This window comes from Callospermophilus lateralis, chromosome 5 (genome assembly GCF_048772815.1).
Source record: "Callospermophilus lateralis isolate mCalLat2 chromosome 5, mCalLat2.hap1, whole genome shotgun sequence".
Taxonomy (NCBI): domain Eukaryota; kingdom Metazoa; phylum Chordata; class Mammalia; order Rodentia; family Sciuridae; genus Callospermophilus; species Callospermophilus lateralis.
In genome coordinates this window covers 72,652,462-72,928,310 of record NC_135309.1, presented here as the reverse complement: position 1 = coordinate 72,928,310, position 275,849 = coordinate 72,652,462, and the positions used below count along the sequence as shown (strand labels likewise).

General features: G+C 38.5%; 9 protein-coding genes, 1 non-coding gene and 1 pseudogene across 15 annotated transcripts; 6 read left to right on the top strand and 5 right to left on the bottom strand.

Annotated features, from left to right (window-relative positions):
- Positions 1 to 18,446: 18,446 nt before the first annotated feature.
- On the bottom strand, positions 18,447 to 30,270 carry Hbegf (heparin binding EGF like growth factor). Its single transcript, XM_076855971.2, has 6 exons — positions 29,986 to 30,270; positions 29,614 to 29,787; positions 26,866 to 27,043; positions 21,099 to 21,254; positions 20,224 to 20,314; positions 18,447 to 19,859 (listed from the first exon to the last, which is right to left on the bottom strand). The coding sequence occupies exons 1-5, from the start codon at positions 30,029 to 30,031 to the stop codon at positions 20,242 to 20,244; spliced, it is 627 nt and encodes a 208-aa protein (XP_076712086.1). The 5' UTR covers positions 30,032 to 30,270; the 3' UTR covers positions 18,447 to 19,859; positions 20,224 to 20,241.
- Positions 30,271 to 40,011: 9,741 nt separating this feature from the next.
- Slc4a9 (solute carrier family 4 member 9) lies at positions 40,012 to 52,164 on the top strand. Its single transcript, XM_076857671.1, has 21 exons — positions 40,012 to 40,205; positions 40,539 to 40,699; positions 40,953 to 41,060; positions 41,693 to 41,748; positions 41,868 to 42,025; positions 42,298 to 42,385; positions 42,716 to 42,870; positions 43,213 to 43,329; positions 43,494 to 43,668; positions 43,823 to 43,956; positions 44,118 to 44,380; positions 45,670 to 45,722; positions 45,917 to 46,105; positions 46,231 to 46,344; positions 47,530 to 47,691; positions 47,840 to 48,018; positions 48,751 to 48,823; positions 50,559 to 50,627; positions 50,857 to 51,030; positions 51,565 to 51,720; positions 52,111 to 52,164. Exons 1-21 carry the CDS (start codon positions 40,012 to 40,014, stop codon positions 52,162 to 52,164), a joined length of 2,832 nt encoding a protein of 943 aa, XP_076713786.1.
- Positions 52,165 to 77,030: 24,866 nt separating this feature from the next.
- Ankhd1 (ankyrin repeat and KH domain containing 1) lies at positions 77,031 to 215,325 on the top strand. 4 transcript variants are annotated; one of them, XM_076856858.1, is made up of 35 exons: positions 77,031 to 77,434; positions 118,491 to 118,644; positions 122,816 to 122,972; positions 124,561 to 124,708; positions 125,898 to 126,045; positions 132,901 to 133,134; positions 135,168 to 135,262; positions 141,855 to 142,092; positions 142,710 to 142,901; positions 148,186 to 148,295; positions 156,485 to 156,541; positions 165,785 to 165,872; positions 168,683 to 168,810; positions 168,987 to 169,130; positions 169,986 to 170,088; positions 178,238 to 178,996; positions 184,048 to 184,193; positions 184,327 to 184,438; positions 191,384 to 191,529; positions 192,525 to 192,667; positions 193,081 to 193,294; positions 194,993 to 195,168; positions 195,896 to 196,058; positions 199,190 to 199,285; positions 199,742 to 199,858; positions 203,421 to 203,595; positions 204,383 to 204,839; positions 205,336 to 205,482; positions 206,168 to 206,317; positions 206,492 to 208,104; positions 211,254 to 211,430; positions 212,679 to 212,930; positions 213,585 to 213,760; positions 214,373 to 214,537; positions 214,809 to 215,325. In XM_076856858.1, the coding sequence occupies exons 1-35, from the start codon at positions 77,144 to 77,146 to the stop codon at positions 214,866 to 214,868; spliced, it is 7,731 nt and encodes a 2,576-aa protein (XP_076712973.1). In that variant the 5' UTR covers positions 77,031 to 77,143; the 3' UTR covers positions 214,869 to 215,325. The 4 variants fall into 4 exon arrangements, with proteins under 4 accessions (XP_076712973.1, XP_076712975.1, XP_076712977.1 ...); XM_076856860.1 differs by lacking the exon at positions 156,485 to 156,541 and having other exon boundaries at positions 212,730 to 212,930; XM_076856861.1 differs by lacking the exon at positions 156,485 to 156,541 and having other exon boundaries at positions 77,036 to 77,434.
- Positions 80,686 to 80,788, top strand: LOC143400533 (U6 spliceosomal RNA). Its single transcript, XR_013091458.1, has one exon. It is a non-coding gene; the product is annotated as a U6 spliceosomal RNA (small nuclear RNA).
- On the bottom strand, positions 131,297 to 131,924 carry LOC143399259 (sorcin pseudogene; annotated as a pseudogene).
- A 4,751-nt stretch (positions 215,326 to 220,076) lies between the features above and the next one.
- Positions 220,077 to 222,774, top strand: Eif4ebp3 (eukaryotic translation initiation factor 4E binding protein 3). Its single transcript, XM_076856868.1, has 3 exons — positions 220,077 to 221,034; positions 222,107 to 222,271; positions 222,431 to 222,774. The coding sequence occupies exons 1-3, from the start codon at positions 220,932 to 220,934 to the stop codon at positions 222,457 to 222,459; spliced, it is 297 nt and encodes a 98-aa protein (XP_076712983.1). The 5' UTR covers positions 220,077 to 220,931; the 3' UTR covers positions 222,460 to 222,774.
- A 636-nt stretch (positions 222,775 to 223,410) lies between these two features.
- On the bottom strand, positions 223,411 to 229,860 carry Sra1 (steroid receptor RNA activator 1). Its single transcript, XM_076856867.2, has 5 exons — positions 229,705 to 229,860; positions 229,472 to 229,597; positions 225,018 to 225,223; positions 224,195 to 224,303; positions 223,411 to 224,045 (listed from the first exon to the last, which is right to left on the bottom strand). The coding sequence occupies exons 1-5, from the start codon at positions 229,763 to 229,765 to the stop codon at positions 223,834 to 223,836; spliced, it is 714 nt and encodes a 237-aa protein (XP_076712982.1). The 5' UTR covers positions 229,766 to 229,860; the 3' UTR covers positions 223,411 to 223,833.
- A 455-nt stretch (positions 229,861 to 230,315) lies between these two features.
- Positions 230,316 to 236,110, bottom strand: Apbb3 (amyloid beta precursor protein binding family B member 3). Of its 3 annotated transcripts, XM_076856866.2 has the most exons (13): positions 235,936 to 236,110; positions 235,521 to 235,684; positions 235,364 to 235,440; positions 234,743 to 234,803; positions 234,402 to 234,548; positions 234,153 to 234,280; positions 233,896 to 233,901; positions 233,630 to 233,765; positions 233,400 to 233,484; positions 233,052 to 233,135; positions 232,670 to 232,785; positions 232,353 to 232,544; positions 230,316 to 230,857 (listed from the first exon to the last, which is right to left on the bottom strand). In XM_076856866.2, exons 1-13 carry the CDS (start codon positions 235,982 to 235,984, stop codon positions 230,621 to 230,623), a joined length of 1,482 nt encoding a protein of 493 aa, XP_076712981.2. In that variant the 5' UTR covers positions 235,985 to 236,110; the 3' UTR covers positions 230,316 to 230,620. The 3 variants fall into 3 exon arrangements, with proteins under 3 accessions (XP_076712981.2, XP_076712980.2, XP_076712978.2); XM_076856865.2 differs by lacking the exon at positions 233,896 to 233,901 and having other exon boundaries at positions 233,630 to 233,744; positions 235,607 to 235,684; positions 235,934 to 236,110; XM_076856863.2 differs by lacking the exon at positions 233,896 to 233,901 and having other exon boundaries at positions 233,630 to 233,744.
- A 78-nt stretch (positions 236,111 to 236,188) lies between these two features.
- Positions 236,189 to 238,422, top strand: LOC143399827 (SLC35A4 upstream open reading frame protein). The gene is made up of 3 exons (XM_076856857.1): positions 236,189 to 236,549; positions 237,537 to 237,635; positions 238,225 to 238,422. The coding sequence occupies exons 1-3, from the start codon at positions 236,535 to 236,537 to the stop codon at positions 238,420 to 238,422; spliced, it is 312 nt and encodes a 103-aa protein (XP_076712972.1). The 5' UTR covers positions 236,189 to 236,534.
- A 406-nt stretch (positions 238,423 to 238,828) lies between these two features.
- Positions 238,829 to 240,755, top strand: Slc35a4 (solute carrier family 35 member A4). Its single transcript, XM_076856856.1, has one exon. The coding sequence runs from the start codon at positions 238,837 to 238,839 to the stop codon at positions 239,806 to 239,808; it is 972 nt and encodes a 323-aa protein (XP_076712971.1). The 5' UTR covers positions 238,829 to 238,836; the 3' UTR covers positions 239,809 to 240,755.
- Positions 240,756 to 241,405: 650 nt separating this feature from the next.
- On the bottom strand, positions 241,406 to 256,166 carry LOC143400442 (uncharacterized). The gene is made up of 14 exons (XM_076857670.2): positions 256,064 to 256,166; positions 255,805 to 255,890; positions 255,420 to 255,539; positions 254,799 to 254,876; positions 254,455 to 254,537; positions 253,812 to 253,898; positions 246,245 to 246,393; positions 244,595 to 244,803; positions 244,439 to 244,522; positions 243,853 to 243,913; positions 243,093 to 243,163; positions 242,585 to 242,746; positions 241,701 to 241,859; positions 241,406 to 241,618 (listed from the first exon to the last, which is right to left on the bottom strand). The coding sequence occupies exons 1-14, from the start codon at positions 256,164 to 256,166 to the stop codon at positions 241,406 to 241,408; spliced, it is 1,665 nt and encodes a 554-aa protein (XP_076713785.2).
- Positions 256,167 to 275,849: the final 19,683 nt, after the last annotated feature.

Genomic DNA, 275,849 nt, shown 5'->3' with positions numbered 1-275,849 from the left:
AAAGAAACTAACTTTATTTTTAGAACCACACAATATAAACAAAACAGCTCCTCAGGAAAAAACCCTCAGAGCCCAACTGCCACCAACGGCTTCCCACAAGCCACACACCCCAACCCAGCCTCTTCCTCCCACAATCCTCCTGCTCTTGAGGCCAATTGACTGGGTCGCATGGGCGGAGCCAAAAAAGTCCCCCAATGAGCAGCTCCGTGGTCTGAAAGGGCAGGGAAACAGCCCAATGAGCATCACCGCAGAGGAGCCAATCAGCTAGATGATGCTGGGGCTGCTGTGAGCCAATCATCAGCTGGCAGTCTGAAAGTTTGCTGGGGCCCCTTCAGCTCATTAGCTGGCAGTCTGAAAGTTTGCTGGGGCCCCTTCGGCTGTGGCTCTCAACAAAACATCTATGAGGCACTGTTACTGTCCTAGGCCTTTAAGATAGATCAATACCAAGAGAAAACTTCCTGATCTCATGGAGCATACATTCCAATGGAGAAAGGCAAAAAAAATACATAAGCATAGAAATAAGTAACCTCAGATATTGAGGAAGAAAAATGCAACATGGTTAGAGATTGGCTGGGTGGAGGCCACTTAGGTGTAGGAATTTCTCAGGAAGATATATAGCATTTGAGATGAGACCTGAAGAATGAAAATGAGCCAGCCAAGAAAATACTGGGGAAAGACAGAGGGAAATTCAAGAGCAAAGAATTTTTTTAAAAAAATTTTTGTGCTGTTATTGTAGGTGGACACAATATCCTCATTTATTCATTCATTTTTGTATATGGTGCTGAGGATGGAACCCAGCACCTCACGCATATGAGGCAAGCGCTCAGCCACTAAGCTACAACCCCAGCCCCTGAGAGCAAAGAATTTTAAATGGGTCAGATGTGGCATATTTGAATAACATAAAGGAAGAAGTGTGGTTGGATAGGAAAACAGTACAAGATGACATCAGAAAGATGACTATATCACCAGATTTGACCAGATCAAACTAGTTAAATGGTAACATCTTTTAATGAGAAAGAAAAATTAACACTTTTTTTTTTTCCCCCAGTATTGGGGATTGAATGTAGGCCTCACAAATAAGTAACTACTGAGCTACATTTCCAACCCTGATTTTTTTTTTTTTTTTTTTTTGGTCTTTTGTTTGTTTGGGGGGAGTTGTTTTTTGTCTTTTTTTTTTCTTTCTTTCTTTTGAGATAGGATCTCCCTGAATTGTGCAAAATAAAAGAAAGAATCAAAGATGACCCCTAATTTCCAAATAAATATGCTGAGTGAAATTGTCCAGGTAAAAATGAAGAACATACTATAGAGTTTCATTTATAGGAAATGCAATAAATCTAAAGTGATAAAATATCAGTAGTTGCATAATAAGAAGATTAGGAAAAAGATAAAACAAAGGGATTACCAAGGAGTATGAGATAATTTATGTGATGATAGATGTGTTTACCGTATTAATTATGAAGTTGGTTTCCTAGATGGGAATTTAACAAACTGTACATTTTAACATAATCAGTTTTATATGTTAATTGTATCTCAGTGAAGCTGTTTAAGAAAAAAGGACTCCTGCTAGGTGTGGTGGTGCACCACTTTAATTCTAGCACTCTGGAGTCTGAGACAGGAGGAACACAGATTCAGGGCTAGCCTTGGCAGTTAAGCAATGACCCAAAGCAATTTAGCAAAACTCTTTCAAAATTAAAAAAATAAAAAGGACTGGGGATGTAGCTTAGTGCTAAAGTGTCCCTGGGTTAAAACCCCAGTACCTAAAAAAAAAAAAAAAAAAAAAAAAAAAAAAAGAAAGAAAGAAAAGAAAAGAAAGAAAAAAGAAAAGAAAAAGAGAAAAGGAAAAAAAGAACTCCTAGGTTTTTGATCAGATCAAACTAGTTAAATAGTAATGAGAAAGAAAAATTAACTCCTTTTTGGTTTCTTTTTGTCTTTTTTTTTTTTTTCCTTTTGAGATCCGGTCTCCCTGAATTGTACAAGCTGGCCTTGAACTTTGATCCTTCTGCCTCAGCCTCCTAAGTAGCTGGGATTACAGGCATGCACCCACCATTCCCAGATGGAAAATTTTATTTTTTTTTTCAGTCCTGGGGATATAACTGTTCAGTTATATTCTACAACTGAACAACACCTCCAGCCCTTTTTTATTTTTATTTTGAGACAAGTTTTCACTAAGTTCCTGAGGTTGCCCTTGAACCTGTGATCCTCTTATTTTAGCCTCCTGAGTAGCTGGGATTACAAGTGTACAACACTGTGCCTGGCCTGGAAGAATAATTTTTTTTCCTCTTTTGGTACCAGGTATTGACCACTGAGCCACATGTCCAGCCCTTTTTATTTTTTATTTTGAGACAGGGGTCTCATTAAGTTGCTTGGGGCCTCACTAAATTGCTGAGGCTGGTTTTGAACTGATGATCCTCCTGCCTCAGCCTCCTTAGCTTCTAGGATTACAGGCATGTGCCACCACACTTGGCTGGAAAAATTAATTCTTAATATATAGACTATATGCCATGCCCAGGCTGCTCCATAGGAATAATAATAAGAAAAAGAATCCTTCCCCCTGTGAGTGGACTAAGTTAGAATACAGGTTCATAAATTAGAATATAGGTTCAGTTGCTATAACAGGGATCCAAAATAGCAACAGCTATAAAAAACATAGAGCTTACAATCATCCAGCATAAGCAACGTAGGAGCAAGTGTCTGAGTCTCAGAATGTCTGGTTCTTGGGCTCCGTCTTACCCATGTGGTCTAAGATCACTTGCCACTACCATGTCCATAGTCTAGCTTGAAGGAAGGAGAAAAGACAGGGGGATTGCTCCCCGTTAAAGGCATGTCCTAGAAGTTGTAGGCATGGTTTTATTCCCGTCAGGTCTGCCCAGACAGTCATATGATCTTCCAGGCTGCAAGAGAGGCTAGGAATTTTAGTTATTATTATGGGTCACTATGTGCCTAGTTAAACATCAGGAATTCTATTATTATAAAAAGGAAATAAAGAACTGATAATTAGAGGAAATGAGAAGTTTCTGACTTAAGTTTTCAGCTTACAAAACCACTTCACATTCATCATGTCATTTGATCATCACACTTTGGGAGCTAGACAAAACCCAGAGGGTGTATTCAGATTGAGAGAAAGTAGGACAGAGAGGTTACTACCTTTATTTGTACTGAAAGTCCTGCTCTCCAAGAAACCCCTCAGTCCTGGGCAGAACAGGATGGTTGGTACCCAACCCCTAGAGCCTAATGGAGAGGCAGTATGTTGTAGTGGCTAAAAGCAAATTCTAAAATGAGATTGCCTGGATTCAAATTCCAGCCCTATCAGTAACAGGGAATAGGACCCTCAAGAAATACTTGTACCTCAGTTTCCCTACATAGAAGTGGAAATGAGGCATTGTGGTAACACCTTCACAGGGTCATTGTAAAGATTAAATGAATTGATACATGCTGAATATTTTGAATGGTGCCTGGAATGCTGGATTTGTAATGTAATTAGTATTTTGAAATTATAGTCATTATAAACATGTCTCCTGATCTCTCTCTCTCTCTCTCTCTCTCTCTCTGTGTGTGTGTGTGTGTGTGTCTGTCTGTCTCTCTCTCTCTCTCTCTCAGTACTAGGGATTAAACCCTGGGGTGCTTTACTAGTGAGCTACACTCCAGCCTTTGTTTGTTTGTATGTTTTGGCAGGGACAGGGTCTTTCTAAGTTGCCCAGGCTGGCCTCAACTTGCCATCCTCCTGCCATATCCTCCTGAGTAGCTAGGATTATAAATACAAGCCACTTACCTGTCTCAAACATTCCCTTGTTATATCATCCTGTCTTGATGTCTCCAGATCCTTCACTTTCAAGTTCTCAGTCACACCACCCAAAGATGGTAAGAAAAGTGATTCTGTGATACTGGAGACTCTCTAGCCTGTAGGCAGCCTCTGAGGATACTGAATCGAATTAAACAGAAACGAAGCTTTTAAGACTCTCTCCCAAGAGGGCCACCTTCTGATCTCAAGAATTGGGCAGCCAGGGGTAGTGGAGCAAACCTATAATCCCAGTGACTCAGGAGTCTAAAGCAGGAGGATCACAAGTTCAAGTCCTGCCTCAACAACTTAAGGAGATCCTCAGCAACTTAGTGAGTCCCTGTCTCAAAATAAAAAATAAAAAGGACTATGGATGTAGCTCAGTGGTAAAGCACCCCTGTATTCAATCCCTGATACCAAAAAAAAGTGGGGAAAAGGAGAATTGGGCAAAGAGCTAAGGATATGGCTCAGTGGTAGAAATCATGCTTAGCATGCACAAGATCCTGGATCTGATCCCCAGCCCCCTCCCAAGGCCACCCTCCTAAAAAAAAAAAAAAAAAAAGAATGAGACATTTTGTACCTATTTCTTATGAAAGCCAACTCTGTACAGCAGGAGTAGGACCATGGGGGACATTTGTAAGTTCGTATGGTCACTATGTGAGGGCCTAAGAAATAGGGGGGGAGGAAACCTTCCCGAATGACACATTTGCCAAGAAACTCTGAGCAAGTCCTTCCAGCTGACAAAGTAAATTTGGTGCTGGGACCTTCCTAGGCTGGAAAGGGACTTTATCTGTACCTACTAGATGAAACAGTCATAGGAAACTCTGCAAGGAGAGGAAGTGAGTTGTCATTAGCAGGAACTAATGGTGGCTTTTCCCATGCATCTTGCCACATCTGATTCAATCTGTTTATAAAAAATTCAAAGAAAGTTGATATTTTCAATCAATCCTCCTGATTTAAACCTGTGTAAGAGTCAAAGTTGGGAAACAGCATAACAAAGCCTAGGTTATTTATATCATTGTTCACCAGAGAAAGTAAGGGTGTGGAGCCTGCTAGAGGTAAGAGCCAAGAACAGTCTCTGCCCAAGAATTGGAAAGGAATAAAATCTGAGAAACTGAAAGCCTAGTAGAGAATCCATGCCTCTATCACCCCAGCTCACCAAGTAGGAAAAGAATTCATAGTTCTTTAGAACAGGAAAAGGAGTACAATGGGGTTGGGTTGAAATCTGGATATAACTCCTCATACACTTCTAAATAGGCACCAAAAAATACCATTCTTGGAGCCCTGCCTAGGACAGGTGATTAAGGCTTTCCCTAAGGGCACCTACTTTAGCAACAACAAGTTTTTAAATAAAGGTTTTCAAAATTGCAATAAGCTTAAAAAGTTAACATTGTTCCTTTCATAAACAGGAGTGAACATAATACCTCATAGGCAAGGAACTTCCTTAAAACAGGAAGCCCCTGATCCATCCACATTGTTACTAGCTCTCATACATAGCCGCTAGCAACTCCTTGCTTATATTGGACCAGTTTAATCTTCACAATGAAAATAGACAATACCTCACTCCTTGATGGTTCCAGAAAGAGTCCCAGAATTGGATCTCCCTGGCTACCAGATCAAATGCCCATCTCTGGACCAAGTACAATAGCCAGAGGTATGGAACTTGCTGATTGGCCAGGTATTGGTACTGTAGCCATTCCTGGAAGGTCAGGGGTATCATTCCCCATCCAAGATGTACAAAGAATGAGGGTGAAAGAGGTGACTTCTTTCTAAAAGAGTAGAGTATACTCATCAAAGGAAATAAATACTGAATGTCCCAAAGGAGGAAAAAATAGATGTCCGTTATAACTTAGCTTCCAATTTTCAACTTTTTAAGTCTTCTCTTCTAATGAACAGGTCAATTGCATTTCAATGGGTCCGTGTAATTCATGATGGTAGCCTGTATTCTTCCCAGATAGTAATGGTTAAAAGCCTTAGGAAACAGTCTATTTTACCTTGCAATGGAGTCCCTGGATCATTGGACATAGAGGGTCCAATAATCATAAGACAAAGCAATAGTTTGTTTGTTTTTCCTACATTAGAGAGACTAAATACTGTCTTTCTGTTTCATTAAATAAAAGAGCTACTGTTTAGGTGAGGTAGAAGTTTCCACTTTCTTTTGTCCCCTCAGCTAAGGTCAAACGTCTCTGTGTGGGTTTGAGAAGATGGCAAACTTGGCTGGTTGTGGGAGGGCACCCTCCATGATCTCATAAGTCCTTGTCTTTCTAACTACAGAGATTAGTGGAGGATATAAGAGATCACTAATGGGAATACTTAACCTGAAACATCAGAATCTGAAGGCTGAAAGTCATGTAGAATCAAGAGGCAAGTTCTCCAAGGGACCCTGTTACTCCTTATATCTCCATAGTGCCTTGCTATCTGAAGTATAGGGTCCTGTGTAAAATTTTCAGACAAGGATTCTAGACTCAAATAACTGGAAGGGAAATTTGTGTTCTTCTAGTCTACCTCTCTGTTTATTTATTTATTTATTTATTTTTACCTCTCTGTTTAGAATTGAGGAAAATGAGACTCGCAAAGCAGAAATGGAGCTGGGTGTGGGGACATACACCTGTAATCCCAGTGACTCAGGAGGCTGAGGCAGGAGGATCTCAAGTTGGCAACCAGCCTCAACAACTTAGTGAAGCACTAAGCAACTTAATGAGACTCCGTCTTGTTTTTTTTTTTTTTTTTTTTTTAAATATTTATTTATTTATTTTTAGTTTTTCGGCGGACACAACATCTTTGTATGTGGTGCTGAGGATCGAACCCGGGCCGCACGCATGCCAGACGAGTACGCTACCGCTTGAGCCACATCCCCAGCCCAGAGACTCCGTCTTTAAATAAACAAATGTATCTATAGCTGGGTGTGTGACTCAGTAGTTAAGTATCCCTAGGTTGAACCCTCTGTACAAAAAGAAAGATAGGAAGGAAAGAAGGAAGGAAGGAAGGAAAGAAGGAAGGAAGGAAGGAAGGAAGGAAGGAAGGAAGGAAGGAAGGAAGGAAGGAAGGAAGAAGGATGGAAGGAAAACAAAACAGAAATGGTTTGCCACAATCATAACAAATGGGTGTTCAAGCTAAGACTGGAACCTAAGAGTCTTAGACTCTCTTCTAGAATTTCTTCCATCCTACCGTTTCTTGGGGGACTTCCAGCAAATCCTCTTAAACAGGAGAAAAGTCTATAGTCAGAAGTCTCCACTTATCTTGAGAATATGGGATTCTGTTTTGGGGCCACTAATCTTAATTGCACTTAAATAGGTGGATCTTGAGAAGGACCTCAATCCCAAAGCACCTAAAGGAGATAGAAAAAGCTCCAGAGTTCAGCTCCTTTGAGGCAGATATCCTCAGTGTTCCTTCAGATTGACGCTATCAGGAATCCTGGGTATCCACAGCAGCATGTATAGGTTGTCTTTAACAGCGTAAGGTAAATATCTGTGTACAAGTGTTTTTCTGGATCTGGATAGTCATAGTCTTCTCAGCATCTCACAGAGGCCCATACTCCTCAAACGGTTAAGAACCACTTCTCTAAAATGAGGTTTTCAAACATGGCTTGTCATCAAAATTGCCAGAAGTGCTTAAAAGCACTGATACCTGGGCTCCTCCTCCTGGAGGGGTGGATTCTGTGGATCTGTGATTTGGCCATAAGATTCTGCATTTTTTTTTTTTTTTTTACAAGTTCACCAGGCTTAGTAGCTGCAGCTGTACAAGAAAATATTAATGGAAGTGCTTTCCTGAAAAGGAGAAAAATTACCTTGGAGTTTGAGGTCATTCTGCTGTAAATATTTAGTGTTCATGACAAAGAGAAAATTAGAATTCCTGAAAAGGAAAGGGAGCTGAAACTCAACAAGCCACAGGAAAAAAAAAAAACAGAAGAATTCAGAAGGCCGCCATGATTCTGTTACATTGTGTTGTAAGCCCACCTTACACCCAAGCAAATCAGCTCTTTTACGGACTTGCTTAGCCCTTGCCTGGTTTCCCTGACTCTACCCTCCAGCTACTTCCAGATTCTGTGAATCCTCATTCCTCCGGGCAGTGGAGTACTTCTTGATTATTGTTACTTCTTGGTGTTTTTCATTTCTGAACAAAAAACTATTCAGACATTGCTTTATTCATTATGCATGCATTAAGGATTTGTGCGTTCGGGATGCCAGGTACTGCTCTAGCCCTGAACAAAATAGATATTGTGTCTATTATCATCCTTTCAGTCTAGCATAGGCGCTGGATTCATTAGTGTCTGAGATTGGGGGTATAGAGATATTTTCTTTCATGTTAGTATTTCTATCACATGGTTTCCCTCAGAGTCATAGAATACTCCAAGCATTTTCTTGCCTCCAGAACACTCTTCCTTGCACTCTGCCTGCTCACCTACAACTCTTCATTCCTCCTGTTATTCTGTCTCAGAGCACTATATACTTTTAATGATATCTATCAGTTTTTAATAGTATACTTGTGTCATTCTTAAATTTTGCCTCAGCCTATTCATTATAGGCGTTAGGCATTTTTTAAAAACTAATTCATACAATACCCAGATTTAATGTGCAAACAGTAAAATTAGTAAAAAGAAAACTAGCTTCCTGCTCTTAGCCCTCTGAGTTTCAGTTCTGGTTTCCAGAGCAAATAATATTATCACTTTTGTGTCTTTCCAGAGATATTCTATTTATTTTGGGGGATCTATGTAATTATTTATTAAGTGGCTATCTCCTCTATTAGACTGAGGAAGGATACTATGTCTATTTTTACCTTACCTTAATTACCTTACCCCTAGTACTTGGCATGTAATCAGTGATTTACAAGTGTTGGTGGAATGAATGAAAAGGTGTTAAGAGAACAGAGAGTGGGTGAGTATCTCCATGGCCAGTTGTTATGCATCTTATATCCCCTCACTGAGCACTGCATACTTGGTGAGCTTTATGGATATTCCTGAGCTCCCCTAATTCTCATGGAGGCAACTTCTCTCCCTGCAATGAAACTTCTGTCTTCTCATCTGAGTGTCCTTTCTTGATGGAGTGTGAGCTCCTTGAAGTCAGAGCCATATTTTGCTCTTCTGAAACACTGTGTAGAGTGCTCCAAAAGTCCTCCACAAACACTTCCTGGCTGGTTGCTTTGCCTCACCTGACTCCTTTGCAATTCTGCTCCCAAGCTCTGCCAGTTGGCAGCCTGCCTGAGCAGTTTGGAGTTACTGTTTTTCTCATAAACACACATTTCCCTTAAACCCTCTAGTGTAGTGAGATACACTTGAGCCTTACTGCAAATTCTCATTTCCTTTAGCACTTAATCTTCCCATCTATACAATAGGGTAGTAATGCCAATTGTTCATGGCTGTTGTGATAATTATATGAGGTCTTGTGTAAATTGAGTCAGTTGTTTCCCCAGCCTTTCAGCAAGAAGGAGGGTCTCAGTGCCTATTGTACTAAAAAGAAGTAAGAGGTTTCTACATAAGAAGTAGAAGCAGAGAGTCAGGATCTTTAATTCTGACCCCTGGTCTAACATTTCTGAGACTATGAGGTAAGAATCACTGATAAAGTAAAAAATTACACAATAACCTGAAATATTAATGGCTACATTTCGAAGAAGCTACTGAACAATACAGCTTCAGGACAAAGTACAAAGGCTTAGGAGGTCCCGTGGGCTGAGCCATGAGTCTGGTCCCTGCTTGCCCCTTCTGTCTCCTCTTGCAGTGCTCCTGCCAGCCCCTTTGAACTCCAATCACACTGAATTTCCTTTGCTCACTCATGAACTTTTACAACTGGCCTTTGTATAAGCTGGGAGTTTTCTGTTAGAGCAGCTAAAATTATCTTAACTATTTCCCTGTCGTACTCTCTACAGGTAAAACGACACCTCTCCAATACAACTGTGTATTGGGCATTGTTACTGATGAGGTGGTCACCACTTCAGACTTAGCGTGGCCAAAACGGGGTCACAGATTCTCCTTCTCCACTGTGGCCCAGCTCTGTGGGATGGTATCACTTTCCACCCAGGGTCATACTTGATTCCCTTTCCCTTTCTCTCAGCCTCCACATCTCTCTTGAATTCATATGCTTCTCTTCTCCACTGCTGCAGCTACCCCTCTAATTCCCTCTCCAGCCTGAGTCATCTACCCAAAAGTAGATTGACTCATGTCACTCCCCTCCACACACTCACTTTTACACCCTAAGCTGGTCCCCTACACCTTGACAATCCATCCAGACTCCTTGGCATAGCCACCAGGGCTCTACATGATCTGGTCTGGCCTTCCTCAGCAGTGTCTTCTGCTGACTCCAACTCAGCTGTCTACCACCGTCACACTAAACTCATTTCGGTTCCTCATTTACATCATCCTCCCTCTCTGCTCTGGCAATTTCCTCTACCTAGAATACTCTCAGCATCCCTCTTCACTTGGACCACAGCTGATCATTCAAGTCTCAGCTTGAATTTCACTTCCTCAGAGCTTTGGCCTCCTTGACCTCTGGATCTGGCATTTCTTACTGCCCATCCCAGCTCTCTTGACACTTGATTGTTGACTTGTTGAATTGTCTGTCTTTCCTGTTAGAGGGCAGGGCCTGGATCTCTGATCACACTTGTGTTCTTACCCTCTAGAACAAAGCAGGAGTCAGCGTCTGCCTGTTAAGTGACTACAAGTGAGCAGTGAACTAGTTCAGTAACTGCCAAGTTCAAGTTGCAATGTGGCAACTCTTGAGGCCTCTTAGGAATATCAGTGCTCTCAGTGACAGTGAAGAGTTAATTCTCAGAGTTTCTCTGCCATCTGAGTCAGGGTGATTTGTCCCCACTCATTAATGAGGAAACAGAGTCCCAAGGGAGCAGGTGATCTGCCCCAGGGAGGCAGCGAGGTGAGCCAGTCACTGGGCTCTGGCTACAATCACACTCCCTCCCTGTCCGCCCCTGCCCCTCCCCCCACATCCCACTACTTTTCTTGTTTCTGAGCACCAGGCGGAAATGTAATGTCATGACACATTGGGGGATTTCTTTCTTCCCCTACATTTTTCTGATGTGACTCCAGCCTGGGGGTTGGAGGAGCGCTGTCCCAGGAGGAGGGAGGCAGGACGTGGGGAGGGTAGTTGCTGCATTCCTCAGAGGCCTCCGTTTGCATAGCCCGGAGAAGAAAGAAGCTAGCAAGCTTTGGCAGAAGCACTGGGCATTCAGCTCCTGATCTGGCAGCTGCAGAGGCTGGGCTGCACACACGCTCTGCCAAAGCCCTGGAGGCAGGCACTCTCTCCTGGCTCAGTCTGCTAAGATGAGGTAGAGGGGGTCAGGACCTCTGCTGAGATGAGGGTGCAAAGAAAGAGGCCCCTTCTTTCTACCCAATCTGGCAGCCAGTTGGCCTCAAGCCCTTAAGTGTGTGTGTGTGTGTGTGTAATGGGGGTGGAGGGGATAGTGTCAGGGCCTCAGTGCAAACCCTTCCCAGTTGCAGGGCTAGTATGGTCATCAGACAGCCTAGGGGGCTATCTCAGCCCCTCCTCCATCCTAGAGATGTTTGAGGGGGCAGCCTCTGGGCACACGTCCCCACCCAGCTGCTGGGGCCACTGCCATCACATTCCAGGGCAGACTGAGAGCCACAGAGCATGGCTTGAGAAAAGAGCGTGAGGCTCGCTCACCATGGAAACCAGGCTTCCTAGGAAAAGGTCACATATTTGATGTGGCTGTCATCTGGGCACCTTAAATGCAGCACTGTTTCTGTTTTCCTGAGGACACCGCCATCAGAGAAGGCCTGAGACAATGAGGGTGGCAACTGACCTATTGGCCTAGCTTTGTGTAGGCCCCAGTCACAGTTTCCCCCTTCTCAGTAAAACCCATGCTACACTCACTTACATAGCCTGACTTGTACTCCCAGGGGCAGCCCTGCGAGTCAAACCTTGAGTCTGGAAATGACTTCATTGATCAATGAATCCAGAAAAAGAGGTGTAAACAAGACTCAGGTGGGTAAAAACTGGCAGTTAGATGTCAGAGTTTGTTAACAATGGTAAAACTATCATGTGGTGAGTACTTACTCCATCCAGTGGAGTAAGTATATAAATATATAAAGCACATAAATGTTTTATATGCACTGTTATCCCCCCCAAAAAAATTTAAAAATAAATAAATAAATAAAACAACTCTCATAAGAAAGCTGAGGCTTGGGGCTGGGGTTGTAGTTCAATGATAGAGTGCTTGCCTAGCATGTGTGAGGCACTGGGTTCAATACACAGCACCACATAAAAATAAATAAATAAAATAAAGGTATAAAAAAATTCCCCTATTTAAAAAGAAAGAAAGAAAGCTGAGACTTGGAGAGGTTAAAAACTTATCCAAAATTATTATTCAAGCAGCAAATGGCACACTTGGGATTTGAACCCAGGTTTATATAATTCAGAACCTGAACTTTGAATCTTCACTCTATTTTCACTCATTCAATTATGCATGCATTTATTCAGCTTTTCAATTTTCTGTTCAGTCATGCATTTATCAAACATTAAGTGAGAGCCTATGACGTGCTACAGACTGGACTGGGTACAGGAATGCAGAGCAGCAAAAGAATATGCTCTATGACCTAGAGTTCACAGTGACAGAAATGAATCAGCAAACAGATAATGATAATGCATAATGGGATGAAAGCCATGGAGGGAAACACCAAAGTAGCTGTGGAGCTAGAACCAATCTTTCTTGCAAAGTCCAAGGTCTGGTGATATGGAAGCAAGAGAAGGAGTGACTAGGGGTTGGTTGTGGACTTTCTCCAGAAGGTATCCAAGCACACCTGGCAAAGGACATCTGTGTCTGTAGAGTTGAATTTGGGTCAGATTTCGCAGGTCAGCACTTACTCCCAAATAGACCTGATCAGGACCCCCTTCCTGAGCATATTGCTTTCCAAGGCCCTCCAGCCCACCCAGGACCAGTAGGAAAATAGAAATTCAGGCTTTCCTGAAGAGCCTTGGGTGAGTGCCTGGTTTCCATACCATCCTTAGCTTACATTCAAGAGGCCCGAAGGAAGAATGAATTGGTAGCTTCTTCCTTCTGTCACACTCCCATTGAAGTCTGCCCAGTGCTGAAGCTGAGGGACAGAAGAAATAAAACCAGTCCTTCATTAGAGGGAAACCAACCCAATGACTTCTAGGTTGGGCAAAAAAATAAGGGTTGGGGAAAGGGTGACTTAATTCCTCCCGCCTGTCTGGTTCCTACACCCACATCATCTGTCTTTGGGAAGCCTCCCACACAAGCTATGATCCACTAACTACAACACTCCAACCCTGAAAGAAGCCCTTTTCCTGAGATGCCCTACTAGTTAGTAATAGCCAGGATGTTGGGAGGCAAGAAGACAGGGAGAGAGGGAGAAACAAAGAAAGGGAGAGAAGGAGAGAGGAAGGAATGGTCTCTGAAGAACAAGAGGGCAGTTGGCTTCCTTCACAGCTGTGTGGGTGGCAATGAGCTAAGAGCTCCCTGTTCTCTTTCCATCAATCAGTGGGGCAATTAAGAAAAAAAAAAAATGCACAATTTTAAAAGTTCAAAAAGCAAAACCAAACCACAAGAACCTTCAAATTATATTAATTTGGTTGTGGACTGACACTCCGGAAACCAATCATGGAAAGGGACAGTTCTAGCTTCCTCCTCTGCTTTTGGATGAGGTTGGCCTCCATGCAGCTGTGCAGCCTGGGGTCCTGTTCCTTGGAGGCCTGGCCTGGGCCCCTCACCACAGCAAGTAGGAAATCAGAGAGACTTGTTCTTTCCTTTCTGGAGGATGATGGCAAGTATAGGAGTTCATGGACTTTGAGGAGTCGGAGCTGTCCTGGGCAAGGCCAACATTAAGTGACATTGCATTAGCTAATAGCAGCCTAGTGCATGTTCCTTAACCCCTCAGGGCCCTTGGTCAATAATCTGGGGCTAATATTACTACCATTTCGATGGGCTCTTGAGAATTAAATAAGATTTTATAAAAGAAATATACTTTAGAGCTATGAAACACTGTACAAAAGGCCAGGTGTCTTTATTTCTTCCCATCTTCAGGAACAAAATATACTTCTTTTGACTTTTTTTTTTTTTTTTTTTGGTACTGAGGCTTGAACCCAGGGGTGCTTCATCAGTGAGCCACATCAGCAGCTCTTTTTGTTGTTGTTTGTTTGTTTTTTTAGTTGCAGTTGGACACAATGCTTTATTTTGTTTATTTAGTTTTATATGGTGCTGGGATTGAACCCAGGGCCTCATACCTACTAGGCAAGTTTTCTACCACTGAGCTACAACCCCAGCCCATCACCAGTCCTTTTTTATATTTTATTTGGAGACAGGGTCTTACCAAATTGCTCACAACCTTGCTAAGTTGCTGAGGCTTGCTTTGAACTTGCAATGCTCCCGCCTCAGCCTCCTCAGCTGCTGGGATTACAGGCGTGTACCACTGCACCTGGTGCCTCTTTTTTTATTTATTTTTTTAAATCCTCCCTACATCGCCCTTATTTTCACTGCCCTCTTTCACCCTACATGAACTTAGCACATCTAAAAAACAAGCAAACAAAAAACTCTTGATTTCCATGACCCCTTGAACTTGCTTTTTCCCCATATTGATTAAAGCATCATCCTTTACTCAGTTGCTCAGGCTAAAATCCAAGAAGCCATACTTTGTTCCTCTCTTTTCCACACAACCACATTCATTCCATCAGTATGTCTTAGAGCTCATTTCTGTAGAATATATCCCAAATCTGATCATTCCTTACCATCTCCTCTGCTACTACTCTAAACCTGGCCACCATCGCTTCTTACAATACAATAGACTCCTAATTGTCTTGCTTCTTCAACTTTTGTTTCCTAGAACTCCTTCTCTACCTAGTAGAGTCATATTTCTGAAACATATAGCAAATCATGTAACTCCCCTGCTCAGAGTGCTCCATTGGTTTCCAAATTGTTTTACAAGACTCCTTGTGATCTGGTCCTTGCCTCCCTCTCAAGCTCTGGTAAGCATGCTGTAGCTCCAGGAGCTCCTTTCTGTCTCATGCATACTAAGCTTGTTTTTGTCTCAGGCCTTCACATGACTGATCCCTGCTTGTTTTAGGTCAGATGTTACCTCCTCAGGGAGGTAACCACCTACATAACTGTCCTATATAACTGTCCCACCTATATAACTGTCCCACCTACATAACCGACCCCTCTGATGCCAGAACATCACTGGTGTGTGTGTGTGTGTGTGTGTGTGTGTGTGTGTGTGTACTTATTTCTGAAGTCTGTTACTTTCTTTATGCATGTATGGTTGGTTCATGCATCAGTGTTTTTCATTGAACAAAAGGCTGATTCTCTAGTGACAAGAATAGTACTTGGCACATTTTAAGTGCTTTTCCCCCCTATATTAGGGATTCTCTGAACTATATCCCCAACCTTTTAAAAAATTTTTTTAAGTTTTAGATGGACACAATACTTTTATTTTGTTTATTTGTTTTTATGTGGTGCTAAGAATCAAACCCAGGGCCTCATGCATGCTATGCAAGAAATCTAGCACTGAGCTACACCCCCAACCCCTCCCTAACCCTTTTCTTTTCTCTCTCTCTCCCCCCGCTTTTAATTTTTGAGACAGGGTCTTGCTAATTTGCCCAAGCTGACCTTGAACTTGAAATCCTCCTGCCTCAGTTTCTCCAGTAGCTAGGATTACAGTTCAAACCACCATGCCTTACAATTAAGTACCCAATTGTTTTTTAAATAAAAAAAAATAAATAAATATCCTTGCCCCCAAATGACTTCTTTTCTCCCCCAACTCTCCTCCTTCAGAATGGGGATCTCATTTGGAAGGTGATAGGGAGGGCTCCACAAATATTTGCTAAATGAATGAAGCTAAAATGAATTACACCAGCAAAGAATGTCAGCCTCTTAACGCATAGCTATTCCCAGGAGTATTAGCATTCTCAAAGAGGAAGCTTGAATTTCAGGCATTGTTGACAAAGAGAAGAATTTCAGGCCAGCAGATTTGAAGTGATATATTTGGACAGAGTTTGTTGTTCCATGGCTGCTTAAATCCACAAATACTTATTAAGACTTTTTAGGGCTCCTTTGAAACTGAAGTTAACATTAAAATGTGAAACAGTGATTGAAAAGCATTGTTTCCTTCTAAGGAAAGAATGGTGAACTGACAATCAAAGGCCTGGGTTTCACTCCCAGATGTGCCACTCATTAGTTCCTTGGACAATTCAGATAACCAACATTTACTCAGCACTTAGCAAGTGCCTGAGGGACAGTTTAGAGGGGCTAGCTATCATGTGTGAAGGTACTTCACAAATAAACAGTGGAGCCTGGACTTGGGCCCAAGTTGGGTCAGCCTGCATTCCTATTCCTTCTGCTGCACCCTACTAAGACCATCTTTTATGAATCTATACATTAAGGGCAGGAGAAGAAATTCTTGTGCTCAAAGGGGTTACTCACTAAATCTTTTTCTTATGATTTCTTTACTATATTATTCCTGGATATGGGAAGAAGAAAAAAACAGTCTGACCAGAATTCACTTAGGAGTGTAACTTGGTGGTTAGTGTACAAGCCTGGGGGTTAGATTTTCTGGGTTACATTCTGCCTTTACCACTTAACATCTTTTTCATATGACATAACATCTCTCAGCCTCAATTATCTACATCACAGGTATAGCAAGAACACCTACCTCCTAGGACAAAGTGAGTTATAAATGAGATATTGCCTGTGAAGTGTACAGTCCAGTGCCCATATGTAGTAAGCACTCTGTGAATGTTAAATACTTATTAACCTAGTAGTGATTATTATGACCGTTATAAGAGAAAGTATCTCAAAGAAGGCTAAAAGGGGAGCCCATGAAGAAAAGATAGATGTTTTGCAAAATTAAGGGGTCTGTTTCTTCTGGCATCCAATCTTGAGAAGTGACTGCAGGATCAGAGGCTTCAGGGCCACTGTATTAACAATAAGAAGCCTAGAGGACCTCCAAGGGAACTTCTATCAGCAACAGGGACAGTAGGAGAGAGCATCTGAAAGGCAGGAAGCCCTAAGGAAACATTAGCTGGAAAAACAAAGCTTGCTGGAAAAAGCCCAGCCAAATGTAGGGGCTTGAGACTAGAAGCTTGGAAGCAGGAAAGGGAGCCCCACAGAGAGTTCAAAGAAACTCTCTTCTCCATAGTTATTTCTGACATCTTTACTATTCTTTCTGACTACTAAAGTCAGATGTTGGTTCTTTATAGAACTAAACAGAATGAAATAGCAAAAGAAATCCCTGTCCAAGTTTTTCAAAATCTTTTTATTGAAGTACAATTCGTACAGAAAAATGCATGAGTTATACTTGGTGAATTTTCTCAAAGTGAACACCAGTCTCAGAAAAACTTTCAAAACATCGGAGGTTCCTTCCAGTCATTACCAATCCCAGCTGGTAGCTCCTTTCTGATTTCTTTCACCATAGATTAGTTTTGCCTGTCTTTTTTTTTTTTTTAAATAGTTTTTAGTTGTCAATGGACCTTTATTTTATTTATTTGTATGTGGTGCTGAGAATCCAACCCAGTGCCTCACATATGTCAGGCAAGCACTCTACCACTGAGCCACAACCTCAGCCTCAGTTTTGCCTGTTTTTAAGTTTTATATAAATGGAATCATACAGAAGTCCTTATTTTTATTGGGCTTATTTCTTTCAATTTGTGAGATTCATCTGTATTGCTATTTAGTACCATTGTCTAGATCTACCACAACTTATTCATTTCACATCAAATACTGATGGGTATTTGGGTAATTTTCAGTTTTTGGTTATTGTAAGTTATGATAATATGACACTTTTACATGTTTTTTGGTAAACATATATACTCATTTCTCTTTTATATATATATTTAGGAGTGGAATTGCTGGATATAAAGTCATATGTTCAGCTGTGGTAGTTACTGCTACCCAAAGTTCTAAAAGGATATTCGAAGTATATTTAAGATCTCTGTGTGGCCCCCTGGAGACACTTCAGAATGTCACAACTCTCCAAGGGAAAAGGATGAAGTTAAGGAGGGGCAGTCCAGAGGCATTTGTCCAATGGTTTCCCAGTGGATCTGTTTGCTTTCAGTCCACCAGGACACCATGCCACATGATGGGCCCCAAATTCCACTTTCATCCTGTCATCCAATTCACCCTCCCCAATAGCAGCCCCTCTCTAAACTTAACCACTTTCAGAGCAGTGTTGGATTACATCTACCTATTTGCTGGCCTTGGATTGGATTTTAATTGTTTCTTATATTCATTTATCCGTCTAACAAAGATTGAATGCCTACAACTCAGTCATATTATTTAAGAATCAGACTGAAACAATATATGCACTACTACTCTTTGGGAGTTAACATTCTAGCAGGCTTTTGAGTGTGTGTGTGCATGTGATGCTGGGGATTGAACCCAGGGCTCATGCATGCTAGGTGAGCACTCTACCACTGAGCCACATCCTCAGCCAACATTCTAGTAGAACTGATGGACAATAAATGTGTTAGTAGTGATTAGAGTTATGGAGAAATATAAAGCAATGTTAGCTGGATGTGGTGGTAGACACCTATAATCTCAACTACTTAAGAAGCTGAGGCAAAAGGATCACAAACTTAGCAAGACCCTGTATTAAATCAAAAGGGCAGCAAAAAATATAAAAATACTTATGTTAAACTAGTTCCCAGTTAAAACAAGCAGACTACAGAGTAAGGATTATCTTTATTTGGATTGCAAAGTATAAATATGAACCATGTTTGGAAATACAGGTTGTAACAGTTCAGAAATGGCACCAGAAACTTCCAGAAGGGACCATACAGCATACCTTTGTAGTTTTGGTGAGATAGGTGGGGTTACCCAAAAGCCTTCCCCACCATCAACTTTCTCTATAGTAATTGGTAGGTAATCAATTACCAAGAAAAATCAACTCCAACGTTCCCTGTTCCTCCTCAGCCTTTTTCTTTGCTAATACTTTCTCTATACTGTCCTCTGCTGCACTGACCCCTGCATGGAGTAGCACCAGAAGAATGGCAGGAGTAAGAGAAATGTCTTGACACAAGGGAGTGGGTCCCTGCTCTGTAGGTCCAGGGCTAAGGATGAGGGTACAGGAAAGCTGTAGGCATAGATGCTTGATCTCTTCTGAGATGTGGCAGGGAGAGAACACAGGGAAACACTGTTTTCTGTTACACGTTGATATCAGCACCTTGGGCTTGCAAAAACACAAACGGTAGACAAAGTTGCCTAGGCAAGACTGTAGTCCAACTCATAGAGTGGACTGACCGAGTTAACCCCTACATCCCGACCATACAGAACATCCCTGGGGCACAGTGAAACTGGGAGATCTTCAGAAATGTGGACAGACAATAAATTACTACAGATGGGTCACAGAACCATCTCAGATTTGCTACGAGAGTGTGGCATTGAGCCAGATGATGGGGATGCAAGAAAGAGGGTCAGAACATGGCCAAAGTAACAGTCTAGGCACTTGAAATATTATTGTTAGGTTGTTAAAAACTAAATAAATTAACATACATAGAACAAAATAAATATATAATTTAAGAGGCATTTTACAAACAAACAATAACAAAAAAAAAATAGTTGTTATTTTTTCATCTGGGCAGAAGTCCCAAAATTCAGAGTTCTCGGGCTTGTGGCATTTCACAGTTAGCTCATCAAATCCAGCGCTGGAGGGTCCAAATAGCAGATCCCTTGGTGGCTATTGAGTACATGGCTTCTCAATCTTCATTGCTTTCTTCCAGTCCATAAAACTTTCCTTCTTCCTCTCCTTCTTCCTTTTTCAGTCAAAGATCCTGGAGCATATGGAATTTAACTGGCATCTTAATCCAGAATAAGTGTCTAAACAAACTGATGGGGGAAGTGGATTTGGTAGAAGGGAATCAGAAGGGCCTGAAGTTTCCTTGCTTTTGCTTTTCTTTTGATCACTTTTACTTTCTTCTGATCCAGATCCCACTGGATATATTCTGTTTGGCACTTGAAGGCTCTGGTATTTTGGCAAAGCAATGATGGGAGGCCCAATAGAGATAGCAACTGGGGACAAAGAAGTCTTCATGGCTAGTTGAGAAGTCCTTTCCCTCTGCAGAGTTTGCAGAGAACTTGTGTCTTCTCAGAGGGAGCCATCCCCCACAGATTCCTAAAACACAAGGCAAAAACATTTAAAGCCAGCTCCCATCTAAAGAGGTCTTAGGAGTCTCCTATGTTCAGTCTTAAGAAGTGCAGCAGATCATCTACGAAGGGAAGGAAGAGAGGTGCCAAGGGTGGGAGAAACTGTTTTTTCTCAGGTATCTTTCTTGGGTATGTCTCTAATAACTTTCATCCTAACTGGCAATGACTTACCAACAGTCTTTTTGAAAACAATTCTGCAATGGGACCCTGATTCTACATTAGGCTGTCCCCCAACCCCTAGTCAAGAAAAGTCAACACTTATTGAAATGGACCCAAGACCCATGCATGCCTTAATTCCTTGATGCTGCCAGGGACAAAGGATGAACCATTACCTTAAGCACAGGTCTCACTCAGTGGGAATTAGTCATGCCCAACTTCACTTTCTCTTCATTTTCTACATCATAACCTCCTCTCCTGTGGTACCTGAGGAAGAGAATATTTGTGAGCAAGCTTTGCCTGCTATGACAAAGAGCAGGTCCTTCCAAATAACTCTGCCACAGAGGCTCCTTCCATTATTTAGAAAAGCCCAAAGGGTGTGGCAGCCCCACACAACTCTGGTCAAAGCCCAGCTGTCCTGAGGATGCCTGTCTTTAACAGCAGGCTACATTTTACAAAGAGTTTTCACCTCACTTGTTTGAACCTCATAATAGCCTTATAGGCAGGAAGACAGTGTACAACCACTAAAAGACTACAATTCTCAGAAAGACAGGTAACATTACAAGTCTCACTATGGATAAGTTGCATTGCTTGAAAACAGGCAGAGTGTGTGTGGAAGGTCTCCCCCAACCTACAACATATCTGGATTGGTGTTTTGGCCCAAGGCCCAGGTACCTCAGAATTGCAAGGACAGACTAATAGTTCCACCTATACCCTTACTACCAAACCACATACCAATGTCATCAAAGAACAGAGATAAGACAAAGAAATACGTGAAGAGGTAGCTCTATGGGTGAGTTACCAGGCCACAGAGGTAGGAAACAAACTCCTTTGAGGTATAGAACCTGCCATGACCTGGTAAGTGTTACCCTGGTCTGGGCACTGGCTTTATATCAAGCCTGAGACAAGAGATTTTTTTGGAGAACCTGCACCCAGGAACTATCCCAGGATCTGTGGGCATAAGAACAGGGTTCATGTGATCATCAGTTAGAAGGTCCAATAAGAGGAAGAGGAGGAGTGATTTACAGAAACAGGGCCCCCCATCACTCACCTAAACATGAGAAGTCCCACAATGACAAGCAGACAAACAGACGACAGCACCACGGCCACCACAGCCAGAATAGTAGTGTGATCATATGTATACAAGCGATTCTCCACCGGGAGGCTCAGCCCATGGCACCGTTCTCCATGGTAGCCTGGGTGACAGCTGGTTTAGGAAAGAACAAGGAGATGGGGTTAGTGATTTGTCTCCTCTCTCTTTTCTTGCCGTCCCTGCAATGGCCCAACTACCTAAGCCAAACCCCATTCCTCACACCCTTAGCCTGTCAATCCTTGCCCATGAGCTCTGCCCTTTTTCTTTTCTTTTTTAATATTTTTTTTTAGTTGTAATTGGATGCAATACCTTTATTTTATTTATTTATTTTTATGTGATGCTGAAGATCGAACCCAGGGCCTCACACATGCTAGGCGAGTGCTCTACCGCTGAGCCACAACACCAGCCCATCTGCCCTTTTTCTATACTGCTCCTTTAGTAGAATATTCTGGAAAATCTCCTCTGAATGTTTCATAGCATTTCCCCCATATGGCACCTTATCTTCACCAATCCCTCTGGTTTCTGACCTAGAGTCCTGCTCCAGGCAGGAAGAATTGAGGATTTGAAGTTCTCAGTTTAGATGTATTCCACGTGTGGCAGATTTATTACATGTGTGCTCAGGCCACTTAAGAGGACTTGGGCACAACGGCTCATGGGTTGAGTTGAGGGGATTCAGTATCACTCCCTCAGCGAGGCCCCTCAACATTCTGACCCAGAAATAAACCCAGCCTTGCCCATCAATGCTTCCAGCATCCAGTCCCTCCCCACCACTGCCCAGCCTATTAATAGGCCTATTCCTTTGCCAGGAGTCATTTTTCTCCCTTTCTTCATTTAACTCCCAGCTCCCCCTGGGTGCAGGACACAACCTAGGAGCCTTTGGCCTCTGAATACTAGGCTTTCAGGCCTCCTCCATCACAGGACAAAGCAAACAAACCAAGATAACATCTTCCTGCCCAGCTGCCCTGCCAGAGCATAAAAGAATGTCAGAAACAATTCCTTGGCTCTACTCAAGAAATAAATCATGTGGCAACTGCCTCTTATAACACAAAGCATTTCCTTGAAGCTTTTAGGAAGACTTGGAAGTGCTCAGAGTTAATGAAGCACATTCACATCCCTTCCTTTATCTGAACACCCCAGAGGTCCTTTGATGTAGGTGGGAGCCCCACTCTACAGAAAGGTTTAGTGGCTTTCCAAGCTCACAATAGGATAGAAGCATGGGTGTGAATTGTCTGAACTCAGCATGCCGTCTACTCATACCCCACAGTTGCCCACCTGCTAGTCAGGGGGTGCAATGGCACTAACAGTCCAGGAACATTAAGCCACTAGCTGCTGAAGGAAGCACTGAGAAGCTGGAGGCCCCCTCTTCTAAGCTGTACCTTCTCTGGGAAGGAAGGAGTGTATTTGGTGCTTCAGAGTGAGGAAGCCCTTCTTCCTGCTGACAATTCACCAGGGAAGATTCAAGAAGCAGATCTGAGGCAAAGAGGAACCACAGAGGGCCTCAGATGAAGGAGCATAAATGTCTCATCACCCCAAACCAGGAGCTCTGTGTCTTCTTGCTGCTTTCTGCCCTGAGTATCACTGTCTTTGGCAGTGGCAGAGGGGTCAGGCTGGGTTGTGCTACATCCCTGACCCTGCCTTCCTGTCCTTCCCTGCTCTCTGTCCTAGCTCCTCCTGGATGCTCTAAGGAACCACCTCACTGTAGGGAAAATGTAGATCAGGACAACCATCCACACAGAACAGTACACAGTGGCTTGCCTGGCTTCTCCATGCCTCTATCCCATTAGCCTAGCTAGGAAAAAACAAAAACAGAAACAAAAAAACATTAATGACCCCCAAACTACCAAGACATGGAAAAAGTTTCCAAGGGTATCCCTGGAAAATCACCTGTATGCAGGAATTAGCAGGCAGAGAGGTTAACTGATTTGCCAAATCTCACAACTAGGAAACACAGAGCCAAGTCAAAAATCACTCTTAGCAAATCCCAAATTCATGATTCTCTTCATTTTGCGGGGTTGGGGGGGATTGAACCCCCCTAAAAAATGTGCTGAGGACAGAACCCAGGGGCACTTTTCCACTGAACTTCTTTCCCAGTCCTTTTAATTTATTTTTAATTTTGAGAAAGAGTCTCACTAAGTTGCTAAGGCTGGCCTGGAACCTGACATCCTCCTGCCTCAGCTTCAGCTGGGATTATAGGTGTGCACCAGCACACCTGATTGATTGTTTCCACTCTGAACAATGCAAGTAATCCTAAGGAAATAGATATCTGAAAAGTCCCTGGGGCTGTCTGACCCTGCTCCTGTTATTATTATTTTTTTATTCATAGCTTTAATAATAAATAGTAAACTATTAAAGCCTTACTATGAGACCTCATCTGTGCTAGACACTCTATTACTGAGCCATATCCCCAGCCCTCATTTAATTTTAAAACCATCTCTGTGAAATGAGAGTTACTCTCCCTATGTTAAAGATGAAGGAACTGAGGCATAACTTCTATTAAATAACTATTAAATAGTGAATGGATTCAATTCAGCAGTCTAAATGACCATAGAGATTATATTCTGTTGGGGGTGGGGACTGAACTTGAGTCTGTTTTGTACTTCCAGTCCATCATCCAAACCCCACAGGTAGTTACTCAGATGATAGAAATAAAGCTTGGCCTCAGAGTCCCGCAATTCAGTTACATAATCCTTCCACCTCCACCCTGAGTCAAAAGGATAATAATGTAAACATCCTAATATTACCCACCTCCCCTTCCCTTTGCAGCCAACTACTAGGAATCTACTAGGGAAGGAGGGGGTTGAGTACATTCCAAGCATCCTAGGGTGGGGGCAAGATCGAATGTCCTACCCAGAACCTGTGCCCATGAAAATAGAACATGTTCCTCCTCCCCATGTCTGTGACCCATTTCAGAACCTGCATTACAGCAAAATCAAGAATGGTCTAGGGTCAGAGACATCATTCACATTGGATTTCTCTACCTGAAGAGGTAGAAGGGACACCTTTTGATGGAGGAGACTTAGAATACGTGAGTTCCAGACTAGTTCTGCTACCATTTCTAGCCAGGTGATCTTGATAAAGTCACACTACTTTTCCAAGCTTTGAATAATAAATGCCCACCTCACTAGAACTTTGTGGAAAAAAAATAAAAGGAAATAATATGGGTAAGAACACTTAATAAAAAGCCAGGCCCCAAATATGTGTGCGTTATTACAAAATTGGACTGTAGAGGGTACTGCCCATATCTGGTAGAATGGGGCACCTGAGTCAGACACAGCCAAGAGAAGGGGGTTCACCATTCCTCCATTCCTTCTCAGCATCTGGGCCAAGATGTGTGTGTGTGGATAAGCAAAGGCCCCAGGCCTACTTCTCTTCCAGCTCAGAGTCCTCCCTAGTCCAACCACCAGATTTCCTCCAGCCACAGGAAACTCTGCAGCCAATTTCTGGGTCAGCAGCCAGTCAGGAGCCCCAGGAAACTACTCTTTGAGGGCAACTTTTGGCTGGTGACACAGAAAGGTTTTCCTGTTCGTGGTGGCTGCAGAGGGCTGGTTTAGGAAGCCAGCTAGCCTGCAGCTCACCGTGGCAGCCTGGACACACCCTGGATGGTGGTTCCTGGGTCTGGAGCAGAGGAGAAGCCACAAATGTAAATGTGCAATGTTGATGCCCCAAACAATAAAGTCTGTGACTTCTTACTGCGACCTGCTATCCTGAGTACCAAGGGATGAAGACAAGAGGCAGCCACACTGGACACAGAATCCACCCCATGAAAATCTGCCCAGCAAACTAACATAAAGTCTTCAAGTCAAATTACTATGCTCTTAGACTAGCAAAAGCCTAAGAGTCCTCTAAGACAACAGCTGCCCTGTATAAAACCCTGCTCAAACTCTGCCAGGACAAAGGTAATAGAAAAGAAGGATGAAAGCCAACACCTAGTGCAGCCTGGGAGCATGAAAATCATGCTGTACTAGGAATGAGGCACCTGAGACCCTGTCCTGTTTCCATCCACTTTTTTAACTATTGCTCTCATGCAAATGACTTCCAACTTACTGGCTACAGTTTCCTCATTTTTCAAGTTGATAACAAGTCCTGCCTTCCCTGCAGAAAGCTTTTGAAAATCCAGGAAGACCACATCTCCCTATCCCCTAGGATGATGCCTGGTACCAAGTAGGTGCTCAACACACCTGTTAGGCTTAACTCATAGATAATTACTGAAGATCTGGGATAAAGGAAAGACGGCATCATTATAACTGTCATCACTATCCCTAAGCCAAAGGGAAGTTGGCCCTGGGCACACTTATCAGTTTTCTGAGCTTAGGTGGTCAGTTGAGCCCTACTCTCCAGGGAAGCAGTCTTATAAGAATTCTCAGCTGAGCTTCTATCTAAGCTCCACATCTATCCACCAAAAAGCCCTGGACCAATTTGGCCCAAACAGATTCCTGGCCTCAGTGCATCTTGACTACCCTCAGAAGCACCATCTCCACCCTGTGCCAATGATGCTGTTTTACAAATTTAAGAAACATTTCCTATCTGTCCTGAGACAATGGGAAGGATAATATGGTGACTGTCTATGCCACTCTTAAACACTCTTCCCCAATAAAAGCTTCTTATAAGGATGTTATAAGAAAGGACACAGTGACTGTGGACATGATGGGAAATGATGGGTCTGTATGTTAACTGCCAAATATGGGGCAGCTCTGCTATATGTGATCAGATAGGACAAGGAAGCTTTTAAAAGTTAAGGGATCAATTACAGGTAGAAGAGACAACAGGTAGTCAGCCTTCTTGACAGAATGGGAGAAGGCATACATACAACAGTGTTCTGGCCTGTTCAGCATCTCCCGGTCATAAGACCCCCAGAGTCTGCCTCTTCACGGGCAAAAGAGTAGATATTTGCAGCCTAACATTGGGTGCAGGCCTCAGGCACAGTGGCAACATTATGCCTGCCAGAGAGCGTGGTAGTGTTGTCATCCTGAGGGGTTGCCAAAACAGTGACTTGCTGGGTTTGGTTTCAGAGAGCCTAAGGAACTCATGGCCTCTCCACCCACATGCCTGCCCAAGGAAGGGATGATGCTGCCAGACTAGAGGCTGGATGCCTGCTGGGTTGGGTTCCATTTCCTGTTAATCCTGCACAAAGGAAGAGTTCTCCCACCACTGTGGCCTAAGGTCAATACTTTCCATGTCCCCTACCTCCTGTTCCTTACTGGTGTGAGAAAGAAGGGAGGAGAAGCTTCAACTCTCCCATGATGACTCCTCTCTGTATCGTCCTGCCATGCCTTAAAATCAACCCACATTTGCTCAGTCATGTGCACACAAACCTGAGACACAGCATGTGACCAAATGCACCTCATACCTGCCTGCAGGAGCCCCAGTCCACCCAAGAACCTGCTCTGCCGTGTTTCCTACTGGCTTCTCACTTCTAGAGTGGGGCATGAGGCAGGAATGAAGAACCTGCTTCCAGGTGCCAGTTCTCTTAGCCACATGCTCATTTCTGGGCAAGCAGGAAATGTCCCCAAGGATTCAAGAGCGTCACAAAACCACACCACAGGAAATTGCATCCTCTTTGGTAGTGGTGGGGGGGTGACTTCCGCTGACTAAAAATATTTCCCTTCCTCCCAACTTCCGCCCAGAGGTTGAAAAGAAACTGTGTGAAATTATGAATTCAAGGAACAGTGACAACGAGGAATAGCCACGTGGCTGACAGGATTCTACCCTGTGAAGGGACACTTACATGCACGATGGAGCCCGAAGTTCCTTTAAATATTTGCATTCTCCATGTATGCAGAAGTCCTTGTACTTCCGAAGACAGGGGTCTCTCTTCTTCCCTAACCCCTTGCCTTTCTTCTTTTTTTTCCCATGCTCCTCTTTGCTTGGTGTGGCCAGAGCTTGTGGCTTGGAGGAGAAAGCAACTGTAGGAGAAAGGCACCCTATTAAGCCTTTGATTCTTCCAGGGAAGATCAGAACAGCACCACATTTGGAAGGAATATATTCTCTTTGATCCCATCTGGGCACACAGGCCTGGGAAGGACTCTGGGCTCAGTGCCTCCCAAGGGCTGAAGGAAGACTGGGTAGAACCACCAGAAAGAGGAAACCTCAGGACAAAATAGGGGGTACAGTATATTCCAAGGAATGCTGGATCCTCTAGTAACTGCAGTTCACTGGGCAATACTATCAACTTCACCCACACCACTGTCCACCTTCCACTCCCATCTTTGACTTCCTGACACCTATTTCACTCTCTTTGGCCTTCAATCAGCTTCACTTCCTTATTGCTACACTCAGTGACCCACTCGCAGGAAGGGAGTGTCACAGACAAAAAAATCGCTTTTGAATACTTTGATGCTTTAGGGGTGGGAGGTCCTAATAAGAAAAATGTGTATGTCTTCAGGTAACCCCCTTTGGAGTTCCTAATAGTATGAGACAACCATGAGCTCGGGATAGATCTTGGTTTGAGAACAGCAAACAAGTCATCCCTGGTAAAGGGCCTTGCTTTGAGCAAAATATTTACCCTTTTGAATATTCTTTGTAACTTACCCACTTTCCCAAAGATCTATTTACATTTATCCCCAAATGTCCTGTCTATAGTGCTATGGGATGGTGGGTACAATGTGTACAAGGGGTGGAGAGATGAAAAGCAAGGAATTATCCAGAAGGGACTGGAACAATGACAACTCCCCCCTTCTTTCCAGGCTTTGAGGACTAGGGGAAAAATGACCTCACCCAGACATCCAGCTAGAATTGGCCATGGGCTACTCCCAAAACTAGCCCAGGGGTCTGATGCCAGCTTCTTTCTGACCCTTGTTCCCAGTAGGAAAAAGATGTCTACTGTCCATAGCTATAGTCTGTGTCTGGCAGAAAGGTAGGCATAATACATTAAACTGCACACCTAAAATCCTCAAGCTGGAAATGACTTCAATGAATATCATGGCTTTCCATTTTTAAGATGAAAATCTTGAGATCTCAAACAGCAGTGACTTGCCCAAGATCATGCAGGATTGGGATTAGAATTGTGATCTCTAGTCCAGTCCCAGGGCCATTCAGAACTCAGAAGATGAGGCAGGTGGTCAGAGGAACCCAGTGACCAGGTCTGTAGGGAAAGCAAGTCAGGAGGGCCATGTCAATCAGAAAGGAGAGGGAGAGAATGGCAGGGTGACAGCCAGGCTCCTGCTGAGGACAGGGAGCAGTGAGTCAGGTCTGCAGAGGTATGAGGAGCAGCCATGTGGGTGGGAGGTGAGTCACTGCCCAGCCCAGCCCTGCCCAGCCTAAGAGAGCCAGGAGAATCCAGGCTGATCAGGCAATGGGTGACCCCAGAATGTCAGTGAGAGAGGATGAAGTGTGGGAGCCCAGGCTCAGCTTTGGAGCAGACTCCTGATTTATAAAAAGGATAGAATTTCCCAAGGGAAACTCTGGGTGAGGAAGGAGAAGAACAACTAATCGGTAGGTGGGGCTACATCAGGTGGGTCTCTTTTCAACCAAATATAGTCATTCTGGGGCCACAGGGCTTAGTCCTTGCTCCACCCCCACGAATCACTGCAGGTGGCCAGGGACAGGGAAGCCAGTAGGCTCTGGACTCTGCCCTATGCCTGTGTTCAGCTCAGTACACATGCTGGTTGGAGGGACTCATATGGTCCTTCCCCTTTTGGAGTCTACTCAGGAATTCAAGGTGGTTAGGAAATCTCCAAGGTTTGATAGCACTTGTAGTCACCCAGCATTTCAATATAGCCTTCTAAGACCCCAGGGCTCACCATTCATAACCTTCCCCAAAGATGCTGGCCTCACCTAGAGAGGCAAAGAGTACTCCATTCCCCTGTTTCCTCAACCTGGAGACAGGTGGGTGTGGGAGAGTAATACTGCAAACTTGATATGTGCCTAGATATCTCCACATTTGTTCTCTCTCTCTCTCTCTCTCCCCCCCGCCGCCCACCCCCTTGGGATTGAACCCAGGGGCTCTTTACCATTGAGCTACATCTCCAGTCCTTTTTAATTTTTTGAGACAGGATCTCTCTAAATAAATAAGGCTGACCTCTAACTTGTGATTTTCTTGCCTCAGCCTCCTGAGTGGTGGGGATTATAGGCATGGCCCATAACACCTGGCTGTTATCTCTATTTTACACACAATAGTCACCAGATGTGGGAAGGAGGATTTGTGCCCTTTTTCACATGGGAACTCTGGGGAAAGCATCTCAAGAATGCCTTTTTCCTACCACTCAACTTATCTCAGAGGACAACCTGCCTGTTCAATTAGCCCCAAAGTATCCAGAAGGGCAGCAACCCAGACAGGTGAGATCCAAAGTAAAAAATGACAGTCAGCAAGACCTATATTCCAGGACCACCAATCCCCTCTCAGGCCATCAGCTTTTCCTTGGGGTCCTCCATCAATAACCCTCAACCCACAGGAATACTCAACAGCATGAATCTCAGAACCTCTTATTCTTCAACTGCCCACGGAGGTCCAAGGTTGGGCGGCCCTCACACCCACCTTTGAAAAGGTCCAGATCTGTCTCTTCCAAGTCCAGGACTTCTCGGGCCCGATCGCCTCCCGTGGGTAGCAGCTGCTCCGTAGATGCAGTGGGAGGGTCCGGGTTGCTGGTTCCAGCCGCCAGCCCTCTCCGTAGCCGCTCCAGGCTTTCGCCAGTCACTAACGCCGAGAACACTGCGAGCGAGGGGCGAGGCCGCATCAGACCCCCACCTAGACCCCGAGCCACCATGCACCGATATCGACGCCCGCCCGCTAGGGCGCACGGGCCCCACCAAGTGGCCCGCTTCGGGGGCGCTGCAGCGACCTTCCCCTGTGCCCCCAGCACAGCGTCCCCATCCCCCCGATCTCCGGGGGCGTTAGCAGTCTTCTTACCTGCAGCCAGAAAGATCTTCAGCACTACCGACGGCAGCAGCTTCATGGTCCCGAACCCGGTGAGGACGGCAAGGCAGCAATCACTTTGGAGGCGGCGGCCACCGGGCACCGGCACCGGAGCCAGGCGGCAGAGCGCAGGAGATTCCCCCGGGCACCGTGTGCTGCCCGCCTCTGGTGCAAGCCTAGCTGGGACCCGCTCACAGCACGCAGCCGCTGAGCGACTGTCTGCTCACAGTCAGTCCACTGTCCGCTTGAGCCCCTGCACCTCTGTCAGGCCGACGAGCCGCGTGCTGCGTGCAGCTCCCGGGGCAGACTGAGCGCTCCCAGCGCGCGGCCGGGAATAAGGCTCCCGGAGGCGCCGGAGCTCCGCCCCGCCCGGCGCCGCCCCCTCCCTCTCCCCTCCCGCGCCGGGAAGCGAGCCCGGCTGGAGGCGCCGACAGAGCAGCCCCCGACCCTGCGGGCTCGGCGGGGAAGGGGGCGGGGGGACCCGGCGGCTCTCACATTTTTTGGGACCAGGCCAGGGCAACCAGGGCCTGTGGGTAGGGCTGCTGACCGGCAGGTGGCAGGGACCAGTTTCTACCTTTCCTCATCCGCCTGGCGCTCTTCAGCCTTGTGACTGTTGAATTGAGAGCTGTCTGGGCCTGGTTCTATGGGCCTTCCCTGCCCCTATCAGAGGTCTCCACCTGTATCACCTTCTGCGTTTCAGAAGCCCACCTTTTTTTTTTTTTTTTTTTTTTTGGCAAATAGTAAATAACAATTCATTCATCATTTAAAAATTAAAAATTAGGTATATGAATGCCCGCCGGTCTCATGAGCCAAGTGGCCACCTAGTTAAAGTTGCAGGCACTTGTTGTCAATCCAGCAAAAGCAAAGGAAGTTAGTCTTTCAGACGCTGGAGTGGCTCTCCCCTCACTCATCCCCACCCCTGCTTCGCCCCAGCTTTTCCCCCAGGGGATAGTCTAGTTTAGGATTTTTGAATTTTGGATTATAATTCCCAGGCTTCTGGAATCAGAAAGAGACAGATTACAAAACAAAACCTTATACTTTTCCTTGCCTTTTCCTTCCCCCAAAACAACAACAAAAACGAGCCTCCTTCTCATAGCACCCAGCTGGCTAACCTAGACTGCTATGTTCAACAGGTGCCAAGAGATTGATGTTTCTCTTCTAACCCATGTATTTTTACAGGGGTCTTTTGGAGTCAATGTCTTGACCCAAAGAAATGACTCTCTCAGTAGGCATTTCAGCTCCCAGAGACGTGCTGGGAAGGGAGTTGGTTGACACAGGGCTGGGTTGGCATTCAGAGCCCTTAAATTGTGCCAGATAGAGCACTTGCCTGATTGAGCGTGTGTAGGGATAAAAACAGGCCTTCTATTTATACACCGTCTACCCCACTCTCCTTCCCCACCCCCACCTTTGCAGGGGTCAGTCTGGCTCTATCCTCTTAACTTGCCCCAGCAACCCTCTCCAGGCCTAGGTTTTCATAGTACACTGGAATCATTACAGACTTGGGTTTGAATCTTGCCTATGCTATTTACGGTATGACCTTGGACAAAATACCTACCTGATTGAGCCTCAGTTTCCACATCTCTTGAATGGGAATAACATCAATAATAGTACAGCCTATTTGTAGAGAGCCTTTTGAGGATCCAATGAGGGAACACATATAAAGCAGTTAGTACAGTGCCAGGTAAATTATAAGCTCTCAATAAATAGAAACTATTATTATTATTGTTGTTGTTATCACTAAGCATTCAACTTTGACAACACTATTTCTTCAGTGGTCATTTTCTCTCCCTTCCCAGGCCCCTTGCTGGTTCCTAGGACAGCTTTGAGTCTTCAAGTTATAGTTGAGCAGGTTTTAGGTGGAAGCTCACCTATCACCTATTTGGCCAAAAGCCACTGTGGGATTATTCCTTTGGGTGATCAGTATGAGCCTAGGACCTCAGCAGATGGTGACCGCCCAGGCCACACCTTCATCTTCCCTCAGTAGCTGCCTGACCACCTGCTTCCCCCAAACAGAGCCACCTAGGGGTCAGGGCTCTCCCCAGGGGAGGGTGGAGGGAAACACTTCCTGACACATAGCCAAATCACCCCTTTCCCCCCCACCCGCTGTTCACACCCTGCTCTCCTGTCCCAGCCTGCCTCTCCCTTGGCATGCTCTGTCCTTCCGCCTTCTCACCCCCACATCAGATTCAGCCTCGTTCGTGGGGCAACTCCAAGTTTTCATCATACCTGGAAGCCTCACCCCAGCTAGGTTTGTGTGTCAGCCAGATTTTATAGGAAGCGCCTGGAAAAAAAAGATGAAATGACTGAATTGAATTTGGGGTAGTCACTTCCCTTCTCAGAATCTTAGATGTTTACACACACACACACATACACACACACACACACAAATCATCACAATTCATGCTGGGCAACCTCATTAACTCATTCTACAATCACTGAACACTTTCCAGGAATTGGGAACACAGCAGAAAATAAAACTGCTGAGAACCTGCTTTCACGGAGCTTACATTCTATAGGCAACAAGCAACTCATTAAGTAAACAAACAAGGAAAAATATATTCTGTAGTGATTAGTGCTAAGATGAAAGTTAAAGTGATGTGTGTGCTATGGTATGATGTGTTCCAATGCCCAGGATGACTTCTTAGATTTGATGATGGATTAGCAAAGCCTTCTCTGAGCTGGGGACGTGAAGCTGAGGTCTGAATAAGAAGGAACCAGACTTGTATCTTCCGTGACCAAAGCACTCCAAGCTGTGCAAACTGCACATAGACTCTGAGGTGGAAACAAGTGTGGAGTGTTCAAGAAAGGGCAGAAAGGGAGGGATAGGAGATGACATTGGAACAGAGGCTAGGATGGAGAATAGAAGATGTTAGATACCAAGTAGACACTGGATTTGATTGCCCAAATGAGATTCAATGGAAAAGCACAGTTGTGCAAGATTCTTCTAAACCTTCTTTCTTTGTGCCCAGGTCTACCCCATCCACTATGGTGTTAAAGTGCCAGAGACACAATCCTAAGGAAGCAGAGTTCAAATTAATAATTCTGCCTCTTTTGACTGTCTTGTGAACAGGAGCCAGCTGAGTGTTGGAGACTGACTGCTCCTTGGCCACCAGTGAGTCAAAAGAGGACAAATCTAGAGCAGAACCCCTGGCATCCTGTTTCCCAGCCCCTCCTACGTTCCCAGGCTTTGGAAAAGCAGGCTCCCCAGGATTCTGACTGCAGCTGAATCACTGCCAGGCCACAGAGTCCTGGATCTGGAGAAAGCTCTCACAAGCCAGTGCAGAGGACCTGGGAGAAAAGTTGCTGGTGGTGACAAGAAAGCGGAAAAGGGATGTGGAGAGAAAACCAGCCAGAGTTCCTTCCCCACTGTGGCTGAGATGTCTATGATAGAATTGGTCCCCCAAAACCTGGCTGTGCACCAGAATTACTTAGAAATGTAGTAAGATGAAAAGGCCCAGGCTCTACCCTAGTCCTTCTGAATAAAAATCTCTGGGCCAAGGTCCAAGCATTTGCATGACAGACATGTAATCCTGACACCAGCCAGGTACAGAATCATGGGTCTGCATAATTAATCAGGATAACATGTCAAACATCTAGATGAAACCTGAACCTCTGAAGCGGAGGCAAAGGAACCTTGAGTAATGACAGCTCTCAGGTGCTTAATGCTTCACCTGCTTTATCTTGCTTGATGCTCACAAGAGCCCAAGAGCAGATACTTATTTTCAACATCCCCATTGTAAAGTATTGAAGGTAAAAGAGGTAACAGTCCAGGGTGAACCAGCTAGTGAGCATTACAGACTCAGTTTGCATTTCTCTTTTTTTACCAGGGCTTCTGCTCTTCAGCTCAGCATCATTTGAGTAAATGAATAAGAAGAGGGCATCCTCCTTTCCACTTCTGTGGATGTAACATCATCAGCTTTACTGAGGTTCTGCCCTTCATCTGTCCTGGAGCATTATGATAAGAATCTCCACCTCCCTAGGCTGCAAGGAGGATTAGGTAGGGCAGCAGGGCAGCTAGTGAAATACATACACTCTTGAGAGAGTCGAGTAGATGTGGATTAAAGTTTGGGTTCTGGTTTTCTAACTTTGAACATGTTATTCAATTTTTTTTTATATCCACAGTTTGCTCCTGTGAAAATTATAATATTAGTTATTATTGTGAGGTCTTGTGATGATTAAATCAGATCAGATGTGCATAACTTCGAATATGATGCCTGACACATAACAGGTACTAACTCAATGACAGCTGTTACTATGAACAAATTCCTTCCTTCCTTCTTTCTTTTTTCTTTTCAAGTTGTAACTTGAATAAAATTTCTGCTTTACCATGGGCTGTTCTCAGAGATGATGAGGTCCCTTCTGGGAGATGGACATGCTTATCAATGAGATGGTGGAACTGCAAGGCTAACCAGAGTTTTGGAAATGCTACCCCAAGAAAGCGATTCCAGCTCAAAGCTGGGAGAAGCATGGGTGTAAATGGATGAGTTGGGGGGGCGCGTTCAAGTGCTTTTTTCTTCCACTCTGACTAGGAGAAATGAGTCTTAAGCAGCCCCAAAGCTGTGTTGGGAAGAGGGCTAAAGGAGGGAGCCTCCATTGGGGATACTTCAGGTCACCTTAAGGCCAGAGTTACCCAAACTTGGAAGGTCAGGGTGAGGGATCATTGCTCCTTGACAGGCTGGCTTCTCTCACCTTGAGCCCACTGATCAGGAAGTTTGGGGGGTGCATTTGGATTAGAACTCAGGTCTGCTTATTGGCGTTCCCTTGTACCTCCTTGTACTGTCTGGGGGCACCTCGACAGTGTTCTCCATGTTTGGATGGACAGGTTCTAATATGTGACTGTTTGGAGCCAGGATCCATTTGAATGGAATGAAGAATAGGAATGAATGATGTAATGAGAAGCCTTTTGGAGGGGGGCGGGTGTCAGGAATTCTTGTTATCTCCATAAGATTTCAAGGAAAGGGACATTTATAATGTGCTGAATTCCCTGCCATTCTTCTCTGTTTTCAGGCCTGTTTCTTTGACTTTTAGAGATTAACATCTCCAGACACAGAACTTTGCTCTTTGGCCATCCCCTAACACAGATAACTCTCTACCAGCAGAGAGGGGGCAAGTGATTCCTCCCTCACCACACAAGCCTCAGATTCCTTAGATGAAAGAGAGAGAGGAGAGAGAGAGAGAGAGAGAGAGAGAGAGAGAGAGAGAGAGAGAGAGAGAGGAGAGAGAGAGAAAGGGTTGTACCAGAAGCAACAGCACACACCTGTAATCCCCAGGAGGCTGAGACAGGAGGATCATCAGTTTGAGGTCAGCCCAGGAACTCAGCAAGATCCAGTGTCCCTGAGCTCAATCACCAATAAATAAATAAATAAATAAATAAATAAGGCTAGGATGTAGCTTGGTGACAGAGTACCCTTAGGTTCAATCTCCACTACCTCAAAAAGAAAAAAAAAAGTTGAAACGATCATGTTATAATCAGGAACTGGCCAATGTTGTCTTTCATGAATTGTTTTCTGTCATGTTGCTGTCAAAAGGCTTGCTTAGAGCTGAGATGTAGCTAGAGGTAGAGCTGCTTGCCTAGCATGCTCAAGGACCAGAATTTGACCCCTAGCACTGCCAAAAAGGGGGAAGAGACAATTCTATGACAATCTACAGTGCCTGATCTACAAAGCATGATAACCTTTTTCTCTGTGACTCAGCTTCCTCATCTGTAAGTTGGAGAATAACAATCTTCTTAGGGGATGTTCTTGTGACAATTGAAGGAGATAGCATCTTTGAAGTGCTTAGCAAGATGCAAAACTCTATAAAAACAGGTTAGTACTTTTGGTAATCTTTCCAGTGCTTAACTTTGGAATGCAATCACATCATACTCTGTACCAGAAATATGTAAGTTCAGTTCTTAGAAATGCAGTCACAGAGCTGCACTTTAACAATTTAACAACCAGTTGCTCTTTCATAACTGAGGGTTGGTCTAAGACAATGATTTGCAAAGGAAGAGATACTGTCCCCTAGGGGACATTCTGGGAATTTGTGATAGAGTTTTTGATTGTCACCAACTGGAAAGTTCTTAGGCATTTGAGAGAAAAGGGATTCAGACTAGCATAATTAAGAATAGCCCCACTTTTCATATTACTTTTGAGTGTCCTGTTGAACACACATACTGCTGAAAAACTTGATTATGATTACTTGAACCTAGAACCATCTCTAATTTATACAAAAATATAAAGATTTTTACACTGACTTTTCCAGGAAGGAAATTAGTGAGAATTGTTCATTTTGATAATGTCAAGTTGCCGATACAACATACCTTCATCAGTCAGTATTTACAGCTATTATACTCCAGGTAAGTCTGTGTAAGTATAAGCAACAGGCTATTTCACTGATCACTTTGCCTAGCTTGTTGTGGATGAATCTATACATGAGATAAAATTTCATAAAACTATACACATGGACTGAAAGTGTAGCTCAGTGGTAAAGCATTTAGCAAGTGTGAGGCCTCAGGTTCAATCCTTGGCATTGCCAAAAAATAAACAAACAAAAAACCTACACATATACACAAACACAAACATTATATGTAGAAACTGGTGAAATCTGATAGGTATTTTACCCATGTCACTTTTCTGGTTTTGATATTGTACTATTGTCATGAAGCATGTTACCATTGAGGGAACCTAAATAAAAAGGTACCAGCTGGGGACCTCTCAGTTAATTTTTGCAATTTCTTGTGAACATATCTAGACCCACAAAGTTTGTTTTTTTTTTTTAATAGGAGTTTGGGGGTATGGCTGAAGGGTAGAATACTTGCCTGGTGGTCCTATCTCCAGCACCCCCCCACACACACACACACAATTTTTTTTAAAGTTTATTAAAAACTTTTTTGTAAGGGTTACATGAAATAATGTGGCTGGAATAGTGGTTGAACATAATCAGCATTTTAGTACCTGGAAGTTCCTTTCCTCCCCACTCTAGAGTGAATATTCTCTAGACTATTATTGTATGATAATAATGGCCTCCTTTTTTGTGTGTTTACTGTGAGGCCTATTTTGCATGCATTCTTTCATTTAATAAAGCCTACAAAGTGGGGACTTTATTTTTGTCATACTGGGCTTGGAGCCAGGGCCTTGCACCTGCTAGGAAAATGCTCTATCACTCCAGTCTATGGGTACCTTTATTATTTACTTCCCTTTTGCTCATAAGAAAAACTCAGGTTCAGCAAAGATATTTCCTCCATTTATTAGAAAGTGACCACAACCAAGATTCAACCAGGCAGCCTGTTTGTGAGGTTACTCCTTCTCCACAGGGCCCAGATCAGTGCATAGGATAAAGGTATGCTTTGAAGCCTGGAAATCATCTACTAACTCGCTCTGTGTACATACAGGAAAACTGAGGCTCAGAGAGAAGGGCTTTGTCAAGGACAGACCCAATAAATCTGTGGTTGATCCAGAATAAGAACCCAGTCTTTGGATTCCAGCCCACATCCAGAACTGCTCAACTACACAGCACACTTTTCTTGGGCCCTATCTGGGCAAACACTGGTGCCAACGGAGGGACTTGGGGTTCCTACTCATGCCCCTCACCAACCTGTCCAGCTCAGAGCACCAGGTCCAGAGCTGCAAATGAGGTCTGGAGAGGCTGACTCCTCTATAATAGGCAGCCCTGGGAGCCAAGGTAGTTGGAGACACAGGACAAGGAAAGATGCTCTGAACTTTGGCAAGAATTGGGATAGGTAATGAGGGTGTGTGGGGGAGGGACAGGTATCATAAGTCCATGCTCCCATCCCTCTCAGGTTTCCTTGAGTCACTTGCTCCTAAGGTTGGGACACATTCTTGAAGGGAATGGTCACAGGGGTTCCTCAAAGGCCTCTGTAGGTCTAGGTCAGTTTCTATTTCTCCTAAGACTGAAACCAACTTCCCCCTCAGGCTCTGCACCCCAATTGGTAATATAGTGACTGGCTCCTCTAGACCTGAGGCTGGAGGAGAGGGACACCTGGATTCCATTTTTTCAGGGGATGAGTCTTTGCTATCCAGTGCGGGGCGCGGTAAGCGGGTTATTCAGATGAACCTGATTGTTCCTCTCTTCTTTATCCTGTTGTGCTCCCCGCATACCCCATCTCTCTAGATCAATTCTCGGTGGACCAGGGCCCTGGCGGGGAAGCCTAATAGCCACTTGGCTTAAGGGAGCGGCTCTAGCATTTTGGGTCTTGGGGAGCAGCGCCCTCGTGTGGCCTTCAGGAAAAGCGCGGCTCCTTGCCCAGCCCCCTTCCTTTCCTTGCGCTCCCCCAATAACCATTTATTGAGAGCTACCATATGCCACGCTGCTCTAGTCTCAGCGGCCAAGAAAGATAACATACTTGCTCCATGGACTGTACTTCTCTCTCTCTCTCTCTCTCTCTCAGTGTGTGTGTGTGTGTATAGAGTCAGGCAATAAACGATAAACAAATAAATGAGGCAGTTACTAATAGTGATAACTACTAGGAAGAAAATAAAACAGAAATGTAATGGAAAGGGACCGTAGAGGGCAATTTGGGATAGGATGGAAAAGGAAGATTTCTTTGGGTAGGTTATATCCAAGCAGAGATCTAGGTGACAAGGATCTAAGCAGGTCAGGACCTGGGGGAAATATTTCCTTGCAAAAAAACAGTTTGCGAAGCCCCTCAGGCAGGAAAAGGCTTTGTATAATAGTCAGAAGGATGATGTGGTTAGAAATAAGGGAGCAAAGGGAGGATGGAAGGAGTTGTGGTTAGTGAAGTGGGTTGAGGTCAGGCCATGAATCTTGGAGCTATGACAATAACTTTAATTTTTCTTCTGGGAATGATAGGTACTCACTGGGTGAGTTTGAGTGGAAGAGTAATGTGGCTCTATTGGTTTTTGTTTGTTTGTTTGTTTTTGGTGCTGGGGACTGAACCCAGGAGCGCTTAACCACTGAGTCATATCCTCAGCCCTTTTTTATTTTTTATTTTCAGACAGGGTCTCACTAAGTTGTTTAGGGCCTCACTAAATGGCTGAGGCTGGCTTTGAACTTGCAACCCTCTTGTCTCAGCCTCCTGAGTTGCTGGGATTACAAGTGTAGGCCACCACACCCTGCTTGATTGCCTTTTAAAAGGACTCCTGTGGCTGCCACGTGAAGGATGGACTTTGGGCAAGGCAGAAAGAGTGGAAGCAGGAAGATTATTGCAAGAAGCTAGAAGGCCACTGAAACAATTCAGCTGAGAAATGATGGTAGCTTGTGTCAGGGTAGTAGTGCTAGAGGTGGGGAAATGTGATTGGATTCTGTGTATATGTGGAAGGTAGAGTCAACAGTACTTAACAAGGGATCACATTCTCCTTTGCTCATTTCGTACAATGAGCATCAAACACCCCAATTGTCTCTTCCATCCTCAGCAAGTTCAAGGGGCAGGGCCCAGGAACTTAGATAAATTGGGGGTTTCCAGATGTTGGACAAAAAATTTAAGATACAGATGTTCTCTATGACTTGCCTCTGTTTTTTATCATTAGCTCATTTAATGGGCAGGTTCTGTACCTGCTGTCTCCCTTACCCTGCCAGGTTTCTATAAGACCAATTATTTAATAGGTCCCTATTTGTCCAAATGTGTGTGTCTGTGACCCCCAGAGTGTAATGTTGACACCCCAAACAGTTCTGGATGTTTGGTGTTTGCATGTGATACAGGCTAGGGACAACATAATCTGGGGGAGTAAGTACTTAGACCTAGGTTAGCCGTCTACTCCTATTTATTTACACAAAACACAGTGGGGTCAAACCTGATCTCACAGGAAATGCACATATACACTTTGGCCCCAGGTTGGGCATTTCTGGAGAGCCTGTGGAAAACCAGGCTACAAACACTCTCATGCCAACAGGGGTGGGGAAGCAAGTAGGGGAACAGGTGATCCGGTATGCTCTGGAGCTAGCAGGTCTTGTTCTGTTTGTGTTGTGCTACTGTAACTGGGGTTGAGGGTGCATTATAAATATAGCCAGAGGGCCCCTAGAATTTCACTGCTTCTGAGACTCTATGTGATCTTCAGTAAGATGAAGCTGCCAGATGCCCATGAAAATGTTCCTGTAGAAGAGATGGATAGCAGCCTTGGCCTTAGCCCCAGCTTTGATGGACCCTCAAACACAGACAGCAGGGAATTGGGGATATCCAAGGACCCTCTGCTCTTCATCCAGCTGAATGAGCTGCTGGGCTGGCCCCAGGCATTAGAGTGGAGAGAGACAGGCAGGTAAGTGGGACCCAGGCTAGTTCTGTGAGGCCCTTCCCCAGCTGGGGCTTCTTCCATGAACCCCTTGTTCCTCCTGTGGGTCTCCTTCAAACCTAAAATAAGGATTTTTTTTTTCTCTCTGCATTCTGCCTTTCATAATATTAGTGTCCTTTGCAGTCTAGCTCTGAGTTCTCCAGATCCCAGGATGAGGGGTGACTGCCCAAGATAGGCATGCTTGGCATCACAGGGCCCATGACTCCCCCATTGCCCTATCTTCCCTGGCTTTGCTGTGTCCCAGCTCCTGGCTGTGGGAGACATTTCCCAAATAACACTATCCATCCCCCTCTACCACAGGTGGATGCTGTTCGAGGAGAAGCTGGAGGTAGGAGCAGGCCGGTGGAGTGCTCCCCATGTGCCCACCCTGACACTGCCCAGCCTCCAGAAGCTCCGCAGCCTGCTGGCCAAGGGCCTTGTACTGCTGGACTGTCCAGCTCAGAGCCTCCTGGAGCTCGTGGGTAGGCTGTTAACCTTTTCAGGGAGATGCCATTTCCCTGGGATTTACCCCAGTCTTGGAATCTTCTAGAGCCTACCTGACCCCATCCCACCCTAGAGATTGTTATAAGGAGTTGGAAAGGCAGAGTGAAGAAGCAAGTTCATGGGTCCCTACATTTCCTAAGACCCCTAGAAGGAAAATGAGGTGGGGAGAGGATGATATGGAGGTGCTTCAGAAAACCCTTAAGGACCTCAAGCCCCACATCTGTTCTCCAGAACAGGTGATCCAGATGGAATCATTGAGCCCAGAGCTGAGAGGACAGCTGCAGGCCTTATTGTTGCAGAGGCCCCAACATCACATCCAGACCAGAGGCACTTGTTGGGGTGAGAAAGCCCTTTCCTGGGCCCAGGATCAACACCCTGGGGTGGGAGGATCCAAGATGTCCCTTGCACCTTCCTGAGACAGAAGTGGCCTAGGCTTAACTCAGACCTCAACCCAAGACTCCTGGGCAAGTTCAGGAGCTGGTGGAAATAGGGGAAGGGATAGTTAGGAGCCCAATAGAGCTCTGTGAGGGGAGGCACTTGGTGGGTTCTGTGTCAGGGGCTTTACACACAGTATCTCATTTAATCTTGACAGTCACCCTGTAAGATAGTACCACAATTATCCCATGTTAGTGATGAGAAAACTGAGGCCGAGTGGGAAAGAGTGTGATCTAGTTCTCATAGCTTGTTAGAGGAAAAGCTGGTCAGGGGCACTGGGGATGTGGCTCAAGTGGTAGCACGCTCGCCTGGCATGCGTGCGGCCCGGGTTCGATCCTTAGCACCACATACAGACAAAGATGTTGTGTCCGCCGAAAGCTAAAAAATAAATATTAAAAAAATTCTCTCTCTCTCTCTCTCTCTCTCTCTCTCTCTTAAAAAAAAAAAAAAAAAGATATTTAAAAAGCTGGTCAGGGAGCCCTGGTGGATATGCCCCCAAAGCCTGTGCTCTTGACTACTGTGTAATCCTTTTGTAGGATCTGCCCATCCAAAAAAGGCTTCCCATGATGAAAATATCCCCCTAAAGGAACAGGTTTGTGGCCCTTCGTTGGGTAGGGTTGGGAGAGGAGTCAGGAATTAAAAGTTCTCATCAGTTGAGATACTGTCAACATTCCCCTCCCCAAATAACCTTTCATACTCTGTGCCACACAGGGTCAAAACTCCCTGAGACAGAAGCTGCCTCCAGGGGCCGAGGCAGCAGCTGTGCTGGCAGGAGAACTGGGCTTCCTAGCACAGCCCGTGGGGGCCTTTGTGCGACTGCGGGACCCTGTGGTGCTGGGGCCACTTACTGAGGTGCCCATCCCCAGCAGGTGAGGCTACTGAGAAGGAGGCAGGGGTCCTAGAACTCAGAAGAAGGGCCTGTATGGGGGTGGGTTACGAGGGAATCCCTGGGTCAGTCCTCTGAAGGTGTGTGGGGGATGGGTGTAGGGATAGGGAAGGTGACAGTGGTCAGCTCTGCAGAGCAGGCATGCAATGAGTATATGTATGGAGCTGGTAGGGAGGGCAGAGCGGTGTCAGTGGGCAGAACTGCCTTATGAGAAAGCAGCATCTGACCCTCCCTGGGGTTTGGTTCCTTCTTCAGGTTTTTCTGCCTCCTCCTGGGGCCCCCCGCACCCAGAAGGGGCTACCATGAAATGGGTCGGGCAGCAGCTGTACTACTCAGTGACCCGGTGAGCTGGGCAGGCATGCCTGTGTGACTGTGCACATAGGCTACTGTGAGTATGTGTGGACTCTGTATGTGTGACCAAGTACAGCAGTGAGGCAGAGTGTAGCTTTGTGTCTGTAGCAGGAGAACTGAAATTTCCATGGTTACCAACATAGCCTCATTACTGGCCCAATGCTGCACACAGAAGTCACTCAGTACTCATTGAATGAACAAATGCACGAATGATTTGCCTGCCTGTGTGACCTGTGTGTCTAGTTTTGAGAAACACACAAATGAAAATGCATGTGAGAGTCCAATTCTGTATTTACTGCCCATTCTGTGTTCCTAAACCCAGCAATTCCAGTGGTCAGTTCGCCGAGCCAGGAACCTTCATGACCTTCTGGCAGCCCTGGATACTTTCCTAGAAGGGGTGACTGTGCTCCCCCCAGGTCGGTGGGACTCAACAGCCCGGATTCCCCCATCCAAATGCCTGCCCTCTCAGCACAAAAGGTACCTGGGAGCCATCATTCCATACAGATCCTTCCTCAAAAGCAGTCTAGGGTCTAGAGCTACTGTGGAGGAGAGGACGGTCCTATCTTCGAATTTGAGGTCAGGCCAATCTAACTCTGATTTCTGTTCTTTCACTCTCTTGTTATTCGATCTGGACAATTATCTTCCCCTCCGGAGCCTGGCTTTCACAGGGCGTGATATGACCTGGACCTTCTTTGCTCGCAACTCTGCCCTGTGAACCGGCTCCTCAGCGGCCACCAGGGGGCAGGGCGCCCCCAGCTCGGAGCCAAGTCGCGGGCTGGTTGGAGATTCTCCAACAGCCTGGGGTTCCCTTCTCCCTAGGCTCCCCTCGCAAATGCAGGAGGTCAAGGGCCTCTCCCGCCCACGCAGATCCCGCACAGAGGACAGGGACAGCCATGAGCCACACAAGCCTACCCCGGAGTTGCAGCGGACCGGCCGGTGAGGCGAGCTGGTTGGGAAGGATTGGGGGCCTGGGGAAGGGAGGAGTCATAGGGGATCCAGATGTGTGCTCGCCGGAAGGGCTCACCTGGTCGCAGAAAAAGTAGCGGGGATGGGGGCATAAGGTGTGGGAATCAGGATCACTGACGACCCACGGGCGGGAGGCTGTTTGGGGGCCTTGTCCAGGACGTGCGACGGAAGGCTCCGTGGTACCCAAGCGATTTCTTGGACGCCCTGCATCCCCAGTGTTTCTCAGCGGTGCTCTACATTTACCTGGCCACTGTCACTAACGCCATCACTTTCGGGGGTCTGCTGGGAGATGCCACTGAGGGTGCCCAGGTGGGTGGGGTGCAAAAGAGGGGTTGACACAAGCTTTGGTATCCGGGCTGCCATTCCCTTCTCCTGGAACTACGGGTGGGCTTAGGAGGCTCCCCAGAAGCTTGGGCTCCTGTGCAGAAGACTCCAGAGTCCTGAGCCCCATGCTGTCTTTCAGGGAGTGCTGGAAAGTTTCCTGGGCACAGCGGTGGCTGGAGCTGCCTTCTGCTTAATGGCAGGCCAGCCCCTCACCATCCTCAGCAGCACAGGACCAGTACTGGTCTTTGAGCGCTTGCTCTTCTCTTTCAGCAGGTAGGAGACCTCTCCCATCTCTCCAGCCCTTTACTAGTCACATCCTCAGCCTGGTCCTGGCTTGGTCAATAGGAAAAAATGAGAACTGTCTCTTTGGCTTGAGAGGCACCTGACCTGGGTTAGGTGGGGAGCAGACAGTCCTGCTGTCTCTCACCCCACAGAGATTACAGCCTGGACTACCTTCCCTTCCGCCTGTGGGTAGGCATCTGGGTGGCCACCTTTTGCCTGGTGCTGGTGGCCACAGAGGCCAGTGTGTTGGTGCGCTACTTCACCCGTTTCACCGAGGAAGGTTTCTGTGCCCTCATCAGCCTCATCTTCATCTATGATGCCCTGGGAAAAATGCTGAACCTGACCAGAGCCTATCCCATCCTAAGGCCGGGGTCCCCTGCTTATGGCTGCTTCTGTCAATACCCAGTCCCAGGAGGTGGGTTGAGGGAAACAGGGAGGGACCTTGACCAGGTGAGAACTGATGTGGGATGGGGAGGGGTTCCTCCTGGTTAAATTCAATGAAATGTGAACACTTACTTGATAACCAGCAGCACTCTTCTCCTCTATGGTTCTGAATCAATTGAGAAAAAAAGACAATAGAAAACCCAATATTGTCTTTATTTCTAACACCAATAGAAGAACATGGGTTATACCTGTGGGTGAATGGGATTCCTAAAAATAAAAACAAATTAGAATTACCCACTCGGTAATGGCAGCACTGACAGAGATGATCTTGCCCCAGAAGAGCAGAGCTAAGTACATATACCAGATAGGCAGCTTATTCCTGAGAAATGGAAGAGGAAGAGGCAGGGCTAGAAATACCTACCTTCATCTCCTAAACTCACTAATCAAATAAATCATAGTTTTTCCCCTGGAGGGAGTGACTGACCAGGTGAAGAGATTTGGAGTATTACACTTGCATATACCCTTCCATGTATCCCTGGTGGAAGGCAACACCAGGACTGGGGAAGGAGTGTCCTCTAACATGAGCCGGATTTGTGCTAGGCATGAATAAGACCAATTTGTCCCAACAGCTTGGAAAGCTGAGACAGGAGGATAAAAGCCAGGGATAGGGAGATAGGGACTTTGAAGCTAACCTCGGCAATTTAGTGAGGCCCTAAGCAACTCAAAGGGCTGGGAATTTGCCTCAGTGGTTGATTGCCCCTAAACTCAATCCCCAGTACCAAAAACACAAACAAACCCAGTTTGTGCAGTGGTAGAAACACAGATTTGGGAGCAGCTCATGCATTTGGCCAACATACATTTGCTGAGCAACTGCTGGGACCTTTTTCTATGATATGCACCAGACTTACAAATGAGTAGAGAATTGAGGGGCAGCTGGGTGCAGTGGTGCTTGACCCTAATCTCAGGGAGTTGAGAGGTTGAGGCAGGAGAATTGCAAATTTGAGACTAACCTCAGCAACTTAAGGAAACCTTGTTTCAAGATTAAAAAAAAATTAAAAGGACCAGGGATATAACTCAGTGGTAAAGCACCACTGGGTTCAATACAAGTGAAAAGATACAAAGAGGTAGAGAGGGAGTGAGAACTTACGGAGATGAGGGCAGGAGGCAATGCCCTGATGTAGCATCATAGTTGGTAGTGATAGAGTCAGCAGACAGAGGAATCAGAAGTAAGAACTCTGGTTCATCTAGACCCATCAGATTAGAATCTTGTGGGGTTGGAGAAGGTTCTCAGGGGTTCTCAAAGTTCTCTCTGCTTCCCAGGAAATGAGTCTCAATGGACAAGGACAAAAGACAAAAATGACTTCTTAAGCATGGTGAGATCCTGCTCCTGAGAAGGCCTGGGAAAGAAAGGGTGGCAGCCAAAGCAGTGAGTGGCTCTTAACTCTTCCCACACATAATCTAGGTCACTGAGGCCTATGACCAAAGACCTCCCCCTTTCCTCAAGGTGGTTCCAGGAGAATAGTATACTTACTCTGCTGCATATAATGCTATCCGCCCTTTCATACAGGACCTTGGCCTGGTCAATGCATCCTTGCTGTCTCCACCTGAATGTACCCGGCAGGGAGGCTACCCTCGTGGCCCTGGTTGTCATACAGTCCCAGACATTGCCTTCTTCTCCCTTCTCCTCTTTCTTACCTCCTTCCTCTTTGCCATGGCCCTCAAGCATGTAAGGACCAGCCGCTTCTTCCCCTCCGTGGTGAGTATCACCTTTCTTTCTGTGTTAGAGGTTTGCTCTTAGCCTTGGGTCCTGTCTCTGAATGGGAAAGTGTGTGGAAGGAGGGGGATGGCAGGCTGGAACCTGACTATCTACCATGTGGCCAGGTACGCAAGGTGCTCAGTGACTTCTCCTCAGTCCTGGCCATCTTGCTGGGCTGCAGCCTTGATGCCTTCCTGGGCCTAGCCACACCAAAGCTCTTGGTGCCCAGAGAGTTCAAGGTAAGAATTGGGGATCGGGAGAAGGGCCAGAGGGGAAAGCAGGGCCAGCAGACCCTGGAGGAGGAGGATGCATAAATATTACCGTTTTCTGAGCTTCTTTTCTTACACATAAAAAATAGTAATAATAATGGTTGTTGAAAGCATTAAATGAGGTACTGCAGCAGACATTTAAGTGAATATAGAAATATATACACAGCAGATAATTATTATATGGTAGGGGTCAGGAGGATGGGTTCTAGGTAGACAGATCTGCCACTTCTTGGCTGTCCATTAGGCAAGTTATTGCACATTTCTGAACCTCAATTTCTTAATCTATAAATGGAAATAAATAACAACAGGTCCTACCCCATAGGTTGTTTTGAAATTTACAGAAGATCACAGTGTACAGTACTGATTATTGTGCCTGGCACATACTCTCTCCTCAGTAAATATTAGTCATTGTTGTTATGGGTTTTCCCTACCCTTGGCATGGCCCCACCCACTCCACTACTCCCCACTCTTCTTTGCACCACCCTTCATCACCTGCTCTGATTCATTACAGCTGGAGCTCCTTCCCTAGAGCATGATAGTGTGCAGGACAAGGCTTAGCCCAGATTCTTAGATTCTGCCTGCACATATGGAGACCTTCCACTGGACCCCCATTTCCCAGACAGGAGAGCAGAGAGGCTCCATCTAGGGTCAGGTGGCTCAGAACATTGGGCCACTCCGCCCCACTTCCCAAACAGACGCTTGTAATCAGAGCAAATGCAGACACACCTGGCCCTGCCCTTCCCTTGCCCCAGATCATAGCAGGTCTGAGCCTGAGTTGCCCCACCCTGGATGGGGGCTATGCCCAAGGAGGAGGGCTCTATTATATACTATATACTATACCAAGAAGTATGGGCAGGTTTTATCCACCAACTTTTCTTCTTCCTGGGAGGGAAGGACCCTGAAATCCAAAGTTCAGAGCCCCTGGTTCCAGTTGGCTTGGTGCCCCTTTATGTCACTGGGATGGTGTATTTGGAACCAGATGCCTATGCATGTGCACGTGTGATTGTGTGCACACATACACATACACACACAAATCTGTTCCCACCTAGAATTCAGTGTCTTGAGGAGGGGAGCAGGTTGTAGAAGAATACCAAGGTTGGTTGTACAGGTGAGGTGCTCTTGGTAGACTCTCCAACATGGAATGCCCTCCCCCAGCCCACACTCCCTGGGCGTGGCTGGCTTGTGTCGCCTTTTGGAACCAACCCCTGGTGGTTGACTGTGGCAGCCACCCTGCCTGCCCTGCTGCTGTCTATCCTCATCTTCATGGACCAGCAGATCACAGCAGTCATCCTCAATCGCAAGGAATATAGAATCCGGGTAAGGCCTGCTGGGTAAGGTCTCAGACCAAGGGACAGAAGCTCCAAGGTGGGGCCTCTAATCCCTAGTCTTCCACGGAGAGGACAGAGGCCCCAGGCATGGGCTACCCTCATCTACTTCCCATTCTCCTCCTCCTCACTATCTGCAGAAGGGAGCTGGCTTCCACCTGGACCTCTTCTGTGTGGCTGTGTTGATGCTGCTCACATCAGTGCTTGGGTTGCCCTGGTATGTCTCAGCCACTGTCATCTCCCTGGCCCACATGGATAGTCTTCGCAGAGAAAGCAGAGACTGTGCCCCTGGAGAGGCCCCCAGCTTCCTGGGCATCAGGTGAGGCTAGTATTCAAGAGGCTAGAGCAAGAGATGTACAGCAAGGTGGGGCACAGGGTATGCGACAGAGTTTCTGCGTGGCTTAAACTCTAATCTTGTGCAGTGGGGTAAATGGGTGGGTTCTGGGAACTGCAATGGGTAAATCAGATCTTCTCTCCTCCTTCAGGCATGGAGACTGGGAGGGGCCTTAAGGGTGGAGGCAGCCAAGTGATTCCTAAAAATCCCCACTCAATGTAGAACACATGATTGATGTTACAAAAGAATTCATTACAAAAACAATTCTGTAATTGTTGGAAAACCAATCTGTCTAAAGTATATGGAATAAATTTTGTGAATTTTGAAATGTAAGGGTTTTTTGTTGTTGTTGTTGTTTTTTGTGGTACTGGGAATCAAACCCAGGACCTTGTGCATGCAAGGTAAGCACTCTTCCAACTGAAATATAAGTCTTTATGGCAGTATAAAAATTACAAATTTTCCATCAAAATAAAAAAAAAGAGCAGCTATGAACTTGAACTAATGGTGAGGTCTGGAAACCTCATTTTGAAGTGTTCTGCCATTTGCCGCCCACCAATACTCCACACCAAACTAAAGCCTTCACCCTGCCAGGTAACCTACTGGGTGATCCCTTTACTTTTCTCCAGCTGCCAGAGTCTATACTGGTGTCTGGTCAGGGTCTCCATCCTGACCCAGGAACTCTCCCAGATCCGGGCTAATTTCTCCTTCTCCCCACAGGGAACAGAGGCTGACGGGCCTGGTGGTGTTCATCCTTACAGGCATCTCCATCTTTCTGGCACCTGTGCTCAAGGTACCTGGTAGGCCAGGATCAGGGTCAATGCAGTAATAACAAAACAGATAGCAAAAGCTGACACTGGTTGAATGCTTACTGTGTGACAGGCACTGCTTTCTCCATACTTGACCTCATTTTATCCTCATATTGACCCTAAAAGGTATATCAATTTTACAAACAAGAAACGCAAAGGTTAAAGAAGTAACTTGCAAAAGAGAGAGTTTCTCAGATCTGAGACCCCCAAACTCATATTCAGAAGGCTTTCTATCCAATGGAGCAGAATATGGGCATCTAACCATCCCCTAGGGTCCAAGTACTACCCTTGCTCCAGCATCCCAACTAGCCTGAGACTAAGGCTTTATCATCACACCCCAGAACGACTTTGAGGCAAAAACCCTTTTCTTCTCCTTCAACAGACATTTATAGAACATGTGCTGTATGCCACTTCTGCTGGGTACCTGGAAGAAGTGAGGGCAGAGGAGTATAGAAAATAAATATGAAACTAAGCCCTCTACCAGAAATATACACACAAACAAAAATCAAGTAATAGCAGAAGGGCTCAATAAGCCAAGATAGTAAAACACTTAAGGAGGGTGTGGAGAATATCAGACAAGAGTCATTGGCAGGAAGACAAGAGAGGTTAGGGGAGGGAAAGGTCATGGAGGCTGGGTGAGAGTGATTCAGTAGAAAGAGCCAGATGGACTGGATCATCCACTTACTAACTAGGTGACTCTCATAAACTATATGCCAAACATATAGTTCCAGGTACTGGGGATATGGTGGTGAACAAAAGAGGTCATGTCTCCATCCTTGCAGTCTGGTGAGAGAGGATATATTTTAAACAAATAAGGATCCAGGCACAACTCTGGAGACTAAAGAGTCAGGTGGATCCCAAGTTTGAGGCCAGCCTGGGCAACTTAGTGAGACCCTGTCTCAAAATAAAAATAATAAAAAGGGCTGGGAATATACTCAGTGGTAGAGTGCGCTGAGTTCAATCCCTAGTACTTAAAAAAAAAAAAAGTAGTACCAGGGCTACTTTAGATTAGGTATTATCAGTGAAAGCCAAAGACCTCTCTGGGTTGTCATAAGATGAGGTATGTGTGGTGAGAGGGAATTGTCCATGAAGACATGAAGAAGGGCTGGGGACATGGCTCAAGCGGTAGTGTGCTCGCCTGGCATGCGTGCGGCCCAGGTTCGATCCTCAGCACAACATACAGACAAAGATGTTGTGTCCACCAAAAACTGAAAAATAAATCTTGAAATTATCTCTCTCCCCCTCTTTCTCACTCTCTCTCACTCTTTAAAGAAAAAAAGACATGAAGAAGTCTTATGGAAGAGCATTTTAGGTGGATTGAATAGTAAAGCAAAATACTTTTCATGGGGTAGAAACAAACTTGGCATGTTGCATGACAGAAAGAAGGCCAGTATACTGGGAACATACAGAACAGAGAGGAGGAATGTGATAGATAAGATTGGAGAGGTAAGCCAGGTAATGGGCAAGTTACTTACTCTCTCTCTGAAAATCAGTTTCCCCATCTGTAAAATGCAGGCAATAATATAATTCACCTCATTTTACTGATGTGAGAATTTCATGCAATCAGGCGATCAGGCATGCATGCAAAATGAGAAAAGAAAGAAAAGAAAAGGCGTGGGCAGGCTCAGATGCTGGAGGCTGGGGTTGGAGTCTGAGTTGGGGCATCTGGGCACTGGAAGAGGTAAACTCCTTCACCAGCTCTACACTTCTTCCTACCAGTTCATCCCAATGCCTGTGCTCTATGGCATCTTTCTGTACATGGGGGTGACAGCACTTAGCAGCATTCAGGTGAGTCCTTTAAAATCACCCAAAACCCCACTCCTCCTGTCTAAACTTGCCAATTACCCTCTGCCCTGTTTTCTTTGCCTCTCTTGAGTGTAAAGAGTTGGCTGCCAGGCTCTGGATGGGGAGGAGGACAAAGGGACCTTTTGCCCCACCCCCACTGGGCTGGAGTAGCTAACAGTGACACTTTCTAACTACCTGATTGCCCTGCTTTCCTTTTCCTCTCATCCTCCAGTTTATGAAGAGAGTTCAGCTCTTGTTGATGCCAGCAAAACACCAGCCAGACCTGCTGCTCTTGCGCCATGTACCTCTGAGCAGAGTCCACCTCTTCACAGCTATCCAGCTTGCCTGCCTAGGTCTGCTTTGGATAATTAAGTCTACTCCTGCAGCCATCATCTTCCCCCTCATGGTGATTTGGGGCAGTGTTGGGTAATCCTGGGAGTTCTGGGAGACTCTGATCCTGAGAGGGTGGCCAAGGCCTCCACAAGTGGAAGTCTGTCCCCTCTCCCACTTGCCCTAGCTCTTCTTGGTTGGAAATCCTAAGAGAAAGAAAGACAGCTGAAGGATACTTACAGAGAGGATAGGACCAGGGTGCTTGATTCACCTCCTTTCCTAACCTCTCTGGGCTGATCTATGAACGTAAAACAAAACTGGAGTCCTGGGGTAAGGCAATGTTGAGGGGTAACAGAGAAGGAAGTTGAGAGCCATGGATTATGCAGTAGGACCAATCTGTTTACCATATCCCAGATGTATAAACTCTGAGAAGTTTTAATCTTTTAGGGCCTCAATTTCTTTTTCTATACCATGGGTATAAAATATCTTATAGGGATGTGTTATGTTCTGTGAAATGATACTCAATGCCTAGCATATAGGAAGTGCTCAATAAATATTACAGTTATTGCTGTTGCTGCTGACAACCTTGGGCTTGTTTCTATTTCTGCAGTTGCTAGGCCTGGTTGGAGTCCGAAAGGCACTGGAATGGGTCTTCTCACCACAGGAACTCCTCTGGCTGGATGAACTCATGCCAGAGGAGGAAAGGAACATTCCTGAGAAGGGGCTAGAGCCAGAGCACCCATTCAGTGGAAGTGACAGTGAAGATGTGAGCTCCAGGCTGGGTCATCCCAGGGGAATGGGGCAGAAGTTGGGAGCACACTCTGTCCAGAAGCTGTTCCTAAAGTTTAATATCTCCACTAACCCTGAAGATTTGATAAACATAATCACTCTCCTTAGCTCTATGTTGACATAGGCAGAATGGATAGTAAGGGAAATTTTTATTTGTAGGGCAGGGGTCCTGGTTTATGAGTCTATAGGGTGGAGATGGCTGGACCACAGCTTTAAGGTGTGTATTTTTCAACCTTGACCTGGGTTTTTATATATACCACTGGGGTTTATATCCTGTCACTGGGTCCCTTCTTTGCTTGCCTCTCTCTCTCTCTCTCTTTTTTTTTTTTTTTTATTTCCAACCCATCTTTGGATCTCTCTTCCACAGTCGGAGCTGATGTATCAGCCAAAAGTCCCAGAAATCAACATCTCTGTGAATTAGCTGGAGTATGGGAGTGAAGATCCCAGGAAGCTAAGCATAAGGTGAGGGTGTGAGCCAAGTAAGTGCTCCTAGCGTTGAGGATGGGAAGATGGGGGGCTCAGGCTTTGGAAACTTCTTTGGATAATTAAGTCTACTTAATTATCTACCTGACCAGTCCTGTGTTCTCTTCATACTCCAGTACCTTATGAACCCTAGGGTGGGGGAGGAAGAAGAAGGATATTTTCAGAGGCAAGAGGGCATGAGCTTGACTCCATGCAGTTCCGAAGTCTGGCCAATAGAGGGAGATCAAATTCACACCATGAGGGACGTGGAGGTGGAAGGGGCGGAGGATGAGAGGGAGGGGTGCGATGACGAAAGAGCCGAAAGGAGAGCAATGAAGGATAAAGCTTAGGCTCCTCTCCCTCGCCCAGGAGGCTCCGCCTCAGCTGTGAGCCACACTCCAGACAAGCGGAGGGATCCTCTATACCATTCGCTTATTCATCCATATATAATTTTCTAAGTTTTTTTTTTTTTTTTTTTAATTAAACGAGCCTATCACTGAGTATCCGGGAACTAGAGATAGATTGGCAATCATAAACCCTGTCTTCAGAAAGCTTAAATCCCAGTGGCACAGTAGCAGCAGGAGGATCCCAAGTTCAAGGCCAGCCTCTGCAATTTAGCGAGACCCAGTGTCAAAGAGCCTGAAATGTAGCTCAGTGGTAAAGTGCCTCTGGGTTCAATCCCCAGTACAAAAAAATAAAATAAAATCCCAGTGGGATAGTGCTGGATAAGAGAAGCCCAGGATGTGGGAGGTAGTGAAGATGGGATGAGTAGGAGTTAGTGAAGTTTCTAACGGGAAGTGGTCCATAATAAGAAATTTGAAGAGAAATTAGCCAGGACACGAAGGAGGGGAAATGGTCTATGCTGAAGCCACAGCATATGCAAGAACCCAAAACTGTTTGCCCTTGATGATCTGAACTTTCTTTTTAGCCAAGAACACCCTCTCCATGTCTCTACAAGACCAAGAACCCAAAAGCCCCCACCAATTGCAATGGCAAGTTGGGCGTTAGTGAAAGGGCAATTCACTGGCTGGTCCAGAACAAGATCTCCTGGGCTTATCCCTTAGCATTCCTTTTGCTCTTTGTCCTATTGTGTCCTTGAGCCCTTGCTCTGGCCTCACCATTTCTTCTCCCAGTTCATATGTGTGTCCTCAGGAAGTTAGGACATTGTTGGCCTTTGGCTTCACTGTCAGATGCTCTCAGCTGGGGATCTGGAACAATGGGACAGGACTGAAGGGCAGCTGGCCACAGGCTTTGGGCATTTTCTCTAGGTCAGTACACATGTGTCTAGGTCATTCTTCTTGTCATCTGCAGAGAATGAATATTTCCTGGAAGGGAATAGGCAGTTTTGTTGGTGTTTAGGAAAGGCTGGTGAGCCAAAGGAATTTACTTGCTCTCTACACAATTAATGGGACCTGAGCCCAGAAGCCCTTCCCATTTTGAACTATCTGTTCTCACAAATCCTCATTTATAGAATCTGGAGGTTGGTCATCTTTTCTACTTGCAAAAGAAGAAAAAGTCTCTTTTCAGAATAAGGATCCCTTTATGTGAAACTGCTTATTTATTTACTTATTTTATTTTGAGACAGGATCTTGCTAAGTTGCTGAGACTGGCCTCCAACTTGCCATCTCCTGCCTGCTTCCTGAGTCACTGGGATTACAGGCCATGAGCCACTATGGCCAGCTTGAAGCACTTTTTTATACATATAAAAATAATCTTTCTTATTGTTTTGTTGACCACAAAAGTAAATGAAGCAACTGGAAAAATCTCAAAACATTACAGAAATGTATAATTTTGAGATGGAAATCATTCAAGAAATAACCATTGTTCACAATTTGGTGTCTGTTGTTCAGATTTATTTCAATGGATACGTTACTATTTTTTTCTTAAAAATAGTATACTATAAAGTTCTGTACCATATGTTTCACTTAATATGCACTGGGCATTTCTCCATGTCAGTACACATGTGAACTTCTCACTACCTCATTCTGTCATCTGCATAGAATAAATAATCTTATAAATTTGAAAAAGACCCCCCCAGCTTATAAAGTCTTCTGCAAGTGCAAGAATTTCTCCAGAGTTCATAGCTAGGAGTGGAATTAAAGAATAACAGTGAAAAGAACACCTATACATTCCAACATTCAGGTTAAGAAATAGAATATTTCTAGTACCTTAGAAGCCTCTCTCTATATGTCCTTCCCAGACTGCATCCCCACTTCCAGATAACGACTCTCCTACATTTGATGGTAATCATTCTACTGCATTTTTTGAAACAGGGATTGAACTCAGGGGCACTCGACCACTGAGCCACAGTCACATCTTCAGCCCTATTTTGTATTTTGTTTAGAGACAGGGTCTCACTGAGTTGCTTAGCACCTCCCAAGCTGCTGGGATTACAGGTGTGTGCCACTATGCCTAGCTATTCTACTGCTTTTTAAAAGAATTTTAACTTTCCTTATGTACCCTTACATATTTATTATTTTACATACTTTTTGGATGTTATATAAACATAAATAGAACCATAGTGTAGAATTCTTCTGTGATGGTTTCTTTCACTCAGTATGTTTGAATCAATCAAGTTGATGCACGTACTTGTAGTTTGTTTGTCTTGTACTCCATTGTATGTCTCCACCAAAATTCAATTATTCAACTTTCTATGGATTCAAAGAAGTCACTGGTGAAGTCAATGCTCTAGTGCTTCAGCTGTGGAAAGTTTAAATAGATTCAAATTCTTTAATTTTCAGGCTATTTATTCTTTAGCCAGTTTTGGTAAGCTGTATTTTTTTTGGTTATTTATTATTTTTTTATTTTCCTTTTGTGGTGCTGGGATTGAACTTGGGGGCCCTTATTGAGCTAAATCCCTAGCCCTAAAATTTATTAATTTTTATCTAAGTTCTCATATTTATTGGCATAAAGTTATTTTAATAATCCTTATATAATTTTAGCTGTGATTCTCTTACCATTTCTTTTTTTTTATTTGTAGATGGACACAATACCTTTATTTTATTTATTTATTTTTATATGGTGCCAAGGATCGAACCCAGTGCCTCACACATGCTAAGCAAATGCTCTACCACTGAGCCACAACCTCATCCCCCCATTTCTATTATTATTTGTGCATTCTCTTAATTGCTCTTGCCTCAAGTTAGTTTATTTAATAATATTTTCAAATAATTTTCACATTGTTGATCTCTGTTGAATGTTTTCTATCTTATTACTTTCTTTCTTTTCTTTGTTATTCTCTTCTATTTCTTTAGGTTATTCTGTTGTTTTTCTAAGTTCTTAGCCCCTATTAAAAGAATTTTTTTTTTAGTTGTAGATGGGCACAATACCTTTATTTTACTTGTTTTTTTAAAAATTTTTTTAATGTGGTGCCCAGGATCGAACCCAGTGCCTCATGCATGCTAGGCAAGGGCTCTACCACTGAGCCAGAACTTGGTCCTATTTTGAGCCTAATTAGAATGCATCATAATGTAAGCATTGCTGTCATAATTTTCCTCCTGTTTTAATTACATCCTATAATTTTGATACATTATATTCTCAACATCTTAAAAATATTTTTATTAGTTGTGCATGGGCACAATGCCTTTATTTTATTTGTTTATTTTTTTATGTGGTGCTGAGAATCGGACCCAGTGCCTCACACATGCTAGGCAAGTGCTCTGCCACTGAGCCACAACCCCAGCCCCTTAACATTATTTTTAAGTATTTTCTATTAGATACACAAGCTATTGAAAGTGCATTTTTAAATGTTCACATATATTATTTCCCCCTTAGTTATCTTTTTTTTTATATAACTTATTTCTAATTTAATTGCATTTAGAGATTTTTGAGGCTAATTTTATGGCCTGGCATATGGTCGAGTTTTGTAAATATTCCGTGGGTACTTCAAAAGAATGTTTATTCTCTTAATTGTTAGGAGCAATATTATATTAATTTCTATTAGGCTAGACTATTAATTATGCTGTTCAAAATGTTTTACATATTAGTCTGTTTGAACTATCACATTAATGCACCTCACATGATAATATATTTGTCAATATCAATTTCTCCTTGAAGATTTTTTCCCCCCACATTGGGAACTGCACTCAAGGCAGAAATGTGTCTGAATCTACTTTTCAAAAAATATTTATTTTTTAGTTGTAGTTGGACACAATACCTTTATTTTATTTACTTATTTTTATGTGATGCTGAGGATCAAACTCAGGGCCTTACACGTGCTAGACAAGCCACAACCCCAGCCCTGAACCTACTGCTTTAATGTAGGTAGAAATTAGGAGAGTTCAGGTAAATCTTTGAATGAAGAGAGGGAGGACTTGCTGACTGGTGCAAAATGAGAGAAAAAGGTGAGAATGAGAGAAGCAATTCTGGTTTCAGGGTCAATTACTGCCTTTTACCTGTCTTCCAGGTGCTTTTACCTCTCTTCCAAAGGCTGTCCAGGGATTCACTGATCGTTCATTATATATTCATTCAGCAAATATGTGTTAAATACCTATTGGTGGTGCATGCCTGTAATCCCAGCAGCTTGGGAGGCTGAGGCAGGAAGATCATGAGTTCAAAGCCAGCCCCAGCAAAAGCAAGGCGGTGCTAAGCAACTCAATGAGACCCTGTCTGTAAATAAAATTCAAAATAGGGCTGGGGATGTTGCTCAGTGGTTATGCACCCCTGGGTTCAATCCCTGGTACCAAAAAATAAAAATAAAAAAATACCCCCCCCAAAAAAAAACAAACCAAAAAACAAACAAACGAAAAAACCCCTACTATATGCCAGGTAGTGTTCTATGTGTAAGATTTCAGTGGTAAATAAGACAAGATCTTTACTCTCCTAGAGATTCTAGTAGGGAATACAAAATAAATAAGTATAATAATATATACACAATACAATATTGGACAGTGACCAATGTAGTAATCCAGGTAAATGTGATAGTGAGGAAGGCCTTGGTATTGGCTATTTTAATATGGGGAGTGGTAAGGGCCTCTTTGAGAAAATAACATTTGAGCAGAGACGTGAATGACAAAAATGAGTAAGACTTGGTAACAGGAGAGAGGATATGGAGGGGAAGCATTCATGGCCAAAGGAATATGCTTTCAAAGCCTTTCAGTCAGTAAGGATTTTGGAATGTTTAAGAAACTGAATGAAGGCTCATGGAGCTAGAATGGAGTAAGGGAGAGAATACTACAAGATGAGGTTGGGAAGGGTGAGGATTAGGGTTGTAGGCTACCATAATGAATACCTTAGAAAAGCAGTGTGGGCGAGGCCTTGTCACTTGGGGTAAAAATAGTAGGGCCCCAACCCAGGGTTGCCAAAACAAGGTTGAAAATAAAAAACCAAGTTGGAGAACTTGTAATTTCTGATTTTAAAACTTTCTACAAAGCTATAATAATCAAGACAGGGTATGGTAGTAGCATAAGGCAGACATATAGATTAACAGTCTAGAAACAAAACCTCACAATTACGGTCAATTAATTTTTCACATGGCGCCCAGATAATTCAATGGTGAAAAGATAATATTTTCAACACATGACACTGGGAAAACTGGATATCCACAAGGAAATAAATGAAGTTGAACCCCTGCTTCACACTATGTGCAAAAACTAACTCAGAATGGATCAATGACCTAAATATAAGAACTAAAAACACTCTTTTTTTTTTTTTTTTTTTGTACCAGTAATTGAACCCAGGGCACTCTATCATTGAGCCACATCCCAGCCCTTTTTTATTTTTGAGACAGGGTTTCCTTAAGCTTCCCAAGCTGGCGTTGAATTTGCAATCCTCCTGTCTCAGTCTATGAGTAGCTAGAATTACAGGCATGTGGCACCACGCCTGGCTAAAACACTTCCTTAAAAGAAAACATAGGCATAAATCTTTATGACCTTGGGTTTAGCAATGGTTTCTTAGACATGATGACATAACACAAACCATAAAAGAAAAAAATTAATTGGACATAATAAAAATTAAAAACTTCCCTGCTGCAAATGACACTCAAGAATGTGAAAAAACACCAGGCATAGGGACACACACCTGCAATCCTAGTGGCTTGGGAGGCTGAGGCAGGAAGATCTTGAATTCAAAACCAACCTCAGCAATTTAGCAAGGGCCTAAGTAACTCAACAAGATCCTGTCTCTATCTAAAATATAAAATGGGCTATGGATGTGGCTCAGGGTTAAGCACCCCTGGACTCAATCCCTGGTACCAAAAAAAAAAAAAAAAAAAAAAGGAAAAAAGAATGAAAGAAAAAGTGAAAAAATAAGTCACAGAATGGGAGAAAATATTTACAAACATATGTCTGTACCTAAAATATACAAAGAACTTTTACAACTCAATAATATAAAAAGACAAATATCCCAAATAAAAATAAAAAATAAAAAATAAAAAAAATACAGACGGACATTTATTCAAAGAAGATATATACATGGTCAGTAAACACATTAAAAGATATTCAACATTGTTAATCATCAGGGAAATGAAAGTGAAATCCACAATAGGATACGACTTAAACCCACTAGGATAGTTATAATAATAATAAAAAAGTATCTGTAAGAATGTAGAGAAACTGTACCCTTCATACTGATGGTGGGAATATAATATGGTGCAGCTGCTTTGGAAAACATTCTGGGAGTTCTCTAAAAGACTAACATATCATCTGAGTCAGTAGTTCTACTCTTAAGTGTATGCTCAAGGAGACTGAAAACTTAGGTCTATATAAAAATTTGTACACAAATCATAATTACATTATTTATGATAGTCAAAAAGCGAAATAACTCTAATGACTCAACAACACAAACTGATGAATGGGTAAATAAAATGTTATATCTATATAGTGGAATATTAGCTATAAAATAGAATTAAGCACTGATTCATGCTCTAGTAATGAAACTTGAAAATATTCTAAGTGAATGAAGACAAAAATTCTATTTACATCAAATACTCAGAATAAGTAAATCTATGAAGACAAAAGTAGACTAGTGGTTCCCTAGGCTTGGGTGCAAGATTTCTTTTAGGGGTGATGAAAATATTCTAAAATAGATGTGATGGTTGTACAACTCTGAATATAATAAAAGTCATTGAAATAAATAATGACCATAAAGGTAGGTGAACCATGTGATATGAGAATTCTATTATATTAAAGCTGTTAAAATTTAAAAAAAAAATGGTAGGAGAAAGAATCTAATATCTAATCAGTAGGGTCACAACAGAGAGAATGAAGACCTCTAGGGCTTCCAAGACCAAAGGAATTACTATTGCTGGGCAAGAACTGGGGAATTCTCCAATACCAACTCCATAAACTTACAAGCTAAGTGAACCCAAGGGAAGAACTCTGGCCTAGGGAGGTTTCTCCAAGTTGTTTTCAGAGACTTATGTTTGTTCACCTTCCGTGAATATATCCACGTCCGAAGGGGATAATGTGCAGTGGTGCAAACTAAAGCTGGGTTCTTTCTCTAGATGCTCTGTTCTTTCAATGACAATTCATTTATTTCAGAGTCTTTAGCTTTACCTGGACTCATTAAATGTTTATTGAGTATAGATTCAGAGAACTGGAAGATAGTCTCATTATAGAGATGTAGACACTGAGGGCCCAGAAGAGTTACTTGTCTCAAGATCATACAATCAGTAAATGGTACTAAGGGGACTCAAATCATGGTGAAATACCTTATCCTTAAATTCCCCATCCATGTGAGTATATCTCTAATGATTCAGTAATAACTTAGGGTAAAACAGGGCTCAGACCAGGGGAAGGAATGGATAGTGGGAGGGAAAGGGAAGAGGGATGGGTAGGTGTAGAGGGGCAGGTATGTGGCAAAGTAGTAGTAGTTACTATGTTGGTTTACTTTTTTTTTTTTTTTTAAGCTTGATTTCTTTCTATGTTGGCCTATTCTAACTGTTGCACTGTGGCCTGGAAGAATTATTATTATTTTTTTTTAAAAGGCCATTGAAAGTTTTCAAGAACTGGGCCAGAGCAGGAGGAAGGTATGAGTATTGCTGCTTTTTTATTTTATTTTATTTTTTAGTTGGACACAATATCTTTATTTATCCATTTTTATGTGGTGCTGAGGATCAGACCCAGGGCCCCGCATGTGCTAGGCGAGCGCTCTACCGCTGAGCCACAACCCCGGCCCCAGTATTGCTGCTTTAGTCCTTGGTTCCTCTCAGTTCTTGATATTGAGTTAAATTAACAAACTGTGGCTCCTGATAGCATGTCCTAACCTCCTAGCTTCAGGGTTTCTGAATAAACTAATTTCTGGGAAGTCCCCTCACTCCTACCTCCCCTTTCCTAGTTTCTCTCTTCATCCTTTACTCACCAAAGTCTTACCTGGAGACTCAGAGAGGGTGGAGAGACAGGGAATGCCTTTTCCCTTTAATAGTTTCACACTGGAGACACCCAGAGCACAGTTCAGAGTTCTTGCTCCCAAGCTTAGACTGCTGGGCTAAAAAAGATGACATTTGACTGAATGGAAAAAAAAAAAAAACCTGTAAAAAGCCCAGCAGAGTCTCCATATGTCATTTCCATTTCTCTGCCTTCAATGGAACTGCTACAGAGTGCTGCTGCAGTTCTGAAATCTTTTGATCTCAGAATCCCTTTACGCTCTTAAAATTTATCAAAAAGACATGCAGGAATGGTGGTGCACGGGTGTAATCTCAATGACTTGGGAGGATGAGGCAGGAGGATGAAGTTGAAGGTCAACCTCAGCAATTTAGTGGGGACCTAAGCAACTCAGTGAGACCCTGTCACAAAAATCTCAAAAATAAAAAGGACTCAGGGTGGGGCTGGGCTGTAGCTCAGTGCAGAGCACTTGCCTAGCATGTGTGAAGCACTGGGTTTAATCCTCAGCACCACATAAAAATAAATAGAAAAAGGTCTATCAACAACTACAATTTTTTTTTTAAAACATGGTATTCCATGAAAAAGTGGCTAGTTCAGCTTGCAACCAAAATAGTGGTACAAGGGACTGGGGATTATGGCTCAGTGACTGAGCGCGTGCCCCGTAATGTGAGGCCCTCGGTCTGATCCCCAGCACCACATAAAAAGAAAATAAAAATTAAAAATTAAAAAAAAAATAGTGGTACAAGTGCTTTTCCTGATGTACAGCAGAAGTTCTGTGCATACTTCTAATTCCTCACATAGAATAGTTAAATGACATAAACTCAAGGGTTGAGTTTTTTTTTTTTTTTTTTTTTTTGGTGGTGCTGGGGACTGAACCTGGGCAGGGTCTTGTGAATGTGAGGAAAGCACTCTACCAACTGAGATATATCCCCATCCCAAGAGTACTGCTTCATCAATAATTGTTTTTTCTTTTGGTGCTGATTGAACTCTGGACCTTATACATGCTAAGAATATGCTTTACCACTGAGTACATCTCCAATTCCAGGACTTCATAGTAATTTTTTTTCTCTTTCCCCTTTAAATAATACTTAATAAGAAAAAATACATTAACTGCTAGTAAAGTTTGATATCAATGCCTTAAATTATGCTAAGATACCAGCAATGTTTATTCCCCATATCATCAGGGCAAAAGTCAACATGGTAATAAACAGTATTATAGCCAGGCACAATGGTGCATACCTGTAATACCACTGGCTTGGGAGGCTGAGGCAGGAGGATGGTGAGTTCAAAGCCAGCCTCAGCAAAAGTGAGTCCCTAAGCAACTCTGTGAGACCCTGTCTCTAAATAAAATCCAAAATAGGGCTGGGAATGTGGTTTAGTGGTTGAGTGCCCCTGAGTTCAATCCCTGGTAACCCTCCCCAAAACAAAAACAAACGACCCCCAAAAAAGCAGTATTATGGAGTTACAATGAAAATTCATGGATTCCCTTAAAAAGTCTTGAGGCTTCCAGGAGTCTGTATAGATTGATCATACTTTGAGAACTCTGGTGATATGCCTGTGTGTATGTGCGTGTGTGCTGAATATGCAAAATATTTCACATTTCCCTAAGTTCACATTTCTCTTGAGTTAAATATAGTTCCCTGGATTTGATCTTTAAAAAATTGCATTTTACATTTTATTTCATTAGTTTTTTTCCTTCCTATTTTAATTTGTTGGAAGAGAAATAAATACAAATAAAGTTTTTTTTTTTTTTTTTGGTGCCAGGGATTGAACCCAGGGATTGAACCCAAGGACACTTAACCACCGAGCCACATTCCTAGCCCTTTTTATATTTTATTTTGAGACAAGATCTTACTAAATTGCTTAGGGCCTTGCTGAATTGCTGAGGCTGGCTTTGAAATTGAAGGCCTCCCATCTCAAGTCTCTCCAACTGCTGGGATTACAGGTTTGTGCCACCAAACCCATCTCCAGCTTAATCTTTTATCTATCTATCTATCTATCTATCTATCTATCTATCTATCTATGGTCCTTGGGATTAAATTCAGGGGCACTCGACCACTGAACCACATCCCCAGCCCTATTTTGTATTTTATTTAGAGACAGGGTTCACTGAGTTGCTTAGCACCTCACTTTTGCTGAGGCTGGCTTTGAACTTACGATCCTCCTGTCTTAGCCTCCTGAATGCTGGGATTACAGGCCTGCACCACTATGCCCAGCTATAGTTCAGTCTTGATTAAAAACATTAATAACTAATGAGCAGAGGTATCAGGGTAGTCCAGGGCTCTTAACCAAACTCCAGAGACCACGAATAGGCCCACTTCTCAAATGTGTGTTCTAATCCACAAAACTTTACATCTACTAAATCTCTGCTGAAGTCCAATCCTGGAAGGTTTTCCTCTTTTGCCAGCAATGGAGCTAATGCCGAGTGTAAGGTGACAGGCTGGAGTCATGACCACAATTTCTTTTATAGCTTCTGTGAACTTGTATCAGACTTATGTCTCAATTAGGTTTTTTATGGGTGTTGTTTTGTGGCAATAGTAGACACAATACCACTTCTTTGGGGAAGAACACCTGGTAGGTGGTATTGTTACCTTGCCCAGTAGATGAATGCCATGCTGCGTCTCCTGATTTATAGTCCTGCCTTGATGAGCATGGGGCGTGGCATACTGAGTGGAGTTCAGAGCCTCAGAGATCAGCTTTGGATGACTCAGTCTTCACCAGTAAGTCAAAATGGTAAGAAACTTCCAAACTGTCCTCCAAAGTGGCTGTACCATTTTATATACTCAAGAATAAAGAATGTATGAGTTCTTGTTACTTTGCATCCTTGCCAGCAATTGATATTGTCAACTATTTGGATTTTAGCTATTCTAATAGATGGAATACATTTTAAAGAAGGGATCTTTAAGTAGGGTTAGTGGTGCAAGTCTGTAAATCCAGCTACTTGAGAGGCTGAGACAGGATGATAGTAAATTCAAGGTCAGCTTCAGCAACTCAGCAAGAATCTCAGCAACTCAGCAACACTCTGTTTCAAAATACAAAAGTAAAAAGGGCTGGGAATATAGCTCAGTGGTAAGGCACAAAGCACCCCTGGAGTCAATCTCTGGTACCTTCCCTGCAGAGAGAGAGAGAGAGAGAGAGAGAGAGAGAGAGAGAGAGGGAGGGAGGGAGAGAAAGAGGATTTTGATACAAAATGCCACATTTCTCTTCAAAAATTTTGTGTTGATTCCTCTGGATTATGTATGTGAGTATGAACGTAGAGACAGTTCCCTATATTGCCAGGCTGGGCTCAAACCCCTCATCCTCCAGCTTTAGCCTCTGGAATATCTGGGACTAAAAGCATGTGCTGCTGTGCCCAGCTTTATCTGGTCACACTTTTGTTCCCATACTCCTTTGCATCCCACATTTAATAAGGCACCAACTCAGCTGACTCTTTGTTTCCTGACAGTTTCTTTTTTCTCATTCCAATTTTACTCCCTTAATCTATGCCTTCATTACCCTACAGCAAAAACTGCATGTTTCCTGGACTCTAGTATTGCCTAGTTCAAATTCAATTTAAAATACAGCTAAAACAAACAAACATGTTATAATCTTCCTTTAACAATTTTTATCTTGATGATTCATACCCAAGACCAAAACAAAACAAAAATTTTCTTGCTTTTTAAGAATCACAGTGAGTATCCTACTGGAACAAATTTAAAGCTCTCATTCTAGTATTCAGTATCCTGAATACTGTATTTTAATATTTTCATTCCAGTATTTCTAGAATTAAATTTCTCTTTCTGACATCTTTGTAATGACCAAGTAGGTTTTTTTTTAACCTTTCTGACAAATAACTTGAGAACTTTTAAATTCTTCATCATTATTCCCATCATTCCTTTCCATTTAGAGTAACTTACATCTTGTTTGCCTCAGTGTATTAGTTCAAAATGCTCTTAATCCAAGTTTTTTTTTCTGAATAAACTTTCTCCATTTTGTCTTGTAATCTATTTAATACTTCTGCATGAGTTTATTATCAAGACTGTCTTGAGTTTGTCCTTCAGTTGTTTCAGACTTTCTTTCCTGTTTTGCTAGAAAAATGCTCTCTATCACTAAGCTCATGATCTCCATTTTTCAATATGCGTTTTGTCTACCTGATCATCAGACAATAAATATATGCATCAGGATAACAGGAAAAAAGTGCATTAAGTCTTCTGCCTCTTTTATGTTTTCTTTAAAGTACTCGGTAAGTGTCATGCATATAGCAAGAATTAAATAGATGCTGGTTGAATGAACAGATGAAAAATTACAACATGTATTTCTGAAATGATATCTAAAAATTTTATTATGTAAAAATAATATGTTCACTGTAGAAACTAAAAATGAAAAACTCAGAAAATACAAATATTCAAAAAGAGAAAAATAATTTTATTATTATTATTATTATTTCGATACCAGGGATTGAACCCAGGGCACTCAACTGTTGAGAGCCACAGCCAAAGGGGCCCCAGCAAACTTTCCGACTGCCAGCTGATGATTGGCTCACAGCGGCCCCAGCAACATCTAGCTGATTGGCTCCTCTGCGGTGATGCTCATTGGGCTGTTTCCCTGCCCTTTCAGACCACGGAGCTGCTCATTGGGGGACTTTTTTGGCTCTGTCCACGCGACCCAGCCAATCGGCCTCAAGAGGAGGAGGATTGTGGGAGGTGGAGAGGCTGGTGGTTGTGAGAGAGGCTTGTGGGAAGTCGGTGGTGGCAGTTGGGCTCTGAGGGTTTTTCCTGAGGAGCTGTTTTGTTTGGCGTGTGTGGTTCTAAAAAAGTTCATTTCTTTTGACAAGTGGCTCCTGAATTGTGCCCAGCCAGGCTGCGGCATTTGGTGGGTCGCACGGGGAACGACTGAGGGTAAGTGAACTGCTCGCCCCTGAGGGCAGGGCGAGAGGATGGGTAGCCATTTTAAGATTCCTCTTTTGTTTTGCTTCACTTTTGTTTTAAGTTGCCTGTCCCTGGAGATGAGTGAGATGGAAGAAAAACCGCTCACATTTGAGGAAAAACTATTTACGTCTGAGGAACAGATAGGGAGAAAGAACGGATGCACATTTCAGGAGGATAGAAAAACTATAATGATTTTTTATTCTTCCATTTTTATTTCATTCTATCTCGGTTTTGTTTGGTGTCATCTTGTTGGATTGCAGTATAGTAGATTTATGGGATCAGAAATTAGTAAAAAACAAACCAAAAGAGTGTTAAGTAATTGTTAGAGGAAGGAGGCAGTCAGTAAAATCAAGAACAGTCAGAGCATACGTTGATACAATACAAAAATGTAGCCCATGGCTTTTTAAGGAGGAGTTGTTAAATATATCACAATGGAACCATCATGGAGAAGATTTAAAAAGAATAGAAAAGAAAAGCCCAGGAACTCTGCCAGTTGGCACATTGACATTGTGGGCGTTGGTATCTGGTTTGCTTAGTCCAAAGCCTTCAGTTCAGACAAAGATAGAGGAAGAAAGCTTAGAGCAGAAAAAGCCATCGGGGGAAAGTTACAAAAGGAGACTGCTACTAACAACTTTCTATCACCAGAGGGTGTAAGTGTCCAACCAACAATGCCACCTCTACAGGAGACTGCTACTAACGCCTTTCTATCACCAGAGGACGTAAATGTCCAACTAACAAGGCCACCTCCATATGCTGGGAGGCCCCCAACCCCCGCAGTTGATAGTTGGGATCCTGAGACAGGATCTCAAGTATTAACATGCCCTGTATTTGAGGTAGGAGGGCAGCGAATTCACCATGCTTTAAATTTCAAAATAGTGAAACAGCTAAAAGAGGCTGTAACAACCTATGGTCCTCAAGCACCCTTCACTATAAGCTTGGTCGAATCCATTAACAACTTGAACATGACGCCAGCAGATTGGGCTAATATGTGTAAAGCTGTGCTAAATGGAGGACAATACCTGTTATGGAAGGTTGCCAATGAGGAATTTTGCAAGGAGACGGCTAGGCGAAATGCAGCAGCTGGTTATCCTCAGAGAAATCTAGATATGTTGTTAGGAAAGGGACCTTATGAGGATCAGCAGCAACAAATTGCATATGATCCTGGCGTATACGCATAAATTTCTGTAGAGGCGGTTAGGGCATGGAAGACTTTACAAGGACATGGAGGTTTACAAGGTCAATTATCTAAGATAATACAAGGAGCTAATGAATCTTACACTGAATTTGTAGATAGGCTTATTTAAACAGCTACCAGAGTTTTTGGGAATACAGAACAAGCAATGCCATTAATAAAACAACTGGCTTATGGCCAAGTGAATCGTTGGTGCAGAGAAACATTAGACCATGGAAGCATGAAGATTTAAACACATATATTAAATTATGTAGAGACATTAATGAACAAGAGCAAGTTGTGGCAGCTGCAGTAAAACAGGCTTCAGATGCCAGAGACATTAATGAACAAGGGCAAATTGTGGCAGCTGCAGTAAAACAGGCTTTGGATGCCAGGCCAAGAACATGCTACAACTGTGAACAAACAGGACATTTTAAAAGGAATTGCCCCATAGGAGGAGGGTTTAACAAAATTAGGTATCAAAGGAGTAGAATACCGGGTATTTGCCCACGATGCCGTAGAGGGAGACATTGGGCTAATGAATGCCGTTCTCAAACCACCATAGAGGGTACTCCATTATCAAAAAACGAACAAGGACCAGGTGTTTATCCACGATATTATGGAGAAAGGCATCGGGCTCCATTGCCAAAAAATGGACAGGGGGGCCCAATGCTCCGGGGCCCAAAATCACAAATATACGGAGCACTGGAGGAACCCAGCAACCCCATCAGGGTAGTGCCCAGGACACATTGTCCATCAGATCCGTCATCAGACAAACCAGAGGGAGCACAGGGTTGGACATCTGTGCCTCCGCCAGAGCAGTACTAACTCCAGAGATGGGAGTTCAAATCATTCCCACAGGGGTAAAAGGACCTCTTCCCAAAGGAACAGTAGGCTTATTATTGGGACGCAGCTCTTCTACTCAACGGACTTATGATAAGTCCTGGGGTAATTAATCCCGATTATGAAGGTGAAATAAAAATTATAGCCAGTTCTCCAAAGGGTATATCAGTAATTTCACCAGGAGATAGAATAGCACAGTTACTAATAATACCAGCCTACATGATAAATTTTCCAGTCGTACTGTAGAAAGAGGTTCCAAGGGGTTAGGCTCCACAGGTGTAGATTGGGCTATACTTTCTTTAAATTTAGATTCTCGCCCCATGCTAAAACTAAATATTCAAGGACATGAATTTAATGGGCTACTGGATACAGGTGCAGACCTTAGCATCATCTCTCATCAAGAATGGTCAAAACATTGGCCATTACAACAAGCCACTCAAACGCTTTGAGGCCTAGGAGTGGCGACTAATCCCCATAGAAGTGCAATGGTATTAGATTGGAAGGATCTTGTACAGCAACAATAGTTACACCTGATCAAACTTTTACATTTTTAGTACCCAAACAATCAGCTCAAAAGGTAGAGCTTAATGCAATATTACAAGCTTTATGCAGTATTACAAGCTTTTGTGATGTTTAAAGATTCTGTATTTAATTTATTTTCCGATAGTCAGTATATAGTTAATGCTATAGTATCCCTTGAAGATGCTGGTAGGATTTCCCCTTCCTCTACTGTTTTCTCTTTGCTTTCCACTTTACAAAGTCTAATCTGGGACAGAAAAGATCCGTTCTTTATAGGACATATCAGGGCACATACAGGATTGCCTGGAGCCCTTAGTTTAGGCAATGATTTAGCAGATAAAACTACACATGACATACATGTTTTCTCTACACTAGAAGAAGCTATAAATTTTCATAAAAAGTTCCATGTCAATGCTAATACTTTATAAAAGCGTTTTAAAATAACTAAGGAACAAGCCAGACAAATAATAAAATAATGTGAAAATTGTGTGACCTTTTTACCACAAGTTAATCTTGGAGTCAATCCTAGAGGATTGATACCTAACCATATTTGGCAGATGGACGTCACACACTTGCCAGAATTTGGAAAATTAAAATATTTGCATGTTACAGTTGATACTTCTTCTGGATTTTTGATGGGCTCCCTTCATGCTGGAGAAAAAACTAAAGATGTTATAGCTCATTGCTTACAAAATTTTGCCACTGTGGGCGTTCCAAAACAGTTAAAAACAGATAATGCCCCTGGTTATACTTCTACCTCTTTTAAACAATTTTGCTCATCATTTGGCATTACTCATATAACAGGAATCCCATACAATCCACAGGGACAAGGCATAGTTGAAAGAGCTCATCAAACTATTAAAATGTACTTATTAAAGCAAAAAGAAGGAATTGGGAAGGGGTATATATTCCCCAAAGATAAACTTAAAATAACCCTTTTTACTCTAAACTTTTTAAATTTGGATTCATCAGGACTTAATGCTGCGGAAAGGCATATGTGTCCAAAAAATGTACATAAGCCCAAGGTACTTTGGAAAGATATTCTAACAGGACAATGGAAAGGTCCTGACCCAGTAATTGTCAGAGTCAGGGGTCTGTTTGTGTGTTTCCACAGGGAGAATAGCAGCCGATTTGGATTCCAGAGAGATTAACTAAAGCGATTTCTACAGACCAAAAAGAAGATGATTTGGCTCAAATCCATAACAGCTGATATCCAGAACTCCAGTTTGGCTATTCTTACATCTGCGACAGAACCAGAATGTTTTTTTCAATATCTATTTTATTATTGCCCTTTCTCATATCATGAAGTTCTATTTTGTTTTTTGAGCTCATACAGACCTAGGTTAATGTTTTGCTGATCAGTTCTATTTTTTTGACTATAGAGTTTTTAAACATTGCAATGGAGATTTCACCTGTAAAAAGTTATAAGGCCTTTACTATTATGTTATGTGTTGTATGTATTATATTATGTGTGCACACTTGTGTTTTGTGTTATATGTTTGAATGTACGTATGTCCATATATCATATATGATGAACGCTCATGAAAAAATGGATCCAAATATTTTTTCCACATGATTTAAATGGTTTAATTTAAATTGGGTAAACAGCTGTTTAGGATTGTTTTAATATGGGAACAAAAAAGGAGGTTAACAGATCTGTTTGTTTACTTTCACCTTTCCTTTTCATTATATTTAATAATTCTGTTCAAGATAATGTAAATTGTTAAGAAAATTGTTTTCTTTTAGTGCCTTCTGGATGTTACACAATTTTTTCTTTAGCCATTAGTGCCAGAATTCCTATCTTCATCACAGTGCCGGTGAAGACAAAGATAAAACCAATCTACAGCTTCTGCAATAGCCATCACTGAACTGCTCGCAGAACTTGCCTGGACTATGTATCACTTATATGCATTGTGAACTATCTGTTGGTGCAGCGACTTGTGGTAGTGTTGGGGTATTTTTGCTGATGATGTCATCGGTGGTACAATTTTTCCAAGGAGCCATCAATTGGCTTGGTGTATCTTCCTCCCTTCTGCTTATCATGATCATTCAGCTAAAATTTGGGGGCCAACAGAGGTGAGGCAAAGAACCTCCCCCCCCCCCCCCCCCCCGCTGGTACAAAGACCTCTCCACAGGTGTGGCTGTATACTGGACCGGTAGTCAGTGACGGGTAAGATCCAATTGCGATGGTACCAACCTAAGACAGGAGGCTGACGCTTTGAGGTCAGCTCATCCAATAACGGGTAAGGACCATATGTACTATTGGACAACCTAAGGCAGGCACGGTCCCTAAGCCACATGCTTGTTGTTTAAACAGAGAGGGGAAGATGTTGAGAGCCACAGCTGAAGGGGCCCCAGCAAACTTTCAGACTGCCAGCTGATGATTGGCTCACAGCGGCCCAGCAACATCTAGCTGATTGGCTCCTCTGCGGTGATGCTCATTGGAGATGCTCATTGAGCTGTTTCCCCGCCCTTTCAGACTGCCAGCTGATGATTGGCTCACAGCGGCCCCAGCAACATCTAGCTGATTGGCTCCTCTGCGGTGATGCTCATTGGGCTGTTTCCCTGCCCTTTCAGACCATGGAGCTGCTCATTGGGGGACTTTTTTGGCTCCGTCCACGCGACCCAGCCAATCGGCCTCAAGAGGAGGAGGATTGTGGGAGGTGGAGAGGCTGGTGGTTGTGAGAGAGGCTTGTGGGAAGCCGGTGGTGGCAGTTGGGCTCTGAGGGTTTTTCCTGAGGAGCTGTTTTGTTTGGCGTGTGTGGCTCTAAAAATAAAGTTCGTTTCTTTTGACAAGTGGCTCCTCAATTGTGCCCAGCCAGACTGTGGCACTCAACCACTAAGCCACATCCCCAGCCTTTTTATTTTTTATTTTGAGACAGGGTCTTACTAAGTGCCTGAAGTTGATCATGAACTTGCAATTCTCCACCTCAGCTTCCTGAGTTGCTGGGATTATAGGTGTGGGTCACCATTCCTGGAGAGAAAAAGAATAATACAAAAAAATCCCTGTATAATTCTACTAACCAGAGATAGTTGCTATTAATATCTTGGTTTTATGTATGATCTACTGTAATTTTTCTACACATGTATGGCATTTGATTTGAAATGATAACTGTTTTGTGATATGAAATACCCCTAAATTATACAACTTTAAAGTGTACCTCTAAAGGTCAAATGGACACCCAAATTTTGTCACCTACAGAGAGTTGGTATTTCTGATTCCCAGCTCAGAAATCCTACCATCAAGTCCTGCTTCCTCTATAATCCTAATGCATATTCTCCTTGATAATGCTATCCTTTGTCAAAAATCAAGGAGTAAGAAATCCTGACAGTGGCTCAAGGAAGAAGGTGGATTTTAATTGTTCCCCCATCTTCTTTGTTGAGAATGTCAATAATTTCATAAGAGGTATTGTTTTTTTTTTTTTGGTTGTGATGGGATCAAACCCTGTGTCTTGCACATGCTAGGCAAGTGTTCAATCATTGAGCCAAACCCCCAGCTCCCTTGCTTCATTTTCATTTCATAGGTAGCAAAGATAGAATGTGGAGTGGGCAAGTGGTCATTTGTGTGTATATATATTTTGCCCTTTTTCAGGAAGAGTAGGTTCTATAGCAGACTTAATTCTAGGAAATTTTGTAAATAATCTGGTAAAATTTTTTTAGGCTGTGTGGTGGGGGTAGTTCAGTTGCAGGCATAATTCTTCTGTTTTTATATGCCTGTCTCACAGATGTTGCTAGACATCTTTCAGGTGCATTTAACTGTAGCCCAAACATTGGTAGCCCTAAGTCTGGATTTTTCAAGTGAACTAATATAATATATGCCTAGCAATTCCTGCATGATAGAGAGTGGGTTAGAAAGTTATATTGTAGCACTGTTAATACACACACACACACACACACACACACACATACACAAATGTGTGTGTGTGTGTGTGTGTGTGTGTGTATATTTCAATTAATAGAAGAAGTAGCAAAGAAGAATGACAAAGATCTTTGTATAAGGACATGGAATATCTCCAGAATAAATTAAGTGGAAAAAAAAAAAAGGAAGGTGAAGAGGTGTGTGTAACAAGTTGCCATTTGTGTTAAAATGTGAAAAATAAATTGACATATATGAAATGACTCACCTTTGTCTAAAAATCTCTAGAAGGATATTTTAAAAGCCTAATAATATGAGAGGGGATCTGGGTAGTTAGTGGGCAAAGTTAAAGGATTATTTCCTTCATTGTATTTTTAAAATTCTTTAAAAAGTTTGAACCATGTGATGGTATTAATAAAATATATTGGATTTTTTTTAGTATAATATTATTTGGTTTAAGAAGCAAATAATATGATTGAAGAAACCAAGAAACAAGTTTTAAACTTAATGTTTCCAACTGTTATAAAAAAGTAAGATATTTGGTGGTAATGAGGAATAACTCCACCTAAAAAATTGTGTCCTTTATAAGAAGGATATAATTGAGGATGTTTTCCTGATTAATGAACTTTCTCTTTGCAAATACCATGGAATCAGCATGATATAGTGGCAAGAGCATGGGTTTTGGGATCGGGTGGAGATAAACCCAAATTTTAGTCTTTCCATATACGGGGCTTTATAATGTTGTATAAGTTACTTAACATTTTTGAAGTTCCAACTTCCTCATCTTTAAAATGATTGAAACCTGACTAAGATAATTACAAAGGTTTAATGACATAAATACAAGTGCAACAAATTCGTTCGCTTAGTTTTCCTTTCCTTATATAGATAGACTGACCTGAGTTGGACTAGCATGTAGAAATCAAATGTCTTGAGAAAATGCAGGTTTATGTTAAAGAACTACATGTAAACTAAGTCCCTGGATCTAGGATTTAGTTTGTCAATCTCATATAATGAGGAATGAAGCGTCTTGTTACCTAAGAAGTTTTACAAATCCTTGGGCTATAGTTTCCCTTTCCCTCTCTCTGTCTAAAAGATGGCCATAGCACGTATGCTTCTCTGCTAAACATGTTACAAATACACATCAATAAATCTTCCCACGACCCAGGCATAGTGGCAAGCACACCTGAAATCCCGTTGACTCAGGAGATTAAGATGGGAAAATTGCAAGTTCCAAGCCAGCCTGGATAAATTAATCTCAAAAACAAAAAAGTCGGAGGGAAGGGAGGTTTGGGTGTGTGTGCTGGGGTTGTGGCTCAGTGGTAGAGTGCTCACCTGGCACACATGAGGCACTGGGTTTGATCCTCAGCACCACATAAAAATAAAATAAAGGTATTGTGTCCACCTACAACTAAATATATATATTTAAAAAAAAAATCCCACAAAACAATAGTAGTTAAAAGGGCTGGGGATGTCGCTCAGTGGTATAGCGCCCCCTTGGTTCTGAACAAAATTTCCACCTGTTTTATGTGGGAAAACATTTTATTCTATTATTCATTTTTCATTTTCTAGGGATTGAACCCAGAGCATCATTCATGCAAGGCAAGTACTCTAACACTAAATAAGCTACATCCTCGCCCCAAACCATTTTATTCTAATGCTCACTTCTAACATATTTTTTTTACTTTTGGCGGTACTGGATGTGGATTGAACCCAGGACCTTACACATTTAAGTAAGCACTGTACCTCTGAGCTATATCCTGTTTTTTCAATTTTGATACAAAGTATCCCTAAGCTTCCCAAGCTGGTCTGCAACTTGTGATCCTCTTGCTTCCCAAGTAGCTGGGCTTACAGGCATGTACCACCAAACCTGGTTCTAACAAATTTCTTTTAAAGGAGGGTTTTGCAGTAGACAGTGGCTCAGTCTTTGAAGAAAAAAAAAATCAGTGTATTAAATTTTTTTACTAGTAAAGACTATCTTGGGGCTGGGGATGTGGCTCAAGCGGTAGCCCACTTGCCTGGCATGTGCAGGGTGCTGGGTTCAATCTTCAACACCAAATAAAAATAAAATAAAGATATTAAAAAAAAGCCATGGTTTAAAACAAAAAAAAAATGTAAAAAAAAGAGACTATCTTAAGATAGAATATATTAAAATCAATGTTACCCAATAAATCAAATTAATATTTACCAATATAATTTACATTCAATACATACAGTGTGATTTTACACATTTACCAAATACATGACTTGATATGGTAATTTCTCAGTTTCATTTTTTTTTGTAAAACTACAGGAATATAATATATATAAAGTATTAAATCACAAAATACAGACTGTACATAGCAAACACCCAAATCAGAGACTGAGAGTTCCTAATTCTCATATTGACAAACTACTGATAAGTGTTTTGGGAAAAGGTCCAGGTTTATTAAAAATTAATTATTTATTGAGGTACCGAAGATTGAACCCACCGCAAGGGCTCTTCCACTTAGTTATACCCTTAGCTCTTTTTATTTTAAAACAGGGTCTTGCTGAATTGCTAAGGTTGCCACAAACTTTTTTTTTAATTTTTTTAAGTTGTTGATGGACACAATACCTTTATTTTATTTGTTTATTTTTATATGGTACTGAGGATCAAACCCAGTGTCTCATGCAGTGGTAGGCAAGTGCACTATCACTAAGCCACAGCCCAGGCCCTGGCCTTGAACTTTTTTGATCCTCTGCTTCAGCCCCCTGAGTTCCTGGGATCAGAGGTGTGTGCCAGGTATCTTGGTAAGGTCCAGGTGAAATAAGGATTTTTGCTCAATCATCTCTCTCTGACTATACTCAGGGTTTGGTTGCTAGGCACTGAGAAGATAGTATATTTTTCTCTTTTAAATATAATGGATAAAATGTATATACTCAGGTTTTATTTCCCTCTGTCCTTGAGATTCATTACATTTGTTTAAAGAATTTAATGAGTTTGCTCAGGGAGTTGCATCAGAAATTATTTTTGTATTAGTGGTAGGAATGACAAATAGTTCCTTTGTAATGTTGCACCAGTCAATACCTGTTTTTGCCTAAGGACATATCCATACCAATTCTGGATAATCCAGCTTTGAAGTGGGTTAGGCAGTGCTGTTTCTTTTATTATTGCTTAGTTTGGGCTGTGACCTAGTCACACATGCCTTGAAAACTTAAACAGCACTGAAGGTACAGCCTAATTAAGTTCACAAATACTAGACAGTATACATGACACTTAAAATTTCCCTATTTTCTACAACTTATTTTTAACTATACAGTACATTTACTCAATATGTACATAAAAAAACTCATTTTTTCTTGCATGTGAAATGTCAAAATGGGCAACTACCAAAGTCAAAGAAATGTTAACATGGCAGCATCAACTTAAAAAAAAAATCTTTATTTTTATTCATTTATTTTTATGTGGTACTGAGGATCGAACTCAGGGCCTCACACCTGCGAGGCAAGTGCTCTACCACTGAGATACAGCCCCAGCCCAGCATCAACTTTTAAAGTCATTTAAAAAAATCATTATATTCTTCATAGAATTTTCAGACTTCAGTTTAAAGAAGGTGAAATATTAAGTACTGTACAACCAAGACAGGCAAATCTCTTAGTTTTAAGGAGAAAATGACACATCTTATTTTTTGTCAACCTTTGCTGTCATATGTGGTGACACAGGAGTAGTTGGAACCTGAACATTTTTTAACTTCCTCTACTGATAAAGGAGATAGAGATGGCGAGAGAGGGAGAGTAGGGAGGTAGATACACATCCTTGGAGGAGGAGAATCCTCCAAGTTAGCTTTGTTTTGCATCAGCGTCTGGGTGGAATTGGTTGGGCTGGCAGAACCCAAGACTGGCAGAGAACTCCTGAAGGCAGAAGGGGCAGTGAGTACCAAAATTATTCTTTCCTTTGAGTTTGGCACTTTAGGTCATCACCGAATTTATTCACAACCACCACCCATTGAGGCAGGTACTGATATTATTTCCATTGCACACGGAGTAACATCAAACCCATCAAGGTCACCCAGCAAATAAGTGGCGGCACCAGAACTCAAAACTCCCCTGGAGCACTCCTCCTTCGCTCAGTTCAGCCCTGAGGTTGGATTCAGAGCGCTGTTCGCGGCCTTGGTGGGACAGTTCCCGGTACTGAGAGATGGCGCTGTCCAGCCCCGCTGGCCCGCCGCCTTCCACACGCAAGAGAACGCGGTCCCGCGGGGCGATCGCTCCTAAAGCCCTTAGAATCGCCGCGCCCAGCCACGTCCCAGCATGCGGGAGGGCCGAGTTGCCTCAGGGCGGCCATCTGGAGCTGCTCCCCGGGCTCCCTCAGCTCCGCGCGCCGGGTTCTACTTGGAAAGACCGAACGGTCCGCAGGAAGCGCCCAGCCCCTCGCCCCTTCCCTCTCCGCTCTCTGCCTCCCACTCCCGCCCAAAGAGGCAGAGAGGCAGGGCCAGAGGCAGAAGGGTTAGGCAGCCTCACCTGTCCCAGAGTGACTGACGCTGCGGTCCTCCAACCAGGCATTGGCAGGAAGGTGGGGTCTCGATGAGAACGATTGCTTCTTTCCTCCAATCCCGGTGCAGCTACTTTCCGGCCATAGTCTCGGCACCCGGCGGAGAGCGACAGGTGGAAGCTGCGTTACCTCTGCGCCTCTTGCATCCTTAGCATTCGAGCTTCACCAAGCACAGGGTTAGGTCTACTCCAAATTTTATTAATTCTTGCGAATCGTCACTTCAAGCCCTCATTTTAATCAGAAGTGGAAATTCCCCAGCCCTTTCCCGTCACCTCAGATGGAGGCGGGATGAATAGTACCCTCACCGGCCAATTGTACCACGCGACGTCCTGTGACAAAGTGACCGACACTTTATGGCGCCAATGGAGTTTCCCATTGTTAGGGGTCACTATGACTGACCACAAGGCTAACTAATCCACTTTAAGGTCGTGACGCTACAGTCAGAGAGGCTGGCCAATAGACACAGAAAAGGACCGGAAGTCGGCTCGTGAGGAGTGAGAGGCGGGTGTTCGCAACCGCCTAGGCCTGCGCGGGTCAACGCAGCTTGAGGGCCGCGAGCCAGCGAGCAGCGCGTGACGGAGAGCCTGAGCGACAGGTCACCTTGGCCAATGATCTGCAGCCGCCGGAGAGCTGCAGCCAGTGGCGGGCTGAGGGGGCGGGAGGCAGCAGGTTAGGCAGTGAGAAGTTAGTGGCGCTGCTGGGACGGGGGGAAGGAGACGCTTCTTCCTCCTGCTGCTCCTCTCCTTCCCGGGATCAGCGGCGGCGGTGGCCGCGAGTGACTCGGCAGCGTCTCCGGCTCCGCGTGCGAACCATGCTGACCGACGGCGGAGGCGGCGGCACCTCCTTTGAGGAGGACCTGGACTCTGTGGCTCCGCGATCCGCCCCAGCCGGGGCCTCGGAGCCGCCTCCGCCGGGAGGGGTCGGACTGGGGATCCGCACCGTGAGGCTCTTTGGGGACGCCGGGCCCGCGCCGGGAGTCGGTGGCGGCGGCAGCGCTTCGGGCGGAGGGGACGCGGCGCTGGATTTCAAGTTGGCGGCTGCCGTGCTGAGGACCGGAGGTGGAGGTGGTGCCTCTGGCAGCGATGAGGACGAAGTGTCTGAGGTACGGCTCCAGGACCCCCGCCTCCCACACAGCGTGAGGCATGAATTCTTTTTGGGGCCACCCTCCGGTTTCCCGGGTGCAGCCGTTCTCTGACAGCGGTCGGTTCCCTGGCGGCGGTGGCAGCCATGCGGGCCTCGGGAGCTTTCGGCTTACTCTTCATCTCGTGGCTGGAGCGGGACGGGTTCCCGTCAGCGTCCGTAAACCCACAATAGGGAGTCCTTTGGTCTCTGAGCTTCGCGCGGGAACAGGGACTCCTCAGGCTACCTCCCGCCCACCCCGATTTGGAGATGGGGGAGGGCGGGGTCTTGCCGGAGTCCCTGCCCTTGGTACTGAGGGATACAGCTAACTAGCCCAAAGAGCATTTCTGCTGTTGGCCTCTTAAAGTTGAGGTGTATATTTATTTACCTCCTACCTTACGTATGCCTTGCCTGCATATTTTAAGTGGAGCTCTTATTTTCTTTCTCTAGTTTGAGACAGGTATTAAGTAACTCAGCTTTTAACCCCGAAAAATCACGTGACTCCTGCTCCTGGGACGTTTTGTGAAGTTAGACAGGAAAAGGAAGTTCCAGTGCATCTCTGAGCTTCGGAATAGCTGGATAGCTGAACTCTTGAGATTTTTTGGGCTGGGAGAAGGTGAGGCACCCTACGGACACCTTTTCTTTTGCAGTAAGGGAAATAAGTGATCAATTCTTTCACTTCTTTTAACTCTTACGTGTACGCATTTTTAGGTCTGAGCAATTTAGGATTGTAGGTATCATCTTCTGGGCTCTAGGGAAAACAACACACACATACCACACACTCCAGGGAAAACAACACACGCGTGTGTGCGCGTGCTTGAGCGCACGGCCGCGCATGCACACACAAACACACACACAGTTTTCTATTGACAATGACTTGATATAGTACTGTCCTGTGATGACCATTGTTTATAGTGCTCAGAGTGTTTTTTCTATTTCTGTTCTAAGGTAGGTTTATCCCTTGTGACCAATTATTTTAACCTCTGGTCTTGGTGTTAAAGTACAGGAATTTTCCTGTGTGTACTAATGATCCTTGCTTTTGCATTTGAGAGGAATAAGGAGAAACTGTGAGTTGCAGAATACAATTAGTGCACTGTCTTATCATCCTAAATTTGAATAGGGCTTTCTTTAGATTAAAAATCTTAGTATAACCTGACTCCAACATTTGCTTTCGGAAAAAAAAATGCAGATTATAAAGGGAATAGTCTTTAGAATGTCTGTATCCCAATATAAGAGGAATAACTTCTAAGGGAAGGTGAAAAAGGATTTTATTTGAATAGGCAGTTAGCAGGGAGAGTCTCTGGAGTACCCGTTTTGGGGCTTGTAGAAGGCTTTTATCCTTTTAGTGAAACTTGATGAGAGATGAACCCAGAGCTAGGCAAATGAGGTGGGGGCTCTATAGAGTTTATTTTTCTTTAAAACTTATAAGGGAGAATCTGAAAGGTTCACTTTGACCTAAATGATCGAAAGAGAGTCTCCTTGATTGTCATGGGTAAGATGAAAGATCACTCATTTGCTTTTATATAAGTAGTATTTAAATTTCTTCAGAGGTAGACTGCTAGTGAGCCTCCAAAGTCATAAATCTCTCTCTCTTCCACTCTATATAATTTCGTATGGAGTCACCATACCATGTGGTTAAAGCTGTGAGCACAATCCACACCTTTTGTGTTTTTTGAAGTTTATTGTAGAGGTCACCTGTCTGTGATTCCTACCCATTAGTAGAACAACTTATTCTTCTATTTATTTATATTTTCTGTGCCACAAAAGGACTTAGATAGTAAGTGTATATGTAGAACTCATTAGGATACTCCATAGACGTTAGCCTGATCTAAGGTGATGTTCAGTGTATGTGAAGACTCTCTTAATCTGTGAAGAAAAAATATTTTGTTTCTGTGCCCTATATACCCTCAAGTCATCTGGAGAAGACATTCCGGAATTACCCTTGTCTCTGTTATTTAGTGTGGTAGGGTATAGTCTATGCTTTTTTTTTTTTTTTTAAATATTTATTTTTTAGCTTTAGGTGGACACAATATCTTTATTTTACTTTTATGTGGTGCTGAGGATCGAACCCAGTGCCTCATGCATGCCAGGTGAGCGCGCTACTACTTGAGCCATATTCCCCAGCCCTAGTCTATGCTTTTTTGAGTGAAATTATTATTTTTGTAGTTATAGATGGACAGCATGCTTTGTTTCATTTTTATGTGGTGCTAAGGATTGAACCTAGTGCCTCACACATGCTAGGCAAGTGCTCTGCCACCCAGCTACGGCCCCAGCCCCAGATGAGCTGTTTTCTTCCATATTATTGCTTTTGAATTTCTAGTATTAAGAGATCATAAATAATGTTCTTCAAAAAAATACTCCCTAACTAGCATTTGATGAAAAGTACTAAAATTCTCATTTTCATCATTCTAAATATTTTAGAACTATGTTCCTAGACTTCCTAAAAGATAATGAATTGTGTGTGGTTTAATAGGGCAGGACATGGTGAGAAGTGAATAAAAATTTATTGAAGTACTATACCTTTTGTGCACAGAGGCCTAGATATTCTAAGGACCTCTTTTTCTCTATTAGAGCCAAGAGCTGGAAAAAAAAACAAACAAGCTGCTTTCCCTCATTGGGCAAGTCAAAAGACCTTTTGGTTAGTTTGAGGAAGGGACTTAGGTCTATTAGTAATTTCTTTTAGTAAATATTAGATTTGTGCTATCTTAGGAAGTGCCATCATTTGTAACCACCCTCCCCTCCTTTTTTTTTTTTTTTTTTTGGTACTGGGAATTGAACCCAGGGGTGCTTAACCGCTGAACCACATCCCCAGCCCATTTTTATATTTTATTTAGAGATAGAGTCACCATGAGTTGCTTAGAGCTTCACTAAGTTGCTGAAGCTGGCTTTGAATTTGTGATTTTCCTGTCTCAGCCTCCCAAGCTGCTGAGAGTAGAGGTGTATGACACCATGCCTGACTAGCCTTATTTTTTTAAAAACGCTGGGGTAAATATCTCTTTTATTTTTCTTTAGGCATATTGAATGTTTTTTTTTTTTTAATTTTTTTAGTTGTAGATGGGCACAATACCTTCGTTTATTTTTATGTGGTGCTGAGAATTGAACCCAGTGCCTCACGTGCTTTACCACTGAGCCACAACCCCAGGGCCTATATTGAGTGTATTCTTTAGCTAAGGCCTTGAATAGAAGAGTCTTATTGAAATATACCAATGATTAATAGTAGATGTTGGGTTAAAATTTTTTTTAAAAACCAGCTTTTATTTGGAATGGTACAGAGAAGATATGAGTATTGGCCCCGTGCAAGGATGACACACAAATTTGGGAAGTGTTCCATATTTTTCTGGCACTAAAAAATAATAAAAATTAAAAAAAAAACAGTTTCTGTTACTTTCAGAATCATAATCTTTATATTTTTTAAGCAAGTTGAAAGAAAAATAGAAAGTTCCTAAAGAACAAACTTGGTGAGGTTTATAATTTTTGTTTTTCTGTCATAAGAATGTATGCATATGCTGTATATATAAGTATGAAATCTCCTTTTAAAATTAATACAGTCTGGTGAAAAGTTCAGTGTATATATAGTAGATATAACATGGAAAGTAAAAGTCCTTGCCTCCCCATCAACTCTTTAACTCTCTCATTAAGACAACTAGTATTAAAATTTTTCTTTCAATAAATTTTCTAGGCTTATTTGTGTGTGTGTGTTTATATACATTCACTTTTGGGGGAGTACTGGGTGTATGCCTAATGGCATTTTACTATTAAGCTACATCCCCACCCCTTTTAATTTTTTTCAGTTTTGAGGCAGGGTCTTGTGAAGTTGCTGAGACTGGCTTTAAACTTGCAGTTTATCTGCTTTAGCCTCCTGAATCTCTAGGATTACAGACATGTGCCACTACTTCCAGTTTCTACCTTCACTTTAAACATAAATTAGAAAAGATAGCTTTATACTTCATTGAAATTTCCTCTTTTCTTTTCTTTTTTTGAAGAGGAAAAGTTAAGCTGACACTCAGAGTTTCAGCAGTCTCAATCCATAGATGGCCAGCTCTGTAGTTCTGGGCCCAAGGCGAGGCAAGAGCACCATGGTGGAAGGGTGTGGCAGAGGAATTTTTTTTTCTTGAGGCATTTACCAGAAATTGAATACATCTCTAAAATTATAGGACAAACCTTATAGAGGTTTTTATTTTTCTCTGACAATTTACCACAAGGCCCTGAGTTCAATCCCTAGCACCACAAACAACAACAATAACAACAAAACACCACAGGCCAGCATAGAAATCCCATCCTGATTTTTCTCCAGTAGTAAGTCATCTGGGTCATTTCCTTTAGAGTTACTTAAAATCTATAATGTAGAGCAGAATTTCTCAGTAGCAACATATTGACATTTTGGGCCAGATAATTCTTTGTTTTGAGGGGGTTTCCTATGCTTTTGTACCATTTCTGGCCTCTATCCACTAGATGCCAGTAAAACCCACCTAATTGTGATAGCCCAAAATTCTTTAAACATTGCCATGTCTCCTGAGAGCAAAATCACCCTTGTTGAGAACCATTAGTTTAGAGGCCATTTTTGGCAGGGATGGCAATTTTGTCCTGCATATTCTATATTCAAACTTTAGGTAAACAAGATGAGTCACTGTTTTTAATAGCATCTCAGAGCTTATACTCATAATCTGAACAAGGGAGAAATAGAAAGAAGGTACTGAAAAGTTTCCAGTGAAATTAGCATGTACTGCTGTAAATCTTCTATGGCAAATTTATCATTTTGGGGGCTGGGTTGTAGCTCAATGGTGGAGCGCTTTCCTAGCATGTGTGAGGCACTGGGCTCAATCCTCAGTACCATATAAAAATAAATAAATAAAATAAAGACATTGTGTCCATCTATAACTAAAAAAATTTTTTTTAAATTATCATTTTGGGTAATTATGACTTAAGATATATTATTTTCAAGTTCAGTTATTTTCCATGAAAATGAACTTAAAAAAAAACTTTTATGAAGATTTTAAGTTTGTTAAGGTAGAAAGGGTTTATTCCACAAAGTATCATCACTAGAAATACATTATCAGGAAGTAGAATTTTGAAATTTTAATAGGCAAATTTTGAAGACATTGAAAATACTTACTGAATAAAAAGTTACATGTTGTTACTGTAACAATTTGTTATATAATGCAAGAATATCAGCTTTGCACAAGCTTCATTCTGTAAAGCCTTAAGGCTTTAGTATAAACTGATGAGTTGATGATTCTGGTTATATGAATTAGGAATAATGGGTCAATGTGGAGTTGAGTAGTATGGGTGGAGGAAAACCTTATTGTGAAATTTGGAGTGTCAGGTTTTTTGTTTTATTTTTATTGAGTACATTTTGAATAGGTGGTTACAGTCATACAGCTCATAAACAAAAGCAATATAAGGGCAGATAAGTGAAGTCTTGGTTCCACCCCTACTCCCACCTATCCTGCACTCTATACTCTAGTCATATATTCTTTTAGAATTTTTTAATGAAAATACAGTTTTATTTTTGTGATTCTGGGGACTGAGCCCAAGTCCTCAGATGTGCTAGGTAAGGAAGGTATCTACTGCTGTGCTACACTCCCAGCCCCACAAGTATATATTTTTATTTTTCCTGTTGTCACATAAAAGGCAACACATTATTCATGTGAGATTTAAAAAAAATTATATTTGTAGATGGACACCATGCTTTTGTTTCATTTTTATATTGTGCTAAGGATCGAACCCGGTGCCTCATACGTGATAGGCAAGTCCTCTGCCACTGAGCTGCAGCTTCAGCCCCCATGTGAGATTTTTTTTTTTAAATGACAAATTTGAGAGTGATTTAAACTAAAAAAAAAGGTTGGGGGTGTGACTCTGTGATAGAGCTGTTGCCTAGTATGTGAGAGGCCCTAGATTCTATCCCTAACACTCACTTCAAAAAAAGAAAAAAAGTTTTTAAGTGATAAATCATATTATGCATCCAGCACAGAGATGAGTTTAAGCAATTCTCTTTTTTAAAATATATATTTTTTAGTTGTCAATGGATCTTATGTTGTGCTGAGAATCAGAACCCAGTGCTTCACACATGCTAGGTAAGTGCCCTACCACTGAGCAACCCCAACCCTAAGCACATTCTCTCTCTCTCTCTCTCTTTTTTTTTTTTTTTGTCGTGCTGGGGATTGAACCCAGGACCTTATACATGTAAGGCAAGCATTTTACCAAATGAACTATATCCCAGCTCGAGCATATTCTCTTTTGAGCCTGTCTGATAGTAGTGGTAGTAGAGTGATGATGGACTAGATGACCTCTGCAAATCAATCTGGTATTTCTGATTCATTGATAGGTAAGATAATATTTCTTTAAAGAAAAGGCAGTTTTTAAAAGTATTGAAGTGTTGACCTGGAGTTGGCAAATGAAGAGAAAATAAATGCCCCGCCTACCTTTTTTTTTTTTAACCATGGATTGAAACTAGGGGCGCTTAACCACTGAGCCACATCCGCAGTCCTTTTATGTTTTGTTTGAAACAGGGTCTTGACAAGTTGCTTACAACCTCACTAAGTTGCTGAGGCTGGCTTTGAACTCCCAATTCTTCTGCCTCAGCTGTCAAACTGCTGGGATTACAGGTGTGTGCCACCATGCCTAGCTATTTACCTTCTCTTAGAACCAGAGTTGTAAGAAATTTAATTGAACTGATTTAGTATGTCTTTCTTTTTGGATCTTGTTGATCATATTTCCCTCTCCTTTTGCTTATCTGTAAAGTCATGGAATCTTGGTGATAATCCTTTCATCTCATTTTAGGTAACTGCTAGAATTTATTGAGTGCTTATTATTAATAGTTTTGTACTAGATACTTTGTTATTTTGCTTTTTTTTCTAATTATATATCTTAGGTGTAGGTGGACACAATACCTTTATTTTATTTATTTATTTGTGGTGCTGAGGATTGAACCCAGGGCCTCACACATGCTAGGTGAGCACTCTACCACTGAGCCACAACCCCAGCCCATTTTTGCTTGTTTTAACACTCCTTTGAGGTATCATCTACATAGATGAATAAAGGTAGGCTCAGAGAAATGAAATAATGAATCAAAAATTAACAAAGTATTGGGGGCTGGGTTCTGACTCAGTGATAGAGCACTTGCCTAGCATGTGTGAGGCCCTGGGTTCGATCCTCAGCACCAAATAAAAATAAATAAAGGTATTGTGTCCAACTACAGCTAAAAAAAAAAAAAAAAAAAGTTAAAAAAAAATGTTACCCAGCTAGTGAGTGATAAAGGTAGGATTAGAATCCAGTACTGCATTCAGAGCCCAAGCTTTTCTTTTTGCTTCTTCACAAAGAAATAGGTAAGGTTTGATTACCAAATGCTGTTTCTCTAATAAATTATTGCTAAGTCCTTGTATATATATATTTTTAATATTTATTTTTTAGTTATTGGTGGATACAGTGTCTTTATTTTACTTTATGTGGTGCTGAGGATCAAATCCAGTGCCTCATGCATCCTAGGTGAGTGCTCAACCTATATAAATTTTTAGCTCTAAAGTGACATGAAGAAAATAAAGCCAATATAGTAAATTTATCATAAAATGATTTTTTTCTATTTTGAGATAATGTCCTTCCTACTTTTGCAAAATGCATTTTGAAGATGGAAAATTTTATATGATGTTTATTTATTTTTTGCAGTGCCTGGGCGCATGCTAGGCAAATGCTCACCATTGTATATTTCCAGTTCTACAAAATTAATTTTAAAAGTACCCATACTTGGTCTGGGAGTGTAGCTCAGTGGTCGAGAACTTCTCTAGTATGCAAGAGGTCCTAGGTTCCAAGTTGGAAACTTCACATCAGGATCTGGGTAAAGCCTCAAAAACAGCAATCATTGGGCTGAATGATTTATCTAGGATCAATTCACAGCTTAAGGTGTAGCAGGACTAGAAAAGAGAGGTAATCTGATTCCCATTCTAGTTATCTTATCTGTTAGATTGTCTTGCCATTTCTTCTGATGCATTGTACCAATGAATTTAATTGCTCAAGCAATGGCTATCTTAAACTAGCATTATAATCCATAGTTGGCTTTGTTGGAAAAGTTTTTTAGTTTTGTTTTTTGGTGATACTGGGGTTTAAACCCCAGGGTCACTCTGACAGTATGCTACAGATCTTTTTATTTTATTTTTTTATTTTGAGACAGGGTCTTGCTAAGTTGTTAAGTAAGGCTGAACTCAAACTTGCAATCCTCCTGCCTCAGCCTTCCATGCAGCTGGGATTACAGGTGTGTGCCTCCACACCAAGTTTGAAAAGTTTTATATAGATCAGTTTATTAGGGAGGTGTGCCTTTGAGTACCATTGAGTATTAGAAGGAAGTAATTTTGGAATGAAATTACTTGAAAAGTGCGGGCTTTCATTATTAATTTTAAAAGGATTAAGAAATAATTAAAACCATTGATAATATAAAGACATGACCAGCTTTGCATCTTAGAAACATTGGCTTTACAATATTGTTAAATTTTAATTATTTTGTAAAAATTAAAATATGTGTGCTATTCTGTTACTAATTAACAACAGCTCTTGGTTCCTATAAATGAAGATCCATTGCCTTAAGGCAACTGATTGACTGGATTTTACCTAAACCAGAAAGAATTGAAACATTGTATATAAGTTTCTTTTTATTTGCTGAACTGAATTTGGCAACTGTTTGTCAAAGAGTACATTTTGCTTTTGTCCCTGCTATGCACATGATCTGTGCTCACAGTTACCCCCTTACTGAATAGATGCTGTTTTCAATAGTAGAAAAGGGTGCTTTTTAAAATGTAGACATCCCACTATATTCTAATGATTTGATTCACTTTCATTAGTACACAATTTTGAAAAGAGAAAGGCAAGGATACACTAGGGATGATCCCTTAGGACCAAAAATTTGAACAATAGAGTCGTTTATGAATTTGCCAAGGTGCATTTGGTGTGTTTAATAGTTTGTAATGAGAACAGTTGGACTGAGAATAAAGTTTGTATTTTTAAATTATGATAAAATAGCCATAATATAAAAATTTACCATTTTATCTTAAAAAAATGTGTTTAGTTATAGATGGACACAATACCTTTATTTTTATGTTGTGCTGATTGGACCCAGTGACTCCCATGGGTGAGGCAAGCACTCTAATACTGAGCTACGACCCCTGCTTTTACCATTTTATCTTTTTGTTTTTAAATTGTGCTTAAAAAATACATACACACACACACACACACACACATATATATATATATATATATGTATCTATATTTAGATATATATCTATGGTGTGTATATATTTGTACATATACGTATATAATGGTGTATGTATATATCTATACATATATAGTATATATGTATACCATATATGAACACACACACACCATTTTAACCAGTGTAGTTCATTATAGTTCATTGGCATTAAATACGATGGATGACATTATTGTGTGATATCACCAGCAGCCAGCAACTCCAGAACTTATTCAACTTCCCAAACTTAGATTCAATACCCATTAAACAATAATCTCCCATTTTCCCCACCTGCCAGCTCCTGGCAATCATCATTTTTGTCTTGCTGGATTTAACTCTTTGACTATCTTATTTACCTCATATGATTGGAATCATGCAGTATTTATCCTGTGACTGGCTTTATTGACTTAGCATAATATCTTCAAAGTTCATCCAGAAGTAGCATGTATCAGAATTTTATTCCATTTTTAAGCTAAATAAAAAAAATAATATTCCATTGTGTGTGTATAAATATTTTATTTGTTGATGAATACTTGAATGGCTTCTACCTTTTGGCTATTGTAATTAATACTGCTATGAATAGATCTATAAACATTTTTTTTTGAGACTTTGCATTTCATTCTTTTTAGTATATAACCAGAAGTGGAATTGTTGGATTGAATGATAATTCTATTTTTAATTTTTTTTGAGGAACTGCCATATTGTCTTCCGTAGCAGCTATACTGTTTTACATTCCTACCAGCAGTGCTCAGGGATTCCAATTTCTTCACATTTTAGCCAACACTTATTTTTCTGTTTTTTGTTGTTTTGGTAATAGCCGTCCTAATGGGTAGGACGTGGTATCTTATTATGGTTTTGATTTTCATTTCTCATGATTTGTAGTGTTAAGTATCTTTGTGTGCTTTTATTGGCCATTTATCTGTCTTTGGAGAAATGTCCACTCAAGTCTTCTGCAGTTTAAAAAATTGATTTTTAAATTATTTTTAGATGTACATGACAGTAGAGTGTATTTTAACATATATACATGGAGTATAACTTCCCATTCTTGTGGTTGTACATGATGTGGAGTTACACTGGTCGTGTATTCATATGTGAACATAGGAAAGTTATTTCCAATTCATTCTACTATCTCCTCTGTCCCTGTCTTCTATCCCTTCCCTTCATTCCCCTTTGTTTAATTCAATGAAATTCTATTCTTTCCTGCCCCGTCTTTGCACATTTTTTAATTGGGTTGTTTCATTGTTTAGTTGTAGAAATTCCTTAAATATTCTGCATCTTTTTAAAAAATATTTATTTATTTTTTTTAGTTTTAGGTAGACACAATATCCTTATTTTACACTTATGTGATGCTGAGGATTGAATCCAGTGCCTCATGCATGCTAGGTGAGCACTATACTACTGAGCCACAACCCCAGCCCTAGTATTCTGCATCTTAACTATATCCTGTATCCTGCATATTAACTTCTTGCTAGATACATGATTTGCAAATATTTGCTCTCATTCTATGGGTTGTCTTTTTACTCTGAGGATGTACCCTTTCATGAACAAAAGTTTTAATTTTAGTGAAGTCTAATTTGTCTATTTTTTGTTATCGATATCTGTGCTTTTGGTATCACATCAAGGAAGTCATTGCCAAATCCATTATGAAGATCTTCTCTGATGTTTTCTTCTAAGAGTTTTATAATTCTAGCTCTTAAATGTATGTATACCTTTGATTCCTTTTAGTTAATTTTTTTATATGTATAAGGTAGGGATCCAATTTCATGCTTTTGTGTGTGTATATATGTCCAATTTTTCAAATGCCATTTGTTGAAGACAAATGGTAGTGGCAGTTTTTTAAAAAATCTGTTAACTAAAGCTGGATGTGAAGGCACCCTGTCTCAAAAAAAGGGGAGGGAGCTGGGGGTGCAGCTCAGCGATAGAGCACCCTGGATTTAATTTCTAGTAAATCAGTTGACCATATATAGGAGGGTTTATTTTTGGGCTCTCTGATCTATTCCATTGGTCTGCATATAGTCTTTAAACTGATACCACACTATTTTTTGGTTACTTTAGTTTTATAATAAAATTTGAAACTAGGAAGCGTTCTTCAACTTGTTGTTTTTCAAGATTGTTTTGGCTATTCAGGGTCTCTTAAATTCCATATGAATTTTATGATGGTTCTTTCTACTTTTGAAAAAAAAATACCATTGGCACTTAATAAGTATTGCATAGATCAATTTAAAGGAGAACATTTTTTTTTTTTTAAAGAGAGAGACAGAGAGATTTTTTTTTAATATTTATTTTTTAGTTATCGGCGGACACAACATCTTTGTTTGTATGTTGTGCTGAGGATCGAATCCGGGCCGCACGTATGCTAGGCAAGCGTGCTACCTCTTGAGCCACATCCCCAGCCCAAGGAGAACGTTTTTTAATACAAATCTTCTGTGTTTCATCACAGTTGATATTAACAAATCAAATGGCTTGAGCTTGACAAGGATTTAAAAGCATTTATAACAGAAACACAGTCGGAGCTCTACTGATGTTCTCCCTGTAGATATTGAACCCAAATAACATGCGATGATTACTTTGGAGTTATGATCCTTTATTTTTCATGTTTTCTCCTTATATTGACTAATTTGTGGTTGATCAGGATATTTCATATATTGATTAAATGCTAGAAAGAATATTTTTTAATCCTATATAATTAAAAATGTTTTACTTTTAGAAAAACTATTCTAATATGACATTAAACCTACATAAATAGGTAGTGTTTTCTTTAATGATGTAGATTGAGAAGGTTTTGGCATTTTACAAAATCCCATGTTAGTTGATTAAATAGAGTTTTATACTTTTTTTTGGTACCAGGGATTGAACCCAGGGTGCTTAACCATTGAGCCACATCCCTATCCCTTTTTTATGTTTTACTTAGAGCAGGCTCGCTAGTAACTTAGCATCTTGTCCAGTTCCTGAGGCTGGCTTTGAATTCAAAATCCTCTAGCCTCAGCTTCCCAAGCCACAAGTGTTATACTTTTCAGCTCTTATTAGCCTCTAATTGTGTTTTTTCTTTAAATGTTTTCTTCTGCTACATCTCTACCTTTTTCTTCTTTTAAAAATTGCACAATTGTTAAATTTAGTAATGTGAAACGAACTTTCTTTATCAAAGAACAAACATGAAGAGGGACAGTCGTCCAAATTATATTGGATACATTCATATTTTCTCTGTTTATATTTTGCTATATTTTCAAACTTACTGGAAAGTTGCAAGAATAGTGTAAGGAACTTTTGTCATATATCCTTTACCAAGATTCATCAGTTGTGTTCATTTTGTCTTATTGTCTTTTCGTAAATTATTTTCTAAACTGTTTAAAAGAAGGTTGCAGATACCACGCCTCTATACCCCTAAATACTTCAGTGTATACCCCTAAGATCAAAGATGTCCTTTCACATAACCACAGTGCATTTATCAAAATGTGCAACAACAAATGTCTGAAATAGTTTTCAACTTCTCAGTTTTAAAAATTGAAATGTCTTACATATCATAGAATTTATTCTATAATGTGCAATGCATTGGTTTTAAATATATTTATAAAGTTTTGTGGCCATCATCACTATCTACTTAAAATATTTTTATCATTCCAAAATTAGTAGACATTTCTCATTCTCCTCTTTCTTTAGCCCCTGGTAATCATTAACTACTCTATGGAATTGCCTAGTCTGGGCAAATAAACAGAATAATATAATATGCGGTCTTTCTGTCTTTATGGATTTGCCTAATCTTATATAAAAACAGTTGCCAGGTGTAATCCTAGTGGCTGAGGAGCAGGATCAAAGCCAGCTTCAGCAATTTAGTGAGTCCCTAAGGAACTCAGTGAGACAGTCTCAAAATAAGATATAAAAAAGAATGGGCTGGGGTTGTGGCTCAGCAGTAGTGCACTTGCCTGGTATGTGTGAGGCACTGGGTTTGATTCTCAGAACCACATATAAATAAATAAAGGTCTGTCAACAACTAGAAAAGATATAAAAAAGAGCTGGGGATGTGGCTCAGTGGTTAAGTGCTCCTGAGTTCCATTCTTGGTACCAAAAAAATAAATAAATATAAAAAATGAAATAACAGAATAGTATAATGTGTGGTATTTTGTGTCTCTTTTCTTTCACTTAGCATAATGTTTGTACTTATATCAGTACTAAATTGGAATAATTATTCATTTTGTGGATATACCATATTGTTTTCATCAGTTGATGATATTTGGGTTAATTCCATGCTTGGCTGTTATAATTAATGTTATGAACCTTCAAGCACTAGTTTTAGCATTTGCATATCTTCTCAATTCCCTTGGATATGTACTTAGGAGTGGAATTGCTCTGTCATAGGGCAACTTCACATTTAACTTTCTGAGGAACTGCCAAGTTGGTTTTTTTTACAGCATCTGCAGTGTGCTCCTCTGAGTTTTGTATCTTTAGCTCCTATATTAGTCTTTGATCTATTTTGAGTTAATTTTTATGTGAGTTGTGAGATAGAGGTCCAAATTCTTTTGAATGTGGATATCCAGTCATTCCAGCACCATTTGCTGAAAAGACTTAAAAAATTTTTCCTCAGTGAATTGTCTTGGTATCCTTGTCAAAAATGAGTTGATTCTGAGTTAATTTTTGGACTGTCTGCTGTATTCCATTGATCTCTATGTCGTCTTATACTAGTTCCACACTACAACTCTAGTTTTGAAAATGGAAGTCTTAAGTCCTCTTGATTTTTTTTTTTTTTTTTTTTTTTTGCACATGGACACAATGCCTTTATTTTGTTTCTTTATTTTTATGTGGTACTGAGGTTTGAACCCAGTGCCTCACACATGCTAGGCAAGTGCTCTACCACTGAGCCAGAACCCCAATCCTTTTTTTTTTTTTTTAAGATTGTTTTGGTTATTCTGGTTATTGAATATGTTCATGTTTTCTTGATCTGGTCTTCAGAAGAGATGTAATAGTATTTAAATGCTTGAGAGCTGGATGCAGTGGCACATTCCTATAATCCCAGTGGCTCAGGAGGCTGAGGCAGGAGGATCGTGAGTTCAGAGCCAACCTCGGCAAAAATGAGGCCCTAAGCAGCTCCGTGAGACCCTGTCTCTAAATAAAATACAAAATAGGGCTGGGATGTGGCTCAGTAGTCTATTGCCCCTGAGTTCAATCCCTGATACGACCCCCCCTCACCAAAACAAACAAACAAACAAATAAAATACTGGAGAATCTGTGGTCATGTTCAAAAGATTCCTTCCCCTCCACCAGTAACATTCTAGTTCATGAAATTTCTGCTTCTGTGTGTATGCTAAAGTGGATGGGGAAAATTCATGTGATTTAAACTTGTGGTTTGCCAAGCTGCCAGAAAAGCAAGTTATTACATTATCAGTGTTTAGTTTTTTTTGTGCATCCTCTGCCGCCGCCTGCCCCTGCCAAGCCTGGGTATGGCTATTTGAAAGGAGATAAAATAAAAAGAGCAGGAGATGGTTGTTTTGGATAGTTATAGTCTAAGTGCATCTAATGTGGAATGATTGTCTCCAAGAAAAATATGGACAGAATTTCTTTTTCCGGGATAATAAGGGGATTCATGGAATAAAATATAAAGCATAGTAATTAAGAGTTTTTGCATCTGGTATCTTCTAACAACTGTTTACAAGGTATAAATTCAATATTTAAGTAACATACAATTTGCTTGGCACCCAAGTCACTCTTATCACTTGTGGGATTAAATGACAAAAGTAAATCTTGAATGTCACTACTCAAATGATCTTAATTATGTTACATTACCAGTTATTTTGACTCTATGATGAACAACAGAAGTCTGTACTATATTTTAGTACTTCTTTACTTAGTACTTGGCTGATAGGTTAACAAAGAAAAGTTTATAAATTTTTTTTTAGTTTGAAGCTCTGATTATTTAAGGCTATGACTAAACTGATGAATTTGACCTATTACTATCCCCCCAATAGATTCGAAGGAATAAGAGAACACATAGGTACTTACTATTGTATGTTATCTCCTTGTTAACAATTTGTTGAAATTATTCACTCATTCTCTACAGAAGAAAATCTATTTTGTTTGGGGGTGGGACCTATTTATGAACTTACATCTTGCGCAATAGAATTGTGTCTTTGAGAGTTAAGGGTCTGTGGTAGTCTGTTTAAGTATTCTGGTTGTCATTTAGAGTGGATTTACTCATTCACAGTTATTTATTTGGGCCTACTATTTCTTTTTTTTCCTTCTTCTCCTTTTTTTTTTTTTTCTTCTCATACTGGGGATTGAACCCAGGGGAGCTTTCCCACTGATTTACATACCCAGCCCTTTTTATTTTTTATTTTGAGACAGGGTCTCACTTGAGTTGCTTAGGTCCTTGCTGAATTGCTGAGGTTGCTTCAAACTTGGCAATCTTCCTGCCTCAGCCTCCAGAGTTATGTGGATTATAGGTATGTACTACTGTGCCCAGCTAGAGCTACTATTTATTAAAGCACTATACTAGATTTGGAATTATAAGGATGAAAAAAATGTGTTTCTTAACATAAGTCTTTTCAGCAATGTGTGAAAAACAGGGTTAATTATTTAAATTATGTTTGTCCTTTCAGATACTAAATTATAGTTTGAGTGTCCAGGCATTGTGTACTTTAATTGCATTATCTCATTTAATTTTCTCATGGTACCAGATGAGGTGACATACTGCTGTAATCCCAGTGAGCTATGAGGCTGAGGCACGAGAACTGGTAAATTTGAGGCCAGCCTCAGAAGCTTGGTGAAGCCCCAAGAACTTAATGAGACCCTGTCTCAAAATAAATAAAAAAGGCTGGAGATGTGGTTCAGTGGGAATGTTCCTTGGGTTCAATCCCCACTACCCCAAAACGAAACAAACCTTTTTTTTTTTCATGGTTTTATAATAGTCCAAGTTACCAAATTCAGTATATGGATCATTATCCCATATTAGTAGGATGATTCTGTCAACTTGATTTTTTTTTCAAATATTTATTTTTTAGGTTTTTTTTTCTTTTTAGGTGGACAAAATATCTTTGTTTTTTATTTCTATGTGGTATTGAGAATCAAACCTAGTGCCCCGCGCATGCCAGGCGAGCGCGCTACCGCTTGAGCCACGTTCCCAGCCCTTGCTTTTTATTTTTATTTTTTTAAGTTTTTATTTTTTGAGATGAGGCTCTCACCATGTTGCCCAGGCTGACCTGGAACTCAGGATTATCCTGCCTTGGCTTTCTGAGTAGCTGGGATTTCAGGCAAACTATCCCACCATATTCAGTTTGGTTGGATGATCTTTATAAAGGTTGATGTTAAGAGTGTCTTATTTTAGGCAATGTATGGACTCTAAGTGGCAGGCTTAAAAGGGCAGGGATTTAAAATAAAACCATAGATAGTCAACATAAGATTGTCTTGTGCTTATATTTCAACAAAACCACAACTGCTACTTTATTATGTTCTGTAAATTCTCTAGGTGTGTCCTGCTGCAGGGCCTTTGACATTTGCAGTTCCCTTTGTCAGGAATTTTTAAATTTTGAGTTATCCATGTAACTTTCCTCTGCCTTCTTTTAGCTTTTAAGAGGCTTTCCAACTACCTATTGTATGTATTTTCCATAAATGTCTCAGGCTTGTCAATTTTAAAACTGGATTCTTCATTTCCCCTTCCTCTCCCATCCCCGCATGTTTGTAAATAGCATGGTCCTAAAGCTAGTCACTCTAGTCAAAGTCTTCAGAGCCTGCATCTGCTGCTTCTCACCACATCACAAAATTTAAGTAGTCCCTTTCTCTATATCTTCACGGTTTCTACTGTAAATCAAACCATCATCTTAAACTCATACTATTGCAGTAATGCCTGGCTATCTCTACTTCCAAGATTATACCTCTCCATTTCTTTCTTCCAGTTCTTTTTTTTTCTTTTCTTTTTTCTTTTGGTACTGGAGATTGAATCCAGGGGTGCTTAAGCACTGAATCACATCTCCAGCCTGTTTTTTGTTTTTTGTTTTTTCTTTTTTGAGACAGGGTCTCACTAAGTTGCTTAGGGCCTTGATGAGTCTGGCTTTGAATTTGTGATCCTCCTGCCTCAGCCTCTTGAGTTGCTGGGATTACAGGCCTATGCCACCATACTCAGCTTCTAGTTCTTTTTCTACCCTTCTTTCAGATTAAATTTTCTAATCCCAGTTCAATCATGTCATTCCTTTGATTAAAATCCCTTCCATGCTTTAGTTAATGGATCCAGATTCCTTGGTATAGCATACAAGATTACTTAGGATTTGGCTTTTACCTATGTTTTCAGCTTTAACCTCAGTGTCCTGTACTTTGTTTTTTTATATTTCAGCCATACCAAATAGCTGTAGTTCTCTTACCATCACAAGTTATATGCCTTGTACATATGCTTCCACTGCTTTGGCTTTTAGAATCAAAGTAATAGCTGCTGTATAGTGAACATTCATTGTCCTCTGAGCAAAATGCTTACATTTGTTTGTTTGTTTGTTTATGGTACTGGGGATTGAACCCAGGGACTCATGTATAAATTCTCTTCTAGTTGAGCTATACCCTTAGGCCCTTTTAATTATTATTATTATTTTTTAAATTTTGAGAGAGGATCTTACTAAGTTGCCTACATTGGCCTTGTACTTGTGATCTTCCTGCCTTAGGCTCTTATTTTGTTTTGTTGTTTTGGTACTGGGGATTGAACCCAGGGCTACTTACCCAATGAGCTACATCCCCAGCTCTTTTTTGCATTTTTAGAGACAGGATCTCACAGAGTTGCTAAGTTTTTGAAGCATTCTCCTGACTCAGCTAGAGAGCTGCCAAGATTATAGGCCTGCACCACTGTGCCTGGCTGCTTTAGCCTCTTGAGTGTCTGGGGTTACAGTTGTGTGCCACTACACCCAGCTACCTATATATTTGCAAATAAACTCTACAACTTCCATATGAGGAAAGGAGGCTATTCTAGTTTACAGATAAGGAAACTGAAGCTTAAAGATACTATGTAACATACACAGTTATACATTTAGTAAGGATGGAACTAGGATTTGAATCCGGGTCTCATGTTTATAACATATTTTATTTTTTTGAGGGGAGGGGCTCACTATGTTGCTCAGGCTGGTCTCAAACTTGTGGGCTCAACTCATCTTGCTGCCTCAGCTTCCCAAGTAGCTGGAATTACTGGTGTGTGTCACCATGCCTGGCTGTAATCACTATCCTAACACTGCTGCTATTACTGTTGTCTTACTTCTCCGTCCTACTGGATACCTTTTTGTTCTGAGTCCTCATCTTTGATTACCTTCATTACTGTTCCATTTGGAAATAACCATTCCCTCCTCTGGGTATACCTGTTGTTTGTATACAACTATCTTTTGTTGCATTTATAATACTTTGTTTTATTTATTTGATTATCTGTCTTTTCTTTTTAAAATAATTATTTATTTTTAAGTTCTTTAATTTTTTAGGTGGACACAATATCTTTAATTTACATTTATGTGGTGCTGAGGATTGAACACAGTGCCTCGTGCATGCTAGGCGAGCGCTCTATCACTGAGCCACAACCCCAGCCCATACCTTTATTTATTTATTTTTAAGTGGCACTGAGATTTGAACCCAGGGCCTTGCATATTCGAGGTGAGCACTCTACCACTGAGCCACAAACCCAACCCCCCATTTTTTCTTTTTTTTAAAAATTTATTAGTTATTGATGGACCTTTATTCATTTATTTGTTTATGTGTGGTGCTGAGAATCGAACCCAGTGCCTCACACATGTTAGGCAAGTGGTCTATCACTGAGCCACAACCCCAGGCCCCCCCCCCCCACCGTCTTAATGAGTGCAAATCAGCTCTTATTTTTGTGTCCCCAGTATATAGTAAAAAATCTGGCACATAGTTTGGCTTAATAAGTATTGAATAAATGTATGTGTAGTGCTTAAAACATGCTCAAGTTACTGGTTACCGGCCTGAGAAAATTATAATGGAGTCTGTAGTATTTTTATGGAGTGCAAAGTAAAAGATGTGAAGTTAGGCAATGGACCTTAATAGTAGTAGTAGTGGTAATATTAGGGGTATTAATAACTAATATTTGTTAAGCATTGACAGTGGGTTAGGCACTGCAGTGCAGTTTTGGAGATATAATTGTGTTTAATCATCAGTACCACTGTAGTTTAATTTTAAATGTATTATCTTGCTTAATCATCAATAACCCTGTGAAGCAGCTACTTCTATCATTATTTTACAAATAAGAAAAATGAAGCTACAAGAAATAAAACATGTCAGCCAAGATAACACTGTGAGTAGTGGGCTCATATCACAGTAGTCTTTGCTCTTAATCATTATGCTCTCTTCCCCATATTGGTATTAATTGGTGGCTTAGGGTGGTTGAGACTCTTTTTATTTTTAACTTATTAAAATTGAATGTTTCTTTGGACTATTCAATGCTCATTTTCTATTTAGGTTATTAAGCAGAAGTTAAGACTTCTAGCCTTAACCTTACCATTTATTATGATACATAAAATACATAGTAACATTTCTTTTTTTTTTTTTTTTTTTGAGAATTTTAATATTTATTTTTTTTAGTTATCGGCGGGCACAACATCTTTGTTTGTATGTGGTGCTGAGAATCAAACCCGGGCCGCACGCATGCCAGGTGAGCGCACTACCACTTGAGCCACATCCCCAGCCCAACATTTCTTCTTTTAACATTAACTTAGTTACGTATAATCCAATTTTCAAAACTAGAAAGAAATTAAAAAGTATTAGGGGCTGGGGATGTGGCTCAAGCGCTAGCACACTCGCCTGGCATGATCCTCGGCGCCTAATAAAAATAAAATAAAAAGAAAACTAAAAAAATAAATATTAAAAAATTCTCTCTCTCTCTCTCTCAAAAAAAAAAAAAGAAGGTATGGTATATATACACAATGGAGTATCACTCAGCCATAAAGAAGAATGAAATGTCATTTGTAGGAAAATGATTGGAATTGAATTGAAATTTAATTTTTCATGTTAAGTGAAATAAGCAGACACAGAAAAACAAATATTGCATGTTTTCTCTCTTGTGGAAATTTAACAATGAAAAGAAAAAAAGATGATCTGAAAGTAGAAAAGAGACTGTTAGGGAAGGGGAATGGGACCGGGAAAAGAGGGGGGAGAAAGAGGAGGAAAAAAGAGTAGACAGGCTCCAAGCATGATATATGCATGTATGGAAATATCACAGTGAAACTATGTTTTAGAAGTTATAGTAAAAAAAAAAAAAAATACAAAAATGAATGAACCTTAATATAAGCTTGTGAACTTTGATTAATAATAATGTTTCAATATTGCCTCATCAGTTATAACAAATGTGCCACACCAAGACAAGATATTAATAATAGGGGAAACTGTAGGGGAGGAAAAGGAGGCATATAAGAACTTTCTGTATTTTCCACTAAATTGTTCTGTAAACCTAAAACTGATCTAAAAAAAATTCAAGCCTATTTAATTTAGTGGCTTAGTGGTAGAGTGTTCGCCTAGCACTTTTTAAAAAAATATTTATATATTTTTAGTTGTAGGTGAACACCATGCCTTTATTTTTATTTATTTATTTTTATGTGGTACTGAGGATCCAACCCAGGGTTTGAACCTCGCCTGTGCTAGGTGAGCGCTCTACCACTGAGCTACAACCCAGCCCCATCGCCTAGCACTTTTTTTTTTTTTTAAAAGAGAGAGTGAGAAAGGGAGAGAGAGAGAGAATTCTAATATTTATTTTTTAGTTATCGGCGGACACAACATCTTTCTTTGTATGTGGTGCTGAGGATCGAACCCAGGCCGCACGCATGCCAGGCGAGCGCGCTACCGCTTGAGCCACATCCCCAGCCCTCGCCTAGCACTTTTGAGGCCCTGGGTTTGATCCTTAGCACCACATAAAACAAGAAATAAATAAAGGTATTGTCCAACTACAACTAAAAAAAAAAAAAAAAACCAGTTTAAAAAATGTCCTTAGCCTTGATTGCCAGGTACTTTATTTCTTGTGACTGATTTGGTGGGGGGGAGTATTGGGGATTGAACCCAAGGGTGCTCTACCACTTAGCCATATACCCATCTCTTTTTATTTTTTAGTTTGAGACGGTATCTTGCTAAATTGCTCAGGCTGTCCTCAAATTGTGGTCCTCCTGCTTAGCCTCATGAGTAGCTGGGATTATAGCCGCTTGCCTGGTTCTTTGTGACTTTTCTAATAAATATTTGAGCAGTATTCTTTTCTTTTCTTTTTTTTTTAAACCTGTTGTAGCCCAAGTGTTTTTGTTGAATGTGAACTGGTTAGTAAGTAGATATAGCTGTGAGAAATTTCTGAATAAAAGCATTATATGACCTTTTAAGAACCCTGTTAGGGGCTGGGGCTATGGCTCAGTGACTGTAGCACACTTGCCTGGCATGTGTAAGGCACTTGGTTTGATTCTCAACACCACATATAAATAAATAAAGATAAATAAAGGTCTATCAACAATTAAAAAATATTTTAAAAAAAGAACCCTGACAGATGAGTTAGTGGGCCTAATAATCTATTACTTTTAATTTAAAGTTTTTTTTTTCTGACATTACTATTGTTGTTAATCCATGACCTTAGGATAGCTATAGATTCTCTGCTTACTTTATTGGTTAATATTTTTGGTTTAGTTGTTTAGAAGATTCACTAAAGGTAGTTTGGTGTGGTGAAAGGTTGTGCTTTGGAGTCTGAAACACATGGCTTTAAATCCCTGCATGTTTATGAGATCTTAGGCAAGTTACTTAATTTTTCTGAGTTTCAGTTAATTAAGATGAAAATCATTTAATTTACTTTATGGAATAGTTAAGATGATTGAATATATGGAAAACAGATACACATGAAGTGTTTTATTAATGGTAGCCTATTTTTAAAAAAATTTTATTTTTTAGTTGTAGATGGACACAATACCTTTATTTATTTATATGTGGTGTTGAGGTTTGAACCCAGTGCCTCCCACATGGTAGGCAAGTGCTTTACCATTGAGCTGCAAACCCAGCCCCTGTAGCCTACTTTTTTTTTTTCTTAAAGAAAACAATCATAGTAATTTTGAAAGACCTTTATCTCATCTTTAAATAGAGATTTTAGAAGACAATAGATTCTGTATTCAAACTCTACTTTAGAAATGGAGTTTTTGTGGTAGAACAAAGTGGAGTTAGTTTTCTTGTGCTTTAACTTACAATTAGAAGAAGCATAATAATTCTCTTATCATATATAAAGCTAAACAATTTCAGAAATCCCAACATAACATTTGTGTGTGGGGTTTTTGTTGTTTGTAATTCAGAATGTTACTACTGGGGAGTGGGGGAAGGCCATGATAGAGGGGCTAAGAGTGCCCTATAGGCAGGTTCTCTGGATAGCTCTTAGAAGAGAGGAGACCCTTTTTTGAAAGGCTCAGTCCTTGAAGTTTTAAGCATGCTCCATGCTGACAGCGCAGGGCTCAGGGGCCAGCTTCTATGTCTTGCAGTCCCCACCTCCCCACCACTACTGTGGGTCATCTTTATCTTTCTTAGCTCCTTCTATAATTCTGACTCTGCCGCCACAACCTCCTTTGACTTCTGTTAAGAGATCATTATGGTTCAGTTGTATGAACAAAAATCAGTGAGGAGTCATCCAGAGGTATGTGGTATCTGTTAAGGCTGAAATTTAATTTCTTGTAATACTTTTTGTTGGTTGGTTTTATAATGATACAGCACTCCTCTCTTTCACAGAGACACTGTAGACATTCTTAAGGGAGATTTTGAATCTGTCACTGGAAATTTATCTTGATGTCCTTGCCCATGGTAATAGAATTGGTATTGCTTTCCTTGCTTAATTTGGGCCCCAGGCTCCTTGCTTCTGGGGCTACTGGCACTTCCACTTCAAGCTGTACTGGCCAAGGCCCAAGGCTTCCTACCACTTTCCCCAAAGTAGTTTACTCATCTTCATATTCTTTTGCCATTTCCTTCCTGTCTGGGAACAAATAATACACCTTTCTTCTCCAATCCTGCAGTAGTGTGGTCTTCTTGGTTGTCTGCATATCCTCCAACTGACTAATTGTTGCCATCTCTCCTCTACCCAGCAGTGTACCAAGTTCCTTTTTTTTTTTTTTTTTAATATTTCTTGTTGTAGATGGACACAATACCTTTATTTTGTTTATTTAGGTTTTTTGTTTTTTTTTTTTTAGAATTATAGAATATAGAATTCTTTTTTATGTGGAGCTGGGGATCGAACTCAGTGCCTCACGCATGCCAGGCAAGCACTGTACCACTGAGCCACAACTCCAGCCCTCCCCTGTGTTTTTGGAGAAAAAGGATTCGTGGATCTGAAATTTAGAATACAGTTTTCCTTGTAGAATGAAACTTGAAAAGCTTTTATGTTAATGAATACATCCTTTTCATTGCAGTATTTTATGATGATGTTTCTGATGATTTTTTGTGATTTTTTCATATGTATGTATTATATATGAAATACCTCTTGGAACACTGGCCTGTCCTTCTTAGTTTTGAATACAAATTAATAGTAAATCACCAGCACTCTAAAATTGGTGTAAGGCACTGATTCTGACTTAAAGTAAAGAGCTTCTTTTGAATGGACAATGGTAAGACATACAGGCCTATTCAAATATAAACTAGATAAGAAAGAATAAGAAAATTAGCAGGGACATATTTTTTACATATTTTAAAAGGTTACTTTCCCATTAAAATTTCTTAAGGTAATTTCATTTTTGAAAGGTTTGTTAGGAGAGAGGTAGTGTGCAACAAAGATTTAGTCATTTCTTAAAAACTTTTTAGTAGCTCCAGTTGGAATCTGCGGTGCTGGACATTAAACACAGGGCTTTGCACATGATAGGCAAGTGATTTACTACCTAGCTAATTGTGATGGTTATTCTTAAAGACTTCTGGAAATGAAGTTTGTGGATACTATTTTCAGGTTCCTAACTCAAAATAGAAGTTTATTGAATATGTAAAGAGTTTCATAATCCATTTGTCTATTAAAAGAGAATCTATGAAAAGCAATGTTTTTTTGACATGTTTGAGAGATAGGTGTGATGTTCTTTGTTGGTTCTTTGTATGATATGACCACATGACCTGAGAATCATATTTTGTGATAGAATTTTTTTTTTTTAGTAACTTATTTTCTCTGTCAGCTAGCAATTACCATTTCTAGAAGAGAAGGTGACATTTGGTTATTGATTCAAGTAATATAAGATTTTATTTTCCTGTTATAAGACTTAAACCATATTGGTATTATTGAAGTTTTAAATTATGGTACTTCTTAATAGAAATTGTTTTCAAGTGGAATTAAAGCTTGATCAAATCATTGCTAGATTAATAAATGATTTTTTTAACTGAATTTTGGCCAGGGTGACAGATGTAGTTTTTTTTTTAGGTGATCCTAACTGGTACTGTTTAATTTCCCACTGTTGCCATCCAGTGGTCATTTCTGAAATGTCAAATGGGATAAAAATGGGGTGAAATAGTTTTCTCCTCTACCCCTCTTCCCCCTTGTGTTTCTTTAGTTGAAACTAAAACAAAAATAGAAACCTTCCTTCTATAAAAAAGGAGGGGAAGAAAAAGACTTTTGAGGAGGAAGATAAAGTTTTTGGCAGGTGGCATTTCAGGAGAGAAAATAGGTAGTTTTGAGTGGAACATAATTTCTTTCCACTCTTTTTCCTTTACCTTTTATTCTTATACCTAATCAAATGTAGGAGGAACTATTCTGCAATGTTTAGAACTTGAAATACACTCTCTTGCTATTGGCAAAAACAGTATTGCTATAGATGAATATATTTATTAACTACTGAATATAGCTGGTGGAGAGACCGGAGCTATTAGGCATTAAGCACATTGCTATGATCCTTTAGCTGTATATAAAAAAACTGAGGTTTTTAATACTCATTTGTATTATGAAGATTAATTAGGTATACTGTTTATTTTTAGCTTGTTTTAAGAGACTTTTTTTGGTACTGTAACAGCAAGATTTTTTTTTTAAGAGAGAATTTTTTTTTTAAAAGAGAGAGTGAAAGAGAGAGAGAGAGAGAGAGAGAGAGAGAGTTTTTTTAAAATATTTTTTAATTTTCGGCAGACACAACATCTTTGTATGTGGTGCTGAGGATCGAACCTGGCCGCACGCATGCCATGCGAGCACGCTACCACTTTAGCCACGTCCCCAGTCCTTAATATTTATTTTTTAGTTTTTTGGTGGACACAGCATCTTTATTTTTATGTGGTGCTGAGGAACGAACCCAGCGCCCCACACATGCCAGGCGAGCGTCCTACCGCTTGAGCCACATCCCCAGCCCCTCAGGAAGATTAAAAAAAAAAAATTTTTTTAAAAAGAGAGAGTGAGAGAGGAGAGAGAGAGAGAGAATTTTTAATATTTATTTTTTAGTTATCGGCGGATACAACATCTTTGTTTGTATGTGGTGCTGAGGATCGAACCCAGGCCGCACGCATGTACCACTTGAGCCACATCCCTAGCCCTTTAAAAATGTTTTTATTAGTACATTATAGTTATGCTTAATAGTGAGTTTTAAAAAAATATTTTTATTAGTTATGATGGACCTTTATTATTTACTTAATTGCTTATATGTGGTGCTGAGAATGGAACCCAGTGCCTCACACATGCTAGGCTGGAGCGCATAACCCCAGCCCCTGGGGTTTGTTTTGACATAGTAATACATGCATGGAATAAAATTTGTTCTATTTCAGTCCCCACTGCTTTTTCTTTCCCTCCCTTCCCCTATTCCCTTTCCTCTACTCTGTTGATCTTCCATTTATTTATTTTCATTTTTTAAAAATTGATACTTTATAGAGATACATAAAGGTAAAATTCAGTGTGGTATATTCATATATGTATATAGTTTGGTCAGTTTCATTCTGCATTTTTTCCCTCTTCTGTCTCTCCTGCCTTCCCCTCAATCTCCTTCCTCTATTTCACTGATATTTCCTCTATTTTTATGGGTTCCACCCTTTCCCCCTTTTATTCCCTTACTTTGCTCTAGTGTCCGCATATGAGAAGATACTAGATCCCTGAATCTGGCTTATTTCACTAGCATGATGTTTTCCAATTCCATTCATTTACTAGCAAATTTCATAATTTCATTCTTTATGGCTGAGTAAAACTCTATAATGTGTATACATCACATTTTTGTTAATTTTTTTCCTTTTTTTTTTTTTTTTTTTTGTGCGTTGGGAATTGATCTCAGGGCCTCATGCATGTTAGGCAAGCACTCTATCATTGAGCCACATCCCCAGCCCGTTAGTTGTTGACAGGTACCTCAGCTGGTTCCATAACTTGGCTATTGTGAATTGTGCTGCTATAAACATTGATGTGCCTGTATCACTATAGTATGCTGATTTCAGTTCTGGAAAATGCTGTGTGATAGCTGGGTCATACGGAGGGTCATATGGTGTTTTTTTTTTAAGGAATCTCCATACTGCTTTCTAAAATGGTTGTACTAATTTGTACCCCCCCCAAACAATGTATGAGTATACCTTTTACCCCATATACTTGCTAGTATTTATGATTATTTGTATTCTTGATGATTTGACATTCTAATTGGAGTGAGGTAAAGTATCAATGTAGTTTTTTTCTTAAATGTTTATTTTTTTAGTTGGACACAATACCTTTATTTATTTATGTGGTACTGAGGATCAAACCCAGGGCCTTGAACATGCTTGGCAAGAGTTCTACCACTGAGCCACAACCCCAGCCCCTCAATGTAGTTTTTTTTTTTTTTTTTTATTAATATTTTTTAGTTGTTGATGTACCTTTATTTTTTAATTTATTTATTTGTGGTGCTGAGGATCGAACCCAGTGCCTCACACATGGTAGGCAAGCGCTCTGCCACTGAGCCACAATCCCTCTCATTGCCTGCTGCAGTCCAGCTGCAGCAAAATAGCCGGGGTGTGACGAACAACTTGTGTAGATTGATTCAGCAGGAGTGGGAGCCGTTTATTGTAGGACAGGAAGGGTATATATACATTCCACCCAGCTTATCCTAATTAACATAAACTAGATATAGCAGTCAACCAATAAGGAATCTCCACACTTAATGGATCGCTGGCGTTAACTTCACAAACCACTCCCTCTAGCATTTTGCCAGGCGCCATCTTGACTTGTTTACATACCCTAACAGTTGCCAGAGATATTAAACATTTTCTCGTGTACATTTGTATTTCTTCTTTTTAAAAGAGTCTGTTTAGTTTTTTTGCCCATTTATTAATTGGTTATTTGTTTTTGTGGTGTTAAGTTTTTTAAATTCTTAGTATATTCTGTATATTAATCCTTTCAGAGGAGCAGCTGACAAAGATCTCCCATTCTGTAGACTCTCTTCACGCTATCAATCTTTTCCTCTCCTGTGCAGTAGCTTTTTAATTTGGTGTCATCCCACTTATTGATTTTTTTCTTTAATTTCTTGAGCTTTTGGGGTCTTGTTAAGAAATTGGTGCCTATGCCAATATGTTGAGAGTGTTGACCCTATGTTTTCTTCTAGCAGTTGCAAATTCCTAGGCCTTTGATACACTTTAAAAAAATGTTTTTTTCTATTTTTATAGATGTCAACACCTCTATTTTGTTTATTTATTTATTTTTATGTGGTGCTGAGGATTGAACCTAGTGCCTTCACACATGCTGGGCAAATGCTCTACCACTGAGCCACAACTTCAGCCCCTTTAATACACTTTGATTTGACTTTTGTGCAGGGTGAGAGATGGGGATCTAGTTTCATTCATCTATATATGGATGCCCAGTTTTCTTAGCACCATTTGTTAAAACGGCCATCTTTTCTCCCACATATTTTTGGCAGTTTTGTCAAGTATCAGATGACAGTAGCTATATGTGTCTTCTATTTCATTGGTCTCCGTGTCTATTTTGATGCCAATATCAAGCTGTTTTTATTATTCTAACTCTGTAGTATATAATCTGAGATTCTTTATTGTGAAACCGCCAGCGTCATTGTTTTTGCTCAGGATTTCTTTGGCTATTCTGGGTCTTTTATTCTTTCAAATGAATTTTAGGACTCTTTTTTTTTTTTTTTTTTTTTTTGTAGTTCTGTGAAGAAGTAATTGGTGTTTTGATGTGGATTGCATTGAATAACGTTTGGTGACTTGGTAATTTTGACCATATTAATTCTGCCTATCTAAGAACCTTGGAGGTCTTTCCATCTTCTAAGTTTTTCAGTTTCTTTCTTTAGTGTTCCATAGTTTTTATTGTAGTGATGTTTTACCACCTTGGTTAGATTTATTCTCAAGTATTTTATTTTATTTTTTTTGAGGTTGTTTTAAATGATATAGTTTTCCTGATTTCTTTCCCAGTAGATTAATATTGGAGTATAGGAAAGCTATTAATTAGGAATGTTGATCTTGTATCCTTCTACTTTACTGAATTTGTTTATCAGCTCTAGAAGTCTTCTGGTGGAGATTTTAGGTCTTTTAGACATCTTTTAGGGTCTTCTTTTCCTATTTTTTATCCCTTTAATTTGTTTCTCTTGCTTGATTGCTCTGGCTATAGTTTCAAGAACTATATTGAATAGGAGAGGTATCATCAATCTTTTATGATATATACCCAGAATTGTAGCTATAAATAGTTTCCATATTGATTGGCTAGACATTTTGAGGTAAACAAATTATATTTATTTAATTTAATATACAAGAGTATATTTCTGCAAGTTCAGTGAGTAAGGTACTCAGGAACTTTCAAAAGCAATCCTTCAAATATTTCTAAACATAATAAACATAAACAGTAATAAACATAACTGAATATTTTGTCCTTTTATTGATTCTACATTGAGACAGGCTTACTTTTGAGACCCTAGAGAGATATGAAAAGTAAACAGAATTGAATGCTACTTGGAATATCAAATTGCCATGTATGTATAGAGTTCTGCATAACTGTAATTCATTCTAGGATTCTACCCACAAGTGTCTTTTTTTTTTTTTTTAAGTTTATTTTTATTTAAAATTTTTTTGGAACTGGGAATTGAACCTAGGGGTGGTCTATGACTGAGCTACATTCCCAGCACCCCCCTTGTAAATATTTTTTAGGTGTAAATGGATCTTTAATTTATTTATATGTGGTGCTGAGGATCAAACCCAGGGCCTGACACATGCCAGGCAAGCGCTCTACCACTGAACCACAACTCCAGTCACCATTCCCAGCCCTTTTTATTTTATTTTATTTTTTTTGAAACAGGGTCTTGCTAAGTTGCTTAGGGACTTGCTATGTTGCTGAGGGTGGCCTCAAACTTGCAATCCTTCTGTCTCAGCCTCCTGAGTTGCTGGGATTACAGGCGTTTGCCACTGTGCACAGCTTGTCTTTGTTTTTGAGGAAGAAATTGAATGTCACAAAGGTTGAGTGATACTTCTGAGGTTAAAAATCTTAGATCCTGTATTGTGAAACAATACGGAACTTGTAGTTGAACCTAATTCTCCTGATCTCTAATGCAGTATTCTCTCCATTATGTCTTGTTGCCTATTAAAATGTGAATTTAGGGGCTGAGGATGTGGCTCAGTGGTAGAGTGCTTGCCTAGCATGTTCGAGGACCTGGGTTCGATCCTTAGCACCATATAAAAATAAAATAAAGGTATTGTGTCCAACTGCAACTAAAAAATAAATACATATTTTAAAAAACATGAATTTACCTTTACTTTTAAGATATAGAACAATTAAATTTAGTGAGTTATTTTATGTACTATGTTTTTCAAAGAGAAGTTATAAGCCTTCTAAAGACAAAGATTGTATCTGTGTATTGTTTTTCTTTTGAACTTAATTTTTCCCAAACACTTAGGAATATGTTTAGAAACATGATTCTTAATGTTCTTGACACCCAGAAAGGCAGTAATGCTGTTCTTTTTCTTCTTAGCTATAGGACTCAGATGGGCAAATGAACAATATGTTACCCTTTACATGATCTATTCAAATCCATCCATATTTGTTCTTATTGCCATAGTTATATCTTAAGTATACTATGTCATTTTTTAATTGTGGTCTAACTCACATTCCTAAAATTTAGCATTTAAAATTATATTGCAATGTGTTTTAGTATATTCATAGATTGTACAGAGATGACCACTGTCTAATTTCAGAACATCATTATCATTTCAGAATGAAACTACAGACTCATTAACAGTCTTCTTTCCCCTACTCCCAAGATAATCATTAATCTACTTTTTGTCTGTATGAATTTGCCCTTGCTGGACATTTTGTATAAATAGAATCATACAATATGTGAACTTCTATGTCTAACTTCTTTCACTGAACATAGTATTTTCAAGGTTCATTCACATTATGGCATGTCTTAGTATTTAAGTCTTTTTAAAATAATATTCCAGTGTATGGATATACCATATTTTGTTTACCCATTTATCTGCTGATGGACATTTGGGGTCCCCCTCCCCACTTATTGGCTATTATAAATAATGTAGCTGTGAACATTTGTGTGTAAGTTTTTGTATGAATACTGTGTTTTCAGTTCTCTTAGGTTTGTATCTAAGAGTGGAATAACTGGTGATATGTTAATTTTATGTTTAACTTTTAAACTGTCTTTTATAGCGACTGTACCCTTTATGTTTCTACAAGCAGTGCATGAAGAACCTTACATTTTTTTGAGACTAGATCATTCATCATTTCTCAAATTCATCTTCTCATTTTTTATTTCACTCCTTTCCTCTAACTGAAACACATTTACTCTCCTGCCCTCCTCCACCCTTATGCCTAATCATCTATAAAAATTTTATGCATCCTTCAAACCCTACTAGAGCTGGAAGTGATTTCTTGCTCCTTAATGCATATAGTTGTACCATGTGTTTTTCTTTGAGGCCTTTTATAATAATTGAAGCCTTTATTTCTTTTATATTCTCATGGTGCTTTGTATATAATAAACCTTTAGCAAATATTGGGAAAATGAAAGAGAGGACTGAAATTCCTTAACTTGGATTTTTAAAAATGTTTTATGAACATATATTATTTATAAAATAGAAATGTTAATTTGTAACTATCTTTCATAAGAAACATTCTAGAATGTTCCCACTGGAATGATGGCTTTATTTATTTATTTATTTTTATTTTGTTTTTTTTTATTGGTTATTCAAAACATTACAAAGATTGCAGAATCATATCAGTTACACATCCACATTTTTACATAATGCCATAATAGTAACTGTTGTATTCTGCTACCTTTCCTATCCCCTCCCCTCCCATCTTCTCTCTCTACCCTATCTACTGTAATTCATTTCTCTCCTTATTTTTTTCCCATTCCCCTCACAACCTCTTATATGTAATTTTGTATAACAATGAGGGTCTCCTTCCATTTCCATGCAATTTCCCTTTTCTCTCCCTTTCCCTCCGACCTCATGACTCTGTTTAATGTTAATCTTTTCCTCCTGTTCTTCCTCCCTGCTCTGTTCTTAGTTGCTCTCATTATATCAAAGAAGACATTTGGCATTTGTTTTTTAGGGATTGGCTAGCTTCACTTAGCATAATCTGCTCTAATGCCATCCATTTCCCTGCACATTCCATGATTTTGTCATTTCTTAGTGCTGCGTAGTACTCCATTGTGTATAAATGCCACATTTTTTTTTTATCCATCCATCTATTGAGGGGCATCGGGGTTGGTTCCACAGTCTAGCTATTGTGAATTGTGCTGCTATGAACATCGATGTGGCAGTATCCCTGTAGTACGCTCTTTTAAGGTCTTCAGGGAATAGTCCGAGAAGGGCAATAGCTGGGTCAAATGGTGGATCCATTCTCAGCTTTCCCAGGAATCTCCATACTGCTTTCCATATTGGCTGCACCAATTTGCAGTCCCACCAGCAATGTACCAGAGTACCCTTTTCCCCACATCCTCGCCAGCACTTGTTTGACTTTATAATGTCTGCCAATCTTACTGGAGTGAGATGGTATCTTAGGGTGGTTTTGATTTGCATTTCTCTGACTGGTAGAGATGGTGAGCATTTTTTCATGTACTTGTTGATTGATTGTATGTCCTCCTCTGAGAAGTGTCTGTTCAGGTCTTTGGCCCATTTGTTGGTTGGATTATTTGTTTTCTTATTGTTTAATTTTTTGAGTTCTTTGTATACTCTGGATATTAGGGCTCTATCTGAAGTGTGAGGAGTAAAAATTTGTTCCCATGATGTAGGCTCCCTGTTTACCTCTCTTATTGTTTCTCTTGCTGAGAAAAAACTTTTTAGTTTAAGTAAGTCCCATTTGTTGATTCTAGTTATTAACTCTTGTGCTATGGGTGTCCTATTAAGGAATTTGGAGCCCGACCCCACAATATGTAGATCGGAGCCAACTTTTTCTTCTTTCAGACGCAGAGTCTCTGATTTGATATCAAGGTCCTTGATCCATTTTGAGTTAACTTTTGTGCATGGCGAGAGGAGGGGATTCAGTTTCATTTTGTTGCATATGGATTTCCAGTTTTCCCAGCACCATTTGTTGAAGATGCTATCCTTCCTCCATTGCATGCTTTTAGCCCCTTTATTGAATGGAAGATAATTGTAATTTTGTGGATTGGTTTCTGTGTTCTCTATTCTATACCATTGGTCCATCTGCCTGTTTTGGTACCAGTACCATGCTGTTTTTGTTACTATTGCTTTGTAGTACAGTTTGAAATCTGGTATCGCTACGCCTCCTGATTCACACTTCCTGCTTAGCATTGCTTTTGCTATTCTGGGTCTTTTATTTTTCCATATGAATTTCATGATTGCTTTATCTATTTCCACAAGAAATGCCGTTGGGATTTTGATTGGCATTGCATTGAACCTATAGAGAACTTTTGGTAATATCGCCATTTTGATGATGTTAGTTCTGCCTATCCATGAACAGGGTATATTTTTCCATCTTCTAAGATCTTCTTCTATTTCTCTCTTTAGGGTTCTATAGTTTTCATTGTATAAATCTTTCACCTCTTTTGTTAGGTTGATTCCCAAGTATTTTATTTTTTTTGAGGATATTGTGAATGGGGTGGTTTTCCTCATTTCCAGTTCAGAAGATTTGTCGCTGATATAAAGGAATGCCTTTGATTTATGCGTGTTGATTTTATATCCTGCCACTTTGCTGAATTCATTTATTAGCTCTAGTAGTTTCTTTGTAGACCCTTTTGGGTCTTCTAGGTATAAAATCATATCATCCGCAAATAGTGATAATTTAAGTTCTTCTTTTCCTATCTTAATGCCTTTAATTTCTTTTGTCTGTCTAATTGCTCTGGCCAGTATTTCGAGAACTATATTGAATAGAAGTGGTGAGAGAGGGCATCCCTGTCTTGTTCCAGAATTTAGAGGGAATGCCTTCAGTTTTTTTCCATTTAGAATGATGCTAGCCTGAGGCTTTGCATATATAGCTTTTACAATTTTGAGGTAAGTTCCTGTTATCCCTAGTTTTTCTAATGTTTTGAACATAAAGGGATGCTGTACTTTGTCGAATGCTTTTTCTGCGTCTATGGAGATGATCATATGGTTCTTATCTTTAAGTCAATTGATGTGTGAATAATGTTTATTGATTTCCGTATATTGAACCAGCCTTGCATCCCAGGGATGAATCCTACTTGATTGTGGTGCACGATCTTTTTGATATGTTTTTGTATACGATTTGCCAGAATTTTATTGAGGATTTTTGCATCTAAATTCATTAGGGATATTGGTCTGTAGTTTTCTTTCTTTGAGGTGTCCTTATCTGGTTTGGGAATCAGGGTGATATTGGCCTCATAGAATGAATTTGGAAGTTCTCCCTCTTTTTCTATCTCCTGAAATAGATTGTGGAGTATTGGTATTTGTTCTTCTTTAAAGTTCTTGTAAAACTCTGCTGTGTAGCCATCCGGTCCTGGGCTTTTCTTGGTTGGTAATGATGGTTTTATTTATGTTCCCAACTGGTGGTTATATATATCTGCAAATATAATTTCTCAGCTTTGCAATAAGCTCTTAGTATAAGCAGGTGCCTTTCAAGGCCATCGACAGCTGATTATCTAATATATCTATTGGCATGGACTAGGATGTTATCTTTGAATATAATTAAATGTTAAAGTGTGTTGCAGTATTTTACATGACTTAGTGCATCACTACTAATGCAATATATCTAAATTATTTTAACTTTACTGTGTTTATTAGGGTATCTTTATTTAATGTCCAATGCAGAAATAGGTTATCAACTCCACTGCGCGACCAGCTTGCTGGTTTCATACAAGAGGTTCGCAGCATAGAAGTTAACACTCGAAATAAACACACAAGACCCAATTACCTTTTTCTTTGACCAGGTTCGAGACGGCCCTCCCTCTAGCTCTCGCCTTGAACCACCCTGTGGGGCAGCAAGGCTTACTCAGGACTAGCAGGAGAGAGAGAGAGAGAGAGAGCACGCCAGGGAGTGGCCTTTTATTGGAGAACAAAAAATTCAGGGGAAAATTCCATCCAATGAAGGTCAAGGGGGGCAGCATTCCAAGGTCAGGGTCAGTGATTGGTCTCAGGGTCAATGGTCAGTCACACCCCCACCTGGACAGGCTTTCGCACCTGCAGAGGGTGGGGATAGCTCCGACACAGTTTGGCCAGAACGCCTCACACCCAATCCGGGAGGTGCCCAATCCCGTGTGAGAATGGCTCCCCACAATCAACTAGCCAAATATCTCAAATAATGAATTCCAAATATCGTGGTCTTTTGTAAAATGTGTGGAATATAATATCCCAGTGGTTAACAGCACTTAACCACATGGGATGGTTAACAGCACTTAACTACATGGGACTCTCTACCCATATGGTCTGGATTTGAAATCTGATTTTGCCATTTATTAGCTGTGTCCTGGAAGAAGTACTTAGTCTTTCTGTTTCTTTTTTAAAAATGTGTTTATAAATATGTTAACCTACCTGGCTATGCTGTTCACGTATTATAGACATATAAGTATACAGATCTGTATTTAGGAGTGTAAACGTGAATATGCATATGTTCAAATTTACATGTATGCACACATGTCCTTTTAGCAAAATAAGAATCATAATATTTTGTGGATTTCAGTTAATTTTTTATTTTTTAATTTACTTTTAAATTTTTAAATTCTGATTTGTTACATATGACAGCAGAATGCATATAATTCATATTACACATATAGAACATAATCTTTCATATCTCTGGTTGTATTCAAAGTATATTCACACTCTTCTTGTCTTCATACATGTACTTTGGATAATGATGTCCATCTCATTCCATCATTTCTAACCCCATGCCCCTCCCTTCCCCTCCCACCCCTTTGCCCTATGCTCCCCTTTCCTACCCCACTATGAAACAGTGTGATGCTGGTTGTTTTAATCAGTTATAACAATAGCTATTATTTATCAGGTGGTTAGTAGGTGCCCAATACTGTTAAAACACTTCATAAACTAGATTTCTTTTTAAAGTTATGTTTGTTGAAATATAATTTTTTGTATGGTACAGTTTGCCCTATTTTGTTTTATAGTTATATGGATTTTGACAACACAATATAAAAAATGACAACATAAATATGGATGTATAGTACTACAGTCAAGTTACAGAATATGTTACTGTATTCTCTTTTTCTTCTTTTTTTTAAACAAATAGAGAAATTAATTTTAATATATTTTCATTTAACCCAATGGATTACCAACATAATTTGCAAAGAAAATAATTGTTAGTAAGACATTTCATGTTCATTTTGTTTGTCCTAGTAATTCTTTGGAACCTAATGTTTATTTAACATATAGCACACCTCAATTCAGAGTAGACACATTTCAAATACTCGGTAGCCTCATGTAACCAGTGGCTGCCATATTGGATTTTTTCTCCATCTTTCACCTTTTGGTGGGACATATGCTGTAGGCTGCAGGATAAGTCCCCTTGTCATGTGGTTTCTTGTTGAGTTCCATCAGAAAGGGACACCAAAGAGATGAACTTAGAATATACAAGAGTAGTGCGAGATGCTTTATTCTTCCCTATAAGACTCTATTAGACTGTGAGTTGGTTTCTTCTTGCTTTTGGTAGGAATAACTTCAGTTAGTTCACCTTCTCCTAGAAGTTTTTCATAATGGCTCTCTCTTCTTTAGCTCCTACTTTTCCAAGTCTATGGAAGGAAAGGTGTTTCACAAAATTTGTTGGTTTCCCTCAACCTTGCCCTTACCTTTATAAATACCTTATTAAACAATTTTTACCCTTGAGTTTTTCACCCTTGAATCTTGAATAACGGTTTTTTATAATTATAAGAAATTAAAATATACCTCCTCTCATATCACAGGTAATATATGTACACATACCAGATTAATTATATATTAAAATATAATGTATAAAATGCTAAAACTTTTAAAGAAAACATTTGTGTAATTTTGTGAAGAGAAATGGAAAACAAAAAATACAACATAAACAAAAACCTGAAAAATTAGATGATATTGTAGTTAAAATTTTTATGTGTAAAATTTATTGAAAATGGTTGAAAGATATATGAATTGTATTACCTGTAATTTTTGTTTATTTTTGGTATTTAGCTTGACTTAGTTTCTCCTTTGGTTGGATTTTCCTTTATTGTAGTTTGCACATTTTCATTTCCTCCTTGTGGAATATTTTTGCCAAGAATGTTCTGTAGTGCAGACTTTCTTGCTATAAATTCTTTTAGCTTTTGTTTATCATGGAAGGTTTTTAATTTCATCATCAAATTTGAAGCTTGATTTTGCTGGATATAAGGTTCTTGGTTGGCATCCATTATCTTTTATTTTTTATTTATTTATTTGTTTTATAAGAGGGACTTTTTTTTTTTTGAGAGTGAGGGCGGGGGGGGAGAGAGAGAGAGAGAGAATTTTTAATATTTATTTTTTAGTTTTTGGCAGACACAACATCTTTATTTGTATGTGGTGCTGAGGATTAAACCCGGGCCGCATGAATGCCAGGTGAGCGCGCTACCGCTTGAGCCACATCCCCAGCCCCCATCCATTATCTTTTAGAGCTTGGTATGTTGTTCCAGGATCTCCTGGCTTTGAGAGTTTGGGTTGAAAAATCTGCTGAGATCTGAATTAGTCTTCCCTTGTAGGTAATCTGATTTTTCTTGCTTGTGGCTTTTAAAATTCTCTTTATTCTGTATGCTAGGCATTTTCATTATAATGTGTCTTGGTGTAGATCTGTTATAATTTTGTACATTTGGTGTCCTATAAGCTTCTTGTATTTGATGTTCCATTTCATTCTTCACACTTGGGAAATTTTCAAATATTTCATTGAAGAGATTGTGCATTCCTTTGGTTTGAATCTCTGAATCTTCCTCTATCCCAGAAAATCTTAAATTTGGTGATTTGGTCATTTGGTGGTATCCCATAATGTTCATGGTTTCTTACCATCTTCACAATAAAGGTCAACTTTTTTTTCAGGATTGTTTATTTTGTCTTCATTGTTTGAGATCCTGACTTTCAAGTCATCTAGTCTGTTGGTGATTCGATCTATTGAGGTTTTTAATTGGCTTATTGTTTCTTTCATTTCAAGGGTTTCTGTTCCGGCCCCCCCCTCCCCCAGTATCTCTGTTTCTTAAAGTGATCTCTTGCAGTCTGTCTTTGCTCTCTTTTCTCTTTGTTGGGGTGATCATGGTCACCTGTATTTGTTCTCTTATGTCTTTGTTGGAGTGATCCATTTTTGCCTGTATCTGCTCACTTAGGTAGTTTTTTAATTCCCAGATCATTTTAGTTATGTATATTCTGAACTCCTTCTCTGACATTTCACCTGCTGTACTCTCTATGGATTCTGTTGTTGTAGTATCTTGATTTGTTTGGGGCATTTTCCTCCCTTGTTTTTTTCATGATGTTTGTGTCTTCCTCTCTTGCAGTGTAGATCAGATGTATTACAGCTTCTGTCCTATTGTCTTATAGTGTCCCTATAGATTACAATACCTCACTTTTTAAAAAAATTGTTTTAGTTGTAGTTGGACACAGTACTTTTGTTTTATTAATTTATTTTTTATGTGGTGTTGAGGATCAAACCCAGGGCCCCACGCTTGCTAGGTGAGCACTCTACTGCTGAGCCACAACCCCAGTCCCCCAATACCTCACTTTTAAGGGAGAGATCAATTTTACAGCACTCAGTATAACCAACGTGCAGCCATATATCATTAAGCTTCCATTTTTACATTTAGTTTTGTCACTATAATCAGAAATGATGAGTTCGGTTAACTTCTACCATATAGTCAATAGGTTTGCATAATGGTTTACAGTTTCTAATGGTAGAAGGGGGTACTGGGGGGTTGGCTGAGGTGTTTATGAGGTAGGAATTTGAGAATATGAAGGTATTATATGACAAGTGAGAGGGTAATCATTAGAAGTTGGCTGTTAAAAGGAGAAACGAGATAGGCAGCCCCCTGCAAGACAGGATAATGTTTAGCACCCCCAATAGAGAGAATCCTCTGGTGCAGCCAGGCCCACAGGGACCTTGGTGATGCCTTACCAGGTCCTTATTGTTGTCACTTGATAGACGCAGCCATATCTCAGTTTCATGGCAGTGGCAGCCTCAAGCCTATATGTACTCTGATGTTGGGCTGTGGAGCCACACTTTTTTGAATAAGGAACCCCAGTATGGGGTGGTTCTCCACCGGATCTCTTGGCCACTGAATGGTTGGGTGGGTGGGTCTCTCCTCTGGATCTCCGGCCGGATTTCAGTTAATTTTATTAATATTTTCCTGTGCCATTTAACATGTTTTCAAAATCTTTTTTTTTTTGGTGGTGATACTAAAGATTGAACCCAAATTTGCTATATCCCCATCCCTTTTATTTTTTAAATTTTTGTAAAGTTTTTAAAAATATTTTTTAGTTGTAGATAAACACAGTACCTTTATTTATTTATTTTTATGTGGTGCTGAGGATTGAACCCAGTGCCTTGCACGTACTAGGCAAGCACTCCATCAATGAGCTATAATCCCCAACCCCTTATTTTTTATTTTGAGACAGGGTCTTGGTAAATTACTGAAAGTGGACAATTTGCAATTGTCCTGCCTTAGCCTGCCAAGTAACTGGGATTATAGATATGCACCACTATGATCTGCTTAAAAATATTGTTATTAATGGGTACAAAATCATTCCTCATGTGAATGTACAAAATATATCTAGCAAATTCTTTATTGTAGTTATTTTTCTCATTTTTGGAATTTTAATTATTATTACAGTGAACATCTGTGCTCATTAAGTTTTGTCTGGCTTTCATATAATTTTAGTTGTTGTTGTAGATGGACACAGTAACTTTTTTAAAATTTATTTTTATGTGGTGCTGAGGATTGAACCCAGTGCCTCACACATGCCAGGCAAGCACTCTACCACTGAGCTATAATCCCAGCCCTCAGATTTTTTTTTTTTTTTTAATAGCAGAAGTACAGGCTGAGTGCAGTGGTGCATACCTGTAATCCCAGTGTCTTGGGTGGCAGGGGTGGGCTAAGGCAGGAATATCGTGTTCAAAGCCAGCCTCCACAGCAGTGAGGTGCTAAGCAACTCAGTGAGACCCTATCTCTAAATCAAATACAAAACAGGGCTGTGAATGTGGCTCAGTGGTTGAGTGCCCCTGAGTTTAATCCCTGTTATATGCATTCCCCCACCAATTAGTAAAAATTTAGTAGTCCTTTTTTTTAAGTTATAGATGGACACAATACCTTTATTTTATTTATTTATTTTTATGTGTTGCTGAAGATCCAACCCGGTGCCTCATGTGTGCTAGGCAAGCACTCTACCACTGAGCAACAACAACCCCAGCACCTCAGATAATTTTTTAAAGAATGGATTCCTTAAAATGGAATTACTTAGTCAAATGGCATGAATTTGTACTTTTTTTTTTTTTTTGGTACTAGAGATTGAATGCAGGGATGCTTTACTATGGAGTTACGTCCCAGTCCTTTTTAGTTTATTTTGAGACTGTGTCTTACTAAGTTGCTGAGGGTCTGGCCAGGTTGCTAAAGTTGGCCTTGAATTTGCTGTCCTCCTGCCTCAGCCTCCTGAGTTGCTGGAATTACGGTGCCCAGCAAGGACATGAGTTTTAAAACATATTTTGTTAACAAATTTTCAAACTGCTTACCAGGGAGGTTGTGCATAATAAAATTCACTTGGAATTAACTTAATTTTGTATGTTGATTTTTTTTCTTTTTTTTTTTTTTTGCTTATGTGATTCATTCATTTCAGCAAGTATGTATTGAATACCTGCTATGTACCAGGTACTCTTAGTCCCAGAGGATAGAACAGTGAACAAATAGGTATTGTTTCTAAACTCATGGAGTTTTTCTATCTATAGGACTCCAGGTGTTTGGTAGTGTGTTTTTAAGACTTTTATTTCGGGGTTAGAAATTGGATAAATTATTTAGTAGAGAGGAAAACTATACCTTAATAAAAAACTATACCTTTTTTTTTTTTAAAAAAGCAACTCTCTAGAGCTGTATACAGTATACATCTTCCTAGGGGTTATGTTCATGTATTTATTTCAGTAAAAGTATTGCTTAGGCATAGAAGATAGAGTGCTCTCCAGGAACCTTTAATCTAGTATGTCTGGGTTTACCTGTTATGTTTGAAGATTACTTGATAGTCAGAATGCGTCCTCAAAGTCTGTGACCATATAGCCCCATGTTTCTAAAAGTACTGGTTATATAAGAAGACATATTATTATTATTTGTTTTTTTAGAGAGAGAGAATTTTTTTTTAATATTTCTATTTTTTTTTAGTTTTCTGTGGACACAACATCTTTATTTGTATGTGGTGCTGAGGACCGAACCCAGCACCGCGTACATGCCAGGCGAGTGCACTACCGCTTGAGCCACATCCCCAGCCAAAGAAGACATATTATTACTTTACAGTTGTTCTAATTATATTGATAATTGTTTTTTGGATTTTGCATGTTCAATAGGTCGAATCATTTATTTTGGACCAAGAAGACTTGGATAACCCAGTGCTTAAAACAACATCAGAGATCTTCTTGTCGAGTACTGCAGAAGGAGCAGACTTACGCACTGTGGATCCAGAGACACAGGCACGACTAGAAGCATTGCTTGAAGCAGCAGGTACTTTCTTTACTTTTTTTTTTTTTGATTGCTTTATTTATTTTAATCTCTTTATATAAAGTCTAGATCTACAAGATTATCCTCACATTATGTAACATACGAAGTATGCAATCACTGTAAAATTTATTTTTTATTTCCTAAAGAAAATGTTCACATTTCATATTTTAAAAAATTCTTGGCTGGGGCTAGGGTATCTAGAAGGTAAATATTAAAAAAAAAAATTCTTGGCTGAAGGCAATGAGTGACTCAACTGTAGTTTTTTTTTTTTTTTTTTAATTTGGTACTAGGGCTTGAACCTAGGGGCACACCTCAGTGCCTTACTGAGTTGCTTAGTGCCTCAATAAGTTGCTGAGGCTGGCTTTGAACTCACGATCCTCCTGTCTCAGCTTCCCCAGCTGCTGAGATTACAGTCATGCACCACCGTTTGACTACTTATTCATTTTAATCAGTGCGTAACTTAATTAAAAATAGCTCTTTTTTTATTTAATAGACATCTTTAAAAATGTTTTTATTTGTAACGGACACAATACCTTTATTTATTTATTTTTATGTGGTGTTGAGGATCGAACCTAGTGCCTCACACGTGCTAGGCAGTTGCTCTACCACTGAGCTACAATCCTAGTTCCTACATAATAGGCATTTAAATAAAAAAATGAACATAAACTTGTACTAAAACATGTCAAGCTATGTCAATTATTTGTTCTGAAGTATCATAAAAGAAAAATTTGTGATAAAAACATACCTTCTCAAAATAGTACATATTATTTTATATTGTATAATCTGCTCGTTATTTGCTATACAAAGTTTTCATGGCATTTTAATGAAAACCTTTTATCACTCCTAAATGCAAAAATTTTTATAATCTCTGAATATGACCTTTTTGCAATATGTTCACTTTGTATAGCATTCCTTTTATTTGTTTAATGCATTTATGCATGCACATTATACACACATAAGAATTTCATCTAGATGAATAATTTATAACATTAAAAAAAGTGCATAGAAGCTTATTAGGGTGCCATATTTTTATCTTATCCTATATTAATGCTGTTAAGATGTGGAATACTCAAGGTTTAAAAATGTATAGAAAATTTCATTCAGCTTATGAGTGAATACTTTAATAAACATTAAAGAGACATTGAGAAAGATCATAGCAGCCTTTAAAATAATAAGAAAAATTTGTATTTTGTCAGTTAAGGACTAGGGGAAAAGTAAAACATGAAGGAAATTAGCATTTTTATATTATTCTTGGAAACAGACATTGCATTAGGAAAATATTTACTCAATATCTTGATACTCTTTAAACTCTCCTGTTATGGAAAAGCATAGTGGCATAAAAGCATATAATATAATTTGTAGCAGATTAACTTTTGGTCTTTGTGTCTTTTAAACTGATACAAACTTAAGATTAGATGGAATAAAATACTTAAGTATCCAGCAAAGACTGATAATTAAAAAGAAACAAAATGTAAAGATGGATTATGTTGGATTTCCCTCCTAGTCTGGATCTCTTGTGAATCTCCTAGTTATGAGTTATGCATATATTGTATTAGATCTGAAATGTCATTGCTATGTTACATCCAGTTTATTTATTTATTTTTCTGTGTTTTAGAACCTTACGCTTGTTTTGCTTAGATAAGAGAGAAATATAAAAGGTGTTTCTCTTCTCCAGGTCTCATAAGGACTAATTTTCTGTTCCTTGCCAAGCCCAAATTTGTTTATGGTTGGTAGTACATATTACTTTCTGGTTTAGGCTACACAGAACTGTTGTGAAAACTATTCTGTGATCTCCCCAATTAAGAATTTTAAACTCATATCTTTTTCTAATGTGTACCTCATGATTCTGATTCAGAGTTTTGGGGGTTCATTAAGCATTCTTTCTCCCTTTTTCTTTGGTTTATACTATGAGTGGTATAAATAGCAAGATATATCTTAGAGTGACTTGTTTTTATAACCTATATTATGAAAGAGAAAATAAACCTTGAAAATAATAGTTATCTTTCAGGAAGTATCAGAAAAGATTAAATTTTAAATTTTTGTATATTTTAACAATTTAAACTCTTGACATTGATGGATATATGTTGTGTCCAAAGAAACTGTCAAATATATTTAAAAATAGTGTGCCTTTTTCTAAGACCTATGCAAGACAGTATTTAAATTTTCTTTTTTTTCCCGCGCGCGTGTGTGTGTGCGCGTGTGTGTGTGCGTGTGTGTGCGTGTGTGTGTGTGTGTGTGTGTGTGGTGTTGGAAATTAAATCCAGGGCTTTCACTCAAGCTAGGCAAATGCTGTGGCACCGAGCTACATAACCCCAGCCTTTAAGACAGTAGTTTAGTGAACATTCGCTGTGTGTGCAGCGAATATTTAAATTTGTTTTTTGAACATTGTGTAGAGCCTATAGCATTCTAGTGGAATTTATAGAATTATTTTTGTGTTTTTAGTTATGAGATCATGGTAAACATTACCAACCTTCCTTAAGGAAGATAGCTGGATTTTGTTGGTTTGTTTGTTTTTGTGATATTGGGGAATTGAATAACCAGGGCCTTGCACATGCTAGTCAAGTCCTCTACCTCCTAGATCCATAGCCCATGAAAAAATTCTTGTCACCAGTTTAACTTAAAGCAGAGCTGAGAATACTCTTTTCTTTAACATTGAGATTCTTAGAAAAAATTGAGACCATGTCAAGAAGAACTTTAATCACATGCATATTTTGATCTATCTTTACTCCAGATACTATTAAATATATATATTATATATATATATATTTATATTTAAATATATATATATAATATATATTTATATTTATTTATTTATTTATTTATTAGTTGTCGATGGACCTTTATTTTTAATTTATTTATTTATATATGTGGTACCCAGTGCCTCACACATGCTAGGCAGGCGCTCCACCACAGAGCTACAATCCCATCCCTACTGTTGAATATTTTTATATGTAAGCATTTATGAAGTGCTAAATAAATTCGTTGGTTTTTTTTTTTTTTTTTTTAAAGAACATTAAGAGCTGGGGTTGTGGCTCAGCGGTAGAGTGCTTGCCTAGCACATGCAAGGCCCTGGGTTCGATCCTCAGCACCACATAAAAATAAATAAATAAAAATAAAAAATAAGTAGGGGATAGGAATGGCAGCAGAACACAACAGTCACTAATATGTCATTATGTAAAAATGTGAGTGTATAACTGATGTGATTCTGCAATTTGTAATTGGGGTAAAAATGGGAGTTCATAACCCAATCGAGTCAAATGTATGAAAGATGATATATCATGAGCTCTGTAATGTTTTGAACAATCAATAAAAAAAAAAGACTTAAAAAAATAAAATAAAAAATAAAAAATAAACAACAGGCTAGGGATGTAGCTCAGTGGTTAAGTACCCCTAGACTAAATCCCTGGTTCCCCCCCCCCCAAAAAAAAGGTAAAAACTTAAATTTTAAATACACACCTATTATAATATAGCTAAAGCAGTATGAAATGTTCTAAGTAGATAACAAGTAGATAGACCTTCATTGTCTATCAAGGGTGTATATATACTTCCTCACTTTTCCCCTGTGGTAATATAATTACATGTAGATGTTTAAGAATACATAATTAAAAAAAAAAAAAGAGGTCAAGTGTGGGACTACACATCTGTAATAATCCCAACTACTCAGGAAGCTGGATAGGAGGCTAGCTTCTGCAACTTAGGGAGATCCTATCTCAAAAAAAAAAAAAAATGAGGATATTAGTGGTAAAGTGCGTTTGAGTTCAATTCTCTGTAGGAAAAAAAAAGGCAGGATCATACTATACAAAATATCTCCTTCATTAATACCAAAAATACCATAGACATATACCCTATACCAGAGGTTTATGGTATGACTGTGAACTTCTAAATCTTATTTACTTGAAACAATGAGCATCCTGTTAAGTTTTATTTGGAGTTAGGTAGAAGATAAATTAATAAGTGCATTGTGAAGATGGAAGCACTAAAATTTGGGTGGTTATGCCTTAGTCTTGACATTAGTGGCAGAATTGAAATTATCAACCTTGTCTTTGACAATTAGCCATATCTATAGGGGCTATGTCCTTTCTTTGCCCTAGAAAAATGATGTTTTGAAATGTAATTACAATTTGTACTTTTATGCCTTTTCTTCCCCTGTACTACCTGATTGACGGTCACGAAGGAATTGGCAAGTTGTCAACTGCTGATGGTAAAGCTTTTGCAGATCCTGAGGTACTCCGGAGATTGACATCCTCGGTTAGTTGTGCTTTGGATGAAGCTGCTGCTGCACTGACACGGATGAGAGCAGAAAACAGCCACAATGCAGGACAAGTGGACACGTATGTGTTTAATGCTGTTTATTAGACATCCTTGAGTGGATTTTACCAATTTTGGTTAAATATATCTTTTGGAAGAGTTTATAAACATTAGCCAAATGGATATTAGAATGGATATTACATTTTAAGTGAGTATATAAATGTATGTATATTATGTAGATATAAAATTGATCTTTTTATTCTTGCATCCAACTCCTATTTATTGAGCATTCATGTGGAATATATACTAGAATATATAAGAAATCCAAATTCAACTTAGTGAGGCCCTGTCTCAAAAAAAATAAAAATAAAAAAAGTCTGGGGTTGTGGCTCAGTGGTTAAATGCTCCTGGGTTCAATCCCTGGTACCAAGGAAAAAAAAGAAAAAAGAAATTTAAACCAAAAACCAGGTTTCTACTTCTAAGTTACTTATTCTAGAGGTTATAGTAGTGAACTCTAAACTGGCTGCTAGAGAAGTAATAAATGAAATGGGTTACTAATGTAGTAGTCTAGTTGCTTACTACTCAGATATTGCATCAGTATCACATCAGAGCTTATTAAAAATACAGTATCTTGTTGCTGGGGCTGTAGCTCAGTGGCAGAGCACTTGCCTAGCATGTGTGAGGCACTGGGTTTGATCCTCAGCACCTCATTAAAAAAAAAATACTAAACAAATAAAAGCATGCTGTTCATCTACAACTATAAAAAAAATATAATATCTTGGGGCTGGAGTTATAGGTCAGTGATAGAGCACTTGCCTAGCATGTGTGAGGCATTGTGTTTAATTCTCAGCAACGCATATAAATAAATAAAATAAAGGCACATTGACAACTTAAAAAAAAAATATATATATGTATGTGTATAGAAACACAGACTCTTGGACCCTACCCCAGATTACTAAATCAGAATCTGCATTTTTTTTCCTTTTTGTGGTACTAGGGACTGAATTTACCAGGGGTACTCTACCTGGGCACTATGGAGCTGAACCCCTCCTTTCTTCTTATTTTTTATCTTGAGACAGGGTTCTACTAAGTTGCTAAGGATGGCCTCGAACTCGTGATCCTCTTACCTCAGCTTCCCGAGTGAGGGGATTACAGGAATTTACCACCATACCTCCAGAATCTACAGTTTTTTTCCCCCAGTCATTCTCTAGTAGTTCTCCCTTCCTCCCTTCTCCTATAGAATCTATATTTTAATAAGAAATGTGGGTGATTTTATGCACAATAAAATTTAGGATTCACTGATGTGGTTAGTCATTTTATAGTAAAATTATTTTCTTAGATTTTCACCTTCACTGTTACCAAATAAGATTGTAAATGGAAATTATTTGAAGCATCTAATACTTCAAAAGATTTTATTTAAAATCTATTGTAATATATTAGAAAATTTTGAATGATAAACATTATTGTTATTTTCAAATTCACTTTTTGGCTTCGTTGATGTGAATAATTAAAGTTGCAGACAGGATGCTCAGCAAATAAGATGTTCCTGCAGTATAATTTTTCTCTTTCTGTAGTAACATTTTTGTATGTGTGACTCTATGCTTGATGTAATTTATCATAGGATCCTGAGTCTTCTTGTGTTAGGTAATTGTTGAATGGTTTTGTTTTCAGTCGCAGTCTAGCAGAAGCTTGTTCAGATGGAGATGTGAATGCTGTTCGAAAATTGCTAGATGAAGGCAGAAGTGTAAATGAACATACAGAAGAAGGAGAAAGCCTGCTGTGTTTGGCTTGTTCAGCAGGGTATTATGAATTAGCACAAGTAAGCAGAAATAATCTTTAGTAATTAAAATTGTAGAAAGGTTTTGATGTTTTATTTATTTTTATTACTTATAATTCAAGGCCAGGTTCTCTCCTTCCCTTTTCCCTTCTTGGCAATAGGCAAAATATAAATTTTCACAATTCATTTTATTGCCTGTACATGCAGTGAGCATGGTTCATTTTTCTACCACTTTCTCAAAACTAGTTCTAATGAATAAGAAACTGATAGAAATAATAATTATATTTTAAACTTTCCTTTAGAAACAATATGCAGATAAAATAGGAAGAAGTGCTTTATTTCCATTGCATTCAGATTATCCCAATTCTTTTAGTGTTTTTCCTTCAGTGTTAGAGTAATATTGGGAAAGTCATATTTTTATCAGCTAATTTGTATCTAGTGAGTGTAGTTTTACTGCTGTCTTGTTAGATAACCTGAAACATGACACAACATTTTTTTGGGTGGGGCAGGTAATGTTTTGGGGATTAGAATCCAGGGGCCCTTAACCACTGAGCCATAATCCCAGCACTGCTCCTTCTTTTGTGGTGCCAGGGATTGAACTCAGGGCCTTGTGCATGTAAGGCAAGCATTCTACCAACTGAGCTATATCCCCATCCCCCCAGCCTTTTTTTTTTTTAATATTTATTTTTTACTTGTAGTTAGACACAATACCTATATTTTATTTATTTATTTTTATGTGGTGTTGAGGATCGAACCTAGGGCCTCACACGTGCTAGGTGAGCACTCTACCACTGAACCACAATCCCCCACCCCCACCCCTTTTTATTTATTTAGAGACAGGTCTTGCTGAGTTACTTAGGGCCTCTTAGCTAAGTTGCTGAGACTGGCTTTGAAAAACTCATGATCCTCTGGCCTCAGCCTCCCGAGCCTCTGAGATTAGAGTTGCACCTGGCTTTATAACACAACTTCTTTGATCATAACAGTCACATTTTATAATAGGATGGCTAATGGGATCTTACTTTATTTAAAGATTAATATATTATAGTATTATAAGATACAGCATCTGACCTGGCATTATGAAAAGTAAAAATTTGTATGTTTTCCTCAAAAGTGATTACTTTTGATTTTTCCTCATCCCTCTAAATATCTTCCCGGATTCAATGTTCTCTAGAAATACTATTAATAGTAAGAATTGATAATTTTTTTCTGTGTATGTTCTTTTGTTTTAAAGGTATTGCTAGCTATGCATGCTAATGTTGAAGATCGAGGGAATAAAGGAGACATAACTCCCTTGATGGCAGCTTCCAGTGGAGGTTATTTAGATATTGTGAAATTATTACTCCTTCATGATGCAGATGTCAACTCCCAGTCTGCAACAGGTATGCAGAGAATGATAATGTTCATTGATATATAAATTGATAACAAGTAATTATAACCTGAGAGATACAAGTTTGATTCCTGGGGAAACCCAATATAAACTGTATAGAAAAAATATCTTAGCTTTTCTGTAGAATCTCTGAAGAAAATATAAATTAATTTGATATCTTCTAAAGTCTTTAAAACAAATATAATTTATTTGGTCAATATTAATGGTTTTTCTGCTGCAGTTTCTTTTTTTTGTTACAATGATATGTAATGCCATAAGGAGGCAAAATTATGAAGTGTATCTCTTGTAATTCCTTATCTCATTTAAATACAACTTCCTTGATTTTAGGTTATAGATTAACATGAGAATGTTTACCTGGTAGGGTTTTTCATGTGAATTGTGCTGAATACATTTTCTGGTAAGATATTCTTGTGTATCATAAAAGCTACCCTAGTAAGGACTACTCTTAGTTATTGATGTGTCACAGACTCATAGCTATGACCAGCCTTTGTCGTATGTCTTGAGCTGTAGATGTAGATTTGGTAATGAGTTTCCTTGAGTCATAGTCTTTTTTTTTCTTCTAAAGAGAGAGTGAGAGAGGAGAGAGGAGAGAGAGAATTTTTAATATTTATTATTTAGTTATTGGCGGACACAACATCTTTGTTTGTATGTGGTGCTGAGGATCGAACCCGGGCCGCACGCATGCCAGGCGAGCACGCTACCGCTTGAGCCACATCCCAGCCCGAGTCATAGTCTTTTAAAAAAGTGTATCCTGGGGCTTGGTTGTGGCTCAGTGGTAGAGTACTTGCCTAGCATGTGCAAGGGCACTGGGTTCGATCCTCAGCACCACATAAAAATAAATAAATAAAATAAAGGTATTGTATCTAACTATAACTAAAAAATAAAAAGTGGGTTTTTTTGGGAGAAGTTATGCAGATGGGGATATATACCTTGCTAAGTCATGTAGTAAATGTAGGTTAAAGATAATTATTAGGAGGAAAATACACCTAAAACAATGAATTGTCTTATGAATAAATCTGTAAAGATAAAGAATTAAAGAACATTAAGAAATAAATATGCATAGAAAGAAGGTGTCGAGTTTTTCTAAGTTATATAATGAAAGAAAAATAGTAATTGTGAGTAATACATTAGAATATTTTATGAGACTGATGGGTTACTTGTTGTGCTGGGGAAACTTGCAGTAGAATATTTTTGATAAAGAAGTGTTGAAAGCAACTTTTTAAGATGACATTTAAAGTATTTGAAAAGTTGAGGAAATATTTGAATGTATTTTTGTTCTTCTGCAATTCTTTTAAACACAAAGAAAGTTTTAAAAATTCAGTTTTAGGAGACATATGTTTGTTATTGAAGAGTAATACAGACTTATTTAAAGCTTGCCAAATATTTTTTAGTATTTTATTTAATTTGATGAAAATATATTTGTTCATTCTTATTTGCTATTCTGCAGTGGGCTGGTTGAAGATAATATATCTATTATAATTTATTTTCACTTAGTTTACCAAATAATCAAAGAGACAATACTCAGAAGTAAATGTACAACAACATAATTTTACAGTAACAGTTTTTCAATAGAATATTAAGTGCTTCAGTGCTATGACAATAATGTAAATGACTAAAAAAAACATTATTGCTATTGATACTGCTGCTCCTACTATTACCACCATCATTACTACTACCTGATGTTTCCCTATATTCTTTCCATTTTTATATGGAATGAGAATGTTAGTCTTAGGAAAGTGGACTGTTTTGCCTGCCATTTAGTTCAGCTGATTAGCTTGACAAATACTGTGGTTGAACCCTTGAAAATGACTCCTTGTATTAATTTAATTTGGAAAATCTCACATTTACATAAAATACATTTTAGACAGTATTGGTAAACTACTAAATTTACTTAATTTTTTTATCTGATTATAAAAGTAACATATACTCATTATAGAAACATTGAAGCTAGATATGGCGGCACAGGCCTGTAACCCCAGCTACTTAGGAGGCTAAGGCAGGAGGATTACGAGTTCAAGGCCAGCCTGGGCAATTTAGCAAAACCCTGCCCCCAAATAAAATAGAAAGAGCTGGGATATAGGTCAGTGGTAGAGCACTTTCAAGTGTGTGTGAGATCCTGGGTTCAATTCCCAGTAACTGTCAAAAAAATTTGAGAAATGCGGGAAAGTAAAAAAGATCAAGGAGTATTGTCACAATCTTTGTGACACAGAAATACCACTGTTGCCATGTTCCATTCAATATTTTTAATGTAAAAAGATGCATAGTTGAAATCATAACCTATGTGCAATTTGTTTGACTTTGTTTTTTTTTTTTTTTTAAAGTTCTTTATAAACATTTGCAAAGTTTGTGTAATATTCTATTGTGTTGCTAGAACATCATTTTTGTTTTTTGCAGTAGGGGCATTCATTGATTGCTGAACCACAGCAAAAGATTTAAAAATAAGATGATAAAATAAAGATTTTGATTCTGGTTATCAGTGTCATGCTAGGTACATACTCCTTTGAGAAATATGCAACAAAATAGTATATTGAAACACAGATACAATAGTTCACAGATTAAAAAAGAGATCTAAAGTAGATATAGGGCTGGGGGTATGACTCAGCGGTAGAGCGCTCGCCTAGTGCATGCGAGTCCCTGCGTTTGATCATCAGCACCACATATAAAATACATAAAATAAAGGTATTGTGTCCAACTACAACTAAAAAAATATATGTAAATTTTTTTTATAAAATAAAGTAGGTATAGATGAGGGGGGAATGGGGTTGTGGCTCAGTGGTAAAGAGCTTGCTTAGCACATGTCAAGCACTGGATTTGATCTTCAGCACCACATAAAAAACAAATAAATAAAATAAAGGTATCGTGTCCATTTATAACTAAAAATATTTTTTTTAAAAAACTCAAATATTGTAGGTACATATGTAATTCCTGATCTCTGGCCTTGCCTGTCTTCTTTCATGGTTTCTGAGGAACCGGGAGGGGATAGGGATTCTGAAGTTATTTGAAACAGTTGGAAAAGCACTGGATTGTTCCTGTAAAGGAGTTGCTGCATTTGAGAGAAAAAGACTTTCTTGAGGTCAAGTTTACTTTTTTTTTTTAAAGCTCAAAAGGGGTATAGAAGGAAGGGATGTCATGAAGCAGACAGTAAGCATACACTTTAAAAAAATTTTTTTTAAATTTTTATACTGGGGATTAAACCCAGGAGTGCTTAACCACTGAGCTACATCCCCAGCCCTGTTTTTCTGTTTTATTTAGAGACAAAGTCTCTAAATAGTTGCTTAGGGCCTCACTAAGTTGCTGAGGCTGGCTTTTTAACCATGATCTTCCTGCCTCAGCATCCTGAGCCATTGAGATTATAGGTGTGTGGTACTGTGTCTGGCAAGCATACACTTGTTTGTGGTGCTAGGGATTGAAACCAGGGCCTTGTGCATGAGAGGTAAGCACTCTACCAACTGAGCTATATCCCCAGCCCAAGCATACACTTCTTGATAGGCTCCTCTCTACACCTCCAGATGCTCAATGGAATACTCTCCTCGACCATGTACCCCTTCCCATTTCCATTGATGGCTTTTACTCATACTTCATTGGAAAAATAGAAGATTTCAGAAGGAAATTACTTCATCTTCTCACCAGTAAATTTATAATCAGGCTCAGTTTTTAATTCATTCATTCATTTTGTCCAACAAACTGTGCCTACTGCCTGCATGTTAGAACCACTTAGGGAAATTGTTAAAAATATAGGTTCGTGTTCCTTCCAGACTCCAAAGCAGACCTCTAGGGAGAGGTCAGGTTTTTTTTTTTTTTTTTTTTTTTTTTTGAGACTTAAGAAAACTTTTATTTTCATTAGTTGATAACTAATTGTTCATTTGAATGGTAATGCTCACATTGTGCCCTCATGTAAGACAGATACACTGCCAGCAAGGAGGAACTATAATAACATCATTTTTTTTTTTAATCTGTTAAGCTTTCTTGCAAAAACAAAACAAAACAAAACAAAAAAACCCTCCCCCACAAAAAACAAAGGCAAATCAGGACAGTTTTAAATTTAAAAATCAGAAATGCTGTTTCTGCTTGTTATACCAACACACCTTTTCTGTTCAGAACTACCAAGATGTAAGTGCTATCTCCTTTTCAAAGACAGGAAACTAAGACCCTAGGGGTTATCTAAAATGATCAAACCACACAGTGAAAGGTGCAGCCAGCATTAGAATCCAGATCTTACTGAAAGCGCATGGTTTAAAAATATTATTGTTTAAATTGATATTGATATATATATTCAATACCTGTTTATTAGAGACTATTTGGGAAAGTAGGAGGAAGGAAGAAAACAAACCCATGATCCTGACGCCAGATTAACACTTTAGGACACTCATTTAAGTCTTTTTGCTGTGTGTTTTTAAAAGCATAAACACATGACATAACTACATTGGATGCATCAATATTTTTAAAATCAACACATCCTTGACTTTAAAATGGAAGCATATATCTTATACAAAATTTGGAAAACACTGAAATGTATAAAGAAAATTAGTCATGAAGCATTCCATTAGCCAAAAATAACTATAGTTAATATTTTCATATATTCCCTTAGTCTTTTTCTATGAACTTTCTTTTTACATAGTTAAGCTTATAGCATATAAGATTCTTAAGTATAGTTAACAAAGGTTTGAATAACAAAGAGAGACTTGGTGACAGTATTTGCCACTCAAATTATCCATACATTTTAAAAAGGCAGAAAATAATCACTCAATGTTCCCTGTCCATTCACAAGGCTATGAAAATATGTATAAGTCTAAATCCTGTGCTGCTAACTTTCTAGGAAGGTAAACTCTAACATGGATTACTGTTTTTTTTTTTTTTGCATTTAAGTGGGTATATATCATTTACTGAAGAATGTTCCACACAAAACTTTCAACCACATCCTTCAGGAGAGGAAAGATAACATTTGTAGCCTGATTAAGTGTTTCATATCTCATAATGAACCGTAAATAATGTGCCTTAAACATTTTGCATACTCAAATTTATAATAAAAGAGGCTTAGTAGGAAAATAAGATATGACTGATATTGGCTCAAGGAAGTTCTAGGTGGTATAACACACTTGATCTTACTAAGTTCCAAAGAATTTATTATCAAAACTAAAACCAAAACTTCAGTTGTATGTAATGTAGTAGACCTTTACAAGAGCTGTCAGGGGAAGTAGCCATGTAAGCTACACACAGTACTGAAGGCAAAGAGAACTCCAGGTGGAATGTTGATTGACTTCCAGCAGCTTCCTCTCAAACGGTCATGACTCACTGAATGAAATCATCATATGAGAAATTCACCATGCCTTGCTGACCAGTGTCCCATCTTCGAAAGCTATCTGTGAGTGCTCTCAGCTTGACACAGCAGGCAATATAGTCATCGAAGGTGATCTTTCCACTGGTGCTGTATCGTTTTGCAATTGAATTCACAGTTTGGGGATTCAACCTAAATCCCATGGTTGTCAGCGCCTTCTGCAATTCTTGAGGATCCACAGTTCCACTCCGATCACTGTCAAAACTGATGAAGTGTTGTCTCCAGCCATTCAGTACAGACCAGAGTTCTTTAAACTCATTGAACCCCATTGTGCCAGACCTGTCTCTATCCAGCATTGAAACCATAAGCCGACAGGTCTCCAGGTTAAAAGGTTTATATCCTCCAGCAATGCCCGATTGTGTCAGACATCTCTGCAATTCATCAGCATCTATTTGTCCATCCTGTCCAGCAACGGAAGCGAAGTAACCATACAGTGGATCCTGAGTTTGTCCTGGAAACATAGGCCCTCAAGGAGCCCCTCCATACCCACCTGGGTAGTACCCGCCGCCGGCGCCAGGGTGCCCCGGGTACGCCATGGTGCAGACTGCGCCGCCGCCCAGTGCCGAGAGGTCAGGTTTTAAAACCATAGCTCTGCACTTCAGCTCTGTTGGGGTATATGTTAACCATTCTAGTCACTTGCTTTTACTTCCAGTTTCTTTGATACTAGATATCCTTTTTTTCCTTTAGGAATCCTACTCATCTTTTCAAGTCCAGTACAAATGTAGCTGTTTCTTCTTTGGAAAAGCATAAACCTAATAAACAAAAAACTCGACAGCTTTATTGAGATAAAATTCACTTGTATAAGGGTATAATAATGATTGTTAGATTTCAAGAGTTGTTGCATCATCAATATAATCTAATATAATTCTAGAATATTTTTTATCATCACAGAAGAGTCCTATGCCCATTTCAATAATTTCAGATTTAGCCACCACTTGTCTATTTTCTAACTACAGATTTATCTTTTCTAAGCATTTTATATTGCCCAGACACTTATAATATATGGTCTTTTGTGCTGACACCCCCCCCCCCCCAGCCCTTGGTGATACTGGGGATTGAACCCAGGAGTGCTCTATTACAGAACTACATCCCCAGACTTTTGAGTCAGGGGCATTTTTTTTTCCTTTATTTTTCTTTGTATCAAGGATTGAACCCAGGGACACTTAATCACCAAGCCACATCCTCAAACCTTTTTTATGTTTTATTTTGAGACACAGTCTTGCCAAGTTGCTGAGTCTGCCTTTGAACTTGTGATCCTCCTGCCTCAGCCTCCCAAGTCACTGGGATTACAGGCATGCACCACTACTCCCAGCCATATTGGACCTTAAAGAGCATCTTTTAATTAGGAGAAAATTAAGATAATTCTGTAATTAGTGACAAAAACAATGACAAAAGAACTTGAGATGTTTTTGAGATGGTAATTGTAGTGTTTTATGTAAGGGAATTAAAGAACTATAACTGATTATAATTATATTTTGTGTCAGTTTCATATTTCTCTTTGTTCTTCATTAGGAAATACTGCACTAACTTATGCCTGTGCTGGAGGATTTGTTGACATTGTGAAAGTGCTACTTAATGAAGGTGCGAATATAGAAGATCATAATGAAAATGGACATACCCCTTTAATGGAAGCGGCCAGTGCAGGTCATGTGGAAGTTGCAAGAGTCCTTCTAGATCATGGTGCAGGCATCAACACTCATTCTAATGAATTCAAAGAAAGTGCTCTTACACTTGCATGCTACAAAGGTACTCTCTATATATGTATGAATAGTTATAATTTTTTTTGACAACTTTGAGTAGCAAGTATTGAGTATTTGAGTTAACTTTGTTTTATCTGTGCTATAAGATTATGTAGTTTATACGAGATTATATAGAAAGCCCATTTTTAGCCTGTATTTTCTGTAGTATAGTTTCCCAGTGTATATTTCTTTTATTTTAATTTAAATTTATTTAATTAGCTATGAAGTCAACCAAATCTCTTAGTACTGACTGAGATGGTTTCCATTACTTAATAACTTTTGTTTAATATTGTTTTTCCCCACCTTTATTTAAAAATAATACACACATAAAAATATTAATACATACTTGGTACAGAAAACCTGAAAAATGTATTAAAGCACAAAGGAATTTTTAAATGACATATAATGTCACCATCTAAAGGTAAAGAAGCTTGTAAACAATATTTTAGCAGTGTACTTCCAGTATGTTTTTAAGTATGTTTATAAAGAAGCACATATATATATATATATATTAAAATAATCATACACTAACACTATTTTATAGGCTGCTTATTTTATTTAACAGTATATCATAAACATTTTCTCATCTCAACAAATGTTCTTGAATATAATTATTGATGATCACATAGAATTATGTGAGTAGCTTAGTTGCATATATTACTAACTCAAATGATTTGAACAAAAGAGAAGTCTAAGAGTATGTTCTCTGCAGCTAATATGGTGGTTTATTTGTCATCATGATAGAATTTTATTTTTCTATCATCCTAGTATATGAATTCTGTCCTCAAAGTTACTTATAAGCCAAGATGGTAGTTAGGGTCCCAACAATTCTAGGAAGACTGAAAAAGGTAAGGGCAAAACAGGGAGTGCCATGCCAATTTAGTAAGCTTCCTTTAAGGAATCTTTCAAGAAGTTTTTGTCTTATAACTCCCACTTTCATCTATTTGGCTACACATTGCTACAAGAGAGGCTGGAAAATGTTGATTTTCAGTATTTAAGCATGTTGTCACCCAGATAAAATCAGAGTTATGTTATTAAGAAAGAATAATACAATGGATATTGGATATGTTACTAGCAGTCTCTGCCAAAGACATCAAATGGATACACCATAATTGCCTATTGTTGGACACTTGAATTGTTCCCAGTTTTTCACTATTATTAAAAACACTGTGATAACATTCTTGTACAGACATTTTTGCCTAATCTCTGATTATTTCCTTAGGATAAATTCCTGGAAGTGGAATTGCTGGGTCAAAGGGTATGGACATTTTTAAGGCTTTTGATACATATTGCCAAATTGCCTTCTAGAAAGGTTGAACCAATTTACACTCCCACCAGCAGTGTTTGAGAGTGCCCTTTATCCCACCCTACACCCTCACCAACACTGGGTATTATTCTTTTTAATATTTGCCATATTGATAGTTAAAGAGTGGTGTCTCATTTTAGTGTTTATTTCTTTAATAGGAAGGTTTAATATCTTTTTCATCATTTTTAATATTCATTTGTATTTGTTTTTTAAATTACCATTTCATATACTTCACCTATTTTTCTATTGGAGTGTTTGTCTTTTTCTTACTCACTACTAAGGTTTTTTATATATTAAATGTTTCAAGAAGATTGGAATTATTTTAAAGGGATTTTTCTTTGCCTGCTTATTGCCACAGTGAGTTTATGGTTATTTTATAGCTGTTTTTTTTTTTTTTTTTTAGAAAATGTGATCCAGAGATACTTTACCTGGTTTTCTATTTGATTGCATTGTTTTGATTTGATAAGTAATTTTATAGAGATTAAATTAAGAAATAATCATTATTGTATTACTTAACTAGAATTTGGACCAATTTAGTCTTTAAAATCTAGATAATAGAACCTTGATGAGAGCCTGCTTATTGTTTTTGAGTTTTGCTTTGTAGAATTGTCATTATTTATTGAATTCAAAATAAATTGTCATGAATTGTATGTAGACATCTGAAAGAAAAAGATGCTTTATTTTAATACTTACATATTCAATTGATAATCAATTCTTAAAATTTTTTTTTAAAGGCCATTTGGATATGGTTCGCTTTCTACTTGAAGCTGGTGCAGATCAAGAGCACAAAACAGATGAGATGCACACTGCCTTAATGGAGGCTTGCATGGTAATTTTAATTGTACCCGCTTAAAATTTAATAAGAAGACATGTATTTAAATGTCTGAAAATTATTAATTAGTGTTTGGTTTATATAATTTCTTATCTAATTCTCAATTAAACACAGTGAATGCTTGAATATCTGTGTTTTGGGAATAGGACTGTAACATGTAATCCTAAAGTAATGTATTTGGCTTTAGAGATAGTGATAAAACTAATTTTGGAGATAGTAGACATATTTCTAATGTTTTTATAGCTTGATATTAAAACCTTATAAAGAGGACTGGTCTCAAAATATCCTCCTATATTTTAAGAGTGTGTACTCTGGATAGTCTGTATAACCTTAAAGACATTGCTTCTGTTGGATAAATTTTTAATCCAAATATTTTGTCAAAGAGAATAATCATGTTTAATTCTGCCAATCCAGAAACCATTTTTCTTCTCTAAGTACATAGATATCATACACATGTGTATCTATAAAAAGTATATCAAAGACATTCAAAGCATTCTAAGAAATTCAAAGGCAGCTTTACTAGTGAGAAAATGACTCTCGAAGTACAAAATTTGAGATATGATTAAGTAAACTTTTCATTACCTTTGTTAATTCTTATTTTGTTGACTGCTGCTGTGACAAATCACTCAAAATATAATGTCTTAATACAATAGGCACTTAATAATCTTCCATATTTCTGGGTTAATTGAGTAGTTCTCTTGATCTCTTTTAATAGGAGAGAGTTTCTCATGTAGCTGCCATCAGATAGTGACTGAGTGGAATTTCTAAGATGATATAACTCATATGTCTGGCACCTTGATGAGGTTAGCGGAAACGCTGAGATTTCTCTCACCTTAGTTGCTCTCTCCATGTGACTTTTTTGGGCTTCTTTACTGAAAGCTGGATCCTGAGGATTGCATTTCAAGAGGCAAAAAACTGAGACAGCACCATTTCTACCGTGGGGCAGCACAGTTCCAAGTGGGGGAGATGGGCATAAAGTTCATCTCTTGATGAGGTGGTGTGACAAAGAATTTGCAGGCATATTTACACAGCTCTTCAGAAATTTTGTTATTTTTTTTTAATCTGAAAAGTTCTTAAGACACATCTGTATTGCTGTATTTCCAAATAGAGTCCTTGTATCCTGTTCTACCAAATATATATGAGATTTCAAGGTATTCAGATTTCAAGGTATTCATTGTGGGGAAAAATATGAACTAATAATCTGTATAACTGATTAACAATTGGAAAATTTAATATATTTGCTTTAATGATTCTCTTGATTGCAGAGTAAACCAGGAATCTACTTTTAGAAACGACTTTCTCAAACTCTTAGAAATTATGAATAAACTATAATGTGTTTAAGTTAGGTATGACTTACATACAGTAAACTGACTGCCAAATCTCAAATTAATGGCTTGAAATTTTATATATTCATATACCCTTATAACAATCAGAATACGATATAGCACTCCAGAAAACTCACTTATGCCCCTCTTTAACAATAAACACTGTTGTATCTTCTGTCATCATAAAGTAGTTTTCCCGTTTTTGAACCTCATATAAATGATATGATACAATAAGTATTCTTTTGTGTCTGACTTCTTTCATTTTGTTCCATTTTATAGTAATTTGTTTTTCATTTCTGTTTAGTATTCCATTGTATAAATATACCATTTTTTTCTTTTAGTCTACTATGATGGACATTTGTGTCATTTCCAGATCAAAAGCTGCTATGAATATTCTTGTATGTCTTTTGATTGATAATAGTAACTGTTTCTGTTGGGTATATGTCTAGAAGTAAAATCTCTAGATGGGATGATTTTGACTATTAATTCTCTTTTCATTGGTCTATTCAGATTTTGTATTTTTTCTTGAGTTTGTGTTTGTGAGTTTGTGTTTCTTGAGTTTGCTAGTTTGTGTTTTTAGGAATTTGTCCATTTCATCTAGGTTATGCAATTTTTTGGCATAGTGTTCATAGTATTTTTTTATGATCCCTTTTATTTCTGTATTAATGTTCCTTCTTTTATTCCTGGTTTAGTAATTTTGACTCTTCTCATTTTTTTCTTTGACAGTCTAATTAAAGGTTTATCAACTTTGTTGATTTTTTTTCCAGAGAATCAACTTTGGGTTTTATAATTTTTCTTTATTTTTCTATAGTCTATTTTATTTAATTCCATTCTATTATTTCCTCTGCTTTCTTTGAGTTTATTTTGTTATTCCTTTTTCATCTCTTGAGATGGGACCTTCGATTATTGATTTGAGTTACTTCCTTTTCTAATCTGATGCTTAACTGTTGTAAATTTGCTTCTCAGCAGTGTTTAAGCTGTGTCCTACAAAGTTTGATATGATTTTTTGTTTTCATTCAATTATCTTTTAAAAATTTCACTTGACTTCCTCTTTGACTCATGGATTATTTTGATTAGTTTCCAAATGTTTGAAGATTTTCCTGATAGCTTTCTGTTAATGATTTCTAGTTTGATTCCATTGTTATTACTTTGTACAAAGAAAGACAACATATTTGATTTCAGTTCTTCAAAGGTTAAGGTTTGTTTCCTGACCTAGAGGTGGTTATATACCCTTTGTGGGCACTTGAAAAGTGTGGGCACTTGTTGGGCAGAGTATACTTTGCCAGTTAGATCTGTTGTTTGATGGTAATTACTACTTTATCCTTTCTGATTTCCCATCTGATTGTTCTCATAATTTTGAGATACTGAAATCTTCAGCTATACTTGTGGGCTTGGACCTTTTTATTATTATAGAAAGTCTCTCTCTGTTTCTGGTAATTTTCTTTACTCTAGAGACTCTTTTTAAATATTTATATAACTTCTACTGTTCTCCTTTGATAATGCTTACCTATAAATGTTTTATTCTTTTCTTTCAACCTGCCTGTGTCATAATTTTGAAGTGTGAGTGCCTTATAGGTAGCATATATTTGAATCATGATTTGTAATCCACTTTGTCAAGTTCTGTTTTTTAATTGGTTATTTAAAATAGTCCATTTACATTTATGTAATTATTGATATGGTGTTTTATATTCTATGTCAAAATTTATTTTTTCATCCCTTTTCTCCATTTATTTATTTATTTTAACATATCATTAATAGTTTTAGGATCTTTTTCTGTTAACTCCTATATTTGATTCCTGGGATTGCTTTTATTGGTTATTTGGTGTCTTGATTATAAGTTACTTTTTTCTGGTCTCTTACTTTATCTAGTAAATTTTTTTATTGTAAGCCATACACTGTGGGTGATTGCTTTTAGAAGCTCTGGATTATACTGTCCTCCCTTTAATACTAGTAAAATTTATCCTGGCAGCCAGTTATATTGTCAGTGGATCATTTTGATCCTGATGAGGCTTGATTTTACCTTACTTCTACAGTATAATGACTAGTTCTTGGGAATTACCTATCATCTCAACTGAAAGTCTGGGGTATTTACCACAGTGGCTCCATTTTGACTTGAGCCTGAACCCCAATGTCTCTAGGTTTTCAGTAGCTATTTTCTGCTACGCATCCTGAAGTCTCATCCTTGGCCAGCTCAACTCAGGACTTGCCCAAGTATCTGAAGAACTTGTGTGTGTGTGTGTGTGTGTGTGTTGTGTGTATGTATATGGTGCTATGTATTGAATCAGGGACCTTTCATATGCTGGGCAAGTTACTCTAGTACTTAAGCCTATGAAGAGAATTAAGCCTATGTAAGAAAATTTTATATAAATTTTTGGGAGTTCTCTGTTTTCTTTTTCTCTATACCCTGCCTCCATTCTCCAAGTCCTGACTATCTTAGTTTCCTTTTATTCTGATATTTATTCCTTTTTCCCAGCCAAATTTTCACTGTTTAGGCTTTATTTCCTTTGACCAGTGTGGAATATACACTGGGAAAAAGCTGGAATGAGAATGTAGGCTTTATTTCATGTCCTCCTTTCTTTCATAGCCCTTGGTTGATTGCTATCCAATTTCTCTGAACAGTTGCTATAAACACCTGTGCACATGCTTGCACACACATGCATATATGCACATAAGCATACTACTGTTTCTCTCTCCTTTTTTGTGGTACTGGGGATTGAACCCAGGGGTGTTTTACCACTGAGCTACTACCCCGATTCTTTAAAAATTGCTTTTATTTTGAGATAGGGTCTCATTAAGTTGTTGAGAATGGTCCTGAACTTGTTATTTCCTGCTGCCTTAGCTTCCCAAGTCTCTGGGGTTGTAGGTATGTGCCACAACACCCGACTTCCCCCAGCTTTTAAAATTGGGACAGTGAGTCCAATTCCAGCTACTTTTTCATGGCTAAGATCAAAGTCTTAGAATTTAAAAAAGAATAACTTTTTATTAATCTTTTTTAGTTGTAGATGAACACAACACCTTTATTTTATTTATTTATTTTTATGCATACTAAACATAAAATCCAGAGTTTCACATAAGCTAGGCAAGCACTCTACTACTGAGCGACAACCTCAGTTCCAAAATTAACTGATTTTTAAAAATTTTTTTACAAACATGACAATAGTGGAATGTATTACACTCATTATTACTCATTTCCAAAACAAACTTTTCATGCTATTAGGCCTCTAAGATTGAATTGTTCTTTTTTTATATTAATTTTTAATTCTTTTCTTGGCAGAAATAATATTGTTCATTAATTACAGAGAGTAGCTAGTACAGTTTCTCAATATATGAACTTAAGATATGTGAGCAGAATCTATAGTCTTCAAAAATTCTAGTAAGTTCAAGTAAAACAACTTGTTGAAAAGCTTCAGCGTCTAGGTACCACAGCAATTCTCCAATGTGTAGGCACTTATAAATCCTTATTTCATTTTGAATTCAAAATGTGTTTCAAATACCAGATAACTAAATGTGCTTTATTTTACATTCATTTAAAGTATTAGTAAAACTAAAATTTTAATGTAAAACCATCCGTGTTTGGCATTGCATTAAAAGTAGTTTTAGTTGGGCTGGTCATTTAATTAATACATAATGAAACACTTGATGGATACTGAAATTCATCATTTAATTAAGGTTTCTTTAAAAAAATTTTTTTTTGTACTTGTAGATGAACAGAATGCCTTTATTTTATCTGTTTGTATGTGATGCTGAGGATGGAACCCAGTGCCTCACATATGCTAGGCAAGTGCTCTGCCACTGAACTAAAGCCCCAGCCCTAATTAAGTGTTCTTTAACTAGTTCTATAATAAAAGATCTGCCCAGCCTTGTAAAATCTTATTTTTGTACTCAGCATGTGCTTTTTATTAGTAATATTTTGATTATTTTTAAAATATAGAACAACATAGCATCTGACTTTATTGTCTCACAAGACGCATTAAGGCCTACATAAATTTTAAAGTCAAGAGTTTAAAACCCAGGACTAAAGGGGGTAGCTCATTGAAAAAGTGCAAGATTAGTATGCACAGGCCCTGGGTTCAGTCCCCAGCACCAAAGGTCGGGGGGAAAAGAGAAAGAAAAATTAAAAAGAAAGAAAGAAATAGAATTTGAAGCCAGGCTCGGTGGCACATGCCTATAATCCCACCAGCTGGGGAGGCTAAGGCAGGAAGATCATGAGTTCAAAGCCAACCTCAGCAAAAGTGAGGCGGCGCTAAGCAGTACAGTGAGACCTAAATGAAATACAAAATAGGGCTGTGGATGTGGCTCAGTGGTCAAGTGCCCCTGAGTTCAATCCCTGGTACCCAAACCCTAAACAACAATAACAAAAAAAGAAATAGAATTTGAAATGTGTTAAAGAAGGATATTTATGATGATAAAGGGACAGAATGTATACCTTCCTTGAGAATGTTTTACTATCTATGCAGATAGATTTATGCTAAAATTATTTACAAATAATATTTTTAGTTTTATGTCTTTGTGAAATTCTTTGCCTCATTGCAACAAGCTATTGTGATAAGGAAAATATGAGATAGAATCAATCCACAGTGGCTTATTATCATAGTGACATAATATTTTACAGAGTTTATTGTGTTATTTTTTTTTTGCCAAGCTTTTGTTTATAAAATAGATCTAATATAGTTACCACAAGTGAACAGGACACCCTGTAAGTTTGAGGGTCAGCAATATTTGACCTGGCAGTTGTATAAATAGTAGTTATATTGAGGTTCTATTAACTATGGATTTAATAGTTTTTTGAACTTAAAAGAATGTGGAAGTTAAAATTATCTAGAATTGTGATTGTATGACCCCAAGTCTGATTTCTTTTTAAAAATTTTTTTGACTCAATCTTTAAAATAAATTCTGACTCAAAATTAAGGAAAAATAATTTAATATTGCTTTAAAATAATATTAGTGGACTTTTCATAAGTCTCAGATGGTATGCTGCCTAAGCTAATTCTTCTAATCTTCCTTTCTGTCTTCAATCTGTTGCTTCTCTTCTCCAACTTAAAAAAATCTCGAAACAAAAAAAATTCTCGGGCTGGGGATGTGGCTCAAGCGGTAGCGCGCTTGCCTGGCATGCATGCGGCCGGGGTTTGATCCTCAGCACCACATACAAAGATGTTGTGTACGCCGAAAACTAAAAAAAAAATAAATATTAAAAATTCATTCTCTCTCTCTCTCTCTCTCTTTAAAAAAAAATTCTCTCCTTGCTTTATCCTGAAAATCTACAGGATGGACATGTAGAGGTGGCACGTTTGCTTTTGGACAGTGGTGCTCAAGTGAACATGCCTGCAGATTCATTCGAGTCTCCATTGACGCTAGCTGCCTGTGGAGGACATGTTGAATTGGCAGCTCTACTTATTGAAAGGGGAGCAAATCTTGAAGAAGTTAATGATGAAGGATACACTCCCTTGATGGAAGCTGCTCGGGAAGGACATGAAGAGATGGTGGCACTACTCTTAGCACAAGGTAAAGCAGTTGTATTGCTTTAGAAAGAATTTTAAATTGGGCATGATGGTACATTCCTATGGTCCTGGCTACTGGAGAGGTTGAAGTGAGAGGATTGCTTGAAAACCCCTGAGTTTGAGACCAGCCTGGGAAACAAAGGAAGACTGGATCTTTAAAAAAAAACAAAACAGAAACAAAAAACTGGGCATGGTGCCACATGCCTGTAATCCCAGTGACTTTGAGAGGCTGAAATAGGGGAATTAGAATTTCAGGGCCAGCCAGAGCAACTTAGTGAGACCCTAAGCAATTTATTGAGACTTTCTCAAAATGAAAAGGGGGTTGGGATGTATAGCTCAGTGGTGAAACGCTCCTGGTTTAAATCCCTAGTACCCTCCCCTTCTTTCCTAAAAAAGAGTTTTCTTCATATGTTTTATGTCAGTGTCAGTGAAGGTTACTATGACTAGAATATTGTTTGTTTGTTTTTTTTTCCATTGATGATAACATAAATTCTCAGCATTCTGGAAAGAACCACCAAAGCAGAGAAGACAGAGTTCATAAAGTTGATTATTGCAACTAAGACTAATATTTTTATTGTAATTCTCTTGCATTTAGTCCTATCTATTTTTATGTTTTCCTAGGAGCAAATATAAATGCTCAGACAGAAGAAACCCAAGAAACTGCTCTTACCTTGGCTTGCTGTGGAGGATTTTCTGAAGTTGCAGATTTCCTCATTAAGGCAGGGGCAGATATAGAACTTGGCTGCTCCACACCTCTGATGGAGGCTTCTCAGGAGGGACACCTGGAATTGGTTAAATATTTGCTGGCTGCTGGTATGTGATTTTAAAAATACTTTGTGCCAAAAAAAGACATATGTAAATAATGATTCACTTATATGTAGTCTATAAAACAGTAGAACTCACAGAAAGCGAGAGTAAATAGTAATTACCAGAGTCTGGGGGGAGGGATTTGGAGGATTAAAAGGTGGACGGGAAAAGGGAGACAGACCTTGGTCAAAGGAAATAAGTTAGGAGGAATAATTTTTAGTGACCTATTACATAAATAGTAACTATAGTTAACAATAATGCAGTTATGTATTTCAAAATGTTCTCACCACAAAGACAGTTTTGTAGGATATGCCAGAAAAAAATTAATCCAGATAGATGTAAGCTTTTATGTCTTTTGGAAATAATTCAGAATTTTTCATTTTAGCCATGTTTGATATATTGTTCAAAACTTGCTATGTAGAGAAATGCATCTGTAAAGAAAAGTAAAATGTTTAGCAAAACTCCATTTACTTTTTATTTTTTATTTATTTATTTTTGTTTTTGGAATATTTTATTTATTTTTTTGGGGGGGGCTCAGAAATCTGATTGATTTTTTTTTTTTTTTATTAGTTGTTCAAAACATTACAAAGCTCTTGACATCATATTTCATACATTTGATTCAAGCAGATTATGAACTCCCATTTTTACCATTTACTTTTTAAACTTTTGTTGTTACCATTATTTTAAATATAGCCCAGTTTCAAAATTTCCTTTCAATTATTTAAGTAATATTTAAAATCAGATTGTTAATGGTTTGGATGATTTACAGTTTGGACAAACCAACCATAAAACCGACCTTTTTCCTGACACAGATACTTGTATTATTATTCACTCTAATTTGTACATGTGTTATTTAGTCATTATTCCTCCATCATTTTCTGTGTCTGTGTTCCATTCAAGAGTCTTTCTCTACCAATGGTTACCTTTCTGTATTCTTTCCACATTCCTCACTTAAGCTAAAGTCATACTGTTTCTAAAAGAAGGAATAAATGTTTTTTAAGAAATCATTGCAGTTGTGTTTGGTGACATATACCTGTAATCCCAGCAAGTTGAAAGACTAAGGCAGGAAGATTATGAATTTGAGGACAGCTTGAGGAAGTTAGTGATATCTCATCTCAAAAGTTAAAAGTTTAGGAAAAGGTTAGGGGTGTAGTTCATACATAACATGCCTGGGTTCAATGCTTAGTACTGCAGCAACAACAACAAAAAGAAATAATTGAACACCAGGCATTCTGCTCAGCTTTTATGTTATCTCTCTAAATTGTTCCCAGTCCCTGTGTAGAAAGACATATTAAACATATTCTTGTAGATCAGGAAACTGGTGCACAGTTATGTCACACAACTACTCTAAGGTAACCAGGCTAATAGTGATAGAGCCAATATTTAAATTTAGAACTCTAGACAATTATTGTTTCCTACTCTATCACCATTGATTCTCATATTTAGCTTCTTTTTCTGATTGGAAGTATGTAGTTGCCAGAATTATCTCAGGAGTTAGAATCACTTTTTTATATGATCGCCAGCTAAAATTTTTTTCTCCTATTGTGATTCATTTACATGAAGATCTTGTAAGAAGAATCACACATAGTGTGATTTATTTACATGAAGTTCTTATAGTGTAGCACTAAAGAAAAATCCAGTAGGTTTTTAATGCATTGCTTATATAATTAAAAAAAATAACTTTAAACTTTTTCATTATAGTATTTTTTTAATATTTATTTTTTAGTCATAGTTGCACATAATACCTTTATTTTATTCATTTTAAAAATATTTTTTAATATTTAAGTTGGACACAATACCTTTATTTTATTTATTTATTTTTTATGTGGTGCTGAGAATCAAACCCAGGACCTCACACATGCTAGGTGAGCATGCTACCGCTGAGCCACAACCCCAGTCCTATTTATTCATTTTTATGTGGTGCCGAGGATTGAACCTAGGGCCTTGGATGTCCTAGGTGAGGGTTCTACCATTGAGCCACAACCCCAGCCCCTTCATTATAGTATTTTTCAAATATAGTATAATGAACTCTTAAGAACCCATCACCCAGTTTTAAGTGGGCAAATGTTTAATTTTAATTCATGACCAATCTTATTTTATCTCTATACCTTCTATATAATTTATTGTACTGGGGATTGAAAACAGGGGTGTTCTATGTCAAATTAATTAACTTATTTATTTATTTTTTTTTTTGTGGTACTGGGAATTGAACTCAATACCTTGTACATTCTAGGCAAGTGCTGTACTACTGAGTTACATCCCCAGTCTCCCAAACCATTCCCCTCAACCTTTTTATTTTTTTGTGGCAGGGTCTTGCTGTGTTACTGAGACTGCCCTTGAATTTGGGATTCTCCTGCCTTAGCCTCCGAGTTGCTGGAATTACTTACAGGCGTGTGCCACAATGCCCAGCACCCCCATTTGTTTTTATGAAATCATTTTTATTTAAAAATAAACACTTTACTTTTAAAAATTTGAATATATTTTAAAATTTATTTTTGTTAAATTATCAGTAAATAATCAGTATGCTTCTGTAAAAGATAATTTTAAAACATAGCCATAGTACCATTTTCTACCTAAAATTTTTAGTATTTCTTAGCAGATATCTCAGCACATTTCATATTTCTTTGATAGTTTTATAAATGTGTATGTTTGTGTTTAATGATGAATTTAATCAGGTATCAAATAAGATTCACACAGGCTGGGATGTAGCTTAGTGGTAGTGTATTTGCCTAGCATAAGTGAGGCCCTGGGTTTGATCCCCAGCACCACAAAAAAACGATTCATACAGACACTATAAAGTAGGCTCCCCTTCATTTTTTTTTCTTGTAATATTTTGTTTGAAGAAATAGTATATTTATCCTTTAGGTTTCCCAACGTGTGGATTTTGCTGATTATATCTCCATGATTTTATGTATTTGTTTTTCTATTCCTTTCATGAATTAATAGCTAGATTTAGACATCTGTTTATATTGAGGTTTAATTTTTTTTTTTTTAAGGGAGGATTTCATAGGTGGCATTTATGTACTTTTTTCAGGAGGGAATAAATGTCAGTTGTCTCTCTTTTTGCGATATTATTAGCCGTGATCACCATTGCTTAGATTTCTTAATACATTAGGGTTGCAAAGTGGTGATATTCTAAATTCTATTATTCCTTTCTTGTTTATCAGCTGGACTATGTCTGTCTATAAAGAGAAACTTCCCCATATCAATTGTTTAGTTGCCCTTAAGTACAGATCATATAAGAATGGCAGGATAAATGTTTAATTTGTTTTTTCCTTTTTAGTTTTCAAAATAATGAGATGGTACCCTAGCATTCATCAAAGGTAGCCATTGAAGTGGTTTTGTTTTTTGTTTTTGATTTGAACATCATTTTGAACTTTTAGATTTAAACGTATATATTGGCTTTTACTTCACCACAATCATCATTCTTTTTTGATGCAAAAAAAAAAAAAAAGGACAATTTGAATATCATTTGTCAGTAAGGTTGGCCCCTAAATCTTTTTTTTATAACCTCACTAGAGTCTCTTGATAGTTTCTTTGCTTTCTGATGTGGCCAGGCGTTCCAGGCTCATCTTGTACAGTTCCTGCTCTGTATATAGAGACCATAATCAAAGCTTGAAATGCTGCTTCTGCTTGGTTTATCATTGTCCCTAGGCCTTTTCAATTGGTCAGGGATAGGAAATATGTATTTTTCTTATAGATAGAAAATACACTGAGATGATGGCTCCCCATGACGTTTTAACTGTTCCTTTTGATGGAAACGGTCACTTTAGCATGTAGGGTAATCTATTATGGAATCCCGTATCGTGATTCTAGAACTTTGAAATTGTATGATGTTACACAACTATTTGCTATCGACATTCCCGTATAGACATATCACGCTGCTGTAATGATTTTGTGTCCAGATGATCCAATAAAGTTGCAGAACAGACAAAAAAAAAAAAAAAAAAAAAGAAAATACATTGTGAGCCAGGCATGGTATTACATGCCTGTAATACCAAGGACTCAGGAGTGAGGCTGAGGCAGGATTACAAGTTTGAGACCAGCCTCAGCAATTTTAGTGAGACTCTAAGCAACTTATTGAGACCCTGTCTCAAGATAAAAAAATAAATAAAAGGACTAGGAATATGGCTCAGTGATACTCGAGTGCCTCTGAGTTCCATCATCATACTGAATAAATAAATAAATAAATATTTTCTATGGAAACTTCCAGTTCAGAATCTCAGGGTTTTTATTTAACCTTAACAATTATATCTGTATTTTCTCTTTATGTTTTTGTTGTTGTTGTTGTTTTGTTTTTGTGGTACTTGGTGTTAAACCCAGGGCCTCAAGCATGCTAGATAAATGCTGTCACTGAGCCATATTCCATCTGGCAGCCAGCTGTGGAGGCTGAGGCAGAAGCCAGGCTCAGTAACATTGATGCACTGTGCAACTCAGTGAGACCCTGTCTCTAAATAAAATACAAAATAGGACTAGGGATGTGGCTCAATGGTTGAGTGCCTCTGAATTCAATCTCCAGCACCCAAAAAGTAAAAAGAAAAGAGCTGGGGATGTGGTTCAGTGGTTAAGTGCCTCTGAATTCAATCCCTGGTACCAAAAGAAAGGAAGGAAAAAAAAAAAAAAAAAAAAAAAGAAAGAAACTGAGCCATATCCCCATCCCTTTTTAATTTTATATTTTATTTTGAGATAGGGTCTTGCTAGGTTGCTAGGCTTGATGTGAACTTAAAATCCTCCTGCCTCAGCCTCCCTGGCTGGCAGGATTACAGGGGTGCATTTTCATGACTGGCACTGTTTTCTCTTAAGTATGCCAAAAATTTGGGTTTTTTTTACTACTTATTTACTATTACTTATTTTACTATGATATCCATAGAATCATCTTAGAATACAAATCAATACTGCCACTATGATTTCCAAAAATGGTTTCTTTATTTTTGCAACTCTTTTATTTCTCAGAGTATGTCATATTTCTTTTTTTAATTTGTGGTGCTGGGAATTGAACCCAGGGCCTCACGTATATAAGCACACTCTTATCACTCAGATATATCCCTAGCCTTTAAGATATATCTTATTAGGGATGAGTGTATAGGCAAATTTCTAAGTTCTAAAAGTATTTGATTTAGTTCTTTTCTGTGTGGCTAAAGCATTTTTATGAAGCATTTTTAAAAGAAAACAAGGCTACTTACAATGCATTCTGATACTGTTTTCGAATTCGACAGTTTTACCAGATTGTAAAAGTGAACTAATATAATTGTGTAGTTCACAAAATAAATGCATTATTTTTATTTTCTAGGTGCTAATGTGCATGCTACGACAGCAACAGGAGACACAGCCCTGACTTATGCTTGTGAAAATGGACATACAGACGTTGCAGATGTTTTACTTCAAGCAGGAGCTGATTTAGTAAGATATTTTTTATTTCAAATATTTTTTTATGAATCTTAATATTTATGTTTAATGTTTACAAAACACTAGTAAATATCAATAGTTTGTATACTTTATATAAAATAACTGTAAAAAATGGTTACTTGTGGTTCTTGCATGTATTAAATATATTTAAAAACACATTTAAAAGTGTTTAATAGGGCATACTGTTTCTTAGGTAAAACTATAGTTCCTTTTTATATGCTACTCCCAACTTGATGTTTCTGTACTTTTTAAACTGCCCTTTATTAGATAAATCTTAAATTCAGTGATATGTTCACAAAGTAGAATAATATGTCAAATCAGTTTGATTTCTTTTGTTTATCTGATTTGACATTTAAAAACAAAGATTTTTATTGTTAACCATCCTCCTAACAGCATTATTAAAACATTCTGTTTCACTGTCCTAGTATTTTTTGTTTACCGTTTAAAACTTTCATATTAGATGGAAGGTTCATACATGTAATAATCCTTAGAACCATGGAAAATTATAAATAATACAATTAATAATTGTAATGCTTAAAAGGTTCATGTTTCTTACTGAATGTGTGGTTTGACTTATTTTGTGAAAGTTTTTTAAGAATTTTCTTCCAGAATTCTTATATATTTCTTAAAAAAACTGAATGAAACTGTGTACATCTGTAATCCCAGTTTAGGATGCTGAGGCAGGAGGATCTTGAGTTCAAAGTCAGCCTCAGCAACTTAGCAAGGCCCTAAGCAAACCAGTTGAGACCCTGTCTCCAAATAAAATACAAAAAAGGGTCTGGGGATGTGGCTCAGTGGTTGAGTGCCCCTGGCTTTAATCCCTAGTACCCCCCAAAAAGCTCTCCCACCAAAAACTGCATGAGACATACATAGCTATATAATAGAGAATTAACTTTAGTAGTTTTAGTTATTAAAACAAATACTGCAAATGTTTTTTGAATCATTTCCTATAACAAACGTAGATACCTGAGAATATTGTTGGAAAATAATTGACTAAAATAAATGTATAATGTGATTATGCTATTATAATTTTTACAAATACTATGTATTACAATGATAAGAGTGTCAGTCATTCTTGTTAATCAGGATCTGTACTATCAGTAAAATTTCTGAGAGGTGTACTTTTTAGAATGAGAATTATAGAAGAGTAGATCTGAATCTTCTGCCTTCTTTCTATCCTTTAGTAGAGTTGCTTTGGGTCACTTATAAAAATGAGGAATTAAAGTATTTCATCACTTGAAATAGATAACATAGAGCATAAAGTTTAGATACTATAGCCAAAGTTTACTGCTTTTATCCTTTTATCTTTTACTTTTTTCTAACAAAGTCATTATCTTAACCTGTTTATTCAGAGCTCCAAAAATATTAAATAGGAAAAAGAAGAACTGTTAAATGTGCTTTAATGCACAGCAAAACTTTACTTACTCTGAATTTAAAATATGCTATGAAATATTTTTAAATATTTTATTTTCATAGTCTTTTAATCTTTAGGAAATTAGTGTTTATGATTTGGCTTCTTAGGAAAATTGTATTAAATGAATAGATACAACTACTTGAATTTACCATATTTGTTTATATTCAAAATACAGGGTTAACAAAAGGGTCTTTGGGCTGGGATTGTAGCTCAGCGGTGGAGCTAAGGATCAAACCCAGTGCCTCACACATGTAAGGCACTGGGTTTGATCCTTAGCACCATATAAAAATAAATAAATTAAATAAAGGTATTGTGTTCATCTACAACTAAAAAATATTAAAAAAAATAAAATGGGGCTCAGATAAATACATATCTTAAATATTAAGAAAAATAGTATTACGTTTTAACAATTGTTTATTTTTCTATTTTACAATCTATTTTTGTATTCATATTTACATGTAATTATACAGTAATAAAGTTATTTTCTATTTTTTCTATTGTGTTCTATCAGTCTTTTCCATATTGATATAGTCTCTGTATTTATGAGTATTGCATAATACTCCATCAGGTTGATGAACCATAATCATTCACTTAATTATCGAACTTTTGACTTGCTCTTTGTTTTTCACTATTTATGTATGCTGTTAGATTGAATAAATTCATGTGCATACCTTTTTCCTTTTTCTTTTTTTAAATTATTTTATAATTGAGTTTGGCTTTTAAAAAATGGGGCTTGGACTATAGCTCAGTGGTAGAGCACTTGCCTTGCATGTGTGAGGTACTGGGTTCGATCCTCAGCACCACATAAAAATAAATAAATAAATAAAGATATTGTACCAACTACAACTAAAAAAAAAATTAAAAAAATATCCCGTATTCCATTCTTTTGCTATCTGTGAAGTTATATCTCAGTTTTAATATTAAGCTTTTCCTATTAATAAAAATGAGAAATTATTCTTTAGTATGAGAAAGTATCATTTTGATATTTAAAACCTATAATTTTTATAATTTCAAACTTATAGGTTTTTTTTAATAAAACCTATAAGTTTTATAATTTCAAGCTTTACTGAATGCCAGAGGAAAGAAAAAGACCTAATCAAAAACAGGAAGTATTTGTGGCTGAGGTTTATCTCAGTGGTAGAGTTACCTGTCTAGCATGCATAAGGCTTTGGGTTTGGTGCCCCAAACTGTAAAAATAAATGAACAAATAAATAATTGTTTCCTATTCTTTTAGATATTCTTCACCAGAATGCATTAACATATTAATTATAATTATATTAATTTATATTTTTAATTTAAATATTAAAAATATTTTAATGCAATAATTTTGTTTTTTAGTTTTATTTCCTGAGATGAAACTGAGAAGTTTTCAGACTTTATTCTAAATGTGTAATGGGTATCATCATTTAGAACTTAGTTTTAACAAAAGTCTTGAGGGCTGGGCTCAAGTGGTAAACTGCTTGCCTGGCATGTGTGAGGCACTAGGTTCAATTCTCAGTACCACATATAAATAAAAATATGAAAAACAAAGGTCTATTAACAAATAAAAACTTTTTTAAAAAGTCTTGAAATTTTCTTATTTATTGCTTTTACAAAATTCACAGCCAGAACTGATGGCATACTTGAATATTTTCAGTATATCTTTAAAATATGTGCATGTTTTAGTTGTATTTATAAGACAGTTATTTGAAACTTCATTTTTTCTGATTTAAAAATATTTTAAAGTAAAAATATTTATAGATATTTTCTAATCAGAAGAAAATTGAATATCTATACACTTAGAGAATATGTGTTGTATTTTGGCTTGCTTGTCTTATTAATAAGTGCATAATTTTGAATTATAACCCATTATTTAAAACTTTTGGACCAGTTTAGTATTCTTAAATAGGTCACTTTGCATGTTCTTTTTGAATATAAAAATATTAAATAAGAAGTTGTCATTAAGTGTAGAGTTTTTTTGAACTTTTTTTGAAAAAGCTATGCACATGAATTCTACTCTTCACCATGTAGAATCATTTCAACTACTCTTTAAGTATAGTGTTTACCCCATACATTCTTGAAGATCCTTGTTTTGTAAATCTCTTGTTACTACTGCTGTAGTGGGAATCATTCTTATATTGATTTAAAGGAAAGAAAAAGACCTAATCAAAAAATGCATCCTTTATGCATTTTCTTTGCATAGCATCTCTTTATTAGGTTTGGTTTATTTTTAGTATTTGTTGTGATTTGAGGCATAAAATGGTAGAGACTCATTATAAGAAAAAATTCATTGAAACATGTTAGCATTCTATAGTACACAGATTCTTTAAAAAAAAATTAAAGCCTTTGGAAATCACTTTATCTTGTTGCTCTGAAAGGTATTTTTCATAGTATTACTGTCTTTATAAAATTTTATCTGAGCTATTTGACCAGAAACAACCAATAAGCAACCTTTTTCAAACTGAAGTTGACCAACCCTCAGAGTCTCTGAGCCACTGTTCTAGCATCCTATATTATTCCAGGCTGTTTTCCTCAACTTCTGGTCTTTAGAGAAGAAAACAGAACTTAAATATTTCTTACTGTTTTCTTCTTTATAGGTTACTTCAGCTAAAGCACATATGGCTTGACTTCCTTTTCTATAGTCCTCTAACTCTCCTTCATGATTCTCGGAAGTTCTAGGTGGAAAACTTGTTTAATAATAACTGATTAACAGTATAATTTGGATTATAAATAGTATTACTCTCTTGCTTTCTTTAATTTTGTTCTGCTTTGAAGTCAGTATTTTCTAGGTTTCTATGCCTAGCCATTCTATTGTTATAGTCCTGATTCTTATTAATGAAAGAGAACTGAATCAAGTCAAAGTTCCCAAAATCACTTACTATTTAGGTGACAACACTATATTGGCTAACATATTAGAATTCTTTTTGATTTGGTATTTGTATTTTCCAAACCATTTGTGAGGATAATATGGTCTTTTTCTTCATGGCATGTTAATTTCAGTATTAAAACTTTCATATATTTGTTAAATGGAAGAAATGTTTGTCATTTGTTAGAATTTACTTCACATGAATTTGCTAACAAAGCTCAAATGGAATGAGAAAGAATAATATGTAAATTGGTTAATTGTTCCTTTCTTGTTCCTAGCTCTTTGACCTGTCTTCCATTTCTAGAAGAGGTATACTATGATATAATAAGTAGCTTCTGAACTCAAAATAAAAAAATATTTCTTATAGAAAACAACTAACATACATATTAGAAAAGACAAATACATTCTAATTACGTTCATATAGAGATTCTGTGAGCCAATTTAGTGTTTTAGGCCTAAAATGCTATGTAAAAGTACATCTACTGAAAAGAAAGAAATATCTATGGAAGGTCTTCTGTAACTGTACCTAAATAGAAGCTTTATGAATGACAAAGGCTACATTTAGTTGTTCAGAAAGTGTTAATGCCACTGTACATTAGAAGAGGCCCCTAAATTTTCATCGTTGCCATCAAACTAATAGTCTATAATCAAATACTTGCCTCACTGTTCTCATGTGTAAAATGAAATTTAATACTATCTTCTCTACTCTTTTACCAAGGTCATGTAAATATTAGTAATTTAGCATCTAGAAGAGAGAAAGTGCCTTTTTCTAGTGCTGAGGGGTATAAAATTTCTATTCTTACTTTGGCTGTTTTCATTGTCACTGGGCAAATCACTTGGCTGCTTTTATTCCCTGTCCTTTTATGATTTCTAAAGAATATATTAACTCAACTCCCTGTGTAGAGATAGGGTAAATGGTCTGGAATGTTTTCTTAGCCCAAGGATACATTAAGTGCAATTGAAATCCTTGAAGAAAATGAATTTTTAATTTATGAATCATTAGTGATAAATGTTATATAAATTATTCTCTTAAAACTTTTTGTATATACTGGATGCATCATCAATTATTTCGAACACTTCATTTTGGGGGAATACTTAAAATGAACAGGTAGCAGATTTAGTTCATTCTAAAATAGTCTACAGATTATTTTAATACATGAAAGATATTGATCTCCAAACCACACAATTAATTTACTAAGTCTACTTCAATAAAGAATAATCTGGCATTGTAATATTGCCATTATCTTTTCCATCCTAAGTGTTTTTTCTCTCATTGTTTTATCCTACTTAAATATTGTTGAAGAAGTGGGAAGATTTTGTTTGACATTGAATTTTAGTTAGTTACAAATATAATCTCTCAACTTAATCTTTGTCATTATTCAATTAAAACTTTTTTTAACTCTTTCAACTATCATTTTGTTCAGTTATTTATTTAAAGAGTGCATATTCTCTTTAACTTCTTAGATAGCATAGGGGATATTTAACTAAAATTTTATTCAGTTTCTGTATTTGTAGGGAATTCTTGATAGGTTCCATTGTGATACTGTGTGCTTATTATTTGTTTGAATGGGACTTGCTATTCATTGAAAATAATATGTGCAGGGAAAGGAAAAGGAAGTAAGCCTTGAGAGTCAGTGTCTTCTAATCATGTAATGATCTTAGAATACTTTCTTACTAAATCTGTAGTATATATCCCCTAGGGTAAACATGTCTTTCAGGAAAAAGAAGTCAAAGAGATAAATACACATTTATTCCTTTGATTTTTGAACAATATGTTTGATAAAATAGTTGATAAAACAATGTTACAACTTTATATTTATAACATTTTATGTTCTAAAATTAATAATAGAACTGTATGTCTACCTCAGTGGTACAGTATATATTTAGCATGTGTGGAGCCTTGAGTTCAATCCCCAGCACAAAAAAAACTTTTAATTTAATAGCATATATCCCATAACGTAAAACAAATTGCCCCTCAAATCTCTGATCATTAAACCCTTTAAAAACAGGAATTAAAGTTGTTTATACTAATTATGAATGTTAGCTTTATTTGTAAAGAGAATATTTGTTCAAGACTAATAAAATTTTAAGATATAAATTATTTCCATGTTTTTTTCCTTCATAAACACAGAAAATTATTTTCTGAGGTTACAAACTTAGATGATGTGTATTTTAATGTTGTTTTTATGTCCTTGGGAATAGCTAGAACAATATAAAAAATAATCTATTCCTCATCCATTTAGCAAAATTTATTTGTAAATTGAAGCCTCATCTTTTCCCCCTTTCAGTCATTACCCATCACCCCCCAATGCGTGGCTTCTCTTGCTTAATATTATATTTGTGAGATTCATTCATATTATTGTGTGTAGTTATAGTTCATTCATTCAATATCACTTTTAAAATGGAAAATCTAGGGGCTGGGGTTGTGGCTCACTGGTAGAGTGCTTGCCAAGCATGTGTGAAGCACTGGGTTTGATTCTCAGCACTGCATATAAATAAATAAAGTAAAGGTCCATTGACAACTAAAAAATGGAAATCTAGAAGACTAAGATTAATAAATATATATAGGTTAATGTAAGTATCAAATAATACCACTGTAAATCTCAAACTGTTTCAAAAACAGTTTCGATCTACTTCTAGAAAGTGGCAATATAGCCAGGTTTCAAAGTAGAAAAATAGATTTTTGCCTTGAGAGTCAGTATCTTCAAATTATGTAATTGTTTTAAAATACTTTCTTACTGAATCTGTAGCATATAGCCCCATAAACATATGACTCAGGTAAGGAGATTGGAGTCATTTGGAGGTAAAGCCTTCGCTAGGCCACATTTCTTTTTTAAAATTTTTAAAATTTGTTCTGATTAGTTATACATGACAGTAGAATGCACTATGATACATCATACATAAATGGAGTATAATTTCTCATTCTTCTGGTTGTACATGATATACAATCCTACCAGTCATGTAATCATATTGTATGTACACCGGGTAATAATACTTGATTGATTCTACTATCCTTCTTACCCTCATATGCCCTCCTCTCCCTTCACTCCCCTCTACCTAATCTAAAGTTACTCTATTCCTCTCTAGGGCTCCCCACCATATCATGAGTTAATATCTGCATATCAAAGAAAATATTTGGCCCTTTGTTTTTTGGGATTGGCTTATTTCGCTTAGCATGATATTCTCCAGCTCCATCCATTTACCAACAAATGACATAATTTCATTCTTCTTTAAGGTTAAATAATATTCCATTGTGTATATATGCCACATTTTCTTTATCCATTCATCTGTTGAAGATAGGCCACATTTCTTAATTTAAAGGCTTTACTGATTCCATTCAATGACTGAAAAGCATGCTACCATTTCCTCAGTTGTGTATGTCACATCATTAGGTAGTTTCTGTCAGGAGTTGAGATTTAGAGAAAATACAGATATTTCATCTCAAATTCTTTGAAGGTTCTTGTTCAGTTGTTTAAAGGCAAGCACTAAGTACATTTATTTGGGGGGGGGTCGCTGCTTATCTAATGAAATTACAGCATTTTTCTTACTATTTTCCCCCAATTTTTGATATTTACAAATCTTTTGATTTCTTTATTTTCCTTGGTTATTTTTAAATGACACTCTTGCTTTTGTGTCTTTAATTGCCTTTTGAAACAAAGGCATGAGTGCAAAGAATTCAACAGAATTACTGTTTTATTTAAGATGGTTTATAATGAAGTTTAATTGGAAGAAAATCACATTATCTTACCCTAAAAAAATCATACTCTGCTCATGAGATTATAGTCTCATAGAGCATTTTTTCAGTTGAAGATCCTGAGGTAAACAAAGCCCAGCACCTGAAATACCAGTCACAAGGTCTTCATGGCCAAATGTGATTTTCATTTTTGGAATAAGTTCCGTGAGTTCTTCTTTTTCCTTTCACAGGACAAGCAGGAGGACATGAAGACATTTTTGGAGGGCATAGATCCGGCCAAGCATCAGGTGAGGGTGGCCTTTGATGCTTGTAAGCTACTATATAAAGAGTAGATGCTGTAGGTAACCAAAACTTTGGATATCTGAATTCCAGCCAAGAAGTTTCAGGACCCTGCTGGATGACAAAGAAAGACATTTTCAATTAGAAAAGAAGTCCCAATAAAAATAAAAATATTTTTATGAAGTTCCAATAAAAATATTTGCTCTACTAGTAGTTTGTATTTCTAGTGTTCTTCCTATGTGGTGTTCCTTAAAAATTCTTAGGCAAAATTAGATTTTATTATTCATATAGTTAATTTTCATTTTCCTCATTGGTAGAATTAGGATATCCCAGAGTTATAGAGTCCTATACATTCTAGTTTGTTCATCAAAAATCTGAAACTCTGATTGATGGTGATATATTGGATTGTTATTTTAATTCTCAAAAGAAAAAAAATAGTTTCCACCTTTACATTTGCTGTTGTTCATGCCCCGATTTTTATAAAACTAAAAATTTTTTTCTTAAAATTATTTTATTCCGAAATTGATTTTTAAAGTGGTGAATACTTATTTATAAGAAGTATTTCTTGCCAGTCACTCCTTAATCCCAGGAGCTAGGGAGGCTAAGGCAGGAAGATTGTAGGTTGGAAGCCAGCTTCAGCAACTTAGACAGGCCATAAGCAACCTAGTGACCCTGTCTTAAAATTTAAAAGGACTAGGGATATGGCTCAGTGGTTACGTGCCACTGGGTTTAATCCCTGATACCAAACAAAAAAGCATTTCTTTTCTTTGCCTTATGATTTAAAAAGTCAAACAAATTTATTATTCATTGTAGCTCAGAGACATTTGTTTAAACTCAGGAGTAGATCTTAACTTTTAAATTAGGGATAAATTGTGATTGGATCAGAAATAACAGGCCAGGCTAAAATAAATTTCTTAGTACCAAGCTATTCTTAATCAGAATGCATAATCAGAATATATCTTTATTATTGGCTTATTGAATGAAAGGATGTTATTCTATTTTGAACCTAGTAGGTAACTTTATTTCACAAAATATTTTTTAAAGTTTCAATTTTGATTCAGTTTAATATTACAGGCTGCTATCAATAATGTGAAATTGGGCTGGGATTATAGCTCAGTGGTAGTGTGTTTGCCTATCATATGTGAGGCACTGGGTTCAAGTCTCAGCAGTACATATAAACAAATAAAGTAAAGGCCCATTGACAACTAAAACAAAAATTTAAAAAAAAAATGTAAAGTCAAGTCTATTTTTAGGTGCAGTTCTTCTTCCTGTTATAAAGGAAATAGTACTATAAATAATTCTATCTCTGTCTCTTTCTTATTCTAAGCCCTATAACTTTATTTGTTGTTTTTTAAAAAATAGGTTTGTGGGGCTGGGGATGTGGCTCAAGTGGTAGCGCGCTCGCCTGGCATGCTTGTGGCCCGGGTTCGATCCTCAGCACCACATACAAACAAAGATGTTGTGCCCGCCAAAAAAAACTAAAAAATAAATATTAAAAAATTCTCTCTCTCTCTCTCTGTCACTCTCTCTTTTATTAAAAAAAAAAATAGGTTTGTTGCTCTATTTTTAGAGTTCAGATTCAGTAGATCTAATATGGGCAGACTTCGTTTTAACTGATATCGCAGGCAATTCTGATATTTCACACTTTGAGATACTGCTGCAGTCTGTGCAGATGATTATACATCATTGTTGATTTCTGTTCTTTTTCCATCTTTACTTTATAATTGAGCATTCTTTCTCCATCCAAAATAAATATTTAGTTTTTCTCTTAATTACTTGCATTTTTAAGAAAATGAACTAAATACAAATCCTAGGGTGGTGCCTCTTAATCTTTTTGCCATCTTTGTTTCCCTAAGGGATTTGAATCTGATCAGTAACGGTAGATCACAAAGATAGTGGTTAATATATAGTGGTGGATTGGAAGAACAAACCTCCTTATGAGATAATATCGGAATCCTCTGGTACATACATGACATAAAATAGTCTCTTCCCCCTTTCCCCCTTTCCCATTATTCTGGTCATTCTCCTTAGAGAATGTTCTCCCTTCAACTTCAAAAGGTACTGCCTGTATGATATAGTTACATACCTAATATATATCTTGGGTGCTTTGAGGCTATGGTTTTAGAAAATAAATTTAAAGTTTAATTTTGCAATCTAAATCAAGCAGGAAAAAGTTCCACTTTTTTTTATATACTTCTCATTCACCAGAACCAGAACATTTCAATATATTTTTCATGAATAAGCTTTTAGGGAGCTTATGAACTCTAATTATCCACTAATCAATATATTTCAGACAGGTGACTAGCTTACTTTAATAAATCTTAAGCATGACTTCTTGCTTTTTTAATGTTAACTTTTTATTAAGGAATGACATGCATACTTTTTAAAATTTTACCACAAAAATAATATAAAATAAAATAAATTTTGCCACTCAAAACTGGGACATTATTTCCTTTTTTTTTTTTTTATCTAAAATATCTAAATTACATGAAACTCCAAATATGGTTTGTTGGAGGTTTTTATTTTTTAAGGACAAATTCCCTCTAGGTTTTTATGTATTGAATGATTCATTTTCAGTATCTGAAGGCTATTTAAATATAAGTACAAATGACTAACAGTCAAGAAAGTAAAGTCAGTATTAATGTATTTGGAAGCTTCTTGGTAATAGAAATTTCTCGGGTATATAGAAATGATAAACAGAATATGGGAGAAAAACAAATCTAAAAATATGTAGCTTTGCCCAGAAACAAGATTAAAGATCTCCATGTGCTAGAAATGAAGCAAAGATCCATATTCAAAGCTATAGTCCCTCGGAGAAATAAGGCTTAAAAATTGGGCAGTAGGGGCTGGGATTTCAACTTCATGCATCTCACATGTAGCAGTAGATCTAGTATACTTATGAAGCAAGGAACTGGAAACTTACTGTTCTACCTGTGAACCAACATGGAAAAAAGCCCCAAGCAACTACCCAAAGCTATTGTTTTAGAGGTAAGAAGCAAGGACAACAATGTGACTAAAAATTTGGGAGGACATCATTCTTTGACTTAGGGAACAGAATTGAAATACCTCCATGGACCAAAAACCTTAAGATGCCAATGAAAGGTCTACTCCTGAAGTGGATTCTAAGAGCCAGACGGAGACAACTTTTAAACCATTTGATGAAAAGGGATGTTGTGGATGGAAAACAAAACAAAATACCTCCTATGCAAAATGAATTTTCTCAAGAAAATTACAAAACTTAAAAGCAGATCTGTGACAAGAAAAATAGTCAAAATGCAAGCAGGCAAACAAAAAGCAGCAAAACAGAATATATACTCAAGGAAATTGTAATGGAAGACTTTAGTCTTGAGAGTTTTAGACACGCTATCTTATAGCCACGAAAAAATGTGAGATGGTAAAACAAAAGCTGCTAATGAGTTGATAACAAGAGTATATGCAATAAAACAAAGATTTAGTTTGGTAGAGGGGGGAACATCAGTATATCTGACAAACAATATATTATACACTATTGAACAAATTAGTGAGTGAATTAGTAAATCAGATGATAAAACAAGAAATAACACAATATTGCAATTTAGTCAGCTTTTTTCATTGCTGTGACCAAAAGACCTGACAAGAACAATTTTAGGAGGAAAAGTTTATTTTGGGACTCAACGTTTCGGAGGTCTTAGTCCATAGGTGGCCACTCTTGGCCTGAGGAAAGGCAGGACATCACAATGGAAGAGAGTGGCAGAGGAAAGCAGCTCAGGACATGGCAATCAGGAAGCAGAGAGAGCTTTTTGCTCACCAGGGACAAACTATATATGCCAGAGTCACACCCCCAATGACCCACTATCTCCAGCCACACCCTGCCTCCCCACAGTTAGCAACCAGTTAATCTCTATTAAGGGATGATTGTACTGATTAGGTACAAACTCATAACTCAAAGTCATTTCACCTCTAAACCTTCTTGCATTGTCACACATGAGCTTTTCGGGGATACCTCAGATCTAAACTATAACAAGCACAAAGATAAAGAGATGGAAAATATGAAAAAGAATGAGAAAGAAAGGATAGATTTAGAAGCTGCACCATACATCTATTTGGAGTGCCTACAAAAAAGGATAGAAATGGAGAGAAGGCAGTGTTTGAAGAGATATTGATGGAGAATATTCCGGAATTGAAGGCAGACATAAATTCTTTATTGAAAACCATATTGATTGCTCAGGAGAACAAATAAGGCTTTAGAATTTTAGGAATAAAGAAAAATATCTTAAAAGCTACAGGGGGAAGGAGGGGGCACATTACCTACAAAGGAACAACCATCAAATTTTTGACATTCTCATCAACAATAATAAATCACAGAAGACAATGGGGAGTAATGTCCTCAAAATACCAAGATAAATAATGCAATATAGAATTGTATACTCAACTACTATTCCAGAGAAGGAAAAATGAGCATTCAGATCTACAAAGAATAAAAGAGCTTACCATCATCAGATCCTTGCCAAAGAACTACTAAAAGATATGTACATCAGTAATCAAACTGAGTCCTGGAGGAAGGCGTGGGATGCAAGAAACTACGGTAAGCAAAGAAATTGGTTTTAAAACATTATAAGTATAAATTTTTTAGTTTGAATTTTTGAATTTTTATGTTTAAAACCAAAGTAGTGCTAAAATTCTAGACAATAATGTGAAATTTAGAAGAATGTGTTAGGTTAACAGTTATACCAGTCCTTTTGTTGTTCAGAAGGATAAAGTGCTGAATAACCTTTAAGGGTTTTTTTTTTTTAGAAAAATGCATCAATAATCAGAACAAATACAAAAGCCATTGAACTCCATTGTTAAGAGGTAGAATTTTGAATTAAATTAAAATTAAAAATTAAAAATCCAGCAAATGATGTTTACAGGAGACAAACCTAAAGCAAAATGATAGGGAAGATTGATAAAATATTAGAAAAACTATGTGAGGCAAAATATTAATATGAGACAATGGAATTTTAAGCCAAAAACGTTCAACTGCAAAATTGCAAGGAAAATGGTAAGAATACCTCTATAGTGGTAGGATTTTTTTTTTTCACACTTCTCTATGAAACCAATAAAAGGTCAAACAGATAAAACAGTTAAAAACATAAAAATTATGGGCTAGGGTTGTAGCTCGGGGGTAGAGTGCTTGCCTAGCATGTGTGAGGCCCTGGGTTCTATCTTCAGCACCACATAAAAATAAATAAATAAAATAAGGATATTGTGTCTATCTACAACTAAAAAAAAAAAATTCTTAAGTGTATAAAAATTAAGTTTTTTATAGAGAGCTAGCATTCTGATTCCAATAAATATTTTTTTCTTACACATGGGACATTTTATATAAATGTTAATATAATATAAATATAATATAAAAATTGTCCATGTTTCAGTCCAAAAATGAAGTCTTAAGAAACCCCTAATTTCTTATATAATGTGTATTCTCTGATCTCTCTTGCTTGGAAATTAAGAGTCAGGGGTTGGAGATGTAGCTTAGTGATAGACTGCTTGCCTAGCATGTATAAGGTCCTTAGTTCAACATCTAGCATTTCAAATTAATTAATTAAATTTTAAAAATTAACAATAACATATATATATTTTAAATAATATACATTTAGAAGCTAGAAAAAAAATCTGGGTGTAGTGGCACACATCTGTAATCCCAGCAGCATTGGAGGCAGAGGCAGGAGGATCTGAGTTCAAGACCAGCTTCAGCAACTTTGTGAGGCTCTATCAAAAGAAAAAAGGGTTGAGATGTAGCTCAGTGACTAAGCACTATTGGGTTCAATCCCCAGTTTAATGAAAAAAGAAAGAATCTCAAGAAAAATATTTCTACTTAATTCATCTATTTGAGAGGCAATCTCAGTAAAAATTATGGTGTTCCAAAGGAATTACCATAAAAACACTACATATCAAAAATTAGAGGTGGAGAGAATATGGGACCTTTAAAATGAAAATTAGAGCTTTACACATATATATATAGTAAAATTTAAAAAATGAAAATAAATAAGGCTATTAAAAGAACAATAGCACAAAGAAGGAAAGAAATAACAAATATAAAAGCAAATGTTAATATAATAGAAAACAACCAAAAAGAGATATTAAAAAAAAAAAGACAAAATAAGGATAGAGAACAAAATTAAAAGCTGACATTTTTCAAAAAAACTATCAACAAGGCAAAAAGCAAACCAGACTTTTTTTTTTTTTTAATGGTAGAAAAGTACAGGTAAACAATGAAACTTAATGCTGGGAATGTAGCTCAGTGGTAGCACTTGCCTAACATGTGTAAGGTCCTGGGTTCAATCCCCAGTATTGAAAAACCAAACAATAGAAACTTAGATTTATAACTATTTGATACAGTAGAGAATCATTAAATTTGAATACTCAGATAAAATGAATACTGATTTTTTTCCATAAATATATAAATTAGCAAAATTGACTTAAGAATAGGGAAATCTCAGTGAAACAATAGCCATTATACAAACTGAATCAGTAGTTTTAAATTATATACCTAATAAAGATAAGAGTACCAGATGGATTTACAAATAAATCTCACCAAATGGACAAGGATTAGATTATTTCTTATATTGTTCTAGCTATTCCCAGGAACAGAAAAGAAACATTAAGATACACAATATCTAAATTTGTAACCTTGGAAAATAATTTTCTGTGTTTATGAAAGAAAAAATTAGAAATAACTCATATCCTAAAATTTCATTAGTCTTGAACAAATATTATCTTTACAAATAAAGCTAACATTTATAATTAGTATAAACAACTTTGATTTCTGTTTTTAAAGGGTTTAATGATCAAATATTTTGAGAGCAATTTGTTTTCTGTTATGGGATATGTGCTATTAAAAGTTTTTTGTGTTGGGGATTGAACTCAAGGCTCTACACCTGCTAAATATGCCCTCCACCACTGAGGTATATCCCTAGTTCTATTAATTTTAGAACATAAAATGTTACAAATATAAAGTTGTGGCATTGCTTTATCAAACATTTTCTCAATCTGTTCAAAATCAAAGGAATTTAAATGTGTATTTATAGAGAGGAAAATAAAATAAATATCTTTTCAAACCTTTTATTTCAGGAATTTTATTAGCAAGTTGAATTTTAAAACTTACCTTGTAGTGAGGATCCAGGAACTATATTTTATACCTATGGTAATATTTTTAAATATACAGAATTAATAGTTATTTTTAAAAGCTTAAATTCTGAAGCAGGGCTTTTAAAATCTTCAGTCTTTGCCATTACTCATGAGACCTAGTTAGGCTGGTGGGTATTACTGTTAGGTTTAGAATGAGAAAAATGGAAAGCAAGGAGAAGTGACATTAATGTTGCCTGTCCATGTCCTATTAATAATGTTTTATCAAATGCATATAATCCATGTCTTACTTTCAAGCTTAGCTACTAGTCCTTAATTTTTTTTTTTGTTCAGCTTTTCTCTCATTTACCTAGTAGAAATAAAAACTCAAGACTTTTGTATGATAAGAGGGAGGATTTGAGAGTTCAGTTATGCCTAGATTCCTGGTTGGTAAACAATATTCAATCACTTTGTTGTTTTAGGCATTAATTGTACAATGGTGAGCAAAACATGAACACTATTGCAGCACTCACAGAAGTTATAGTTTAGTGGAGGAGAGATATTTAAACACACAAACTAGTATATAAGACTATAACTTATGAAGGAGAGATTCAAGTCAAAACCAGGAAGAGTGGTCTATGTAGTCAGGAAGCTAAAGGAATTTTCCTTTAGGAAATAACACTTGACCTGAGGTTTGTGGAGATGTGTTATAGAGAGACAAACATGTATAAAAGCCCTGAGGCAGGGGGAGAAATAAATTGTTAAAAGGGCAGTTTATTTTCAGGATTTGGTTGGTTGTAATGACAGTTCAGAAATAAGTTGCATGGGAAAACTAGACAAAGAACTTTGTAGGTCTCCCTGAGTAAGGTCTTCTTGGCGTATATTTTGTTTTGTTTGAAGTAAATTGCCAGAATGTTAGATTTACCTTCATTCACATGTAAGTTCAAAATCCATTCTAAAGCCAAATTGTTTAGGTATTTCTATAGTTACTCATTGTTTTGTAACTTAGGGTTACTAGAGGTTTTTGTCTAATCAACATGTTTAAAAATTTAAAAGTCAAAGCATAAACTAATTTTTATAAGTTGAGTGATTCAGCACAATCAAGATTAAGAAAGCAAAAATCAAAACTCCACCTCTCTTAGAATAGAATTTTAGTCACTATACTTCAATTTTAAGTTTCCATTGGGTTGATAATCTATTCTTTTTTCTTATTAGTTTGCCTGAATTATTCAGATATAGTTTTACAAATATACTAAATTCTTTTCTATTGGCAGATCGCCTATATTTGGTAACTAAAGGGTTTTAGGAGTTAATTTAGAAGAACAGAGCTGAACAAAGCCTTATGGAATCACATTTTCAGGTTTTTCTTAGTAACAAAACAGAGCCAGAACAAAAATTCATGTTTGCATACATAATGAAAAGGAGGTAGGTGAAAAAACTTTTCATGGAAGCAAAAGTTTCAACATTTAGGTAAATATAATAAGTAAAGGTTTGCAATTCTCTTAGCATACAGTACTGGTCATCATACAGCCAAGCTTCTTTTAATGCCATGTAATATGAGGTCTCCTTGCTGGCAAACTTCCTTGGAAGAATAATGATCTCTCTGCTGTTATAAAACTACATCTTTTGTCTTTGACTATTTAAATAATTAAATTCTACTCCATTAAAAAAAATCTGCCCTTTGGTATGTTTTTCTTTTCCTATTTCCCTTTACTTCTAACATACCATAACGTTTTAATTTAGGGATTTGTTACCATATTTCGATAGAGCTCTTAGTAGCTCTTGAAAAAAGATTACAACCCTTCTAAACACCTTATGTCCAGGACTAAGGTTTCTTTTTCACAGTTCAGATGAATTGTTAGAAAAATATCTTCTTAACCTTAGAATTAGAAAAAGGCAATTATTTCTCTTGGGGACCAAATTGAACATCAATATTATCTTTAGTGATTATTGTTTGATATGCAAAACTGAACTTGCCCATAAAAGTTACACCATCTCATATGGACTGAAGTTAATCCTCTATATTGGAAAAATTGAGGTAGGTAGTATAAGTTGCTACATTGAGTAAGTATTAAATCCTCATTATTTCTCATATCATTAATACTAAGTGCTTAAAGTAGGTGTTTAATCAGTTGTCACTGACAGATTCTTTTTCTGTTGAACAGGAGCATGAATCTGAAGGTGGAAGAACACCTTTGATGAAAGCTGCAAGAGCTGGTCATTTGTGCACTGTGCAGTTTCTCATAAGCAAAGGTAAAGAAAGTGCAATTGATCCTTTCCAAGAAACTAATTTCTGAAAAGAAAAAAATCTTAAGCATTTGCAATTTATGTTAAGGCTACTTTACTTGTAGTACAAATATTGTACCCTAGTCTTTTGTTGGTATATTTTATTTAGTAAGCATAGAGTTTGTGAGGTGTCTATTGGCAATTTTTGAATTTTAAAATTTTCATCAGCCATATGGTTTATGATTGCTTCCCCAAATTGGAAAAACAAATATAAACGCCTGTCTCTACTTATGTAGATGTTTGCCATTTAATACCAAGACAGTTATGCTAGAGATGGAGTTGGAGAATAGAGAGAAAGTCTGCTATGGTTTTTTTTTTTTTTTTGTGATAGAGTTGTATTAACAGAATCTGTAAGTGTCCTTCCTAATTATTTTTTGATGAGGTTTTGCTGTGTTGCCTAGGCTAGGCTAGGCTTAAACTCTTAGGCTTAAGCAAGTCTTCTTCCTCAGTCTCTGACTAGCTAAGGCTATAGGAACATGTCCTCATACTCAGGTATTTTTTATTTTAATAATCTAGAAATTCTTGTTATTTGTAGATATAATAAATTAGGAAAAGTTGTTCAGCTGATGGATGAAGAACTAGTTCAAGATTGCTTCTAAAATACTGAAATGGTGCCAAACCCTGTGTTAGGTTGAACCATACTGAATTTATCATTTTCTAAATAAAATTGTTGATGTCAGAAATTTTGTTTGGTTCAGTCTAATTCTTATAGTATCAAAGGTACTATGATATCTGATGAAAGTTCCTAGAAGAGAATGCTAAAATACAAGTGGTGTCGTGTAATTAAAATTAAAATTTTGTATCTGTGTTTTAATAGAATTCTATATTTTTGACATTAAAAATGCAATATTAGTCTCATTTTAAATTTACCTGTTTTTTTTTTTTTTTTTTTTTTTTTAATTGTTGTTGTTTTGGTTTTTTTTTTGGAGAGCAGGTACCAGAAATTGAACTCGGGGACACTCAACAACTGAGTCACATCCCCAGCCCTATTTTGTATTTGATTTGGAGACAGGGTCTCACTGAGTTGCCTAGTGCCTTGCTTTTGCTGAGGCTGGCTTTGAACTCACAATCCTCCTACTTCAGCCTCCTGAGTCACTGGGATTATAGGCGTGTACCACCACATCCAGCTATTTAATTGAATAAAACCAGGTTTATTTTCTTCATATAACATTTTTGCTGCCAAATAAGGCATATTTTCCCATTGTGTTCTGAGACATCATCTGGAAAAACTATTTACCTCAGCCACATAGAAGAAGTAAATAGATGACTAACTTTTAGAGTTCTCTTATGCCTCTTTACTAAAGAGGACATCTGATCATATCCAACAACTCTGCTTGTCAGGAATAAGAACACATGGATTATATTATAGCCTTTGTAGTCTATAAAAGCTGCTGAACAATACCACCATCTAAATTTATTGTTAACAGCTTTTAAAAAATTTCACATTGCTAATGTAAGGATATTCATTGCTGTGTCTTTCCCAAAATACTTTTTTGCAATTTGGAGTTATATTCAGTTGAATATTTTCTGAAAACTAAATAAATTAAAACATTAGTTTTACACACTGACCTATTTTCCTCTTATGTAAGTTTCTGGAATTAAAAGAAGAAGAATGAATATTTCTGTAGTTTTACCATTCTAGCTGAGACCTTTTGGGATTATAAAAAGTGGTTGAACTAAAAACTAGGTCCTATTTCCAGGGTTCAAAAACAATTCATCAAAAGAGAGGCTAAGAAAAGATTTTGCATTTAAACTTTTTTTTCAGATCATATTGTACAAAGGTATTGAACAGCTTACTAAGGAGTTTTTGGTTTATTTATTTTTGTTTTGTTTTGTTTTGTGGGACTGGGGATTGAACCCATGGCTTGCATGTGAGGCAAACACTCTACCAACTGAGCTATATCCCCAGCCCACTAAGGAATCTTTTAAGTAAAATATTTGAATAATCTTCTGTTCTCTTTCCATATCTCAGTCATTCTGGCTTTTAAATACACAATATTAAAATTATTTCTCTTAAAATATTGTTTACAAAATTTATTTTCTCTACTTTGAAACGTGGCTATATTGCCACTTTCTAGAAGTAGATCAAAACTGTCTTTGAAACAATTTGAGATTTACATACAGTGGTATTATTTGATGCTTATATAACCTACATATATTTATTAATCTTAGTCTTCTAGATTTTCCATTCTTTAAAATTTTTTTTAGAGAGAGAGAATTTTTTAAATATTTTATTTTTTAGTTTTCGGCGGACACAACATCTTTGTTTGTATGTGGTGCTGAGGATTGAACCTGGGCCACATGCATGCCAGGCGAGCAAGCTACTTGAGCCACATCCCCAGCCCCTAGATTTTTCATTTTAAAAGTGATATTGAATGAAGGAACTACAACTCCGTGCAATAATATGGATGAATCTTACAAATGTAATATCGATCGAAAGAAGCCAGATACAAAAGAATACATTGTATAATTTCATTCTTATAAGATTGAAAAAGTAAAACCATTTTGGAAGTCAGGGTAGTAGTTACTTTTGGGAGTGGTGGATAATGACTGAAAGGGGCACAAGATGGGGCTTCTGGTATGTGGATAATGTTCTGTTTCTTGATCTGGGTGTTGTTTACACAGGTGTGTTCACTTTGTGAAAAGTTTTCACTCTATACACTTAAAATTTGCATAATTTTTTGTATCTGTGTTCGACTTCAAAAAGATCTTTAAAATGATATGTCTGAACTGGTTTGATTTCAATCTTTGCTAAGATTGCTATGTTTTCTTTGAAGGTGCCAATGTGAATAGGGCTACAGCCAATAATGATCATACAGTAGTGTCACTGGCATGTGCAGGCGGCCACCTGGCAGTTGTTGAGCTACTTTTGGCGCATGGGGCTGACCCTACTCATCGACTCAAGGTATTCTACTTAAAAATAAATAAATAAATAATAAAATTATTATAAAAATATGGTTGGTCTCTTAATGCTAAATATTTATTACTGTTTAAATGAGATTCAATTTTGTATGAGTTGTATCTATCAAATGATAAGAATAAATTTACAAAGAATTAATTATGGTATCAATTTTTTCTTAGGATGGCTCAACAATGCTTATTGAAGCAGCAAAGGGTGGCCATACTAATGTTGTTTCTTATCTATTGGATTACCCAAATAATGTTCTGTCAGTTCCTACTACAGATATGTCTCATCTTAACCCACCTTCTCAAGATCAATCTCAGGTAAAGTAAAATGGGCTTTATTTGTTAATAAAAGTATTGTTTAAAGTTATTAACTTTTATTTAAAAATTAGTTTCATCAGTCATATTTTCTTCCAAGATACATGGAAATTCTTTTGTCCTATTTACTGAAAATAGTGGTTTTTAAAAATGACATAGATTCAAACACAAGTATTCTGTATTGTTATTGTACCACAACTAGGTTATTTGTGTTGTTGTTTTGAGTGTTACTGGGGATTGAACTAGGACTTTGCATATGTTTGGCAAGCGTTGTACCACTGAGCTATATCTCTAGCCTTTTTTGTTTGTTGTAATGAATATATTGAGTATAATCTTGGAACCATGGAAAAGCTTTTCACTTAACACCTCTCAAGACGGTATCATTAAGATAGTCATTTTTGTCAATAGGAAAGTATAGTTAACTATTATATATGCACCAAAAATCATTAAAATAAACGTTAAAGCTACTTATGGAAAAAATATAGAGTATACTAAGCTTACGAAGCTTAGTGAAAGCCTTAATTATTTTCTACAAAGTTATCCTGATAACTGTTAGCATATCCCCAGTTCAGTAAATATGTTGAATTTTTGTTTTCTCTTTTGAGTCATATAAAATTTGAATAAGGGTAAACTGCTCAGTGAATAGTATGTAACTTGTATTCCTGGCTCTAAATGGGACTAACAGGATCCTTTATTTAGCAAAAGACTAACATTAATTTCATTTAGCTTAAATTATATACTCTTTGCAGATTTTCCATTTAATATTCTCAAAAATTATTTCTTGGTGTAGATGTTTATTTATGGGCCTTTGTTTCGTTTTTTGATCTGAGATGATTTTTTTCTGAGTTGACTTTTTAGGTTCCTCGTGTACCAATGCATACACTTGCCATGGTTGTACCTCCCCAGGAACCTGACAGAACTTCTCAAGAGAACTCTCCTGCCCTTTTAGGAGTACAAAAAGGTTAGTTTTTGAATTATTTGCATTAAAATTGGTGTATCATCTAATTAATAAATCTAAAACTGTATGATTAATGGTACATAGTTACTATGTATATGTGGTTAATTTGAGGTAGATAATTCTGACAAATGCAAATAATTCTCTTACTATAATGTTGAAAATAGAAAAGACATAAGTGCTAGGAAAAAAAATGAATATTTTCCTGTTAGCATGCTATTAGATGTAATTTTTAGCTGGCATAGATGAAAATACTTAGGAAACAAACTAAGTTTTTGATTATGTTAGGTAGAAAAATTTATTAGTTATTCTAGTTCCACTTAATTTTTAGCTAAACAATATTATATATATATGCACATATACATATATATTCTTATTATACTAAGAATAAATATGTGTTTGCTGTCTGGTTAAATCTTTGTAGCAACTAATAAGAAGTTTAAGAATTACATTCAGTTTTAGGTATATAATGCTGGAATATATAGTGGATCAGTATGTGAACCTGGACAAATAACTATCAAAATGTATATAAATGAGATTCAAATGACTAAGAAAGAGTGTACACCATGTAAAGGACTCAAATTTTATGAGCTCTGATATTTTTCTTTCATTTGTAAATACAAAGTGCCTTACCTCTACTAATAATATGTATTGTTCTAATATCTGAATTCTCTGAAATAAAGGAAATAGGTAATTTGTAGAATTTAAAAATTTACTTTAGGGCCGGGGATGTAGCTTAGTTGTAGAGCTGTTGCCCAGCATGTGCAAGGCCCTGAGTTTGATTTCCCAGTACTGCCCATCACCCAAAAAATAACAAAAAATTTATGAATATTATTCATTTAGTATATGACAATCAAATTCTAGCTATTGAAATCACAATGAAATGTCTAAATATATATATTAGGAACAATTATTATAGCAGCAAACAGAAGGTTTTTTCCCAAATCATGCCAGTTCAATAATTTAAAGTATTGAGGGCCTTCACAAAGGATTACTTAATTTTTAAACTCTTAATTTCAGAGATGAAATATCTGTAGTCTCTTTGACTTAAACTAATCTAGCTGTTTTCCTCTGTATAGTAGGATATTAGCTATTCAAAGCTTTCCTTCCTTCTTTTTTTTTTTTAACTCCTGGGTTCATTCCTCAGCCTCCCGAATGCTAGGTACAAATAACTGCACCTAGCTTTTTCTGTTATTTTTAATCTTACCAATTACAAAGCAAATTAATCATGTGTTTGTTAAGGAATCTGAAACATCATAACCAGCTGACTTTACTAAAATATTTAAAGCTAATTGCCTGTTTTATTTTTTAACTTTTGTTTGTCCAAACTGAATAGAGGAATGTAGTATCTTTGGCTTGGGAAAGTCAGTATTAAATAAGAAGTGGTTAAAAAAATTTAACAAAGATCCATAAAACAATCAAGAAATAAACTAGACAGAACCAAGAAATAAACTAATGCAGAGAGGACATAAAACATTTTAAACATAGATTTAATATGTAAGTACAATGTTTGGGTGGTGACTTTTGATAATCAAGTGAGTTTTCATGTCTTTTGCTTGCTGAGCTATCTTATTCTAAGTATCTACTTAATTTCTTCACTTTGATATTTTAGTACTTATGGAATAGTGTAACAATGAACTAACCTACTAAGGAATCTTTCGTTTTACTGATTAGAGAAGGAAAAAATTAACATTCATATCTGAACCTTTGAATATTTCTGTTGTTAGCAACTTAACAGTATTTATGTAGCATCAAACTATGATAACACATTGTATTGAGATGTCATGTTAGCATTAATCATGCACATCACAGAATATGATACTATGAATTAGAGAAAGATTCAATTGATAATGTAAAAGCACATACTGAATTGTCCGGATGGACAGAAAAGTCTATTTTAAACAAAGGTATGAGCTGGGATGTAGCTCAGCAGCAAAGCATTTGCCTTGCATTCACAAAGCCCTGGGTTTGATTCCCCAGTTTCAAAAAAAAAAAAAAAACAAAACAGGGCTGGGGTTGTGACTCAGTGGTAGAGTGCTTGCCTAGCATGTGTGAGGCAATGGGTTCAATTCTCAGCATCAGCACCACATTTAAATAAATCAATAAATAAAGTAAAGGTCCATCTCAATTTTAAAAATATTTTTTAAAAAGACAAAAAACAAAGATATTATTAACTCTTTTTCTCCTTAAACCTACTTTTTATTCTTAAAGTCTCCATGTTTAAAAAAAAAAGTCCTCTGAGCAGTGAAATTGCTGTTTGACCCTTTTTTGTTTTTGTTTCTGCTAAGTCAGTATATTATTTCTGTGTAGTATATATTATTTGGAATGGATATAAAGTTCTTATTCTCTAGTAAATCTTTTACTTTCCTCTTCTAGCAATCATCTTAAGTTCTTTCATCTTAAGTTCTTTTACTCCTCTGTTTTTTAATAATTTTTAATACATATTCCTGTCATTTTAAAATATATACATACCCTTAAATCTTGCCCAGATGTTTCATATATATCCTACCCAGATATTCTTTTCTTTCATGCCTTGTGCATACCATGTTGTCCTGGCTGTATCTATCTTGATCATATTTGTCTGTTGTTGGTTTTCGAGGATTCAAGATTCTAGATGGTATCCAACAGAGATGCCTCAGAATCATCTCTATGAACAAAATATGAAATTAAGTGAGTGTGACATGCTTAATTTTCTAGCATTCTTTAGCTGTTTAATTGTAGCTATAAATAATTCAGGTAGGAAAGGATATATAAGTAATGTAAAAGTTTTGCCTTTCCAAAATCAATTTTGTAAATAAATTTGTTGATTTGCAGGCATTTGCATCTAACTTACTTGTTTCAATTGGTCCTACAGAAATTCTAAAAGAGAAGACTCATTTTTGGTCTTCTGCAAATTGTATGACATAGAACTTAATCTGCTGAAAGCATTTAAAATGATGTTGGGTTTGGGGATGTAGCTCAGTGTTAGAGCACTTGCCTAGAATGTGTGAGGCCCTGCATTCAATTGCCAGTACCGCCCAAACAAACATACATATCTTTCCTGTGTACATCAAACCCTCTTGGGAAGTAATTTATTTTCTCTGAACTTCTATAATACTTTACTAGATCTTCTTTTTGGCTCTGGTCACGCCTGCTCACTCTTTTTCCCCTTTGGACCTCAAGTGTAGCAGGTTGAGTTAATCATACTTAATTAATTCCTAGTGCTTTGTCATTATGGCTTTTTTCTTATTTTATTGATTCTTATTTCTTGGTCGTATTTCCCTGTCCTCTACTTCCCCTATAGGCAATCATTCTAATGTGTTTGATGTGCATTATTCTTTGTTCTTAGGAAATATTTATTACTTTGTATTTTTTATTTACGTAAATCATATTGTGCTGTAGATCCCATTTTGTGTTTTACTTTTTTCACTTAACCTTTTTTTAAAGTTCTATCCAAGTGTCTTCCTCTAGATTATTTATATCTATAGCATTGTGCTTCTTCACCCTGTATATCCTCCATCTTACCTGTTCTTTTTCCCAGTGAAAGGTACCAGATTGCCTGTAATTCCTCACCACCACATATAATACTGTAATGGTAATCCTTGTACTGTCCCTTTATGAATATATGTCAGAATTTATTTGGGACATTTTCTCCCCTCTTAGATTGTAAGCTCCTAAAGGGCAGGGTTTATGTTGCTTATCTTTGTATGGTCTACCATCCCTTGCTTGTGCTAGGTATATACATATTTATTTAGTAAATTAGTGAATGCTGGGCTAAAGTTATGCTGAAGGCAAAAGAAAATTATTAAGAATTTTAAAGGAGACATGTGATTAAAGAGGGTGTTTATAAAGAAATAATCAAGAATTAGTGTTACAGAATGGTGGAAAAGAGATTCAAAGTTTAAGTGTAAAGTAAGATTTAAATTAACATGCTACTTCATATCCCAAAGTTGTTTCCTGAAGTAGGAAACTTGAAGTTCTTGCATTATTATATCAAGTCATTAAAAGTATATTGAAAATTATATGTTCAGTGAATAAAGTTGAATGTTCCTTTGTAAATTTTACTACTTTTCTAGTCAATTTTCATTATGTATTCATGTTTATGTGAATTTACATATGCCCCAAATTAATAATGCCTTTTTTTATATAACTGCTTTTAATAAAAGGAGAAAGGTTGAATAAATCTGTTATCATGTAAAACAGTTGGTCTATATTTGGACACTCTTGGTTGAAAAGATTTCTATGTTAAAAATGTATGACATACTCTATTTGGGAAATTTTGAGACAAATATTAGCACATAAAGAAAAAATGAGACTTCTAGGCCAGTGACTTTAATTTTTGACCATGAACAAAATAGGATACTTTATATTGAAGCCCAGGATTATACCAGGTATGGTAGTGCATGCCTGTAATCCCAGCTATTCTGGAGGCTTGAGCACATGATTTTGAGCAGCCTGGATAACACAATGAGACCCCTGTCTCAAAAAGGAAAGGACACACATACATTTATTTATCAAAGCATAAATTCCCTTAGATAATATATATTCTACATTTGATGGATTGGTGTCATTTTTAATTCTACTTCATCAACCCTATTTTATGTGGAAGATCCAGTCAGGAATGTTGTTTTAAAATCATTCTAGTAGGGTGCTTGTGATATTAGAAAGCAAGGGAACTGCAGAATAGCATTGATGAGACAAAACCAAGTAAGGAAATAATGAAACCAAGTCCACATGCATCTATAGACAATGCATTATTTTTCTGTTGCACAGTGTACTAATTATTTTAGATTTTAAAATGATAGAATTAAGTTCAGTAGTAAACTAAATATTTAACAAGGGGTATGTCCACTTCATTCCCTGTGTATCCATAAAAAAATAAAGGCCATGTTTAAACTGTCTCTATATCATGATTTCTGGCGCAAACTTTTTCTAGTTTTGTTATCATAGAAAAAGTGGGAGGCAAAAGAAGTAGAATAGAAACCAAATCAAAAAAGATGAGATGGTGACTTAACCTATATTTCTAAATTGTATTTTCTGGTATACTCCGTGATATCAGTGAATAGATTTATTTGTTTGTATCTGATAGTAGAAGATGTTTGAAGGAGATGAAATTCTTTCATTTTCTGATGCTCTATAATATTACCTACAACCTATTAAAATTTTTGTTATTAAAAGAACCCTTGTTACAGTCTATACCCAATATTTGGTGTTGATTTAGCTTCTGGAAGTGATTAGAGAACATTATCTATTTTTTATCAACCTGATTTCATCTTGATGTTGTAGTCTGTATTTTAGAAAATTATACTAATAATTAGTTATGAACACTCATCCATTGACCATTTTGTGCATTGCTTTGACTATCCTAAATTTTTTTATGCTACATATATTCTGAGCTTGTAGTCTTTCTGTTCAGTTAAATAAGTTACTCTTAATAATCTGTGCTCCAGGCTTCTTGCATATGTTCATTAATAAAATAGTGTTATTCATGTTTATTGCTGTCCTCAAAATTCTAGTCTTATTTTTAATCACCTTACTATTTATAAAGATTTTAAATCTGTGTAAATGTCCAATGTTGTCATAAATATAATTATCATTCTGGTTAATGTTAACTCTGAATACAAATTACATAGAAGCTATACAAGGTTACTTTGAAATTAAAAAATATTTAAAAGAGAATTCATTCTTAGCCGGGTGTGGTAGTACATGCCTATAATCCCAGCAACTTGGAGGCTGAGACAAGACGATCACAAGTTTGAGGCCAACCTCAGCAACCTAGGCCCTAAGCAACTTAATGAAACCCTGCTTCAAATCAAAAAATAAAAGGATTGGGGATGGGACTTGATAGTTAAGCACCCCTAGGTTCAATTCCTGGTATCAAACACATATGTATTTTCTTTATAGAACTTCTAAATTTATTCTGCTGTTATGGCATTTATTTCAAAATGGAAAATTTCCTTTCTATGTTAGTGGATTTATATAGCTGTTTGCTCCATTTTCTTAGCTATTGATTATCATTAAACACTTACATGAAAATATGGGCTCCAATTAGGTCTTATGGAAATAGCAATAAAATTGCCTCTCAAATCTAATGGCTTTTATTCTGAAAGAGTAAAATCTTTCTGCACCACTTTGCTCAGACTGAAATTAAAAAATTGAATATAGACAATATTCCTTGCTGAAGTTTATTTTTAAGGATAAGTAGACCTTTGAAATTGCTTATAATAATATGGGAACTGTGCTTTTTCTTACTTTTGTAGATACAGTATCTGATATGGAAAACTTAAGTTGTATCAGTCAATAATAATAAATGTTGCATGTTTGAGCCAATTCTGGCATTAGCAGATGAATCTTTGATTTAATTCTTAAATTACTTAAGGTATTCACATACATTAACTGCACTCTAAAAGAATAGACAAGGTTCTTGTTTTGTTTGTTTTTGTTTTAAGAGACAGGGTCTCACCAAGTTGCTTAGGGCCTTGCTAAATTGCTGAGGCTGGCTTTGAATTCCAGATCCTCCTGCCTCAGAGGCACATCCCAAGCTGCTGGGATTACAGGTGCAGTCCACCATGCCCAGCATGTTTTTTTTTTTAAACCCAGGGGGTTTTTTTTGTTTTTTTTTTTTTTTCCCCTCTTGTGGCACTGGTAATTGAACCTAAGGGTGTTCTGCCTGTGAGTTACATATCCAGTCCTTTTTAATTTCTTATTTTGAGTCAGGGTCTCATTCATTTGCCAAAGCCAGCCTTCAATTTGCCATCCTGATTCAGCCTCCTGAGCCACTAGGATTATAGTCATGCACCACTGTGCCCAGCACCCAATTCTTTTTTATAAACAGCTTTCTTGTTGTTTAATTTACATTTCATAATTCACTCATTTAAAATGTATAGTGCTATGAATGTTTTTAGTAAATTTACCAAGTTGTGTGATCATCATCACCATCTAATTTTAAAATAGTTCTGTCACCCCAAAAGCTCTCACCTGTTGGTGGTTGAGCCTCATTCTCATTGCTGTAACTCCAGGCAGCTACTCTTCTTTATGTCTCTATGTATTTGCCTTTTCTTTATATATTTGATGGAAATGGAATTGTACAATGTGAAGGGTTTTTTTTTTGTGCCTGGCCTCTTTCACTTAGTGTACCGTTTTTGAGGTTCATCCATGTTGTAGAATGCATTAGTAATTTGTTCCTTTTTGTTGTTGAATAGTCCTACTTCCTTCTAAGCATGATTAATCCCTGAATTTGCCTCAGAGTAATACATTAAAAAGTATATTTCCTCCATTTCATGTAGATGTAAGACTGTTAATAATGATGGTTATTTTTCTGCTTACTTGATATATGAGAGTAATAAGTATAATTTAATACCTTAAAATAGCATATATTTATTTCCATTGTTTTAAATGGAAAGATAGAATGAGTAATCCTATTTGGGAAGTCTGATTTCCTCCTAAGAACATTCACTGTTTCTCTCATAAATGAACATTACTTGAAGAGTTTAATTAAATGTAGGATATTGTAAGATACAAGTTTAATATAGTATTCAGGTATGGAAGTGTTAAAGACATTTAATGGAGAATTTTACAAAGATGTCTTGAAAATTGATTTCACATTATATTTTAATAAGAGAAATATTTTGACAACTTGAAAAACACATTTCCCTGCTTTGATCCATAAGGTTTGGTTTCTTGTGACACCTTTCTTTACTTGTACAGTTATTGCTAAAAATAATAATTTTTGTACGTGGGCATGTAAGCTATCATTAACATTGTTATCCTCAATACTATTTAGATTCTGCTTTATTTGGTATTTTTTTAAAAGTCCAATCTGGTCAGTAAATTTTGAGATTCTTTCCTCTTTGTTTTCTTTTCCTTCTTGCCCCAGTCTTAATTTCCTAAATACTCCTAATCCTAAAGAGTAGATTTTTAAAAATTCACATTTTTTGACTTGTCAACATCCCAGTTTATGCTGCGTGAAACAGATGAAATAGTATAGGCTTTCACACCTAACACTGGTGTGACTCTTTGAACATTTATCCTGTGTAGCATTAGTTACAATGGTTTCGGGAGGGAGGACCACATATGTGGGGGAGGGAGGGTTCTGGGGTTTTTTTTCTTTTTTTTTTTTTCTTTCTTTTTTCTTTTTTTAGCATGGCACTTTTTCAAACATTTTTCATGTGCTTAGGTACATCCAAGCAGAAGTCCAGTTCCCTGCAGGTAGCAGATCAGGACCTACTGCCACCTTTTCACCCATACCAGCCTTTGGAGTGCATAGTAGAGGAGACTGAAGGCAAGCTGAATGAACTGGGACAAAGAATTAGTGCTATTGAAAAAGCACAGCTTAAGTCATTGGAGTTAATTCAAGGTGAACCTCTGAACAAAGATAAGATAGAAGAACTTAAAAAGAACAGAGAAGAACAAGTCCAGAAGAAGAAGAAAATACTGAAAGAACTACAGAAAGTGGAAAGGCAGTTGCAGATGAAAACACAACAGCAATTTACCAAAGAATACTTGGAAACCAAAGGTCAGAAAGACACAGTGTCTCTACACCAGCAGTGCTCTCATAGAGGAGTCTTCCCAGAAGGGGAAGGAGATGGTAGTCTCCCAGAGGATCACTTTTCAGAATTAACTCAGGTTGACACAATCTTATTTAAAGATAATGATGTTGATGATGAGCAACAGTCTCCACCACCGGCAGAACAAATTGATTTTGTCCCAGTCCAGCCTTTATCATCTTCAGAGTGTAACTTTTCCAGTGACTTAGGTTCTAATGGGACAAATTCTCTTGAACTTCAGAAAGTATCAGGTAATCAGCAAATTGTAGGACAGCCTCAGATTGCTATTACTGGACATGATCAGGGGCTATTAGTTCAAGAACCAGATGGATTAATGGTTGCAACTCCAGCCCAGACGCTTACCGACACTCTTGATGACCTGATAGCAGGTGGGTTAAGATATATATCTGTAATAATTTCTCTTTAATCTGTGTGCTCAGCTTCTTTGCACGCCCCTACAAAAACACAGATTTTGTACTTTTCCATTTTTTTAGCTACCTTGTAAAATTACTCATTTCTTGAGGTATTTTGGAAATGATATTAATTAACTAAGCTCAACAGCACTAACACATAAAGTATGCTTGCCCCTCCTCTTTTTTGTCACCTTTCAAAGGCAAAGAAATAAATTGCCGTAAATCCTTTATTTTAGATATTTGTTATCAAAGCTACCTTATATTGTGCCTTGGGTAGGAGCTCTCACACTAGAATTTCTTTGTAGACTTCAGAGGTATTAACATAAGATTAAACATTAAATTTTCTTGATGGTGAATTTCTTGTTTGGAAATCATACTTAGAATCACGCTGCTTTTTAAAATTTATAATTTTTTTTACATCAATTATTTCAGTTAAATGGAATGTTTGGAGAATTCTCCAAACTAAGCATTCCATGTTATAATATTTGTGGTGAGGAAATAAAAGTACAATTAAACTATCACCACTCAATGGCTTGTGATTGGAATTTTTCATTAACTCTTGATGAAAGCAACAGACACACCAAATACATAGACATACACATACAAGAAAGTCCTAATAATCTTAAAGTATATGTTTTTGTTTATTGTTGTGTGGAAAATTACATCTAGATATGAAATGAGGTGCACAAGTTTACTTTCCCTTTCATTGTCCTTGCAGCAGTGGGAAAACAGTGCAATTAATCATTTACCTTCCTAAAGATGGCTGGTGAATGTATCACCTCCATGAAAGCCCAGTTCAGAAATGCAGCCAGAATGGCTGTTGACAGTGGATGAAGACCAAGAACTAAGATGTAGCTGGAGTGATATTCAAAGGCAGGCCAGTCCTCTGTCTCTTGATTGCAACATTTTTTTTCTTACTGTTGTCTGTTTCCTCTTGTCATATTCTCCCCACCCCCAATCCCAATTATGCTATCCCAGTTTCCTTTCTTTTCTTGTGAGCCTTTAGTCTTCCTAATCTTTACCGAATCTTTAAAACTGTGGAATAAGATTACTTAAATCAAAATCTTTATTGGGCATGTATATATATAACTTCCATTGGTTATGGTATTGTGACATTGCCTTTGAAACTTCTGTAACTAGCATTATAATGTTCCTAATTAAGTACTCAATTCTAGTTTTGAAACCCATATTTCAATACAGATAAAACTTTTTTTTTTTTTAAATATAGTGTAGAAAGAACTTTAAAGGGATCTTGTAGGAGTTAAGTTTATGGTAATATTTATAAATGGTTTTTGTAGGAAAAGTGTTTATTTCACTGAAGTATTTATTAAATGGATATGGTTCTTTACAATTCACACAAAACTTGAAAAAACTACCTTAGAAAACATTGTTTAATTATCATGTTGATATGAGCTAATAAAATTTAATTCCAATAATTTTACTTTTAAATCAGTTCAAAATTATCTTCATATAAAAATTCCATTTTTATGAAGGTTTATCAGTTTTGGAATATGTAGCAATAATTATATTTTCTTTGTTCAAGATGTTCACCTGACTCACTTAAAATTTTAAAACATTATTTTTTCCAAGTATAAGTTTCTTTTAATTGAAGGTAAAAGAAATCATTCAAGGTTAATACATTGGTATTTTGGTAGGACAGAAGAGGTCACAGATTTAATTAATTTTACCTAAATTAAATTTATACTCATCCTTGATAAGGAGAAAATTATAACATATAAAGTTTTACTTTAGAAAAATATCTGTATATAATAGCAGTAAATTTCACTCATTTATTTATCTGGTGCTGAGAATTATACCCAGGGCCTCACATGCTGAGCAGATGCTTTATAACTGAGCAACATCCCCAGCCTCAAATTGCACTCTCATAGGAATGTTTTTTTGTTTATTGCTGTTCTACTCAACATACTTCTCATGATAAAAGTTGGTTTTATATATAACATTGATGTTGTTACTTAATTAGCTAATAAAGCTTTTAGTTGGTAATTTTATATGTTTTGTAGCTGATGTAGTCTTAGACAAAGTATATATAAACTCTTAATTAAGAACATGGTTTCTCAAGTCCTTTTCTTCTGAAAGTCAATGTTGGGATTTGGGCAGTTATCATATAGCAAGTGATTCTCAAAAGTTCACACATCTAGAAATTTAAAGCAATTTAAAAAAATTCAAAATAGCTTTGGCCATCGAGCAGCTGTAGAAGCAGTAAAAATTTAATTCCTATTTAAAGAAGGTTGTTTAAAAATAAAGTAATATATCAGTTTATTTACATTTATTGAGCATTTATATACCATACTTTGTTCTAAATGCTTTATATTACATTTTATCATTGGCTATTTATAATTACCCTATAAAATAGATCATTTTTTCTATCTTTGTTTTTCTGTTGAAAAACTGAAGCTTAGGGAAATAAAGCTGCTAGTAAATGCCAAGATTCAAACTTGGTTCAGCTAGGTTAAAGAACCTTATATCTAATACGCATATAACTTAAAGTTCTAAATTTATCTTAAGCATATTACTATTTCTTAGGCTTCTAAATTTCATTAGATAACATCATTTCTCTTATTTTTCAATTAAGATTTGATATACATGTAAGTTTTATGACTTTAGTTCCTTGTTGTTGGCACTTTATTATGTGCTCTTAAAATATTTCAATTTTAAAGAATCTTTCTTTAAGTAACTCAGTGATAATAAATGTAGATTTAATAATAAAAAGGTAATTAGGAAATGCTCTTATTTTGAGAGGACTCAAAATGGCTTTAATAATTTCCTCTCATCAAAGTTATATTTTTAGGTTTTTTATTTAAATGGAACTATTTAAGGAAGCTATTATGACATACAACTGATTATAGAAATAAATTTCCTAAAACCTCACAATGTATTTTATGTATACCTAGTATCTGTGAGTTTTTTCCATAGTATGATTTATTATCTTTCATACCACTTACAAAACTATTTTTCTTCAATTTCACAAATTAGAATAGAGCACTCAGTTCTTCCATTATCTCATCTTAGAATAGTTTTAAGTTTAAATTATATGTTGATCTTTGTTTAATGGTCTTTCTTAGTAATTTTCAGAGGCATTTTGTTTAGAGGTAGAAAACATTTGGGAATTAATGAAATGTCATAGTCCTGGTATAATGCTCTCATAATACAACCTTTATTCCACATGTACCTTTTACATCTCTTGCTATTTTCTTATTTTATTTTTATAACTTTTCATTTGTAATCAATCTCATTAAAATCACTTTCTATGAATGTTTCTGATTGTCATTATTATAAGGAGAAAAATGTTTCTAGTTTAATGTAGTGCAAAAATGTAAAATAACTGATGTAACAACAGATTTTTGGTAATAGAGCTGTTAAATATACAAAAATATTTTTTTTAAAGTTAACTCCATAAAGAAGACTTTCATAGCAACCCATTCCAGTATAGCACTCTAATCAACTATTAAAATTTTAAAAATATCTACTTTTCATTAATAAAAAGAGAACATGAATAAAAATGATAGAAAAGTAGTTCTTTATTAAGATATATGTAAATAATTATAAGACTAACCACTGTTAAAGTCTATTCTATTAGTAAAATACTAGATATCAGTATATCACTCTATTGCATTTTTGTTTCCTTTTTTTTTTTTGAACTGTTTTCCAAACAGCCATTTTGAATAGGTAAACAGAATATTGTCTACTTTTAATTCATTGAATGACAAATTTTTAAAGCTTTGTCTCCATTGTGTATATTCTTATAGGTGAAACACACACATAATAGTCATTCTTATTTGTAACTAGATAGTTGAGTCATGTTGTTTATGTACTGACAGAAGTTGAAATTTATATTGCTGAGATGGTGTTATATATTGATGGGGAGGAGGGGTGATAGCTCATGTAGAAAAAACTGGACATCTTAAATTTTGATAAGTTATTTAAACTAGTAAATAACTGACTATTTCAGACTTGTGAACAGCTCCTTGATTGGGATGCAGTCATATAAAAATTTTAGAGAGGGAACATTTTCCAGCACTTGAAATGCTTGTATTTTTCTTCAAGTCTTACGTGGTTTTGACTGACTTTCTATCTGAGGGCAATTAGAAAGTTATTGTGATTACCAAAGCTTTTACTTAAAAAAAAAAAAAAATTGTAGTTGTGTATGGACAGAATGCCTTTATTTTTATGTGATGCTAAGAAACAGAACCCAGTGCCTCACACATGCTAGGCAAGAACTCTGCCACTGAGCTCCAGCCCCACCCTTTTTTCTGTTATTAATGATTGGTTTTTTCTGGGATTTTTTTTCTTTCTTGAGTAAATAATGCTTTTATTTTTTTATAAGTCAATAATAATACTAAAGTCTTATAAAATATATAATAAGTACATTTATTGAGCACTCACATATGCCAAGCACTGTTAAAATGTTTTAAATACAAACAATTTCACTTTAAAACATTGATTTATTTTAGAAAATTTTCAAAGTAAATATTGAATTTTAAAACATATATTCCCTACAATTTATGTGGAAAATATTCTAATTCATTCCCCTCCTCTTTTTCCTCTACGCGCTGCCCCGCACATTTTTTTTTTTTTTGCATTGTCCAGAGGGCATTTTTTTCTGATTACCCTTTAAAAACTAAGATATAAAAATTCGTTTTTTAAAAGAATATTTTTTGAAACTATATTCTCCCTAATGACAATGTAAAGAAACTACTATTTATTGGCTCTGCACTATATATTTAGATACTGTGTTAAGTATTTTACCTGTATTATCTCAAATGATTTTTTCCGATAACGTTTCAAGACACAGAAACTATTATTTTCTCTATTGTATGTATAAGGAAAATTGAGGTCAGTTACTTTAGAAAGTCAGTGATCCAAAGCTTATGATTTAACTACTACATTATAGCTTTGCCATGGAAATTTCTGTAGTTTTTTCTCTTTTTTTTTTTTTGGTGGTTTTCTATGTACATATTACTTTACTCTCTGAAATGGAATTTAGCGATATGAATATTGTTTTTCAGCTGTGAGTAGCAGAGTACCCACTGGTTCGAATGGTTCCTCTCAGACCACAGAATGTCTTACACCTGAACCCTGTTCGCAGACTCCAAGCAATATGGTTTTACAATCTATGCCCCCTGTGTATCCTTCAGTTGACATTGATGCACATGTAAGTAAATCAATTAATTTAAACTTATTTTGCCCATTCTAATATTCTTTAGAAAGGAAAATTATCATTGTATATTAATAATTAAAAGAAATACTATATTCTCTTCACTTGATAATCTTATTTTTACTTCTAGACCGAGAGCAATCATGACACAGCATTAACACTAGCTTGTGCTGGTGGTCACGAAGAACTTGTATCTGTACTTATTGCACGAGATGCTAAAATTGAGCACAGAGACAAAAAAGGTAGGAAATGTCAGTCCCATAATATCTGATTATGGTTATATCAGAAAATGGTTGTAGCTTTTTTTTACTGTCAATAAGTAGTTCCTACAATCTCTCTGTGATGAGACGAGTAAACAATATCCACATTCATTAATCTGCAGAGCCATGTAATTCTTTCAAAAAAGCAAAAGTTAATTATCAGCAAAGGTAGGCAAGTTGTGGTTACAGGTTTAGTAGTGTGGCTCACCAATAGAGTTATTACCTAGCATGTTCAAGGCCCTAGATTCTTCCGCAGCAACACTGAGGAGAAAAAGACTTGCTGCAGTGGCACACAACTATAATAAAAGCTACTCAGTGGACTGAGTCTGGAGTATCACAAGTTTGAGGCTACTCTGTCTCAAGATAAAAAATAGGGTTGGGGTTGCAGCTTAGTGATACTGCAGGGCTGGGAAAGGTTGTGCTTGCCTTTCTCCTTAATATTTCCCCAAAGTGTTTTGTACGGAAGGATCAAAGTTCATTGTGAATACAAACTTAAGTTTTTAGTTGACTTAGCATTTTTGGCAGGTGGATTTAGAGCATTTTATTCTAAATGGTTACTAGTATCTGCCCTAACACTTTTGTTTTGTTTTGTTTTGTTTTGTTTTTTTAAATTAATTTTTATTGTAGGTTGTTCAAAACATTACATAGTTCTTGATATATCATATTTCACACTTTGATTCAAGTGGGATATGAACTCCCATTTTTACCCCGTATACAGATTGCAGAATCACATCAGTTGCACAACCATTGATCTACATATTGCCATTCTGGTGTCTGTTGTATTCTGCTGCCTTTCCTATCCTCTACTATCCCCCCTCCCCCCTCCCCTCCCCTCTGCTCTCTCTACCCCCTCTACTGTAATTCATTTCTCCCCCTTATATTTTTCCCCCTTTCCCCTCACTTCCTCTTGTATGTAATTTTGTATACCCCTGAGGGTCTCCTTCCATTTACATGCAGTTTCCCTTCTCTCTCCCTTTCCCTCCCACCTCTCATCCCTGTTTAATGTTAATCTTCTTCTCATGCTCTTCGTCCCTACTCTGTTCTTAGTTACTCTCCTTATATCAAAGAAGACATTTGGCATTTGTTTTTAAGGGATTGGCTAGCTTCACTTAGCATAATCTGCTCTAATGCCATCCATTTCCCTCCAAATTCTATGATTTTGTCATTTTTTAATGCAGAGTAATACTCCATTGTGTATAAATGCCACATTTTTTTAATCCATTCGTCTATTGAAGGGCATCTAGGTTGGTTCCACAGTCTTGCTATTGTGAATTGTGCTGCTATGAACATGGATGTAGCAGTGTCCCTATAGTGTGCTCTTTTTAGGTCTTTAGGGAATAGACCGAGTAGGGGAATAGCTGGATCAAATGGTGGTTCCATTCCGAGCTTTCCAAGAAATCTCCATATTGCTTTCCAAATTGGCCGCACCAATTTGCAGTCCCACCAGCAATGTACAAGAGTACCCTTTTCCCCACATCCTCGCCAGCACTTGTTGTTGTTTGACTTCCTAATGGCTGCCAATCTTACTGCAGTGACATGGTATCTTAGGGTGGTTTTGATTTGCATTTCTCTGACTGCTAGAGATGGTGAGCATTTTTTCATATACTTGTTGATTGATTGTATGTCCTCCTCTGAGAAATGTCTGTTCAGGTCCTTGGCCCATTTGTTGATTGGGTTATTTGTTATCTTATTGTCCAATTTTTTGAGTTCTTTGTATATTCTGGATATTAGGGCTCTGTCTGAAGTGTGAGGAGTAAAGATTTGTTCCCAGGACGTAGGCTCCCTATTTACCTCTCTTATTGTTTCTTTTGCTGAGAAAAAACTTTTTAGTTTGAGTAAGTCCCATTTGTTGATTCTAGTTATTAACACTTGTGCTATGGGTGTCCTATTGAGGAATTTGGAGCCCGAGCCCACAGTATGTAGATCATAGCCAACTTTTTCTTCTATTAGACGCCATGTCTCTGATTTGATATCAAGTTCCTTGATCCACTTTGAGTTAACTTTTGTGCATTGGCGAGAGAAAGGGATTCAGTTTCATTTTGTTGCATATGGATTTCCAGTTTTCCCAACACCATTTGTTGAAGATGCTATCCTTCCTCCATTGCATGCTTTTAGCCCCTTTATCAAATATAAGATAGTTGTAATTTTGTGGATTGGTTTCTGTGTCCTCTATTCTGTACCATTGGTCCACCCACCTGTTTTGATATCAGTACCATGCTGTTTTTGTTACTATTGCTCTGTAGTATTGTTTGAAGTCTGGTATAGCTATACCGCCTGATTCACACTTCCTGCTTAGCATTGTTTTTGCTATTCTGGGTCTTTTATTTTTCCATATGAATTTCATGATTGCTTTCTCTATTTCTACAAGAAATGCCGTTGGGATTTTGATTGGCATTGCATTAAACCTATAGAGAACTTTTGGTAATATCGCCATTTTGATGATGTTAGTACTACCTATCCATGAACAGGGTATATTTTTCCATCTTCTAAGATCTTCTTCTATTTCTCTCTTTAGGGTTCTGTAGTTTTCATTGTATAAGTCTTTCACCTCTTTTGTTAGGTTGATTCCCAAGTATTTTATTTTTTTTGAGGATATTATGAATGGGGTGGTTGTCCTCATTTCCATTTCAGAGGATTTGTTGCTGATATACAGGAATGCCTTTGATTTATGCGTGTTGATTTTATATCCTGCCACTTTGCTGAATTCATTTATTAGCTCTAATAGTTTCTTTGTAGACCCTTTTGGGTCTGCTAGGTATAGAATCATGTCATCTGCAAATAGTGATAATTTGAGTTCTTCTTTTCCTATTTTTATGCCTTTAATTTCTTTTGTCTGTCTAATTGCTCTGGCCAGTGATTCGAGAACTATGTTGAACAGAAGTGGTGAGAGAGGGCTGTCTTGTTCCAGATTTTAGAGGGAATGCCTTCAGTTTTTCTCCATTCAGAATGATGCTAGCCTGAGGCTTAGCATAGATTGCTTTTACAATATTGAGGTATGTTCCTGTTATCCCTAGTTTTTCTAGAGGTTTGAACACAAAGGGATGCTGTACTTTGTCGAATGCTTTTTCCGCATCTATCGAGATGATCATATGGTTCTTATTTTTAAGCCTATTGATGTGGTGAATAACATTTATTGATTTCCGTATATTGAACCAACCTTGCATCCCAGGGATAAATCCTACCTGATCATGGTGCACAATTTTTTTGATATGTTTTTGTATCCGGTTCGCCAGAAGTTTATTGAGGATTTTTGCATCTAGGTTCATTAGAGATATTGGTCTGTAGTTTTCTTTCTTTGAAGTGTCTTGTCTGGTTTAGGAATCAGGGTGATATTGGCCTCATAGAATGAATTTGGAAGTTCTCCCTCTTTTTCTATTTCCTGAAATAGCTTGAAAAGTATTGGTATTAGTTCCTCTTTAAAGGTTTTGTAAAACTCTGCTGTATACCCATCCGGTCCTGGGCTTTTCTTAGTTGGTAGTCTTTTGATGGTTTCTTCTATTTCCTCAATTGATATTGGTCTGTTTAGGTTGTCAATATCCTCCTGACTCAATCTGGGCAGATCATATGACTTAAGAAATTTATCGATGCCTTCACTGTCTCCTATTTTATTGGAGTATAAGGATTCAAAATAATTTCTGATAATCTTCTGTATTTCTGAAGTGTCTGTTGTGATATTGCCTTTTTCATCCCGTATTCTAGTAATTTGAGTTCTCTCTCTTCTTCTCTTCGTTAGCGTGGCTAAGGGTCTGTCGATTTTATTTATTTTTTCAAAGAACCAACTTTTAGTTTTGTCAATTTTTTCAATTGTTTCTTTTGTTTCAATTTCATTAATTTCAGCTCTGATTTTAATTATTTCCTGTCTTCTACTTCTTTTGCTGTTGTTTTGCTCTTCTTTTTCTAGGATTTTGAGTTGAAGTATTAGATCATTTATTTGTTGGTTTTTTTCTTTTTTTAAGGAATGAACTCCAAGCAATAAATTTTCCTCTTAGAACTGCTTTCAATGTGTCCCATAGATTCCAATATGTTGTGTCTGTGTTTTCATTTATCTCTAAGAATTTTTTAATTTCCTCCTTGATGTCTTCTATAACCCATTGATCATTCAGTAACCTATTGTTCATTCTCCAAGTGATGCATGATTTTTCCTTACTTCTTTTATCGTTGATTTTCAATTTCATTCCATTATGATCAGATAAGATGCATGGTATTATCTCTACTCCTTTATATTGTCTAAGAGTTGCCCTGTGACATAATATATGATCTATTTTTGAGAAGGATCCATGTGCTGCTGAGAAAAAAGTGTAACTGCTTGATCTTGGGTGGTATATTCTATATTTCAGTTAAGTCTAGGTTATTAATTATGTTATTGAGTTCTATAGTTTCCTTATTCAACTTTTGTTTGGAAGATCTGTCCAGTGGTGAGAGAGGTGTGTTGAAGTCTCCCATGATTATTGTATGGTGGTCTATTAGACTCTTGAACTTGAGAAGAGTTTGTTTGATGAACATAGCTGCACCATTGTTTGGGGCATATATATTTATGATTGTTATGTCTTGTTGGTGTATGGTTCCCTTGAGCAGTATGTAGTGTCCCTCTTTATCCCTTTTGATTAACTTTGGCTTGAAATCTATTTTATTTGATATGAGTATGGACACTCCTGCTTGTTTCCGAAGTCCATATGAGTGATATGATTTTTCCCAACCTTTCACCTTCAGTCTGTATATGTCTTTTCCTATCAAATGCGTCTCCTGAAGGCAGCATATTGTTGGGTCTTGTTTTGTGATCCATTCTACTAGCCTGTGTCTCTTAATTGGTGAGTTTAAGCCATTAACATTTAGGGTTATTATTGAGATATGGGTTGTTCTTCCAGCCATATTTGCTTGTTTATGTTACTAAACATGGTTTGTTTTCCTCTTTGATTATTCCCCCCCCCTTTACTGTTCTACCTCCCACTGTTGGTTTTCATTGATATTTTCCATTTCTTCTTCCTGTAATATTTTGCCGAGGATGTTTTGAAGAGATGGTTTTCTAGCTGCAAGTTCTTTTAACTTTTGTTTATCATGGAAGGTTTTAATTTCATCTTCCATCCTGAAGCTTAATTTCGCTGGATACACAGTTCTTGGTTGGAACCCATTTTCTTTCAGTGTTTGAAATATGTTATTCCAGGATCTTCTAGCTTTCAGAGTCTGTGTTGAAAGATCAGCTGTTATCCTGATTGGTTTACCCCTAAATGTAATCTGCTTCCTTTCTCTTGTAGCTTTTAAAATTCTCTCCTTATTCTGTATGTTGGGCATCTTCATTATAATGTGTCTAGGTGTGGATCTCTTATGATTTTGCACATTCGGCGTCCTGTAGGCTTCTAGGATTTGGGATTCTGTCTCATTCTTCAAGTCTGGGAAGTTTTCTCGTATTATTTCATTGAATAGATTGCTCATTCCTTTGGTTTGGACCTCTATACCTTCCTGTATCCCAATGACTCTTAAGTTTGGTCTCTTTATGTTATCCCATATTTCTTGAATGTTCTGCTCATGGTTTCTTAACAGCTTTGCTGAGCTGTCTATGTTCTTCTCCAGTTGAAATACTTTGTCTTCATTGTCTGATGTTCTATCTTCTAAGTGTTCTACTCTGCTGGTAGTATTCTCAATTGAGTTTTTAAGTTGGTTTATTGTTTCCTGCATTTCCAGGATTTCTGTTTGTTTGTTTTTTATAACCTCTATCTCCCTGCATAATTGATCTTTTGCTTCTTGGATTTGTTTATGTAATTCATTGTCGAAGTGGTCTTTCATTGTCTGATTTGCTGTCTAATGTCTTCCTTGAGACTGCAGATCATCTGAAGCATGTATATCCTGAATTCTTTATCTGACATTCCATCTGCTGCAGATATTACCTCTTCTAAAGTTGAGTTGACCTGCATTGCTTGTGGTCCTTTCTTTCCTTGTCTTTTCATACTGATCGCGTTTCTTTCTGCTTGGTGAAACTGTTGTGTTATTGATTATTCCCCCTATATATTTATATTGCTCTTGTATAGTTGCAAAGTCTCCCTTGCAGGCTTTGGTGGTGGTTCTGCCCCTCCTCCAATTGGGGCAATGTGCCTACCACGCCGGCAGGCCGTTGGGCCTGTACTTTCGGTGGGCCTGTTCTTTCGGTGGTCACAGGTCCGCCTACCTTGCAGGCATGAGCAGCGGCTCTGCCCCTCCGCTGGCCGCTAGGCCTGTTCTGTCTGTCGGTTGCAGGTCTGTCTACCTAGCAGGTGCTGGTGGCGGCTCTGCCCCTCCCCCAACCGGGGCTATGTGTCTGGCGGGCCACTGGGCCTGTTTTGTCAGTGGTCACGATTCTGCCTATCTTGCATGCGCGTGGGGCAGATGTGCCCCTCCGGAGGTTGCTGGGTCTGACCTGCCGGTGGGTCGCAGGTCTGCCTACCTTGCAGGCTCGGGGGGTTGGCTCTGCCGCTCTGTGGATTGCTGTGCCTGTTCTGCTGGTGGGTCGCGGGTCCGCCTACCTTGCAGGCGCCCGGCTGCTCTGCCCCTCCCCCAACCGGGGCCATGTGTCTGGCGGGCCACTGGGCCTGTTTTGTCGGTGGTCACGGTTCCGCCTACCTTGCACGCGCGTGGAGCAGCTGTGTCCCTCCGAGAGTTGCTGGGCCTGACCTGCCGGTGGGTGGCAGGTGCACCCACCTTGCAGGCGCGGGGGTGGCTCTGCCGCTCCGTGGGTCGCTGGGCCTGATCTCCCTAACACTTTTTTAAAAACTTAAAATAATAGAGAATTGATGACAGTGGATTTAAAATAAGTAAAAACCCACTAATTTGGGCTGAGGATATAGCTTAGTTGGTAGAGTGCTTGCCTTGCATGCACAAGGCCCTGCGTTCAAACTCAGCACCACAAAAATAAAACAAAAACCCACTAATTTGCTAGCTTTGTATTTTCTAATTTAGGTTTCACACCACTGATCCTAGCAGCTACAGCAGGGCATGTTGGAGTTGTTGAAATCCTCTTGGATAAAGGTGGGGATATAGAAGCACAATCTGAAAGAACTAAGGATACTCCACTTTCCTTGGCATGTTCTGGTGGACGTCAGGAGGTATGTCAACATTAATTTTCATCTTGGAAACATTTTGCTTATATTTTTCAACATGTATATGATTAGTATTTTAGCTACATGAATAAAACACATGCATGTGTTTTGACACGTTCCATGTAATTTCCACGGAGTAGGATACTTTGGTTAAGCTACATGGGCATATAGTTAATGCCCTTTTAAGGAATCTGCTTGTATTAGTCAGCTTTTCCTGGTTATGACCAAAATACTTGATGAGAACAACTTAAAAGAGGGAAAAGTTTACTTTGGTTCATAATTTCAAAGGTTTCAGTCTGTAGTCGCCTATTTCCAAGGCAGAATCATCATGGTACAAGGATGTAACAAAGGAAAGCTTCTTGGCTTATGGCAACCAGGAAGTAGAGAGAGAGAAAGGGAGAGGGAAGGGAGCCACAGACAAAGTATAGTTACCAGAGGCCTGCCTCCAGTGACCTATTTACTCCAACCATGCCCCACCTCCCTATAATTTCTATTACTGCCTAGTAGTTCAGTCAGCTATCAATGGATTAAAACACTCATGAGATCAGATCCATCTTGATTCAGTCATTTCCCAATGCCTCACTTCTGTACGCTGCTTCAGTAGGGACAAGACTTCAACACATGATCTTCAGGGACATTCTAGATCTAAACCCTAAAACTGTTTTTTTGCTAATAAAATTTGAGGCTAATAAAATTTCTTTGTTTTTACATTTGTGTGGTTGAATGAATCACAAATCTAAACACATGAAATGCACATTCATTGCTCACTCAATAACTTACAAATGGAGAGGGTGACATCTTATTATTTCGGTATAATTGGGATTTCAAAGGTCTGAATTTCTTGATATGAAATTGAATCCATTTCTCTATTTAGGACATAATGGAATGTAATTCAGATATTTTCACAAGGATGTAGTAGGTCTTATTTCTTTGTGCTTACTTCATTATAAGTTTAGCCCTTAGTGTAAACTGAATTTCTCTATTCATATTTTACTTTGCAGGTGGTAGACTTGCTGCTGGCTCGTGGTGCCAACAAAGAGCATAGGAATGTGTCTGATTATACACCATTGAGTCTAGCTGCATCTGGAGGATATGTTAATATCATTAAGATTCTTCTTAATGCTGGGGCAGAAATTAATTCAAGGTATCACCTGTTCATTCATTTTGTCAATCATGATTATTTTGGAGTTAAGTCTCTTTCCCTTAATATCTGGGCAGATACCATTTTAAATTAAGATAGTACTAAAGATGCAAAGCCAAATATTATTTCTACAATGTGCTTGTAAGTAATTCCAGCTTATTTCAGTAATATAGCTTCTTTTAAAAGAGGTCTCATTCCAAAAAATACTTTACTATGTGTTGTGGAAAATTTGTAACCCCTAAGTAGGAATTGTGTTTTAAATTATAGGATTTTCCTATTCCATATTATTGGTCTAAATAATTTAAACTATTTATTGTTGTTCAAAACTTGTCTTTTTACTGAACCATTTTCATCTTTATTGCTTTTTAAAAACGCAGGCTACATATTTTAATTTTCTGAGCACATTTTCCTCTTAGGACTGGGAGTAAACTAGGTATTTCTCCCCTGATGTTGGCTGCAATGAATGGACATGTTCCTGCAGTGAAACTGCTGCTTGATATGGGGTCAGACATTAACGCTCAAATAGAGACCAATCGCAACACAGCTCTCACCCTGGCCTGTTTCCAGGGCCGAGCAGAAGTAGTGAGTTTGCTTCTGGACCGAAAAGCCAATGTTGAACATAGGGCAAAGGTAAATATTTTATCATTTGTGAACTATTTCAAATATATTTCTATATTCAGATTGACTATAGTATTTTTAGTTATTAAAACTGATGTCTCAATGCAGGTTTTGGGAATTATGGCATATAAAGGTCAGTGACACACTTTTCATTGTTGATAACTGTTTATTATGGACTGTAAGGAAAATAGAATCAGTTTTTTTCCCAACTTGATACTTGTGTGCTCTGTTATCCCTATTGAAGTTTGCAACTTTTGAATTTAATAAGATTATTTTATATAAGTCCTTTAACGTAGATTTTTAAAGAATTCTTTTAATGAGGTATGCTTACATTGATAAAACCCAAGCAAAATTATTTCATAAATTATAAAATTAGGACAAAATAAAATTATATAATCTACTTTGACCATAAAAGATTCTGACAGACTGTTTGACATTTAGAAAATAGGAGTTAGCATTTCAATAATTAGAAATCCTTTTACTTGAACTATTAGATAACTTAGAACCCTAGAAAAATGTGGCTCAAGTGATTTTTTTTTTTTTTTTGGTACCAGGGATTGAACTCAGAGGCACTTAACTACTAAACCATAACCCTAGTCCCATTTTGCATTTCATTTAGAGACAGGGTTTCACTGAGTTGTGTAATGCCTCACCTTTGCTGAGGCTGGCTTTGAACTCGAGATCCTTCTGTATTACCCTCCTGGGCCACTGGGATTTCAGATGTGCACCACCACACCCAGCAGGTGGAATTCTGGAATTCTTTATAGTTAGATGACAGCCAATCTGGTAGTCATTTCTAGTTGGAAAGGTTTGAATGGAAATTTCCTATTTTCTCCCTTAACTCCATTAGCTAGCTAGCTTTCTTTCTTTCTTTCTTTCTTTCTTTCTTATTTTGGTACTAGGTGCATTCTGCTACATTTTATTTATTTATTTATTTGCTTGCTTGCTTATTTATTTATTTATTCAGTTTTATGTGTTGCTGAGGATCGAACCCAGGGATGTCTGTGTAGTAAGCGAGCACTCTACCTCTGAGCCACGACCCCAGCCCCATTCTGCCATTTTAGTTTGCCTTTTTGATTTTAAGATAGAGTCTTGCTAAATTGTCTATGCCAGCTGTGAACTATGATCCTTCTTTTGAAGCCTTCACTTCAAAAGGAGTTGGGATTACAGGGGTGTGCAACCGTACCCAGTTTCCCTCTGAATTTTAATCATACATAGAGAAATGAGCCTTTCCTACCATCTGTTTTTGTTATTTTTTTTTTTTCTATTACATTTGTGACCCACTCATCTATTAAAAGTCCTAGGGAAATCCATATTGTTTTGAGAATGAGAGTAGGAAATGTCTTTCAACAAAAATATCAAGAGATTAGTGTACAAAAGACATTAGAAAAAAATTATTAATTAGGATTTTAATCTACTTATGTTTTAATATCTCTTAATTTCACAAAGTAATTATTATCTAATGAGTAGATTTATGATAGTGAGGAAGTTATGAAATTGTTTCTTTTTTGCATAGGGTATTAGGTTATAAAGTGAATTCTGGCATGTCTAAATTGAACTTAACAGTTATCACTTGCTATTTAGTAAAATTTAAGACAGACTATTGCTTAGCTCTTGGGAGAGGAAATCAGAATCTTCTTAAAAGTCAATTGCTTTAGTCTTTTTAAGAAATTATAAAATTTAATTACATAATTTATTGATTTTAAACAGACTGGTCTTACCCCCTTGATGGAAGCTGCTTCTGGAGGATATGCAGAGGTTGGAAGAGTTCTCCTTGATAAAGGAGCAGATGTCAATGCCCCTCCTGTGCCTTCTTCAAGAGATACTGCTTTAACAATAGCAGCAGACAAAGGTCACTACAAATTTTGTGAGCTCCTGATTAACAGGTGAGTCATTTTCTATTTAAAAAAAAAATTTAAGAACACATATATTATTCATTTTATAACCTATGGATAAATATATATTTGCATATGTGTATATATGCATGTGTGTGTGTGATACACACAGATTTATTTATTTATTTTGCCTATCTGGGTGCTGTGGCATATGCCTGTAATCCCAGTGATTTGGGAGACTGAAGCAGGAGGATTGCAAGTTTAAGGCCAGCCTAAGCAACTTAGTGAGACCCCATCTTAAAATTTTAAAGAAAGGGGCTGAGTGTAGTCATGCACATCTGTATTCCCAGCATCTCAGGAGGCTGAAGCAGGAAGATGGTGAGTTCAAAGCTAGCCTCAGCAACTGAGCTGAAGCCCTAAGGAATTCGGCAAGACCGTGTCTCTAAGTAAATTACAAAAAAGAATGGGGATGTGGCTCAGTGGTTAAGCACCCCTGGGTTGAATCCCCAATACCAAAAAAAATTTTAAGAAGTGGGGCAGGGGATGTAGCTGCCATGAAGGGTTCTTGGTTTTATCAAACCAAAACAAAAAAAAACACCCAACTTCCTGTGGTCCCTTTTACTTTTAAAGTATATAAAATTCTATTTCTTTATTGACATTTTAATGTACACTTATTTACATGTTACTCTTTACAAAATAATGAAAGATGGTAGAGAAAAGTAAAAAATGTTAGCCTCTTCCTATAAGAAACAAACTGTATTAACATTTTTGTCTACAGGGGAGCCCATATTGATGTTCGAAACAAGAAGGGAAATACACCACTTTGGCTGGCATCCAATGGTGGTCATTTTGATGTAGTGCAGTTGTTAGTACAAGCAGGTGCTGATGTGGATGCAGCAGATAACCGGAAAATCACACCCCTTATGTCAGCATTTCGCAAGGTAATTTGATGTGGGGGTGAGGGAAGATTAAATTAACTTTAAGCCAATTTTAAGTTGAAACCATGGAGAAAAATTAATTGATGTTGGTGAATCAATTATATTTCCGTAAAAAAATCACTACTCTTTTCATTCTTTTGCAGCCAAACCTAAAAGCTATGGGGTAGTTCACTCTAAGCAGCTTTGTTGTTAAATCACTTGTTTCCTTGACTGTTTTTGTTATGTTGTACATAAAGTATGAGACTTAAGGAAAACTATTGTATGCAGGTGGATATTTACCTGACGAGGAACAAAAAGGAGTGACCTTTCATAAAAACTTATACCTCTCATATAAATTAAGGCTCACTGTTCTGATATATTTTTTAAATCCTGCTGGATGCAATGGTACACACCTGTAATCCCAGGGACTCAGGAGGCTGAGGCAGGAGGATTGCAATTTCAAGACCAGCTTCAGCAATTTAGCAAGGCTCTAAGCAAATTAACAAGATACTGTCTCAAAATAAAATTTTTTTTAAAAAAAAAAAAAGGACTGAGGGTGTAGCTCAGTGACAAAAAACACCTCTGTGTTCAATCCCTGGTATGTATGTATGTATGTATATATGTATGTATGTATAAATAAATACCTGTCCCATTGCAGTTAATGGTAAACTGTAAACTACTTAATATGGCCTATAAAGCTCTCATAATTTGGTTCATGTTAACCTCCTCAGATTGATCATTCATAATACCTTCCCCTTTTGCTTACATAAACTGTAGCACTGTCACTGACCTAGAATGCACTCACCTTTTAACTGCCTAAGGACTTTTTGCTCACTGGTTTTTCTTTTCTTAGGATGTTCTTCATTCCTATTTACCTGGCTTACCTCCCTACTCATCATTTAGCTCCCATTTTATTTTATTTTACTCCCCTAACGTTTATTTAAAAATTAATTTATCAACCCCCATAATATCCATATATTAAATTCCCAGGAAAATTTATTAATCTAAGATTAATATAGTATGTCATTGATGTTTACATCACTTGTCAACAAATTCAGTGGGTAAGTGGATACACAACACACATGAGCCATGTGTTGATATATAATTCTGTTTCAAATATTGAAACAGAATTATATATCTCTTGACAGAGAAGATTCTGATATATGACTTCAGCTCTGTGGCCTTGAGGAAGTTATTTCACCTTCAGAATCTCACTTGGCTTTTGTGTGAATAGTGAATAATTATGCAGCTCTCCTGGGACTGGGATATAGAGTACCTGGCTTATGTTCACAGAAAGTCTTATAAATACCAAGCTTTGTTATAAATCAGAATTTCACTTCACATAATTCATCTCTGCTTCTATAAATATCCTCTGTGTTTTCAGTTAGGTTCAATATGCCTCATTACTTTACATTTAGAATCATGTTTGAATTTTCCTTTTATCCATTTTTATTCTAATTAAATTAAATTAATTTTAAGCCAATTTTAAGTTGAAACCATGGAGAATAATTAATTGATGTTATACATATGGCAGCAGAATGCAGTTCATTTCATATTATACATATAGAGCACAATTTTTTAAGATGCTGACTGTACACAAAGTATTTTCACAACATTCGTGTCTTATACCTCTCATTATCCAAAGGATAATGATGTCTAACTCATTCCACCTTTATTCCTCCCCACTTTCCTCCCTTCTTTCCCCTCCCTCCCCTTTGCCCTATTTGAAGTTCCTCCATTCCTTCTATGCTCCCCTCCAAATTGCATTATGAGTCAGCATTCTCGTGTCAAAGAAAACATTCGGTCTTTGGTTTTTGGGGATTGACTTGCTTCACGTAGCATTATATATTCTCCAACTTTATCCATTTACCTGCAAATGCCATGATTTTATTTTCTTTTAATGCTAAGTAATGTTCCCTATCCATTCATCTACTGAAGGGTATCTAGATTGGCTCCATAATTTAGCTATTTTGTGAATTGTGCTGCTTTTAATTCCCATTTTAAATATCACTTTTCAAATTCTTTCCCTAATACCCAACTTGAAAAAGGTTTCTCTTTTGTAGTTGAATATTTTCCCTTATCCCAACTTGTTTTGTGTACTGGAAGGACTATGAGGACTGAGAGTTATGGCTATCTTTTCACTGCTTTTTATACCCACTTGTATAGCACAGTGCCTGGCACAAACTAGGTAATCATAGCTTTTGAAGGACAGCAGTACAAGTTATATGTTTTAAAAGAAAATCTTAAAATGTTTTCTACACTTAATTCTTTAAAAAATTATATTTTTAATTAAAACAGATGTAAATATGGTAAAATGCATCTTAAGGTGCATAGTTTGGTGACATTTTATAAATGCAGATACCTGTGTCACCCAAACCTCCATAAAGATATGAAATAATGCTATAATCCTAGATGTTTCCGGCATCTAGATGTTTTCATCAAGTCCCTGTCCCAGAGGCAAACACTTCTTCATCAGACTTATTCTTGAGGATGTTTTAGAACCTTATTAGGAGGGGAAGCTATACAAGCTTGGTTCTATTAAAATAGATAAGCTTAAAACTTATTACAGATCCATGCCACACACATAATCCCAGTGACTCAAAAGCCTGTGGCAGGAAAATCATAAGTTCAAGGCCAACGTGGGCAACTTTGTGAGACCCTGTCTCAAAATAAAATAAAAAGGCCTAGGGATATAGTGCCGTCGTAGAGTGCTTCCCTAGTAAATATGAGGTTAGATCCCTAGCAGAGTACAAATAAAAAAAAGAAAGAAAGATTTTATTATTCATCTTTTAGTCCCTGATAATGGCACTTATAAAGTGTTTTTCTAGGTTCACGTTATAGGGCTCCAAAAAATTTGGTAGTCAACTTTATTTAGTCAGGTGGAACCAAAATAATGCTTTGAAATCTGAAAGTTTTGTTTATGTTAGGACTAATTTCCCTTTTATACTGAGATTTATTTTACATTGTCAATTTTTTGTTAATAAGAAGTACTATTTTCAACAGATTTTTCTATTTTTTATGAGTTATTGATTAAATTAAAAAGAAGCCATATATTCCTGACCATTTTTATTTATCTAGAAGTCTTTTAAGTTGTTATGTATCCGAGCAAAATTTCAAAGGATTTGTGAGTGTGTGTTTTGTTGTACTTCTCACAGGGTCATGTAAAAGTTGTCCAGTATTTGGTGAAGGAAGTCAATCAATTCCCTTCTGATATAGAATGCATGAGATACATAGCAACAATTACAGATAAGGTAAGTTTACTATAATATTGAAGCACATTTTGATTCTTTTTAGAATTATATATCCAGATGTACAATTAAGAGTTTGTTTTTCTCCTCTGAGATGTCAAAAGCATAGATCTTTCTATACTTTAGTTTTTCCACTTGCAAAGTACACAGTACCCTAATTTTTATAAAAAATATTATTTCCCTCTTACTGTGGACCGTAATTGAAGTGACTCTGGTTATGGCTTATTACTAAGCCATTAGTCTGATGAAAAGATTTTCTAAGAACCTACAGATTTTTGAGGAAAGATGCCTTAGTTTGATTAAAGTTTTATACAAGACTGGACTCAGGATAGCTTAATTTGGCTTAGCAAATTTTCAGTGTTTTGAGCTTTAACCCCCTAGATTTTGATGTGCTCATCTACTCATGTTTTATTTGGCCTCTATATATTATGTGTTTTTATATAATTCCATTTTCTGTAGGAACTATTAAAAAAGTGTCACCAATGTGTTGAGACAATTGTGAAGGCTAAAGACCAGCAGGCTGCAGAAGCAAATAAGAATGCAAGTATTCTTTTAAAGGAGCTTGATTTGGAAAAGGTGAGTGGGAAAAATAATTTTCCTTATTAGAAATTGTTCAAAATTAGGTAGAATAAATTTGTCACCTGTATGACCAATAATCGTAATAAGATTTGATTTGAGGAAATTGTTAATATATTCTCAAACCACCATCCATTTAATTTGAACTATCATTCATAAAAAAAAAAATAGTTTGAGACCATATAAATGAAGGATTAGATTTTGAGCAAGATTACCAGTTTACCAAATGACATTACTATCTAAGTGACTTTAACATTAATTTGAGAAGAAATTTAGAAAACAGTTGGAAATCATTTGTTCATTATAAGATTTTGGATGTAAGTTTATTAGATTCCTTATTAAAGAGTAAGTGTCTAGGATCCTAGGATGTGGGTACAAAGTAAAAACATTAAAAAGAAAGATTGCCATTCAGAGACCCAGTCAGCTTGTTTGAAAAATAAGGATGTTGATATTGATTCTAGAAGTTGTAATAAAAGAATATCACGAATTGTGTAGCATTGTTCTAGGAATACAGGACATAGCTGATCATGAAGATATTTTGTTGCTGAAAAAGTATCATTTTGAAAGAGGCTAAAATTTTTATACCAGTTCTTAAAAAAAAAAAAGCTATGGTGATGAATACCTGTAATCTCAGATACTCAGGAGGCTGAGGAAGAGGATCACAAGTTCCAGGCCAGCCTTGGCAATTTAACAAGACCCTGTCTCAAACAAAAATATGAAGAGGGCTGGGGATGTAACTCAGTATAGAACACTCCTAGGTTGTTTTATTATTATTATTATTTATGTATGACAGTAGAATACATTTGACAATCATACATAAATGGAGTATAACTTCTAATTAGTCTGTTTGTACATGATGTAGAGTTACATAGGTAATATAATCATATTTGCACATGGGGTCACTCCTGGGTTTAATTCCCATACCACAACAAAAAAAGAGAGAGAAAAAAAGATGATTGCATGAATAGGTAATTTACAGAAAAAGAAATACAAATGTGCACTAAATAGATGAAGATTGTTCAACTTCGTTAGTAAAGAATTGCATAATAAAAGAGTGGCCTAAGTTTTTTCTTTTCTTTTCTTTTCTTTTTTTTTCATCCTAATTAGTTATACATGACAGCAGAATGCACTTCAATTCATTGTACACAAATGGAACACAACTTTTCACTTCTCTGGTAACTTCATTACCCTAGGTACAATCATACATGTACCTAGGGTAATGAAGTTCTTCTCATTCCACCATCTTTCCTACCCCATGCCCCTTCCCTTCCCTTCCCTTTGCCGAGTCCAAAGTTCCTCCATTCATTTCATGACCACCCACCACCACCACCATCATGGAATGGCATCCACTTATCAGAGAAAACACTCAGCCTTTGGTTTTTTGGAATTGGCTTACCTTACTTAGCATGATATTCTCCAACTCCATTCATTTACCTGAAAATTTTGTATTTTTATTTTCTTTTAATGCTGAGTAATATTCCATTGTGTATATATACCAGTTTCTTTATCCATTCATCTGTTGAAGGGCATCTATGTTGGTTCCACAGTTTAGCTATTGTGAATTGTACTGCTGTAAAAATTGATATGGCTGCATATCAAAATCAGTATGCTACAGTAAATAGATACATGTTCAAAGATATGGATATATAAGGATATTCAATGTTATTTTGCTATTGGGGGGAAAGTGTAAACCTTAAAATCTTTATCAATAGGAAATTAAATAAATTTTTGTAAACTTACATAGTTTAAAGCCAGATAGAAAATAATTTATACTCATTTTTAAATTTATGTATATATAATTTATATATATAATTATATATATATATATATATATATATATATATATATACACACACACACACACACACACACATATATAAAGTGTGTGTGTGTTTGCATGTGCGTGCGTGCTTGGAGTCCAACATAGGTTCTTAAATATGCTAGACAACTACTCTACCACTGAGCTACATCCCCAGACCATATATTCATTTTCAAATAAAGTGCAATTTGAAATTAGATGACTCCTAAGGTTCCATTCATATCTGTAACTTTTTCTTTTTAGGTAACTATCCAGGGATATAGTAGCAATTCCCTACGTAGTCAGATTGCTCTTATGCCAAAAAAGTGATGAAATCACCTTTAGCTGAATATACAATCTCTTCATTTTGTCTGCAAACCCCCCCCCTTTTTTTTTTACACCGGAGGTTGGTGAACTTTTTCTATAAAATGCCAAATAGTAAATATTTTAGAATGTACATAAGATTTCTGTAATAAAAACTCAACTTTGCTACTGTAGCATGAAACTAGCCATAAACAATTGGTAAGTAAATGAGTGTGGTGGAGCTGGGGTGTGGCTCAGTTAGAGTACTTGCCTAACATGTGTCAGGCACTGATTTTGATTATCACATATAAAGAAATAAAAAATATAGGTCCATCAACAACTAAATTTTTTTTTAAAAATGAGTGTTGCTGTATTCCAATAGAATTTCTACTGTGGGCACTGAAGTTTGAATTTTGTATTATTTTCACATGAAATGTTAAGATTTTCAACTATTTAAAAATGTAAAAACCAATCTTTCCTTTCATACCACATAAAAACAGGCAGCAGACTGGATTTGTCATAGTCAATATTTTGCCTACCCATGATTGAGATGAATAAAAATTTCAAAGAATAGTCAATTTGTGCCTCAGAATGCTAAATTATGGTTTTAAGGGAAATGCTTTTCTTAATTATCACAAAAAGAACTGGACTTCATGTACATATTCTTATATGAGTTTTTTGGTTTTTTTTTTTTTTTTTTGCATAATTTCCATAGAAATAGGGGTAATAATGTATTTTCTACTTCAGACTTTCATTATGTTCTTAGGCAACCTGTTTGTTAACTGTGCTCTTTTCGGGGGGGGGGGGTAATATATATTAAAAAGTATATAAGATATATGTGTTAAAAATAGATGTTTGCAAAACCTAATATGGTGAGAATTTGATGTTTTAATAGTCTGTTTCTTAATTGGATTCTCTTTTGTTAGAGGGCTATAAGATGTCATCATATATTTTCAATTTGTGTACCTTACATATAAGAATAGTTTGAAAAAAAATTTTTTTTCCCCATTTTGTGGGTTGTCCTTTTACCCGTTTTTTTTTTTTTTTTTTTTTTTTTTTTTTTTTTTTTTCTTTTGGCACCAGGGATTGAACCCAGGGGCACTTTACCATATCCTTCAGCCCTTTTTTATGTTTTATTTAGAGACAGTGTCTCACTTAGTTCCTTAGAGCCTTACTAAGTTGCTTAGGCTGGCTTTGATCTCTCTATCCTCCTGCCTCAGCCTCCCAAAAGCCCCTGGTATTACAGGTGTGTACTACCGCACCCAGCCCTTTTAGTTTCTTGATGGTTCTTTTGAAGCACAAAAGTTTTCAATTTTGATGTTGCCATTTATTTTTTTCTTTTGCATTTATAAATATTTTGAAACACATCCATGGAAAGCCTGTGTATCATGAACAAAAATGCCACTTCATTCTTTAAATTATCACATTAATGTTAAAATGATAAATTGGCTTTATTTGTAGTCAAGAGAAGAGAGCAGAAAACAGGCTCTTGCAGCTAAAAGAGAGAAAAGAAAAGAGAAGAGAAAAAAGAAAAAAGAGGAGCAGAAAAGGAAACAGGAAGAAGATGAGGAAAACAAACCTAAGGAGAATTCAGAACTAGCAGAAGATGAGGATGAAGAGGAGAACGATGAAGATGGTAAGAAATGACTGATTTGAATTAGTAAAAAATTTTCTTATTACTCATTATGAGTATCTTTTGCTTCTAGTCAATGTTAGTTAAATTTTTTATTAAATTAATCTGAATTTGATAATTGACTTTTATAGTAAATAATTTTAATGTTTTACATTGTAAATTATAGAGAAACAGAAGAGAGAAAGCAAGCACATAACGTGAAGAAGTTCAGTTGTGATTTAAGTCACCTTGTAAAATATTGGGTGCATATTAAAAGAAATAAAATAAGAGATTTAACAGCTTTTCTTCAGGTTCTTCTCTACCTCTGACTTACCTGATTAAAAATTAGAAAGAGAGAGAGTTCCTGAATAAATTCTATTAGCTAAGATTTAGGCTTGAAACTATAAAGGGCAAGCATGTCAGTATAACTGAAGTTCATTATTCTCAGAGTTGTTTATGATGCTATATGGCTGTGGTTGTAATAGACAAATTATTTTGCTTTACTTGAATTCTATTTCTAAAATAATATCTAAAAAATGTCCTAAATTCAAACTATGTAGTCTTGATTAGTTCATGAGATTAACACATCATATCTTAATTATGTTAATGGGGTATATATTTTCTATACCAACCTAGACATCCAATTATAATATTATATATTCTAATGGCAGCAAATATTTCTTTATTTATTAGTGAACACTGGTGGAAAGAAAATATGACCTAAAAGACTGAATTATTTTGTATATTTTGTCACAATTTGTTTTCAGATCTGTGACTCAGTGTGATTTTTATCCTTTTTTTATAATTTCAGTGGAGCAAGAAGTTCCCATAGAACCTCCTAGTGCAACCACCACCACCACAATTGGAATTTCTGCAACATCTGCAACATTCACAAATGTGTTTGGGAAAAAAAGGGCCAACGTGGTCACAACTCCCAGTACCAATCGGAAAAATAAGAAGAATAAAACCAAAGAGACCCCTACCACAGCACATTTAATTCTGCCAGAACAACATATATCTTTAGCACAACAAAAGGCAGATAAAAATAAAATAAATGGAGAACCTAGAGGTGGTGGTGCAGGTGGGAATAGTGATTCAGATAACTTGGACAGTACAGACTGCAACAGTGAAAGTAGTAGTGGTGGTAAAAGCCAAGAGTTAAATTTCACTATGGATGTGAACTCCAGTAGTGATAGGAGGTACCCGTCACTGCTCCTCAATTCCCAAGAAGAGAAGATAATTACTACTGCTTCCAAAACTCAAACACGGTAAATTTTTCAGATTTGCTAACTCTACATTCATCTTTCCTTTTTCAGACTTGGCACAAGAATTCAAAGTATGTTATCCAAGTTGTGTTAAACAATTTAAATCTACCATATTAACTTGTCTTTAATATCCAAAACTAAAATTTACCTGTGTCCTCTTAATCATGTGCTAGTTAAGATTATAAAACAGGGGCCGGAGTTGTGGCTCAGTGGCAAAGAGCTTGCTAAGATTTATAGTTTGAAGTTGATAATATTAGCATGCCTTGATTTTATTTAGCTGTCATTTTTATTGAATTTGGTCTAACTTTTGACTTCTGAATCCATTTTTATATTAAAATAGATGATGATTCTTTGGTCGTTTCTATTTTTCTGACTTGGTTATTTGATGTGCCAGACTTAAATTCAAATATTTCAGCATAACTTTGTCTATAAAGGGGTAATCTCTTGAGTTTCTACCTTAACACTTATCTTTTGTTGAACCTGATATTTCTCTCTTCAGACTTGAAGGTGAAGCAAATTCTAATTCCTTGTCAACAACTTATAAGTCAGTGTCATTGCCATTAAGCTCTCCAAACATAAAGCTGAATCTCACTAGTCCTAAAAGGGGTCAAAAAAGAGAAGAAGGGTGGAAAGAAGTTGTGCGAAGGTAAGTAGTATTAGTCTCATCTTTTTAACTCTCATAAATCATATAGGTTCTCCTTTCCATGCCAGATAGTTACCTAGTTAATTAATGAATAATTTGAATGTGACCATTATTGTAAACTATAGTGCCATACTAAATCCAGAATACACTCAAGCACAATCAGAAGCAATACATAAATTTGTGTTTTGTATTTATATATATATATATATATATAAAGTTTCTCTTCCTTTAGCTTATCCCAAATGTTGACTCTTTTGGATAACCTGTGATTTGCTCTTTATGTAGATTAAACGTAAGACTTTTATTTTTTATTGATGTATATATGAGTTGTTGATTTTGATTTAAAATGATTAAGCTAACATTATTCAGTATGGAATTTAACAACACAGTATGCATTATTTTATTTTAGATAGAGTCAATACATGGTACTTGCAGTTTAGTTGATATGAGATATTTTGAGCAGATTTGAATGCTTGGATTGAGTGAGTTAAAAATGGCAATGTAAGTTTTAACTTGCCTAAATTAAATTCAATATGATGAGAGATCCATTTCTAAGATAAAAAATTACAATAATATATTTTTAGATTTAAGAAATATTCTATAAATGTCCATCAACTTATTGCTGAGACATCTTTTTTTAATAAAGACATCTAATTTCATAAGCTCATGAATAGTCCTCATTTTATAGGTCAAAGAAGTTGTCCGTTCCAGCCTCAGTGGTGTCCAGAATAATGGGAAGAGGAGGATGCAACATCACTGCAATACAAGATGTTACTGGTGCCCACATCGATGTGGATAAACAAAAAGATAAGAATGGCGAGAGAATGATAACAATAAGGTAATTGTGAAGAATTTATATTACTACTTCTGGGTATAATTTTATAAAAAGCAAGCTTTTGTTAGGTATAATACAATTAAGGATTTTATTTGATGGTTAAGAATACATGTGTTTCGTTTGTTTGTTTGTTTTTTAATGCTTTTGGTCTTGTTTTTTTTTTTGTTTTTTCCCCAGGGGTGGTACAGAATCAACAAGATATGCAGTTCAGCTTATCAATGCACTTATACAAGATCCCGCTAAGGAACTGGAAGACTTAATTCCTAAAAATCACATCAGAACCCCTACCAGCACCAAATCCATTCATGCAAACTTCTCATCTGGAGTAGGCACCACAGCAGCTTCCAGCAAAAATGCATTTCCCTTGGGTGCTCCAACTCTTGTAACTTCACAGGCAACAACATTATCTACGTTCCAGCCCACTAATAAACTTAATAAGAACGTACCAACAAATGTACGTTCTTCTTTCCCAGTTTCTCTTCCTTTAGCTTATCCCCACCCTCATTTTGCCCTGCTGGCTGCTCAAACTATGCAACAGATTCGGCATCCTCGCCTACCTATGGCCCAGTTTGGAGGAACCTTCTCACCTTCTCCTAACACTTGGGGACCATTTCCAGTGAGACCTGTGAATCCTGGCAATACAAATAGCTCTCCAAAGCATAACAATACAACCCGTCTACCAAACCAGAATGGGACTGTTTTACCATCAGAGTCTCCTGGACTAGCTACTGCCAGTTGTCCTATCACTGTCTCTTCTGTAGTTGCTGCCAGTCAGCAACTATGTGTGACTAATACCCGAACTCCTTCATCAGTCAGAAAGCAGTTGTTTGCCTGTGTGCCTAAAACAAGTCCTCCAGCAACAGTGATTTCTTCTGTGACAAGCACTTGTAGTTCCCTACCTTCTGTCTCTTCTGCACCTATCACAAGTGGGCAAGTTCCCACTACATTTCTGCCTGCAACTACTCCTCAAGCACAGCTTTCTTCACAAAAGATGGAGTCTTTCTCTGCCATGCCACCTCCCAAAGAAAAAATGTCCATACCAGACCAACCCATGACAAACCTATGTACCCCATCGCCAACTGCAAATAGTTGCAGTAGCTCTGCCAGCAATACCCCAGGAGCTGCAGAAACTCACCCATCTAGTAGTCCCACTCCTCCCTCCAATAACACACAGGAGGAGGCAAAACCATCCAATGTGTCTGATATAAGTCCTATGTCAATGCCTTTTGCCTCTAACACAGAACCTCCTCCTTTGACTTTGGCATCACCCAGATTGGTTGCTGCTGATAATCAGGATACCAGTAATTTACCTCAGTTAGCTGTACCAGCACCTCGAGTTTCTCATCGAACACAGCCCAGAGGTTCTTTTTACTCAGTGGTACCAAATGCAGCCATACACCAGGATCCCCAGTCTATTTTTGTTACAAATCCAGTTCCTTTAACAACACCTCAAGGCCCACCAGCTGCAGTGCAACTTTCTTCAACTGTGAACATTATGAATGGTTCTCAGATGCACATAAGTTCAGCAAACAAATCTTTGCAACCTACATTTGGCCCAGCTACACTTTTTAATCACTTCAGTAGCCTTTTTGACAGCAGTCAGGTACCACCTAACCAGGGTTGGGGAGATGGTCCTCTGTCCTCACGAGTTGCTACAGATGCCTCTTTCACTGTTCAGTCAGCATTCCTGGGTAACTCTGTACTTGGACACTTGGAAAATGTGCACCCTGACAACTCCAAGGCACCTGGCTTCAGACCACCTTCCCAGCGAGTTTCTACTAGTCCAGTTGGTAAGTTATTGTTAAGTATTCCTAGAGCTTAAGTTGCAGGCTCTTAGAGCCTAACCTCTTATTCCAAGATAATAATAAAGCATTTTTGTACGTAATATTGCATGACCTTGTGTAATAAAGAGTAGAGATCTGAGTAAATGGACAAAAAAGTAGCTATAGGTAAATCACATATAATAAGCTAGATCTTTCAATCAGAGTAGGAGGTAATACCTTGTATCAGCTTATTTTCTTAGAATTGGTGTCAGATTATGTAAATAAAAATGATTCATGGTATACATCAAGGATTCCAGATGTGTAGACTTTAAAAATCACAGTGATTGTATTAGATTTTAAAAATTAGAGTTACAAAAGTGTTTAGATACCAGCCTACAATTTATATTATTTAATGGTACTATATATTATTTATATTAGATGCAACTATTTGAAGAGATCCATCTAGTCATTTATGGGCTCTTATATTTTTAAAAGAAACAGTTTATTAACATTGTAAGAAAGATGCAGATAGATTTGAATCCATTGTTGGCTTGGCGATGTTTGGAATAACAAAATCTATTTTTTGAAGTTTAAGAGCCAAATTTAATCTAATCTATGCTGTATAGAAAAACAAATTAAAAATGGTAGCTGACCCAGATTGGGATAAGGAACACTATTTTCACTTAGTACTCTTCCAACTACCCTAACATGAATGTTACCTTTTTGCTAAACTACTAATCTATGTTGTTTAGAATTGTGAGTTATGGGGCTGGGGTTGTAGCTCAGTGGTATAGCACGTGCCTAACAGGTGTGAGGCACTGAGTTCGAGTCTAAGCACCACATATAAATAAATAAAATAAAGGTCCATCAACACCTAAAAAAGTATTTTTTAAAAATTTGTGAGTTATGGATATGGCATAGCCTTAACTTTCATTTCAGATATGCTTCATTTACTTGTCTTTTCAGGAAAACAGTTGTTTCTATTTTATTTCTTTTTTTTCCCTTAATGTTATTTTATTTGTTTTAATAAATTATATATGACAGTACAAATGCACTTTGATACATCATATATAATGGAGTATAATTTCTCATTCTTCTGTTTGTACATAATGTAAAATCCCATCAGTCATACAGTTACATATGTTTAAAGGGTAATAATGTCTGATTCATTCTATTATCTTTCCAACCCCACATCCCCTCAAGTAATTATTTCTTGTCTTTGAAGCAGAAACACATAAGTCTCCCCAAGACCATCTATCATCTCCTTTTTTTTTTTTTCTATAAATAGACATCAGTTGTAACTGTTTATTTTGGGAAACTAGTAAAGATCTTCAAAAGCCACAGGTTGAAAAAAATTGCTCATTGTCAGTGCTCGAGTTGTGATAGAAAATAGTATTTTTAAACTTGGCATGGTGGTGCACACCTGTAATCCTAGATACATAGGAGACTGAGGTGGGAGGATTAGGAGTATGAGGTGAGCCTGGGACAGCATAGTGAAACCCCCTTCTCAAAAAATAAATAAATAGGACTGGTGTTGTTGCTCAGAAGTAGAGCACTTGCCTAGCATGTGTGAGGCACTGGGTTTGATCCTCAGCGCCACATAGATAGGTAGATAGATACATAGATAGATAAAGGTGTTGTGTCCATGTACAACTAAAAATATTTTTAAATAAATAAAGGAAGTAATCATCTTTGACCCTCCTTCTGGGGCCCAGGATTAATAAGCTTGACCTCAAATTCTTTGTTCTTTGTTTGTTTGTTTTTAGTACTAAGGATTCAATCCAGGGGCACCACTGAACTATATTCCCAGCCCTATTTAAAATTTAGACAGGGTCTTGCTAAGTTGCTGAGGCTAACCTCCAATTTGTGATACTCTTGCCTCAGCCACCTGAGTTACTGGGATTCCAGGTGTGCACCACCATGCCCTACTTGACCTCAATTCTTAACAGCCTGTATGGGTTGCTTTTATTCATGGTCTTCTTCCATTGGTTTACCCTCTTAGTAAGAAGTAGTAATACTTTAAGAAGATGGGAAAGGGTGTGAAGAAATTAAAATCATGATGGCTGCTGGCAGGAATGTAGGATGGAGCAGCTCTTTTTGGTAAAAAAAAAGTTTCAGGGTTCATCAAAAAGAAATAACTATAATTTATACACCTGTAATCCTAGAGGCATAGGATCCTGAAACAGGGGGATTGCATGTTCAAGATCAGCCTGGGCAATTTAGTAAGACCCTGTCTCAAGATGAAAAGGACTAGGGATATAGCTCAGTGGTAGAGTAGCCTTGGGTTCAATCCCCAAAACTGCCACAACAACAACAAAAAAACTAAACAAAAAAGAAGTGGGGAATGAGAGGATCTGGTGATAGGTAATGGGTATGGAGTTTCCTTTAAGGGATACAGAAATATTCTAAAATTGATTATGGAGATGGCTGTACAGCCCTGTGAATTGCTATACTAAAATCAATTGAATTTTATACTTTAAATGGGTGAATTATATGATATGTGAATTACATCTAAACATTGTTTTTTTAATGATAGGGAATTAAATTGTTTGAAAATCAGACTTTCCTGAGAGAAGTTTTGACAAATTTTCATTTTCCTACAGTGAATACCTGTAATCCTTTCTTAGATCTTTTTCCCTTTTTCCTAATAAATTCCGCAATCAGTGGAATTTACGAAGGCTGCTAAGTTCAAATTTATCCAAAGTAGATAGAAACTTTGGTATAGTTTACAATTATTGATGTTGTTTAATAGAATACCAGAATTACCCTTAGGTTAGTGGTATGCTTTTCCTCCTTGTGAGGAAGGAAAATTGGTAGGTTTTGTTATTCATTTTCTATAGGAAATAACTATAATTTTTTTAAAAGCTGTTGCTTTCAGGTTTTCCACAAGAGAGAATGCAGATATTAATAAAAGCTTTAAGATTTATCCAGAACATTAGTTTAGATGACTTCCATTCTTAAACATTGTGTTCATTTTCTATATTTATATGTTAGATGATTTTCTTCTGATGGTAAGAAAATTTAGGTTTGGCCGTATAGTATCACATAAGTGGATTCTTTTTGCTGTGATCTACAAAAATAAACCACATGCTTTCTTCTTTAAAAAATTAAGTAACCTTGGACTTCACATTTTAAAGCCTTAGCTAATTGGATATCTCGTACCTGTTTTATTTCAGGGTTACCATCCATTGACCCATCAGGCAGCTCCCCATCTTCCTCCTCTGCTCCTCTGACAAGTTTTTCCGGCATACCAGGAACAAGGGTTTTCCTGCAAGGGCCAGCTCCTGTTGGGACTCCTAGTTTCAACAGACAACATTTTTCACCCCATCCATGGACAAGCACCTCAAACTCATGTAGGAATCATGGAGGAACTCTTTCCAAAGAGTCTTAATTAAGTTATTAAGCCATTTATTTCAGGAAATATTATGTTATAAATTTAGTAAAATAAACAGTATGCAGATACCCAAAGTTTGTATTGTAGTCACATCAAAAAATTGACAGGCATTTTATAGGATTCAAAACTTGAGAAGGGTCAAGCTATCTATTGTTATTCAAGAAGAGGTAATACAAAGCCAGGTACAGTGGTCCATGCGTATAATCCCAGCTACTCAGGAGAATCTTGAATTCAGGATCAGCCTAGACAATTTAACAAGACCCTGTCTCAAAAAATAAAAAAGGCTGGTTGTTAGCTCATGGTAGTGTGTCCCTGGATTCAATTCCAAATACCACAAAAATAAATTTAAAAAATAAAAAGGGTTGGGAGTGCAGCTCAGCAATAGAGCAGCCCTGTGCTCAATCCCAGTATTGAATGGAAAAAGAGATAACAAAACGATTAAAAAATAATTTCTCAAATCTTGAAACTGATTTATGCATATGGTCAACTTGATATGATATCTCATTTATGATTATTTATGATTTCTCATTCATTTTTACATTTTTATGGATGTATCATTGCCCATTATAAGTATTCCTTTGTTCTGAATTGCTTATTTCAATATTTAGAACAGATTATGTATTTAGAATTTAACAGTATTTGATTTCCTTTCTTTAGTGAGAATTGTGAAGTAATTAACATTGGCCTTTTTGACAAGGAAAACTAACCAAAGTACCTGAGCCCAATTAAGAAAGAAAACTGCCAATCAGTTTACTACAGTGTTTTGCTAACATTTGACCTTTCTTTCTTATGGAATAAAAGGGCAATTGAAAGGGTAAAAGGGCTATTGAAAGGGAAAAAGAGAAAGAACTAAAAGTAAGGAAATGTTTTTCAGATAATAATTTAGATACTGTACAAACATTGTCATATTTGAGTTAATTTTAAAAATAACTGTTTTATTTAGAACTAGAATAAATGAGTACTTTTTCCTTCCTACCCTTGTTTAATTCAACTAGGAAATTTTTTTAGGCTATTTGTTTACTTTTATTACAGGCAAAAAAAAGTCCAGGATAATGTTTTGAAATTATCTATTCTCATTTGAATGATCTCATAAAATGAAATTTTTCTTTACAGACCTATGTTGTGGAATAGATCTTTCCAACAAGGTTTCTCATATTTCTATAGTTTTTATGTGTAATAAAACAATAGAGAAATATTTTGCCACCAGGTGACTCTCCTATTCCATCTGTTTCTTCGGGATCATCTTCACCTCTTTCAGCCACTTCTGCCCCACCAACAATGGGCCAACCAAAAGGAGGCAGTGCCAGTCAAGATCGAAAGATACCTCCCCCGATTGGAACAGAGAGACTGGCTCGAATACGGCAAGGAGGGTCTGTTGCTCAAGCTCCTGTGGGAACCAGTTTTGTCGCTCCTGTTGGACACAGTGGAATCTGGTCATTTGGTGTCAATGCTGTGTCAGGTATCTTTCTTTCTTTCTCTGCAGGGATAGCTCAAGTAAGTTGTGTAAGTTTGTCATTAAAACTCAGTTCCTTTAAAAATAAAAGAACTTAGTTCCTGTGCTTACAAACAGGGTTGGGTGTTTGTACCTTTAAGGAATTCAGTCTAGTTTCAAAGTCTGGAATGTTAGTTGGGTGACATATATATTTGATCAAAAATAAAGATTCAGGGCTGAGGTTGTGGCTCAGTGGTAGGGCACTCACCTAGCATGTGCAAGACCCTGGATTCAACCCTCAGCACCACATAAAAATAAATAAAAATGAAGGTATTGTGTCTAACTACAACTAAAAATATATTTAAAAAAAAATAATAATAAAAAAAATAAATATTCAAAGCATGCTTACTTTCCTGCTTAAGCTTTCCAGGATAGGATGGGATAATTATTTCAGGTATTTCAGAGAGTATAAGATGTTTGGGGTACTCAGAGGACTTCTTCTGGTATTCTGGGAACTTGTTTTTTTTTTGTTTGTTTGTTTGTTGGCTTGCAAGACAGTGATGAATGTTCCCTAAACTCTTGAGAGTAATTTATTTTGGTATTGAAGAAAGAATAAAGTGATAATATTTTATTGTTTTATGCAAATAAATATCAAACCCTCTTTTCAATTCTTCTTTCCAGAAGGCTTATCAGGTTGGTCGCAGTCTGTGATAGGGAACCATCCAATGCATCAACAATTATCAGACCCAAGCACATTCTCCCAGCACCAACCAATGGAGAGAGATGATTCTGGAATGGTAGCCCCCTCTAACATTTTTCACCAGCCTATGGCAAGCGGTTTTGTGGATTTTTCTAAAGTGAGTTGATAAACATCATTGTAATTTGTTTGGTACTTTGCCAGTCAATGTAGTTACATGTTAAGGAGTAGTGTGTATTGAAATAAATCTCCCTTTGTTTGCATCCCTGCCAGTTCTTTTGTTCAGTTTCAGTAGTGGGTCATAATGTCTACACCTTAGGTGTTTGAGTTTTTCTGTTTTTATGTTCTACCACGACTTTGAGGGAGGCCTCCATATCTTTGAAAAGCTGGCTGTGATCTTCAATGCTTTCTTGTTTGCTCTGATAGCTTTCTGGCTGCTATAAAGCCAAATTATTTCTGTAAACATTCACATAGCTTTACCCTTTTCTTCTTAGTACACTATTCATGAAACTAAGATAGGAGAAAGTGTAGGGTATTATGTTTTCAAACATAATACAGGAAATTTCCTGATGATATTTAGTTTTTTATTTCTTATTGAAAAATGTTGCAGATGCAGATAAACACTTTTTGGTTTGTCAGTACTGTACCACACTCTGCTTACAGAATCCTCTGGTGTTTCCTGAAGGGAAATTAGAAAGGTCTAAACTGGTGGTATAGAATCATTATGTGTAATCATTTTGCAAGTGAACCTTTTTTTTTCCTGCTGTTTTAGGGTCTACCAATTTCCATGTATGGAGGCACCATAATACCCTCTCATCCTCAGCTTGCTGATGTTCCTGGAGGTCCATTGTTTAATGGGCTTCACAACCCAGATCCTGCTTGGAACCCTATGATAAAAGTTATCCAAAATTCAACTGAATGCACTGATGCCCAACAGGTAAAATGGGCTTAATGCTCTTTCATTTTTCAGATTTGTCATGTCACTCAATTCTGTGCATAATACAAGTTCTGAACCAAAAGACATGACTGACCACCTTGACCTGAATTAAGTTTTTTCAATATCAAGATGATGCAACCAAACATTTTATTTCATGTATGTGTATTCTTCCTAGGCAAAAACAGTGAATTGCCATTGCATTTTTATATTCGTTTTATAAATGTCTAAAGATTCCTAATTAGAAATTCCAATTTTTCCTCCCCCTTTTCAGATTTGGCCTGGCACGTGGGCACCTCATATTGGAAACATGCATCTCAAATATGTCAACTAAGTTAGAAGGTCTTTACTCTTTAGCCTTGTTTGAGAAATCTATGACCTTGGAAGAACCCTGGGGAACTTTTTTTTTTTTTTCTTTTTTAAATGTGCCTAACTAAGAAATTTTCTCTGAGGCTTTAGCAATGGAAATTTGATTTCCCATTGTATAAGAACAAATTGATTTCCTATCCACCTGATTATGTTCTCTGGTTAGTTTAGCCATTTTCAACTTAAGATCAGATGAACTTAGTGCTTTTGGCTAAACATACCGAATGCTACTTGTATGCAGAAGAGAATTAGATGATTACATGTTTCAACCTTTTAGGGTGGTAAATACATGTATAATTGTTTACATACTGGAAAGGAAAAAGTTGAGTAAATTTCTTGTCATATAATGGCTCTACTAAATGTAGCCTGTATTAATGTGAAATATTTACCAGAATATTCAATAAAAAGATGAACAGTGTTTAGAAGTGGGGTGTGATCCTTTCAGTGGTCATGGAGGTACTGCCCAATCCACAATCATACTGAACCAGATTGTTAATATTATGTACCATGTTTCTCACATTTTACACTCCCTTGAAAAAGCACTGTTAAGACTTGTTATCTGTTTATTGTGTTTAATATTCCTGTTCCCTTGTTGTCTTCCACATCATTTTACATGTGAGAAAGTTCAAACCCTGGCACTGTATCTTGTCTGACTTTAGCACATAGGCCACTGATAAAGTTTCACTCTTTTTTATAGATCATGAGTATGTAAATAGGAACTTTTTGGATTTAAATCAGTTAACAACGAACAAATCACACCCAAATCATCAACTTCAGGTTCCTTTTGTGCTTCCTGACTTTTTTTAATCTAAAAGATGTAATTGGTCATGGGTGTTTTAATTTTATTTGGGTTGCGACAACTCCTGTTACTTTGTTGTATTGTTGAATCAACTAAGTAATGTTTATAAATATGTGACTTGTTCTGAGCTTAGTTCCATAGACCCAAGTATGAAAAGTCAGTATGTTTAACAAACTAAACACAGAAACACTGGAATGGGTTGGGCAAACCAGAAGTTATGCCAAGAATCTGATGCAATAGAGAAGGAAAAATGATCTCACTGAAAAGTATAGTCATCAATCTGTTTGTGTTTTAATGTAGTTGAATAATGTATAAGCATTATAAAAAAGAAAATAAGAAAATGTTTGGGGTGGATAGAGAAAGCAAGAGAGAATGCACAAAAAAAAAAAAAAGGAGTAACTAGGGGCAAACTATACAAGCAGCACCTTTCTACTCTCATAATAGGAATTCTTAATCACTGCCTAGGTCCTAAAGCCAGCACCAGGTCAGATATACCATGTTTGTTCCGTGTTAGACATAACCTGTTCTTTTGTCTTCCATTTCATCGTATGTAAGAGAATGATTACTAAAGTTATTTCTTTCTCTGTGTGTGTGTGTGTGTATTAGTTGTCAACAGACATTTTGTTTTATTCATTTATTTATATGTGGTGCTAAGAATAGAACCCAGTGGCTCACACATGCTAGGCAAATGCTGTACCACTGAGCCCCAACCCCAACCCTTACTTCTTTTTTAATGAATTTTGAAAGTTATCACTTGTATCATAGTTACTGCTTTTGTAGTAGTTGATAATCACATCAGATATTATCAGGAGGCCCCTGATCCTGGAGGAGGGGGGAGATCCCTTGGATCACCTACATATCTTGCACTTTCCACTTATCAATAACAAAATTAATCACCTAAAACAATGTTTTCTTAAATATTTTTGGTTGTAATGGACACAATATATTTATTATTTTTTTATGTGGTGCTGAGAATCGAACCCAGTGCCTCAAACATGCTAGGCAAGCGCTCTGCCACTGATTTACAACCCCAGCCCATGAAACTACTCTTGATGAAATATATGCTAGTGAGAGATAATATTAAGTAAATTATTCAGTGGGACAAAAAGGTGAGTTTGGTTCTATTGTAACTATCTATAATATATTTGAATTGTCTGGAAGAACTCTTAAGTCTGCACCTAGAAAACAACAAAAGGAGAAATGTTATCTCTATTTGGGAATTAGAACCCATAAAGAGAAAAGGAGGGAGAAAACCCTGGGAGAATTAGGAAGAAACAGGAGTTGTACAGTGAATGTAGTTCCTTAGGAACTACTACTCTTTTATCAGCCCTGCCTTCCTTTCTTTCTATTTGGATCCTGGTAGCCAACTCCCAACCCCATTTTGCCTGCTATAATCTCTTCTTCCTCTGCCTGCCTCTTCCTGGCATTCCTTTACTGCTATTTACCAACCTGAACATTGGATAAAACCTAGCTCAGGTAAGAACTTGATTACTTTCAAAATATACAAGGGATATGGGGGAAAGCAGTATGGGTATGGTGGAACAAGAGTCAGAAGCCTAAATTCTATTTTCATTTCTGCCACTTGAAGCACTATGACTTTAGGCATGTCATTTCACCTATCTGGGCTTCGCTTGCATCATCTGAAAATGAAACTAAACTTAAATGAAACTCAAAAGAGTCCTCTAGTTCTAACATAAATTTTCTCCTTTTTCTTATGAATGAGATTATACGGTCTGCAAATACTGGAAACCATTAAAATGTTTATAGTACTGAGGTTTGGTTCTGAGGTAGGGGAAAAAAGCCTGCTATTCTGGGGATGAGTATTGATTTTGGAGATTTTAGTGAAGGTAGAAGAAAACCTTGCACATCCATAGTAATCCTTCAAGTCATTAAGAAACATCCTGCTAAAATACAGGTCAAACTGCATGAGAGTAACAGCTCTTTCAAGGAATAAAATATATCATTAAGGTTTCCAGACACACTATTTCAAATAGTATTCAGTATTAACAAAATTCCACCATCAATAAAATTATTGATGTTGTAAGACCCCTTAAATCTATTGTGGCTACAGTGTGCTGACTTGCCCTTTTATAGGCCAGTCTGCTTTCTTCAGTCCCTGCTCTCACGGGGGAAATCCCATCACCTCATCTAACCAGACCAAAGAAGAGAGTTGGACAGCCAATGGTGCCCTCTCCTAACCAGAGGTAAGAAATTTTAGGACTTGGAACTTCAGTTTCCATCTTTTTGTGTAGATTCTGGCCAAATACTCCTGCTGATCTCAAAACTAGGGCACAGGGGGGACCATCTTAGTTAGAGTTAGGTTGTAGAAGAAAAGCTGGTCATATGATAGTTTCATGCCAAGCAGAGAGGAGTATTTGGTATACATGATTGTATCCCACTGTAGAAGACCTTTGGACCACATTGTAAACCCAGGAAGAGGCAAACAAGCCTGTAGGAAAACAATATTGAACATCTTGTTCTCTGACTACCAAGAAGAATTTCTACCGAGAAGTATGGCTGGTTGTGACGTCTTCCCAGTGGACCCTGTACTGGGGTGAAGGGCTCTGATAACGCTGCACTTTTAATTCACCTTTAGTGATTTGTCATTTTCCAACAGGCTAGTTCCTTCACCTTCACTCTTTCCTATAGAAAAGGAGTGAGAAAAATGTGATTTTAAGTTTAAAACTCTTTGAATGTGTTAAGATCACCTCCAATAAAAAGGGAATTAGCCGAGGCTTCAAGACCTAATTTGGAAAACAAGGTCATAAATCAAATCATCTATTGCATACCTATCTTATCCTTTATTTATCTTTGCACAGTGCTGGTGATCTAATGCAGTTCTTCACATATGCTAGGAAAGTTCATCTTGATGGTATTGGTGTGACTTCAGCCAGTTTGCCTAGTGGTGGAGACCTGGTATTTCCTCATATGTTTAATGTAGTCCCTGGAGTGGGGCCTGGGCATAGGTATTTTTTAAACTTCCATATCTAGTGAGTATTAACTCTCTGATTTAAACTCTTGTTCCTTATCCAGGTTGCATGGATAATAAATCTGGCTTTCTCTCTAAAGCCAACAACCTATTTTCTAGTTCTCCAAACTCATTCCACCTAGTGTCTCCAAAAAGTTAGCTTCGTGCAGTAGTGCAAATAGTAGTGATATCTACTGCTGCTATTTTGTAGTAGAGATTTTTTAGACGTGGATCCTTCTTGAAAACTTCTCCCAGATCTGTTTCTGACTGCTCTTTCTGTTTTGGTGAATCCTTCTTCCTTAAATAAATCTTGATGTGCTTAGGGCTTGTCTTACACTGAATCTTCTCCCAAGGTTATCTCCTTCCATACTCTTGGATTTCATTCCACTCAAATATGAAGCACTAGCCTGAGTTCTCCCTGTGAACTTCAGACCAATATATTTAGCTTCATGTTGTGCTTTACCTGGGCATTCCAAACACACTTTTCATTCCCCAATGCTCCTTGTCTTGTTTTCCCTATTATACTAGCATTCTAGCTACCAAGGCTGTCAAACCAGAAGATAGGGAAGTATCCTGGCTTATCTCCATTTCCTTCACCTCACCCTTAATCAATCACCTTGTTCTTTCTCCTCTTTGTATCTGAGTCTTATATATTTATCTTTATCCCTATAGCCCTTTTGCGCACCTGCTTTCACTGTTGGGCTTCCCACCTTCAATCTCATGGTCCTCTACCCCATGCCTCCCTGAACAGACTACTTCATCACCTTGCTTAAAAGATGACTTATCAGATGACTCTATAATTTGTTCTCAAGCCTTACTCTCCATCACAGTTAATATACATCATTTAGGTGTGCACCACTTTGTAAGATGCTTTCTTCAAAACTGTTTGGAACAATTAAGCATACATATCCTTGCTGTCTGAAATATGATTCTGAGAATCTGCAGCACCTGTATTACCTGGGAATGTATTTAAAATCCAGAATCTCACCAGGACCTTGTATATCAGAGTTCTCATTAAGGTCTGCAGGTGATTTATATGCACGTTAAAGTTTAAGAAGCACTGATTATATATATATATATATATATATATATATATATATATATATATATATAAATTTTTTTTTTTTTTTTTGTTAATGAGGAACAGAATTAAAGCTAAGGGAAATTGCTGAGGTAATACCAGTATGTGCATGTGGTCAGGTGCTATACTTAATTTTGGGGGGGGGGAATAAGGACAGTGCTGATTTTGGGGAAGCCAAACCGGACAACTGGATTGAAGTTAAAATTTTTAGAGTCTATAATATAGACACTAGACTTAGTACTTAACTCTCCCACCACCTCTCTCTGGCCTATTATATCACTATACCTACATAAAATATATTTTATGTAGGTATAGTGATATAAAAGGCCAGATAAAAGGTTAGACACTCCCTCTGACCTTCCCTTCCACAGAGCTAAATGACCAGATCCCCTACCTATCCTCAGTTAGCTGTGATAGATAAAAGTCCAGGCCTCCCCTCTTGATTTCCCAAACTGCAGCCTCCCCCTGTCCCTCAGGGCCCACTCATCCTTTAGCCCAGGTACAACTTCTTCAGAAAGCTCCCTGAAGAAAGAAAGTCCCTTGCCGTGGTCAAGGTCATTAAGGCATTTTCACACCATATAGCAATCTTGTATTTCCTGTGCTGGGAATCAAACCAAGGGTATCGCATGCTAATCAATCACTCTACCACTTAGCTAAGCCCACAGCCTCAATTGATTGTTTCTAGTGGCCAGTACCCAGCTGTGTTGAAGGGACCAGGTTCTGAAGTGAGATACACTTAGGACCCCTCCAACATTTGTTACTTTGAAACAGATTTTCCTGCCTGGGCTTATTTGCCTCATTGTAAAATATGGCTATTAATAGTGCTTTACTCTCCAAAACTTTTGAGAGGAATAAGCCAGCTGTACTCCCCAGGAGCCCGGGTGTAAGCAGTAAACTGCTAAACTGTTGCAGTATTCAGAGGAAAGCTGGCAAGTGTTGCACCAGGTGGATCTGAAGGCATGTGCAGAGTCTTAGACTCTCCCCCACCTTTAAGGAGTCTGGTTGCTCTCTAGCGAGTAGGCGGCGCCGTCGGGTTGAGTGACAGCGAGTGGCCCGCCCCGGGCGTGACGTCGTTGTAGTGTTGTTGCTGCGGCCGCACGTGGTCAACCAAGTCCGCTTCAGACTCAGCAGCATTCCGCGCCACAGCACCAGCCCGGTTGCCTTCCTGCACCTCCTGTCTGCTATGTCCACGTCCACGAGCTGCCCCATTCCGGGGGGCCGGGAACGGCTGCCCGACTGCTACAGCACTACGCCGGGGGGCACGCTATACGCCACTACCCCGGGAGGTCAGCGGGCCGGGTCGGAGTCCGCAGAGTGCTGGCAAACCAGCGCGTGCGTGCTGTTGCGGGCGGGGGTGGGTAGGCGTGGGCTGTAGATTTGTCTTTGCCCGCAGGCCCCTCTGTTGTAGGTTTGGGGGAGGGTTTTGGAACCGAAACTTAGTTCCCTATAACCTGAAAGTGCTGTAACAGTGCCTTGAGCCCATCTTCGGTGACAGTGAGTAGATTCCTCTCTCTGGCCTTGTTTCTGGGGGTCTTCCTTATGCTCCTACCTTTAGCAAATTTGCTTCCTGGGAGTAGGCGCCTAGGTCCCAGTAGAAGGTGGCCTGAGCAGGAAGCACCAAATCTTGGTTAGAGCTGTTGGGGGCAGGGGTTCAGGTATATGCAGCTGGCTCTGTCTTTTAGCTGTGATAGATAAAAAAGTCCAGGGTTCCCCTGCTGCTGGTTGAGTCAGCAGCCTGAGAACTCGAGCGGCTGGGTTCCCTACCCAGCAATTCCTGCCATGAGAGGTAAAGGGGAGGGGCAAGAACTGGGTAGTTCCCTTTGAGGTCAGCTATGCTGGCTGATTTCCCTTGAGCTAGAAGGCTGAGACTTTAAGGACTTGGGAGTGGTCAGAGTAAGAACAGTATGTTCCCGTTTTTCATGAGGAAAGCAAGTATCTGGAAGAACACAGCTTCTCTTTGCAGGAGATGAGCGCCCCGTTCACAGCTATAGGGCAACTATATCCCACCTTGTAAACCAAACCAAGAAAATGTCAAAGCTTAAGAGTAGCAGACCCTGAGCTCAAAGTTTGGTGCTCCTTTTAAGAACTAAGACCTGAAACTCTCCCAAACCTAAGTCCCTGGTGGACTAACTGGAATGCCCAGTTGCTTTATGATGCTTAGACACATCTTGGTTAGGCCTGGTAGTCTTTCAGTGCCATGAAGCCTCGTCAGTAGAGATCCTAGTCAGTCTACACACTGGGAAATGTGACACAGTCTTACACCCCCCAACACAGTCCTCAAAAGGCTGATGCCTGGGATCCTAATCACCTTTGAGCCCAAGTTCCTGACTCTTAACCTCAGCCCCTACCCCTTAACAGGCACCAGGATCATCTACGACCGAAAGTTCCTGCTGGAGTGCAAGAACTCACCCATTGCCCGGACACCCCCCTGCTGCCTCCCTCAGATTCCCGGGGTCACTACTCCTCCAACAGTCCTACCCTCCAAACTGGAGTTGCAGAAGGAGACAGAGGAAGAGATACCCGGTAAGGAAAGCAGTATCTAAAATTAGGAAATGCCTCATCCTTTGAGTTGAGATGCCTCTGTGAAGTAGAGTGGGGTTCAATTCCAAGAGGGGTTTCCACACTGGCCATAGGCCTACAGACCCCCAGGCCACCAACCAGCCCTGCTTTTTCTTTCTCCAGATGACGCACAATTTGAAATGGACTTCTAATCCAGTGCAGATGATCCCCCCATGTGGCGTTATAGAGGGATCCCTCATGCCGCTGTTGCCACCACCTCTTTCTGGGATATCCAAAGGACAGCTAGCCTCATCTAATCTGGAAAGGAGTGACTTGTTGGTTGCGGACCTCCTTTAATTTTGGGGCAGCTAGACCAGGGATAGGAGTGGGCTACTTGCCAAGCCCTTAGATCTCCTTTGTTTTTGGTCTGTAGGTACTCCTCCCAACCCCCAGACCTCTATGCTAAGGGCTAGGACTGGAGGACAGAATATGTCACCTTCTGGCTGCTTAGTAAACATTCAAACAAATGTCTTGGCTCCAGTGTTCTCCTCAATGGTGGTCTTCTCATCTTAGCCACACAGCTGAGGGCCCTAGCAGGCTTATGAGAGGTCCAGGTCTGTTCCCAGCTCCCCCTGAGCCAACTTCCAGCAGCCTGGGACAGACTGTAGGAGTCGCCAAACCATGAACAGCAATAGCCTGGCCCTTGCCAGGGGATATTCCTGTCTTTCCAGGAAGCAGTCTTCTTGGAACTGGGCCTCCCCAACAGCCCTCCCTTCTCCATTCCTAAACAGCACTCTCTGGATGAGGTGATTTCACAGCCTATAGCCAAATCTCTTGTCTCCCCCTTGCTATTTCTACCTCCTACTACCTGTAAGTACCAATCCCCATTCCAATACTGAAAACCTTGTGCATTCCTTTCTTACAGCACTGTTGTTTTCATAGGTTTAGAAGAAACCTTAAGGTCCACACTAAAGGCCAAAATGAGGTAGCAGCTTGCCTGATGAGTCAGTAATGATCCCAAATCTCAGTATCTAGTCATCTCCTTCATTCTCTATAGCAAAAACCACTCACTGGTTCTAATCTCTACTATCTGTATACCTCAAAGATGGAAGGTATATAAGGGAGTCTCCTTTCCTTGCAAGAAAAGCATCCACATGCTAGGCTATTTGAATCTGTTCTCATTTTGAAATGAACTCTTTCAAAGACGAGGCTACAAGGAATGTGTTTCTTGATCTAATTTTGGTAAAAGTGGCAAGCAGCAATCTGATCATGCCCAGCTAGGCACGATGTGTGGAGGAAGGATAACAGAGTTTATAGGGTATGCAAAGAGTGGGCTGTCACAGTATTGGGGACCAGTTTGATATATGAAGGGCTCATCTCTTCCCACCCAGTGCCCACCACTGAGATGTTTTTATTGAAATGCATATGTTATGGGTTAACAAGTGAGCTCCCTGTACCCCAGATTGGATCTTGGGTCAGTTCCAATGGGACAGTCTCCCTGGTGGTAAAAGGGGAGTCAAGTGAGAGAAGGCCTCCACACCAAGGCATAGGAAACAGGCTAGGTGAGTCTGGGGAAATCCCCAGAATTATAGCGCCTCTTGAAAGCCTGGTATAGTTTGGTTCTCCTCAGCAGCTGCTGCAGATTTCTCTTCATTGGCCTCCTCCTCTGAAGACAGACTCCTCTTTTCCGCAATTAATCTTTTAACTCCCACCATCCACTGACTGACCTCAGTCACATGATCAACCATGAGGGAGCGGTGAATGTCATCTGCTACATCCCACCGGTGGCTTGAAAGCTCTGAGGAGAAACAGGGCTTGAGCAAGCAGAATGTGCTAAAAAAGAGCTTTCATGCCTCCCATCCCAGAGTTCAAAATCTTAGCACCTGTTCCAGCTTAACCAACCATGGCAGGGCAAGAAATTTAGGCTATACCAGAAGCCACCCATACCTTGCACCAGTAGTGCCATCCTCTTCTTAACAGGCACTGACAACTTCCCTCCAGCCCACTGTTCCTGAAGCAGTGTCAGGCGTCGACTGATGTCATCACATACCTGCTTCTGAAAGACAAATGCCCTCCAACTCAAGTGGTGCCAGCCCAGTGGGGAAAGGGGAAGGCAGTATCATAGGAATGCATCTGCTAATCTCTGGCCCAGGACCTTACATTTTGTCTTTTAGAGATCTGGTTCTTTACCCAAAGGTTAGAGGCCCTCACTGAGAACCTGTTGAGGCCTATGGATCTTCTTCCAAGAAAACATGCATGTGTGGCTAGAATTTTAAAATTTGGGAGGCTTCTCAGGCCCTCAGAAGCTCATAAGGTTAATTTACAAAAAAAAAAAAAGAGAGAGAGACTTAAGAGCCAAATAGATGAAATTACTGTGTTACTTCCTCTTTCCTTGATCCCTTGCCTCCAGAGAGCTTAGGAAACACCATAGATAGAGATTTCCTCTCCCCCACTGAGTACAAAACCAGGAGGGTATGCTCTGAATGGCCTGGAGATACTGAAAATTAAACTACTATTTTCCACTAATGGGAATTTAATTCAACTCATTCCTACAACTCTACTGTTGACTAGTTCTGCAGAAGTCTTGTGCACCCTCCTGAAATCCTGTTTATTTTCTTGGGAAGGCCTTAGCAGATTCTGAAGGGGTCCATAACTCTGACAGGATTAAGAATCACTGCCTATAGGGTCAGAAGGTCTACCTTTGGGAGCCATACTTGCATCTGGCTATGGAAAGGAGTCCTCTCCCACTCCCTGGAGGGATAGGGCTTACCTTCATGTGGCCACGGCAATCCTCCAATGCCTGTTCCAAAGGTCTCAGCACATCCTCCATCAGAGCCTCAGACTCGATGACTCGGAAACCTGTGGGCTCCACTCTGGAGACAGGACAGCTCCCCACAGATGGGGGGCCAAGGGCCTTACTTGAAAGAGGTGGAGGCCCCATTGGAGGAGGCCCAGGAGAAGTCTCTGAGGTGAAGACTGAAAAAGTAAAGCATGATTTCAAGTAGCATGGCTCAAATAGGTAAGAAACTCAACACTAAAGTCATCCCCCTTCTAAGCAGGGATACTCTGGGACAACTCATCCACTTAAAAATGTGCATGAAGTACCTACTAGGTGCAGACAATGTGCTAGGTGCCAAAGATAGAGTAAACCAGACAAATTAGGTTCCTGCCTTTAGAGAGCTTAAATTCTAGAGGGGTTGGAGACACAAGAAAACTGCCAAATTATGTTACATGCTGTAAAGAAATAAAATGTACTATGTGATAAAGGGTATAGAAAGACCTAAGTTGTTTATACAAGTACAGCTGCTAGATTAGTGTGTAACAAAAAATACAAAGCTAACAGTTTTTATTAAGTTGAGAACTGGATACAATAGATGCAGCTATGAAGAGTTAAATGAGTACTAGGTGAATTGTTGGGGGGCAGGGGATACCAGGGATTGGACTGAAGAGTACTTCAATGTAGCTGGGCCACATTCCTAACCTTTTTCTGTTTGGGTTTTTTTAATTTTGAGACAGAGTCTCACTAAGTTGCTGAGGCTGGCTTTGAACTTGCAATCCTCCTGCCTCAGCCTCCTGTGTTGCTGGGATTCCAAGAGTGCAACTGCCTAGCTTCCTAAGACTTATTAAAACTGAAGAAAGCAGTGTAAGCCATGACTGGAGAAGCAGTCCAGTTCCTGTAGGGCCTACGGTCTTGGGAAGCCACTGCAGTTTTATAGAAGCAAGGAGTAACATGGCCCAACTTATGATTATTATTTTGTGTGGAGGGCAGGGTACTGGGGATTGAACTCAGGGGCACTTGACACTAAGCCACATCCCCAGCCCTATTTTTTATATCTTATTTAGAGACAGGATCTACACTGAGTTGTTTAGCACCTTGCTTTTTTTTTTTTTTTTTTTTTTTTTTTTTGGCTGAGGCTGGCCTTAATCTCTCAATACTCCTGTCTCAGCCTCTGGAGCAAAGGCATGCACGACTCTGCAGTGCCCGACATTTCTTTCTTTCTTTCTTTCTTTTTTTTAATTTTTAATATTTATTTTTCAGTTTTCAGCGGACACAACATTTTTGTATGTGGTGCTGAGGATCGAACCCGGGCCGCACGCATGCCAGGCGAGCGCGCTACCGCCTGAGCCACATCCCCAGCCCCCGACATTTATTTCTTATAATCTTTTTGTTGTTGTTGTTTATTTTTATGTAGTACTGAGGATCAAACCCAGTGCCTCACACATGTGAGGCAAGTAAGTGCTCTGCCACTGAGCCACAACCCCAGCTCCCCCAACTTATTTTTTAAGATGTATGTTTCATGACAAATTGATGAGAACAGATCAAGAATAGAGCCAGGCACGGCAGTTGATTAATGAGACAGTCCAGGAAAAAGAGAAGGCCTAGCCATAACTATGGTAAAAGAATAGGTGAGGGGGGAAAAGTAGTCCGAGATTTATTTAGGAGGAGGCAGCAACAGGATTTGGTTACAATAGTTGAGGGAAGAATCAAGATGACTTGTTTCTGACCAGTAACTAGAGGAAGAAAGTCAAGAACTTAAGTTTCAGGCATTAGCATCAACAAGGATGATTAATGCATCTAATAATTTGGCCTCAGTTACTTTACTCCTGCACCTCCAGTGATTTTTTTTTTTTTTTTTTTTTTTGGTAGTTGTAGATGGACAGCATGCCTTTATTTGTTTACTTTTATGTGGTGCTGAGGATCAAACCCAGTGCCTCACATCTGCCAGGCGAGCGCTCTACCACTGAGCTACAGCCCCAGAGCTCCAGTGATCATTTTGTTCCTCCCTCTTATTCCCCAATGCTTTGTCCACAACACTGTTATCATCTCCAAAATTTGACTGCCCCTCCTACCCTTCCAGCTCAACTACTCAGATTTCCTGGTGCATGACAGCTACTCCCTTTGAAACACTTTTACCTCCTCCCTCTCTTCCTTTTGTCCCAATTTATTGGTTAAACCATAGTGCCTACACTTGGGAAGAAAATAGAACCAAACTGATAAATGATAACTTAATACTTTTAATGGCCACCGACGTTAAAACATACCAAATACTGCCTGGACATATGTCTTCTAAACTTATCTACTGTCTCACTCTTTCTTTGCCTACTGTCTCTCCACCTCTGATCCTGCCTCATGTTTCCTTGAGAAAATACAGGTCATCAAACATGAACTCTCTCATCTTCCCACCACCACTTTTACCAGCTTATCTGCATCTGTGCCCACTTTCCTTCCTTCTGTAATAAATGAAAGCTTCCTGCTTCTATCAAAATCCATCTCCAGCTATTATTCCTTTTCTTCTGCATCATCAGTTCTGGTTCTCAGGCAGCATACAAACATATTGTAGTATATACTATCAAAAGCAATTCTTCCTTCACATTATTCCATTTTCCAACACTGCCCCATTTTCTCATCTCTGCTTCACAAAACTTTGAGTGAAATGTCTATAATTACTCTGTATTTTTCATATTCTCTTCTCAGCCCATTCCAGCTAAATTTGTTTCCACCACTCTATAGAGACTGTTCTTGTTAAGGTCAGCAGTAATTGCAGTGTTTGTCAGATATAGAGGTCTCTATCTCTCTTGACCTCTGTGGCATTCTGCACTGTTGATTCTTGATTTTACTCTCCCCTATTCTTCTTTGGCCATTTCTTAATCTTTGCTGCTCCCTTCTATACATAACCTTGAAATGCTAGAAAGCCCTAGAGCACCTTTTTAGGTCTCTATCCCCAACCTCTCTTTATGTCATCTTATTCAAGCCATGCCATTAAATACCATCGACTGTTGGTGACTTTCTCTAATCTGATCTATCCCTCTTTCTCTCCAAAGATAGCAGCAACCCAAACTTAAATATGGCCCAAACTGAAAACTTGCTTTTTCCCTCCCCACAAAACCTCTATCCTCCAATCTCCCCATGTCAAATAAACAAACAAAAAAACCATATTGATTTCTATTTACTTATTCTTACTTTTTCCACAACATAACCTATGTACACCTAATTCCTACCATCCCCACTACTTCCTTCCTTGTCAAATCATTAAATCTTGCCTGTATTACTGTAATAGCTTCTTGATTTGTTGTTCATTTCTTCCCTAAAATCTTTTACCACACAGCAGACACAGTGATCTTTTAAAGATGTAAATCAATTAGTGGTTCCCATGCTGGAGAGCAAACATCTGAACACAACTGACTGAACACTACTGGCATCTACCGGGTAAAGGATCAAGGGTTCTGCTGAAGAAACTACAACGCAAAATAGAGTATCCAGCAAAGAATAACTACACCTAAAATCAGTAGTGCCATGATTAAGAAACCCTGCCTTCCTTATATCACTCCTTTGCAGTGAAAAGGGTGTAAAGGATGAAGGGATGCTAAAAGAAATTAACCTGAGCCCATTGTGCAGGTGACTGCCACTTCTGGCCTAGGAAACTTTGGGGAAAGACAGCCCTTCTGTACTTTAAACTTTTCAATAGCTTCCAACTTTGTAGATTAAAATGCAAACTCCTTTTCCTGGCAAAACTCATTATGTTGTAGCCATTCTACTTCTTCAGTACCCAATCTTTTTCTTATCCCAGGACCTTTGCACTAGCTTTGAAATGTTCTTGCACCTGATCATTGACTGGCTTCTAGTTACTAGATTTCAACCCCTCAGATGCCTAATTTAGTCACCCAGTAACATATCACTCTGTTATTTCTCTGCAGAGCCCTTTGATTTAATGTCATCTTATTCAAGCCATGACATTAAATACCATTAAATATTAAATCAATATTTAATCTATTGCCAACGCTAGGTAGTTAACTTCTTGTTCACTGCTATTTAGTTTGTTGCCCTTAAGTAGTGTCTCTTAGTATGTGCTCAGTAAATAATAATAAATAGATGAGTAATACATCAAGTCTCAGATGCCTACTATACCCAAGTGAAGAGGTAAAAGGGCTAAATCGATGTATTACTATGGGATTCTAAGAAGAGGACTAGATTGGAAACAACTTGAGAATACTCTTGATAAGATCACTTAGGATCAAGGTATTAAAGAGTCTTCTTAAATAAACAACATTTATTGGTCTAAGCGGCAGAGAGGGAGCTCAAAATCACCCGTCTGGGCCCCTTACTGGGGCCAGTCTCCTTGTGGAGGGAAGTCTCCTCAGAAGAGAGAAACAGACCTTTGGGTCACGCTTATCCCTGGCACCGCCCATTCTCCGCGGGACTCCGTGTATAGGGCCCCCACGCACCTCTGGGGGATCCATCCTGCGGGGCGGCGACCCTCTTAGTGAGCGGCGTGCGCTTGGGTCCGCCAGTCTGGGTCTGCAGCCCGTATGAGAACTGCGGCGGGTCGTTCCAGCCGCGCTCCTTGTTGCCTGTGGAGGCGAGGGAATGTGTAAAGCGAGAGCCGGACTCCACCAGAAGGTTTCACTGGGGCTTGGAAAGATAGAGGTCCGCACCCGGCGCCCCCAGCTGCGCTCACCCGGCTTCACATACAGCTCCGCCATCTCCACTTCCGCACTGCCAGCGAGGCAGCGCGTCATTTCCGGGGCCGCCGATCACGCGGGCTAGTTGGAATGTGTGCCAGGTGGCGCTGGCTGCTTGGAGGACTTGGACGGTTCTTTTCAACCTCCAAGAACTGCAGTGTTCTAGCCAGGTCAACTCCTGGAGCCTCACCTCTGTCCAGTGCCCTACACATTCACCACATTTATTTCTCTAGACTCACTTAGTACTCATCTTCCTTCAACACTAGGCTTAAATGTCAACTCTCCCAAAGTCTTCTGTAACACATTAGGCCAGGTTAAGTGTCTCACCGTGCTACCACAATACTCTTCTGAAGATTTCCTAGTTGTACTACATAGCATTTTCTATTTTGTTTGACTTGTTTATCTCCCCTAGGAGTCTCAGAAGGTGGGATCTGACTAGTACATCCCAAGCACCTAGCTTAGTATCTAGCACAAAGAAGACCTTAGAAAATATTTGTTGCATGAATGAAGTCAGGTGTCAATTACATCCATGCCCTCATAGTCACGCTCACCCGTCACAGGTTATTAGCCCCCAACCCTGTCCCAGGTCCAATATACTCACACCTAGTGAGGTCACTGAGGGATTTTTATTTGCACTTATTTTTCTATAAAGTGTTGCTGAGGTAGAGCCAACTGCCCAGGGCTGGACAGGGTCAAGGAACACAAGGATCCAAGGTAAGGGGAACCAGGGGCCTAAGTTGTAGTGCAGGGCCTCTCAGTCATCCATATAAACAATAAGTTGGGCAATAAATAGAGGGTAAGCAAGGATCCCCAACAGGCAGGAAAGGTGAGAGGTTGCAGGCCCCTGGGACATGAAGGGGTACAGAGTTGGGCATGAATCCAGAGCCTCCTTCCCCAGCCCTCTAAATCAATTTAGGGCATATGGAGTAGAGAGGGTTTCAGACGGAAAGCATCAAGAAAAGAGAAGACACCCCGCTTTCGAGGGGCTGCCCCTGCACCCCCAACCCCTCCTTTGAGTAGGGGCAGAGGCAGGGGACCTCCTGGGGAGTCCATGGAGCTGGTCCGCTTGAGCCGCAGGCGGGCACGGGCCTGGGCACCCCAGGCCTTGCCTCGAGCTGCAGAGGCCACAAGACACTTCTGGTACTGAACCTAGGGAGAAGGGTGATGTGAGGATACATCTACTCTCTGCCCCTGGACTCCTTGAAAGCTTCTGCAGGACAGAAAACTGGGCAAGGCTCCTATCTGACACAAGGCTGGTAGCATATCTGTAGTCCTTACAATACTGTCGAGTAGTTCAACAGCAAAAACATAAAACTTGATGTTTACTGAGAATTAAGGAAGGCTGGACACTGGTAAGTGTTTGATATAATAATATAACTTAATTCAGCTTTTTATGAGGTGGTGTTATCCCCATTTTCCAAATGAGGAAGTTAAGATTCAGAGAGAGTAGAAGACTTACTCAAGGTCATATAGCCAGAAAATGGTGAAACTGTCATTAGTTTTGACTGTAGAGCCTGTACTCTTAACCACACCTACCACTAGGCTACCTCTGATCTATCTATCACTGTTGTGGATCAGTCCTCACCAAAGCATATTCTCTAATCAAGGGGAGGGTCTACAACCCCAATCCATTCCCAGTACAACTGCTCAAATTATCTCTCATTTGAACTATTAACCAGGGTCCCAATTAGCCTTCCTACCTCCTCTCTGTGTCCTCTAAAGTTTTTACCCATACTATAGCTTAAGTGGTCATCCTAAACCACAAATGAAACTTAACTGTCTTGCCCAAAATCCTTCATTGGTTCCTCATACCCCTGGATAAAATAAACTCATCACCTCGACCCATGACCTGGTTTCTGCCTTCATCTCTCACTACACCTTCCCTTGCATTGCCACACACTCTAATCCACTAACATATCTCTCTCTCTCTCTCTCTCTCTCTCTCTCTCCCTCCCTCCCTCCCTCCCTCCCTCCCTCCCTCCTTTACAATTGAAGTTTCCTGTACTCAGCATAACTGTCCCACTATGCTTCATGTAACTTCCTCTTAGGTCATCTTAATTTTCTCTCCTGAAGGAAATCTCCTCTATCATTCCATGGTATACAACCTCTTCCTGATGTGTTTCTGTTCTATCCTAAGTATTCTGTGAAGGTAAGATGTGCCTTCTATATTACTGAATTACCAGGGTCAAGTGTGGTGCATATAATTTATAGGTACTCATCATTTGTTGAATAAATAAGTGAACTGAATTAGTGGAGTTTAAGCATACCACATTTGAATTGCCCACATATGCCAAGAAATAACCTAGATGAGACAAACAGAAAAGACAATGCCAAACCTATGTAGCTGGAGTCCCTATAGGACTCCAGCTACATGCTGAAATTTTACATTTGAACCCTGTGCCAGACTCTTCATAATTTAAGAAATTCAGGTATAGTAATAACTATGTAAAAGCTTCTAGCCTATAAATATTGGCAACTAATCAAAACTTACTAAAAACAGAACAAGGGCCAAAATACTTATGAACCAATCAGCCCTAGGGTCACTGGTTTGTGATCTGTGAAAAGGCTGCCAATCGTGAGCCCAGTCCATGGTATACAGCAGCTACAGGACAATTCCACCCATGAATGCCAACCCCCAACTCACCATACAGGCAGCCTGCACAGCTTCAGAGAGTCCCCCAGCATGAGGCTGGCACCAGAAGGCTGCACACTGGAAGCTCTGACGGCCAAGGTCAGCGATGAGGCCAAAGGTGTGTGGGTCATGGCCAACGCCAATAAAGGTCACAAGGCGCACAGGGCACTGCCACAGTGGCTCCTCCTCTGCACTGGCCTCTGCCTGTCCATACCAGGCCTAGTCATTAGAGGATCAAACACTGGCCAGGCCCACTATCTCTTCCAGCAGACCCCCTCAGCATCCTTGCTAACCCTCCACAGGCTCCCCACTTCACCCTCTTCTGGTACCTGAATGGAATGTGCAGTCATGAGAGAATCAGATACACTGAGCACAGCAGGAACCCAGGCATTCTTGTCCCCCCGGGCAGTGAGGGTACCAATGGCCTCGTTCAGCACATCCATTCCTGGGGGGACATGACCACTGTGATGTCTCCCAGTTACAAAGAAAGAAAGGGTCTGCAGAGAGTATCTAGGCCCCTCTCACTGACTTGGGATTCAGAAAGATGAGAAGAATATAGCTGGGGCTGGAATTAGAACTTTGATTTGGGAAAGCTGGTACATCCCAGGCTATGTAATGCCATGGGAGGTCTCCAAGAAATAGTAGATCCCACCCCACCCACCTTCCCCTTGTCTTATGCATCCCAACCCATCCAGCCTCTTCAGTCCTCACCCATGGCTTTGGTGACTGGCAGGGTCCCCATGTACAGTGCCTCATATTTCTGAGCAGCCTGACTCACAGCATCCAGCAGTTCCGCTGAAATGTAAACATTAAGTTGGCTTGGGAACTCTCCATTATACTTAGCCTACCCTTCTGAGTGGGCCAGGACCCAGGACAGAGATGTTGCTAATAAAAGAAAGCCCATGGATGTTCCTCCATTTTAGGGCTTGGGATCCCTGGGGCCAGACACCTCAGAAATCTCACATTTCTGGAGCTGTGCTAAATGACCAGGAACCTCCCCCAACTCCCATCTTTCATCAAACATCCTGATGCTGCAATATAGCAGCCCTTTTCCTGTACCTTGCCGTGGCAGGTCTTCAGGGGAGATGGGATCTGGGGAGCAGCAAACAGAATCACCACTGACCCCTACTCGCTCTGACAAGATCTAAAATACAATGCAATCAGCATGAGACTCAGAGAGAAGGAGGAATTTGGGTGAAGGGGTCAATAACACCCTGACCCAACTATCTTGAAAACTCCAGCCCCAGCTCCACAACCACATGTCCTGCCCCCCTACCCTTAGCCCTTACCTGAGCACAGAGCCCATGTAGGGCACTTGCAATAGCTTTGGCAGGGACATCACAGCGAAACACATGGCACTTGAGCATACAGCTATCTTTGTCACCAGCCACAAAAGCGAAGTCCCTGGCAAAAGCAGAGATAGGGCTGGGGTAGAGCTGGTTAGAGGCAGGGGCCTATAGTGCCCACAAGAAGCTTTTAAAATCAGTCTAGGAATACAGCAAAGATGGAATGGGGAGGTTAGGGCTGGGAGTCAGGGTACCTGGTTGTCACGTACCTGTCACTGTTCCAGAAGCATGTGGGAGCACAGGAGAGAATCAGCCCAGCCTTTCAGGCTGTCCCCTATCTGTCCCTGCTGAGCTGGGCCCACCCTCCCCAACCAGGGCTGAACCAGGCAGGGAAGGCAGTGCTGGGTCCATGTCAGAGGATCTGTGTCCAGGGGTTCAAGTACCAGGGATCAGCATCAGTGGGGATCACAGCCTGCAGGGGGGAGGGAGAAGCAGCTCTCGCTTGGGGAGATGCAGATATCCTCACCGGCCCTTGGAGCTGCCCACGCCCCATACACGAATGTGCACAAGAGGCTGGCAGTGGATCAGACTATGGTCCAGTGGATTCACTAGGCTCATGGCATCCTTCTTCAGGATCATAAGCATGTTCTGGCCCTGCCAAGGACAGTCATCCAAAAGATCAGATAAAAGTGGTTGCCATAGGAAACAGGTTACTCAGGGACAACTACTTTTGCTGGTCCATACACTGAACCCATTGGGCAGCCAGATAACTCACCTCACCCCAGGCACCATCTAGGGGCTGGCTACGGTTGCGGGTCTGAGCCAGCTGCTGGATACAGTTATTGACTGCAATACTACTCTTTCCTGGTGCCAGGTCTTCTTCCGGCACCTCCACCCAGCCCAGAGAGCGGACTGCAAAGCACTGACAAGTAAGGGGAAGGGACAGGAGTGAGTAGGGGTGGAATGGGGTGGCAGGTACCACAGGCTCCACATGTACAAACCCTCTGGTAGTTTCTTCCTTTGCCCTTTAATACCTCTACTCAATCCAGGTCCACCCCAATCTTTCACTAAGGATTTCCCAATGCCTTAGGTTGACCTGCAGGCTCAAGTCACTACCTTAGCCCCTGGCTCCAGGCTCTGGATATAGGATTCCTCACCATACCAGGTCAGAGAGTTACTGGAAAAGAGAGCACAACTGGTAAGAGAACCATACTTCCTACAGTAGGGGAAATGGTAAGGCCCAAGCTATTTGACCAGCACAGGATTTTGGACAAGATCCAAAATACAGCATCACAAATATAAACCCCAAGTGTGGTAAAACCCAGGATATAGTAACATAAAATGTGGCTTTGAATTTGAGAGAAAATTCAGAACCCAAGGTCCAGACAGGACATCGAATAAAAGTTAAAACATGAGACAGTGAATAAACTGTGAATCAGAGCCCTTAACCAAGACAAGACATCCTTGAAATCAAAGCCCAAAGACATGGCCAAGGTCTAAAACATGATAGGTCAGGACACAGAATATGGAAAAGAATATGTAACTAATGACAAAAACTTAGATCAAGGGACAAAACTCAAAATACTGATAGTCAAGAACATGGGGCTGTGCTGTGCCCAACAACACAGAACAGGGCCCTAAAAGGTAGTCCAGAACCTGATCTGGAAAACAGACTGGGTCCAGCTGCATTTCTGAATGCTCCCAAGCCTTTCATTTTGCCTGGGCCATCCCTGTTACCTTCGGTCCAGTGAGTTCTCCAGGCTGGAGAAGGATCTCCCCTTGGGGGGCCGCAGTCCCCAAATCCTCTCTGTCCTCTGTAGAACGGGGGTAGTCAATCAGTAAAACAAGCAGGCCTAGGGCCACACACAGCCTTAGGCCCCCTTCTCACACCTACCGTGCCTGGATCCTCTGCATCTCCTATTTCCCAGGTTGGACGCTGCCACTGGGTGCTACCGCTTGGTACATGCCAATAGTAAGTACCTGCAGCATCATGGATCTTCCTCCAGCCTGGGGGCAGGCCTGGTTCCCCCTCCAGATTCTGGTCCCCCCACAAGTCATCTACAGAAACGAGATTGGAGAGGGTGCACATATTATGCATGAGTTCAGAATAACCATTGTCATAACCCTCCCTACATCCCACAAGGAACAGCCCGTTAGGCAGAAGCTCAAGGCTCTCCAATCTTAAGGATTGTAAGATCAGGGTTCATTTGTCCGCCGGTCCCCACACCACCCCCGATTTTGACCCTTTCTCCACTCCCTAGTCTCCCCCATCAGCTTCTGATTTTCCCACTAGGCCCCTCCGCGCACACCGTCGCAGTTGACCAGAATGATGGCCAGCATATAATCCTTGCCCAGCATAGCCCCTCCGGGTCCCCGCTGGCCCTAGCTGCCCTGCGCTCTCAGCTCAGCGCGACCTCAGCAGAGTTGCGCTGAAAAGCCCCGGCTCCCTGTGCCAGAGACCGCCAGGCCAGCTGGCGCCGCAAACACGCGGGGCGGGGTCTGAGCAGCACCGCCCCTAGGCGGTGGTGTCTAGATGCCGAGTGGATGTGTGTTTCCGTGCGTCGGACCAGAGGAGGCGCACGGATGCCCCTGACTCGCTGACACCACCACGCAACTATGAGCTCATCAAGAGGGTGGCAGACCGGTCAGGTGAACGTGCACCGCGCGCACTCGCGCATGAGTGAGATCATCGCGCGGGTTGTATGCGCGCTCACAGACAGCCTGGGATGCGGCGGTAGGGGTCACATGGTAGCATCTGTGAAAACTAGACTGTCAAAATTCGGCGGCGAAGAAAACACCCAATCCTTTACAAAAATGCCCCGGAAGTGCCTCCGCCCTCAGTAAAGATGGCGGTAGGCCCACATAAAGGAGGCGGGGCTGCGCCTGCGCAACAAGTTCGGCGGGGAAGATGGCGGATGACAAGGTGAGTGAACGTGGGGGTGATCCTTAATTTTTTAAGATTGTCTTTAGACTCCATGGCTCTGTAGTTTTGGGGAAAGGTGACACTGGAATGTCTCAGAGATGGGGTGCCTCTTGTTTTCCCTGGAACTCTATCGACTACCTCAACAGGGAGGGGTAGCATGGGGGTAGTTTTAGGGAAGGCGGGCGGAGTCGGGGATCCCCCAGCAGTCCCCTCCCGAATACCATCATGATGCCCAGTTACTAGCACACACTCAAACACACTTACCCCGGAATGCTCCTCACTCTGCCTCATTCCCTAGCCCCCCAAATTTCCCTTCCAGAGATAGCGTTTCCAATCCACACGAATGGCACCCTCAAACACTTTCTTGTGCACACACTGAATTTCATACTTACATGTGATCAGAATTATTCGTCGTTTATGCATACTCTTTCCGACATTCATTATCTCTCATATCCAGTTACTCCATTTAGGTTGAGATGCTCTCAGAAACAGGGATACAGTCCAGGCAGAAATCGGGTTTACCCTCAAATTGTCCAGGGAACAGCTTCAAGCTATTATTCTCCTTTGGTCTGGAAGCCCAGTATCAGTCACATTCACCAAGTGCCTGCCAGTCCCACTACCAGGCATTTTACAACAGATAAGAAAGACTGATCACCACTTTCGGGAACTCTTGGTTCAGTCAGTAGTTCTTTGCTCATAGACCTAATTGAAGGTTTCTTCTGTCTTTCCTGCACACTGATTGCTATATTAGATTCCTGTAGTGATTATTACAAGTTACTGATACTGATTTCATCTGCCACCCCCTCCCTGGCCCCATGTAACTCTGTTTTTCAATGCCTTTCTGCCTTTACCACTGCCATCGCAGGAAGGTTTTATAGAAAGATATCTCTGGCTCACCCCATTCCTCCCAACTCCCAGTTTCTGATAAAATTGAACAGGGAATGGGGCTGAGGCAGTCTGCTGGAGCCAGCCTCTCCCTTGTCCTAGGATTCTCTGCCCAAGCTTAAGGACCTGGCATTTCTCAAGAACCAGCTGGAACGCCTGCAACAGCGAGTGGAAGACGAAGTCAGCAGTGGTGTGGGCCAGGTAGGAGTTGTCCTCCTGCCTCTCACCTTAATCTTCATTGTCCAATTTTCTCTTGAGAATGTTGAGTCAGTGGCAGAGATTTGTTCAGCAAATGGTTATTGAGGGCCAGTTCTCAGTTCCCCAGGAAAATTTCCCTGAGAAAATAGCTCTTGACCTGAGATCTTAAGTAGTGGTTAACTAGGTGAAGTGGAGAGGAATGAAAACTCCAAACATATGCAGAGTAATATTATGTACAAGAGGGGAAAAGGAGGTCGGTTCGGCTGCAGTAGTGGGAAAATATGCTAGAAAATGAGACTGGAGAAATAGCAGGGCTCAGACTGCTCAGGGGCATCTCTGACATCTTAGCAGGAAGATTCTGTGGTTGGAGTTTTCTGACTTCAGGATTCTGATATTGTGTGATCAGGACTCCTGAGTTCTTTTTTTTTTTTTTTTTTCTTTTTTTTTCTTTTTTCTTTTTTGAGCTCCAGAACCTTGAGAAAAATCTTTGGAGAAAATGCTACAGCTGTAGAGAGTGACCCTCACTTGAGTAGTTCCTGGGCAGAGAAGAGGGAAAATCTGCCTGAGTTTCCTTCTTCATTTTTCTCTGCAGGATGGCTCGCTTTTGTCCTCCCCGTTCCTCAAAGGATTCCTGGCTGGCTATGTGGTGGCCAAACTGAGGGCATCGGCAGTACTGGGCTTTGCAGTTGGCACTTGCACTGGTATCTATGCAGCTCAGGCATATGCTGTGCCCAACGTGGAGAAGACATTGAGGGACTACTTTCGGTCACTGCGCAAGGGGCCTGACTAGCTCTAGATCCTATGAGGGAAGCAGGATGAACAGCTGGGGCCTACAGGTGGAGGCCTTTCGAACACAGACACACTATCTGGCTTCCCCAGCTGTCATCTACTTACTGTCTCCACCTGTCCTGCCACCTTCATCTTAGCTTCTCTTCCTGCAGAGGGGCACAGTGGTTTGTCGGACTGTAACCTGGACTCCTTCCTTCCCCAGCTCCATGAGACTGACCCCAAGACCATGCTTCATCAGCCCCTTCCTCTCCCAGCCCTAACTGTGGAGTGTACAGATGACTCTGATCCTCAGTATTCTCTCTGGCAATGTACCAGCTCCTCCTAGGAGCTGGCTCCATAACTTAATATCCCTTAAATGTGCCCCAGTTCCTCTGCCACTTGCTAGTTACACAGGCAACCAGGATCTGATGAGGGCATGAGTGTAGAGGAAGGTGGTATGCCAGGCCTGGGCCGTCCTAGGCAGGCCCGCTGGACCCTGATGCTCCTCCTATCCACTGCCATGTATGGTGCCCATGCCCCACTGCTGGCGCTGTGCCATGTGGATGGCCGAGTACCCTTTCGGCCCTCCTCAGCTGTGCTGCTCACTGAGCTGACCAAGTTACTGTTGTGCGCCTTCTCTCTCCTTGTGGGCTGGCAAGCATGGCCCCGAGGGGCCCCACCCTGGCGCCAAGCTGCTCCTTTTGCACTATCTGCCCTGCTCTATGGCGCCAACAACAACCTAGTGATCTATCTACAGCGTTACATGGACCCCAGCACCTACCAGGTGCTGAGCAATCTCAAGATTGGAAGCACAGCCCTATTCTACTGCCTCTGTCTCCGGCACCGCCTCTCTGCACGCCAGGGTTTGGCACTGCTGCTGCTGATGGCTGCAGGGGCCTGCTATGCAGCAGGTGGCCTTCAGGACCCTGGGAACACCCTTCCTGGGCCTCTAGCAGCTGCTGCCAGCCCCATGCCCCTGCATATCACTCCACTGGGACTGCTGCTGCTCATCCTGTACTGTCTCATCTCAGGCTTGTCATCTGTGTACACAGAGCTGCTCATGAAGCGACAGCGTCTGCCCCTCGCACTTCAAAACCTCTTCCTCTACACTTTTGGTGTGCTCCTGAACCTTGGTCTGCATGCAGGTGGTGGTCCTGGCCCAGGCCTCCTGGAGGGTTTCTCAGGATGGGCAGCACTTGTGGTGCTGAGCCAAGCACTAAATGGACTGCTCATGTCCGCTGTCATGAAGCATGGCAGCAGCATCACACGCCTTTTTGTTGTGTCCTGCTCATTAGTGGTCAATGCCATGCTTTCAGCAGCCCTGCTACGGCTGCAACTCACAGCTACATTCTTCCTGGCCACACTGCTCATTGGCCTGGCTGTGCGCCTGTATTATGGTAGTCACTAGCCCCTGGCCACCTTGCTTGCTTCTGATTCTATAGATTGGGCACCACTACCAGAGTCATCTCTCAAACTTCTTCCTTTCCTCCCCTTAGCAACTGTAATAAGTGCCTTGTGAGAAAAGCTGGAGAAGGGAGAGCAACCAAGTTAGTCTTGAAGTGGTGTATGAAGGAGGCTTCTAGGAGACATGAAGAGTAGATTTGGTTAAGGAAACTTAACTTCCCCACCCACCCCCATGTTCTTCCAAACTAAAGAATTGGGAGCATCAATACCTAGGCCTGAAAAATAACTCCATTCCTGATGGGGAAGGCTCCCTGCCTCATCTTTCATAAACACAAAATGAGATATGGGTGACAGGTGGCTTTCCTTGCCTACTGTGGTCACCACAATATACCCACTACCCAGGCCTGGTGTTGGTGCTCAAGCCCCGCCTTGGTGCATGACTTCTTCATAAGGGACACTCACACCCAACAGTCATGCAGGAAGGCCCAATTGCTACAAATTATATAGCTGTCACCTAGGCCACTATGCCAAGGTCCCTCAGCTCCAGCACTGCCTGGAGATATATCCCCTACCCCCTCCACAGTGCTGCTTCCCTTACCCAGCCTTTGTTCTGGAAACCCCACAGAGGGCTGGGGCTTGACTCATCTCAGGGAATGTTGCCCCTGGATCCTGGCTTAAACCTATACTCCTAACCCCTTTGCTCACCCAAGGGCCCTATTGAAGCCCACTGCCACCTCTAAGGCTCTTAGGAGGTAGCATCTTTCCCACTCTGAGTCCTATCCCTGCCTAGTAGTGTCCTAGCTCCCAACAGCCTGGGAAAGCTCTGCACAGATTGACCTGGGACCAGGTACAGAAACTTCTATAGCTTAATCAATGTCTCTTTTAACTGCATAAGCAATAAGGTCTTAATAAAGTGTTCTAGGATGTAGGGTGCTTCCTACAACCAGTCAATATTGTCTTGTGTCTTCTATGCTGCACAGTTCCCCTCAAACATAATTGTCCCTTGGTCTCCTGAGTATCTTAATTCTGGAGTAACTTCTGGACTAAGAGGACAAGTGGTTTTCTCCAAGCTGTTGCTGTGGATTGAGATTCTGTCACAGACTTTGAAATTTCCCTTAAGCACAAAACTTGGGCCCTGGAGAATTTAGAGAGTCTTGGAAACAGAAGGTACTGAGCACAGTAGGACAAACTAAACTAGGCTGGAAAACTTAAGAGCACTAATGTTTTATGTTTTTATTAGTGCATTATATTTATTTATTAATGGACTTTGTTATGCCATGTTCATACATGCATATACCATAATTTGTTCACCCTCATTCCTCAGTACCTTTCCTTTCCCTCTCCCTCTGATCCCCTTGGTCTATTGGTCTTTTTTTTTTTTTAATTAATGCAAATAATGTGGGTTTTGTTGTTACTGTTTTGGGCACTAGGGATTTAACCTTTTATTTTTTATTTTGAGATAGGGTTTAAGTTGCTGAGGGCCTTGCTAATAGTGTTACTGAGGCTGGCTCAAATTTGTGATCCTCCCGTTTCAACCTCCCCAGTTGCTGGGATTACAGATACGTGCCACTGCATCCAATTCTAACACCCCTGAAGAGTTCCTAATCATCTGGTTTCACCCTAAGGCAGAGATCCAGTCTGACTGCCCCTCCCTTCATTGCACCCTGCTGAAGCTGCTGGTTCTGGGCTTGGAGCTCCTGGTTCCTCGAGGCCAGGTCAATGGTGTCTTGCAGGACACAAGCCAGTAGGCTGCGGTGACGATGCTCTGTGGTCATGGCCTGCTCTTCCTGCAGCCTCTGCCAGGCTCGAAATACCTATGGCCAGATTCAGAGACGCCTGTCAGCCAGCCAGCCTTGCTACCAGCAGACTCAAGGCCTACTGTCTATCTCCACTGACCTGCAATATGTGGCTTGTCTGTGCTCTGGTGGCCTGCACATGCAGATCATAGAAGGATGCCAAGTCTTCCTCTGCGATGTCCCGTTCTGCCTGCAGGGCCTTCACCTGAAGTCTCAGTACTTTCAGCTCCCGGTGCCATCTTGGCCTCTTCTCACAGGTCTTCAGAGATAATTCATACCCTTTGTTGAGCACCACCTATTGCTGGACTCTGTGCCAAACCCTCCATGTGCATTATCTCATTTTGTCCAGTAACAACTTTATGGGGTGGTTGTCCTAACTTACCCAAATTCCCATGGCTAGTGAGAGACAGAACTGAGATGACATATACCTTTCAACAGTTCCTTGGAGTGAAATCCAGACTCAGAGATGTGGTATATCATCTCATTAGCTTTGCCTCTTGACTCCACACTTGTTGGATGCCAGACTTGTGGTGCTCAGAACCCATTTTGCCATTGCTTTATGCTAGCCCATTGCTTATACAGTTTTTCCTCTCTGAGAAATTATCCCCACCACATAAAAAAAAAAAAAAGCTTTGATTCTTCATTTGTTCAAACAAGTTATGTTTACTGAGTGCCTCTGTGATGAGCACTATCTGCCTTTGTGGAACTGAGTCTAGTGAATTCCCTTAGTGATTTCTGTTTGTCCTCTAAGTCTCACCTTAGATACCATCTCCTCTGATTCACTCCAGCCTGGGTGAAGTGTACCTTTTTGTTTTCATCCTAACTCCCCTATTACAGCATGCAGCATTGAGAATTGCCTCCTCTATCCCCCACAAGACTAAGAGGGTATGGACCAGTCAATTGTGACTGATGAAGGATTAGCTCCTAGTACAATGACTAGCCAAATTATAAGGAATCTCAAGACCCCTACTCAGCCCTCCTCACCTCCTCTTCAGCCACCAGGTCTTTGACCTGTTCATGTACCACCTCTTCCTGTTCCAAATGCTTTATCTCCTCTTGGATCCAAATTTGGTGCTGCTCTCTCAATCTCTGCCTCCGAACTTGAGCCATGAGCAACTGCAGAGCCACATCTGGGGCCTGCTGGAACTAGATGGTATCAGTCTAGGCTTACCCAGAAGCCAGGACCTAATTGGCCTGGAGGAATCTGTAACCTGGGAAGAGACTCAGGAGGCCAGGGGCAGAGGAGGTACTGGCTCTGCCAATAGTCACCATAAAGGCCCTAATAATCTCATACTCATAATCCAATCAAGAAAAAAGCTCCTCTCTATGCTCATCCTTTAGGGATCCAGTAGCCTTTCAGATCCTTTATTTTCCAGAAGCTCCATATTTCTTCCTGTTGTCAGGCAGTAGCAGGAGGCAGATTAGCTGGGCTCTGGTACCCCTTCACACTCCCAACAGTTTCCAGTTGTTCCCAAAATATATGAGATATTACCTGTTCCTCAGAGTTCCTGAGAGGATGCTTTTGGTGGAGACCAGGCCCTAGAGATGATGTTCTTTCTGCCACTACAGGAAAATATAATTAGTCACACCAAAGGTGGAGACCCTTTCCCAACTACCCCTCAAGTACCAGATCTACCAAGGACTTCCTGCTGAGGCCTGGACTATGGCTTACTACTGAATCCATCACCTGCAGAGAAGTAATCTAGAGTGACAATTTCTCATCCCTCCCCCAAGGACAGCGTAGTTTAAGCTTGGGGCTTTGAAATCAAACAGATCAGAGACCCAGCCCCGCCTTTTCTTAGCTCTATGATGTCAGGCAGGCGACTAGTCTTTTGAGTCTCCATGCTCTTCTTCATAAAATAGAATGGATAAAAGTTGTTAAGATCATGAAATAAGGTAACAAAAGTTGTTAAGAGCATGAAATAAGGTAACAACAAAGCACTGAGCAGTCAGGCATGTGATCAATAATTGGAAACTAATGTGCTTAATTCCCCAGGCCCAGTGTTATAAAAACAAATTGTAAGGATGTAATTATGAAAAGGGAAGAGAAGGACCTGAATACGCAGGGTTTGAACTACCCTGCAGCAAATCATGGAAGACAGCGCCCCCTTTTGTACAAGAGAGGTCATGCCATCCGGGTTGCAAGACCCAGATTAGAAATCTGAGGATTTGAGTGTTGCTCCTAGGCTGCCTCTGATTAAGAAAATGACCCTGGGCTACTCACATCTCTTCTCTTATCTCAGTTTTCTCACCTGACAAATGGGAATAATGTTGTCTTCCTTGCTTAGGATACTTCGGTGGCTCAGGCTTGACCTTCAAGACAGAGTCCAAACATCTCAGTAGCTTAGCAAAGCCCTGTGTAACCTGGCCCTACTTATCTCACTATTCCTTCTCGCCTGACTCTAACTGAAACTCTATTCTCCAGAGAACTGAGCTGCTTGCAGTTCTCCAGAGACATCAAGCATTTGCTTACCTCTCAATCTCTGCCTCTCATTCTGTCTAGGTTGTTCTTCACTCATCTTTGCTAACCTCAGGAATCACTTTCTCCACGAAGTCTTCCTTCCCTCTCTTGCTTAGGCTAACCCAGATGTGCCACAGAACCTTGTGTTTATAAGCCTTTCTGAGAACTGATCATGGTGTAATTGTTTCTTCCCAACAGATTGTAAACTCCACAAGATCAGGGAATTCCCAGGGCGGACATAGCCCTGTGCCCTGCACATTGTAAATTGTCAATAAATGTTTGGAAATCAATAAATCAATGGATAAATGGAATGCTCTGTGAAGACAGCAAAGAAAGACATAAATGGGGCTCCCAAAAAGTTGGAGGAAAAGGTGTACCTGCGGTTCTGGGAACCCCACGGCCTCAGCTGTAGCCCCTTTGGGTGTCCCTCTTCTTGGGCACTGGCTCCAGGCTTTTATCACCTATGGAGAAGGGGTTCAGAGTGGGCACTGGCCATTGCTGACTCAGGTGCCCCCAGGCTTCTCTTTGCTCACCTGTAGCTCCCGCAGTGCCCTTCCCAGCTGGCTAAGCCCACTGTCTGTCAAGGTGTCCCCAAAAAGGCTCAAACGCAGGGTGCTCAGGCTAGCCCGGCGGGCCCGGGCCTCTTCTACTGCATCCCACCAAGTGGGCTTCACCTCTTTCATCTGCATCCTCCTTCCTGATGCCCCCAAGAGAGCAGCCTGGAGCAAACGCAGGGAGCTGCCTAGTAAAGGAAAACTTGGAGTAGATTACTCCTTCCTGTAGACTCCAGAGTACACTGTTTGTAATAGTTCAAATTTCCATTAATAGTACTATTCTGGGGCTGGGGTTGTGGCTCAATGGTAGAGCACTCGCCTCACATGTGGAGGGCACGTATTCAGGTCCTTCTCTTCCCTTTTCATAATTACATCCTTACAATTTGTTTTTATAACACTGGGCCTGGGGAATTAAGCACATTAGTTTCCAATTATTGATCACATGCCTGACTGCTCAGTGCTTTGTTGTTACCTCAGCACCACATAAAAATAAATAAAAGTATTGTGTCCATCTGCAACTAAAAAAATATTTTAAAAATAGTACTATGCTTCAAAATATCTAACCCCTATTAGACTTTCACCTGTGCTTGATGGCTCTGTCCTAAGGCTGTTCATAGCTTACCTCTTTTTATCCCCCACAACTGTAATCGACCTTTTCCCCACCCCACCCCACCCATGTTCTCCAGATGAGGCAATTGAAACTCAGAGAGGTCTAACAACTTTTTGGTAAGTGGCAGAGCAGAAAATCAAGCCCAGTTTTGTCTGACACTAAAGCCTGTGCTCTTAGTCATGACATCACACTGGCCTATAGATAAACACATGTCTGACCCTCACTGCTTTATCTTTGATGGTGTCAACTGCCACAACTTATCTTCCTCATTCCATAGGACCTGGCATAGGAGGACTGGGAATCTGCTGGCCAAAAGTGTGTTTGTTGATTTTGGAGACAGAGTGCCAGACATGTTTTTTTTTTTTTTTTTTTAACTCTTATGGAAAATTTCAAACATATACACAGTGTAAGAAATCCATCTATCACCCATCTTGAACTATTATCAGCTCATGGCTCTTTTTTTTTATGTGATAGAGGGAAGATTAAACCCAGAGGTACTCTACCACTGAGCTATATTCCAAGCCTTTTTATTAAATTTTTTTTATTTTGAGACAGGATATTGCTAGGTTGCTCAGGCTGACCTCCAACTTGCTATCCTCTTGCCTCAGCCTCCTGAGTGTCCTGGATTACAGGCATGCACCAATGTGCCCAGCAAAGGCCATACTGTTGATGGGTATGTGAAAATAGGTAAGTTCTTTTCTCTTTCTGGTCCTCTATTTCCTCTTCTATAAAATATACCTGCCTTCATTTACTCATTTGTAAATTACATTCTCCTGAGGAGGTTATGGTAAGAATTGAAGGTATTAAAATGCTTTGTAAGCTGTTGAAGCCCCCTAAGGGGAGGGGTTTGCTTTTACTATTGTCTTTGCCCTTGCCCCTCTAAACTTTGGCAACCTAGCCACAATGGCACCTTCCTAAATCACAGAGGATAAAGTTTGCTCTCTGGGCAAGGGTTAGTTGGCTGATAGGATGAGGCAGGCCTAATGCCAGATTTCAGAGTTTCCCAAAAAAACCCACACCCTTGCCCCATCCATCTTGGGGGTCCAGGTGAATAAGGAGTCCACTGTAGTTGTTTTCTTCCAGAAGCCATGAGACAATCCAGGGCAGAGAGCCCTCCACCTTCTCACCAACAGCCTCACCCGCCAACACCCGCAGCAAGGGGCAATCCCTGCCAGAGAAAAAGAAGATAATAGTTGTCCATTTGTGATTGAGAAAGAAAATGAACGCATCACACGCTGATAAAAAGATTGACTATTTCCATCAACTTTTGCCCAGACAGATTTTTAACCAGACAGATTCACAACCTGGAACTGGAATGGATGTAATGTCTGCAAAACAGAAATGTGTCTAGTGAACCACCTGCCAATCTTAACCACTGTCCAACTCACATGAAATTCATGAAATGAGCACTTAAAGCAGTGGCAACTGAAAATAGAGAAATTTTTACAACAAACTCAGGGAGAGCTCTTTCTCTGACTTTTGGGAGAAATTATATATATATATGAAAGATGGGATGTGAAAAAAAAGGCCCTATCTGATGTGTTCTACTTTGATTTCTATCCTACAATCTAAAAAGTAATCAATGTGTTTGGCAACTTTTCAATTTTTATTTTGGGACAGGGTCTTGATACATTGCCCGGGTGGGCCTTGAACTTGTGACCTTTTTGCCTTGGCCTTTTGAATTGCTGTACCACAAGCCTGTACCACCATGCTCAATTTATTTTTTATTTTTCTTTAATGTTTTTATTTTTCTTTAATTGTCCCTAGGGATTTAATTCTATGTCAGGTCACTGGCTAACTAATGAGATAACAGAATGAAGACTTCAGTGGCCACAAAGAATACTATCTTCAAAAATTGTTTGGAAAAAATGACTAAGCAGGGCTGGGGTTGTTGCTCAGTGATAGAGCACTTGCCTAGCACGTGCAAGGCACTGGGTTCAATCCTCAGCCCCACATTAAAATAGATAAATAAAATAAAGGTATTGTGTTCCACTACTACTAAAAAATGAATATTAAAAAAATTAAATTAGGACTGGGGTTGTGGCTCAGAGGTAGAGCGCTGGCCTATCTACGTGAGGCACTAGGTTCGATCCTCATCTCCACATAAAAATAAAATGAAGATATTGTGTCTACCTATAACTAAAAAATAAATATTTTTTTAAAAAAATAAATTTTAAAAAAAGAAAAGAAAAATGACTAAACAAACATTGTTATAAGCCACAGTCCATAACAAGCAACAATAATAGATCCTGGACAGTAGGGAGAATTTGATTTCCTGAGTTACCACATAACATCCTAAATGTCAGAGCATTAAACTAAAGAAACAAAGAACAATGAACAAAAGATCAATATGACAAATACAGTTTTTTTACAAAAAATATTAAAAATGGACAACTTCTAGCAAAAATTAAGACATGTACAAAGGAACAAGCAAGTATGGTTCAAAAGAAAAAAGAAATTAACAGACACTGTCCCTGAGGATGCACAGATGTTGAACACTGAAATATCTAGACAAATACTTTAAGTCAACTCTCTCAGAAAACTAAAGGAAATCAAGATGTGATGTTTTAATGAATAGAGAATATCAATAGAGAGGTAGAAATTATAAAGAAGAACCAACTAGAAATTCTGAAAAGTACAATAACTGAAATTTTAAATTCACTTATAGGGATACAAGGCTAGATTTGGGCAAGTACAAGAAATAATCTCAGTGAACTTGATAGGTCAAATTATCCTGTCTAAGGAGAATTAAGAAAAAGATGAAGGAAAATGAGTAGAGAACTTAAGAGACTTGTGGGAGTCTGGATAATGCAAATACCAGAGGGAAAAGAGACAAAAGAACAGAAAAAAAAGTATTTGAAGAAATAATAGTCAAAAATCCCCCAAATATACAACTATAATGCACCAATAAAAAATGTGGAAGGAAAAAACCTTCCAAATATGCTGTCTTTTGCACATGTACTCCTTTTGCATTTTTTGCTTCCCCTTTCCACTTCTCTACCATGAGTTGAGTAGTATGAGGACCTCATCAGAAGCCCCACAGATGCAGATATCATGCTCCTGAACTCTCCTTCCCCCAAAACCATGAACCAAAATAACCTCTTTTCTTTATAAAGTGAAAAAAATCTTTCAATTTTATGAAACCATGAATCTACATATGCAAGAAGCTAATGAACTCTAAATAGCATAAACTCAAGGTGATCCCCACCAAGACATTATGATCCAACCATCAAAAGACCAAAAATCTTTTTTTAAAAAAAATATTTATTTTATTTTAGTTTTTGGCGGACACAACATCTTTGTTTGTATGTGGTGCTGAGGATCAAACCTGGGCCACACGCATGCCAGGCGAGCGCGCTACCGCTTGAGCCACATCCCCAGCCCCAAAAGACCAAAAATCTTTAAAAAAAAAAAAAGCAAGAAAGACTAACTTATTGTGTGTTGTTAATCTTCAAAAAGATTAAAAACTGAGGTCTGGGGATATAGCTCAGTTGATAGTGTGCTTGCCTCCTATATGTACAAGGACCTAGGTTCAATACCCAGCACCACCACCAAGAAAAAAGAAAAAAAAAAAAAAGACTAAATTTTTAATCACCAGAAACAATGGATGTCCAGATGACAAATGTAAAGTACTAACAGAAAAAAATTACTTACCAAGAACTTCATGTCTGACAAAAAATTTTCTATTGTTTTTGGAGAGGGGGTGGTACTGGGAATTGAACTCAGGAACACTCAACCATACCCCCAGACCTACTTTGTATTTAATTTAGAGACAGGGTCTCATTGAATTGCTTAACACCTTGCTTTTGGTTGAGGCTGGCTTTGAATTCATGATCCTCCTGCCTCAGCCTCCAGAACCACTGGGATTATAGGTATGCACCACCATGCCCAGCACTATCTTTCAAGGAGAAGAAACTAAGACATCCCCAGATAAAGAAAAGCTGAGGCAATTCAACTCTAGTAGTTTCTTTACCAGAAATGCTAAAGTAAAGTGTAAATACATTAGAGAGTAACTTGAAGCCATATGAAGAAATAAGGAACACTAGTGTTAGGGAACAGATAGATGAGGGTGGTGGGAACATGAGGTTAAGAGAATAATTCTAGGGCTGGGATTGTGGCTCAGCAGTAGAGCGGGTAGAGCGCTCGCCTAGCACTGGTGGGACCCAGGTTGGATCCTCAGCACCACATAAAAATAAAGGCATTGTGTTGTGTCCATCTACACCTAAAAATATAATAAGTGTTTAAAAAAAGAGAGAGGATAATTCTATACTGCTGCAGTCTGGCTGGGCACAAATCAAGAGTCACTCAAGCAGGAACAAACTTTATTTCCGAACTCCCGCAAACGCCACGCAAGCGGCCTTCTCCCAGGACACACCACACACCAACTGGAAATCCCTCCTCCGGAATTTCCCCAACCAATGCAAACTCCCCAGGCAATCCTCCCGAGAACTCCAAAGTAGCGGGCACCAGAGTGGGACAGTAAAGGTCTAATATACAATTGAATCAATCCAGCATCATCTTAATGGCTCACCTCTCAACCAATACTATTGGAAAAATGCCAAGGGCCATTCCGACTGGCTGTGGCTCTCAGCACTATACAATGAGCCCACTGTGCTGACTCCCACATGCTTTCTTTGGCAAAAAGCAATGTCTTGTACCTGGCTTTAGTAGTCAGGATGTGTCACAGTCCTCAGCAAATTACCTGTTATCTTCAAGGAAACTGAGGCAGGAAACAATGTTGATAAGAACAACCCAAGTTACTTTGAAAGGAGAGACTTTTTGTGACCCCTTTCACAGACTAGATCTTGGAAGATAAGGGTAGTTCCTCTTAACCATAAAACCTGTAAAAATGATTTAGAATCTAATTAGAACTGCTCAGCATGGGCCAAGGTGACATAGAGTTGTCCTGACAGTAAGGCTTGAAAGCCTGATGTCATCTTGCTGTCAGTCAAAAGTTAAGACGTAGACCTGGGCGGGACTCTTTGGAAACTTATCTGGGATCCCCAATAAAACTGGAGTGCATGGAATATTGTTTGGGGTTTCTTTCCATGATGACAGCTGAGTCAGAGTGACTGTGAGGCGACTCTTGTTCTAAGATGGAGTATATATTTCAGAAACAGCATTGCCTGTGTCAAGTTCTTCCTGATAGAGGTTTTTTTTTTTTTTAAGTAATGTGACTTCTTTTTTTATTATTTTATTTATTTATATGTGGTGCTAAGAATCGAACCCAGTGCTTCACACATACTAGGCAAGTGCTCTACCACTGAGCCACAACCCCAGCCCGAGATTTTTTTTTTATGATTTATGTATTTTTATGTGGTGCTGAGGATTGAACCCAGTGCCTCACACATGTGAGGCGAGCACTTTACCACTGAGTTAAAGCCTCAGCCCCCCAATAGAGATTTTGATACCCTACTTTTTTTTTTTTTTTAGAGAATTTTAATATTTATTTTTTAGTATTCGGCGGACACAACATCTCTGTTTGTATGTGGTGCTGAGGATCGAACCCGGGCCGCACGCATGGCAGGCGAGCGTGCTACCACTTGAGCCACATCCCTAGCCCCAATACCCTACTTTTTAATAATTGGTGGAATAACTAGGCAAAAGTTCAATAAGGAAGAAGAATACTTGAACAACATAATAAACCAATTAGGCTCAACAGAAATATACAGAATATCCTAAAATAACAAAATATATATTCTCCAAAGTGCACATGGAACTTTCTCGAGGACAGACTACATATTAGGCTACAAAGCAAATGTTAATACTTAAAATAATAAAAAGCATCTTCTCTGATCACAAAGGAATTAACTAGATATGAATAACAGAAGTGAAACTGGAAAATTCACAAATTTGTAGAAATTAAACAAAGAAAATTAAACAAAGGAAAATTAGAAAATACTTTCAGACAAATGAAAACAAAACCTAACATAACAAAACTTACAGGATAAAGCAAAAACAGTGTTCAGAGGGAAATTTTTAGTTGTAAATGCCTGCATTTAAAAGGAATAACTTAACCAGACATTTAAAGGAACTAGAAAAATAATTTTTTTTCCCAAGTATTGGGATTGAACCTGGAGTATTTTACCACTGAGGTTCTTGCAAAGTTGCTGAGACTGGCCTTGACCTTGGGATCCTCCTACCTCAGCCTGCTGAGTCTATGGGATTACAGGCATTTCATAGTGTCTGGCAAGATCATTTCAATTGATTAAAAAAAAAAAAAACACTGGGGCTGGGGTTGTGGCTCAATGGTAGAGCCCTTGCTGGGCTTGATCCTCAGCACCACATAAAAATAAATAAACAAAATAAAGGTATTGTGTCCATCTACAACTAAAAAAATTTTTTTAAGTTTTATGCAGCATCTAAAACCCTATCACGATATAAATATTCAACAAAATAATCCCAATTACTTAGGAGGCTGAGAAGGAGAATCACAAGTTCAAGGCCAGTCTGGGCAACTTAGGGAAACCCTGTCTCAAATTAAAATAAAAAGGGCTAGGAATGAGCTTAGTGTTAAAGCACCCCTGGGTTCAATCCCCAGTACTACAAGCAAAACAACAAAAGCAAAAACAAAAACCAAAAAAATCAACTAAATAGGAATAAAAGGGAAATTCTACAACATTATAAAAAGTATATGTGCAAGGATTGGGGTTGTGTAGCTCGGGAAGCTGAGGAAGGAGGATCACAAGTTCAAAGCCCACCTCTGCAACTTAGCGAGACACTAAGCAACTCAGTGAGACCCTGTCTCTAAATAAAATACAAAATAGGGTGGGGGATGTGGCTCAGTGGTTGAGTGCCCCAGAGTTCAATCCCTGATACCAATAAATAAATAAATAAATAAATGGAAAGATGTGCTGATATATACTACAGCATGATGAACCTTGAAAACATTATTCTAAGTGAAGGAAGCCAGGTATAAAAGTCACATATTGCATGATTCTGTTTATATGAAAACATTCATATTAGGTAAATCCATTGGGAAATGAAATCACGTTCAGTAGAGGCTGGGAGAAAGGGAATTGGAGAATGACTGCTTACTGGGTACAATTGGAGAGTGACTGCTTAATGGGTACAGGGTTTTCTTTCAGGATGATGAAAATGTGTTGGAACTAAAGAGTTTCACAACCTTTTGAATGTTCTAAATGTCACCAAATTGCACATTATATCATGGTTATAGTTAAATTTATGTTGTATGAATTTTACCTCAATAACTATAGACAAAGATTAAAATTCAATTAGAGTGCTTGCCTAGTGCTTGTGTGAGGTACTGGATTTGATCCTCAGCACCATATAAAAATAAATAAATTAATTAAGTAAAGGCATTGTGTTCATCTACAATTAAAAAAATGTTTAAAATAATTGAGTTACCAGATTACCCTCCACACACAATATCACTTCTTGCTATATATCCAGGAGAATTGAAAATATGTAAAAAGAAAACCTTTTATGTGACTGTTCATAAGAAGTAGTATTGTAATAGTCAAAGGTGGAAACAGCTCAAATGTTCATCTAGGAATAAATGAATGAACAAAAGATGGGATATTCATACAATTGAATATTATTTGTCAATAAAAACTGAAGTTTGAACCTTGAAAATGTTATCCTACATGAAAGAATGAAAGAAAGAAAAGACTTTGGAATAGTCTGGAATTTAGGGTACTTTATTTCTCCATTTTGTTTTTAGGCACTTCTGAATTTGGCCATGTTTCCATGATAATACAAATTTTGCAAATTGGCTTGAAATGTTTATTTTCTATCGCCACTCAATGCTTTCATTATTTTTGGACACTGAGAAAAAGGTACAAAGTGCAGCATGAAGATATGGTTACTTGGGAATTTTCCAATCTTTGTGTTGGATATTTGGTTCTTCCCAAGTTTGCAGTCTGATAGATCAGAAGAAAATTAATTCAAATTGTAAAGATTAAAAAGAAATAGAAGGCTGGGCAAAATGGCACATGCATGTAATCCCAGAAACTTGGGAGGCAGAGGCAGGAGCCAACCTTGGCAATTTAGCAAGAACTTGTCTTTTTTTTTTTCCCTCAGGATTAAACCCAGGGCTTTATGCATGCAAGGCAAGCACTCTACCAACTGAACTCTATCCCCAGCCCTAACACCCTGTTTTAACATTAAAAAAAAAAAATGGGGCACTTATCAATATATGAAAAAACAGTGACTGGAAAGATCTAATATTTAAAGATTCTACAAATTCTCTACCTACCCAGTTGCTTTTGACCACGTCATTTGCCAACAGAGGGTCTTAGTCTGGAGTCTGGGGGAACCTTACTGTGAGAGCTCAGGAAAAAAGGAGAAACTTTGATGCTGCCTTGGGCATTCACGTCCATATTCCAACCTTGCACCTTACCTCCCAATGCAACCAGAGGCCCTCTCATACTTACGGAGTCCCTGGGAGCTGCAAGATCCTCAAAGCACCTCGCCACACACCCTGGGTCCCAGGCCCCTCAGGAGGTTTAGGCCCAGGGCAGAACATGGTGACAGTGAGCAAAAAGCAGGTCCTGTGGGGGAAAGGGTAGGCTCAAGACAAAGGCCCAGGGGATGAGGGATGGACTGGTGCCTTCAGGTCCTCACCTGCCTTCACCCCCTGCAGCCTGTAAGTATAGCTCTGAGGCAGCTCTTGCGTCAGACACTTCCACTTCACTGGCATGTTCCACTACCCTGCAAGAAGGGGAAGTTGAGTCACCTCCTAAAATGATTTTAATTTTCTCCTGTGAGCTGGGCAGGGTGGCGCATACCTATAATCCCAGAGATGCAGGAGGCTGAGGCAGGAAAGTCAAAAGTTTGAGGCTAGCCTCAGCAACTTATTTTTCTCCTCTGGTTTGCCCATCAAGGGAAACAGGATAATTGGGATTCCCCCCATTTTACAGATGAAGAAATGAAAGTCCTGCTCAGTAAAGTGCTCAAAATTACCTACTGTGACAGCGGACTGAGTTGAGATGTGAGGATGGAGAATAGAGTTGAAATGGTATGAGTTGAAGCGCTACAATCGGGGTGGGAGTAGTAAGAGACATGAGCATATGGGATGAGGGTGCGAGGGTGCAAGGGTGCAAGGGAGTCCTGGGAGCAGACCCAAGGCCTGTAAACAGGACTCCAAGCTCAGAGCTTCCCTCTTCTGAGGTGGCAGCGGGTAGAAACCTCTAAAGACTTGACCTGGGGCTATTAGCCCTGCCTTAAGACAAGCACACTCAGACCCCATTGGGCCCTGAACACTCACAAGCCTAGAGGAGCCACATCCAGCACCGACAGGTCCTCCACCCCTGGGGAGAGCAGGTCCCAGGTCTTCCCACTGGGGCTGATCTGAGGTCACACAAGCACACTTGTTACAAACTGAGCCTTTCCTTTTGTGGGTCCCTGTGAGCTCAGCAGTGTGCATGACTGAGCCATTCCATTGTCAGGATAAAGGTGACCCCACAGAGACAATCCTACTCTGGTGAGCCTCAGAGTGGGGCTAGACCCAAGTTCTTCTGGCTCCCCACAAGCTGCAGGCCCTTTCTTCACTGTCACATGGCCCTGGCTCCCAGGTCCCAATCCCATCTCCTCAACCCCCAAGAGTTTCACCTGCACCAGGCTAAGAGTGCTAAGCACATGATCAGAGCGGTGGAGGGACAGAGCTTCCTCAAACAGCATCTGCAGCAACTAAAGGGAGAAAGGGATCCAGTGAGGACTGAGAAAGAAATGACTCAGTCCTCAACACTTCCTGAGGGTGAGATCTATGCCACGCCCTGTCTGGGTACTGGGGACATGGTGTCCAGAATAGAAATAGCACTAACCCTCATGTTCACAGTGAGCCAGAATGAATAGACATGAGTAGACATTTTCAGTGGGACCTGGCACAGGGTTCCATGACAAGGTTCTGAGGCAGCTGTTTTGATTTGGGGAAATTTTAATGAAGCCCCCCCCACAACAAAGTTTTCAAGTTTAGTATCATTAGTGTAACCAAGAACTATGAAAAGCAGACCTCCTGAATATTTGATCTTCACACACCGCCCCTCTGACTCCCATCCCATCCTCATGAACATCCTGCCTTTCAAATCTGCCAGGGTCAAAATGTACTACATGGATCACAGTCCCCAAGGCACATTACCTAGTCCAGCTGGGATGGACAGACAAAGAACCTCTAAAGTCCTGGAGAAGGTGACTCCTGAACCTCATGAGGTCTGTGCCCTGGTGGTTCCTTACCTGGGGCACAAATTGGGGGGCCTCTGTCTCCCTGCCCCGGAGCAGCAGAGATACACTGTACCCTTGGCCCACAGAGGCCAGTGTTGTTTGGACTCGTGCCAGTAGCTCCTGCTCTGCTTCCTGCGGGAAGACACAGGCTAATTCCCACTGTCTCAGGTGCCATTTCCCAACCTTTCCTGAGCAAAGGGGTGGGGAGCAGACAGCACTCTCAGATCCAGGGCCCTGAAACCTCCCATCATCCTCCCATCGCCTGCTCAGTTTCCCTACCTGAGCAGCATCAGGACCCAGGACTCTGTCAAAGGTGAAGCATTGTTCCTACGGGCAGGACTGGGTTCAGTAGTGTCATTCCCATCTTCCCCTATACCCACCAACTCCACCTGTTTACCTGAGTCTCCAAGTTCCCCAGCTGAAGAAGTCGAAGGCTCTTGGGTCCCTCCAGAAGGATTGTAGGGCTATGGGTCTCCTTGGGGCCTGAGAAAGGCAGATTTCACATGAATTCTCATGAGGAAAACTGAGCTCCAGGATTCCCCAAGTCCTGCCTTCAACCCAGGCCTCAGATTCTCAACCTAAGCTGTCCTGGCCCTGCCTCTCCCAAGAAGCTCCCTAGACTATACTCCTGAATACAAACTTGGGGGGCTTCTTACCTGATCCCCTCTCCAGCTCCACTTGTACCACCACAGTCAACATGGCAAGTAGATTGAGAGATACGGTGTGGATCCCTGGAGAAGGCAGAGCTTCCTGGTCCATACAGCCCCTGTTCTCACCACCTCTGCAGACTCCAAGACTCCAGGCCTCTCAGATTGCCCTTAATAATTCATGTCCTTCATGAGAGGGCCTGGGAGTAGGGGTCAGGTGGCTCTAGATAATTAAACTACCAAGAGAAATGACACTCTCTTCTGAGAAAACATTTCCTGAATTTCTTTTTTTTTTAATGAAAACTTTCAAACATATATAACAGTGAAGAGAATAGTATAATAAACTTCCAGGTTCAGCTTCAGCAATTATAAATTTCCAGTCAGCCTTATTTCTTCAATTCCCCTCCCCATCCCTGATGGATTATTTTGAAGTTGTTTCCAGACATCCCATTATTTCATCAATTATTTCTGCATATATTTCTAAAAGGTAAACATTTTTTAATAACAATTTTTGAGATATAATTAATATACCATACAATGTACCCATTTAAAGTATAAGTAAGTGTATATACATAGATATACATATATCTATGTATATTCATAGATATATGCAATCAACACATATATCTATGTATTGGTTGCAACCACTATAATAGTTAATTTTAGAATATTTCCATCATGTCATTAAAAATTTTTTGATTTCCTTTAGTTATCAGCTCCCTAACCTCAAACCACCCATCTCAAGCTGCAACCCTGAGCAACTATTTATCTACTTTCTGTCTACAGATTTGCCTGTTAGACATTTCATATAATTGGAATTACACACTGTAATTTTTGCATCTGGTTTCTTTCACTTAGCATAATGTTTTCAATGTTCATCTGTGTTGCAGCATGGATAAATATTTCTTTTCCTACAGCTGAATAATATTCTATATAGGCCTCTGTCACAAATTACCCAGGATCGGGCTAAATTTCACAGTAAAGGGCGTGATTTTCTGTAGCATTCTGCTCACTACAGACACCACTCTCAAGCTCAGGGTTCCCGAAGCTTTTGCACTCCAACCACCAGGGTATTTCTATGATTCTGGGTGTTTCCATTACTCCCTCAGGTTTGATTCACAAAAACAACTCACAGAACTCAGGAACACACTATATTTATTTTATAACACCAATTTTCTGACATCAACTGAGTGTTCAATTCAATTCATTTCTGACATGAACTGCCTGGAGTTGATGACAGATCCCACAAATTAAAATGTAAATTTCTCAACAAAGTTTTCCTTAATTTAGATGACAGACACATGTAAGGTTACTTGGGTATCCATATTTCTGTCTGAGTTGGCTAAAAGTTTAGCAGTTCCAAAGATCCCATTTCAGATTTAATAATTCACTAAAGGGACTGTAGGTATAGCTCAATGGTAGAGCCTGTGTTTAGCATGTGCAAGGTCCTGGGTTCAGTTCTGAACACTGATAATATTAATAATTCACTAGAATGACTCACAGAACTCAGAAAACTGCTCTACTTACTATTGCCTTATTTGAAAAAATATTTATTATAAGTATGTCCCAACTATTTTTTTCAACTTTTTTGTGTATTTATTTATTTTCTGTGGTGCTGACGATGGAACCTAGTGCTTCACACATGGGAGGCAAGCATTCTACCACTGAGCCACAACCTCAGCCTCTTACTATTGCCTTTTATTATAAAGGATATAAATGGATAGTCAGATGAAGAGGTACATAGGGCAAGATCCAGGGTATAGGAGCCTCTATCCCTATACTGCCATCTTCCAGGTTCATCAATGTGCTTACTGCCAGGAAGCTCCCTAGGCTCACTGTCTGGAGTTGTTGATTTTTTTTTTAGGTTTTATTATGCAAGCATGATTGATCATTGTCCATGTGACTGAACTCGACTCCAGATGTCCTCTTCTCTCTAGAGGGTTGGCGGGAGCGAGGAGCTAACAATTCTAGCCTTCTAGTGACATGATTGGATTTCTGGTATTCTACCTTTTCTATGCTACAGCTATACAGAGGTCCACAGCAAGGTGGTCTTGGACTGACTCAGTTCTCCCCTCTTCCTTGCTTGTAGTTTTAAAAAATAACTGCAAAATGTGATGGGAATGCAGCATCCTGTGACAGGAGGGACTGGCTGGAACAACATAGGCTCTGTTCTGGTCCCTCCTAAATAGGATATCTTTCAATGCTTTATCCCAGTAAGTTTGATTTTCCCTGGGGTATGAAACCCAAAGCATTGCTATACAGGGTTCCTCAGTTGTGGTGCCAGTGGGGTATGCACAGAAAAGATTCCATCCACCCAGGGAGCTTTCCAGAGCCTTAGGGGACTGGCTCACAATGAATTCTTAGCTTTTCCTATTGTCCCTTGACAATTTTTTTTCTGTTGTCCCTTGATGCTTATCTCTAAGTAAGTTGTGTGCAGGTATTCACCAGAGTCAGACAAGTTGCTAACTAGTACACAGTGAACTTGCTTTGCACACTTCATTAGTCTAACAGAGAGACTCTTTTTACTCATGAATTCCAAAGGATTTTGAAACTCTGTGCCATAAAATGGGGACAAAGATCAGACATATTCTTTATCATTCACTGTCCAGTCCATGGTCTTTCAGCAAAAGGGTCATACCTGTCTGATAGTCTACAATTGGTGTATTATTGATATAGCAGATACAGCAGACTACCAACATGCATACACTTAATGTGCAAAGCCTAATATTTGGAAGTATCAGTGTAGGGTAGGGACATAAAATCCAATTTTCCAACATCAGGCAACTATCAGTTTCAGTATGATGGCCACTCAGATTTTTATGATTCTACTCAAACTTTTCAGGTTCCAAAACCAGGAGTGATCTCAGCAACCTTTGACTTCACCCTTTCAGAGAGCTGGTATGACAATATCACCTCTTGCTCTGGAATTCTTTTGAAGTGTTAGTATAATACTTGATTACTCTAATTGTATAACTCATTTATTCATTTATTTGCCATCCATCAGTCATTATTTTTCCTTCTCTTCATTTATATCCAAACTTTCCTACTTTTGAAGATATGTAGGTCTGACCACTGTGCTGGCGTATACCACTGGCAACAAGTGTCTCCCCTTCAGTCCTTCCCCATTCATGTAGAGTAGGGTTGTATAGATATCAAACTGGTGGGCTGTCTTAACCACTAGCCAGTACAGCAGCATTTATTGTCAACTCAAATATTTTACAGATAGGCTGAAGGCACAATATGCTCCATTAGGCTCTTAGGAATTCTGATAGAAATATTTAAAGATACAGTTACAGTTTCTTGTTTGGAAATCATTCTTGCTTCTGGCACCTGCAGATTCATCTCTGGTCCTGAGATCTTTGCATCAGGTGGGGAAAAAAAGAAAGTTGAGGTGATATAGATAACAATCTCATAGTCATACCAGTATAGGGTGATGGCCAGCGTCTCATTGGGGAGTTCTTCCTGCTGAGAAGGGTGTAAGCCACTTGAGGAATTAAAGTCTACAATAATAGTGAAGAACAAAAGACAAGAGTCAGAAAGATATTTTCAAAAGCGGAATCCCTGATAGGTTTAGTTCACACAGGAGGTGGAGCCAGACAAAAGAAAATGGCTCCAGTGGTTTATTTAAGGGGATACATAAAAGTCAGGGATAAGGTTTCAAGGGCGGAGTCTTGCTTCCTGATGTCTTGCAGTCAGCAGGTTGATTGAATTCTTGGTAGGTCACACCCATCTCAGAGGGGTTGTGTGGCCATAGCAGGTCACCCCATCTGTCACCCCATCTTTGGTGCTGTATGGGACCTTTGGCAGAGCTTGAATAGGGCTTACTATGAGTCAGGGCAGTCAACCAGAGGATGTGTCCACTTGTCAGTCCCAGACACCAGATTCTTCTATTCAATAGGCTTCGATATGCTGCGGCCCACATGCAGCCCACAGACGGCTTGCAACATACCAGAATCCTCCTTCACTCTGTTTTCCTCAGATCCCCTAGAAGGGTGGTAGAATCTGTCCAGAGGGGACTCTCCCTTGCCACCTACCCCTGCCATGTTGAATGTGAGCATACATTCTTATAAACTCATTCAAACAAGTGCCTCATGACTTTATTTTCCTCCCTTCATATTAGACAACAAATGTTTCAATTATTTGTTTTAATTCCCTATTAAAACATTTCAATTATTTGTTCTAATTCCCTGTGGATAATATGCAACATGATATGTCTATTTGATCTGATATCTCTTTGCCCACTGTTGGATGCTATGGGCTATAAAGTTTGATTCTTGGTCTGAAGATATGTAACTTGGGGGCCCAAATTGGTACAGTACCTGTTTTTCAATACTTTAATAGTATTTTTTGCATTTGCATCTACCACTGAGTAGTAAAATCTAGCCAGAGTAAGTAACTATTCCTGTCAGGACCCATTTGTAGCTCCTCAGGGATTCCTGCATTGGTTAAATCTAATCCACTTGCCAGCTATGTGGGGGGACTTCCCTCTGGGACTAGCGGCTGTACCCAGGCCAGTCAGGATCTAAGCAGTCCAGGGTCTTTCCCACTCATTCCTTTAGTAGAAACCTGAGAATACAGGCTATTTGGTCAAAGTATCATCTTGTCTATCTTTTACTGTTATATTAGCTATTACAAATAACCATATCCCATAATAAAGGGATTGTATATTTAGTTTTTATCTTGTTAGTTTACATTTTCTTATGCATCCAGTTACCCAATTCCCCATGAGTTACATTAGTCATCTCTAAATTCCACTAGTAACTTTTACCTCTAGTATCTATTCACAGCACAGCTGCTGTTCTATATGACTGGTAACCCTGTGGTAACCCACCCAGGAATCAAAGTTCCTCATTCTCCTCTTTCATTCTTTCTCTTCACAAATCACGTAGAGTAATCCTCCACCCCCATTTTTATACACAGTTTTTCTATCCAAGGCTTCAGTTACCCAATGTCAACTGTGACTGGAAAATAGTACATGGAAAATTCCAGAAATAAGCAACTCATAAGTTTTGAATTGCGCACTGTTCTGGGTAGCATGATGAAATCTAGTACCACCTCATTCCCTCCTAGTCATGATGTGAATCATTCCTTTGCTCAGTATATCCATGCTTGTGAGTACTACTGCCTGTTAGTGGCTGTCTTGGTTGTCAGATTCAGAGTCATGGTATCATGGTGGTTGTGTTTAAGTACTGCATATTATAATAAATCTATTTTTATTAAAAAAATTTTAGGGCTGGGGATGTGGTTCAAGCGGTAGCGCGCTTGCCTGGCATGCGTGCGGCCGGGGTTTGATCCTCAGCACCACATACAAACAAGGATGTTGTATCCGACGAAAACTAGAAAATAAATATTAAAAAATTTCTCTCTCTCTGTCTCACCCTCTTTAAAAAATTTTTTTTTAGTTGCAGATGGACACAATACCTTTATTTTATTTATTTATTTTTAGGTGGTGCTGAGGATCAAATCCAGTGCCTCACATGTGCTAGGCAAGCACTGTACTACTGAGCCACAACCCCAGCCCTATAAATTAGATTTTAGCATAGGTATGTAGAGGAAATAATAGTATCATCAATAGGACTCAGTACTATCTGCCATTTAAGGCATCTACTGGAGATCTTAGAACATATGTCCCAAAGATATGGAACACTACCATGCATGGTAGCACATACTGTAATCCTAGTATCATTGGATGCTGAGGTAAGAGGATCATAAATTCTAGGTCAGTCTCAGCAACTTAGTGAGACCCTGACTCAAAATGAAAAATGAAAAGGACTAGGGATATAGCTCACTCCAGAATTTAATCCACAGGACAAAAAAAAAAAAAAAAGATAAGGAAGAACTACTTACTATATTTTAATGAATCAGGTTGTTCAAGAAAATTCCACTTCTCCTATAAAAGACTGGTCTTCAATTTCAGTCACAAACCTGAGGGTTCTCAGGATGACATTTCTCACCAGCAAGTAGAAATTTGGAAGTTCTCACTATCCTATCCGGTCAACAATTCACTAGAACCACTCTCAAAACTCAACAATGTACTGTATTTACTATTACAGCTTTATTGTAGGAAAGGCTACAAATCTGGACAAGCGAGAAGGAAAGAATGTACCTCCTAGGGACCAGGAACAATTGCTGGCAAATCCTTTATTACAAATGAATGGATTTCACTTGATGGACTTTTGGGTTGACTTCACCTTTTGATCATTATGAATAATGCTGGTGTAAGCTTTGTACACAAGATTTTGCACTGATGAATGTTTTCATTTCTCTTAGACTTAGGAAAGGAATTGCTGGGTCATATGGTAACTCTATGTTTCTCTCTCTCTCTCTCTCTCTCTCTCTCTCTCTCTCTCTCTCTCTCTCGCAATGCGAGATTTAACCCAGAGCCTTGTGCATGTGAGGCAATCACTCTACCAACTGAGTTATATTCCCCAGCCCTCAACTTTTTCTCTTTGTAAAGGAAGACATTATTTATTGGAAGGAAACCAGAGAGATACTACAAATTAGATTCAGATGTGAAAAGTAAGTAGCTCAATGAAAGAATTGTTTTTCATCTTGGGACAGCTCCAAAACAGCATGTGTAAAAAGATTTTCTTCTCTAGATATTATTAACTTTCATAATTTATAAAAATAAGAATTTTTAGCTGATGGCACATGTCTATAATCCCAGCAGCTCAAGAGTCTGAGGCAGGAAGATCATTCGTTCAAAGCCAGCTTCAGTAATTTAGTGAGGCCCTAAGCAAATTAGCAAGACCCTTTCTCTAAATAAAATATTAAAAAGGGCTGGGGATGTGGCTCAGTGGTTAAGCACCCCTGGGTTCAATCCCTAGAAACCCCCCACCAAAATAAAATTTTTGTACAATAAGGACAAATGTGAATGTGCTTCTAAGGTGAATTTTTATCATAACAAATAAAAACTAATTTTTTGGTCTTTGAAAAAGTCAGAGCTCTTGAAGTACAACAAATCTTTATTAAACCAGGTACTTACAGAACAAGTTAATAATTGGATTTTTTAAATAAAGAGACAACGAAACACATTATGAAAATCCTTACTTATAGCTGGGTATGGTGGCACACACCTGTAATCCCAGTGATTTAGGATTCTGAGACAGGAGGATAGAAAGTTCAAAGTCAGCCTCAGCAATTTAACAAGATTCTAAGCAACTTAGCAAGACCCTTCTCAAAATAAAAAATAAAAAGGGCTGGGAATGTGGTTCAGTTGTTAAGCACCCCTGGATTCAATCTCTGGGACTGAAAAAAAAATCCTTACTTATTATAGTTCATTAGTATACTTTACTGTCCTAAAAATTAGGTAATCTTAAATGATGTAGCATCTTGCAATTTCTTACTATCGTCATTCTTCCATAAATATCCATGATGAGGTACTCAAGCTGATACTGGAATCTGAACTGACTATACATTGACCTTAAACATTCATGAAAAACTGCTTTGTTGAATACAATCTGATTAGAGTTCTAATAGTCACTTCCCCTTATTGCCAAAAGTATATTGCAATAACCACCCCCCCAAAAAAAGTTTGGATGTCTGCCTATTTTAAAAAGGTAAATGTTTAAAATAACAGATATTAACATATTGATAATTCAGTCTTGTCTTTTTTTCTTACTAAAGTTTTCTTTACATGCTTATTAGTTGTTTGTAAATATTTATTTATTTCTAGAATCTGGCATCATCACAGAAGGACCAAAATAAAACTTCATTGAAAGGGCCTAAAGAATGTATTATAGACTTTCCTGTCAGGAATAGTGTCGGCATGCCTATAATCCCAGTGATTTGGGAGGATGAGGCAGGAGAATCATAAGTTCAAGGCCAGCCTTGGCAGTATAGTGAGACCCTCAGCAACTTAGTGACATCTGCTCTCAAAATAAATAATAAAAATTGCTGGGATGTAGCTGAGTGGTAGAGCACCCTTACATTCCCCAGTACTAAGGGGGAAAAAAAAAGACTCTCCCTTACCACCCCTTTAGCGTCAGTTAGTATCTGAATTTTTAATCTCAGATATCAGTTATGGTCGTGTGTGTGTGTGTGTGTGTGTGTGTGTGTGTGTGTGTGTATGTTACATGAAATACTCAAAATTGTTGCAAACAAGGACTGAAAATGTCAGCTGTAAATTCTGCTTATTTGCGACCTCTAAACTAAGAGAGATGCTAGTGTCACTCTGTATTTAATTCCAGCTTTACCCCTTAGAGCTATACAGCCTTGGGCAAAAATTGCTTAATTTTCTATTTGTTTTTCTCTATGTCTTTAAAATGGGTATGGTGGTGATGATAATGCCATCTTCTGTATAAGATTGATGGAAAGCAGTGTTTCTCAAAATGTGTTCCCTGTGTCAGGAGGCTCAGTATCTCTAGGAATAGGATTAAAAATAAATTCCAGGCCTCACTCATATCTTATTGAATCAGAAACTCTCATTTCTGTGTTTTAAGACTTCCATGTTTCAATCCCCAGCACCACCAAAACCAAACAAACAAACAAACAAAATGGCTGGGGATGTGGCTCAAGCGGTAGCGTGCTCGCCTGGTATACGCGGGGCGCTGGGTTCAATCCTCAGCACCACATACAAGCAAAATAAAGATGTTGTGTCGGCCAAAAACTGAAAAAAATAAATATTAAAAAATTCTCTCTCTCTCTTTATAAAAAAAAAAAAAAAAAAGACTTCCACCTAATTCCCAGGGAGCCTCAAAGTTGAGAGACATGATTGAGAGTGATTTTATAATAAACATAAAACAGTGCAAGGCACATGATAAGCAGTACATCAATGAATATTTAAAAAACAACAGCAAGAGAATATTACCAAGATATAGAGAGTTAATTTGGGCAAAAAGAAGATCCTCATGCTGTTCCTTCTAGAAATAAATCCTGCTTGAGTCTTGACTAAAGGCATTAATAAGGTCTTCCAAATCCCTCAGAATCAGGCCTGCCTTCCTTTCCTGATGTTTTTATCCTCTGTGTGCCTTGTGATTCTGACTTTCCTCATCTTCTATATTGGAATTGCTTTCTCATGCTTTCAAGACTCTGCCCATTCTGTTCCCTATGCATGAAACTATCACTCACTCTTTTTCTCTCTTTTCAAAATGAACCCCCTCTCTCAGGTCCTATACTTGCAATCTCTGAATTTTTACCTTTCAAAACCTAGTTTCAATTTCAGTGTCACCTTCTCTGTGATGACTCAATATTCATCCAGAGTCCATGGTTTCCAGGATTCTCCGTCTTTCTACACATCCCACTTAAATATCACGTAAAGAGGTTTGCAACTGTTTACAGTTTCCTATTCTTCCTTTGGATTTTTAAAAATCATGGTGAAATGCACATTACATATAATTAACCCCTTTGAATTGCATCACTCAGTGGAATTGAGTGTGTTCACACTGTTGTGCAACCATCACTTCCCTCTGGTTTCAAGGCTCTTTCATTACCCTCAAAACACATTCCAGAATCATCAAGTAACATTTCTCCTTCTCCTTTTCCCTCCTCTGGGGGTAACCACTATTGACTTTCTGTCTCTATACATTTGCCTATTCTGGATATATTATGGAAAGAAAGCAAATGATTTCTTTAGCGTCTGTCTTGTTTCACCTAGCACAAGTTTTTTTCTCCCTCTTCCCATAAAGGATTTATTACTTTCCAAAGAAAATAAAATAACATAGACTTGGCCCTAGGGATCTGTTATACTGAATCGAGCTAGTGTTTTCTTCCTCATCCTCCAGGGCCTTCGGATCATGACTGTAAAGCTGATTATCACCATCTAACACTATGAAAAGCTGACTAGTTTAGAAAGTGCCAAACTGATTATGGCAGGCTCCAGCTTCAGCTCTTTCAGTTGCCCTACATGGTCCTCAGGCAAGTTCAAATTCATTAGAAGGACTCTGCAAGATTCAGCTCTTGCCTGCCTCTTCAACACATCTTAAGCCCTCCCAAGGCCCCTATTGAGGGGCTACTGTTTTCTCCCCTCATGCTTTTTGTTTTTAATTTTCTTTTAGTTGTAGGTATAAATAATACCTTTATTTTATTTATATGTGGTGCTGAGGATGGAACCCAGGGCCTCACACATGCTAAGTGAGCGCTGAACCACGGAGCCACAATCCCAGCCCCTCGGCTCATGCTTTTGCATGGACTATAATGCAGCCTGAATCAACTGTCCTCTATGTCTTCATCCCTTGTCACTCACTTTTTTTCCCACATTTTTTATTGGTGCATTATAGTCATACATATTGATGGAATTTGTTGTTACATATTCATACATGCACACAATATAATTTAGCCCATATCACTCCCTAGTACTGCCCTCCTCCCTCCCCACCTCAACATAAACTTTTGAGGTCCATCCAAGTGATGGCATGTATCAATACTTCATTACTTTTTTTTTGGCTGAATAATATTCCACCATATGTATCTACCACAGTTTATTTATTCATCATTTATAGATGGACATTTGGATTGTTTTCACCTTTTATTTGTTATGAATAATGCTTGTTGCTGGGCGCAATGGCACATGCCTGTAAACCTAGCAGCTGGGGAAGCTGAGACAAGAGGATCTCAAAGTTCAAAGCCAGCCTCAGCAAGGGTGAAGCGCTAAGCAACTGAGTGAGACTCTATCCCTAAATAAAATACAAAATAGGGCTGGGGATGTGGCTCAGTGATTGGATGCCCCTCAGTTCAATCCCTGGTACCAAATAATAATATAATAATAATAATAAAATATTTGTGTGCTAATTTCTGTGTGGATGTATGTTTTGATTTCTGCTATTTTTATAACAAAAAATGAAATCAATTGATGGGTTTAACTTTTTGAGGATTGCAAAATTGTTTCCAGAGTGACTGTATCATTTTGCATTCCCACCAGCAAAGCATGAGGCTTCCTATTTCTCCACATTCTTACCAATATTAGTTATTTTATATATAGTTGTATATAGTTGTAGATGGACACAATACCTTTATTTTATTTATTTATTTTTATGTGGTGCTAAGGATGGAACCCAGTGCCTCACAAATGCTAGACAAGTGCTCCACCAATAAACCATACCGCTAGTCCAGATATTTTCTTTTAAGAACTTATTGGACTAGGGCTGTGGCTCAGTGGCTCACCTAGTATGCAGGAGGCACTGGGTTCAATCCTTAGCACCACATAAATGTAAAATAAAGATATTGTGTCTGACTAAAACTAAAAATTAAATTAAAAAAAAGAGAACTTATTATAACCTAGAGAGTGATTATGATGTGATATCTCATTGTGGTTTTGCTTTGCATTTTCTTAATGACCAGTGATGTTGAGCGTTTTTTCTTTGGGTATTACCCACTTTTATAGCTTTGGAGAAACATACATTCAAATTTGTTTGCTTTTTGCCATTTGAAAAATTGGATTGTTTGTCTTTTGTTGTTGATTTGTAAGAGCTCTTTATATGTATCTTATGTTTATGTCTTATCAGATATATGGTTTTCATAATTATCTCTTATTCTATAAATTGTCTTTTCACTTTCCTGATAGTGCCATTTAGTACTCCAAAGTTTTTATTTTTTATTTTTTTAATACTTATTTTTTAGTTGTAGTTGGACACAAAACCTTTGTTTTATTTACTTATTTTTATGTGGTGCTGAGGATCGAACCCAGGGCCTCGCACGTGCTAGGTGAGTGCTCTACTACTGAGCCACAGCTCCAGCCCCCAAAGTTTTTAGTTTTTATGAGCTCCAATTTGTTGTTGTTGTTGTTCATGCCTTTGGTATTATATCTAATAACACATTGCTAAGTCATAGGTCATAAAGATTAATCTGTATATTTTTCTAATGCTTTTATAGTTTTTGAGTTAATTTTCTTATATGTAGAGAGTAGGGGTTCATAAGTTTTTTGCATTTGATTAGCTAGCTGTCCAATGCTATTTGCTATTCACTGTTCTCTTTCCATTAAATTATCTTGACATTCCTATTAAAAATCAGTTGATGAGCCAGGTGCTATGGTGCATGTCCGTAATCCCAGCAATTTAGGAGGCTGAGGCAGGAGGATTGCAAGTTCAAAGTCGGCCTCAGCAATTTAGCAAGGCCCTAAGCAAATTAGTAAGACCCTGTATTAAAATTTAAAAAAAAATAAAAAATAAAAAAGGACTGGGGGTATGGCTCAATGATTAAGCACCTCTGAGTTCAATCCCCAATTCAGAAAAAAAAAAAGTTGACTATAGATGTTTGGGTTGTTTATTACTCAATTCTACTCAGTCATTTTGCATGTTTATCCCTATGTCCATACCACACTGTTTAATAGTTTTGTCATTTGGTGGGTGGTAGCAGGGACTGAAGATTGAATCAAGGGATTCTTCATCACTGAGCTACATCCCTAACCCTTTTCATTTTTTTTTTTAAATTTGAGACCTCATCAAATTGCTGAGGCTCTCACTATGTTGCTGAGGTTGACCTGGAATTCGTGATCTTCCTGCCTCAGGCTCCCAAGTCACTGTTACTGTTTTAAAATTGGGAAGTATGAGTTCTCCAACTTCATTTCTCTCTTTCAATATTGTTTTGGCTATTCAAGTCCCTTTGTGATTCTACATGAATTTGATAATTGACTTCTCCATTGCTGAAAAAAAGGCTCCTAGACTTTTGACAGGAATTGCACTGAATTTGTAGATTGCTTTGAGGAATAGTGTTATCTTAAAAATATGAGGTCTTCCAATCCAGGAACATAGGATGTCTTTACATTTATGTATGATTCCTTTAATTTCGTTCGGCAATGTTTTCTAGTTTTTGTAAAAGTCCTTTATTTTCTTGGTAATTTTATTTTAAGTTTTTTTATATAACATTATAGATAAAATTGTTTTATTTATTTGTTACTTTTTTTCCTTTTCTTTTTCTTTTTTTTTTTTTTTTTTTTTTTTTTTTGATGCTGGGGATTGAACCCAGGGCCTCATACATGCCTGGCAAGCACTTTACCACTGAGCTACATCCCAACCTGTTAATTTTCTTTCTGGTTTTTATTACTGTTGCATTAAAAAAATGACTAATTTTTATGTGTTGTATTTGTACCTGAGACTGATAATTTGTTTATTATCTCTAATAGGGTCTTTAAGTGTGTAAAAATTCTATGGGATTTTCTATATATAGAATTGTGTTATCTGCAAACAGAAGTTTTACTGTTTCTTTCTTTTTTTTTTTTCTAATTTGGATGCCTTTTATTTCTTTTTCTTGCCTAATTGCTTTGGTTAAGACTTCCAGTACAATAGTAATAGGAATGGTAAACATGGCACCTTTGATTTCTTCTGATCTTAGGGGGAAAACTTTCATTCTTTCACCATTGAATCATATTAGAGATGTGTTTTAAGTACTCTTTATCATGTTAAGGAAATTCCTCTCCATTCCAATTTTTCTGAGTGTTTTTATTTTGAAAAGATGATGAATTTTGTCAAGTTGTCTTTTTCCCTCTGCTGAGGGGCCTGTCCTTCCAGCATCGACTGTGGGGAGCTTGAGAGCATGGAGAAACTCTTCCAGAAATGGTTTCGGAGAACTTTGTCTGCTTTATTGCTCAGCAAAAATAGCTTTTCTAGTGGGTATATGACAATTTACTTATAACAGACATGATAGGTCAGTGGTGATACACAATATATCATATTATGGGAGTCCAGACACCAGGAGTTCAGAAACTGCCACATAGGCTGACCTTGTACCAACAGGGAAATGACTTCTTGTCAAAGGAGCAAGGAAATGACGCTTGCCAGTGTTCTAACAAACTCTGTCTGAAAACTAGTGCTCTATGTTAGGACTTCCCTGCTGCACAATGAGCAAGATAAGCATTCCTCCATGTAGATTGAGAGTCAGGCCCTGCAACATCCCTCTATTGAGATAATCATGTGTTTTCCCCCTTTTTTCTATTGATGTGGTATATTACATTGATTGCTTATATCATCATCATCATCATCATCATCATCATCATCATTTGGTACTAGGGATTGAACCCAGGGGCACTTTAGCACTGAGCTATATTTCCAGCCCTTTTTATTTTTGAGACAAATTCTCACTAAGTTGCTTAAGACCTCTCTAAGTTACAGAGGCTGACCTCAAACTTGCAATACTCCTGCTTCAGCCCCCCCCCACAAAGTTTTTGGAATTGCAGGTATGTGCCACCATGCCTGGATTGCTTATCTTATTTTTAACCAAACTTTCATTTCTGAGATAAGTTCAACTTGATCATGTGCTTTTGGATTTGGTCTGCTAGTATTTACTGAGAACTTTGCATTCATGTGCATAATGATCTGTAGTTTTACTTCTGGTGTGTTTGCCTATCATTGGTGTCAAGGTAATGCTGGCCTCACAGAACATGTTGGGAAATGTTTCCTCTTCTGTTTTTTTGAAAAGCTTTAGTAGGATTGGTGTTAACTTCTATTTAATATTTGGGAGACTTCACCAGTAAAATTGTCTGGTCATGAACTTTTCTCTGTTATGAGACTTTTGGTTAGTGATTTAATTTAAGAAAATTTCAGATTTTAGCTGTGTGCTTAACTGATTCTTTCTTTCCTTTTACCTAGATCTGCTTAAAGGTTTGTCAATTTTGTTGTCCTTTTCAAAGAAGCATTGTTTAGTTTCTTTCTATTCCTTATATCATTATATTATATAATGATATTATGTTATATATCCTTATATCTCTGTTCTATTTGTTTTATCATTTTCTGGCTTCTTCTGGCTTTGGGTTTAGTTTGCTCTTCTTTTTCGAGTTCATTTAGGTATAAAATTGGGTTATTGATTCGAGAATTTTTCTTACTTTTTATTATGGTAAAATATACACTATAAATTTTGCCATTTTCACCACGTTCGTGTGTACAACAAAGTGGCCTTGATTTCCTTCACAGTATTGTGCAACCATCACCACTATGTTTTTCATCACCCCAAACAGAACTCTGCACATTAAGCAATAACTCCCCTATCTGCCCTCCGTTTAGACTCTGGTAATCTTTAACTTATTTAAGATATTTAATATAAATGGAATCAGATTATATCTGTGCTTTTGTGTTTGGCATATTTCAATTAGCATAATGTTTTCAAGGTTTATCTATAGCATATAAAAGTACCTTATTGCTTTCAATGACTGAAAAACATTCCATTGTGTGTGTATAACACTTTTTTGCATATACATTCAACTTTAAATATATATATATATATATATATATATATATATATATATATATATTTAGTTGTAGATAGACACAATACCTTTATTTTGTTCGTTTATTTTTTATGTGGTACTGAGGATCAAATCCAGTGCCTCACATGTGAAAGACAAGTGCTCTACAACTGAGCCACAGCCCCAGTCCAATATACATTCAACTTTTGATGGACATTTGAACATTCCCCTTTTGGCTATTTTGAATAGTGTGGATATAAACATTTTGGTACTAAATCTTGCTTGACTACTCCTTTTCAATTATTTTAGGTATATAACTAGGGTTAGTATTGTTGGATTATCTGATAACTAACTATGTTTAGCTTATTGATGAACCAGTGTGTAGATTAATTTCTATGTTTTCTTTTAAGAGTTTTATAATTTCAGGCTCTTATATTTAGGTCATCAGTATATATTAACTTAACTTTTTTATTATCTGAAGTAAAGGCTCATCTTCATGCATCTACATGTGTGTCACCATCCTATTAATTGAAAAAAAACCTAATTTTTTTTTAATGTTCTTGACACTCTTGTCAAAATCAATTGAGGTTGATTTTTTTCATTGAGGTTTATTTCTGAACTCTGGCTTCTATTACACTGATTGCTGTGTTTATCCTTATTCTAGCACTGTATTATCTGAATTACTGTTGCTTCACAATATTTTAAATGAGTCCTTTAGCTTTCTCCTCCTCCTCCTCTTCCTCCTCCTCTTCCTCCTTTTTCTTCATCTGATATTTGCTATCAAACTCAGGGCCTCATGCACACTACGCAAATGCTCTACTACCAGCTAGGCAAATGCTCTACACCCCAGCCCCTTTGTTCTTCTTTTACCAGATTATTTTGTTTATTCCACATCTGTTGAATTTTCATATGAACTTTAGAACCAGCTTGTCCATTTACACAAAGCTGGCCACTTGACTGGGCATGGTGGCACACTCCTGTAATTCCAGTTGACTCTGGAGGTTGAGGCAGGAGGATGGTAAATTCTGAGGCTAGCCTCTGTAACTTAGTGAGGGCTTCAGCAACTCAGGGAGACCATGTGCCAAAATGAAAAATAAGGAGCTGGGGATGTGGCTCAAGTGGTAGTGTGCTTGCCTAGCATGCGTGAGGCACTGGGTTTGATTCTCAGCACCACATAAAAATAAAATAAAGATATTGTGTCCATCTGAAACTAAAAAATAAATATTTAAAAAAATGAAAAATAAAAAGGGCTCAGGATGTGGCCCAGTGGTAAAGTGCTCCTGAGTTCAATCCTCAGTATTAAAAATTTTAAAAAAAAGGATAAGAAAATAAATCAGCTGCTTAGGTTCTTATACAAGAATTTCACTGAATTTGTAGATAAATTAGGGGAGAATTGATAGATTTAACAATATTAAGATCCATGGGATGTTACTCCATTTACTTAGATATTCTTTAATTCCTTTCAACAGAAGTTTATAGTTCTAAGAGTACAAATTTCACTCTTCTTTGGTATTTTAGTAATTTTCTTTCACTGCTATGTCTAAAATATCTAATCAGAACAATTTTAGGGAAGAAAAGTTTATTTGAGGGCTCATGGTTTCAGAGGTCTCAGTCCATAGAAGGCTGCCTCCCATCCTTGGGGCTACAGGTGAAGCAGGACATCACGGGGGAAGAGTGTGGCAGAGGGAAGCAGCTCACATGGTGATCAGAAAGGAGAGAGAGAGAGAGAGAGAGAGAGAGAGAGAGAGAGAGAGAGAGAGAGAGATCCACTCTCCAGATACAGATATATACCCCAAAGCCAGGCCCCCAATTCCCACCTCCTCCAGCCAAATCCTACCACTTCAGTTACCTCTCAGTTAATCTCTATCAGGGGTTAATTCACTGATGGGTTAAGACTCTCACAACTCAATCATTTCTCCTCTGAACCTTCTTGCATTGTCTCACACGTGAGCTTTTTGGCGACACCTCACATCCAAACCATAACATTTGGCCATATTTATTCCTATGTGTTTTATCCTTTTTGCTGTTGTTGTAAATGGGATTTTTTAAATTTAATTTTCAGAATGGTCATCACAAGTGTACTGATATACAATAGATTTTTGTATATTGAACTTGTATCTTGCAACCTTACTGAACTTGTTGAACTAATATATTTTAGTGAATCCATAGGATTTTAATATACACCACCATATCATGTGTAAATTCAAACTATTTTACCAGTTTCCTAATCTACATGCCACTTATTTCTTTTTCTTGGTTAATTTTCATGACCTGAATCTCTAGTAAATTTTGAATAGAGGTGGTGAGAACATACATCCTTGTTTTGGTGCTGACCTTGAGGGGGCTGCGGGAAAGATCTAGTCTTTCATTGTTAAGTTTATTCTCAGCAGATGTTTTTTGCAGATGTCCTTTATTATGCAAGGAAGTTCCCAGCTTTCCCCCTTTTTTTTTTTGAGTGTTTTTTTTTCATAAAAGGTTGATTTTTTTTGTCAAATACTTCTTCTGCATCTATTTAGACAATCATAGAGTTTTTATTTGTTATTTTATCAATTTGTTGTCTTACATTGATTTTCTGATGTTAGGCCATTTCCTGGAATAAATCCCAATTGATCGTGGTATGTAACTGCTTTTATACATTGCTAGATTTTGTTTCCTTTCATTTTTGTTGATGATTCCTGTGTCCATATTTGCAGGGATATTGCTCTGCAGTTTTCTTTCCTCATGATGTATTTATCAAGTACTTTTTCTTAAACATGATCATAATATCACACTCATTACACACATTACTTTTAAAAATTAGCAACTTAAAAATATCACAAAGATTCAAGTTGGTGTTCAAATGTTCTCGAATGCATAGAATTTTTTTAAAAAAAGTATTTTAGTTATAGTTGGACACATTATGTTTATTTTGTTTATTTATTTTTATGTGGTGCTGAGGAGTGAACCCAGTACTTCACACCTGAGAGGCAAGTGCTCCATCACTGATCACTACATCACTACAACCCCAGCACATACATATGATTTTTTAAAGTGATTCATTAAGAGCCTCCCATGAGCTGAAGAATGATGGGACTCTGATCACAGTGAGTGGATGGTTTGTGTTGGAAAAGAGAAGTCTGAATAAGACAGAGCAAAAAATAATTTTTTTGAAAGCAAAACTCTTTGTAGTCAAGGAAAAGAACTTGTATATGTTTGATTACATATACAAGTTGTAAACATTGTAAAGTTTTTACATATACTGATGACAGAGCAGAAACAAAAGAGGAAGATACAGGGAAACCTATTTTGGCTCAAAAAAGGAAGTTCTTTGACCACATTTTGCCCTTTCAGCATAAAATCCATCACACCACACAAACATCTGACCACAGAATGCCAAGTGGAAATGGGGCCCTTGCTTCTCTCAGTTCATCTCCCTGTCCTTGCTTCATTTCCTTCCTTCTGTAGGGTGTATTATTCAGTGTTATTTTATCATTTCAAATCTCTCAGTCTTTGGGCTTCACTGGGGATGCCTGTGCCCCAACCCTGACATAGGATGAATGAATCCTGTTACTTTGCTACTGAACACTGCCAGAAAAAAATATTGAGATATATGTTATAGATATATAGATACCTTGAGACTAGAACCATGATACATAGTTTCTAGTGTCCAAACTCAGTTGGGGACAAACCTTTTTGTGGGACCTTGGTGTAATAAAATGCTATTCAGTGTTTTTTTTTTTTTTCTTTCCTCACCACAGCAATGCCCAGCCCTAAGCCCACTGCTCTCATTTAATTAATCATTCAGTAAAGGCTGATGGAATACCTGCCATGATTTATGGAAGCACTACTTTGTAAACTGAATGCAAGTTACACAGCCCCTGGACTCATGGAGATTTGTTTCCCACGGTAGTTGTACCAATTTACATTCCCACATGTGCCCAAGGGTCCTAATTTCTCTACATCTTTGCCAAGGCTTATTTTTTTCTTTTCTTTTGAATAGTTGTCATTCTAATAAGTAGGAGGTGATGTCTCCTTGTAGTTTGTTTTTTTCTTTGTTTTTATGACATGTGGTCTTGCTATGTTTCCCAGGATGAAGTGCAATGACTGTTCAAAGGTGCAAACCCACTACTGATAATTAGTAAAGAGACCCGATTGGTGTAGTGTACCACACCCCCAAACTCCTGGGCCCAATCTATCCTCCTGTCTCAGCCTATGGTGTTTTTTTTTTTTTAGTTTTTTTAAAATTGGTAGTTGCAGATGGACAGAATGCCTTTATTTTATTTGTTTATTTTTATGTGGTGCTAAAGATAGAACCCAGTGCTTCATGCATGCCTGGCAAGCGCTCTACCACTGAGCCATAACCCTGACCCCCTCACTATAGTTTTGATTGGCATTTTCTTAATGATTAGTGATGTTGAGCACCTTTTATGTGCTTATTTGGCACATAAGTATTTTCTTTGGAGAAATGTCTATTTAAGTCTTTTGCCCATTTTTGAAACGGGTTATTTGTTTTTCTGTTGTTGAGTTTTAGGAACTCTTTCTATATACTGGGCATGAATCCCTTATCAGATATATGATTTACAAACATGTTTTCTCATTCTATATGTTGCCTTTTTACTCTGTTGGTGATGTCTTTTGATGCACAAATTTTTAAGTTTTTCTTGAAGTCCAGTTTGCCTATTTTTAAAAAATTTCCTATACCTT

Coding starts and splice junctions, on each gene's coding strand:
- Sra1 (XM_076856867.2), bottom strand. CDS start 229,765: ATGACGCGCTGCCTCGCTGGCAGTGCGGAAGTGGAGATGGCGGAGCTG. Junction 229,598..229,704: donor GGAGCTGTATGTGAAGCCGG/GTGAGCGCAGCT, acceptor TCGCCTCCACAG/GCAACAAGGAGCGCGGCTGG. Junction 225,224..229,471: donor GCAGGATGGATCCCCCAGAG/GTGCGTGGGGGC, acceptor TTACTTTTTCAG/TCTTCACCTCAGAGACTTCT.
- LOC143400442 (XM_076857670.2), bottom strand. CDS start 256,166: ATGGACCAGGAAGCTCTGCCTTCTCCAGGGATCCACACCGTATCTCTC. Junction 246,394..253,811: donor GCTGCAGGGGGTGAAGGCAG/GTGAGGACCTGA, acceptor TTTCTCTGGCAG/GGATTGCCCCTTGCTGCGGG. Junction 241,860..242,584: donor ACCTGGTGGCTGAAGAGGAG/GTGAGGAGGGCT, acceptor TTATCTCTGAAG/ACCTGTGAGAAGAGGCCAAG.
- Hbegf (XM_076855971.2), bottom strand. CDS start 30,031: ATGAAGCTGCTGCCGTCGGTAGTGCTGAAGATCTTTCTGGCTGCAG. Junction 21,255..26,865: donor CTTCGGGCTCCATCGTGCAT/GTAAGTGTCCCT, acceptor TTCCTAAACCAG/CTGTCACCCAGGCTACCATG. Junction 20,315..21,098: donor GTGGGACTTCTCATGTTTAG/GTGAGTGATGGG, acceptor TCTCTTCCTCAG/GTACCACAGGAGAGGAGGTT.
- Eif4ebp3 (XM_076856868.1), top strand. CDS start 220,932: ATGTCCACGTCCACGAGCTGCCCCATTCCGGGGGGCCGGGAACGGCTG. Junction 221,035..222,106: donor ATACGCCACTACCCCGGGAG/GTCAGCGGGCCG, acceptor ACCCCTTAACAG/GCACCAGGATCATCTACGAC. Junction 222,272..222,430: donor GACAGAGGAAGAGATACCCG/GTAAGGAAAGCA, acceptor TTCTTTCTCCAG/ATGACGCACAATTTGAAATG.
- Slc35a4 (XM_076856856.1), top strand. CDS start 238,837: ATGAGTGTAGAGGAAGGTGGTATGCCAGGCCTGGGCCGTCCTAGGCAG.
- LOC143399827 (XM_076856857.1), top strand. Junction 237,636..238,224: donor TCAGCAGTGGTGTGGGCCAG/GTAGGAGTTGTC, acceptor TTTTCTCTGCAG/GATGGCTCGCTTTTGTCCTC.
- Apbb3 (XM_076856866.2), bottom strand. CDS start 235,984: ATGCTGGGCAAGGATTATATGCTGGCCATCATTCTGGTCAACTGCGAC. Junction 235,685..235,935: donor CATTCTGGTCAACTGCGACG/GTGTGCGCGGAG, acceptor TCGTTTCTGTAG/ATGACTTGTGGGGGGACCAG. Junction 234,281..234,401: donor TAGATGGTGCCTGGGGTGAG/GTGAGTTATCTG, acceptor TGTCCTTGGCAG/GGCCAGAACATGCTTATGAT.
- Ankhd1 (XM_076856858.1), top strand. CDS start 77,144: ATGCTGACCGACGGCGGAGGCGGCGGCACCTCCTTTGAGGAGGACCTG. Junction 142,093..142,709: donor GGCACTACTCTTAGCACAAG/GTAAAGCAGTTG, acceptor ATGTTTTCCTAG/GAGCAAATATAAATGCTCAG. Junction 203,596..204,382: donor AGAGGAGAACGATGAAGATG/GTAAGAAATGAC, acceptor TTATAATTTCAG/TGGAGCAAGAAGTTCCCATA.
- Slc4a9 (XM_076857671.1), top strand. CDS start 40,012: ATGAAGCTGCCAGATGCCCATGAAAATGTTCCTGTAGAAGAGATGGAT. Junction 50,628..50,856: donor CAGCACTTAGCAGCATTCAG/GTGAGTCCTTTA, acceptor CTCATCCTCCAG/TTTATGAAGAGAGTTCAGCT. Junction 51,031..51,564: donor CCATCATCTTCCCCCTCATG/GTGATTTGGGGC, acceptor CTATTTCTGCAG/TTGCTAGGCCTGGTTGGAGT.